The 288358-nt window shown below is 39.8% G+C and overlaps 3 protein-coding genes across 10 annotated transcripts; 2 read left to right on the plus strand and 1 right to left on the minus strand.

Annotated features, from left to right (window-relative positions):
* Window positions 1–7524: 7524 nt before the first annotated feature.
* LOC134546180 (sialidase-like) lies at window positions 7525–17921 on the minus strand. The gene is made up of 7 exons (XM_063388769.1): window positions 17706–17921; window positions 16605–16913; window positions 16110–16520; window positions 15764–16037; window positions 11803–11928; window positions 7694–7855; window positions 7525–7592 (listed from the first exon to the last, which is right to left on the minus strand). The coding sequence occupies exons 1-7, from the start codon at window positions 17919–17921 to the stop codon at window positions 7525–7527; spliced, it is 1566 nt and encodes a 521-aa protein (XP_063244839.1).
* A 3813-nt stretch (window positions 17922–21734) lies between these two features.
* On the plus strand, window positions 21735–30081 carry LOC134546187 (protein FAM186A-like). The gene is made up of 8 exons (XM_063388782.1): window positions 21735–21927; window positions 22111–22679; window positions 22857–23454; window positions 23652–23870; window positions 26158–26165; window positions 28983–29184; window positions 29324–29517; window positions 29992–30081. The coding sequence occupies exons 1-8, from the start codon at window positions 21735–21737 to the stop codon at window positions 30079–30081; spliced, it is 2073 nt and encodes a 690-aa protein (XP_063244852.1).
* Window positions 30082–68445: 38364 nt separating this feature from the next.
* On the plus strand, window positions 68446–236621 carry LOC134527372 (eukaryotic translation initiation factor 4E-binding protein Mextli). 8 transcript variants are annotated; one of them, XR_010074175.1, is made up of 14 exons: window positions 68469–68555; window positions 71639–71761; window positions 76029–76169; window positions 81758–81924; window positions 101355–101571; window positions 105173–105244; window positions 142872–142932; window positions 158937–159082; window positions 159170–159297; window positions 178971–179050; window positions 190216–190397; window positions 202984–203087; window positions 209805–210003; window positions 236282–236487. XR_010074175.1 is itself a non-coding variant. In XM_063359997.1 (13 exons), the coding sequence occupies exons 2-13, from the start codon at window positions 71650–71652 to the stop codon at window positions 236393–236395; spliced, it is 1524 nt and encodes a 507-aa protein (XP_063216067.1). In that variant the 5' UTR covers window positions 68448–68555; window positions 71639–71649; the 3' UTR covers window positions 236396–236621. The 8 variants fall into 8 exon arrangements, 6 of the variants coding, with proteins under 6 accessions (XP_063216069.1, XP_063216067.1, XP_063216066.1 ...); XM_063359997.1 differs by lacking the exon at window positions 209805–210003 and having other exon boundaries at window positions 68448–68555; window positions 236282–236621; XM_063359996.1 differs by lacking the exon at window positions 236282–236487 and having other exon boundaries at window positions 68452–68555; window positions 209805–210325.
* Window positions 236622–288358: the final 51737 nt, after the last annotated feature.

A 288358-nucleotide genomic window follows, 5' to 3' on the forward strand; every position in this document is an offset into this window, starting at 1 on the left:
AGGAGAGGTGGAGGAGGGGAAGTCGGTACGAACGAGACCGCGCGCTCGCCACGGCCCAGGTGCGGCCTCTACATCGCTCTTCAAGAACCCTAATAAACATAACACTATTAACAATGCAATATTTACACATATACAATAGTTGTCTTGTCTTTGAGCGGTCTTTAGCATGAACACTATAAGGCGTACTCGGGTGCATTCTTATGGTGAACATTCCACTGCACTGGCTGGGGGGGGGACAGGGGCGTGGCCCCTCAGGTACACGGCGATGGGCAGAAACGGTCTCTAGCCTAGGAGGGCACGACGACTGTCGTCATATGCCCCCCTCTCCGCGAGGCTGTTCTGCCCACCGACGTCGACTCAGACCGGCAGACGTGGTCGAGCCCGTCGGTTGGGTCGGTCCGGCATACTCTCGTCGTTCGTCAGAGGTTGGGCGAACCGTGGCAGCAGCTGCATAACGCTGCAGCGCAGTCCCCCCATGTCTCTCCGTCGTATGTCGCGGTACTTATATCGCCCCTCCCATTCGTAATCCTGGAGGTGGCGAGGGGCTGTCCTGTTACGCGTGGACTGCCGCATCTCCGGCCTGTCCCCCACGTCCATCACCGTCGTCGTCCCCTCGGAAGGCATGTCTAGGGCATCGGGTTGGGCCCGGTCAACGTCGGTCCCCCCGCTGAGGAGCTCCATCGTCACCCCGTCGGTCGTCGCGTCGTCACTAATTGCCAGCACGCTCTCCACCCGGCGTTCCCACGGGCGTGCGGGCCTCCCACGGCGCCTCACCCTGTGTTCCGGAAACGTCACCGTCGGGTCGCTCAGGTCTGCCGGGTCTCCGAGGACGGTGTCGTCGGCGGTCACGTCCTCGATGGTGACGTCCGCCTCGTGTTGTTCGTCATCGTCGTCGGTGAGATTCGCGTCCATGAGGCGCTCCAGCTCGTCCAGGCTAGCACCCTGTGGTCTCCCTCTGTCGGATATGTCAGAAGTCGCCGTTCTCTCCCGCATCGCTTGAGCGTGGCGGCCGGTCACCACTTTGTACACCCCCCCCCCCCCCCGGGGTCCACTGTTCCTGTCCGGCCTCTGATCGGGCTTCTCCTCCGGGTCATCTGTAGGCACGGTGTTCCGAAGCGCGTCGTCGTCAGTCGAGTCTGTTCGTCGCAGGTCGTCCCTGTGTACCTTCGTCGTGCGCCCATCAGCGCGACGGACGAGGTACGTTTTGTTACTCAGTCGGGCGACTTCCTCCTGCGGGCCCGCCCACTTAGGGGCCAGGCTGGCGCAAAAACCTCTGTCGCTTGACGACAGGTGGTGGCACCGAACGTACACCCACTCTCCTGGCTCAAGCCGGCCAGGAGGCTGGGTTGTCTGTGGCGTTCGTCACACCAGGAAAAGCTCCTGGCGCCGTCGGGCGTCGTGACGTATTTCGCCCACGGTCGTTGTGTTCGTGTCGGCGAGTGCATTTGCCTCCCCAGGCAGGGCGAGATTGCGGCCCTGCACCAGTTCGGCGGGAGAGTGGCCCGTGACCTCGTTCATCCGGCGGCGCAGGCAGTACAGCAAGGTCGGCAAGTGCAGGTCCCACTTGGTGTGGTCCTCGTCCAACCTGATGCGGAGCTGAGCACTAATGTCCTGGTTCCGCCTCTCAGTCGGATTCGCGCGCGGGTGGTAGGTGGGCGTGGTGTGATGCTCCACCCCCCACTGCGCACAGGACATTCGCCAGTGTCTCCCCATGAACTACACCCCATTGTCCGTCAGAAGGACCCGTATCGCGGGAAGAACTCGCGCTCAAGCAAAGCTATCTCGGTGCCGGCCTTCACGTTTGGCACAGCGAACGCCTCCACCCAGCGGGTGAAGACGTCCGTGACCACCATGATAAAACGCCAGCCGCGGGATGTGCGAGGATACGGCGCCATGATATCCACCGCCACAGTGTGGAAGGGATTCCGGGGCCGTCGCGGGACCTGTTGCTCCTCGCCGTCGGGTCTCCGGGACTGGCAGGCTCTGACGTAACGTCTCACCTCTGTCGCGTCACCTGGCCAGTGAAAAGTCCGCCGGATCTCCCGAAGCGTCTGCTCTGCTCCGGGGTGTCCAGCCAGGGTGTGGTCGTGCAAGTATTCCAGCACCCAATGCCTGGCCCTTGGCGGCACGTGGATCTGCCACCTGCTCGACCTGTGAGGCCCCCTGGTCTGGAGCACCCTATTGAGGTTCCGGTGGCCGGGTATCGCTCTTTCCCCGCACTCGGTCAGCTGGGACTGGGTGTTTGGGTCATGGAGCTGTTCCGCACGCACCCGCGAAAGCAGGTCGACTAACATCTAAGGCGGTGTGTCTGTTTCGGGGGTAGCGGGGCCGGGCAGCGGGTACAAATCGAACGGCCGCGGTCCCAGATTCTCGACGATGGGATCGTGAAACGGGGGAAGCACCTCCTCCCAGCCCTGGTCGTCGCGGAACACACTCGTAGGGTCCGGATTCCTGGACAGCTCGTCGGCCAGCTGATTTTCCCGTCCTGGCACATGTTCCACCAAGAACGAGAACTCCTGGATCAGCATGGCCCAGCGAGTGAACTTGGACTTCCAGCCCTGAGCGGAGTCCAACCAGCGTAGGCACTTACTGTCGGTCCTCAACGTGAACGAGCGGCTCTCCAGATGGTGCCGATAGCGCTGCAGTGCCCAGACCACCGCCAGGCACTCCTGCTCGGTCACGTGATACCTCCTCTCAGTCGGACCAAACTTCGCACTGGCATACTCGATCACATGCCTAACACTGTCGCCGTCCACCTGGTACAGGACCGAACCCATCCCCTCCTGACTCGCATCCATCTGGACGAAGATGGGGTGTTCGTGTGTCAGTCGCGACAGCGTGTGAGAGTTCCGGAAACTGTCATTGACCTGGCGCAGGGCCTCGTCCGCGGCGGGCGTCCACCGGAACTTGGCCTCAACAGGTCAGTCATCGGGGCCGTGATGGTCGCGAAGTCAGGCATGAAAGACCGCAGCCAGTTCAGCAGTTCCATAAGCTTTTGGAGCTGCTTTCTGGTCTTTGGTGCCTGCTTCCCTTCGATGAGTTCCAGCTGGTCGGGACGCGGACGGCATCCCTCTGCCATCACCAGGTGACCCAGGAACATGATCTCCTCAGCCCCGATGTGACACTTATTTGGGGCGCACGTCAGTCCATTTCTGGCCAGTCTTTCTAGGACCAGTGCCAGGTGGTGTGCGTGGTTCTCCCATGTTCCAGAGTATATGATGACGTCATCCAGATAGGCACTGGCGAAGACGCCGATGTACCCGTCCAGGACGCGCACAATCATAGACTGGAAAGTGGCCAGGGCATCCATAAGCCCGAAAGGCATGGCGCAGAACTGAACCCGCCCTCCGTCTGGCGCAGTTAACGCCGTCTTAGGGCGGTCGGCGGGGCATACTGGCACCTGCCAGTAGCCCGACTTCAAATCCAAGGTCGAAAAGATTTTGGCGTCCCCCAGCCCGGCCAAGGCGTCAGTAATGTTGATTTGCGGGGGGGGGGGGGGGAGCGGGAATAGTCAGTCGGTTATTTGCCTTGAAGTTCACGCAAAAACTTAAAATTCCATCTTTTTTGGTAGCCAACACCACCCTTGAGTTGTGTGGGGAGGTGCTGGGCTCGATTACCCCATTGCGCAGCATCTCGTCCACCTGGGACTGAATTGCCTCGCGCTCCCGGGGCCCGAACCCGAGCACCCTCTCGAACGGCGGGCGGTACGGCACCATGGGTATTCTGTGCTGTCATATTCGTGCGCCTTAACCGGTCTGCTGCCACAAATACCTGATGTTGGGACCCCAGGGCCCGGCTGATGCCGTCGAAGTGTTCCTCCGGGACGTTATGCCGGAGGTCCTCCAGGTGGGTGACCGACTGAGGAGGGCTAGGGGGACTCTGATGAATGCCGTACACTATCCAGCGCCCCCGGTTGCCGAAGTGCATTCGTCCGGCTCGCACCTCCACAGCGGCGTCGAACCCGTGCAGCCAGGGTGCCCCCAGGATCAGCTCCTCTCGCAGGTCAGGGACCACCCAGGCCTCGATGCGACTAACATGCCCAATGATGTTCAGCATTACCTGGATGGTGCCTCTCGCTGTTGTGGTGGCGTCCCGGGTGGCTAGCCGCACTTGCTCCTGATGTGGTACCACCGCCTCCACGTTGACCAGGCGAGCCGCCACGTAGGAACGGCTGGTGGTCATGTCCACCAGAGCTAGCAGCACCTGGCCATCGGCGCGGACAGGTACCCGCAGCAGCTCTGGCTCCTCTGGTACGACTCGTCCCAAGTAGACCAGCGTCTGGCCCCCTTCGTCCCCAGGCTCCAAGTTGCCCGGCTGCAGGGAGTCCCTGAGGGCCCCCGTTGGCAGTGCCGGCGCCAGAGCGTTGTTTCCTAGGTGGGTCAGGCCGACGGAGTGGTAGGTCTTTTCCCCGGTGGTCCGATGACGATGGCACGGGAGTGGCAACAGCAGACCTCCCTGCTGACGGCGGCCTGTCCCGCTCCTCCGGCCGTGTTGGTGCCCCCGGTGCCCCCGGTGCCTGATGTGGTAGGTGACTTAGTTCGGGTGCTGGTTCTGCTGGTAGCTGATGGGTCGGGGCACGGCACCCAGCTGTCTGACCTCACCCAGCTCTGTGTTTCCCTCCGACAGCGTGTTTGATTCGCGCGCCTCCTCCAGCACGGCCCTCGTGAGACACAAACGGTGCCAGTGATACGCCTCTGGATAGAAACGGAAAGCGGCGGGCGTTCGTCGCTGTCCTCTCCCATCCTTCCGTCCCCCGTCCGGGACTGCCGTGGATGGGCGCGGGCTCCTCCCTGACCGGAAACCTGTCGGTAACCGGAGTTGCAGCGGAATCTCACCACCGCTTGGTCGCCGTCTGGTACTTCCAGTAAGGTCGGTCCACTCGTCCTCCGCTGGTCCTGGAGCCCGTGTGCAGTTTGGTCCTGTCCTCCGCTGTAGTAGATCCCGTTCGATTTAGCGGGCGAGGGCCACAAACCCTTCTGGACTCCGTCTGACCGCCGCCCTCATGAAGGGCCGGAATTCCAGTAGCATCAGCTCGACGACTGTAGATAACACCTTACGCGGGTCCCTTCCTTCTGCCATCCGCCGGTGAAGGCGCAGCTTCTCGAAAACAAAGCGCTCCGCCCCCTCCTCTGTCCTTTGTGGCCGGCAGTAGAAATCCCTCTGGCACCTCGCGCGCACCTGGTCGTTGTCATAATGGGCCCCAATCTGACGTACAAAGTCGCCCCATCATGTGCTATAACTTCCCGCCATGGACCACCAGTCCCTTGCGTCTTCACGGAGCTGTCCGCTTGCCCGTTAAGTCCATTCGGCCGGTTGCATCTTGTATAGTTCCAGGAGATGTTCGCACTCCTGCACAAACCCCTGTGCATCCTCATTGTCGTGACCCGAAAATGTCGGCAAAGTGAGTGGCGCACTCACATACTGAATCTCTGTCACCTCACCATCGATGCGCCTTTCCCTGCGGCCACACTCATGACAGTGCCCCGCCAAGGCCCCTACGTGATTGCGTCCTGTGGAGCCGCCCACTCCCTTCCACGTGTTTACTACGTCACCGTCCTCCTTGCCATCACCGATGTCCTTCATTGTGCCCCGCACCGCGTTCCTTGCTGCATTGCCATTGTCACTTATAAACATGTCCCGTGCATCATATGGAACTGTTCCGCGAACGTCACTTATCGCAGTGTTCCACGCAGCGTATGTCACTGCCTCGCCAACGTCACTCTTTGTCATGTCCCGCACGACACATTTCCCCGCGCTGCCAACATCACTCGTGAATGTTCCCTGCGTATGGTATGTCACTGCCTTGCCTACATCACTCATCACCATGTCCCAAACTGCGAAGTCTTTCACTCTAACGCCTACATCATTAGTGAACGTGTCCCGCACAGCGTATGTCAATGCCTCGCGAATGTCACTCATCGCCGTGTCCCGCGCGACATCTCTCACTCTACCGCCTATGTCACTGGTGAATGTGCCCTGCGCAGAGCATGTCACTGCCTCTCCAACATCACTCTTTATCGTGTCCCGCACCAAGCATTTCCCTGCACTGTGTGACCGTGTCTGGTCACAAGACGTTAAAATTAAATTTCCACCACCAAAACATTCAAGGACATGAAGAAGCTTACCTTCTATGTTGACATGTGGGAATAAATTGACCTCTTGTGACGTCACGACTCATAGATAAGCTACGGCTGTGTGCGGCAGAAGACAGTGCACTTTCAACAAAATACCATAGACAAAGTGGAGACTTCATTCCTACACAACATCGAATTCAGTGTTACCAACTCCGAATTTAGCAAGAAGAAGAATAAATCCCGGAAATTGGTTGTTTATCGATTATGTGAACTGGTATGAAGATCTTTCTAGAACATGTCAACATAGAAGGTAAGCTTCTTCATGTCCTTGAATGTTTTGGTGGTGGAAATTTAATTTTAACGTCTTGTGACCAGACACGGTCACATCCTCCTCCCCTGAAACTTCACTGCAGGAGGGCATCGTCTTCCAGGTGATGAAAAGTCTTGGGATGGCCAGTCACAAGTCAGATCTTCACCTGTCAGTTTCCACAGATCTAGAAGCCGAAGTATTCAAGGAAGCGGACGAAGTACCTGCTGGTGGAAGTGTTAGGTTTTCCCTGTGAAGAAAGTTATTTTGTTGAATTGGTATTTCATAATCTGGCCCCAGCTTACAGTCGTTTCTTCGTTTTCTCTAAGAAACCAGCCACATTGTCTGAGTTGCTTATATTGGTCACCCAAGTAGAATTAACTCTTGCTGACAGTAGTTTGAGTATTGCTCCAAAACCTAAGGTCTTAACACTTCAGAAGTGTGAATTTTGCCATAGAACTAACCATATCACTGAGAACTGTTTTCGGCTTCAAAATTCTAAGCAGGTTAAAACCGAAAAAGGGAAAGTTTTTAATCTTAAGCAAACTAACATTTCTAAAGAGTCGAGCTCCCAGGCAGAGGTTCAGGCAGTGGATAATGTGAGACCCGAAAATGGGAATGGTTCGAATAGGATTGAGGAAAAGAAGCAAATTAAATGTTTTTTGTGTGGTAAAGACGGGCACATTCAGTGTTATTGTCCGATTAAGAAAAGGCCGCAAGGTTTGAATTATGTATGTAGAATGTAATGTGATCTCTCTCTCTCTCTCTCTCTCGAGATCAAGTCTTTTTATCTAAGAGTATCCTGTTGTTATATGTGAGAATGTAACCTAGTTAAGCAAAATATTATTGTTGATCTTTGTTAATATTATGATTCTTGAATATGATGTGTTCAAAATCACCATGCTCCTTTTAAGAATTTATACGCTTACTAATGATGTGTTTTGGTATGAAATATTTGACATATGTTGTCTAGTCAAGTTTTGATCTGTGATATAGTTTGTAGGTTGTAAGATGAGTTTGTTTTTAACATGAGAATTAGTGTCTTGGAGGTCTCTCTCTCTCTCTCTCTCTCTGTTTTTTTGGGAAGGGGTTGAATTACATAGGTCTCTCCTTTTACTCCTCTTGCTCCCTCTGTTTCTGGGATTACTTCGACACCGAGTACACCGACTGCTGCATGAGAACTTCGAGAACTTCATTTTCTTCAAGACCATCTACAGTTCAGAATCCAACAGCAGAATCATGCCGCTCCCCCGCTACAACATCACCCACCAGTTCGTCTCAGTTACATCAGCTATGATGGCAGCTCGCCCACCAGCAGGTTCTTCGTCCGCTTCCTTGAATACTTCGGCTTCTAGATCTGTGGAAACTGACAGGTGAAGATCTGACTTGTGACTGGCCATCCCAAGACTTTTCATCACCTGGAAGACGATGCCCTCCTGCAGTGAAGTTTCAGGGGAGGAGGATGTGACCGTGTCTGGTCACAAGACGTTAAAATTAAATTTCCACCACCAAAACATTCAAGGACATGAAGAAGCTTACCTTCTATGTTGACATGTGGGAATAAATTGACCTCTTGTGACGTCACGACTCATAGATAAGCTACGGCTGTGTGCGGCAGAAGACAGTGCACTTTCAACAAAATACCATAGACAAAGTGGAGACTTCATTCCTACACAACATCGAATTCAGTGTTACCAACTCCGAATTTAGCAAGAAGAAGACAAATTCCCGGTAAATTGGTTGTTTATCGATTATGTGAACTGTTATGAAGATCTTTCTAGAACATTCGAAAATTATCTCTATTAATCCCGAGAAATAAGAGGGGCTATAGGAGGGAAAAGGGGGGGGGGGTGAGAAATGGGTATATAAGCCCGGGATTTTGATCAGTTAGGCATGGAGCAGCAGGACCATCACGAACATCATCATGAGGCATTAGAGAGAGAGAGAGAGATTGACAGAAGGCAAGGTATTTGGAGAGCTAAGTATGGGTGTTGTAATTATTTGTTATGATATGGCCAGTAGAGTTTAAAGTTTTGATAATGATGAAAATAACTTTGAGTAGTAACCATTGGACTTGTGTTTTGTGCGAATATGATGCACCTGTTTAAGCTTAGTGTTGCTTTATGTGTTCATAATGTGGATTGGCACTTGGTCAATTTTGTTGCACCTCCTGTGCATGTTGCTGTTGTTGGCGGCCATATTGCTTTCAATAATTAATTGATTTTAGCTCTCCAAAGACCTTTTCCTTGCGAGTTGATTAATGGTTTGTTTATTTTTGGTTTAAAGTCATTAAGGGCCGGTTTTATGACCTCCGGCTAAAGTTCCGGCTAAAATTTAACCTCAGGCTAGCTCTTATTTCGGTTTTATGACTCCCTGTTAACGTCTACCTTCCAGTTAAAGTCCCGGCTAACCTAGCGGGTGGATGAACCGACCGCTAGCTGCTTAACCGGAGGCTAAGCAACAGAAAATAAAATGGCGATGTATCAGGCGAGGTTAGTTGTTGTTAGTGATGATGACTATTTGAGGAATTCTATTGAATATTTGCAGGATGCCATGGAATAATTTATTACTAAATGTAAAATGCTTCGCATTCGTCAAAGTTTTATTAAAAATTACATGGCATGAAAGTGTAGTCACGCTTTTCTATTCTCGTCGAGTCGTGTATTATTATTTGACTTTAATTGATCATGAAGTACATAAACGTATGCTATGTATATAAACTTAAGAATATGTGTATATAAGTGAATTTTAAAATTGCAAAACGAGGGTTATTATTACCGGTAGGTACCTATAAAATGTGTGTTTTCGTGGAAGTTGTATCTGTGAATTTTTGTTCGTTATACAGTGGACATATGCCGGGAATGAAATGCATTTCATACGACTTCAGACGTGGTTATAATTCAATGAATACAATTGAATGTGAAAATAAATGTTACCCAATTATCCCTTCCCTATCTTACAAACCATTAGGTACTTATTATCTACCTGCCACGCAAGTGCAAAACGAAAACAGCACTGGAATTATTCTGTTTACCGTATCCAAGTTTATCCCTTGATCCTATCGGCATGACCCTTTATATGTTGGTCTTGTTTTACATTATACTTGCTGTTTTAATTTAGAATGTTGAAAAATTCTGTACACAACACAAAATACCTAACATATCACGATGCAAACAAATTATGTCAGGTCTTGTAAAAATATATTTTTTTTCGTATACATTTTACAATCATAATTAATTTCCCAGTGAATATATCTAGGATCTCTCGACCTACTAAATTAAAACAGCAAGCATCCTATACCACAAACTAATTCCATCAGGATCGGATTAATTTGGATACGTGATACGAAACTATTAGTACAAAAATGAAACCTACACCAGTGAAATGAAAATCGACAAGTATTTTCCCGAAACGGGGTCTATATTATTTGATTATGAAATAAATTTATGAAAGAAATAAGTGTTCTCTAGCAAAAATGTCATCCCCTATTTATTTGTTGGTATAGAATTACTTCGTTAGTTTTGGCTTAATATATAACCTAACAAAATCATGAGTTTCAATACAAGAGTAAAGTTGAAAACACACGGTTTTGAATCGTAAATTGTAATTTTATGGTTTAATACAAAGCAGGTTTGACGTCAAAGTAGTTTTTGGTTAATTTAATTATATCTGTTGCAAGATAAAGTTCGCGGCATATTTCTTTACTGCAGCTGTAAACATTCCGAATCACAATACAAACAAACAGCTGACAAACATTTTACCAGAAAAAATAACTGTCTTGCAACAAACGTTACCAAATTCTGTTTTATTTCATTACCAACACACCCATTATTACACCACACGCTTCGTCAGGTTCCGGTTAGCCAACCGCAGGCTAAGGGCCGGTTGCACCATTGAAGTTCGCTAGTCGATCTGAGATCATACGAGTTAATGAACCAGGATCGTCACACAAACGGATTGCACCATTCGAGTTCACCTTCTGACAGAGGTTTGAGGTGAACCTCTGTTTGAACCACCGAAATTGATGGTTCAGAGCAGTTGGATCCGAGATCTTGTGTATTTTTCGTTGGTTTGTTGTGTTTTGTAGTCGTGTTCGCATAGATAATGGTTTGTTTAAAATTGGTATTTTAATGGGCTACAATAGTTTACAGGAAATTTAGGCCGATATATTTTTAAGTATGCCCGAAGTACGGTAATTGTCATCATAATGTTATTTAAAATATGATGCCAATTCTTGCCAAGCTTCTTCCTTCTGCTTACAAAACACGCCATCAGTTCTCTTACACTCTAAAATATCCAGTCTTTCTTGCACCAAATCGACAAACATGATTTTTTCTTTTTCAGAGAAAAAACTTTTTTTAGGTACTGAAATTTTCTTTTCCATCGTCATGTGTACCCGCGTGTTCCCCAGTAAACTCGCAACCGACCACAAGTTTGTAATCAATAAACAAATAGGCTTGTATGTAAATATCAATATGCCAACATTTACAGCAAGAACTTCAAACATGCTAAAGAAAATTCTCTGTGACTAGACGTAATTCAGTAGCCAATAGAAAACTTGCTTTCATTTTACAATCGATCTTTACCAACCTAAACTTAGATCGTGAGATCGAATGTCTGAACTCGTAAGTTCACTTTGGTGCAACACATATACACTGGATCTCAGATTCGACTTGAGATCACGCTGAAACAAAGATCTTACGATCTCGGATCCGAACAGTTATTGGTGCAACCGGCCCTAAGTATGGGTCATAATACACCCCTCGTTCGTTAACCGGAGGCTAGCCTTACCTGGAGGCTAGCTAACCTGAGGATTTAGCCGGAGGTCATAATATCGGCCCTAAGCATTTAAATGTACTCTTCTAGCCTAGAATTTTGAAACCAAAGAAAGTATTAAAGTCAGGAATATTTATTGTGTATAAATTATAAAATATTTGTTATTTATGAGATCTAACTATTCTTGTAATATTTATGAGATATCTCTAGTCAATTATAAAACATTTGTGATATATTTATGAGATCTAACTATTTTTGTACTATTTGTGAGATATTAAGATTAACAATAAACCTTGAAAATATATTTGATGTGTTCGGTCAATGTTTTTGCCACCTTACATTTTTCAGCATAGGTTTTGATGTTCACTTTGATTTTGAAATTTTAATATGCAGGTTAGGCCCCATCTGGGCAAGTATTTACCTTGTGGGAAGTAACAGGGATTTTGTGCTTGCAGTGGGAGTTGGGACTCTGATGGGGTCCGGCCTCAACTGCCAATGTCACTCGTGAGCGTGCCCCGCACAGCGTATGACACTGCCCCGCGAACGTCACTCATCGCCGTGTCCTGCACAGCATATGTCACTGCCTCGCCAACGTCACTCTTTATTGTGTCCCGTACAACGCATTTCCCCATGCTGCCAATGTACCCGTGAGCGTGCCCCGTGCAGCATATGTCACTGCCTCGCAAACATCACTCTTTATCGTGTCCCGTACAACGTGTTTCCCCACGCTGCCAATGTCACTGGTGAGCGTGCCCCAAGCAGCATATGACACTGCCCCGCGAACATCACTCATCGCCGTGTCCCACGCAGCGTATGTCACTGCCTCGCCAACGTCACTGGTTGCTGTGTCCTGCGCAGCGAATGACACTGCCTCGTGAACGTTACTCATCGCCGTGTCTTGCGCAGCGTATGACACCACCTCGCGAACGTCACTCATCGCCATGTCCTGCGCAATGTCTTTCACTCTAACGCCTACGTCACTGGTGAACAATCCCCGTACAGCGTATGTCACTGCCTCGCCAATGTCACTAGTTGCCGTGTCCTGCGCAGCGTTTGTCACTGCCTCGCGAACGTTACTCGTCGACGTGTCCCGTGCAACGTCTTTCACTCTAACGCCTACGTCACTGGTGAACGTGTCCCGTGCAGCATAAGTCACTGCCCTGCCAACGTCACTGGTTGCTGTGTCCTGCGCATCGTATCGCACTGTCTCTCCACTGTCGCTCATTATCGTATCCCGTGCGGCGTATTGTATTGTGTCCAATGTTATCAGATCCTCTGTAACTCGCATTACTTGTCTTCCTGTTATGGTTATCGGTCGCGCTCGTATTCCCCGCCGATCGGTAACATAACCCACGCTCGACTCGCCGCATTATCGCGCGCAGCCGGAAGCCGACGTGCCACCGTCTCTGGTTCGCGTCGTTTCCACGACGCGCAGATGCAGCTGCTTCCTGTCGCGCCGCCGTGGCGCGCACCAACTCCTGTTGCCGCGTGGAAAAAAAAGTCAGTGTTCGGCGTCTCGCGTCCTGTTCGTAATGAACAGTGGTCACTCTAGTTGGGCGCCTTATGACGTCCCCAGGGCTCTCAGCCCCTTCTCGATCCCCGAATAAAGTCAGGAATGTGGATCAATGTAAATTGCCCGGCTAATCCAGCAATTAGGGAGGGGTTCAGGCCTGTCATGTCCGGGACTTGAAATTGAGTAGAAAAGGTTCGGAATGATTGAGAAAGGTGGAAACCAGGTTGAAATTAGGTATAGTTCGCTAATTGTTCGTACGCTGGTTTATTGCGGCTGGTCCACCTTTGCTCTAACCGCACCTGTCCCGCGGTAACGGTAACGCCCGCTTCCCGTCGTACTGTAAAAACGTTAAACAACCGAAAACTCCCGACCTAAACGTAGTTCGACGAATTACGTAAGACTCACGAACGATACTGGTCGAAAACGCAAGTCCGCACGTGGTCGCGGACGCGGAAACTCGCGGAGCGCGGAGACGCAGGTCCGCACTCCGTGGCTGCCAAGCGGCAACTACTCGCTTTCGCCCCGCGCGCGCCCTGCGCCGCGCGAGGGGGAGAGGTGGAGGAGGTGAAGTCGGTACGAACGATTCCGCGCGCTCGCCACGGCCCAGGTGCGGCCTCTACATCGCTACAAAAGAACCCTAATAAACATAACACTATTAACAATGCAATATTTACACATATACAATAGTGTCCGTCTTTGGGCGGTCTTTAACATGAACACTATAAGGCGCACTCGAGTGCATTCTTACGGTGAACACTGCACTGCACTGGCTGGGGGGGGGGGGGGGGGGGGACAGAGGCGTGCCCCCTCAGGTACACTGCGATGGGCAGGAACGGCCTCTAGCCTAGGAGGGCATGATGACTGCGTCAGTTTCTTTACCTGACCGAGAGTGTAACATGAAACAGGTAACAAGGCATGTAAGACACGATAGTAAAAAAAATCCAAAAGTAACTTTGGAATTTTATGTATCACACAACCATCAAGGGGGTTTGAAGGTAAACAAGAGAAGAGTCTGACCAAAGAGCACGTATCAAAACAACTAAATCTCCTAACTCATACAGTTTTTTAATCTCGCTCCCATGAATCTTGTAGTAGATCTTGCCATGCTCAGGGTGTACCAGCAAAAACTTACTTCCAATGTTATCTAAGCAGAAAGCAAAGTTACATTTTTACATAACACCATATCACCAGTGCGGAAGTCATGCTCCATGCATATACTATCATGAGTTTGGCCACATCAACTTGAGCCTACCTTAAGTTTCTGACCACTTCCCTGAACAGAGCCTTGCGGGAGGCCTCATCCTCTGGGAGAAAATATGTCCCCACTCGTTCAAAAGGGGGTGGGTGAAGTATCTACCCCAGAAGGAGACGCTTGGCGGGAAAACAATGGAGCCATACTTGGCATTTAAGCCCAGGTTTATGAAGTCCAAGTCCTTGTCCCACATTATGTGTCCCTGTTGAAAAAGATGGTCAAGCATGCCTTAAAATTCTGGTTGAATCACTCCACCATGTTTCCCTTTGGGAAGTAGGGGGTGTTGAAGATGGGAAGACAGGCGGCAGACTGGAAGTATCTCGCATTATCTGAGACCACAAATACAGGAGCACCAAAAAACTTCCACATTTGTTAGAAAGGGCTTTCTTAATGAAAGCTATCAACAAACTTTGTAAATATATCTAAGGCAGTTAAAAATCAAACATTGCCTTTGTGTGACTTTGACGCCACTCCCGCTGCCTGTTTTAGTTTTTTAATTAAATATTAGCATTGTAAAAGATCTCAGGGGTTTTAACGGGGGTTCGGCCTCGTGGCTGCAGGCAGGAGCGCGTCTCGGTTCGGAAATAACCTGGGCTGTTCAGGCCACCCAGGACGCCTGGTAAATGAATGGTAAACGTGTTACAGGACACTGCACTTTATTCAGTATTGATACACTTATTCGTCCCGATACTGGCCGCGTCCGTTGTCGGACCACTGTGACACGCGTATCTCTGAACGTAACGGCGCGCGCGACCAAGATAGATTGCAAAGTAATATCGACAAGCTGAAACGGTGGATTCTCGTCCCTATGAAAGGTTTGGCAGATAGTCACGGATCTGGTGTTGCCACAACTTAGGCTGACATGTAAATACGTAGAGAAGTTCCTATGTTCAGGATTGTTTGCAGTCTAGCCTGCGACGAAATATTAATGTCTCTAAAATTACGTGGATATGCCAGCTGGAGACGTACACGTAAAAGTCTCTTGGAAATAATAGTTATTTAGTTAAAACACATGTTACAAATTACACGTTTAGAATGATGATAATTAAAAGGCGACAGTTAGTAGCATTCAACACTCGTTACAAAAAACCTACGGTAATAACGATTAACTGGCTATGAAGCCGAAAACTGCGTAACACTATACGCTGTCCTTAAACTGGACATGATATTATGTAGAACATGTGAAAATTCCCTGTCAGGATAAAAATTAATAAGTTACGAGTCGCACGAAATATCGTGCGACTGAGGTGGGGTCGGCGCCGAGCAAGTTAAAGGATTTTAAAAGACTTACACTATTGCTGATATGGAGATGAAACGCGAAAGTTGATGGCCCGTCATTCGCGGAGCGCCCGACCCCTTCGAGCTCCTGACGGTAACTGAGTTCGAGACCGCCCTGCGGCCTCGCGCCTAAACGCGTGGAGCGCGGGAAAAATGACCCGGCCAGTTTTGGACTTAAAGACAAGTTACACAATATATGCTTATAAGACAATTAGACATAATTTCCCTTACATGAATCCTCTTTTAAATTGTTATTAATTTAGTTGTTTTAATTTGACAGAATAATTATATAATGAATTAGGCGCATTGCCACACCTGGCTGGGCGCTGACAAAGCTTTGATGTTAGTCGCGGCGCACTTTCACACACTCGGCGGACATCACGCTCGGGCGTTTTCGGCGCACTTAAGAGTAAGTGTTGTTTTGACATAACGGCCTGTGCGAACCAGAGGGAGCACCGGCGGTCGGCGTCAAATGCCCCCCCTCCAACGAGGCCGTTATGCTCAACAACACTACTCCTCACTCGCATGGAAGTGGTACACTGGTTGGCGGACTAAGCACTAACCTGGTGTGTCCGGCGGCGTCGTGGTGTGAGCGTGGGTCGCTCCTGTGGCCGAGGTGGGCGACGGCGTCGTGGTGCCTTTGTGGGCCGCACCTGTCGCCATGGTGGCGGCCGTGGTGGGCGGCGGCGGCAGCGTCGCGGCACATTCAGCAGAAGGCGGCGTGCCCAAAGTGGCACGCGTGGCAATGCGGAGTTGGTGTGGCGCCTTCAGCGGCGCGTGTGGCGGGCGGCAGTGGCGCACCCTCAGTGGCAGGCGCGGCGGCGGAAGTGGCACGCCCTTGGTGACGTGCGCGGCTGGCGTGAGTGGCACGCCCTTGGTGACGTGCGCGGCTGGCGTGAGTGGCACAACCTTGGTGATGTGCGCGGCTGGCATGATTGGCACGCCCTTGGCGACGTGCATGGCTGGCGTGAGTGGCACGCCCTTGGTGACGTGCGCGGCTGGTGTGAGTGGCACACCCTTGGCGACGTGCGTGGCTGGCGTGAGTGGCACGCCCTTGGTGGCGTGCGTGGCTGGCGTGAGTGGCACACCCTTGGCGACGTGCGTGGCTGGCGTGATTGGCGCGCCCTTGACGTGCGTGGCTGGCATGAGTGGCACGCCCTTGGCGACGTGCGTGGCTGGCGTGAGTGGCACACCCTTGGTGACGTGCGTGGCTGGCGTGAGTGGCACGCCCTTAGTGACGTGCGTGGCTGGCGTGAGTGGCGCACCCTTGACGTGCGTGGCTGACATGAGTGGCACTCCCTTGTTGACGTGCGTGACGTGCTGTGGCGGCACGCCCTTGTTGCTGTGCGTGACGTGCGGTGGCGGCACGCCCTTGTTGACGTGCGTGACGTGCGGTGGAAGCACGCCCTTGTTGATGTGCGTGACGTGCGGTGGCGGCACGCTCTGGTTGACGTGCGTGACATGCGGTGGCGGCACGCTCTGATTGACGTGTGTGACGTGCGGTGGCGGCACACCCTTGTTGACGTGCGTGATGTGCGGTGGCGGCACCCTCTTTTTGACGTGCGTGGCGTGCGGTGGTGGCACGCCCTTGTTGACGTGCGTGAGGTGGCGTCGGGCCGACTGTGAATGGCTCGACAGGTGGCTGATCCCCCGGAGAGTGCCGCAAAATCGTCGTTTTGCGTCACCGCCCTGCGCCAGCCGCTTTCTCTGCGACTGTGGGCGGCGCCATTGGAGTAGTTACTCCGGGTGATCCTCTGTCGTTGTCGCCTCAGTGGTCGTTTTGTCCTCTGGCGGATGTGTCATCACGGCAGGTTTGCACCGCGTCAATCCCCCGGGTGCCTTCACGGCAGTTGGGGGCGGCGGTGTCGGGGGCGGCGTGTTGATCATAGCATGGTGCAAAACTGCCTCGGCGGCCTGTTGGCCGGCTGGGAAGTGCGTCGAAGTTGCCAAGTTGAGACGCAGCGCCGCACCAGTAGCGTTCTCGGCAGGCGGTGGCGGTGGCGGCGGCGTCGGAGGCGGTGTGATGGTCATAGCAGGGTTTTTGACTGCTTCGGCGGCATGTTGGCCTGCTGGGAAGAGCGGCGATGTTGCCAGGCTAAGACGCAGCGCCGCAACAGTAGCGTTCTCGGCACGCGGTGGCGGCGGCGTCAAAGGCGGCGTGATGTTCATAGCATGGTTTTTGACTGCATCGGCGGCCTGTTGGCCGTCTGTGATGTGCGGCGATGTGGCCCAGTTGAGACGCAGCACCGCACCAGTAGCGTTCTCGGCAGGCGGGGGCGGCGGCGTCAGGGTCGGCGTGATGGTAATGGCATGTTGTGTAACTGCCTCTGCGGCCTGTTGGCTGGCTGGGAAGTGCAGTGATGTTGCCAAGTTGGGACGCAGCCTCGCACCAGTAGCGTTCTCGGCAGGCGGTGACGGCGGCGTCAGGGGCGGCGTGATGGTCATGGAATGTTGTGTAACTGCCTCTGCGGCCTATTGGCCGGCTGGGAAGTGCAGCGATGTTGCCAAGTTGGGACGAAGCGCCGCACCAGTAGCGTTCTCGGAAGGCGGTGACGGCGGCGTAGGGGGCAGCATGATGGTCATGGCATGTTGTGTAACTGCCTCTGCGGCCTGTTGGCCGGCTGGGAAGTGCAGCGATGTTGCCAAGTTGGGACGCAGTGCCGCATCAGAAGCATTCTCGGCAGGCGGTGACGGCGGCATAGGGGGCAGCGTGATGGTCATGGCATGTTGTGTAACTGCCTCTGCAGCCTGTTGGCCGGCTGGGAAGTGCAGCGATGTTGCCAAGTTGGGACGCAGCGCCGCACCAGTAGCGTTCTCGGCAGGCGGTGGCGGCGGCGTCGGGGGCGGCGTAATCGGTTGCAGTGGCATTGGGAGTATACTCGTCTCAGGCAGAGACATTGTGAGGAGCATGTCGGCGTCCGCACAGTGTAACCACTCGGCTTTCGTGGTTGTCTGGCCCCCAGGAGTTGTGGATGTGTGAACTTCCGGGGCCGGCGTCGTGACGATTGCGGCCCCGCCTGTACACTGCTTCTTTGGGCAACGTTCACACCTCAATCCAAACACCTCCGCCTCTTCTCGAGCGATCGGATGTAAACACTTATTGTGCCATAAACTCTCGCACGTCCAGCAGAACCACCCGTCAGATGTCCCGCCGGGGCATGATGGCACACCGCACACCGTCATGCCATGCGTCCGGTACTCGTAACAATATCCACACTCATACTCTGAGTAGTGTAAGCAACTCTCGGCTGGCTCTGGGAAGCCCACGTCGACCCAGTACGCATATGCTTCCTGGAAGTCGTTCATTTTGATAATGACGTGCGGCCTCTTTCACGCGGTCGTGGCATACTGATACGACAGACGGATCAGGACGTCGATGACAAGGCGTGAGCAGGTAGGGAGGACCGCCTCCCCTCACCCCCGAGTCAGTGTCCCGTGCTCGCACGCCTCCTGAGCCGCGGAAGCCCGGTGATGCGTGCGCGGTCGTGCGCGGCTGTCTCTCTGTGACGTCACTCTGCACCGCGCAGCTGTCCCGCGGTAGCGGCACGCCGTTCCCGCGGTACCAAGTCGTATCCGATCGCGGTGAGACGCCGTGTAACCGATCCCGGCCGTATCTCGCGGTGCCGACGTTATAGCGTCGCGGCGAAACCGATCCTCTTGTCTCCCGTTGCTATCTCGCCGCTCCGTCTCCCGTCGCTATCTCGCGGCGCCGTATCCCGTGACCTGGCGTGCCGGCTTCCGCTGCCGCCTTGGCGTGAGACTGTCGCGTCGGAGTCATAAAAATAAAATTAAAAATTTAAAATACAATTGTTCCTTATTGAATAGTCCCGAAATGATAAAATTGTCACAAAAACCAAATGCCACTTGCCGGCCTTAAATTCACTCGTGCTAAATTAATTTTGATGTACTTTAAATTTTGAAAAACGTTCAAAAGGTCGTTTTCGAAAGCCACACTAGTTGCGCGCCAAATGACGCCACTCCCGCTGCCTGTTTTAGTTTTTTAATTAAATATTAGGGTTGTAAAAGATCTCAGGGGTTTTAACGGGGGTTCGGCCTCGTGGCTGCAGGCAGGAGCGCGTCTCGTTCAGAAATTACCTGGGCTGTTCAGGCCACCCAGGACGCCTGGTAAATGAATGGTAAACGAGTTACAGGACACTGCACTTTATTCAGTATTGATACACTTATTCGTCCCGATACTGGCCACGTCCATTGTCGGACCGCTGTGACACGCGTATCTCTGAACGTAACGGCGCGCGCGACCAAGATAGATTGCAAAGTAATATCGACAAGCTGAAACGGTTGATTCTCGTCCCTATGAAAGGTTTGGCAGATAGTCACAAACTGGTGTTGCCACAACTTAGGCTGACATGTAAATACGTAGAGAAGTTCCTATGTTCAGGATTGTTTGCAGTCTAGCCTGCGACGAAATATTAGTGTCTCTAAAATTACGTGGACACGCCAGCTGGAGACGTACACGTAAAAGTCTCTTGGAAATGAAAGTTATTTAGTTAAAATACACATTACAAATTACACGTTTAGAATGATGATAATTAAAAAAGCGAAAGTTAGTCAGTAGCATACAACACTCGTTACAAAAAGCCTACGGTAATTACGATTAACTGGCTATGAAGCCGAAAACTGCGTAACACTATACGCTGTCCTTAAACTGGACATGATATTACGTAGAACATGTGAAAATTCCCTGTCAGGATAAAAATTAATAAGTTACGAGTCGCACGAAATATCGTGTGACTGAGGTGGGGTCGGCGCCGAGCAAGTTAAAGGATTTTAAAAGACTTACACTATTGCTGATATGGAGATGAAGCGCGAAAGTTGATGGCCCGACGTTCGCGGAGCGCCCGACCCCTTCGAGCTCCCGACGGTAACTTAGTTCGAGACCGCCCTGCGGCCTCGCGCCTAAATTCGTGGAGCGCGGGAAAACCGACCCGGCCAGTTTTGGACTTAAAGACAAGTTACACAATATATGCTTATAAGACAATTAGACATAATTTCCCTTACATGAATCCTCTTTTAAATTGTTATTAATTTAGTTGTTTTAATTTGACAGAATAATTATATAATGAATTAGGCGCATTGCCACACCCGGCCGGGCGCTGACGTCGCTTTGGTGTTCGTCGCGGCGCACTTTCACACACTCGGCGGACATCACGCTCGGGCGTGTTCGGCGCACTTAAGAGTAAGTGTTGTTGTGACATAACGGCCTGTGCGAACCAGAGGGAGCACCGGCGGTCGGCGTCAGGTTCATGTTCCTGTTAAATTTTTAAGAGACGTAATATGTTGATATACTGTATTAAATAGAAAAAGGCCTCATAATTCTATAAAAAACCTCCAGACTCATATAGGGCATTGCAAAAATAAAAATTTTAATACCTTCATTTGTTTAATAAAATTTATGATTTAATGGTGAGAATTGGTAAACATATAAAAATTGTATCAATACAATAGCTGTCTACAAGGAACATTTGTATTTTAAAAATTTTAAATATAATTTCATAACTCCGACACGACAGTCTCACGCCAGGGCGACAACGGAAGCCGGCGCGCCAGGTCATGGGATACGGCGCCGCGAGATAGCGAAGGGAGACGGAGCGGCGAGATAGCAACGGGAGACAAGAGGATCGGTTTCGCCGCGACGCGATAACGTCGGCACCGCGAGATACGTCCGGGATCGGTTACACGGCGTTTCACCGCGATCGGTTACGACTCGGCACCGCGGGAACGGCGCGCCGCAACCGCGGGACAGCTGCTCGGCGCAGAGTCACGTCACCGAGAGACAGCCGCGCACAGCCACGCACGCATCACCGGGCTTCCGCGGCTCAGGAGGCGTGCGAGCACGGGATACTGACTCGCGCCCTGTCATCGACGTCCTGATCAGTCGCTCGTATCAGTCTGCCGCGACCGCGTGACAGGCTGCAAGTCGTTATCAAAAGGAACGACTTCCAGGAATCATATGAGTCCTGGGCCGATGCGGGATTCCCAGAGCCAGCCGAGAGTTGCTTACACTACTCAGAGTATGAGTGTGGATATTGTTACGAGTACCGGACGCATGGCATGATGGTGTGCGGTGTGCCATCATGCCCCGGCGGGACATCTGACGGGTGGTTCTGCTGGACGTGCGAGAGTTTATGGCACAATAAGTGTTTACATCCGATCGCTCGAGAAGAGGCGGAGGTGTTTGGATTGAGGTGTGAACGTTGACGAAAGAAGCAGTGTACAGGTGGGGCCGCAATCGACACGACGCCGGCCCCGGAAGTTCACACATCCACAACTCCTGGGGGCCAGACAACCACGAAAGCCGAGTGGTTTCACTGTGCGGACGCCGACACGCTCCTCACAATGTCTCTGCCTGAGACGAGTATACTCCCAAAGCCACTGCAACCGATTACGCCGCCCCCGACGCCGCCGCCACCGCCTGCCGAGAACGCTACTGGTGCGGCGCTGCGTCCCAACTTGGCAACATCGCTGCACTTCCCAGCCGGCCAACAGGCCGCAGAGGCAGTTACACAACATGCCATGACCAACACGCCGCCCCCGATGCCGCATTCACCGCCTACCGAGAACGCTACTGGTGCGGCGCTGCGTCCCAACTTGGCAACATCGCTGCACTTCCCAGCCGGCCAACAGGCCGCAGAGGCAGTTACACAACATGCCATGACCATCACGCCGCCCCTGACGCCGTCGTCACCGCCTGCCAAGAACTCTACTGGTGCGGCGCTGCGTCCCAACTTGGCAACATCGCTGCACTTCCCAGCCGGCCAACAGGCCGCCGAAGCAGTAAGGCACCATGCTATGACCATCACGCCGACCCTGACGCCGCCGCCCCCGCCTGCCGAGAACGCTACTAGAGCGGTGCTGCGTCTCAACTGTGCCACATCGCCGCACTTCACAGACGGCCAACAGGCCGCCGATGCAGTCAAAAACCATGCTATGAACATCACGCCGCCCCCGACGCCGCCGCCACCGCCTGCCGAGAACACTACTGGTGCTGCGCTGCGTCCCAACTTGGCAACATCTTTGCACTTCCCAGTCGGCCAACAGGCCGCCGAGGCAGTTATGCACCATGCTATGATCAACACGCCGCCCCCGACTTCGCCGCCCCCAACTGCCGTGAAGGCTCCCGGGGGATTGAAGCGGTGCAAACCGGCCGTGATGACACATCCGCCAGAAAACAAAACGAACACTGAGGCGACAACGATCACTGAGGCGACAATGACAGAGGATCACCCGGAGGAACCACTCCGATGGCGCCGCCCACGGTCGCTGAGAAAGCGGCTGGCACAGGGCATTGGTGCTAAACGACGAATTTGTGGCACTCTCCGGGGGATCAGCCACCTGCCGAGCTATTCACAGTCGGCCCGACAACACCTCACGCACGTCAACAAGGGCGTGCCGCCACCGTACGTCACGCACATCAACAAGAGCGTGCCGCCACCGCACATCACGCACGTCAACCAGAGCGTGCCGCCACCGCACGTCACGCACGTCAACAAGGGCGTGCCGCCACCGCACGTCACGCACGACAACCAGAGCGTGCCGCCACCGCACGTCACGCACGTCAAACAGAGCATGCCGCCTCCGCACGACACGCACGTCAACAAGGGCGTTCCGCCACCGCACGTCACGCACGTCAACAAGGGCGTGCAGCCACCGCACGTCACACACAGCAACAAGGGCGTGCCGCCACCGCACGTCACGCACGTCAATAAGGGCGTGCTGCCTCCGCACGTTACGCACGTAAACAAGGGCGTGCCGCCACCGCACGTCAACAAGGGCGTGCCACTCATGCCAGGCACGCACGTCAAGGGCGTGCCATTTATGCCAGCCACGCACGTCACTAAGGGCGTGCCACTCACGCCAGCCACGCACGTCAAGGTCGTGCCACTTATGCCAGCCACGCACGTCACTAAGGGCGTGCCACTCACGCCAGCCACGCACATCACCAAGGGCGTGCCACTCACGTCAGCCACGCACGTCACCAAAGGTGTGCCACTCACGCCAGCCACGCACGTCACCAAGGGTGTGCCAATCACGCCAGCCACGCACGTCGCCAAGGGCGTGCCACTCACGCCAGCTGCGCACGTCACCAAAGGCGTGCCACTCACGCCAGCCGCGCACATCACCAAGGGTGTGCCACTCACGCCAGCCACGCACGTCACCAAGGGCGTGCCACTCACGCCAGCCGCGCACGTCACCAAGGGTGTGCCACTCACGCCAGCCGCGCACGTCACCAAGGGTGTGCCACTCACGCCAGCCGCGCACATCACCAAGGGCGTGCCACTCACGCCAGCCGCGCACATCACAGGGGGCGTGTCACTTCCGCCCGCCGCGCACACCACAGGGGGCGTGCCCCTTCCGCCCGCCGCGCACGTCACCGGGGGCATGCCACTTTGGCCGCCAAGCCCGCCACTGAGGGTGCGCCACTGCCGCCAGCCACACGCACCGCTGAAGGCGCCACACCAACTCCGCACGCCACGCGTGCCGCTTTGAGCGCGCCGCCTGCTGCTGAATGTGCCGCGAAGCTACCGCCGCCGCCCACCACGGCCGCCACCATGGCGACAGGTGCGGCCCACAAAGGCACCACGACGCCGCCACCCACCTCGGCCACAGGAGCGACCCACGTGCACACCACGATGCCACCGGACATACCAGGTTAGTGCTTAGTCCGCCAACCAGTGTACCACTTCCATGCGAGTGAGGAGTAGTGTTGTTGAGCATAACGGCCTCGTTGGAGGGGGGCATTTGACGCCGACCGCCGGTGCTCCCTCTGGTTCGCACAGGCCGTTATGTCACAACAACACTTACTCTTAAGTGCTCCGAACACGCCCGAGCGTGATGTCCGCCGAGTGTGTGAAAGTGCGCCGCGACGAACACCAAAGCGACGTCAGCGCCCGGCCGGGTGTGGCAATGCGCCTAATTCATTATATAATTATTCTGTCAAATTAAAACAACTAAATTAATAACAATTTAAAAGAGGATTCATGTAAGGGAAATTATGTCTTATTGTATTATAAGCATATATTGTGTAACTTGTCTTTAAGTTCAAAACTGGCCGGGTCGGTTTTCCCGCGCTCCACGCGTTTAGGCGCGAGGCCGCAGGGCGGTCTCGAACTCAGTTACCGTCAGGAGCTCGAAGGGGTCGGGCGCTCCGCGAACGTCTGGCCATCAACTTTCGCGCTTCATCTCCATATCAGCAATAGTGTAAGTCTTTTAAAATCCTTTAACTTGCTCGGCGCCGACCCCACCTCAGTCGCACGATATTTAGTGCGACTCGTAACTTATAAATTTTTATCCCGACAGGGAATTTTCACATGTTCTACGTAATATCATGTCCAGTTTAAGGACAGCGTATAGTGTTACGCAGTTTTCGGCTTCATAGCCAGTTAATCGTTATTACCGTAGGCTTTTTGTAACGAGTGTTGTATGCTACTGACTAATTTTCGCTTTTTAATTATCATCATTCTAAACGTGTAATTTGTAACGTGTATTTTAACTAAATAACTTTCATTTCCAAGAGACTTTAAGTGTACGTCTCCAGCTGGCGTGTCCACGTAGTTTTAGAGACATTAATATTTCGTCGCAGGCTAGACTGCAAACAATCCTGAACATAGGAACTTCTCTACGTATTTACATGTCAGCCTAAGTTGTGGCAACACCAGTTCCGTGACTATCTGCCAAACCTTTCATAGGGACGAGAATCAACCGTTTCAGCTTGTCGATATTACTTTGCAATCTATCTTGGTCGCGCGCGCCGTTACGTTCAGAGATACGCGTGTCACAGCGGTCCGACAACGGACGTGGCCAGTATCGGGACGAATAAGTGTATCAATACTGAATAAAGTGCAGTGTCCTGTAACTCGTTTACCATTCATTTACAAGGCGTCCTGGGTGGCCTGATCAGCCCAGGTAATTTCCGAACCGAGACGCGATCCTGCCTGCAGCCACGAGGCAGAACCCCCGTTAAAACCCCTGAGATCTTTTACAATGCTAATATTTAATTAAAAAACTAAAACAGGCAGCGGGAGTGGCGTCAAACCCTTCAAGGAAAAATCAATGTTGGCGTATTAAAAAATTTTCCAAATATTTGTGAAAATATTTTTGATATTGTTACTATATATGTTGTTAGGCAGCTATGAATGAGAAAATGCACCTAAACTGTAAATTATAATTTTTTTGTGGTCGTATTAAATAAAAGTTTTTTTATATTATAGTTAAGTGACTATTAAAGAAGTGACGTCGTCCGGGCCACGCGGCCCCTTTGAGCCCGATATGCCACCGCCCAAACACCACCATCTCTATTGAAACCTCTCGCTTGTGCGTGCGTGTGTGCGTGTGTTGCTAGCCCAGCAAGGGGGCACTTAGCTGTAGTGCGCCGCACTCCTAATTGGTATCAATAAATATTGTAATCCTTTTCTTTTCGCCCCAAAATAGTGTCACGACTGCTATGCATGTGATTGTCTTTTATTTAACTAAATCATGATGTTTTGTAATTTAATAAACGCAAGCACGGACAAGGACGCTCCCTAGCGGGCGCCGATGGAACTAGCACGTAACTTGATTTAAACTGTTTTCTATCATATAAGTAATTATTACAGACAGTCTGGGTATGGATGTGATGTACTAATTTTTGTAAAAGAATTTATGTTATTTTTCAATAATAACCCGGGCACTCCATAGCTAAGTTGTAACGGTAATTGTGTTCGGCATGAAGGACGCCATGTTGCCTTCCGCAAGCCCGGGTCTCTTCCCAGTCTCTTTCTCCAGCCGGCCGAGTGCGGACATGTCTGCAACTCGAGGCGACCACGTGCATGGATCGCCTCCTCACCTAATTCGATTCGTGCCTCGGGCGTTTTGTAGCAGTATCAAGGGATGATTATGTATAGGCGTGTAACGTGAGTAATAAAACCAACTTAATTGAGTCACGTGTTTTTGTGTTCAGGGGGCCACGTGGGTCCTTAACCTGGTCAGCGGCGTGTGGGACGCCCTGAGAGCCCACTACGGTAATAAGAAGCGTGCCCGACGCTGAGAGCAGGCTTTGTTAGGGACAGGTGTTGCGTAAAATTCAGGAGGGCTAATATCTCGCCGCACACGGGACACGTAACACCCTGAGTTAGAGTTTCACGCCGGGTCCACATGCCCACTCACGTGGTGGCACCCATTATTTTCCACCAGTATTTCCAACCTTAGCACCGGTACGCCCTCAGAAGTATTTTTTTAAACATACTTAACTGAATTATTATTGGTGCAAGAACTTGTAGCAAGTAACAATCGTGCCCAACTAACAGTAAGTTTGTTCCTTGCACAAACACAAAACACTTCCAAAATATCCTGACGATTCTTGCAAGTAGCATATAGAGGGGTATATGATGCTGTTAATAACTGTAAATTGACTCTAAACTGTTTACAATTATTTACCGAATAAATAAAGGCCAAGAAAATAATTTTTACTTTTATTCTTACACATTACACAAAATTACACATTTCTGAGCAGGCGAGACGGCACGACCTCTCGGCCCGACCCTCGAACGACAACTGACAAAATAGCACATTACCAAACCTTGCAGATTACTGCAGTTAGCTGGAAACTTCCCCGAAATACTACCTTACTATTGGCTACAATATTTATTCTTACAATTATGATGAAATAACCCTCCCCTCCTACTTTGAGGACTTCCCCTCGTTCTGTCACCTGTCTCTGTCTCTCTCTCATGCCTACCAACTCTTTTTAATTTAACACAATTCGGGGATTCCCAATCATATAGTCACCTGATTGGCAAAAGGACGAATGTTACAAAATAGTAATTTTACAGGAGGAACAAAAAACTGTTAAAATATTAACAAATACAATATAGGCAATAAAAGAGACATCAGAATAAAAACATCAGTTTACTTTTTATGTATGTCATAATTGCATCAAAATACAATAATTGTGTTAATTTATATTATTTGTTAAATATAAGATGTGGGACATTGGGCTTTATGCCAGATTGTCTGCCATCTTTGTTTGTAACATAAGTCCTTTTGTCAATCAATAGAAAATGCATACGCCTCTTTGCCAGGCATTAAAATACATTTGCCCACCTATTTTGTCTTGCTACATTATTATCTTTTAATTTGCAAAGTTTGTTCTAATGTAATGGAACATCATTTATAGATTTGGAATATAACGCTGAATATTCACTAAAAAGAAAAGTTAAGTCATTTCAATATTTTAATTAAATTTTTACACTTGCAAGTTCTGCAGTATTAATGTTAAACATGGCAACATAATGAGCTACGAAATCAAGAAGACTAATAACTTTCAATGAAGTATTTACATTGAGGGCGTACCGGCATTAAGGATCGATATACTGGTGGAAATAGTGAGCACCACCACGTGAGTGGGCACGTGGACCTGGCTTGAAACACTAACTCAGGTCGTTACGTGGCCCATTTGCGACGAGATATTAGCCCTCCTGATGTTTAATCCAGCACCTGTTCCTGACCGAGCCCGCTCTCAGTGTCGGGCACGCTTCTAATTAACCGCAGTGGGCTCTTAGGGCATCCAACATGCCGCTGACTGGTTAAGGACCCACGTGGCACCCCGAACACAAAGACACGTGACTCAATTAAGTTGGTTTTATTTACTTACGTTACACGCCCTTATAAAATCCTTCCTTGATACTGTTATAAAACGCCCGAGGCACGAATCGATTTAGGTGAGGAGGCGAACCGCGCACGTGGTCGCCTCAAGTCGTTACTTATAACACGTGTGACTAACACTCTGGAGAATATAAGAATTATTAATTAAACAGTCTCTCCGACCGAGAAAGGCCCCGAGGATAGAATAAAAATAATTTGAATAAATTAACTTAACAGAACTACTTCTCGGTGAAACAACGGTGATGTCCTCGGGGTGTCTGCAGAGACGTCCGCTCTCGGTCGGCTGAAGAAGGAGACTGGGGTGAGACAAGAGCTTGCGGCAGGCAACATGGTGCCCTTCGCGCCGAACACAATTACCGTTAACATCTTAGCTATTGCGTGCCCCGGGTTATTATAGATAATTACATGAACTCTTTATAAAAATACCAGATACACATCCACGACCAGACCGTCTGTAATTATTCCTTATGTGGTAAAAATAGTTTAAATCAAGTTATATGCTAGTTTCTTCGTCGCCCGCTAGGGAGCGTCCGTGTCTGTGCTTGCACGTATTTTATTACAAAAACATCTCAAATTAAATGAAACAAAAGGCACTCACAAACATAGCCATCATGACACTATTTTGGGGCGAAAAGAAAAGGGTTATAATAATTATTAATACATATAGGGGTGCAGCGCACTGCAGCTAAGTGCCCTCTTGCCGGGCTACCAACACACGCACACATGCACGCGCAAGCGGGAGGTTTGAACAGAGATGGTGGTGTTTGGGCGGTGGCATATCGGACTCGAAAGGGGGCCGTAAGCCCGGACGTCAATTGCCCCCTCCGAAAGTAGGCTGATATGACAGCACCGTGTGACAGATGGTTGAGGGGCGTTGCCTGTAATGTTTACATTGCGCACTCCCACGTGGCAATGTTTATGTTTACGTCCGTGTGGGCAGGTGGCAATGTTGACATTGCGGGCGGAAAATGTTAACATGAAGACGGGCGAGCAATGTTTACATGATGGCGGACGAACAATACACACAGGCAGAATGAGCGCTGGCTGACTAACCTTGGGTGGAGACCCACCAGTTGCTCCGAGCTCCAAATCTGCGACTGCGGCGGCTATTGCGTCTTGCAGCGCGCGGCGTCGCGGCAGTGGCCAGGGCGCCGGCCGACAGGAGTGGCGGCGACCAAGGTCAGGCAGCTCGTGGCAGGCGGCAGCAAGTGCGGACGGCGCTCGGCACGGCCCGACTTAGCCTCGCCGACATGTGGGCGCTTCGTGGCCCGTCGTGACAGACGGGTGACAGGTGTCGAAGTCCGGGTGATGGTCATGTTCGGTGGTGGGGCGGTCGGGTGTCCAGGTGTCGTGGCGTCGACCTGCATTGCGACAGGCGGATGCAGGGAGCTCAGGCGACTCTTCACAGTGCGGCATCCCAATGTTGCCAACTTGCGACATGCGTGTGGCGTCTCGGGCGGCAGGGTACTTGACCGGCGTTCGGGTACTACGACGCTCGTCGTCGGAATCGGGCTTTGTGGCATCTCGGACGTTCCTGGGGCCGCGTCAGGTGGGCGCGAAGGCGGCGTCAGTATCGGCGTCGCGCGCATACGTCTCGTTCGGGCAGGTTTATCCAGCTGTGCCTCAAAGCCAGGCGGGCACAGGGGAGCAAATACAGGTGGGCACAGATGTGCGAATCCAGGTGGCGGGGCAGCGCTCAGGCGTCTCGGTATCAGGGCCCTGGACATCGTGTCGCAAAGCATCCCGTTTGTGACTGTGCACTCGGGTGGCGGTGACGAATGCAGGATGATATCGAAGCCAGGTGGTGGCGACAAGGTGACACGAAGCTTCGGCGTCGAGTCTGGTGGCGTCCGTGGCGGGTCGTGTGACAGAGATGATGCGGGTTGCGCCGGAATGGACCTTGGTGGCGTCTGGACGACGGTTCGGTGCGTTGGCGAGGTCATTCCGGCGTAGGGAGGTGTCTCCGACACGAGGCAGGTTCTGGACCGCGTCACAGACTGCGGAGGGACTGTCATCGTCGTGCGTCACTCAGTTGGCTCCGGCGAGTCAAGCTTCATCACAGTCGGGATGAGTGGTGTCGGGTCAGCGAAACGTGGTCTTGCGGGTGATGACGTGATTGGGCTTGCGTCAGGAGACGTCAGGTCCACAAGAGGTGCCGAGGTTGGCGGCTCTGGGAAAGGAGGTGGCGGGAGTGGAATTGTCAGCGTCGGTGTCGGGATAAGTGGCGTCGGGTCGACGAAACGGGGTCTTGAATGTGATTGCGTCATCAGACTTGTGGCAGGAGGAGTCAAGTCGATGAGCTACAGCGTTGGCACGATGGGCTTCGGCGTTGGCACGACGGACTTCGGTTTCAGGACGCCGGGCGTCTTCGTCAGGGCGGTAGGCGTCGATATCGTGACACATGACGGTGCGGGTGACGTTGGGACGTATCTTCGTAGTGCTGGTGTGGGCGACGTGCGTGAGGGGTCGTCTTGGTGCTGTGGGGATGCTGTACCGGCAATGGGCGGCGTCCTTGACTCGTGATGCGTCGGCGAGTCGAGCAGTGTCTTTTTCGGCGTGAGTGGCGTCTGCATGAGCGGCGTGGTTGGCGTCGGTGTGAGCGTCGAGGCGTGTCGTGGAGAAGAATTGTTCGGCGTCTCTGCCTGATACTGCACCTGGGTGGCTAGGTAAGCGGTACATCGCGCGCACGTAAAGGTAAAAAACTTGCGCAGTATAGTTCATTCACGTTCGCCGATACAGCCCCGATGCCACAGGCCGGCACATTCCTAGCAGCGGTATCCCTCGCTAATTCCTCCGGGACGCGAACTAGCTCCACACTTCGTCACGCCGTGTATGCGGTACTCGGTGCAGTAGCCACACTCATATCCGGCGGCGGTCCTACCATATAAGTCCCAACTCGGACAGGGGAAGTAACACCCGATGCACTCATCTGAATACATATTTACACATGTGGTACTCTTCACACGAACAGTCCTCACGTCCACGTTCTCACGAACTACTCACGAATACCTCCGTCCACATCAGCACTGTGGTAACTTACTGCGCTCGGACTGCGTTGTTTTCGCGAGGTGTAGCCACCTGGCTGCTCGCTGCGAAATCTCGGAAGAGCGCGCGCTCGGCTGGTCAAGTGGCCGGCCAGTCCCGTTATCTCCCGGCTCCGCTGGCTTCCGCGCTCCGGTGTACAACCGCCTAACACGCGCTAACTCGTGTGGGCCTGATATTCACGACACGTTCAATATCTTGCCACACGCTCGGGCGCCAATTGAAGGCGTACCGGTGTTAAGGTTCGAATTACTGGTGGAAATAGTGGGCGCCACCACGTGAGTGGGCACGTGGATCCGGCTTGAAACTCTAACTCAGGTCGTTACGTGGCCCGTGTGCGACGAGATATTAGCCCTCCTGATGTTTAATCCAGCACCTGTTCCTGACCGAGCCCACTTTCAGCGTCAGGCACGCTTCTAATTAACCCCAGTGGGCTCTCAGGGCCTCCCACATGCTGCTGACTGGTTAAGGACCCACGTGCCCCCCCCCCCTAACACAAAGACACGTGACTCAATAAAAATGGTTTTATTTAATCACATTACACGCTCTTATAAAATCCTTCCTTGATACTGTTATAAAACGCCCGAGGCACGAATCGATTTAGGTGAGGAGGCGAACCGCGCACGTTGTCGCCTCAAGTCGTTACTTATAACACGTGTGACTAAAACTTCGGAGAATATAAGAATTTTTAATTAAACATTCTCTCCGACCGAGAGAGGCCCCGAGGATAGAATAAAAATGATTTGAATAAATTTACTTAACAGAACTACTTCTCGGTGAAACAACGGTGATGTCCTCGGGGTGTCTGCAGAGACGTCCGCTCTCGGTCGGCTGAAGAAGGAGACTGGGGTGAGACAAGGGCTTGCGGCAGGCAACATGGTGCCCTTCGCGCCGAACACAATTACCGTTAACATCTTAGATATTGCGTGCCCCGGGTTATTATAGAAAATTACATGAACTCTTTATAAAATTACCAGATACACATCCACGACCAGACCGTCTGTAATTATTCCTTATGTGGTAAAAATAGTTTAAATCAAGTTATATGTAAGTTCGTTCGTCGCCCGCTAGGGAGCGTCCGTGTCTGTGCTTGCACGTATTTTATTACAAAAACATCTCAAATTAAATGAAACAAAAGGCACTCACATACATAGCCGTCATGAACCTATTTTGGGGCGAAAAGAAAAGGGTTACAATAATAATTATTAATACATGTAGGGGTGTGGCGCACTGCAGCTAAGTGCCCTCTTGCCGGGCTACCAACACATGCACACATGCACGTTCAAGCGGGAGGTTTGAACAGAGATGGTGGTGTTTGGGCGGTGGCATATCGGACTCGAAATGGGGCCGTAGGCCCGGACGACGTCAACATTTAAAAAAATGTCATTTTTAACCATTTCAAGCAACAAAATTATACTAAGAAGTTTAAGTAAGATATTACATCACGAATTAGAAATGTTATACCATGTGAAGTCAAAAACTAAAATTCATTTTTTAGCAGAAATTTCATCCTCTTCATCTGTTTCTGCAAGAACATCAAGGACATTTGGCATAGCCGTAAGCTGTAAATATTCGTGGTGATAACGTTGTGGTATTACACCTGACGTACATAACAACCTCAAGTCATTAAATTTAGCTGGTGTTATGGGCAATCTATGTTTGTAAAGAGGTAGAGGGTGATGTATAAGTTTAGAAGCTCGTCCCCTAGTATTACGTTTTAAAATACGCGCTTCCAGTTCTTCACTGCACCGAGCTGAGAATTTTACTTGAATAACATTCACATTTTTTTTAAACGTTGCTCTCCTTAGGCTGGATATGCGGACTTGATTTCCATCCAATGTTTTCATTTGTTTTGTACTAGCATACGACTTCCAGTCATAAAAACCTTTGTGCGTCAAATGGGTCACTTCGTTTGGTCCATGTGTGTGTCTAGCAATCACAATTATCGTTGGCCATTCAGATGGGGGCCCACACAATTATTTTCTGTACGTATACTCAATGGTCGCATGAATAGAATCTGCAGGCATAAAGTAGTGCCCAGGTAGTAAATAGTTTATCTGAATGCTTTCCAGGGAAGTTGAAGTTTCTAGGAATGTATTTACGGCAAACAAGTACTTGAAGGTTTCTGTTCTGGCCTAGACAAGAGTCACAATACAGAATTAAATGTTTTACATTCCTCTTGTCAACTTCTGCGAGATACAATGTTAATATAGAGTACATTTCATTGGCACAATGTTTAGCATCTGCTTCACCCCATACGTAACAAACACCACGCTTTGACCCGCTTTCATAAAAACGTCAGGTTGCAGATGTTATACTCTCTTGAATAGTAACTTTTACCATGAGGAGTAGTCAGTATTTTCTGCAGATCAAAACTTGTGCATTCGTATTCTGTATCAGTTTGTGATAATGCCTGGTCAGCTTGAAATGCAGATAAAGAAGCTTCTTTTTCTGCTGCATGTAACTGATATTCCTCTGCATCTTCTGTGGTTTTTTCTTCCTTATTGTTATATTTAACACAAGTTGAACACTTATCTTATCGTGGTGTGTGGAATCCTATGTTAAAACTGGTGTTAAAAATATTTCGAAAAACTTTGAGACTTACAGTTGGATGCCCATCTTCCTGAAACTTAGACTTATACAAACGGTAAAGAAATGAATCATTTTGCAGTAAATCATCTTGCGGTAAATACTTTCTTGTAGTCGTGCTGCGACAATAGTGAGAAGGTGCAGCTGGTAATCCACTTATGAATTTTTCAGCCTCTGATACTAGTTTCACTTGTTGTAGTTTTTGGTGCATGTGCTCCTCGTTTGTCGGGTTTCGACTTGTTTATGCCAGTTTTTTGGATTTCAGTGTATCGTAGAACTTTATCTGTAACACCTAGTGTTGCTATAAAAAAGAGACGACAAACCCTGCCCACAAGGCAAGAAATAATGTCTTGTAATCTGTTTTGTATCAGACTTTCTTTTTTCTATGGACTGTTGCCTTTTAATGGGATGGAATTCAATGTTATAAAGTAAGAAATCTCGCTGCTGTTTAGAGTCACCTATTTCCCAGTAAGAGTCAAATAATTTCTTCCTGTCATCCTCTGAAAAGCACTCTGATGTTTTTACACACTTATTCCCCCTGCATGGAATAACCCCACATTGAACAGCTCCTTTTGTTATGCTCGTTCATGTAACATGTTCCTTTCCACTGACGCCAACCGCCGGTGCTCCCTCTGGTCCGCAAAGGCAGTTATGTCACACCAACACTTACTCTTAAGTGAATCGAACACGCCCGAGCGTGATGTCCGCCGAGTGAGCGTAAGTGCACCGCGACGAACACCAAGTCGATTACAGCGCCCGGCCGGGTGTGGCAATGCGCTAAACTAAATCAGTAAATTATTCTTTTAAATCAAAAACAACCAAATTAATAACAATTAAAAGATGATTAATTGAAGGGAAATTATGTACAATTGTCCAATAATCATATATTGTGAAATATGTCTTTTAAGTCCAAAACTGTTCGGAGCTGTTTTCCCGTGCTTCACGTGTCTCAGCGCGAGGTCGCAGGGCGATCTCGCGCCAGTTGCCGTCGAGAGTACACCGGGGTCGGTCGCTCCACAAACGCAGAGCATTCAGATTTTGCGCCACATCCAAGTCTCAGCAATAGTGTAAGTTCTTCAAATCCTTTTACCAGCTCTGCGCCGACCCCACTCAGTCGCACGTCTTTTTCGTGTGACTCGTTACCTAATTATTTTATCCCAACAGGGAGTTTTGTATTTATTAGGTAATTTTCATGTCCAGAGTTTAAGGACAGCGTAATTGAGTTACGCAGTTTTCCGGCTCCGAAGCCAAGTAATCGTTATCGTCGAAGGCTCCTAGCCAGCCACGTGTGTCGAGTTATTACTCGTTAATTTACGTATCTAACTTTCATCGTATTGAAATGTGTAACTTGTAACATGCAATCTAACCAAGTAATAACTGCTTAATAAGTGACTGTAACTTGTATGTTTTCATCTAACCGGGCCTACGTACTTTTCGGGACTTTAATGTTTTGCCACAGGTTAGATTGCAAATAACTTTTGAACGTTCAGTTGTATGTGCTGTTTTACATGTTAACGTCAATGTATGCATAATCTAGTGCAGCAGAGTAGCTCCGTGACTATCCGCCGCATCTTTCACGTTGATAATCGCCCACTATATAAGTCCGCACATATCACTTTGCCACCTATCCTGGTCGCGCGCATCATCTACGCATAGAGACTCGCGTGCCCCGATGGTCAGACAACAGACGTGACCAGTACTTGGACCAGTGTTTGCAATGGTTCTTAATAAAGTGCAGTGTCGTGTCAAACAGTTTACCATTTATTTATAAGGCGTCCTGGGTGGCCTGAACAGCCAGGGTAGATTTCGAACCGCGACACGCTCCTGCCTGCAGCCACGAGGCCGAACCCCCGTTAATATCCCTGAGATCACTTTTCAAATTAATAAGTACTTAAAAAACTTAGACAGGCAGCGGGAGTGACGTCAACACATTGGCGAAGTCTCTTGTTTACTAGCCGAGCTGCTTGCCCTTTCAAGGTTGCTGATTTTCTTCTTCTCACATCACTTATTTCATATTCCTCTTCACTGTCATCAGTAAGGACATAATTTTGTCGTAGTTGTTCTTTATCTTCTCTTACAACTAATGCAGGTGCCATCAACACATCCACACCATCAACTCCAGATCTTTCTCCAACTTCTCTGACCACGTCATTCATAACTGATTCCACACTTTCTTCAACTAGGCCTATGTCTTCCACATTTTCAGTCTCAACACACTTGTCACATAAACTTATTCTACTATCATCAATATTTTTAACTTTTATATTGCTTTGACTACTAGAACTAACTGAAATACTGGACTCTAAATATACGTTATTCACATCTAGCCCTGTACAGACAAAATCATTTTCATTTTCAGTAAATAATTTCAGCACGTCTGGATCGTGGATTACAACACTTCCTCCTTCATTGCTAGCTACTACGCGCACTTCTAGATTTTCAGCACCACTGTTTAACGTAATCTCCTTCCGGTTGTTTATTTGATTTTCTAGGTATTCTTCTTCCTTCGTAGTCTGCATTTCCAGAGCAAGCTTGACAAGTTTCATTCCTCTTGACATCTTGATTTGAAGCAATAAAGAATTGTTTTCTTCTAAGTACCGGTACCATAACAGATAACACACAACAGATTCATAGTCCTATGCTAATGTGAGGTTAAAATATGCATCCTCTTTGTATCATACAGTTGTTACATTTTATTTTAACTGTAAGTTGCAGAAATCTGTAAAATAATAGCTTCATAGACAAGTCCTAACATACACAAACTCTGGTTAAACTTTGGCATATGTATAAATAAACAACTTTCTTTAATGCATACATTATCTGCGGATTATACTACAATAATAGTTTGTAAACAAATGTAAATAAATTTCTGTTTATAAATGATGCCAATTCAATAAAACAACATTTCTTATTGTGTTTCAAAACCTTAAGGAGCAGGTAAATTTCCATGAATACTAGTGTCAATTTTTCCTTTTTATGGTAATGATTTTTGGTATAATATTTTTTATGTTATAAAACAGTGATATAAACAATAAATAACATTAGGTAATGAATTTTTTTACACACAAAAACATGTACGTGTACAAATGCATGCGCAATAATAACCTAGAATCTTATGGACGTTGGCCCTCTTGCCAGGATGTAAATGTATCTTTCGCCCCAAGTGAGATATTTTTTTATACGTAGCACAGTGCCTAACATACACATTGAGGGCCTACCGGTGTTACGTTTTGAACTAGTTGTGTAAACAGTGGGTGCGACCACGTGAGTGGGCACGTGGACCCAACTAGAGACTCTTACTCAGGGCGTTACGTGGCCCGTGTGAGACGAGATATTAGCCCTCCTGATCACGGTGTCAACACCTGTTCCTATACCGGGCCCGCTCTCAGCGTCGGGCACGCTCCTATCTCTCCGCAGTGGGCTCTTAGGGCTTCCCACACGCCGCTGACTGGAGTAAGGACCCACGTGGCCCCCAAACACAAAATACACGTGATTCATTTAAGTTGGTTTTATTGATACGTTACACGTCCTTCTACAATCCTCCCTTTACACAGTTAAAACACCCGAGGCACGAACCGGTATAAGTTGAGGAGGCTTAACACACACGTGGCTGCCCCAAGCCTTTATGTAGAAAGAGGATGGTAAAAACTCCTGAGAGTATAAAAATTAATTACGAAACAGCCCCCACCGACCGAGAGAGGCCCCTAGGATGAAAAGAAAGCGGTTTGGATGAATTAAGTATACAGAGCTACTTATCAGTGATACAACGGTTATGTCCTCGGGGTGAAGAAGGTGATTGGGGTGAGGCAAGGCTCACGGCAAGAAACATGGCGTCCTTCGCGCCGAACACAATTACTGTTAACATTTGTAAGACTGCATGCACCGGGTTATTATAGTAAACAGGATAAACACACTTAAAATTTACTTGACACTTACTGAATATTAAAAAGGAAAATAAAATTACAATTATTAATGGATATATTTAAAAAGTGTCTGGCTTCGGTTTCCTTCGGTGTGCTTCGCGAATGTCCGGAAACATCCTTATAATTAAATACACAACTCTAAATAAAAGTACATAAAAACTCTCCCGGCCGATCTGCCATCACGTCGCACTCGGGAAACAATAAAAACAATTTACAATTATATATTTAATTACATTTAGGGTTGCGGCGCACTGGCTCTATAGCGCCCTCTTGCCGGGCGACCAACTCACACACACATGCACACACTCGTTAGCAGGAGGTTTGAATAGAGGGTGGTGGTGTTTGGGTGGTGGCATATCGGACTCAAAGGGGCCTCAGGCCCGGACGACGTCAACATACAATAGTCCCATTGCCAGGATGTGTATTGAATTTTAAAGAATTTTACCAACATAAAAACTAAAAATCGTAAAAAAATGTAACATTCGCCCTTTTTCCAATCAGGCGACTATATATTCCCACGGTCAGGGCTGATAGTGTGTGTGTGTGTGCATGCGTGCGTGTGTTTTTTTCCTAATTATTCATGGCAAGACTTATGCTGATATTCTTTGAGTGTCTCGGGCTATTTATGTATTTTTTTTCTTTTTCGTTTTGAGATAAGTAATTTTATTCAGAGTTTCTTTTACTTAGTGAATTCTTGTTACCAAATGAGCACTTACAGTATATTTTTTCATATTTTGTGGAATTTGGTAACATGAACATCCTGCAGGACCTATTCAAAGTGAGGTTATGGGGGGTTCTGAACAGATGAAACAAATGTTAATTAAAATACAACAAATTGCACAGTTGCAACACAAAATTGAGTGCATTCCGCAGGAAATACGACAAGAAATAATACCTGCAAGGGAAGTAATAATGTTAAAAGAAAATAGGTATTGAATTTGTTGGGCATGATGTACATGAAAATAAGGGCAAAAGTTAAGTTCTGGAAGAAAATTTTGGGCAAATTCAAGCAGAAGGTACTCAAAATCGTAAGAAAATTGAGGGATTACATGTCAAAGTAAAAGAAAACATCAGGAACATTGAATTCAATGAAAGAAAAATTCAGGAAATAGAGGACAATTTTGAAGTAAATATAAAAAGTGTTATTTTGGAAAATGTAAAAATTGGGAATAAATTTGAAAAGTTCCTTGACGAGGTGAACAGAGGAGGTTTGAGAAATGTGGAGGAAAAATTGAGCAAAATAAGAGGCCACGCACATGGGAGAGTCAGGAGTAGACACCGAAATGAAAGCGTTCTTGGAAAAACTTAAGGATGAGGTTTCCGAGGACCTTAGTTTGTAAAAGGTTTTTTGAGGTATTGAGTTCCGCAGATTGCAGAGGGATAATAAAAGAAAAATTTGTGATAAAAGGACACATTTTTCAAAATGGAAGCAGTAATGTGCTAAAATGTGTGTTGTGTGTACTTAATAGTTTACGAACGGAAATTTGCACACAAAAGCATGTGGAATCTGGACACCATGGAGTTAGAAAAACTGCGAAACATGTCAAGGGTTTTGTGGAATGAAAAATGTTTACCGAACTGTAGCCAAGATTGTAAACAGTGGTTTGCTATGTGCACAGACAGAAGTAATGAATGAGAAATGTAAAGGGGTGATGCAATAGGTTGACGCCTTCTGCCTTCTGCCAAGGTGATGTTGAGGGTGTGGAGTTGCTTCTGGGCGCCAACTAGCAATAATAGCTACGTGCTAGTGCGTAGCCGAGACTCTTGACTCAGGGCGTGACGTCGCCACGTTGCCGGCAGGCAGTAAGGGTCGTTCCGTCAGAGTTACCCCCGGCTGTTTTAGCCACCAGGGACGCTATACTACGGGCGTTGTAACAAATACGCGGGGCTCGATTCAAAGTGGTTTATTGTCAGGCACGCTATACATGCGCTGCGTCGTGCATGACCCGCTTACTGGGAGCCGCGCTCTACAGGACACGTTTCTGATGTGCTGAAAACTCACGCAATTCCGGTAGAGATGGCAAGGGCGGAGGTCGAGAGGCTCCGCGGGCGACTCGCGTCTCGTCTCCTTGGAGGGCGGTGATTAACTGGCGATGGCTGTGACGTCCGCACGACTACCCAGCCTCGCTCCCGCGAAAACGTGTCGTGTGCAAAAGTAATCCCGGGCCATGCACGCCGCCTGATCGCGCTAAAGTCCAGAATTACAATTAATATTTAAGCATAGTCATTACTTAATTAATATTGTTTTTTAGAGTGCTGGATGTTAATTTCAAAGTCCAGGTAATCAGGTCACCTAACAGTACCCCCGTGGTCGACTTTCGCGCGGGCGACAGTCGATTAGGCAGGGCGGCTTACGTTCGAGGCGTTGCACCACCCTGCACCCAGGTGCGTTCACGTCGCACACGCTCGGGGCGAGGTGGCGATGCGCCATAGCGGTCTGTGCGGATTCGAGGAGCACTAATGTGTGGCATCAAATGCCTCCCTTTTCCTGAGGCCGCTATGGTCATCGACGCCCCGATCACACGCATTGCCTCATTGCACTAAGGCCAACACTGTCTTGGGGAATTGGTCCCGGGGCTGCTGTGTTTTGGGCGAACGGGGGAAGCAGAGACATAACACTGAGGCGGGGTACGTCGGGGTGTGGTTTCCGGTCTACTGGTGGTCGTAGTGGGCGCCAAATGAACTCCCTGAGGTGCCCCGGATTTTGGCGGACCCGGGTGGACTGTCGTGGTCCCTCGGCACTAATGTTCCCCCCTCCCACTCCGGGAGCTGTCTGGTCACCACCCTCCCCCTTGCCGGGAGGAGCAATGGGTACCTCTTCGCTGCTGCCCTCGCAGCATCCTCTCGTCGGCGCCCTGCGCGCTCGGTGGGACTGCCTGACCTCAGGCTGGTCGGGGGGGTAAAATACCTCGGGGCATGGCTGAGTGGTCATGGTACTTGGCCCGCTGGGGCATTCGCCCCCTGGGTCCAACCGGTCAATTAGACGCCCAAGTCTCCTTAGCTCGCTCCTCACACTTCGGTTAAGATGGCAGGAAGTCGTGACAGGTGACATGGTCGGTGACGTGGGGCGTGTGACTGATGATGCGAACGGTGACATCGGTGATGGTGCGTCAGCTCTGATGGTGGGTCGGCACAAGTCCTGCGTGTCGACGGGTGAGGTGATGGGTGGTGGTGTGGCTGGTGGCATGGCTGGTGGCGTAGGATGGGGGGCTGGTGATGGGGTTGGTGATGTCGGTGATGTGGTGTCCATGGTGGTGGGTTGGTGGTAGGGTGATTGGCCGACTGGTGACGTGGCACGTGAGGCTGGTGCGCTTGGGGTGGGGGCCCTTGGGCACTCCCTACCCTCAGAGGGATCCTCGGCAGTGGAAACGAGGCGCAGGTCGTCCCTGTGGATTTTTGTGGCCCTACCATTTGGGAGTCTGATGAGGTATGTGGTGGGACCTAGGCGTCGCAAGACCTCCCGGGGGGCTGCCCACTTGGGGCTCAGCCCCGCGCAGTAGTTCTTTCTGCCGGACGACAGGTGGTGACACCGGGCATAGACCATCTGCCCTGGCTCCAGTGTTGTTGGGAGAGTGGCTGACTGCGGGGTTCGGGTGGCCAGGAACTGGGCTTGGTGCCGTCGTGCCTCTTCCCTTAGGTCAATGGCTGGTGGGCGGGTGACTGCCCCTGCTGCCTCGGCGACCCGCAGCTCGCCCGGTAGGGCGAGGTTCTGACCGTGGAGCAGTTCCGCGGGGGAATGGCCGGTAACGGCATTGACTCGCCGGCGCAGGCAGTAGAGCAACTTGGGCAGGTGTACATCCCATTTCGAGTGATCATCCCCCAGGCAGAGGCGCAACTGAACTTTGATGTCCTGGTTGCGTCGCTCCGTCGGGTTCGCCCTCGGGTGATATGTCGGGGTAGTGTGATGCTCAACTCCCCAGCGTCGGCAGTCTGCCGCCCAACGTCTCCCTGTGAACTGGGTACTGTTGTCTGTTAGTAGCGTCTTTGGGTACCCATAGCGAGGGAACACCTCGCTGTCCAGGAGGGCCACTATCGTTCCTGCGCGTGCGTTGGACACGGCGAACACCTCTGACCATCGCGTGAACACGTCGGTGGTCACAACGAGGAAGCGCTTTCCCCGGGTCTTGCGGGGGTACGGCCCCATGACGTCGAGGGCTACAGTATGGAAGGGCTCCTCCGGTCGTCGGGGGTGCTGCTGTTCTACCCCGTCCGCACGGCGCGCCTTGCGTTGCTGACACTGTTGGCAGCTGCGCACATGCACGCGGACATCCCGCGCTACCCCTGACCAGTGGAACAGCTTTCGGAGTGCATGTTGGGTCTGTTCAGCCCCTGGGTGGCCGGCCAGATCATGGTCGTTAAAAATTTAAGGACCCCTTGCCTCGCCGCAGGGGGCACATGGATCTGCCAGCTGTCCATATCACCTGGGGCCCGATTCTGCAAAACCCCGTCCAGACTACGCTGATGGGGCTGAACCCCTTCCCCACACGCGGCCAGGTCGCGCTGCGTGTCGGGGTCGTCGACCTGGGCCTGCCTCACATGCTCCATTAGGGCGAGTAGGGTGGCTGGTGTGTCTGCCTGGGTGGTAGGGTTCGCCCGATGGATGGCGTAGAGGGCCGCTGGTGCGGGTGCCGTGGTGCCGCTGGCTGGTGGGTGAGGTGGTGGCAGGAGTTCCTCCCAGCCCTGGGGGTCCTGGAAGATAGTAGTGGGGTCATGGTGACGGGACAGCTCGTCTGCCAGCTGGTTCTCCCGCCCAGGGACGTGTTCGACGCGGAATGCGAAGCCCTGGAGCATGAGCGCCCAGCGGGTAAATTTGGACTTCCGCCCCTGGGCGGAGTCCAGCCACCGCAGACACTGGCTATCAGTGCGCAGGGTGAACGGCCTCCCCTCGAGGTGTTGCCGATAGCGCCCTAGGGCCCACACCACCGCAAGGCACTCCTGCTCGTTTGCATGATAGCGGCGTTCTGCAGGGCCAAACTTGGCGCTGGCATACTCGGCCACTCGCCGCTCCCCGTCTCCCCCTTCCTGGTAGAGCACCGCCCCCATGCCCTCTTGGCTGGCGTCCATCTGGACGAAGATGGGTTCGTCTGGGTCCAGGCGCGATAGGGTGTGGCACTCTCTGAATCGCTGCTTCACCGCGGTCAGGGCCTGCTCGGCGGCGGTCGTCCACCGGAACTTTGACTTGGGCGATAGGAGGTCGGTCATGGGTGCGGTGATAGTGGCGAAATGGGGTATGAACGACCGCAACCAGTTGAGCAGCCCCATCAGTTTCTGGAGCTGCTTCCTGGTGCGGGGTGCCTGTTTGCTGTCGATCAGGTCGAGCTGGGCGGGAATGGGCCGGCATCCCTCGGCGCTGACAATATGCCCCAAGAATTCCAGCTCAGCGGCACCGATGTGACACTTGGGCGGCGAGCACGTGAGTCCGTGTGTGGCGAGCCGTTCGAGGACCAGCGCGAGATGGTGGGCATGGTCCTCCCACGTCCGTGACCAGATGATCACGTCGTCCAGGTACGCGGTGGCAAACTCGCCGATGTACCCGTCCAAGACGCGGACCATCATGGTCTGGAACGTCGCGGGGGCGTCCATCAGCCCGAACGGCATCGCACAGAACTGGAAGCGCCGCCCATCGGGGGCCGTGAACGCTGTCTTGGGGCGGTCCTCGGGACGTACTGGGACTTGCCAGTACCCCGACTTGAGGTCGAGAGACGAAAATATGCGGGCATCCCCCAGCCCGGTGAGTGCCTCAGTGATGTTAATGAGGGGTGGTGGTGCTGGGATGGTGATGTCGTTGACGGGCTTGAAGTTAATGCAAAAACAGAGAGATCCGTCCTTTTTGCTAGCCATGACGATCCGGCAATTGTATGGGGATTCTGTTGGCTCGATGACGCCATCCTCTAACATCTCTGTGATTTGATCCCTGATAGCGAGCCGCTCACGAGGTCCAAACCCAAAGGGCTTCTCGAAAGGGGGCCGGTGTAATATGGTTGGTATGCAATGTTCTGTGATAGTGGTGCGGCGCAGTAGGTCCGCGGCGGCAAACACCTGAGGCTGCTGCCCCAAGACCGCATCAAACATGGGCACATGTACGGGGGGTACACCATGGCGGAGGTCCACCAGGTGGAGGGGCTCGCCCCGCGGTGGTGGGGTCCTGTAGTTTAGTGCATATACCGTCCGTCGGCCCCTGGTCCCCACATGGACCCGCTTCCCCCGGACCTCGACTGTGGCGTCCTCCTGCTCCAACCAGGGCAGCCCCAGGATCAGGTCGTCGCGGAGGTCGTGCACCACTAGGGCACTGGTGCTACTAACAAAATCCCTTACGCCGACCCTTACCTGGGCACGCCCCGTCGTGAACGTGCTGGCCCCAGTGGTGGCCAGCTGGACGATGTCGACCTCCCGCACAAGGTCCGCCTCAGGAATGAGGTGGGCAGCGACGTAGGTATGCGTGGCCGTGGTGTCCACCAGCGCGGTGATGGGCTGTCCGTTCAGCTCCACCGGGATGCGGATCAGCGCAACAGCCTCGGGCCCCACTCGGCCCAGCCTGGGCCGACAACCCTGGGTGGCCCCCGCAGCAGCGTGCAGGGGTGCCGCCGATGCCAGGTGATCGGCGTCGCTCGCCGGCGACCTGGGGCAGGCCGCGAACGGGTGAGGCGGGCCGCCCCCACCCGCACCAGGTGGGTGAGACGGCAGCTGAGTGGCCCCCGCAGCAGCGTGTAGGGGCGGCGCCGACGCAAGGTGATCGGCGTCGCTCGCCGGCGACCTGGGGCAGGCCGCGAACGGGTGGGGCGGGTCGCCCCCACCCGCGCCAGGTGGGTGAGATGGCAGCTGATTGGCCCCCGCAGCAGCGTGCAGGGGCGGCGCCGACGCCAGTTGATCGGCGTCGCTCGCCGGCGACCTGGGGCAGGCCGCAAACGGGTGGGGCGGGCCGCCCCCACCCACGCCAGGTGGGTGAGACGGCAGCTGATTGGCCCCCCCAGCTGCGTGTAGGGGCGGCGCCGACGCCAGGTGATCGGCGTCGCTCGCCGGCGACCTGGGGCAGGCCGCGAACGGGTAGGGCGGACCGCCCATACCCGTGCCAGGTGGGTGAGACGGCAGCTGATTGGCCCCCGCAGCAGCGTGTAGGGGCGGCGCCGACGCCAGGTGATCGGCGTCGCTCGCCGGCGACCTAGGGCAGGCTGCAAACGGGTGGGGCGGACCGCTCCCACCCACGCCAAGTGGGTGAGACGGCAGCTGATTGGCCCCCGCAGCAGCGTGCAGGGGCGGCGCCGACGCCAGGTGATCGGCGTCGCTCGCCGGCGACCTGGGGCAGGCCGCGAACGGGTGAGGCGGGCCGCCCCCACCCGCACCAGGTGGGTGAGACGGCAGCTGAGTGGCCCCCCCAGCTGCATGTAGGGGCGGCGCCGACGCCAGGTGATCGGCGTCGCTCGCCGGCGACCTGGGGCAGGCCGTGAACATCGCGAACAGGTGAGGCGCGCCGCCCCCACCCGCGCCAGGTGTGTGAGACGGCAGCTGAGTGGCCCCCGCAGCAGCGTGCAGGGGCGGCGCCGACGCCAGGTGGACGGCATCGCTCGCCGGCGACCTGGGGCCGGCCTTGAACGGGTGAGGCGAGCTGCCCCCACCCGCGCCAGGTGGGTGAGACGTTACTTGAGTGGCCCCCGCAGCAGCGTGCGGGGGCGGCGCCGACGCCAGGTGGACGGCATCGCTCGCCGGCGACCTGGGGCAGGCCGCGAACGGGTGGGGCGAACCGCCCCCACCCACGCCAGATGGGTGAGACGGCAGCTGAGTGGCCCCCGCAGCTGCGTGTAGGGGCGGCGCCGATGCCAGGTGATCGGCGTGGCTCGCCGGCGACCTGGGGCAGGCCGCGAACGGGTGAGGCGGGCCACCCCCACCCGCGCCAGGTGGTGAGACGGCAGCTGAGTGGCCCCCGCAGCTGCGTGCGGGGGCGGCGCCGACGCCAGGTGGACGGCGTCGCTCGCCGGCAACCTGGGGCAGGCCACGAACATCGCGAACAGGTTAGGCGGGCCGCCCCCACCCGCGCCAGGTGGGTGAGACGGCAGCTGAGTGGCTCCCGCAGCAGTGTGCGAGGGCGGCGCCGACGTCAGATAGACGGCGTCGCTCACCGGCGACCTGGGGCGGGCCGTTAACTTCGCGAACAGGTGAGGCGGGCCCCCTCCAGCTGTGATAGGTGGGCGGGGTGGCGGCTGGGTGGTTTCGCGGCGCCGGGGTGCGTCTCTCGGTGGAGCTGGGCTGTTAATTGGGTGGTGGTGGCCAGCTGCGTCACCGCCCCCTAGACGGATTTTCCCGGGAGCTTCACCTCGCCCCCTCGCGTTCTCCAGACTGCTTCGAGGGTCGGGCACACCGTGTGCCAGTGGTACTGCTCTGTCGCGCAGTAGCGGCAGCGGGGTGGCAGGCTGTCCTGGGCGCCCTGTGTTCCCCCGCGGTGGTCGTCGCGACGCGTCTGTACTGCGCCACGGTGAGGAGGGCCCGGTAGGGACATCCCCTCCCCCATCGGGGACGGGTCGGTGGGCCGGTAGTTGCCCCTCGGCGGCGGCGGGCCCGTGTACGGCACTACGGCACGTTCGTCCTCTGCGCGCGCCGCCCCCATGGTGGACGGGGCTGACCGGGGCGTCGCGACGCCCTTGGCGCTGCGAGCTGATTGGAGGTCATGCTCTACGGCTCGTGCTCGTGCGAGAAAAACATCCAGCCTGCGAGTCACCGCTTCGCGCAAGAATGGGCGAAGTTCGGGGGACACTAGCTCCACTATGAAGGGCAGTATGTCGCTAGTTTGACCCCCCGGTGTTAGGCGGCGGTATAGTCTGAGCTTGTTATAAACAAACGTCTCCACCGCCTCCCCGTCCCCTTGGCAACACCTGAACATCTCACTCCGACATGTGTTCAGAGCTCGGGTGTCATTGAAGCGCGCCTCCAGCTGGCGGGCGAAGTCCTCCCAGTCCGCGTCGTAGCTGCCTGCCTGGGTCCACCACTCGCGCGCCTCGCCGCGCAGCTGCGCGCTCACGCGTTCTGCCCGCTCTTCCCGCGGTATAGGTGCCGCACGAGCCTCGCCTCGCAGGCTCGCAAAAACACGCGCGGATCCTCGTGGTTGAGGCCCGCGAACTCCGGGAGAATAATAGGCCCGGTGAGGGGGCGGGACGTGGTGGCTAGCTGACCCCCTGGGTGCCCTCGTGTGCGTCGCTCGCACCCCCCACACAGAAAAAGTCCGTCCCGGAAATTTACGAATTCCAGCGCGTCTGCGCATGCGCGGTGTTTAATTGTTCCGCACTGCTGGCATCTCGCTATCTCGCCTTGGTAACCGGGACAGTGGACAGCGGCGCACTGGGAACCCGCTTGGGTTCTGGGTTGCCCCTCCATCTTGACGCGTACCGTTTCGCAGGTGCAGTACAGGTGGGGGTACTCACCGGTGCTGTGGCTGGTGGTGTGCGGCTTGCCGCACCCGGCGCAATAGCTCTCCATGGTGATGGCTATGTCCGGCCTCTTGTCCATGCGCGATCCGCGGCTGTCCGACCCGAGCGTCGGGATGAAGCATCGGTGGCGGGCGCGGGCAGATCCGGGGTTGCGCCCCCTTGCGCTTACGACCGAGCGGTCTTGCCCGCACGAACGCGCCTCGCGGTTGTTTACGCGGCCGCGGCTGGTGACGTACTCTGGCGTCTCGGTGATCTTCGGGCGCGCTCATTTGTCCTCGGCGCGCGATCGGTCAGGGCAGTCCACTCTCTCGCGAGGGGTTTGGCGGGAGGGTGTGAGTGAACGATCTGAAGGGTCGCGGGGGGGGGGGGGGGGAACCGTGGATTGCCGGGGGGAGTGAGCGAACGATCTTAGAGCGGGAGGGGGGTGGTGTGGCCTGAATACCCCGGCGCGTCCCGTTCCGCGGCGCTTGCACGTCTGCGCACGCTTTCTCTCCCCTTTGTGCTGTCCCTACGCGTAACTCTGCCGGATTTTCTGCGATTCGGATGGCGTTTGCGGCGTTGTTATGTTGCCACACTAGTTGGGCGCCATTTCACGCCTTCTGCCTTCTGCCAAGGTGATGTTGAGGGTGTGGAGTTGCTTCTGGGCGCCAACTAGCAATAATAGCTACGTGCTAGTGCGTAGCCGAGACTCTTGACTCAGGGCGTGACGTCGCCACGTTGCCGGCAGGCAGTAAGGGTCGTTCCGTCAGAGTTACCCCCGGCTGTTTTAGCCACCAGGGACGCTATACTACAGGCGTTGTAACAAATACGCGGGGCTCGATTCAAAGTGGTTTATTGTCAGGCACGCTATACATGCGCTGCGTCGTGCATGACCCGCTTACTGGGAGCCGCGCTCTACAGGACACGTTTCTGATGTGCTGAAAACTCACGCAATTCCGGTAGAGATGGCAAGGGCGGAGGTCGAGAGGCTCCGCGGGCGACTCGCGTCTCGTCTCCTTGGAGGGCGGTGATTAACTGGCGATGGCTGTGACGTCCGCACGACTACCCAGCCTCGCTCCCGCGAAAACGTGTCGTGTGCAAAAGTAATCCCGGGCCATGCACGCCGCCTGATCGCGCTAAAGTCCAGAATTACAATTAATATTTAAGCATAGTCATTACTTAATTAATATTGTTTTTTAGAGTGCTGGATGTTAATTTCAAAGTCCAGGTAATCAGGTCACCTAACAGTACCCCCGTGGTCGACTTTCGCGCGGGCGACAGTCGATTAGGCAGGGCGGCTTACATTCGAGGCGTTGCACCACCCTGCACCCAGGTGCGTTCACGTCGCACACGCTCGGGGCGAGGCGGCGATGCGCCATAGCGGTCTGTGCGGATTCGAGGAGCACTAATGTTTGGCATCAAGGTGTTAGCAACAGAGCCTCTGGAAATCGTGTGTGTAGACTTGTTTGGTCCACTGCCTAGATGGAGGGGTGGAGTCAAATATATTTTGGTTGTTCTATGTGTTTTTAATTTTTTGCCTTTTTTTTTTCCATTTTTTGCCATTTTTTAATGTTTTTCAGAAATTTTTTTTATATAATTTGAATTATGTACATTTTTAAAATGTTTTGTATTTTTTTGGGTTTTTGTATTTTTTGAAGATTTATTATAGTATAATATAGGAATGTATACATAAGATTTATGACAGCAAATTTTTAAGAGGTACTTAATTTTATTTGAAGAAATGCTGTACATTTTGATAATTTCATTGCACTTGGGTAATGTTTTGTTTTTTTAATGTTGTGTCATAGAAAGATGTGAACTGTAATTAATTATGAGTTATGTTTTCGGAAAAATGATAGAATGTTGAAAAGGTTTAATGGTTTAAATTAAAGTGCCACACATTTTGACGCCGTCCCCACTACCTCCTATGAATTTTACGTGATTTTTGTTTGGGTTTGAGATCTCAGGGAGAGTTCGGCCTTGTGGCTAGAGGTAGGGGTTAACGCAGTAGGGCCCCCCGAGCTGTTATGGCCACTCGGGACGCCTGAAGAAGAACACAAAGTTACTGGTGGATACTTGAATTTATTACGGCACAGCCCTATACATAGTGCTGCCCGTTCTGGCCGTAAGGGTTGTCCCGAATCGAATAGTCACACGCGCAGCCCACTTTCTCAGTGGCGGCTCACGATTTTACTGCGCGTGAAGGACGTACTCTTGCACACGATGCGGCGATTACAAATAAACTCTAACATGAAAAATTATACCTTGACGAACAAAACACTTCACTATTACACGATACTTATTATACTGGGCTATTGGCACTTAGGCCCGTATCTCCGGCGACTCTACGTGATTCCTAGACGTGTCCCAGGGACTGATTCGTTAGTACATTTGGTGGCACAATACCGTGCGGCGGTTACAATTAAACTCTAACATGACAAATTATACTTCGACGAATAAACCACTTCACTATTACACAATACTTATTATACTGGGCTAATGGCCCGTAGGCCCGTATCTCCGGCGACTCTACGTGATTCTTAGATGTGTTCCAGAGACTGATTCGTTAGTACGTTTGGTGGCACGTGTCGCCTTCTGGCTGCCCCGTGCGGGCTAAAACTAAATATCCGGTAAGCTAAGTTGTCGCGTAAAGCGCCGTCGTAACGTCTCGTAGACTTCCCCATAGTACTTACGTAATATGTTGAACACCTATCTTGGAGCAATGATTTATTTAAATGAAATACCTCATGGCAAATTGAGGCCGACCGCGGAACTGTACGTAAACGATTAAGAAAGATTAAACCTATTGAAGCTACATATCGGTGAAAGCAAGAGTTGTTGGTTCCGCGTTGCGCGAAGGCTGCCGGCCTCTCGGAGCTCCTGAAGGACACTGCCGGTGTCGCCGCGCGCGACTCCCCTTCCCCCCCCGCCAACCCTCCCGCGGAATTTTGTGAATTTCGCGGGAAACTGAACCGGCCAGGTTCGGGACAAGACGCACAGTGAAACATTATTTTGAAAGGACTGAAATATTAATTGATGAAAATAATGTCTAATAAAAACCTGCGGAAAAATATACATAATTTCATTTGTTGTAGTTCGGCGGAGGGATATGCCACACCCGGCCGGATACTTCCGCCGACGTAGCACTCGTTGCCTGGCGTTCGCCTCATCGCACGAACTACACTTTGTTGCGCGCACGAGCGCGTTCGGTGCACACACCTTTGCGAGACGTTGATGAGGCATAGCGGTCTATGCGACATAGAGGAGCATTGGCGGTCGGCGTCAATTTGTTATGGAATATGTTTATTTTAATTGAATGACAGGGTGTCAACATCCTATATAAAAGGTATGAAATGTAACGCTTTACATTAATGAAAAAACAGTTGTCGAGTTCTTAAGCTACAGAAGCAGTTGTGTGTCCCTTCTCCTTGGTCTCTCCACCCCCTCATCAATGTTAAGATTATGTGCTGCTGCTAAAAGGGGAAATATAGTTTGAAACCTAAGGAAGGTCAATTGTTTATGTAATTTGTTTTTTGAAGAAGAGAAGCATACATCTTGTATCATAATGAATTTTTGTCATGCCATTAACATAGAACTGTCTAATTATTTGCTGTTGCAAAGGGGGTTCAGATTCTCGACTTAAGTACATACTTGACTTTTTGCCTAGGGAGCCACCACATCTGTTGTGGGCATGCGGACCCGGCGACTCTACTCTCAGGGCCGTGACGTCGCCCATGTGCAGCGAGGCCCGTTCCCCTCAGTATCAATAAAAATCGTTATTACGGCCCCTCTCAGCGGGGGTCATGCTATTTATTAACACACTCAATAAAGCAGGCTCTCGAAGGCGGCCCACACACCCCAGTCTACTTCCCACGTGGCCACGTGCACAAAACACACTGATATATTAAGAAAATGAAACGTAAATAAAAACAATCTGCTGCTCCAGGCAAGCTCTGAAGATAAAGAAGAATGGTTTTTGTAACGAAAAATAGCCAGATAGAAGCAGATTGGTAATCGTCGAGAGTTGCCGATGACGGGCGCGTGAGGCTCCTTCCTCAGGCAGCGACGGTGACCGAGTACCTTCCGGCGAGACCTCGAGACGGGTGCAACGCTCACATCTGGCCAAAGGCTATTACCATGTATATATATATAGCGTGCCACCGGAAAGAAATGAACGTACATAAACCCTTAATTAAATTATCTTACTGGCTAAAACCAATAAAATTACACATTTAATTTAATTTTAAATAAAGTCTGCCTCGGGAACGTTCGTCCATACTTGGCATCATTCGGGAACGAACACTGACGTCACACCGGTTGGTGCGGGCCGACACACACACACTACGGCGGGTGGTTTTAAACACTCGGGTCATAGAGGGTGGTGGTGGGAGGAGCCTGCAAGGGCGAGACGTGAGGCACATCGGGCTTAGGGAGGCCGCAGCCCCGGTCGATGTCTTTTGCCCCCCCCTCCCCTGATGAAGCCCGATGTGACTCTGCTATGCTCAAGGGCTTAACCAGGGGGGGGGGTTAGGGGTTCAAACCTCCCCCTTATCACCAAATCTTTAATTAATTTCTTATTCATCACTCAAACAAATTTTATATTAAAATTAATAAAAATTTTACCATTACAATATTTAAACTTTAAGAACCGAAAACAGCTAAAATAGTACTATTTTACACCTTAAAATCCACTTTAATACGGGGGTCATGCTTCTTAACACCCCCCATACACAAATCCTAGCTACGCCACTGGTAATGCTATCATTCCCGCCGCCCTCGGTTGTCTCATGCTGTTGCTGGTTCGCCCCTTGTAGCCCGCAACACCGAAGCCGGGGCGCCGTCTAGCGAAGCCTTAAGTTGTAGCGGAGTGTGGGAGTGGGTGCCTCATCCTCTGCCGTCCCCATTTGGTTTCTGCGTCATCTGTGGCGGGTTTCGGTAGTTCTTCAAAGGACACGTGAAAAGTGGTGTTTGTCAGTGACATGTGAAGAGGCCACATAGGTTCATCACCGTCAGGTGTCTCTGGGCATGATGGCATGTCCTCCGGTTCCCAGATTATGGGGACGTGTTCGAGATCTGCCCTTGTCCCTTCCGTCCCTGCGTCCTGCGGAAAACATCGGAAGGGCGTCGTATTATCCGCCTGTTCTGCATCCAGTTGTCTCGACTAGAATGCATCCGCTGTCACTCGGATAGGCGAAACTATTTCCGTTTCTGGAAACCCCTTGAACTCTAGGTCAACATCCTTCCTGGGGGTTGACGTGGCTGGTCCCTCCCCGACCGGCAGGTTCTCGCTACTTGCAGCTGTGGGTTCGTGTTCGTCCTCTGACAGGTGGTAGTCCCCTTCCTCGGCAGCCAGCCTAACTGCGTGCTGGTGATATTTCGCAGTCCGTCCCATCGGTAGCCGAATCACCATGGCGGTAGTGCCTAGCACTTCGACGATTGGGACGGGGCCAACCCACTTTTGTGCCTGCGCAGAAATTGCGTTGTCGCGCGGACAGAGGGTGCACCCGGGCTTAAACCATCTGGGTGATCGAGTCGTGGTCGGCGAGGTTTTTTCCTTGTGGCTTCTGGTTATGCCGAGCAGTGTCGCAGGCGTCCTCCAGGCCCCTGACTCGCTCCTCGGGTCTGGCTTCCTCATGCTCCGGAACGCGGCTCTCCACGTAGTTTATGCGGGCAACAGGAGATTCCGCCCTTCTACCAGTGTGGCCGGTGCTTCGACGGTGGCAATGTTTACTCAGCGGCATAAACAGTACAGGATGTCTGGGAGGTGCTGGTCCCTCTGGGTGTGATCGTCCTTCGATATTATTCTGAGTTGTACCTTGCGTTCCTGGTTCCGCCTCTCGGTGGGGTTTGCCCTGGGGTGGTAGACCGGGGTTGTGTGCGGTAACACTCGCCACTTCGTGCAAAGTTCTGCCCACCTATGCCGCGAGAAATGGGTGCTGTTATCTGTCAAGAGTACCCACGGATACCCCCACTGAGGAAAGAACTTAGGCTCCAAGGCCCACATGATCGTTCCCACCCGACAGTTCGACAAGGGGTATGCTTCGATCCATCTCGTGAAACAGCCAGATACGACCAGCAATCTATTGCCCTGGGGTGATCGCGGCTACGTTCCCATAAGGTCTAGTGCGACCGTGTGGAACGGTTCAGCCGGTAGGCGAGGCACCTGCTGCTCCTGTCCGCCGGGGCACCGCAATTTGCACCACTGGCAGTCCTGGAAATTCTGCATGGCACTACATACAAACCTGCCCATGCCTGGCCAGTAAAACAACTTCCTAATGACCCGTGTGGTCTCGTCCGTGCCAGAATGGCCAGCAAGTTTGTTTACATGTAGCAACTGGAAAATCTGTTTCCATGTCTGCATGGGCGCGAACGTCCGCAATGTTTGTTGACTCCCGGCGGGGGTGGCTTTTAAGTGACCGTCAAACACTCTGTAACCTTCGCATGCTGCTACAGCACACTTTTGTATTAGTCTTTCGTGCCTCCGTCGACCCCTGCATCTTTCGCACGAACTCATCTAGATCGTCCAGTTCGGCACCAGGGGGCAGTGCGGGGGTGTCTCTTGGTTTATGTTGTGTAGTACCGTGGACTGACCCCTGTCTCGAGTGTCCATGTCCCAGGTTCGGCTGGATGGAGGTAGGTGCTCGTCCCAGTCGGCATCGTCCCAGGCTATTACTGTCATGTCGGTGTTGTGGGACAGTTTGTACACCACCCGCAAAATAAGATGATGCCTGAGTGATCATTACAGTAGCCTTACCTGGGAGGAGCGGGCAGGGGTGTATAGGAGAGGGAGGCCCAGCATGCATGTGCAGAGAACGTATTCCGAGACTTTCACTTCGTATACCACCCTGAATGAAAACATTGACCAGTCCGTTACTTGCTATTGTGACGTGTTTCATGTTTATAGCTAAACATCTAATATTAAACTGAAAATGTATTAAACATAAGCTATCAACAAGTTCGCAGTAGTGGTTCTTTGTTGTAATGTTTAAAATACTAGTTATTTTTTGTAAAGTGTTCTCACGCGACGTTTTTTACCCCACGTGCTGAATATAAAAATGCTGCCTACGTTATCTAAAATTAAACAGAAAAAAACTTCATTCGCAGGCGCGAGAGGTAGTGTTTAATGTGTTAAATTTTATGGAAAATGAAGCTCGGTATGGTGTGATGTCGTTATCAATTCCTCTTGAACGTGTGCAACTGCGCACGGCGCAAGCAACGGGAGTTTCTCGTGCTACTGTACAATGTATAAAGAAAGGAGGTCAACAAATTCACGAAGATGGTGAAGGATTTTTCGAGATGCCTAACAAGAAAAGAAAAAAGTCTTCAAAATACGAACTGGATGGGTTTGACGAAGGAGTAGTTCTTAGAATAATTTATATCTTTTATATCACAGTAAATTGTGCGCCAACAGTGCCAAATATTATTGAGAAATTGAAGATGGAGATAGGGTTTCAAGGTTGTGATAGCACCCTTTGTAAAATTCTGAAAAAATTATGCTTTCAGTGGTGTAAAACAAAATCTCACCGCCTCGTTCTTATCGAAAAGCATGATATCAGGCAGAAAAGAATTAACTATATACAGAGCATTATGTGTTTCAGAAATGAAAACAGGAATATAAACTATGTAGATGAATCGTATGTGTTATCCTCGCATGTGCAACAAAAAAGCTGGGCAGATGAAACATTAAACGGTGTCCTTCGGCCAGTAGCGAAAGGGCAATGCCTTATTACGATAAATGCTGGCGGTAAAGATGGATTCGTGCCAAATGCCCTCGTTATGTGGAAATCACATCAAGCTACTGGTGACTAACACCACCAAATTAACCAGACCAATTATGAGAAGTGGATTAGTGAAAAACTCATACCAAACATGCCAACAAACAGCGTCGTGGTATTAGATAATGCACCCTATCACAATATCCGCGTAAACAAACCTCCAACATCTTCGTCAACAAAAGATGATATGAAATAATGGCTGCGAGAAAACAAAATGTCATTTACTGAAGACATGCTTAAGCCAACATTGTACGAACTTATTAAGATAAATAAGCCACAGCACATAGTGTATTCCGTCGACCAGATTCTTGAAAGTTTCGGTCACACAACACTCCGACTTCCACCCTACCATCCCGACTTGAATCCCATTTAAGGTATATGGGGTAAAGTTAAGGGTATTGTTGCATCAAAAAATGTGTCCTTCAAAATAGATGACGTGAAAAGACTTTGCGAAGAACAATTTGAAAGCATGGGAAAAGAAGATTTGGTTCCATTTTGTAATCATGTTGAAAAATTAGAGCAGGAGTATTACAGCCGGGATGTTCGTTTTGACATGGAAATCGATATAATAATTTATAAATCAATAATAGACTGTAAGTTAATGTTTTTTTGGTTGTGTCCACTACTCTTTTTTTTTTTTTCAATCGAAGAACTTGGAATTTTTCAGTTTTTTTTAAAGTGATTTTATTAATCTATAATATAGACTCAATGTTTTTGGTTTGTGTATACTGTGCCAGCTTGCTACCCTTCCCCCTACGAGTGTAGGCGAGCTCTTTGTTTTTACCGGGGACATGTTCGACGGTAAAGACAAGTGCCTGCAGTAACCTGGTCTAGAGTGTCAATTTGGACTGGCGGCCCTGCATGACCGCCAACCACTTCAGGCACTGGCTGTCCGTTTTTAGTACAAAGAGCTGCCCCTCCAGATGCGGTCGGTACCTCTTTAGAGCCCAGACTACACCCAAACATTCTCGTTCATTGACGCTGTAGCGCCGCTTGACATCGCCGAATTTGGCACTGGCTATTCGATTATCCTTGGCTCCCCCTCACCACAATCTGCAACAGGATGGCACTGATCCCCTCCTGGCTCGCATCTGTCTGTACAATTAGTGGTCGGTTAGGGTCGAGTCGGGCTAGTATGTCCACTTGAACGGTTTCTTCGGGGAGAGCAGCTCCATCACAGGCGCGGCGACAATGGAAAACTCTGCAATAAATGCGTGGAGCCAATTAGCCAGCCCGAGAAAACGATGCAGTTGCTTTCGCGTTCGGGGTGGGGTTTTGTCCAGGATTGTGTCCAGATGTTGTTTTGTCAGCCGGATCCCCTCCGCGTTCACCACCATCCTCAGGGAATCGAACTCAGTGATGCCAATGTGACACTTTTCACTGTTGCAAGTTAGTCGTGAGTCGCGAGTCGCTCTAGCACCAATGCCAGATGGAGGGTGTGGTCCTCCCAGGTTTGTGACCATATTATAACATCATCTAAGTAGGCCACTGCGAAATCCCCCGAGTAGTCACCCAACCCCCACTTCATATTCTGCAAAGTGGCCGGGGCATCTTGCAAGCCGAAAAGCATTGCACAGAATTGAAACCGGCACCCGTCGGGTATGGTAAAGGCTGATTTGGTTCTGTCATCCTGGCGGATGAGTACTTGCCAGTACCCTGACTTAAGGTCGAGAGACGTAAAAATTGTTGCGTTTCCGAGACTGGTGATAGTGTTGGCAATGTTCAACAGAGGGGTCGGGGAGTTCACAGTTAGTTTGTTTATAGGTTTAAAGTTAAAGCAGAAGCGTAAACTAATGTCTTACTTCTCTGCGAGAACAATCTGAAAATTATAGGGACTTTCTGAGGGTTCTATGATCCTGTCACTTAGCATGTCCCTTCTTGCATCAGAATTGTTTGCCTTCCCACATGTCCATAACTACCTGGAGGAATGAATATGGGCTCATGTGGGTAGGATGGTATTGCGTGCTCTGCTTCCGTCGTACGTTTCAAGGGGTCAGCTGAGTCAAACACACGACTCTGCTGGTCGAGCACACTCTGCATCGTGGCATGGTGTTCGGGGGGATCACCATTGCAGAACTTGTCGAGAGTGTCTTAAGTTTGTGGTGACGCTGTCGGCTGCCCAACTCCATGGAGCATCCGTCTGCCCTGGGTTCCGACGTGCAGACAGCCAGTCCGCACCACAATATGAGCTTCCTGCTCGCTCAGCCACAGCAGCCCGAGGATGACGTCATTTCTCAGTCCCTTGACCACCAGGGTGGTCGAGGTGGAGTCCTGGTCGCGGACTCGGACTTGCAGCATCGCGACGCCATGCGTATCGCAGGCGTCGCCTATGGTGGCCAGCTGGAGCCGGCCCTCCTGAGGCATGCAGTGGTCTGCCTCGACGAGTCTGGGGGGGACACAATAAATTGTGACTTGCTGCTTGTGCTTGCACGTCCGTTTACCACCAATGGCACCCAGATTAGGCATCCCTCGGTGGTGTTCACGTTGCCCAAAAGGGGCCCAGTAAGCATCGGCAAGTTGGTGCGTGGGGGTGGGTTAATGGTCTACCCCGCCGCCCCCTGTGGCTCGTTTCCCCCCGGCTCGTTGCGGGCTTCTCCGGGCCAGAACTGGTTCCATATTGGGCAGTCCTAGTGTCAGTGGTACACCGGCCTTGGGCAAGTCTGGTAGCTGGGTGGGGTTCCCTCCCTAATTGCTCGGTCACGCCAGGTCGATATTGTCCTGCCCCTCCCTGGGAGAGGTCCGCGCGTCCATTGCTGCTATTCCGCGGCGCGTACAGTACCAGCCCCCCTGCTTTGATTGGTGTCTCGTTCTCGGAACGGCGATTCGTCGCGGAGTTCGTCCAGGAAGCCTTGGATGCCTCCAATTCCTGCTCCACGGCGCACGCGTACCGGATGAATTCGTTGACCATCGGGTCGCATGGCGCAGGTATGGGCGCAGCTCATGCTTCATTGCTTCGACCACGTGCTCCAGGATCTCGCCGGGGTCACCCATCGGGTGCAAATGCCGGTGCAGGCGCACTTTGCGGGTCACGAACGCTTCCGCTGTCTCCATCGGCCCCTGCTCCGAGCCATACAACTCAGAGTGCACTTTCATCTTAGCACAGGGGTCGGCGAAACATGTTCCGAACCTTCAGACGAACTCGACCCATGCAGTAATAGTATTTTTTCCCCAATCCAGATGTCGCAGTTGCAAATGACGTATAAAAAACTGGTGATATTAAAATTTGGGGAGAATTATTAGAACTTATTATTTATTTAAATCACAACATTAAAAACATTATATTGTAATATTTCTTTTCTTACAGGCATGCATAAGTGGTGAAAAAAACATAATAAACTTGGACATCAAAATCAAATACTGCTATAAATTTGTAGGTGTCATCGGAACATAAAAATTGGAGGAATGTTAATTACTCTCGTTCAGCTAAATAAATCGAACAGTGTGTAATAATTGAAAGACATAACAATATGTTAAAATCTCATGGAGTATGGGCAACGTTTATCATTTGCCGCCACCCGTCCGTATGGAATAGTTACGGGGAATGCCTAGCGGGCTAAGGGCGTAGCTTTAGATTCGTTGTCCAGTGGGAGCCAGGCTAGCTTGGAAGAACTAGACAGTGAGGAGGTTCGTGGGTTCGCTGCCCCAGCGTGCCCCGCTAGGTACGTCGGCTTACGGTGGTGATTGGCTTACTGAGTGGATACAGGATGCGCCCTAGGCAGTGTAGGAGACTGCATACCTATACATGTGACACTGAAATTACACACGAATTGGACTGAATTATTTTAATAATGCGCCGTTATGCACGATTGACACACAGCACTGGTACACGTTTATGACATATCACTACATAGCACTACATGATTACGTTACTCAAACTACCCTAATCTCCGCGGCAGTCTCGCGGGTCGGTATGGTTACCGGAGGCGGCCAGTACCGTCAGTTAACCCGTGACGCGGTTGCGCAGGGTGTTTGTTAAGGCGGTCGGGATAGGCCCGGCTCTGCCGAAAATGGTCCGGGGACACGTGAGCAGCGGTAAAGCGAGTTTGTGATATATTTACTTACTGAACATAAAGACTTATCGGTGCACTTAAAATGTAAGCTACTCACGGGACACACGTCCGCCCCGGCCGCGAGTGTTCGAAGACTGCCGAAGATGGCCGCCACGCGGGGGTGGGAGGACTCGTCCCCCCCCCCCCCCCCCGTGCCGCGTGCCAACACCATTATTTTATCTTAAAGTTATAATTTTATATAATACATCCTTCCAGGTACTTAATTGAAAATTAGTACCTGGAAACTGTTTGCTGAGGGCTTAATATTTCTATCACTAATAATTAACTGTTTGAAAATATAGTCACATGGAAGACTGTTGTTTACAAGCATTAACACTGATGAGATCCTGGATTTCATTTAATGGCACTGACAAATATCCTTGTAATTAGAATCTTATGTTTTAATTGTTACGTAGGTCAGGTGGCGAATCCCTCACTTAACTCGTTCCGGATGTGGCTGGGGCGCGCTCCAAACGGGAGGGTCACTGATCGGGTGAGAACCGGCTGAGGGAGCGTCGGTACGTCACATTGGTGTTGGCGATTCAAGCATGTACACTTGTGTCCTACATATGCCTCTGTTCGGATGGACATATATTTATTAAATTTGGTATCACTATAAAGAATTCTATGTAAAACTTTGTGTCCAAATTCATATTAAATGTTTCTTTGCAACATGAGGACACACGAATTTGCTCGTTACCTGGGCTATAGGAATTTTACCTCCCTAATGTTTTTAAAGATCCTAAAACTAAGTTACTATTTACATGGCACCAGCTGGAGAATAATATACAACTGACTGTGCTCCAGCACACAGTCGGGGCACTAGACTACTCAGGATCAGGGGTCAGTCCACGGTACCACACAACATAAACCAAGAGACACCCCCGCACTGCCCCCTGGTGCCGAACTGGACGATCTAGACGAGTTCGTGCGAAAACTAGGTAAACTGGGCTCTTCGCGAACGGCAGGATGTGTTTGACGTGGCTAATCTGCCCAGGTGCACTACAGTGGCTGAGCACTTCATCCCTACCATCACAGACCAACCAGTGTACAACCCCCCACGTGGGTATGGTTTTCGTTAACAGCGAGTTATCCGCTAGCAAGTCATGGAAATGCTGTAGAATGGAATTATACAGCCCTCGAATGGATACTACAATTCCAGTATAGTACTAGACTAAAAATGGGATGGGTACCTCTGGTTTTGCGCGGACTTCTGGCCTCTGAACACGGTAACCATCAGTTCCCCACCCCCACATATTAGTGTCGAGATGGCCATAGCCTGGCTGGGTATTGCTTGAGTCTTTAGCACCCTGGATCTGAAGTAAGGTTACTGACAGGTGCCAATCAGACAGGAAGATAGGAAGAAGACGGCATTCTCCGTGCTGGATGGCCGGCACTTGCAGTTCCAAGCGATGCCGTTTGGTCTGAAGTGTGCCCCAGCCACCTTCCAGGCCATGATTTATCGGGTACTAGAAGGCTACAATAGCCTACCTCGACAATGTGATCTTTTTTTCGGAAATGTGGGAGGAACACTGATGTCACCTGGCACTAGTGATGGAGCAGTTGGCCACCCACCACATTATGGTGAACCCCACTTAATACCACAATGGTGTCAGCGAGGTGGACTTCCTCGGTCACGTCTTCAGTGAGAGTGGGAACCATCCCCAGTAAGGCCACCTGCAGAAGATCGTGGAAGTCAAATGCTCCCCGAACACGAAAACAACTGCAAAGATTCATAGGCATAATAAACTGGCTACGCAGCTATATCCAGTAATTCTTTCAAATATCTCGCCCCTCACAGACTTGCTCCCACTTAAAGCACGCTACCGCTGGGGCCACGTTGCTAAACGGGCGTTAGATCAAGTTAAACTTCCCTTCACCCAATGTTACCTATTGAACCGGGTAGATCCTGAGCACCCCTTGTTCTTACAAACAGATGCTAGTGCACTGGGAGTGGGCGCGGTGCTATTACATGTAGATACCCAAGAAGAGACAAGTGATCGACTACGCCAGCGATAAATATGGACCAGCCGATAGGCGATACCACAGTAACCAACAAGAGTGCCTAGCGTTAGTCTGGGTAGTGAAGAAGTACCGGCACCACCTGGAAGGCAGATAATTCACCCTCTGAACAGACAATCGGTGTTTGACTTGGCTACATACTATGCAAGGACGTAAGGGCAAATTGATTCGCTGGACATTGCTCCTCCAGTCAAACGATTTTAGAGTAGAGCGCATACCTGGATCTGAAAATAAATTGCCCAATCTGCTGTCACGCGAGCCAGATGTTCGAGACCAGGCACTCGGCAGAGAGGAATGGGAGATCATCCTTTCTCTCCCTCCACCTACCAAGCACAAACACACCGCTGGCATAGACGAAGCGGACATGCCCACGAATACGGCAGCCTACGTGGATCGCTTTATGCTCTAGGCACAAAAACTGCCCCCCGATGCCGCGAGATGCCGAGGCCAGACAGCCGACGAGAGGTGCATGATATGGCAGAATCGGGATGGGAGACTGATGAACAAACCACTCGGGGAAGCGACCAGCTGGAAGACCTTCGTCCCTCCCGAGGCCCACGTAGTGGTGCTACACTTCTACCACGAAAACGACTTCACAGGACACTCGTTTACCGATCAAACCTGTAAAGCAGTCAGCCAACACTAACATTGGCCAGGGGTGGCCTAAAATGTCCGCGAGTACGTCCAGGAGTGTGAAACCTGCCAGCTGCGCAAAGCCCGACACCGAGACTGCGTCCACCAGCAACAACCCCGCCAACCAACAAACCTATTCAAGACAATCACGTTCGTCGAAGTGGCAAGCGCTTCCTGGTAGTCGTAACAGACATGTTTTCCAGGTGGACAGGAACCTACCTTTGCGGAAATGCGGGAGGGTCTGCCATCATAAACATCTTTTCCTGTGAGTTTCAGCTTTGGTGGGTCTACCTGGAATTTGCTATTACGGACAATGGTAGCCAGTTTCTGGGGGCCCGATCGAAGGACTGGTGTAGCACAGTTCACATCACCCACCACACCACACCTGCCTACCACCCTAGGGTGATCCCCTCCGAGCGCAGGAACCAGGAGATGAAGGTACAGCTGCAGCTACAGCTCTGCAACGTTCACGCCCAGTGGAACAGCCACATTGCCGACACACTATTTTGTATCCAGAGATGCGTGAATGATCCTGGCAGAAATGGTCCAGGACCATAATCTCCCACTGCCTTTCTAGTGGGCTACCCATGGCATACTGCACTGAGGAGAATGGGCAGAAGAGCGCAACAAGCGGTGTGAAAGCGAACACATGTTTGCACGGCAGAGACAGACCAGCTATGTGCAGGAGATAACCCCCTAGACCACATGACCTCTAACCACCGTATGAGCCGGCAGTCGCGTGTACGCACGAGTCCTCGCCTTGTATGCAGCCCCGCGCAACCGCTGTGCTGGTCTCGCACTTCGATGGAGAGGCCCATATACAGTACAACATAGTCTGGGAGCCACATCCTACCTGGTGTATCTGGGTGGCTGACGAATCTGAAAGATACACCGGGACAATCTACAGCTAGTGACTCTACTGGGTAGAGCTCCCTCCAAATGAGCAAGGCAGAAGCGACCCCGCTGATAGACCGAAGCCCGATGACGACATACCAGCCATAGTGATCGCGTTACAAAGGGAGGCAACGATCGGTGGAGACCCCCTGCCAAGAAGGGAGGAATACACGAGCCTTAATGCCACACCATGTCGGCATCGGAGGCATGGCTCCCCCTCTCGACTCACGATAACAGAAATGATGACAGGTGAGCTCCAGGAATAGGGCGAGCAACCACCCGAAACGGTCCCCAGTGTGATGTAACCAGTTGAACAAGAAGCAAAAACGAGTCTGACATCAACCCGAGAAGGTTGGGGCCACCAGGTGACACTCGCAGATGCGATGTTCCGCATTCGAGTGGATGAGCCAACAAGGCAGGGGGTGAGTAGGCCCAAACGAATGCGCCACTCCCCCCGACGTGACTGTGGGCCTATTTAATGGACCGCAACACCTCGAGGGTGTCCATGCCACCAAGCAGGCCAGAGAGGGCGAGACAGCCCTACCAACTATGACCCACGGACAACAGGGCAGCTACACCTCTGCCTGGTATCTTGAGCGCGATAGGCGACCCTTCCAGCTGCATAACCCCCCCTCCAGGTGCCCCCAGCTTTGTCCTGCTGCCAGTGCTAGGCGTGCAACCACGCCGCAGGGGAACAATCGCGGAGTGAGACCTGCCTTCTCCAAGGTGGAGCTTTTGACGTTGTACCTCCTGCGGCGTTAAATCCCGGTCTTTACCATCCCATCAGCACCATATCCCATTGGCGGAAGGCACCCCTTGCGCGGTCTGCACGGAGGAAGCTTTGCGATGCCGTCGCCAGGCAGAAGATTACAGAACATGGTCTAGGCCGGATTCTCCGTCCCATGTGAAAAGAAAACGGTGTGTGGTGATTAAGATGACATTCGAGATTGTGCTTCACAGTTCATGTTAATGGGGCAGATGTTAATAGTTTGTGAGTGGTAAAGACCTGTGTGAAGTGTGTTAGCATCAGTGCTCCAGCGAATACAACAAACAACAGATCATTCTCCACGAGAAGGTTTATGCTTACCGGGTATGAACAGTGTACATGAACGGCCTTTATTGTAAAACTCTGGTAAACCTGTAAAATTGTTTCGCTGCCCGAAGTTGATAAATTAATAATCGCCACAAGTCCAGTGATCAATGCTGGGGCCAACGACCCACGCAACCTCACTGACTAGCCTGGCACTCTCTCATAATGTAAGGTCCAAATAATCCAGCCAACAATCACTGGGCTCATCCTGGGTCCCGAACCCGAGACGTCAGGTGATGGCAATACATATTTGAATTTTTGATTAGTCTATTGCGACCTCTTTTGATGAACTTTGCAGATGACAACCCCACTCAATATAAGTGAAAAATATTTTATATGCATAGGGCACCGTGCTCAGCATCTCTCGAACTGCCGCTTGCTTACAGCAGTCTAGTCCTCGCGAGTGCATGGCTGAGCTTCTGCCACAAGAACATCAAGCAACACTGTCCTGTACACCTCCCTACCTTCCTCCACTCGACTTGAGAATAGACCATTTGATTCCAAACCACTTCAGCTCCATTCATAAATCATTTTAGCGGGAAGGGTAGAATGTGCTGCGAGTCCAAGTAGTTTGCCTCTTTGAAACGAGAGGGCTGCACTGTACAGTCCTTTAATTTTACATCTTTTTGATGAATGCAAGCTTTTATATTAGCGTCGAAAGCAGGTAATCGACACAATTAAACTTCAACATTATTGCAGATGTATATCATTTAAAGTATAAAAATCTTGTTTCGCTAATTTTTCTACCAATTAGTTACGTACATTAGTCAATTAAATTTGGTGTAGAATGTAGTTGAAACTCAACTTGAAAAGGAAATTTTCATTGAATTATAATAATTTTGAAAGAAATTTTTACGACAATCCATATACATTTTTCTTAAGTAAACGCAGGATTTTTGAGAAAAAAAAAATATCAATTGTTACATTCCGGTGCTTCTGAAAAACATGCGCATATTTAAAATTAAAATTAAAAAAAGCATTAAAAATATCAATATTTAATTTTGAACTACATGAACTCGTATTTATAATGTAAGGAATAATAAAACTTAAGGAAAGCAATATCTAAACACTTTTAATTTAGTACTTAATTTTAATACTTCCTCAAAATATTCGAGCCATCATGGGAAGGCACCTTGTGGCTTATTTGTGTATATAGGCAGTGTTGCCAACCGTAGCATAATTATGCTACATGTAGCAGAATTTGTTGTTGCTGTAGCATGTAGCATATGAAGCCAGTTATGCTACGCAAAAGTAGCATAATTTCTTTATTTCAGTAAAAAATGAACTGTAAAGAATTGAGTTCAAAAGCTACAAATGTAACTAAATACAGTAGATAACACAGTTTCGGTGCTACATGCAAGGACTGGGATCTCTGATTATATAGCCACACACACTGCTATCTTTCAGCGACGTCTTGAAAGCGGTATCGTTTGTAGGTAAATGATGATTACTTCCACGATCAATGGAACACTTTTAGCAAGACAAACAGTGAAGATGTCTGGATGCTGTATAGGCTTCACTTCAGCCAAAAGCATGGTTGGCCGCATGACAAAGACATCTTTGAATCCCAGGACCAGTACTTTGACTTCTGCGAATGTGCTAAATTCTGCTGACGACAGCAGTACAGAGGATGAAGCTCTTCCTTAGCTGTATTTGGCTATTAATGTGTGTGTGTGTGTGTGTGTGTAAAGAAAAACAGCTGGGATTAAAAAGCAAATGGATATTAATTTATAATAATGCATATTATAATAATTTTTTATTTATATATAGCTGCAATTGGGTACAAAGTGCCCGGTGGCAAGCATTCTCCCTACTTTCCCCGCACTCTCCTTCTGAACTGGTCCACACTCCCAGCCGACACACACTCCTCTTCCAGCCTATTCCATTCCCCTACTGTCCTCACTACCATCGCATTTTTCCCCCTTTCTGTTCTCCTCCTCTCTTTGAAAACCTTCCTAGTATTTTTAGTCCTACTTCTAGGCATTCCCATTTTGACTTTTCCCCCCAGCTCTCCCCATCCTCCCACTACACTCAGCACCTGGTACATCTTGACCAATCTCTCCTTCTGTCTTCTATCCTTTAAGCTCTCCCATCTCATTCCTATCATCATCTCTGTAGTACTGCACTCCCCCTTCCCTTCTCTGTCCATTCTCCTCCACTTGCCCTTCACCCATCTAGCTGCTCTCCTCTGCACCCCCTCCAGCTCCCTCTCACGTACTGCCGTATATGGGTCCCACACTGCTGCGGCATACTCCAGCATGGGGCGGACCATAGTTTTATAGGCCTTGTTACGTATGCTGCTGCTTCCCCCCCTGAGCACTCGTCCCAGCATGCCCAGGGCCTGTCTGCTCTTCTTGACCACCTTGTCTACATGCTCCCCCCACCCCAGGTTACCCTGCAGTACCACCCCTAGATATTTATAGCTGTCGGCCTCACTTATCACGTCTCCCCTCCAGCGATATTCCCTCCTGACAATCTTCCTCTTCCTGGCAAACCTTACCACTTTCGTCTTTCCCACATTTATTTTCATACCATTATTTTCCACCCACTCTTCCAGCCTTTCCAGATCATCCTGTAACCCATTTCTCTCCGCATACATGTAAACCACGCAGTCATCTGCAAACAGCCTGATATGCCCTTTTATCTCCTCACCTATATCATTAATTATTATGGTGAAGAGAAGTGGGCCAAGCACACTGCCCTGCAGAACCCCTGATGTAACCCTTCCTTCCTACGACAACTCCTCCTCCACACGTACCCTCTGTGTCCTGTTGCTTATGAAGTCACCAATCCAACCCACCATCCTCCTGTCACTTATAGCTCCCTCCACTTTTTTCATCATTTTTTCGTGTGGAACTTTATCGAATGCTTTTTCAAAATCGATGAAACAGGCATCAATCTGTAGACCATTATCTACCCCCTCCACCAGCTCCTCCAACATGCCAGCCAGCTTGGTTTCACATGAATACCCCCTCCGAAATCCATGCTGTCTCCTGTCAATCCACTGCCTTTTGTCCAGTTCCCCTACTACATGCCTGTGCACTAACCTCTCCATTACCTTACCTACTGCCGATGTGATACTAACTGGTCTATAGCTGGCTGGGTCCTCTTTGCTACCCCCCTTCTTGTATATAGTTACCACCACCGCCTCCTTCCATTCTTGCGGCAATTTGCCCTCCTGCAGCGATCTACTGAATAACAGCTCTAGGTACTTCACCATGGCTTGCCCCCCCAGCTTTATCATCCCATTCCCTATGCCATCCTTACCTATGGCTTTCCTGCTGTCTAACCTTTTCACTACTTTCTCAATTTCTTCCTTCCTGATCTCCAGCCGTTTCTCGTGTCGCCCTGTACTATGCTCAGCATGTTTCCTTTCCCACTGTTTTCCCTTCTCGAACACTGACATGTACTGCATGGCCAACAAGTTTGCCTTTTCCTTGGATCCCGCTGCAATTTCACCTTCCTGATTCCTCAAAATTGGTACCCCTGTCCCTGTGCCCTTCGTGCTTCTATCAAACCCGTATAGCTTTTGCCAGTTGCCTTTTGTCCCCTGTACCATCAGGTCCCCGAGATACTCCTTCGCCTTCTTTATCTCTCTATTCAGTTGCTTTCCTATTTCTTTCAGCTCCTCTGTTACTGTCTTCTTTCCTTCCTTTTTCCCCAGCGCATATAACAGTCTACCCTTCCTCTTTATTTTCCGAATTTCCCTTCCATAATAAGGTGGGTCCCCTCCCACATTAATCCTCTTTTTAGGTACATAGTGCTCTTGAGCATCTCCCACCAACTTTTTTAAATCCTTCCACAGTTCTTGCACATCGATGCCTATGCTCCATTGATCGAATCTCTCTTCCAGAAACTCCTCCACCCTTGTCTGTACTGCCCTCCCATACAACCATATTTGCCTGCTGCTGCCTTTCATGACCTTCTTGTCCAGGCAAATCTCCACAATGGGAATATCGTGATCTCTTACCCCATCCACCACTTTAGAGTGAATGGTTAGCTCCTCGGGTCTTACCAGCACTACATCCAATAGTGATCCGCCAGCTCCCCCACCCATCCTAGTTTCCTCTACCAACACCTGTTGTAACCCCATGTTCACCAGTTTAGTTCCCCTCTGTTGTCCCAGTGGCCCCACCAGTTCCTTACCACACTGTCATTTGACCCCTGGAAGGTTGAGGTCACCTGCTACAACTACCATGCTGTCCTCCTTCAGCCTATCAAGCCTTTCGAGTACAGCCTCCACCTCTGTATCCCCATCACCCGGCGGCCTGTACACCGCAAACAGCTGCATTTTCCTCTTCTTCCCTGAGATCTCCAAATGAAGTATTTCTTCCTTTTCTCCCATCCACTTGACTTCTGCATCTAACTCCCCCCATACAAGAACAATTATCCCACCCCCTCTCCTGTTTCTATCCCTTCTGAAAACTATATAACTCCCTCTCCTTATTTCGTTGTCTGCAACATCCTCATCCAGCCATGTCTCTACTGCCACCACTATATCTGCCCCATAGAGCTCAACCACTGTCCAGAACTTGTCCACTTTGTTTAGGATACTCCTGCAGTTAACAACCATTATATTTACTCTCTCCCTTTTTTCCTACCCTCTTCTCCTGTTTCTATATGCACCCTCCCCTCCCCGTCCTGCTTTTGTCTTTCCCTCCCTCTCTCCATCCCTTCTTGATTATTTCCCCTGCCTCCTCCCTCCCCTATCACCTTTCTCACTTCATTCCTTTCTACTAGCTGCATCCTACCTTTTTCCTCCCCCCTACCCCGTTTCCCTGCCCCACATTACCCGCTCTTAAGCCGTCTATCATCACCTGCGTCAGGATTCCCACGCCTTCCCTAATCAGATGGTTTTGATCCCTTGCCATGTGTCTCATCTGAAGTCGACTCCTTGCGCTGATGTAGTTTGCTCCCCACTCCTGACACTGCTTCAGCATGATGGCTTCCGCAGCCCTGAGCTTGTGGATAGGCACACCCCTCCTGTATGTGCAATATTAAGTTTTAGCAAATTTTTACAGCTTTATTATTTTGCATCGTAAAAGCAATGTTTATCTACCTCAATAAATAACTTAAAAGAAAATTGGTTAAATGTAGCATAATTTTTCTCAAAATAGCATTTTTTTTCTGAGTTGTAGCATAAATATGTTTCAAAAGGTTGGCAACACTGTATATAGGTACTCCCTGATTTGAGTTTTAAAGATGTCAGCTGTTTAAGTATGTGAAGTTATGTGCGTAAAAGAAAATACGTGTTAATTTTCAACCGGGCTTTGTCTTTCAAATGTCAGTAATTTATTTTCAATATTGATGTCTTTATTAAAGTAACATTTTGAATTAGATGACATTTTTCATTAATTTCACAGAACTGTGATGTTTTGTTTATTTTTTATTTGGGTTTTATTTCTGTTTTGCGTGGTTGACGAATTGGTTTCTCCGGGTCAGACTCATAGAATAAGTGTTTAATTTGCTAGGAATGAAATATTTGCTTGAATTTTTATATGACTGGACCTAGCACAGGAATAGTTGCCTTTTCATTCCTGAGTATGCACAGAATTTATAAGCAGGAATAATTTATCATTCATTTATTTTGTACACTTACGCATCACACCATTCAACTAGTCTTTTTTAGAAATTCATATTTTCAAAATGCATTTGACTTTTGTTTTTATTCAGCATGCGTTTAATAAATGCTATAAAAACAAGATATTTGTAATATGGTGAATCATGTCTTATGTTTGTAATCTTTTGATTCAAGCAGACTGGGCTGTTTAATACCAAAAAAAATGATAATTAAGAAAGGAAGTCTCATTTCTGTTTGTTTTCGTTACCTCTTGACTGTCGTATGGGGTTGAAATTGGGGGATGAGGCAGTGGAAAGATGGGCGTGGTGGCTGCAGAGAATGAGATGCACTGTAAATTTTTTTTTGAGTAGTTGATTAGGAATCACCAATTTTAAATGTAACTAAACTTAACCTAACCAAACTCACATGATTTCAAAGTATTTCAATTTAGCCAACCTAACCCAAACACAGTATTTTTAATGTAGCTAACATAAGGTATAATCTATCCCACTGTTCACACAATTACATCAAATCATTTTTTAAGCTAACCTAACTTAACCAAACTTTCTCTAAATTTTACTGTATTTTATATTGAACTTAATTACTAATTAAAACTGCAAACTACTGTTGGCTTAAAGAATAATTGGAAAACATATCTAGAAGAAGAAAAAAAGCTCATGCTCTTCAAAATTATAACACAAAAATTAATATGCAGTTGCAAAATTAATTAGTTATTTGTGTACTGTTTATATTTAAAACTTATCAGTAAATAGCTGTACCATCTAATTAGCTCTTAGTGCTTTTGGTGTGAATGACAATCTCATGCATTGCTAATCGAACCTTCTGCTTGCCTATAATAGTAATGTTTTCACTGGTTAATCTCGGACAACTATTGCTGACCTAACCTAGCCCTTAATGTTGAAGGATTGAGAGCCACCGTTAGCGCACAGCCTTCATACGTTAACTTACTTCGTTTATGGTATCTTAAGTAAATGTTGAAGGAAAACAGTTTAATATTGCTAATGGAGAGCCTTTCAGGCAATAAAATAACTTACAAATAGAAAATATATGAAAATAAGGCAAACTTATCTGTGTGTGCAGCTAGCTGGGTGTGGCCGACACCAGTGGCGGTATGTAGGACACACATTTCTGCTCCAGCATCTTCTAAATTTTTACATACCTAGTAGTTTGTAAAATATTATTATAATATGCCAAGTTAAAATTTATCATAGAGCTTGTGCCTCAGATTATAATCTAAATAAATGTTATTGGTGTTACTTAAGTGGTCGGTTCCATTGTTAGATAGAGTTTCCTAGCTCCTATGTTCTTTTGGCTACCGCCTCAATGTTCCGCCAGGTCTGTGCACGGTTAGTGTGCTCCTTGCTTTTCCATTGGCTCACCAGCAGCAGCAGAGAGAACTGGCAAAATCACCCTTATGAGTGTTATCACTCTGCTATTCTCCATCGTGCTTGTGCTGCAAGTACGTTGTACAGTGCTATACTTTCTAGCAGTATACATGCGCTATTCCCAGTATTCACCAGTCATTCATTGCCTTATGTCTTCCTCTTGGTGCATGTGGAAACAAATAATTATTGCAGTATCGGGCCATGAAGTAGGCCCAGATTGGAGTTTATTACATGAATTCTAAACAGGTTGCTTCTACCAGTGCGTGAGGGCTATTTTTACATTATCTTCAGTGGCCTATGATACAAGTTGTTATTGTATCAGCCATACACATTGATTACTGGCTCATTTTTGGCAGGATAATATGAAGATAAGAGTTCATAATGTTAGTCGTTCAAAATAATAGCAGTCAGATAGCTATAGAGAATATTGTAGCTGTGAATGTTTTAAAAAATAAGTTTTGTTTATTTATTTAATCTGAATATATATACATAGTCTTGACTGTATTTACTTATAAATTGTAACTGAAAAAGATAGATACTTTTCTGAGATTAATTTATCTGCTATTTACATGCTATATGCAGTTCAGATTTTAAACTGCATTGTTTGGTGTTTGATATTTGTTGCATATTTTTAAGCTGCAGGTAAATAACAAAATACTAATCATAGCTTAGAGTATGTTAACCCAGTTCAGTCACAAAAATACCTAGCCTGGGCTGAAGGATACTGATTGAAAGTTTACCCTAAACAATCAGGGTCATGCTGGGAGTCAAACAAATACAAAATTTGAGCAAATGATTATATACTCTGAAAAAAAAAATGTATAAAAAATAGCAAAATCATTCACAAAATTTAAGACTACTTCACTCCTTATCATAAATTTATATTGGAGTTAGCTGCAAGGCAACATAGTAGTACTATTACTATCATCTCATTTTCAGCTCAAGTTCAGCTCCGCTACCATTTCGATAGGTGTCATACCCTGATCTAGTGTAAGTAGTTATATTACGATAGCTGTCATGCCCTGATCTAGTGTATGTAAGTTATTACAATAGCTGTCATACCCTGATATATTCTGTGTATGTATATTACGATAGCTGTCATACCCTGATCTAGTCTGTGTAGGTATATTACGATACCTGTCATACCTTGATCTAGTCTGTGTAGATAATTAGGCTACAATAGCTGTCATACCCTAATCTAGTGTATATAGGTAATTACGATAGCTGTCATACCCTGATCTAGTCTGTGTATGTATATTATGTATGTTAATAAACATGTTTGTGGTAGTCTCCTTTGTTTTTAAATTAAGTATTATTATATGTATAACTACCTACCTTCCTACATGTTATTTAACTAAGATAATATCAAAATAAAAAATTTTAGAAAATTTTTTTTCCAGCAAAAACCAGGATGGCAGCTCCGAGCATTTCGAGAATCACAAGAACTGTAAAGAAAATGGAAAAACCACGTCCTTTCAAAAATCAAAACCGGCTGTCGCTGATCGACACTAAATACAGCCCTTGTAAGTAAGGCTGCCGATAGCTATGGTAACCAGAACCAAACATAATGAGACAGATGGAGTGTGGGTAAAGAAAACAAGGGTTTAAGATGTGTCAAAATATTTGTGTGAGAATGGCCAGTTTTAATTTTTACCGTTTAGCTAGCTATACTTTATACTGCATAGCTGTTTTGTATAATTTTTGGGTTGGCATGTAATGCTGATAAGTAGAACTAATAAAGTTTTTATTTTATGGTATTGTTTTATATCAATACTCTGTTTTTTACTCATTTATTGAACTTTTTTAAAATCAAAAAGATATTAAAATTATAATATTTTATGGCAATTATTTGTTAACTTGTAATCCATAGATTTTTAGTAGCTAAATGTAAATGAATAATAGATATTTTAAAATTATTTTGTGAATAATATTTGAGGTTTTTAGTTTTCTGTTCTATAATATATGAATATCAATTTTTGTTTATGAATTGAAAATAACAGCTCCTTATTCAACTCTTGATCAAATTACTGAGAAATAATTTTGTAAATATGACTTGTGTCCACTGTAGCTAAGTGTAGCCATCTTCCATGGTTTTTACATATTGCCAGAATTTCCTGTGTTCAGACTGCATTGAATCGGTAAGTTTTCGTAGCCAATTGACCTTGAATTGTTCATCAATATTTATATAGTGTAAAAAAATATAATAATTATCATATTTCAGGTTTTTTTAAATAATAATTTATAATGTGAGATATTTTAGGTTTTGAAAACCAGTGGGAATATTTTGATATGACTTTTATAGTCATTGTTATACATCTGCCTATTGATGTATCAAATATTTTGTAGTTAATCATCCAAATTGTAACTGTCCAAACCCCTTGTTGGTGATGGTAAGTTTTTTGAATAAATAAATCTTATTTTAATTTTATTTTGAATACCCTCACAAAATGAATGCGTGTGTCCGCCAATGTTATCAGCATATTTCAAATTATAAATCATTAATCAATCATTATCTTTTATTTTTAAGTTATTACTTAAATAATGACTAATGATTCTGATATACCTTAAGTTGGGTAAAAATTCTGAAAGCAGTAAGGCACCAAGTAGTTAATTTTAATCTTTAACATTATTGATGTTTACTCAAAAATTATTTGCAGTGTTAATGAATTATTATTAGTTGGTGTTGGGTCCTTTATTTAAGTGTTTGTTTAGATTCTTGACATTTATCACATCTCTTCAAGTGTTGTGAAAATATTTTACCTTTTGGATTGTTCCTTTTTTTATGTAAATTTTTTTTTATTGTTACTTTTATTAAGTAGTCTGTATTAGGGATGTTACCAATGCATCGGCAAGAGATCGGAACCGGCCGATTTCAGGTAAATCACCGATTTTCAAAGAATCGGAAAACGACCAATTTATTCAGATTCCGATTGTATTAATTTATAGATTTATACTTAATACAGATAATTTTTTAATTAAAGTTCAGTACATACTTCACTGCGATACCCAGATTTATATTAACGGAAACACTTAAACAATTAACAAAATCTCATAAGGCCGAACGATGTATTTTTTCCAGTGGTAAAAAAACCTGTACTGCAATTATCGCGTATAATTATGAACACTAAACATCAATACAAAAAATATTTCATTTTAAATAAAAACTAATTTCACGAATTTCACACATGTTAATCTGTCGTTTCTTGCGTGCAATTAAGGTTAATTCTACTACAGGTTAGGAAGAAAACGGATTGTCTAATGGGAAAGTTTAGCACTGGAAAAAATTCTGTCGCTAGGTGTGCTGGCGTAGCAGCAGTATCTATATATTGGTTACTTTTTTTTATTTTGAAAAAAAAAATGCCCGGCTGTGGTGGTGAGAATGAGAGGTAAACGCGACGGTAAGTAAAATACGTTAGTTTGTTTGGTATTTAGTTGAATGCATTTTGATTACGGAAATTGTAATGAACAATTTTTCAATTAAGAATTTATGAATTCTAGAACTTTTTTTGTTGCTTTTGCGTACGTGAAGAAAAACTATTAGTTTAATGGCAATTTCTTGCAGATGTGTTTTTTTAAGCAAGATAAAATTTACGCTTTTCTTATTCTGAATTTAATATGAACTGATAAGTTATACACAAATTACTCTTTCACTTTGAAATTAATATGCAAGAGACCGCCATGAAAGCATTAAAACAAATGAATGTGGTACTTGGATCGAACAACACTGCTATCTAGCGGCGAAACCATTTAGTGTGCTAAACTTATAACATTGATCTTCCTAACGTAAACAATTCACGTCAAAATTATACTGAAAGCTTCCAATGTGAGGTGCTGTTTGAGTGTTTTGTTATACCTAATAAGTAAATGCGTTGGCAAAGAGTATTGTTTGGAATTATTTTTCCGTTAAAGCAACTGACGAGTCGATCGCGATTTGTAATTCGTTGTATGAAGAGAGGTGGAAAAAACAAATGAACATTCAGTACCACAATTCTTCAAAATCACTTGCGAAGGGAACATGACATCGTCATTGTTAAAAACCGTGTTGTGTGACACACTAATCCTATATCAAGTTCACAAAGTGAAGATGATCCTGGCATCCCCAGTTTCAGTGCTGGTAGTAGTGCACAAATATAATTTTCCCTTTCAACTTCAAGTTCCACTGTAACTTCAGCTCCAGGAATAAATTTACAGAAAGAAGTAATAAAAACTGCTTCAGCTTCATCACCCGGAGTTCTAAGGCAACCAACATTGATGGCCATCATAACCAAAACAAAGACGTTTGGCAGTGATGATCCCAGGAGTAAGGCAATAACCAAAAAAAATAGCAGAAATGGTCTGCACTGACAGTCAACCATTTTCTGTTGTTGAAGATATCGGTTTTTGCAGATTAATTTCCCATCTAGAGCCAAGATACCATATGGTAACATGTAAACACTGCAGTCACTAGTGTCAAAGAAGCTTCTTTGTGGGCAGTTTGTGAAGAGCTTATGAGTGCATCTGACATTTTCAGTCATCAACCTTTCCCAAGTCAAGCTGCAGAAAATGAATTGACTCAATATCTCAGTGAACCAAATTTGTCAATTAGTGCTGACATTTTTAACTATTGGCATCATTCTCAACACTTGAAGCTAACATCACTGGTACGGAAGTTCTTGGGCATTCCTCCGAGCACTGTCAACTCTGAAAGACTGTTTAGTGTTGCTGGGGATATAGCAGACAAGAAACGTAACAGACAGCAGCCACAGACTCTTCAAAAGCTGATGTTCTTGAAAAAGAATCTTACAGTGTTCGGATACACTTACTGATTTAGTTTTCAAAATAAAGAATTAATTTTAGATAGTTGGTAATTATCTAGAAAATGAGATTTTTCCAACCTATTTTAAAATAAAAATAATTGGAAATAGTGTTTTAGATCTAATTTATTTCCCTTTGCTGCAGACACTGATATTTAGTAGGCCTATTCAACCCAGGCCAATTTAAAATTGTCACCGCAAGGACTAAATAATTTTACTATAAGTAGTAAAATGTGGGAGGATGGATAATTTGTGGTAAAACAAGAAAAATTGAAACAAATAAATGTCTCGCCTTCAAATGATGTAAGTGCCTACATTAACTGATAAAGTTTCATATACTATAAAATATTACAAAAAAAATTATTGTACCAAATGTTTACAGAAATTAAATAATCGGAATCGGAATCGGCCAATCTTTGAATCGGCAGTTCGAATTGGAATCTGTTTTTTCATGTATCGGCACATCCCTAGTCTGTACCTCCTGCTTTCATTCAGGGGTTGTGCTACCTGGTCAGCTTTCTGTTGTTTCTTTTTTATTGATTTGAGTTGCTAATGCCTGCTTAACTCTGAACTTCTGTGGTTGCCTTAGTCTTGCTCTTGTTTTCAATAAGCTTGTTTTATTGACCACCAATGCAAGTATTTGTGGAAACACAAAAATACTTATAGTTTCACACCGACATGTATCAGAGTGAGAAGTAGCCTCTGCTCTCATGGTCTTATTTCTTTCATGGCTTTAGGTCTAATCTCGAGGTATCACTTGGTCATTGTAACATGATGGAGTTGGGCATTTAGAAAACCCTCCTTGGTCATCCTGTTTTGGTTTCGTACAGTTGCCTGTTTCATGGTCTGTGTTCAAAGATTACGAATGGGTATACCAGGCATTTAGTAAATGATCATAGGTAAATAAGTTTATTTAAAAACAGTGGTTTTCAGTAGTATATTTTTTACAGTTATTTTTAAGAATAAATAATGAACTGATTTTTTGGTATGTTTGCAGTTGAAGATATTATGGCCCGAGTTGAATCTGTCTCCATGCACTTAGCAAATGGCAACTACGATGAAATGTTACAGCTGAGCATTTTGAAACTGTGTCAAGACCTGAAACAGTATGGGTCACAGCTAGAAAGTGTTTTTAAAGGTATATTCATATTATTGTTACTATAAAAACAATTTTTGACTTGAAATTCTAAACATATCCTACTTATTCCTCCATGAAATGCTTGACCTGAATTTTTGGAAATACCTTAAAATTTAAAGTAAACTGTATTGTAAGGAGTTTTTTTACATCATCCACCTTTTCATTTGTAAAATGTTTGTTAGAAAATGGGGGAACTTAATGTACATTTCATGATTATGAATTTTAGAGCAGAATTTTACAGAATTGCATTATTATATTTCTAGGGTAAGTTTTGTACTACTCTCAATTTAGCCTTCATAGTATGTGTTATGGCTTTGGAATTTTTAACAGCCTTTTTGCTCAATCAAATTTTTTTTGTATCACATAAAATTTTTATTGAATTCTGCCCCAAGAATGACATATTACAACACTGAAACATCATAACCATGGCCATTCTGTTGTATAAATATTTAATTGTTCCGATTTCTTTAAAAGTTTTCACTTCGTTCTTGTTATAAATTTAAATGCTAACGTTTGCTCTTTGATTTTAATGGGTTTTGCATTTTCACATCATTGTTATGTATCCCGAAAATTTAATATTTAATTTTGCAAATGGTTTAAGACATATTCCGTGAAGTAAATAAATGTAGCAGCTTAAAATATTTTTATATAATAAAGGTGTGCCTAATATGTTTTTATTAGTGCAAACATTATTTTAATGATGTTTTTACCTCGTGGAATAAAATTACAACCAGAAATAAGAAACTTATCTAAGAAAAATGTTTATTTATTAAAACATTCTGACCAAGATAGTTTCAAGTTCTTGAAGCATGTGGAAATCTTAAATATTCATTGAACCAATCTTTTAAGATTATACATGTGTCAAAAAAATAAATAAATTGGATTGAATACAATTATATTTTACAGGTGCTGGTTTGGTTTGTTTGCCATTCCAAACTTTTAACTTGTACAACTCTGCTCTCTCTCGCCATAGACAGTTGCTAAAAGATAATTGTTTAAATTATTTGAAAGTGGAAAATTATATTAGAAGTTTGGTTACCTTGTAACATTGCAAGACCCTACCTTCCCTATCTTTTAAAACAATTTTTGAGAAGTTAATATAATTATTTATTCAGAGGAATCAGCTAATTAAATGGTTTGAGGTAATAGTGAACTAGTTTTTATACTTGTATTTTATTATTAAAATTCTTGTAATTAATTTTTGTGTTAAGATATTTTATTTAGAAAATGCTGTTTAACTATAATTATACTGGTTCTCGTGTTATTATGTGGGTAATGGAATTTTTCAGTATCTTATGTACGTTTTAATTTTATTTTGATGCCTATATTTTACAATTGAAATTATTCAGAAGGTGTTATTTTGATTCTAGAACATTTTGTAATGTTTGAAAAAACAAAAGGCTGAGTAACAGGTGCGTGACTTCATGGCGCCATGGTTTATTCAGCTTCTGAGGATTTCTGCAATTTTTGTATGGATTCTTATTATGGGAAAGTTGAACTTGTGCATTTTCCATGGCCCTTATCATGTGACCAGACAAAGAGAGACAATAAAACATGTACTAGCTTCTGTATTGAAATATGTTGTGATTGGTTGCAATTTGAAAGATGTGTTGGAATTGGGCAGTGGTCACGTGACGCCCTCCTCCTGGTGTAGCTGGAGGCAATGGTCTCATCTTCCCAGTTCTCTGCTGTATGTTGTGTGTGGCAGTGGCTCAAGTCAAAATTCAGTAACATGTACTAAGTAACGAACTTTACGGCTGTGGTCCAGTCTGCGCCAGTAATCAACCTCATTTCGGACATTGAAATTAGTATTAAACGACCACAGTCATCGGCACTCGGCCCAAGATGGAGCTTAAGTGATATTTTACTGTAATTCCAAGAACGCTTTTGTCCTTCGCTTGTACCGTAGACGCCAAGCGACTTCGGAAATTAATTACGAGATGTAAAATATGGAAGTGAGTTTTAAGAATATTTGAACAAAATCAAAACTAATAAACATTTACATTTTCAAGCAGTGAATTTTCATTTTGTGTTATGAAAACTGTGAGAACCTGTTGTAAACATAGTGTAATGGTGGACTGTGTTTTGTTTGTGCAGATATAAAAAAATAAGTTTACATAAAAGTTCTATTAGATCTTTCTCTTCTGTAAAGACTGCCAAACTTAATTTGTACTTAACCTCTAATTGACAAACATCAACAAACATTTTCTGGCAAACATTTTTTTTTAATTTTTTTTTTTAAAGGATTTTGTGAATTTTGCAAGGCAAATTGTCTTCTAGCCAGTCCAATCTGAGTTGTAATACATGGCATCCGACGTGTTGGCATTTGTACTTGCCCTAAGAAGAAAAATCTTCAAGATCAAAATCATCACAAACAATAGTTAGGCGGGATAGCAGTCAGTCATTTCAATCTGTGTCGCCGATGCTGTGTGCTCTTTCAAGTGTGAACAGGAATCGTGATCGACGGGCTTATTGTATACGAGCTGTATCATCGGTAGAGACCCTATTTTGTGGTAAATAAGAATGACAGATTTCGGTATAAAAATTGTACTGTTTTGGTATATTAAGGCGGTGAATTTTATTATATTTTGTTGCAAAAGCGGTGAAAAAAAATTGGCCTATATATTATTTATTGAAAATTTTTGGTTAAAAAAAGGGGCTGTATGTAGCAGTCTTGTAAACAAAACCATATTTTACACAAACAAAAATGCACAAGAGTAAAAGTTGGCTATATTATATAAGAACTTCTAAAAGTTACTCACCAGCAGTACAAAACACAAAGGGCAGAAAAATATGAAAAGTACAATAACATAACGCTAATTAAATTATGATGTTAACATGACTTCCATGTTGGATGGTGTCAAGTTGCATCTTTTGTCTGTTAATACATTTCCATAAGCTGAAAAAGCATGTTCACAGTCAACATTGGTCACTGGCATCCACAAAACATTTGCTGCCAATGTTGCAAAAACTGGATGCTCCTCCTTCAGTCCTAAGACAACATCAAGGATGCTTCCAGAGTCTTGCTTCTTCATTGATTCTTGAAGTGCTTTGTAGCCTTTCAGGAAGTCTAATTTACTGTTTTCTTTGAGCAGTGGTACTTTTTGTGTCAAAGCATGAAGTTTATCTTCAGCAATATTACTGATAATATTGCGCAAGTCAAACAAAATACCCAAGCTCTTAAAACACGAGCTGGATCTAGCAAGTCTAACTCATTCAATTTGTGAGACACTTTGCACCTAGGCTCCTTAACTGAGCTTGCACCTCACCTGACTGAACAGACGGAAATGTTTTGATGATCGTCGTAGTCTTGTCACCCATGATGCCTTCTGCCAGCAACTCAAAACTGTTCTTGAGGTCACCAAGTTTGCCGCACAATTTATGCACCAGTGGTTTCTTGCCAGATTCCAGTTCCAGTATGTAATTTGAGAGTTGCTCAGAATGCTCAATTACAAAAGTGGCTTGGCAACTGATAACATTAATAGCAGACTGTGACAAAATCTTGAAGTTATCAACTGCTGGAACTGACAGATCTAACGTGAATACAACATATTCTACTACATCAACAAGATAATCAACAATGTACTTAACTGTAAAAAACCATGAATTCCATCTAATCAGTATGGGTGATGGAAACAGATTGCTGGCTTTTTCCCCCTCAGGATACTTTTCTTTTAGGAAGGTGACATAGTAGTGTTTCCTTTTGCGCGTATTTTGAAACAGCTGCTTAGTCATCGCAATGCTTTCATTCAATTCCGGCAGTGATTGTGGCCATAAAGACTGAATAATACTGAGTTTGTGGTCCCAGCATTGCACATACAACAGTTCTTCTGATATAAGAACTTTCATTGAGTTAATGCACTTTGTCATGCAGACAATGTCATCATACTTCACTTCAAATTTTCTGAAACAGTCTAGAAGTGCCCTTGAGCATTCAGTCGCTGTAGATGATTTCAAGACAGAAACAGATCCAATGAAAAGGTCTTGCTCTGAAGAATCTGCTATTGTAAGACAACAATTAATACAGTAGAAAATGAGTTGGATGAATTTAAAGTTGAACTAACTGCAGTTTTCAATGGGCTTAAATAAAATAAAACAAAACAGATAGAAGAGGTCCAGGTTTGTTGTGAAGCCGGTGAGAAAGTGGGTCATGAACACGAAAAACACAACCGTCAAGTCAGTTAAGTAAAATGTAGAGAAATTGAAACATGTGAACAGGTAATTTTTGTTCAGAAATATGTATTAGTGGGAATTACGGCTGTACAGGAAAATGTTCAGGAAATAGCAAAATTTGAGGAGAAATCTAGTATACAATGCAACATTGTTTTCAAACGTCTAGGTCGAAACAACTTGTAGGAAACTCGAGTGTTTTGATAATTGCATGTATCGGAGGCTGAGGCAGAAGATGCAAGAATATCTGTGGCCTAACATGAGTAATCCAGTTGATAAATATTTTGCAAAAATAAATGAGAATGGTAGACACCAGGAAAATGGAAGGATACAGTTGCGTAATAGTAAGAGAAGGTTAGATCATCATTATCAATGCCTGATTAGACTTTTAGACAGTGTGGAGTGACCAGACTCGAGCATGGCGGATGGAGTAGAGATTGAAGTGACGTAGGCGAAAGGGGGCAGTTTAGCTATGGGACCTGACTCGATCATCAACGTGTGCGGCGGCGAGCTCGGAGATGGACGGGAGAGAGAAGTGTTGTAGGCGGGAGGGGCAGTCTAGCCAGGGACTCGAACATCTACATGTCCGTCGGCGAGCTTGTTGATAAGAGGGGAGAGCGAAGTGACGTAGGAAAATCTAATATTTTTATTCTAAAATGGTTATTTATTATAATTGGCTATTTTATAATGAATTTAAGGTTAAATTGTTTGGAGTTCATGCTTTTGGTAATAGTGAGTAAATTTCGTTAATATGAAAATAGCACTGTTATGCTTACTGTGTCAATTATCGATTATAGTAAAATCGTTAAAAGTGTTAAATCAAAAAATTTGAATAAATTACTTTTATTTCAACTCGTCTCCTACAGCTATTCTGCTTGTTCTTTGTAGTAAATATTTGTTTGCAATGGCTAGCATTTGGAACAACTGTTTAGCAACTGGTAAAAATTAATTTTATTTTGGTAAAATACTTCTTAAATGTTTTAGTGCTGCTCCTAGCTGGTTGTTCACATTGTGTCATAGTGTTCAGTGTTGAGCTGTTGCTGCTGAATGTGAATAGAACCTTGTCACTAATCTTACCAATGCTCTATTGTAACATTAATAGTAATTTAATAATGTTTGTTTAGAATAGTATTTAGTAAAACCCTCTTAAGAAAATTCTACATGAGAAATTTCCTGCATATTAAGTTTAAAAAATTTAATTCTTTTCCTATTAATGGATACAATTTTACCCATTTAATGTGTTTCCCTTTTAATAACCCTAATTTTCTAAGTACCTTGAAAAACTTCTGAGATAGGATTTACAATAATTTCAATATTAGTTTCTTGTGTGTATAAAATATTGTTTAAACAAGTTATCATTGCTATGAGGTCTACTTTTCTAAAATTCCAATTGTTAGAATGTTTTATTTTTTTTCCAGATCAGCTAGACCGTGCTTTCTTATCATTTCGAAATGGCTCAAGAGATCAGCGCCTTGATCTTACTGCTAGACTGAATTTGTTGGAGATTATCGAATTTCGAGCTCGTAACTGGAACAACTGTGAAAATGCCAATTCCTACTACAAGCAGCATACCAGCACTGTTGACGTAAAGTTTTGATATTTGTTATTATTTCAGGGGAACCTTCATGACAGATCTTTATTGCACAAACCTTGCACTGGTTTTCAAAAGAGTATCCATTCACTCTTATTTACTTGGGAGAAAGTCTTTGTGTGGTGACTTGCCAAAGATCTTGATTACTTTTAGAATACAGATAGCTTCCTAATGTATATTTCAGGTTAAACATTTTTGAAAGCTATCTTTTTTTTTTTCTTTTTTTTTGAAAGTTAAGTATTTTTCTGCCACTTGTGAACATAAAAATTGCCAAGTGTGCGTTGTGAATGCAATCATTGCCATTTGAATCATGTAAATATAAACAATTTCATGTGAGTCTGAAGTCACCATAGAAAGAATTCTGTATTGGAGCAGTTCTGTGTAAGATTGATCACCTTGTTGACCTTACCAAATCTGTTTTTGATGAAATTTGGTATGAAGACATATATGATAAGGTAAGTAATTCTGCCAAGGTTTAGATTTTTATTTTTAAAATTGTCTTAGATACAGATACAAATATATTAAAAATTAAAATTTTCATAAAACATTATACTCTCGCACACTAATAAATAGCTGCAACTTTTTTTCCAAAATGTAGTAGAGTAAAAAAACAAAACAAAAACCATTGAAAAGCTAAGAAAAATAGCTTTATGTGGATACCCTAGATGACCTCCTTACGATAGATTACCATTTCAAGGTCAGTCATTGTAACTTTTGACCTTGAATATCGCAAAACATACTGCCTCAAAAAAATATGAGGGGAAAAAAAATATTTTATTCCTATGTGCCTGATATTAAGCTGGCACCACAATGGCAAGGTAGCATGTGACCAACAGGAGCTGTTCCTGCAGACTACACTGCGTGTAAGGCACAGAGACATACCAGTGCAAAAAATATTTCTTATTTAGAGTGTATGTGTATATATTAAAACAAATAAAGACTGGCCAAAAACTAGCTGTGGTACCTGGCTTCGCATTATGGATAAAGATTTTAAACAAAGATTTTTTTTTTTAAAAAATCTCACTAAAATATTTTTTTTAAATAATTTAAAGTCTATATTTTATGCACCTAGCTTTCAAATTCAAATTTATTTAACAGTACTGTGTTAATATGGCAAAGATAATTGCAAAAATAATGGATTATGAGCAGCAAATTATGATTACTTGTGAGATATTTCTATATACCTATATAAAGAAGTGTTTCAGTTTTTTTGTTTCCAATACAAATTTTCGTTTTTACTCCTATCTCAATGAAATTCTGCACTAGCCCTTAGAAACAAGAGGAAGGTTACTGGCTACATGAGGTGTATAATCACCCCAATCTCCCATTCTGAAACCCCTTATAACAGAATATTGGTACTTCTTGATGCTTTCTTTATTTCCTGCCAATGGCTATTGCATTGTAGATGCTTTCTTTATTTCCTGGCAATGGCTATTGTATTGCCGATGATTTTGTCGTCTCCTGGCAATGACTATTAGATTGTTGATGCTTTCTTAAACTTCTGGCAATGGCTATTACATTTTTAATGCTTTATAATGAACTATCTAATGCCAGGCATGTGTTGCAATGCCTCTTCGTATTTTTTTTAAAGTTTGGACACATGCAAAGCATTTCTTTCTCTCTCTCTTGATCCCTCTGTAACTATATATCTCTATCTCCTTATTTATATCTCCATATCACTACATATCTTTCAATCTCCCCATCTCTATCTTTACATCTCACTATAACCATATTTGTCTATATCTCTATATGTATCTTCATATATTGTTACGGCCGTCGACTTACTCTTATCTGTGTCGACCGTAAAGATGGAAATGAAGGGAATATGTACATGAAATGAATCGTGAAGGATGATGGGGAAAGGGAATGGAAGTGAATCTACCAGGATCGTCTGTGTTCCTGATATCGTGACGGCCCTGTCATGAGTATCAGGTTCTGGGGGCGGTTCCACCACTCGTGTTTTTCCTTAAACAGTCCTTAAGGTAGGGTGACGAGTCCCTATTTACCAAACATTTAAAGTAAAGAGGTTAAGGGTGAATGTTTCCACAAGAACATGTTTATTTTCAGCAGTTTCAACTAACAGTTTAATCAACACATATTTACTTCTCTACTTTTTGTGTCTTTAAAAGTACCTTCTATTACTAACACATAATTACTGAACCATAGTCGTGCCTATCAGGGATACTGTCGTTAATAAATAAACCGTGCTGTCGGCCATTTCCTAGAGCTTATTCTTGACCTCATTTGTCTCGTGATTCATATGTGCCGTTACCAACTGTTGCAGACTACTTTATCCCAAGTTACGTGACGGTTTACTTTACATTAATTGTCTACCGAGTTATTGTTAAAGTGAGTATTTTTATTTTTTTTTAAATGAGAGAGAGAGATACCAACTATTACCAGCTACATGGGCCTATGGCCATTGTGCTGCTGTCTAGTGTTGAACCATCGTCGCATCGTGGCTGGTCACTCACCAATCGTCGTCTCGGCGTCGGAGTAGCGGGCTTCCCACTGACTCTGTTACTCTGACTTCTCGGATAAAATATCCCCGAATAAGAAGCCCGTCCTGACCCAGTTTGCGTCTGTTGTTAATATCATAAACAGTTCAGTTTCGGCGCCGCTTCTGACGTCATTACACACTCCCCCTCCTTCCCTGTGCCTATGACCGAGTTTCGTTGCTCTGTGACCAAGGTCGCGTCAGCTGTGCGCGAGTGGCAACCCCTCTGTTTGTTTCCGCGGCCGTGTTATGCTATCGTTTGCAAACATTGCTTCCCCAACTCTCGTTTCACCTGTCCTTCAATGTTTCCTGCTGTGTTTGTCATTTCCTCATCGTGTCCCGCTGTTCCTGATTGTCTGGCTAGGTATTGAAAAAACATTAAAGCTTTCCCTGGTATCCAACAGTATTTTCGGCCGTTACAATATATCTATCTCTATATACTGTGCCCGGCTGTTATCTTGGCGTCTCTCAGCGCGGGGGTGCGGGGATAGCAGGACCGGAGAAAGAAGAGGGGGTAAGCAGGCGACAAGTAGCCGAGAGCCGTGTAGTGGCTGTTAGGAAAATATCGCCCTTCAGTGTATACCCGAAAATGGAAGGCGAAGGTGGCAGCTCGCAGAGGCGCGGTAAAGTGATAAATAGTGGAGAGCGGGAAATAATAAAAACTGTTTATTCTATGGTATAAGTTGCTATTACTCCAAAAAAGCCCAAAAGTGGCTTAAATGGAAAGTTTAACATTGTAAGTTATATGTTCTGCATTGTTTGTACACTATGAATGCTGACAAATAGTAATAATAGTAATTAATTTTAACTTAATTTTGTTTTTCATCACCTAATACAATCAATTATCATGAAAAGAGAACTTCACACATACATTAAACAAATCATATAATATATATGAGGTTTTGAAGGTTATAATATGCATTCTAAAGTGGAAGTAAAATGCAAATTGTATTTACATTTATAATAAATAATCAATTGAAGGTGCATTAAAATATAAAGCCACACATACACAAGCATTTTTTAAATACCATTAACGTTGGTAGTCAGGTGTTTCCTAAATGACTGACATGAAGTTAAAGCAGAAAATATAACATAACAAGCTCCATGTAAAAATGTAAATCCAGCGCTAAATGGCACGTTTTAGGTACAGAAACCGAACGATAAGGGCTAGACTGGCTCCCGCGTCATCAACTATGAGATAGCTTTCGCGTGGAGAGCTACAATTGAGTAATGTTTTGGTCGTTTCCTTTTTCTTGTAAGACATTTTTTTTTTTAAAAAACTTTGAGAACAGAATAAATTGAGAAGAATAGTTTTAATTTATTTTACAGGATGTCGACAAATCTGGAAAACAGGGAAATGTCAGGGAATATTTTTTTTCTGGAAAAGTCAGGGAAATGTCAGGGAATTTTAACCTAGCCTCATAAAAGTCAGGGAAATTCTCAAGGCAATTAATAATTATTTTACTAAAATTTACAATTACTGCTTGCTTGCGCATCAGTATTTTCTGTTGCGGTTTTTCTAGGACGTTTAACAAAATTAGTTGCGTAGTACCGTACTTTCCGGTAGGGTGTGCTAGTGTGTTCTTTTTGTTTTGTGCCAGAGGCAGTTTTTTGTTATGTTTTGGTAATGGCTGCCGGCCGGATTCGTGTGTGCGGATGTTATTACCCTCCAAAAATTGATAGTTTCAAAACTCTTTCTGCTGCTATTAAAGATCCCCTACTAGAAGCAAAGCTTGCATTCTTCATAACCCTGGCCAATCATGTTGAATCTTTTCTCACTGAATTCCAATCAGATCTACCTTTGGCCCCTTTTTTGCACAGTGCTCTCACATCTGTTTTGAACAACCTAATGACAAGGTTTGTAAAAGAAGAGGTACTTAAAACAGCAAGTAGTCCTAAATCTATAGATGTAAAAGATACTAAGAATCTAACATCATTTGAAATAATTGATATAGGGTTTGCATGTCGTGCTGCACTAAAGACCTTCAGATTATGGAGTTCCGTCGTGATTGTCGCAATGCATTAGCGAAAATGGTGTTAAAGTTGTTGGAACGTAGTTCTTTAGCTTATCCACTGTCAAGAGCAATTACATGCTTTGATCCTTCTGTCGCAGCTGATCCCAAACCTCGAGCATGGCGAATGAATTCTCTGCTTGACATTCTGACTGAAAATTGTTGGCTTTCTGGTTCAACCACTGACAATGTTCTTACAGAATTTCAGCGTGTGTGTTCTCTTCCTTCTGTAACAGTATCTCTTAAGAAGTACACAAGAAGTACAGTGCGATTGGATTCATTGTGGAATAGCATTTTTCAAGAGAATGGTAGTAATCCATCAGTTCTAAGAGTAATGAAGATGATCATGATTCTGTCACTTGGAAACTCGAACGTTGAACGGGGTTTTTCTGTAAATGCTGAGTGTTTAATGACGAATCAGGAGGAGACCTCATTGATTGCACGGCGTATCGTCTATGATGCTGTCCTATCCTATGGTGAAGTGAGAGATGTCCCTATCACCAAATCTCTTATTCATGCGGCCAGAAATTCTCGAGCGAAGTATGCAGAAGTGAAAGCTAGAGTCCATTGATGCTTGTTCCAAGGAAAAAGAAAGGTGGCAAAAAAGGTATGCTGAAATTGCTGTGAAAGACTTGGAGGAAAAAAAAAACAAAATTGCTGGAAGATGCTGCAAAGGAAGCAAGTCGTTTGGAAGCTGAAATAGGCACACTGAGGAATCAGTAATTTTTCTGCGTAGTGCTGTGTTATTTCAGTGTGGTCATATGTTTGTGTGTGGATTAGTACAGATGTTGGGATTACATTTAAATGGTATTGTTTATCTATATGCATAATATTTTATTGCTTGAAATACTTAAACTTATTTTGAAAGTTAAAACATTTGTATTGCATGGTAAGTACACTATTGTTTACTTTGCCTTTAGTTTAAGTTTTTCATTATTTGCAAACATGTTACAATGCACCAAAGGTCTGTTCAGTTAAATATATAAGGTTTTTTATTTCCGTATAGATACTATTATGCAATCTGACGCACACACACACTCTCCCACACCAAAGTAGGGAAACAAAATTAAAAAAATAATCTTACAATTTACAAGAAAGGTCAGGGAAAATCACAAATTTTGATCTGGAAAACAGGGAAAAGTCAGGGAATTTTGTAGAGCTGGTTTTGTAGACACCCTGTTTTACATACTAAGTGACCTAGTTTTCCAAAGTAAATCGTGTCTGGTTTTCGCTAGTTTCTGAGTTAACAAAATTTCAATTAATTTTGGTTAGCATAAGAATTAGCAGACACCGTAAGTATATTTGATGGGACAAAGTAAAACTTTGCAGGTTTAGATAATAGTTTGTTACTTTTCCTGACAGATGAGTACAAATATTTGAGCACAACCACTGCAATTTACACAATGTTACACTTATGTAGTACAAGTACAATTCATAGGATTTCTCACTTTTGGTTTGGGAACCCAGCGCTCTTAGCCAAAAGGCCTTACCGCCCTGAGGTCCCCACGGGCGTGGATACAGACTTACGTAGTGTAAGAAGTCACACGCCGAATGTTTTCTGTTCTGCTAGTACAAACCTGGCCGCCGACCTTGACAATAGGGTATCGCTTTCACTTCGCCCTCCCCTTTACCCCAGACAGGACTAGGGAGCTCAGATGCCAAGTTATCTGCCAGGCACAGTAAATATAGTTGTATAATTCTCTATATCTCTAACCCTTTATTTTTAATCTCTTCATATATATAATCTATATATGGGTGTTTCTCTGCTATTTGGAAATTCGTCCATACAAGACTGTCTTGAAGTAATTTTATTAAATGTTGAGAATGTTTATTAATAAAATGAAGGGCAATAGTAAATTAAATATATATCTTAAAAAAGCCCACACATTTTCCTCTTGATTTTTGAGTTAAGGACGATTTTTTGCAAAGCCGTGACAGGGGACTGTTGTTTCCATTTAGGGGAATGTTTTATAGACAAAAACAATTAGTATTTTTGTTTAAGTAATAAAAGTCTTTAATTTTCTTTGCCATTCTTCAAATATGTAATTTTTTGAAACAAATCAACAGTATTAAAACAAATCTTACTTATTATAGCGACATTTCTTAAGCCTAATAACAGTTGTGTTAGACTTAAAAAAATCAACTTCTTAGTTTAACAGTATTTTTAAGACTAAATTGTATGACACTAAAGTCAGTCTTTATAATAATGAAAATATGGTATCCTGCAAAAATAAAAAAACATTACTACTTCTAATTAATTATCACAACCAATATTTTAGGTTTACATAATACTTAGGTACATTGAAATATTTGTACTATTGAAGTAACTAAAGTAATTAACATTAATTTTACAACACCTTACATTCATATCAGTCTTAACATTGTACTTTAGGGAAAAATATTTAAAATTACTTATTTTTCTCAAAAACCGGTACAGATACAGGAAAATAATAAAATAATGTTCTCCCTTTTAGACTTAGATCTGAATCTGGTAACTTCTGCAAAATTTGGTCAAAACTGACATCAGAAATATCATTTTCGTCCATTCTAAACTTGCTGCCCTTATTATCACAAATTTTCATAAAAGTTACTGTTAGTTCGCCTTCCTCATTATCAACTTGAGTGATAACAGCAGCATAACGATATTCTGTTTTTCCAACGTTAAACTTGACTATAACGTAATCACCACTGTTGTACTGCTGTTGGTTGATTATACTGGGCCCTGCACTATTCTCAAAATCAGTATTGATATTGTCACACGGTTGTGAAATTTCAGTTTCTGTAATAATGTTACTATCCGGAGAGTTATGGGCTAGCCTGGTTTCGCTTTCGGATTCTAAGTCTGTGTAAATGTCCTCAACGTGAAGTTTCGTCACTTGGTAGGTCATAACCCCTAGATTAAAATGCTGGCACTCTTCTTCGCAAGAGCAGCGTCACCTCCTGCAGCAACGATGGCATCTGCGGTCCTCTTGCATGTAGCTCCAACACCATCTGTGGCACCCTTGCCATGGCCACTCTCCGAAAAGTTCCAGGAAAACTTTTGTATATTTGGAACCTCTACATGAAGCCTTGTAGCCAATATATGGAACATAGTTTTGTTCCGATACTGTGTAACGGGTCCGTCGCTTATAAAATGGATGCAGGTAGTATGCGTCGATAAAGTTTTGAAAATTGGCTTCAAGTGTTCCCATATAGCAGCTGGTTAATGTGCGGTGTTTTGCAAAACAGTAAAATAGGATTTCGTAGAGTCTTTTGTGTAAACTACTACAGTGTGAAGACTGAGCTGAAGCCTCGACCCTACAAAATGATATGCCTGTATTTCTTCATTATACTTGGTACAGTAATTCTCTGAAAAGTCCATAAGTATTGCAACTTCGTTATCATTAAGATATTTCTTTTTACTCCCTAAAGGCTTTGTACTGATGCAATATGTTTCTTTCATGATTATAATACGCATCCAATTCCTCGTGCAGTTCTTGTATCAGTTCACCCGGACAAACCGTTGGACCTTTTTTTTTTTTTACATATTTTGTTATAGATCGTACTTTATTCAAATTAGGATCCTTGTAATCTTGTTTTTCAGCTTGTTTTTCAGCTATCCATTTTTTAAACGATATAGGTTATGTATCATCAAATTCTTCGTAATCTGGATTCTTGTTGAAACAACGCAGGCATTCCCGAAATAAACATTGCTCATCATAACGATCACAGCAAGTGTTTTCAAGCAATTTATTGTGGTTATTGTAACGCAGAATCTTTCGACAATGCAATGCAGTCAATTTCAAATCAATATTAGCATGTTTGATGCAGAGGCATGTATCCCGTTCGTTTATCTTGGGTGTTACCACCCAGAAAGGACGTAAATGACAGAAAGTCTGGTAACTGATTAGACCAGAGTTATTATTCTGAAATTTCTTGTATATATTGGATATTGTATCTAATAAATATCTTTTTTGTTTTTTGACTCCGTTTCTGGTCACATATTCCCGTTTTCCTGCACCAATTCGACTATTATCATCATTTTCATAGAAGTTTTGCACTGTCTTCAAATGTTCTTTCGAAATGAACGCTAGACGAGTGTGTTTCATTGGTAATAGAGAGTTATTTTTGGATTTCTGAATTCTCTTGTACGATACAGCACTATTTTGAACCCTCCATAACTTATATTTTTTTACTATTGCACCAGATGCAACTTTCCCAAAAATTTTTTTCTCTTTTTGCGTTTTTAAACCTGCATAGTTCTCTTTTAATTGTTTATCCAATATTTCCCCAAAAAGTGCCTTTTTAACAACATCTTTTCAAGTTTCTGGAGTATCACACATTCTTGTTAGTTTTGTGTTAGGTGTCTCTTCATTTTTACTGTTATTATTAGCCTTCATTTCCAACCGCTGTAACCTCTTTTTATACTTTTCCATTTTCCGTTTTTATTCCTGAATCATATGGTCTTTTGCTTTCAGTACCCTTTCACGTTTCTTTTTAGCATTTTTCTTTCTTGCTTTAAGCAATGCACTTTCTGATGATCTTAAAGGTGCCTGACGTTCTTCTGCGGGATCCTCTGAATCAGGTGTATTTTCCCTTGCAAAAGTTTTTATGTCTTTCATGACTTTTTTTTTTTGCACAATACTTAGAACAATGCTCTTTCCAAACCTTTTTTACGGCCTTATGCTCAGGACGACTCATATCTTTAACTAATTTTCTTTTGCCTTTTTTCTTTTTTCTTTTGATGTTTCCGCCTTCCTTTTTCTTTTAACTCTTCTTTTTTTTGAGGGTAATTTTTAAGTGTTTAATATCTCAAACGCTGAGCTAAACATTTTTGTTCTAGCATTTCTTCTCTTTTTTTGGGTGGCTTCTTTTTTGGTGGCATTTTGAGATAATACCTACGAAAGAGACAATACTTTTAATGGTCAAAACCTAAGAAAACAGTCGCCTGTACTATGAACAGTCCCCTGTGCTATTAAATGACAGGGGACTGTCATTTTTACATGAATACTTAATAAAACAATATCATTTAAAAACATCAGATTAGCGAAACAGAAACGAAACATACTAGACGATCAATTATTTTAAACAAATTGTCGTTTATAAACAAATCGTCTTAAAATAGTAAAAAAAAAGCTTACCAGGGGACTGTTTTCACTAACGGCCGAGACGCGTGGTTCACCAGCTGACGCAGTAGTAGCACTAAACAAAATGGTGGCTGCCCGCTTAGCTACACAACCGAACGAACTTCACACCGATTGCGTTCCATTTCACGATCTAAATGCTTCGCGCCAAAACTAAATTTGACTTCAGCACCGTTTTAAAATTTTAACAGAAGACTGTTTCAATAATTTGAGGACAGCATTCGCACATAGATATCCTGATTAAAATTCTATTGTAAAAATATAATTGTGATGTATATAGATGCTTACCGTTTTTGTTAACCCCTTCAGTGTTAAATTTTCTTATGTAATTTGGTTGAAAAAAAAGCAGGTTTTTTTATTATCCTTTCCAATTCTTTGTTTATTTTTGGAATAAAAAATAATCTTAACACAATTGTTTCAAAAAAATTTAAATCACTATAATTATTTGAATTTTATGTTTACATGTTATGCTGAATAAGCTATTTTTGGAAATTATTACTGAAATAAGCATTTTATTCAATATTTTCATTAGTTAAACAATACTTACATCATCATCATCATCATCATCATCATCATCATCATCATCATCATCATCATCAACATCAACATCATTAACATCATCATCATCATCATCATCATCATCATCAACATCATCATCATCAACATCATCATCAACAATTTCAAATACCTTTAAAAACAAATTTCAATAATACTTTCATATGTGTATAAAAAGTAATAAATGTTTTATCTCTATTGACTCTGATAAATACCATTATTTTATAACATGCTATCGATTGTTTTATATATATTTGAATAAAAACATACTTATTCAACAAAGGTATGTTAACACTGTAGGTAAACAGTTACTTTCCAATCTAGAAATACAATGTAAATTAATTCTAATAAATTATAAATGCAAAGAAATATTAATATATAACGTTAAAACTTTTGACATGATTTACTTATAAATAACTTAGGACTACATGACATTGTGCAGTAATCCTTACTTTTTGAAGGTTACATATAAATAGTTCAACAAACATACAAGTGGCATTTCACTTGGAAATAGTAGTTTTTTCAGGACATTGTTTTTTGAATTAAAACAAAAAAACTTTATTTTTCTGCAATAATATTTATAAGTTTGTTTTGGTGTGGTAAAGCCTGAAGCAGGGTGCAACACACAGGCCTACATCACACTCGGGGCAGAAGTACCTGCTCTCTCTTCTTACCCTCTTGCCTTTATCGTCTCTCTTAGAGCAGCAAACTGTACATTGTCTTGTAGGCGTTTTCTTTTTCTCGGTTGGTGGAATAATTTCCGGGAAATGGCGCTCTGTCAACCTCAGTGGATTAGGGGTATTTCCTGGCCTTCCACCACGAGAAGAAAATTATTGGGAGTGGTATTTCTCAAACATTTTTTCTACAACAAGTAGCCTGTATTCCAAATGAGCAAGACGGCCACCAGACTTCATGTACAAAACAAATGAGTTCCACAATGCCTGTTCAAGCAGGTGGAAAAAAATTTTTTTGTAAAATTTTTTCCCCCTTTTTCTGGGAATAGGGTAGTTGGCCAAATGCTGGTCCACTCGATCAACACCACCCATGGTCTGGTTATAATCTATAACGAGTTTGGGTTTCATTACCGTATCATTTCTTCTTTTTATACTTACCATCTCACTGTTGTGGATGGTCGAGAGTAAGCAGATATCCTTCTTATCTTGCCAGCGAATTACTGTTACCTTCCCACGTTGTGCTGCTACTATTTCCCCCTTCTTTAGCTTCTTCTTGTTTTTCACACTGGGAGGCATATCTTTACGAGACAATTTGACAGTCCCATATGTGTCAGTCTTGCGAATAATCAGCATATCTGCCAGTTGTGGTGAGGTGTAAAAATTGTCGGTTGTGACACAGTAACCTTTGTCCAACAAAGGCTCTACCAGCGCAAGAACAATTTGAGAGGACACTGGAAGATTCTTGTTTTTACTTTCAATAACTGTTCTTTTTCCAGTATAAACAATAAAATTCCAAATATACCCCGACTTTGATTCACATAACATATATGTCTTTATGCAGAATCTCGCTCTTTTTTGGGGGATGTACTGAAACCACCCAAGTCGGCCTTTGTACAGCATTAGGCTCTCGTCAATAGTGATATCTCTATCAGGTGTGTACAATGCCATTATTTCAATACCGGCCAAATTTTATTTAGTTTGGGACAAGGGTGCTGTTCTGGGTCATATGAAGCATTGTCAAAGAAATGAAGATATTTTTTCAACATCACAAATCTCCGGTATGACATCATTCTTGGGAATATGGGCGTGCTCAACAATGGATTTTTACTCCAAAAAAGTCTTTGTTCTGGCTTATTTACAATACTTTGCAAAATTGTTACAGCAAAAAATGTTCGAATTTCATTATTTGTGGTTGGATGCCACTGAGACCTAAGTGGAGAATTGGCTGGTTTATTTTGAAGGTACTGATCTGCATACAAATTTGTCTCTTTTGTAATCAAGCTTATCAAATCCTCATCGAAAATTTGTTCAAAAAACTGCAAGATATCTGCGGATGGATCAACTTCAAAATATAGTTTTGAGTCAGACATAAAATTGAATCTCGGAGGAGAAGGAGGTAGCTCACCTTCGGTGTTTACTTCACACCATACCCGAACATCAGCCAAATCAAGTGTTTCAGCATCTATTTCTTCACTAATTGCACTTGAAAATGACGATTCACTACCTGTACTACTGTCAAAATCGTTTGAATCACTGTCACTTTCCATGGTAAAATTGAGAAAAAATTATTTACCGGTACATCAAAAATACTATGTAATGCTCACGAAAAAGGTATTTATCATGTCTATTTGCCACAATTATATATATAATTTACAGGCAGAAAATGTACTACAATCTGCACAAAAGTTAATATAATAACTCACCTTCCCTAAAATTAATTATTTCCGCGAACGTAATATAAACATGCAAGCAAACTGCAATACCTAATAAGCACAGCCGAAAAAATAGCGGGAGTTATCTGCTACTGTCTGCTATCGGATACATGCTGCTATCTGTAGGATATTGAATAACTATACACTATGTATACGCTAGTGTGATCTGTTAGGAGACAGAGCAACTAAATAAGGCCAAATAATCGCCGCGGTAAATGATGTTTCTTTCCATGTTCAAAACAAGTGCTGCTATCTAGCGAGGAAACGTAGAAACACATTTCAATATATGCTTAGGCTGCTATCTGGCGAATAAAGAGTAAACTAATTCCATAAAGAAAAGGAGAACGAATTATCTCGGGGAAAATAAAATTTTACACACACAATTTCGCTGAACCCGAGTTATCTCGGGCAGATTTTTTTAGGAACTCTTTGTTATCCCGAGTTAACTCGGGCAAATGCATTAAGAGGTTAATGTATTTGGATATTTTTTATTCAGTTATCAATGGCAAAAAAATAAATATTTGTAATAAAATTTGTAATTTTGAGACGTTGAGGTTCATTTATTCGAATATTCCATTATTAAATTACTAAATAAGCTGTGGCATGCCAAGAATACCTAATACTATGTCGGTATTGTTACAAAAAACTGAGCAATTTTAAGATTATTACATAAAATTAGCTTGAGACAGCGATTTTCCATTTAGTGTAGAAATGCCCATATATATATATATCACTCTTTATATGTCTCTCTAGCTCTATACCTCTCTGTATATTTATATATCTATAGCTCTTCCCATCACTCTTTATTTCTCTATCACTCTCTTTATCGCTCTCTATCTCACTCCGTCACACACTGCCTCTCTTTATCTCGCTTTTTATATATCTATCTCTGTCTTGAATTGCACGCCACCATTATTATTCGGTCCATAGAAAAGAGTAACTGACATAAAGTATTTACTGGTAACTATCCGAAACTACTTGTGCGTCACCTTAATTTTTGCTTTAAGGGTTGGTACTGTCTAAATCTCACCTGAACATTGACCTTCCTCGTGTTTTAAACATGAGGTAAGAAGTAAGGGAGTTGGTGGGTACAGTCTTTACCATTTTAATACTTGAATTGAAAATGAGAACAACTTCTAACCCTCTTTTTTGCTTCAGCATAGCAAAACAATTTTTGGTCGTAATGAATACTAACCATAATTTCTTGTAGATGTGTTGGTATTATGTTTCTTTAGCAATATTCACTACATGGTGGCATATTTATGATTCTTTCTAGAGAGTTCTTTTCAAGCTATTAAACAAATTTATAGCATAATATTAGCCTTTATACAACCTTTATATCAGTGGCCTATTTCATAAAACTACAAGTCTACAAGTTACAAGTAACTTTGCTAGTAACTTGTAAAAACTTGAATAATGTTGTTTCATAAAGCTACAAGTAAATACTTGTAGTTACAAGTGAAATGCTACAAGTTACAAGTTAATTTTACAAGTAAATAAATGTTTTTGTTTCATAAACAAACTTGTAGCTAGCAAGCATTTGTAACTTGTAAGAAATTGCTACCAGTGTCAATACATAGGTAGAATATTGTGTAAGTCCAATTATATTAGTTGTAAATCATTAATAAGTCTATGCTTGTGTATAGAATGATATTATAACATCTTAGAATACAATGGATATTATTATATTTACCGATTTTGATGAAGATGATATAGATATTGAGGTTATGAGGCGACCACTTAATTTTAGAGAGAGGTTGAACATGGGACTTGGCACGGTATTTGAGTATAACGAAATGTTCCGCATGAGTGCTGTTAAACTGGAGGAGCTAGTACAAGATATAGGTCATATATTGTATCACCCTACACGAAGAAATAAATCGTTAGCTGCAAGGGAACAAATATTTGTCTCTCTACATTTGTTGGAAAATGGCGGACAGTACCATGCAGTTGGAGATATGCATGGTATTTCCAAAGCAACAGTACACAGATGTATCAAAACATTTGTAAATGCTGTCAATGAAATCATTTTTATCAGCATACACTTTGCAACTATAACCTACTAATTTGTTACATAATCAAAACACAAACAATAAACAGCTGACTCGTAAACTTGTAGGTATGTGTTACAAGTGCACCAACTTCTACAAGTCAAGCAACTTTCTTTGTGAAACACTTCAGATTCACACTTGTAAGAAATTCCCTTGTAACTTGTAACTAGTAACTTGTAGACTTGTAGTTTTATGAAATAGGCCACAGGTCCTTCAGAACAGACCTCTATGGTTTCAAAGTTCAAACGTGCACAATTTCATAGAGATTGGATGAACAATGAGTTATCAATGCAATGACAAAATTTTATCAAGAATAAATAAATTCTGCTTTAAGGATTGGTTTTATCACAATCTCAGCTAGACAGTACAGTAATTACGATTACAACAATTTCCCATCCAATATTGTCAAATATTTTGTTCCCCCCAGTAATAAGATATGCATTTTTTATTTATTTTTTCTAGTTTAAGGCCCATAATCTTCTTTTCTCATACAAAACAATGTATTTTAAAGTTGAAAACCTATATTTGTTAGGATATTACCAGTTACTTATTTAATTAACTAAAATACGAAGTTGGAGATGTGTGAAGTTTCTTTAAAAAAAATTTCAATCTTTTAGTCTTTATCTGCAGCGCATTCATATTTGGCTAAGTTGATTACTGTATGGAGTGCGCTCGCATAGACCAGTATCAATATCGATAGCTCGCCGATTGCATGCAACGTGCACACTCTGTCTTGTTCTGAGTGAACTACATTTAATAGTCCTTATTCTTTCGTGGTTAGTCTGTACTATGACAATGGATTGGCGATATTTCACAAAGAATAATTAAATTATGCTTTAAGGTTTTGTTTTAGTTAAATCTACCTAGACAGTGAAAGTCAAGTGTGCAGAGTTTAAACTCAATCGGATGAACGATGCACGAGCGCGTAGAAGACAACCACACAAACATTTATTTTTATATATAAGATTTGCATACCCTCAAGCTTGATTTATACCTGCACTTCCATGTCCCTATGATGCAACTTTATTATTTTCTTAAATGCATGTCTTCATGATTTGCACATACATACAGAGTATTTGTTTATTATTGTTTGTCTCTATAACATTTTTATATGTAAAAGTGCATCATAGCTAATGGCTACACTTATTATTACAGCTTATGGTGGACATATTAAACCCAAAGAAAACCTTACTGATAAACTATTTTACATGTGCTGTTATTTTCAATTCTGACCTTGTGTGTGATGATGAGTATACAATTGAAATTAAATCAGCTTCCTTCATAAAAAGTTTTATTAACCAAAATTTACTTAGTCTAATTTTTTGTTGCAATCCTGCGAATAAAAGTGGACACAATGACTTGGTGACTTCTATGAATATTATTTATATTCAATGGTAGTACACACAGCTAGCTATTGAGTAAACTATATGCAGGTTATATAAAGTCTTTCTCAATTTCCATTAGCAAAATACCTTATTTGAATTATTCCAAAATAATTTAAATATAAATGTTTATAATTAATTTATACAAATATGTGTTTTGACTATGATGTTATGTGACAGATTTTATGATAAAGTACATAAACAAGTTTGTGAGGAAGAAAGATTGTGTGTTGGACATTACAGTAAGAAGAATGTTAAGGAAAATTGATGGTTATAAAATACTATTATGGTTATAGAATGTGAGAATTCTATGATAGTGTGTGATGAATCACTTATGATTCCAGTTGAAAGAAAAAATATGAAGACTCAAGCAGAATTTGAGAATAATTTGGTATAATGTAGGTATTACATGGCCCGAAAGTCTAAACTTAGTGTGGAAGAGCAGAGTATTTTAGCAACTACAAATCCTAGACCCGTGGAAATTATCAGCAACAGTACAATCAGAAACGTTATGACATGCTATAATATGATGAAATGAGTTGTGTTTACCCGGGAAAAATAATTTGTTAGTGATGATTCATTACAAAGTTAGGCCTAAAAACAGCAACAGGTGGTACATATTTTATGGAGATTAAATCATTTTCCTTTAGTTTGCAGCCTTAAGATTAGCAAGTGTTTTTCTTGCATTTACTTTCACATTTCTTGTAAATTGTGAAAGTTGAACACCATACCATTAGTATAACCTGTGACACATATTTGTGGAATTATTAAATATATGCACCTGGAAAACAGTATTACTAAACATACATATATGTCCATGTCTTAACTGTGGAAGTCTGATAATTCCGCACTGCCTTGCTACTGTTGTGCTAGGTTTATATTTGACACATTGGTAGAAGAAGGTTGTTGTAATAATATACATGTATATATATATTTTAAATTTAATTTCCTCAGGTCAAAAGTTACAGTGAATGATCTTGAAATGGTATTCCATCGTAAGGAGGTTATGTAGGGTATCTATATAAAGTTGTTTCTCTTATTTTTCAAATGGTTTTTAAATATTTACAAGTAGGTAAAAAGATTTCAGCCATTTATAAATGTGCAAGTGTGTAATTTTTTATGATTTTTTTTAATTTTTTTTATTGCACATAATTTGGAAAATAAAAATATGAAATTTGGCAGAATTACCAACCTTCTCATATATGTGTTTAATACCAGATTTCATCAAAATCTGAACTGGCGAGGTCAGATACATATTTGTTTTGATTGATCTGACATTATATGTCTCATTTACCAACTAAAGCAGCAGTGAGATAAAAGTTAATTTATATTAAGTAAATATATCTGAACTTGATTATCAGAGGGTATTTATCCTTCGTAAATATGGCATTTACATACAAATATTCTTTGTTAATTTAAAAAAAAAAAATCTTTGTTTTTCATTGATCACAGTTAATGTGTATTTCAAAACCATCGTAAATAATAATTTGTAATTATTGCAGAATTATCTTTTTGATTTTTGAGCACAAAAACCACATTGTGAGTTTTTCCTATTTCTTATTATAAGAAATTAACCTCTGAACTAACCACATTCTTTCTCTACTGTTCTTTTTTGTAATTAATCTGTGGTCATTCAAATAAATGATTACCAAATGTTAGCCTATTGTAAAACAAGCAGTGTAATAGTATCTAGCTAAATATTAAGCAAGTCATTTAGAGACTGGGCATCCCAGTCCTAAACGTTTAATATACTCACGTCAAACTAAAATATGTAGTTCGTAAATGTTACTGTAACAGCTGTGTTTTCTCTTGAAGTAAGACCTTCACTAACTTCTAAATTAGGGCTGTAAAAATAACTTTAAATACATCATTGAAAGAGGCTGTACTTATTTCTAGCAATTAAAGGTATCTTCAGGGTATAAGCAAGGTAACTAAAATGTTTGCTGGTCTGAAAACTATTTATCCACAAGTATAAACAACATACATAATTACATTTTTATCTGCAGATTTAAAGATTAACAACACCACAGCAAACATTGTTTTCAAAATGTCATACCCTTGCTATTTATCATTAGGTCAGAACTGCCAAAGTTACCAAAACTAATTTATTCTGGTGTGCCCCTTTGCTTAGAATTATGACTATGTTTTAGTACTCAACAAGAAAACACTAAAATGTAATCACTTAAGTTTAAGAGAGACTGAAAAAAAAAAACACTTATATTAATGAGTGCCAAATAGATTACAGTATTTGCAGTTAAAATCACTCTCAAAAATATTTTTAGGATTGTGATTAACAGTTGACAGCAAAGGGTGGGAATACGTAACTAGACAAGCCTTTGTAAATATGTCTTTTTTATCACTTATAATTAAAAATAAAAAGTTAAAAAATATTATATTTTTTATTTTGACGCCAAATCATTTCTGACATTTTAAAACTTCATTAGGTATTAATGAACTAATGTTCCTCTTCCCTTTCCAACAAAACTGTAGCGAGCTAGTTAGCTTGGACCTAAAGACTTAACAGAGGTACAGGCAATGATTTTTTTCCAGTATTGATTGCAGAAGTATTCAGATAAGCTGGAATGGACTTTACTTGGTTTTGTATCACATGTGTAAGATGGATTTTGGGTTTCAAAGGCATTAAGTTATACTTCATATGATTTTGTAATTTTACTACGGTTCTCTTAATGGGAAATTACATTCAATAAATAACATTGATAATATTTTACCAGGTAAATTTTAGATATGCCTCCAAATCCTGCATGCCATGCAGCCAAGAGCAGCAACAAAATTTATCTTTTGGTAGAAAATGGAAATGGTTTATTTTTAAAATATAGGAATATCCTTAACTCTTATTGTACCCAACATTTATATTAATTGGAGGCCCATTGTTCTTAATCTTCTGTACATAATCATGTGCAGTAAAACCCTAGCTTAAGAGGGGTTATTCACCAACATCTGGGAATTTTTAAATATTCGCAGTAATTTCAATATGTACATGTTTATTTTATTTCTTGGCTCAACAAATCACATATCCTAGCTCTAGACTTCTGTTAGAGCCAATATTCATGGCTTAGTGTAAATATTTCATTATCTACAGTCAACCACATGGAACAATTGGTGTTTCTTCTTGCAATTACATGCTAGGGCTTGATTAGTTTAACCAGATTATGGTTTCCCGTAACTGGAAAACTGGAAAAATTCAGGAAATCGAAAAGGTGCCTGAAGCTCTCAACACTGAATGTATTTAAATTATGATTTTAATCAGTATCTGATTGCTTAATATCATATTTTATTTAAACTTACGGGATACAAAAAAATGTCTGTCCACAGCCACAAACACATTCCATAGAGTGCTTGATGCCTAACAGAACGGGTGTTGTGGTGGTAGTGCAAACAGCCCCGAGTGCCTGTGCAGTTCCAGCCCGACTACATGGTGGGGGACACGTCGGCGTACCTGAGCATGCAGGCGGGCCTGCTGGGGCAGTGTGTGTCGCCTACCGCGCTGCAGCCTCCGGTGCTGTCCCCGGGCGAGATCATCAAGCCCTCTGGCAAGTTCTGCAAACCCACCAAGATACCGGGCAAGAACTACTGCAAGGACGAGGTGGTCATCCGCAACTCTGACTCCGGCAAGGGTGAGTCGTGTTGCATGTTTCTGATCAAAACCGTTTATAAATGTTTGAAATGTCAAACATTTTGGATAAAATACATTCATAATCAACATAAAAAAGGCATTTTTTTCTTCCCATTCGTAGGAAGACTTTGAATACAACAACCATGTGTTAATCTCATTTTTCTAAAAGTAAGACTAGCTGGGGATATTGTTAAATGACTCTTGGACGCACTCCTGTTACATACCATAGTGGTAAGGTCACCGATTAATCCCTGTGAGTTAAAGCCGGTACATTTACACTGCCCACATTTGGTATAGCACCTTTTCCATCACCCACATTTCAACTCTGTTTTTTTTTTTCTGTTCACATTTTACAACCATGATTACTTGATCACTGAGGCACTGCACTCTCGTGGCAAGGGTCGGTAGTCCAATCCACAGTTTACGAGTACCGAGTCAGTTCTCAAGTACATAGTTTCAAGCTGTCTATAATTTAAAGGTCTTGTTTTTCTAGCCAATGTACTTACCAGTGTGAAGTAAAGATGTACAGTAAACTCCCGGTTTACCGCGCCCCGATAGATCGCGGAATCGGGTATATTGCGGGTCAAACCATGTCCCCCAATCATAAATGAATAATAATAACAACAACAACAACAACAACAACAACAGTAGAACCTCGCTAATTCGTGATGGTCGGGACCGAGATAATCACGGATTACAGAATTTCACGGACTAGCGATTAAAAGCCCGGAAGGTCTTGTCAAGCTTCTCAGACACCGGCGTGCAGCTGGGTTAAGGCCAAGGTCATGTGACGTAATATCTACCGAGGCTTACTGCGCCTTGGCAGCAGATGGATAAAAAATAGTAAACTCTCTATTATTCGTGTTAATTGGGACCCGCCGATGCCCGGATAATTAAAATCCTGTAAAAAAAAAAGTAATAAACCCGGATAATCCGTTCACGGTAAGGGCCGTCTTCGAATTAGTCTTGGCTTAAAAATATACGGCACTGCCTAGCCATTAGTTCACGGTCATTTACAACAGCCGAAGAGAGAAAGATAAGATCGTGCTGAACTTGCACACATAAATTGTGGGTAGCCCCCCCCCCCCCCCCCCCCCCTCCCACTCATCCCACTTCGTCCAGCCGAATGCCAGCCAGACACGTCACTCGCCAGGCGCCTGCCCTGCCGTGAGTTGGCTGGTGGAAACAAACAAAGGGAGACGGGAAGCAGAAGTCAGGACATCCCCCTCAAGTTTAAAGAGTGACAAATGTGACAGCTGAAAGGGGGGCGACACAAAGGGTCGGTACAAACAGCGTTGCAGAGTTTGGCGGCCCATGCGAAGGCTTGCAGTGTTTGCCGGCCGCCGGCCCGCGTGACGTTAATTTTAAGCGCTGACAATTTTTACTTCTCTTTTTTTTTCTGCACTTTTAAAACGTCCCGGATTATCCGATTCCCGAATTAGCACGTCACGGATTAACGAGGTTCTACTGTAATAATAATGGAATAAATGGTTGACAGCCGATTAGGATAATTTTGCGTTGTAACTCACAAACTAAGCATCGGGCAGAAAAAAGCCTAGGCGTAGAAAATGTCCTCGGTGAAATTCTAAATAAGATATCTCCGTACATTATTCCTCTATCTTGTAGTGTTTTCAAATTATGGTCCAATCCAGCCCAGTGTTATTTTCTGAAACACTAGTTCTTAACATTTTTTTTAACCCACAAATAAAGCATCGGACAGGGGACCCGATAAAGCCCACCGTCCAGCGACATTATCCAGCGTGACTCGGCTGGGGATTGATTTTGGATAGGTTTGGTTGACGGCAAGCGCTGGGAGGGGAGAGGCGAGCCGAGAATATGCGACCAAGACACCCGGGTAGACGGGAGGAGTGGATTATAAGCGCCAGTGATAAGAGGGGCGATTAAGCCGAAAGGGGGGAAGTCTGGTGACCTTGAGTAGTTCACTCATTTCCGTCGGCCCACTTCTCGTGTTCACGTGTGTTGACAAGCGGAGACATATAAATGGTTTGTTATAACTTGAACCTACAGAGGTAATATTATTCGTTGTATTATACACGTTCATCTTTTTACTTTGGTATAATGTTTTAACATTAAATAGTAAAGTAAATCAGCTAGCGTATTTTTAATCTTTGCCGAGAAATTCCCAGTGGTCCAATACTTACGTGAAACATACTGTACCACTTTTGCCGTGAGGTAGTAAACAAGCCCCGGATATGTTTATGTGTAGCGGCCTCCCGACCTTTAACCAGAGGCTAGGGAATATAACACTTGCCGATCCGAGCCACACACACTCAGCAACTCGACACAGCGTTTGATGGAATAAGTAAAGACAACGTTTAACAGACTTTTTAATACGGCGCCACTGATTGCGCAAAAATTATTTTGGCGCAATTTTTGTATCCCACATGTGACCATTTATAATTTAATGTAAGCATGGATAACAAAGTTTAACCACTTTACACGATAGACGATTCTTTATTTTATATTGTACGAATGCTAGAATCGTTTTTCACGTATCTGCTGCATACTTCTGCAAAAGACACACTATCTGTAAGTACGTAAATCTAGAATTTTTATTTTGTCAATCAAACTCGGTACTTTGCGATTCATATTCGGTTTGAAGTATTACTATGGCCTTTCTATTTAGAAGACTTTGACCACAGAATCGTGTGTAACCGCACACACTGCACTTACTTTGTTACGGACACTCAGACGAAGCAGATACTGTGGCTGACACCACAAGACTGGTAGCAGCTTGTGTGCCGCACGTGTGTATGGCGGCGTGTGGCGCGCTCGTAGGCCATGCGACAAACTGTGCGCGGCATGCGAAAAAAAAAAATTCAACGTTTAATATTTATCTTTAAAATTTATTATTTTTATTTTTTCACCCGCGTTTAGTGAAAACTGCGGATGCAAAGTCTGCACAAAGGCGGGCCGTCTATACTGTGCGTGCTTGCCGACCTATTAGAACACAGGCGGTGTTTTATGCCTTTTGACCTTGGTCACATCGAAACATCGCGGTTATGCAACAACACAGGTAAAAGTTATGTCCCCCGACAACCGCGTTAAATAGGGAGTGTACTGTATTTGTGTTACAACAGTCAAGTTACACAGTTACCAAATCCAGCCTGCTGAACTTCAGCATCTCTGTCTTGCCACGTAATGAAGTGGCTTAGGCATTGAAACATTTTGGCATGTCTGCAGAAACTTGTTTTCTTTTTTATTTAGGATTCATGTTATTAAGGCTGAGTGGACTGTATACTTTATTTTTATTGATTTGTACAACAACTTTGTATAGTTGTTTTAAAATATTGAATTTATCAACTTATTTGATCCAGATAGTTAATGTTTTGTTTAGATCATTGGGAATTACATGACTGTTGTGAACTCAAAAGTGTTGAAGGATAACTATTGGAAAATATTTTCCTGCTTTTCAGGAGAACGTTCCTATAATTTTTAGGTCGAATAGCTTTAAGATAAAATTAATTACAGCAGCAGTGTGGTGAAATCTTACGTTAAGTTAGAAAAGTTGTGTATGTGTGTGTGTCATTGAGCTAGATAATCATATGTTTGTGGTGGCGTGTGGCTGTGGTGATGTGTAGTGATGGGCATCAAGGGGAGACGGGTCCACATGATTGAAGAACTGAGTGAGACCATCATCTCGTTCCAGCGAGGTAAATCGTCGGCCAGCGACCACGTTTTCTTCCTTGTGTGTTGCATGGCACACTAACATTGAGCGCATGTGTGCTTCCCAAGAACTAACCGGCGTTCACGTTGTTCTTCTCTTGCAGTATGCACATCTTCTCCTAACAGCATAACAAACTGCTCCGTCGGCGTGTCTCGCCAGGCCGGTGTCCGTTGCTGGCACTCGAGCATGAAACAAGTGCGTAACACAACTAGTTGTACTGTGTCTCTGTCTCTGTCTCTGTTTTCACTGTGCTGCTGTGTGCACGCGCAAGCTTGAAAACAGCCCTGTCTTCTCGTGACTATTCCGTAAATAGAATATTAAGTGTTCGTAACTAAACATTATTTTTTACAAACAATGCAATTCCTTACTTGCTAATTTAAAGGGGAGAAATATTTATACTTGCTATAACTTTGCAAGTCATTGTTTTGGTGTGAAAAGAGTTGTTGGCAGAAACTGCTAAGACATTTTTTTTGGGGCTGGAATCACCACTTCTGTACCATCCTGGAGTGTGATAAATGAAGGGTTGTGGAGGGGCGTCCACCCTGATGTAGCAAGCAGTGGGGGTCAGGTAGTGTTGTCTCATCTCCATCACTTTGTGTCCCCTGGTCCGTGGTGTCTTGTAGCTGTAACATCCCAGCAAGACTCTTGGTCCACTGGTTTGTTGATGGGCTGTGTAAGTATGCACCTGTGCCTGGTTGACAGTTACAGAGGTACTTTGTAAACATATAATTTGAAATAAGTTAAGACACCTATGCTTTTATATGTTGACTACCTGACATTTGCTCGGGCTTCACACAGAGTGAACAATAGTGGTTTCGTAATATCAGGTAGACTGTGTTTTTTCTCTTTTAGACCTAAGTTAATTGTGCAAAAATTTATCAATTTCAAATAAAACTTATGTAGAGATAAAACTTATTTAGAACATAAATTTTGCAAAATTTTGCCAAGAAGCACCAAAATTTTGCTGTAATTAGTGAAGATAGTTTTCAAAAATGCTGTGTAAATTGTTTTCTTGTTTTAAAAGTTGATGGTGCAAAATTTCATCAATCTGGGAGTAAAACAGTATATTTTTATAAAAACAAACCCAGAGACACTTTTTTCTATACATTATGTTAGGAATTTGAAGGACATAAATTTAATCGGGGCTAGGGAATGCCAAAACAAGCAATTTTTGCTAGGGAACATGTTCAGAAACCTTAACCTGCTAAGCATTAGGTACTGTCAGTCAGGGCTCTACACCATTGGCTGAGAGAATACACGAGAGGAAGCAGGCGGTGAGCCGGGCTCAGACTTTAACAGTTAGCCATATGCACTAACAACAAGCAGTCTGGAGTATATTACCCTCCATTGTATGAAACTCCTAATTTTAGGCAGTCTCTATTCTTTATCTTCTGTTGTAAAAGCGCCCTTGGTAAATTTGCACTGCTCCTGCGGCAGTTATTTTCGCCTCTCCGTTCATGTGCACATCAACCATCATCGCAAATATAAAGTCTGTCGTGCTAGTGTTGTTTGTCAAATTCCCAAACCAAAATGTAAATGTACCACAACCATCCATCCACTTTGCTGTACACCAGACTGCTGGTTATTGCATTTGACCAACTCTAAACCTCTGCACCCGGCTAATCGCCTACTTCTTGCAAAGCTGTTTAATGTCATCTGCACTTGTTCTTCCTTTCAATAAATGGTCTAAGTAGTAGGAACGAGACAGCACTGGGATGTGCCTAGGTGGGGGGGAGGGAGCGGATTAATGATCAGGCATGGTATACATAAACCCCCTGGAGGTTGGAGGAGGAGCGAGGCATGCTAAACTTAGGAACAGTGTGGAAAAAGGGGGATGTCCCTCCTGGGTTGGCTAGCCCACTTGTACGATTTACCCGTTACTAAATGATTGTTTGGCCATCTGTTATTTTACTGGTTTTCCTACATTTTTACATTATTAAAATAAATTTTGAAGAGTTTGGTATCGTTAGTGACAAGATATCAAGGTCAAACAAAAAAAATCATGTGTTTCATCTGTTTCTCCATTTGTATGTGTGTTCATTCACACGTTTCATTGTCAAACATAACCTTCTAAAAAAGCAATTGCAAAATCACTAAAGCATTTTCCCTTAAAAAAAAATAGCTAGTACAAAAGTGTTATAAATATGTTCATATATTTTAGTATACACCTAGATATTGACAGATGAATTGAGTGCAGCTAATGATGGATGCAATATTATATAAAGTGCCTACTATTAGAAGATGTGTGTGAACCATGTTATTTACGAAGCAGATTTTTCTGGTCTTTAAAAGCTATATATATATTTTTTTTTCTGAAAATATTTTGACTTTGGTAGATAATATAAAATGTGCAATGTTTCGTAATTTGTCAGGTTTATTTGTAGTGTAACCAAATTGGCATGTTTTATTTATGCTAAAATATTACATTTTTCTACTGGATTGGGAAATTCGAAAGTTGGCAAGTATGCCCATAGCGTGAAACGTTTGCTGGTAACGTCACTGTTGGTTCATCCTTTCGAAGCTAGGTGGTGCTTCTGTGAAATGCTGGTGTTATTTTTTAAAATAAAAATCTATCGCGGCGGGCGCGCCCCGAATCCGGGGTTGCAAATTGGCAGAGACGCTAACCGCTTGACTAGGAAATCAGTTGAGATATCTACACTACTATTATAAGTAAATAGGAAATGTTTGGTTGTATGTAGGGGGTAATCTCTGTAACTACTGATCTGATTCTGACAATTCTTTCACTAATAGGAAGCTACATATCCCTGAGTGCTATAAGCTACGTTTTAATTAGAAAATTAATAATAAACTATTAAATATCAGTAAACAAACACATCATAGATATATGTCCACATTTAGGACATGCATATCCGGAAGAAATAAAGTTACACCAAAGAGATAATGGAAGTGTGGATATAACATGGTGTGAATTCAACTCATATTTGTTACGCTTTTACTTGTTCTTTTCTTTCTGTGGAGTTAAAAAAAATTTGTCTGGACCAGTATTCAATATTCTTCACTAAAGTAAATGATTTAAAGCACACACACACACACACACACACACACACACACACACACACACACACACACACACACACACACACACACACACACACACACACACACACACACACACACACACACACACACACACACACACACACACACACACACACACACACACACACACACACACACACACACACACACACACACACACACACACACACACACACACACACACACACACACACACACACACACACACACACACACACACACACACACACACACACACACACACACACACACACACACACACACACACACACACACACACACACACACACACACACACACACACACACACACACACACACACACACACACACACACACACACACACACACACACACACACACACACACACACACACACACACACACACACACACACACACACACACACACACACACACACACACACACACACACACACACACACACACACACACACACACACACACACACACACACACACACACACACACACACACACACACACACACACACACACACACACACACACACACACACACACACACACACACACACACACACACACACACACACACACACACACACACACACACACACACACACACACACACACACACACACACACACACACACACACACACACACACACACACACACACACACACACACACACACACACACACACACACACACACACACACACACACACATATATATATATTTTTTTTATTTTTATGTAGCCTATTTTTCATCACATGAATATTTCATTGCTTGCTGTGCACGCATCTTATAAATCCACTCTCATAATTTTTTCATAATGTGCCCAAGGAAGTATAACATAATCTCACTTATGTATTATTTGTAGTAGCCTTTTTTTCATCTTGTCATTATTTGTTGTATGTTGCGCGTGCATCGTAAAAATTCACTGCGTCCAATGGATCCATGTGTAGCAACATAATCCTAGCGATGTGCAGTTGGAGGTATGTACCGCTACGGTTACCCTTGCTGCAGCTCACTGCGTGCACCAGCCGCAGGGAGTCCTCTGCAATTGTATTAATAAGTTACATTCAAGTATTTTTTCAAATGTAATTATATAAGTGAGGTTATGTTATCATCCAAATATATAAAAATTCTGCCTCCATACGTTTGTGCTCGTAAAACCCAAAAATAGTCGATTGATTGACTTGAAATTTTGACACTATGTTGCATTTCAGTTCCCGAATTTTTTTTTTTTAGTAAAAGTTTAAAAAAAAAAATTCAGAAATTTTCCAGGATGTCTGTTATTTTCAGAGTAAGAATCATGAATTTTAATTTTATGGTATAGCCGTATAGGGTTAGAAATAAACATATAAGAGTGAGTGTTTTTGGAAAAAAAAAAGACACATTTTTTAATAGAATTTTTATAAGTTTTATTCACATTCTGCTCTTATGTAGTTTGGAACCTAATTATCTCTGGAAAGTATAGGGAGAAAGGATATTAGACTCTTCACGGAATGAATATATTCTCTTTTCAATGCATGTGCCAAAAAAAAGAAAATGACTTTCACTACAATCTTTTGTTTTTGCTTGCCATAGTACGCGTATTACGAGTTGGCTCACAAAAGTCATTGGAAGCATTAGACGATACATTGAATGACTAGTAAAATAAGAAATAATCGGGTTCAGTTGCAGCTTGGGAAACAAAATATATTTGCAAAAATTTGGGTTGCACACTTTGAGTAGGAAGTAAATTTCCCATCAAGTGGTTAACTTGTCCGTGTATCTTGAATGCATACATAAACTGCCCCGGGCATTTTCTTTGGCACTAAATGAAGTAATTTGGAAGAGTTTTATATTGTCTTGTATGACTTAAAAAATGTTTTGAGCTTGAATGTATACTAGTGATTGGGAAGTCTAGACAGTCTCAAAGTCCTGGAACATGCCAGCCGGGACTTCTCGACTTCTCAGAATAAAATTAGAATCGAGTTAATTTTTGGCCAGATGTATCAATAAAAAAAAGCAATATTAGTATAAATCAACTTTTATTGAACGTAAAATAAAATCCTAATATTTAAAACATTAATTATAGTCTAAACAATTAGCATGTTATTTCTTATAATCACAGATTCAGTTTTAAGGCAATAAAATCTTCTAAATATTAAAACAGACTTACAATTAGGAATCATACTCATACTAATCATTAATAATCATCACCTAGTCTATTTATCAGTCATATAAATTATATAATGAACTAACAATTAGACTTCTTTGCTGATTTAATAAAATAGGCTTTTAAAAAATTCAGAGCGTTAACAGCTTTGTTCCACAATTTATTTCTAATTTTTGTAATAATGCCACCAGACAAGAACACACACTTGTTTCAACAGATTTCGGTTTTATTGTGTTTAAAGCTTTGTAAAGTAGTTCCAAACTTTGTCTGTTTTCTGATGGCTTCAAACAACTGCAACTTATTTTTTACAAGAATTTTGGGTATATTTTCTACGAGTTTTTTTATTGCCTGTTCCATTTGACTTTTAAACGACTCGTCGGGTTTGTTGTGTACTGTGGAGCTACTGGTACTAGGCTCGGCTTGCTTTATTTCCAATTCTGGCATTTGGATACAAGCAGGGTGTCTACTGACCTGGAAAACCTGGAAAACCTGGAAAAATCAGGGAATATTGTAATCGGGGAATAATCAGGGAAAAATCAGGGAATTTTTGTTTGGTAGGTTGTAGTTGGCATTACGTTTTTTGTTTATTGATCTGCTTGCATTGACGTAGCATCAAGTGAATCGCGCCCCATTTTTTATTTTTGAATGGAAAATAGCGAACAATTCCCACGTCCATTTTCTCTTATTTACCATCGGATTCGGAAGTGGCGTTAAATCATGTGATACAAACTGGTTCAAGCTGGTCTGTTATCCTGCTGACGTGACGTGCTGCAGCATGTGCTTCCCACGTTCGGATTATACAGACAGGTAAACTGGGCATTTTTGTTAGCTTTGAAAATACATATCACAGACACTTTTGGTGAAGATTCGCCATCGTTGCTACAAAATTGGTAGCTGTGGGCTTCATACGGTCCATAGTGCTTTCAAAACTGGAATTTCTGCTATACAATTGGACGTTGTTAGTTTTTTGAGGCACAGTTACTATTTGTTTATGCATGTACCTACCTGCAAGGAGGGCAGATTACATTAGAATAACTGGATCAGAGCTTTTTTCCAAGAAATTTTGTGCAATCAGATGGAATACTGCAGTTGCTGAGCGTGCCATGAAAACGTTACCCCACCTAAAGAAATTTGTTAGTGAAGTTTCTATTTCATCTGTGTCTTTCAGTGTAGTAAAAAGTGCTCTTGAATAAAGTAAAATTGACATTCTTCTACTCTTTGGCATCAGAGCGGGAATTGTTTCTCACAATGTTCAAAAGTGAAGCACCCATGGCACTTTTTCTCTATGATTCACTGGTAGACATTTTATTAGCTTTGGCACGAAAGTTTTTGAAACCAGAGATACTGAAGAGCTTTAGGGAGAAACACAATGTATCTCGGTTGGATGTGGTTAACCAGGAAAATCTATTGACTGCTAACAATATCAAGTTGGGTTATGCAGTACGCCATGCCATCAAGAAAGATAAATTACCAGTAAAGTCTGTCCTGTTACTGAAAAATGATGTTAGGACTTGTCTAAAGGTTATGGTAAAAAAACTTCAAGACAAAAGTCCCCTGAAGTACAAACTTACCAAGGGAATTTCCTGCTTATGTCCGTCTGTGGCTTTAAATTCGGGTGTGAGGAAACAGCGTGTGAATTACAGTTTAGAATGTTGTCTTCAAAACAAGTGGCTATAAGGACAAGAAGCTGATAACATTGAGTGATCATATCAGTTGGTATGTTCTTCGCAAGATTCTGAATCACTGTTCTCGTCTTTTTCTCGGGAAGACTGGCACCTTGATCACTTGTGGATGCTCATTTGTACCCCCCCTTAGACCAAAAATTTGTGGAAGGCAGGAACAAAGAATTGACAGCGAAATAGTGAGTTATGTATTATTTGGTTCTTTATATGACCATAAAACATATATAAGCAAAACATGCCAAACAATATATAAGTATATTAAATTTAACAATTAACAACAGGGTATATCAGGCTTCGCCCCTCTTGACTAGAAGTACATATCGCAATAAAATAACAAGTATACCTATACCACCCCGGTGCACCACGGGTGTCGCACATGAACTAGATGCTGTTCCTTTACTGACTTGGTTAACATCAAAAACCACCATAATAAATATAAAATACAATATTACTTAAAAAAACAATATCACTTAAAACTGCAACCTAATATATATATATATATTTAGAAATATAAAATATTACCACCTTTCACAAAATAAATTAGGTGCTCGGTTCAGTTAATCTACTTATTCAATGTTTTTGGCAAATTAATTACTTGTTGCCTCAAACTCTTCCAGTCCAATTCGAAAGTTCATGATCAGGCAGTAAAGAAAAAATATATATATACGATAAATGATTATAATAGTTCACAGCCAATTTTCTGCCTCACAAAATACCCTATCGAGCACTTGACTACACACCTTTCGAAATTAACTTGATAAGTAGCTACATAAAAATTTATAATGTTATAAAAATTGCAAAAAAAATTACAATAAAATCTCATTAAAAAAATACCCAGTGCGCATAACTCGCATGAAGGGTACAAAATATTAACAATTTCCCTCCCAAATAGGTAACGACTCAATTCCAGACTTGACGACGTAGTTACTTGCTGCTGTGTCTAATCAAAAAAAAATTGCTTCAAAAAATTACAGTTATATCCAAACGTTATCTCGAAGGTGAAAAATACCGGCGTAGCGTAGCCCACAAGGTCTACCCAGCGAAGGTCCACAGAAGGTCCGTCTGACGTAATCTAGACGAAGACTAAATTTCAAAACTTACAGTTTGTCTGTTGCCATCTGCTTCCGGAGATATCCAATCAAGAAGCCTCAAAATCAAGCATTTACACTTCCTCGCAGACAAGCCTTAACCGGGCTGAAGGAGGATCAGCAGCACGCACGGCACCATTTGACATCCACGACATTAGCGACTAGGCTCACTCTACAAAAATTTAAAATTCTCAATATACTATAAATAAAATTTTTCTCCTCATTGGTTATAACTGCGTAGAACACTGCTGCACTCGAACATGGTGTAACCGACGGAGCAAAACCTGCCGTAACTTAAGTTCTTATATTCCACCAAGGTTTACCAAACTTCCACACAAAGTTACAGCCATGAATTTAATTACCGCAGCCACTCAATCGGCAGTAAAAAAGGTAACCCACTCAGGGCATGGCTCGTAGCAGACAGACCCTCCCCAGAGAAAACTCGTCAACAACCCAGCGCGCCACAGGTACCAACCTCAACCCACCAAAAGGAAAACACATGACAAACGCAAACACCGAGTACCGAAAATTGCCGATCAGAGGCTCACAAGAGCACGAGTAGCTCTAGATCCTGACAATCTGAAACGTGCCCGCGCTCCTAGATCCACACCGGCCAAAACATCAAATCTGAGGGTACGGCTCGCGCCGCCACACGGCTAACGGTAAATAACACTGCGCCAGTACACAAAAATAACCGCCACCAAATGTGACGTGACACACACGTCACAAGGCACATACAGTAGCTGCCAAAACAGGCCTTCTAAAGTTTGTGAGGATGATGTTGGTATTTTCCCATGGAAATGCATCATTGGAAAGAGGATTTTCAGTAAATTCTAATTTGCTGACTGAAAACTTGCAGGAAGAAATACTGATCGCACAAAGACAGATGTACGACTTTGTTCAACATCTGGAGGTGTAGAGCATGTTGATATCACCAAGTCCATGTTACAGTATGTAAGAAATTCTAGTTGTAGGCGTAAGGAAGCCCTGCAAACAAAACAAAAAGAAAAGGAAGCTACAGACAAGAAGAAGGCAGAAAAAGAAGAGTTGAAGAGATCAAGGCATTGCAGTTGAAGAAGGCTCGAGTGTTCGATTTGGCTCATTCTGAAGCAAGTGCATAGACGCAAAAGTTGAGTCACTGCGAAATTGATGGGAGCTTCCTTTTACTTATGTTTTTGCAAAAGTAAGTGTTTGAAATATTTGTAGCAGCATGTTTTATTTGCCATCAATTGAGTCACTTTGGCCACGTCTGGAAGAAGGTATTTTTTTTACTAATTTAAGTGAGTTGAAATACTTAGAAACCCGTCAATGTACTGTTATGCAGTTTTTTCAGTTTCGTGGAATGTCGTAATTGTGTTACAGAAAACCTGGAAAAGTTCAGTTTTAGACCTGGAAAACCTGGAAAAATCAGGGAATTTCATTTACTAGATCTGGTAGACACCCTGTACAAGGGATATTTTCAAAAAGTTTGCAATACAGTTTTTCCGCAAAAGCATTAAGTGCAGTTTTTACTCAAATACGAAGTAAAAAAAAATCCTTATTTTGGGACTGTGAGTTGTGGTGGCCATTGTGCAAATATTTTAAATATATAACCCATTGTGGTCTTCTTTCTTCTAGGCAAACTTTCAAAGTTTCAAAGAACGGTTTCACCAGCTTATTATTTAGCAACATGTCAATTATTGCTTCAGCTGTGAGTAATGAAGAGTTTTGTCTACCTAAGGTTTCTACAGCTATCTTGACTGGCTGAAATATATCAACGATTGACTGCAAAAGAAGAAGATTGTCTTCATTCCATTTGTCTAATATGTTTAAATCAAACAATGCTTTCTTTATGCAATTTTTGAGCTTCAGAAACCATTCTGCCATTACATTGTCTTGACATCTAATAATAAACTGAGTTCTTTCCCAAATTCAGATTTCATATATTTATGTAATTGGCTGTTTTTCAGTGCACTATTTCTAAACACTTTTACTAGGAATTGAGTTTCATCAAGCACTCTTAATTTCATCAATCGGTTGTACTTGTAATAGCCAATTGGTTTCGTAGCTGGCATTGCAGTACATTTCTTCATCAGACATGATTTCATCGTCACTATCATCAGTTTCAGTATCTTTGAAGGTAGAAGCTGCAAATATGGCAGTAGCCTTTTTTTAATATAAAATGTGTCTACAACTCATATATGTGTTGCGTGGTTCAAGCATAGCATCATCTTGCTTGGGCTTTCCCTACGAAACTTCTTCATTACATTTGGACCATCGCTGGTGATGGCCACAATATGTTTTTCAAAATCCAGTTGTAATATTTTCAATGTATCTTCGACTATATTTCCGGTCTCTTCAGCACCGCATTTACCTCATATATACACTAATCCCAAATTGGAAACTTCTCCGTTCACACCATGCAGGCACAAATAAAAGAACCTCCGGTTTCGAACACTGGTCCGTTTGTCAAGTGAAAGGTTAAAACTTGTACCTGAAGCAACAACATCTTTAAAAGTCTGTATAATTTCTTCTTTTTTATCTTCATGATAATTCAATATAATTTTCATGATATCAGTTTCATTCTTAGCATTTTATAACCTTGCTGGATAATACTCTCACTAATGAATTTCCTCCTGGTGATTGCCCTTATTGAAAGTCCATCCTCTGCCGCCAAGCGGGAAGTTATTTCAGACAAAGTCTTTCTAACAATATATTCTGTTATTTCAGACTGCTTTTCAGTTGTAATTTTTTTCGATTCTGGTTTGCAAGATGTCACAGGCTGTATAGCCGGTTTTGATTCTTCCGGCTGATTTACGAAAAATTTATGGACTCTTTGGAGGAGATGCTTGTCAAGGTATTTGGCCCTTTGCATGAAATTTGTTTTGGACATAACGAGCATTGTGCAGTTAATTAGTTTTTTTATAATGTTATTTTTATAATGTCTCCACACTTTTGCTGTAGGTTCAACCTTAAATGATCTCTTTTAATTTTTGACTATCTGTAACAATAATAAACTAACAATAATAATGATCCAAAATTAATGATATATCTTTTTTCAATGAGTATCACTATTCTATAATACTTTTTTTATTTTGTAAAATAACAAATCTCATTCAATGTAAATGTTTAACCTTAGTAACTGAAGTAAACAAAATCTAGTGTTTGTTTAAACTTACATAAGATGGGCGGCGACGTTTCCACGAGCATTGCAATCGCAATCGCAATCACAATCGCAACACAAACTCGCACGGCACTTAATCGCATAAAGTGAAATTGATGACTGACTGACTTAGCTGAGTCACAAATATCACAAATCATGAACTCATAAACAAAAGTCACAAAACAACAATATGGTGGCGAATCAGTTTATGAGTATTATGTTGGGTTCAGGTATCAAGTAATTATTTGTTAATCTAATAGATGGCGCTTTCAATGACAGAGTTCTGGAAGCTAATAAAGGTTATTATGTATGACCTTTTGAAAATAAAATTAATACAATACAATTTCAACAACCGTGTCTCCAGCCTTGACCCAAAAGTCTTGGGACCCGAGACAACTAAATTTACGAAAAGGTTCCGGAACTTCGAGACATGAGACGTCTTGGGACCCAAACCCTAATGTGTACCTAATAATAATTCTTTCAAAACTGGTGTTGGTTCCGGAATTTTAGGGATATTTACTTTACTGATGCTGCAACATAAACTGGGCACTTCATATTTCCATTTATGTGCTTAGCAATTGTTGTAAATATTAATTATTCTGTCAATGTCAACGTCGTTTATCTCGAAATAATCTACATTAGAGTCATAAATCAATGCCAAATTTAGTAATTTGGTTTGGCTACGTGCTCGAATAAAATTTGACCTCACTCGTTGGGTTAAATGCTGTGAATGTTCAACACTTGATTCTTGAGCACGGTTTGCGGAAGTTTATACGTTCTGTTCAATCAAACACTGAGAACATTTAGCTTTCTATTCCCTAAGCTGGTTTTGTTCGGTAATGTTATATTGAATGTCCAACCATTCATATGCTCATCTTCCTCATTTTCACTCAAAAGTGTCAGATGCTTTGATGTTGCAGACTGCTGAGAAAACTGAGATTTTCTTCAAGGCATTTTGAATGAAACAAAAATCAACTATATATTTCACTTGAACTGTTTTCTGGGCAGATGATTTGAAAGTTTGTCAACACAAACAAATGCTAAAAAGTTCAACACTCGATAACTATTCATACGCTCATCTTCAGTTTCATTCTCACGCAAAAGTCTCAAACTCTTTAATGAATTAAAAAAAATAATCAAAACAGAAAAGAAGTCCGCTATTTATTTAACTTGAACTGTTTTCTTGGTAGAAGAACATTAAAGATTGTCAACACATTTTGAAAAAAAAAAAAAATTGATGATAGGAATATCAGATTTAATTTGTTAAGAAAATTATTTATACTATTATATCTATGGAATTACCAGTATTGTTTCCCACCTTCCACCACATTGCATCGCCCGTCCGCACTATTACGCCATTTTCACGTAACGTTCGTTCTGACTTTTTTTGTTTGGCTCCTAAGGGTCGTAGCGTGATGTTAGTACAGTAGAGCACCCCTCAACCAGAATCATTGGGAGGAGGTCTATTCGGGTTATGGGAAAATTCCGGGTAAGGGGAGTTGCGTTAGGGCCGGCCTCCGGGCCGGTTGAATGACCTTCATTTAAGCAAGCTGGCAGGCATGTGTTTCTTATCTCTGTGGGTGGGTGCGTGCGTGAGCGAAGAGAATGATGAAGAGGGTTCGGGGGAGGTATTAGGACTACAGCTGCAGTGTTATGTTACTTCTGTGTTGACGTGCAAGTGATTCACACTTCCGGGAGAGTGTATAGTCACTGCCACGCACAGTTTACATTTCACGTACACAAGAATAACACTTCAAGCATCTCGTTTAAAAACACAGTGACAGAGAAATACATGTAAATTTAGACTGTTTAACCATATATGTATTAACGTATAAATATGTACATAATACATATATGTAAACTAAATTATTGTCTACAAACTGAAAGCATCACACGTTGGAAGTAAATGTTACTGGCTATCACGTGTGTCAGCGTTTATAGTGAGAGTAGGTGTAGGGGAGACCGGGGCACGATGAGTCGCAAAAATTCTATCAAATTTATGTCTAAATATGAAATTATTGGTTCACTATTGTGTACATAAATAAAGAACAGTATATACAGTATTTCAACACACACTTATGTTAGTTAGCCAACTTCGATAGTATTTCATACAAAAATTTTAATATGGTTTTTTATAAGTGACCCATAGTGCCCCATACTTGGGGCACTGAGTCAGTATCTGGGGCACAATGGGTCATTCTTATGAAACAGAGTTTTGGTCTAAAACATGAAGTTGAATTGTTTTTAAAATAGGTTTAATTAAATAAACATGCTTAAAATATTAAATGAAAACAAAATATCAATTACAGTTACAGCAAAAATATGAAAACCCGCCATAAAAATTACACTTTATCCATAGCAAACGATTTAGAAATAGCCACTTGTTGTCTGTAAGTAGTCTTTTTAGCGCATGTTGAATAAATCAAATGACACAGCAAATTTTAAAAATGATCTTTGGCGATCAGTTTTGTTATCACTTGTTTCAGGCCTTGGCAAGACAAACAAGATATCCTAGCGTCCCACTATCGAAATATCATCTGGGCCATTCCATGAAAATTAGGAAGTTTTATTAATTTAAATGTTTTTTTTTTCTGGTTGAGAAAACATTACGTAAAAGATTTTAAAGTTATGGTCTTTGACAGACAATGTTGAATTTTGACTCATTTAACATTGAACAGCTGTTTTATTGATTCTAATGTGGCTGCTATTCAACTGTTTCTATTTTGCTCATAGAGAGGCTACTTTCAGGTTCTTTGGTAAGTACATGTCACATAAATGAATGTATATTTATATTTAAGTTCAAAATATAGGTTATGCACAAACATATTTCTTGCAAAAAAATAATTTAATAACATTTTATTGCTACTAAATTAATTATTCAATTGTGAGTGTTGAAGATGTCCCGTACGTGACAAATTTAGGTTATGTTTCATGTTTCATCAGGAACAAATTGTTATTATATCTTACTTATATAAATTCAAACTGTATTAGAATGCAGGTAGCTAACCTAATTTTTATATGTTTTAATTGCATTAAAAACAATAAAAATTTTGAGATACAATCATGTCCCGTACGTGACGTCACCTACGGGACATATGAAAAATATAATGTTTTACCCAAAATATGTAGAATATTCACCTATCTAAAATAACATATTATGTGTTACATAAATTTATTATTTCAATGTTTTACTTTTAGTAATCAATTTAATTGGTTTTCAGTGACAAATATGGAATCTAAGAAGACAACAAGTGCTTCTCGGATGAAAAAAATGAGGGAAAAACAAAAGACTGCAGATCCAGATGGTTATCTTGAGAAGGAAAGGAAACGGATTAAGGAACTGAGAAAGAATAAGAAAAAGAAAATGACAGTGAAAGACAAGGCTGCCCAAAAAATTTATGAAAGAAATAGGAAAAGACTTCAGAGAGCAAAGAAAAATGCTAAAAATGCAGCAAAAGCAAACAGTTCTGATATGTCTTCCTCTGGCACACCTTACAGTTGCAAGCAGACATTATCAAAAGCAGTTTGGAAGACTGCAAGGGCTTTACCAAACTCACCACGAAAACAAAAAGCTGTTGTGACAGGTCTTGCTAAACGCATTGGTCTTCAACTGACTACGACAATGGAAGAAAGTATTGCTGGAACTAGAAACAGTTGTAAAGAAGAGACTTCTGTTATAAATTTTTTCTATCGTCCAGATATAGTATACACATGCCCAGGGATGAAAGATGTATTAACTGTGTGGGAAAATAGAAAAAAAGTTAAATTACAAAAGCACTTTATGACTATGTTTCTGCATGAAGCATTTTATATATTCAAAGAAGAAAATCCAGATTATAAAATTGGTTACTCTAAATTTTGTAGTCTAAGGCCAAAAAATGTTTTGTTACTTAAAGAGACTCCTGCAGAGCAGTGTAAATGCAGAATACACGAGAACTTCATTTTAAAACTTAAGGCCTTAAAACATACTTACAACAATGAATTTTGGAAAAATCTGTTGTGCAATGATAGCTTGAACTCTTTGTGTTGGCAGAACCTCTGTGAAGTTTGTAGTAATGGGAAACGAATGGTAGTCCCAAGAGAACCAGATTCTAAAACCACTTGGAAAGAATGGAAGAAAAATGATGAAAACAAAATTAAGTTAGTTATAAAAGAAGACTGTTTAGGTGATATATATATGAAAAATTGATAGCAGATATGCCTAAAATGATGCTCCATGTAAACACCAAAAGAATACAACATGATGAGTTTGAGAAGGACAAAGCAAATGGTACAAAGCGTGTTCTGGAGGTTGATTTCGCAATGTCTTTCAGTTGTGAGTATCAAAATGAAATACAAAGTGCTTTGTGGTCTCGTGCTAGTGTTGTTTTATTCACTGCTGCTGTTTTTTGTAATGGAAATTGCAAAACTTATATACTTTGTTCAGACACAAAAAATAAGGATAAGGACACAGTCTTTGTGTTCTTGGATTTATTTTACACAGAAATACTTAAAGAAAATTCTGCAATTTCTGAAGAAATAATTTGGAGTGATGGGCCCTCTTCAGAGTTTAAAAATAAATTCATGGTGAAAACATTGGAAATATTGAACCAGAAACACAACAGAACATTTACCTGGAAATACTTTGCGACATCTCATGGTAAAGGTGTAGTAGATGGTGTTGGTGGCAATATTAAACGCTTAGTAAGAATGAAAATGATGACGCAAGGGGAGGGATGCACAATACAGTCAGCTAAGGATTTTGCAGAAGTAGCTGCACAACTTGATACCAAAAGCCATTTATGGTATATAGAAGAGGACCACATTAGGAATGAAATTTTATCCCAAAATCCTTGGAGAAATGTCCCTTCGATCCCAGGAATCAAGGAATTCCACATTATTACATGTAGCACTTCGTCAGGGTTCTATGCAAAAAACAATGCACTGTCTACAAAAATTGCACTCTCCAATCCGAAAGGGAATCTATTCAACTTCCCTGGAAAATGGGTAGTCGTATGCTACGAAGGAAAAGAGTACCCTGGAGAAGTGGTGGATGCAAGCGGAGATCAAGTGCAGGTGTCAGTGATGGTCCCTACAGGTCCCCCACATCACTTCAAGTGGCCTCGACAACCAGACTGCATTTGTTATTTAAAAGAAGATGTAGCAAGAGAGATTTCTCCTCCAGTAGTGGTGAACAACAGAGGACTGTTTAAATTTATTGACATTTAAAGTGATCTTTATGACCATACAGAGTAACAGTTTTGTTATTAATTTTTTTTTTAGTTAGGATATAGGCAGGTAGAACTACTCTATAATTTTATTTAGTTACATTTAATCAATTTCGCTTAACATATCTCTATGAGTCAGGTTGTGTAAATTTAATTTTTTTTCAACACAACTTATTTCAATAAACAGCGCAGGCTTTCGCGGCCGTTGTCCGTACTTTCTAGGCTTCTGGGTTGTAGCCGCGTCAAAATCAAAGTTTTCACCGACGTTTCGGTCGACGTCACAGTCATAATCATCAGGGAGAGATTAATTCAATTAATCTGCTCCCTGATGATGGCGACTGTAACGTCGACTGAAACGTCGATGAACACTTTGATTTTGACGCGGCTACAACCCAGAAGCCTAGAAAGTACAACTTAATTTAATATTCTACTGAAAAATTTATTCAGCACAATCTTACTAATGTAAATGTCCCATACGTGACAGCATTGTCCCGTACGTGACAAACAGAAAAAAAAATTGTTTCTGATTCATTATTGGAGTTTTTTCATGCATTTATTGATGTCTGTTTTTCTTATTCTTATAAGTTCTCACAAAAAATAATACAAGAATATCATGCTAGAATTCGGGCTAAAGTTTCAGTAAAACGTGTCCTCTTGAAACTAATGGTTGACTATATGTGTCCCATACGTGACGGTTACATTTGACAGCAATATGTTGTTAACAAAGGTATTTCTTATCATGTCTTAAGCTGAAAATTTACACTAAATGTGTAACTTCTGTAGAAACCAAGAAAACACATGAATATACCCCTTATAATATAATTTTTTATAGAATTATCGGTATGAAAATTTTTACAAATGTCCCGTACGTGACAATGGAATGGCCCATCTTCTTGTGGAAAAATAAACTTATCAAGGGTTTTCTTTGAACTTCTCATAAATTTCACCTCGTATTCTTTTCCTTCATTTGATTCATTTGTAATCGTCAACACCTGTCCAACATAGTGCATTTTACTTTTCTTATCCTGAAACTCCACAAGAACATAGTCACCTTCATTTGGCTCTGTATTGCGTGAAAGAAATGATTTATGAGTTTGCTGAGTTTGGATTTGGGATTCCATATAGTTATCACAATCACTGTCTGGTGGGCTAATCACCTTGTCTTCACCTTCGGATTCTGAATAATCTTTCTCATTAACAAAAAGGCGACGTTTCACTACTTCTGATTTTATTTTCTTTGTTTTTTTTTTTCTTTTTCTTCTTGTTTTTTTCTTTTCCCCAACAGAATTTCTCTCTGTGGTGTAGCAGTCAAAATATTGCTGCTTCCCAACTGTCTGCGTTTCCTAGTGCCTGTTCGATGTTCTGCTTTTGGGTATCCTCGAAATTCTGTAGGACTTTTGAAATGCTGTGGAGCACTATCACCTATTTCGTCATCATTCACAAAACTTGGCACAATGCATGATGTATCATTACTCGCCACATATTGCACAGCTTGTGGGCAAGCTTGTGATGGACCCGGAATGTCTGTTTCCTTTGATGTCAAATTTGATGACTGGGACCGTTTCGAAACTGAGCTAGGGAGGAAGTCATCATCACTAAAAACATGTGGATCATGAGGGAAAATTCCAGTCTTTTTAAAAGCACTGATGATGTTATTTGGCATCATAGCACGTGGGAGGGATGTGCCAACAAATCCACCTACATCGTAAATTAATACTGTTTTTCCTGGGTGAGTCAACATCCAAGAGTCAATAGCAGAACTGTAAAACTTCTGAAAGGGACCATACAAACCAACATCCAGGGGCTGCATCCGGTGCGATGAATGTGGAGGAAGTGTCAAAATGTGAACACCATTTGCTTTTGCTAATTCGAAGACTTCTAAATTAATGTGGCTCTCATGGTTATCGTATATCAGCAGACTAGGATTATCTTTCGTGCTGTAGGAATATTTTATGAAATGTTTAATTGATCTTACAAATAGTTCCCCAGTCATCCATCCTGATGGGTTGGCTAGCCCCAGTGTGTTTGGTGGTGCCCCAATCAGTATGTGATCACGAAAATGCACTCGAGGAAATATTAAAATGGGCGGCAGATAATTGCCATCTGCACGGACAATACAACATGTTGTAACCAAAGTGCCTTTTTCCAAACTTTTGACTTTATACACAACTTTGCAACCTTTCTCAGCAATTACTCTTCCACTATTTTGAACAGTCATTGTTTTGGTTTCATCTAAATTGAAAATTCGTGAAGGGTTTCCAAGCTGTGATTCTTTCAACAATAATGCCTGGTAATTGCTAAAAAATGCCTCTACATTATAACGATTGAAAGCAGTAGCGCGAGCAAGACTACAGCCCTCTGGAGACTGAAGGGACAGATCTTTGTGTCTTTTAAAAAATCCTGCTAACCAATCTTCACCTGCCATTTGTTTTGCATGCCATGACTCAGGACATTTTACACCATTAACAACAGCAGTTTCATATGCCAGTTTGCAACAGTCTTTTGTTGTCAGTCCATAGAACATTTTGCAGCACTTTTTTAAATATTCAACAATTAAAAGTTCTTCGTCATTACTAAAAACTTTTTGATGGCTGTAGTTTGGTTTAAGTTCAAATTCTACTGAAGTTTGAGAGTTCATTAACTTACTCTTGCATCTTAGAGTCTCTCTTTTGACACCACACTCGTCAGCTGCACTTTGAATGCTCCTTCCTTCTGCGACCAAATTAAGTGCTTTTTGAAGATCAGCTTCGCTGAATAAGCCCTTTGTAGTCTTACGTTTGTATGTTCGAACCATGATCTAAAACAAAAAAATTAATTAGGCCTAACTGTTTTGTATTTGATCCTTTCTAGTATAGCTAACCTAAACATTTAGTGGCGACCCATAGTGCCCCAAGGTTGCCTGACCCATCGTGCCCCAAAGTGCTTGTAACAAATAAAATTGTTGAAACATAACCTAAAATAAATCAAATAAAATTACCTGCAATTTATGTAGATGCGATAAGATACATATACATTTGTGCTGCTCAGTCAGTATTTGTATCTTATAATGCAAACAGATTAATCAAACAATAATAACTGGTTAGCAAAATAGTTTATCATCATGTAGATAATAAACACAAAACACACACTGAGAAAACAGAGACTGATCACAGATATATAGATACAATATATGGGCCACTAAATGGAAAATATTTTATGCAAGTTTCGCCAACCTAAACATTCTGGATTGCTCTAAACAATTGCTGACCCATGGTACCCCATGACTCATGGTGCCCCGGTCTCCCCTACATACTCTCGGGCCGGTCGGAATTTTCCATTTATTTGACATAGTGAAACAATAAAACTACTTATAGCATAAACATATTTATAGTAATTCACGTCCGACGCGAAAACCAGCGGTGTATTTACGCAATGGGCGGGAAAGACTGGCTATAATTAGCTCTCTGACAGACGTGCGCGCGCGCGCCTACAAGACATGTACAGTCAGGCAAAAGCAAAAAAGCCTCGTTCCAGTGCGGAAATGTTTTGGAGATGTTTTGTAATGTTTTAATTATTTTTGGAAAATTAGTTCTGGATATCGGGAGTTCCCATTGTGGGAATTACGGTTGAGGGGTGCTCTACTGTATCCAATAACCTTCCTCAAGAATTTGGCTATCAAATGCAAAAATAATTTTTCAAATCCGACTGGTAGTTACAGGGATTAGCGTGTTCAAACGAACTCTTCACCCCTGTAACCTCTTCGCAGAGTGTATCTTTCTATAGATGCTATTTTTTTCTAATTTACACTTTAGATGCTATTTTATTTTGCTAGCTAAAGAAGTTTAAAATGTAATTCACTCGTAAAAATATCCTTTATAAAATGTGTCATTACTGCTACATATATTTTGATAATTTTGAAAATTGTTCTACAAAATGTATCTTCTTACACTCAAAAAGAAACAACCTTTAGTTTAGACTTTTTACCTGACTCACCTTATATTAATATATTTTGTTTGTCTAGAACATATGTGCATGTATAATTTTTAATTAATTTAATTATTTAAATTATGTGTGCTTTAAGACTTATATGCAATTGAGATAATACCAAAAAAAAATCTTGTCCACCATCTTTGCCATTGGTTTTCTCATCTCGCAAACAAAAAGTGTATCCCAATAAGATGAAAACAAAACAGGCTGTTCTTTTTTGCATTTTGCTCTAGCAGGAGAGTGAAGTGAACCACAGCAGTGCTACAGACACTTGACCCGTGTGCTGAGATTGTGCTGAGCCTTCTCTACAATAGTTTTTGTGACCATACTTGTGATATTGTCATGTCTCTGTGGTTGCAGCCAAGTTACATGCATTCTGCGATAACAACCCAACACAATTAATCCAGTTGATTTCTGAATGATTCTTTGAATTTAACCAGCAATTTAGTGTTTCCTAGCATATCGCACTACCAATTTTTTAAGTAAAAAAAAGGATTTACATTATTTTTGTTATTTTAATTTATTAAGGTATGATTTTTTTCATAAAATTGAACTGGATGGTTATTTATAGCATTGTAAATGTGAATATTTAGTTTTAAACATTTAGAATGTAAAAGTTAATTTTTAAGTAAGTTGCCTTTAATATGCTAATTTCACAATAATAGATGATAATTTTTCCAGCCCCTACATAAAAATAACACCAGCATTTCACAGGAGCCCACCTAGCTTCGAAAGGATGAACCAATGGTGACTTTACCAGCAGATGCTTCACGCTATGGGTCCGGGAAGGGAGGAGGAATATGACGTCACAAGCCACCTAGAATAACCTCGACTAGCGTCCACCTTCCTCCCCCCTCCCGTACCTGCTGCTATGTTTATCATGCCTCCTCGCTCCTGCCATTGTTCCTTCCCCCCTCCTCTCTCTGAGTGACCTATGTTTAACATTCCTTATCATTATCCTGCCCCCCCCCCCCCCCCCCCATGCCCTAGGTATGTCCCAGTACTCTCTTGCTTATAACTACTAGTGTAGTTAATATCCTAAGCACACAAAATTTAAATTTGTACGGTACTGTTTGCACCTGAATTTAGCAGGGTGCATTTTCGGACATGTTCCCTAACAAAAATTGTTTTAGGTTGGCATTCCCTGCCACCCATTTAATTTACGTTCCACAGGTTCTGAACACTTTTTTTGTAGACGTTGTGAAAAACAACGAACTAATGTACTGTAAATTAAAAAATTTCTGTATGCTCACTATATTTTTGTTTTGCCATACTTTAAGGTAGGATCATTTGTAAAGAGTAATTGTTTTGTTAAAGGTAAGGGTTGTTCTGAATGATTAATTTATTCATTTTTGTATCCAAAATTTTAATTTTCAGAATGTTTTCTGCATACATGTGAATGATACCACTTTCTTTTGTGCATCAAAACTGTCTGTGCTTGAGTCATTTGTGATTGCATTTTGAAGTGTGAAAACTGAAAAGTTATCAAATGTTTTCTGCATTTAATATTTTGGCAGCTGGCATCTTGCAAAAAAATAGCATACATTTACACAGTTTTTTTAAGTAATCATCAATGTGTAAACCATTCCGATTTCATTAACATAAAACACAGAAAAAAACAAATATTTTCTTTAGCTTTGTAAATAATGAAGAGTTGTTGTCAGAGAGAAATAGTTGTCGTTTTTACTATTACTATTTTTAATAATATTATTTACTATATTTCATACCCTCTCCTACACTCTGTTAAAAAGGCTCTTAGTGTAATAAGATTTAAATAATAAATAGTTCTCTTTGGCTATTTATTGCTCTGTCGAATATATATATATTCTTTGATTATTTTAAAATTGATATCTGGGCGCCACCCTTATGTACAGCTTAATTTCCTTACTATGACAAGGCTAATGTAGTGTGGTACATAAGAGAAAGATTAAATATTCTCACACTTTAAATCTTTAAAGGGGATGAAACTAAACAACAGACAAATTGAAATCAATAGGGAAAACATACATATGCACTGTAAAATAACAACAGGGTAACATATGGTTAACACAAATACTCTTTAATCAAATAAAATATAATTAATTTATGGTTGAACCAGTGGTATACCATTCATATTTTCTGAAATTACTGGAGTTATGTTGCACACATGATGAAGCCAAAACAAAAGTTCATATAGTTCCAATTAATTATGCCTGTTGAATCTCAATTTACAATCGGAAATTAGCGTGAGAAAATAAGGTTTATTTATTATGTTCGTGATTAAAGTTGGTTTTGATATACCGCGGCTGAACTCAATAGATAATCGCGGTAAAGCATCGTGAGAGCTCTGTCTCAGTTCACCTCTGGGTGTAAGAACTAAATCAAGTGTAGATCAAGATACGTAATTATTTTTAATAAAATGTTCGTCTTAATAGGTACTTTAACGTGCTCAGCAATAAAATGCAATGTTTATAAGTCCGTTAGCAATATTACGATGCTTGTAAGTAGAGAAACAGTTCAATTATAAAGCATCATGAGTCGGTATCTTACTCACGGTAAATCACTCCTAAATACACGTCATATGGGACGTGCCCTAATTAAACAACATGCAATTTTAGGTTTATACGACATTTTTAAACATCCTAGTAGTAGGATGATCTACCCAGCTAGTAAATTCCGTTGATTTTTGAGGGGATTTAAACCCAGGCTATGTAGCCATCATCGTCGTTGTTCCAAGACTCTTACCGTTAATTTAGTAATGACGCTTATCTTAAGTAACATGGCCTCTGATTGGCCGAGACACTAAGATTGTTGACTTAATTATCACGTCAAAATCAAACACAGACAATTAACAATACAAATTAATACACTAAAATGCCTTAAATTTAAAATATGATTTTTCAACAATGAAAGTTTTGTTATGCAAATTAGGTATGAAAAGTTCAATTTGCCATTTTAAGTCAATTGCTCCCTAGAGGGGTCTTGCTAATTGAGCTTCGACGTCACTCAGACTACACCATAGAGTATGGTAGTTGCAGATACGTCCAAATACATAACCATAGAACAAAACATAAAAATGTCAACAAATAATAATAATAATAATAAAAATGTTATTTAAATCAAACAAAACACTTTCTGTGCGTAGGACATTCATGTTTCAGCACAGCTTGATATATTATGTGCAAAAATGATATTTTAGAAATATATTTTTTTATGTATGATTTTAAGCTCTACATCTTTCCTACAGTTTTTCTGTTAATGAAGAAAATATGCATGTCCACTAAGCAAGGGATGTGTGGGAGGGTATCGGCCACTGTAGTTTTGTGAATAACTATCACAGGATTAGAAGAGTGTGATTTATATAAAATACGGGGAAACTAAATCACGAATACTGGACCTAGGTTATTCTGAATGTAATAAATAGTAGTGTCTTCCACTGCACAACTGTGCTCTTGTGTTTAGAAATAACTGTAACATTGTGGTATTTGAACTTATTCATTTCTGAACATCTGGGCATTAATAGTACAGTACAAAAAATTTTCTGTCAAATACAATATGAAATGTCAGTTGCACTATAATCTTAGCAGTCCCATCACCTTAAACATCAATGCATATTAGCCCAAAGTAAAACTACACTTAAACTTTAAAAAAAAAAAGCTTCTTTTATTTTTGACCTAACTGTGGATTATTTGACAGTATCTTTGAATGACTTTTCTGCCGAGTTTAATCAAGCTATAATACGGTAACATTAGTTACAAATATTCACAGTATAATAATATCAGCAAAAATGCCTTAGTAATGGAATAGAAAATACCTTGTAACATTGTAATGTAGGTATGTAGTCATTTTTGTTTATAGTGATGAGCAGAATCAGTCAGAAATACATAATTTTTTGCTCTGTGAGATGCCCCCTTTTTTTTTACTCTACCACTTGCATGCTGCCAAACGTTTACTCATCAAAAACAACGGTAACTTGCAGGTACATAACACATAAACATGCACATAATATTTCAATGTGTGAATGTTTTGTATTCTCCCTCCATTATTAATATTTTATACCCTTTTCTTTGTAGGTGGCAGTAAGAGAATTATCACATTACAGACTATAGAATAAACTCACATCTGAGATGAACAATGTGAACTGAATAAATCAAAGATATCTTGTAGCTTGAAATCTCAGGTTTTGAGTATGTTGTAATAATTGGAAATTCTTAATGTATTTTATTATTTGTACTTGTTTAAGTTATGTGTGTATTGATTGTTTTATTGAAAATTTTTTGTAAAAATCAGATATATTAGGACAGTCAGATAAGGAGCAATACTTCATCACAGTTAGTTCATTCTTCTATTTTATTCCTTATGCATCAGTAATTTCATATATTTATTCTTATGATTGATTTTTCTATTAACCAAAATTAAAACACATAATATATTTTACCTTGATACGTATAGGAATATATCACTACAGTTTGTTTGCAAGTCATCCAGTATTTGTCTTGCACACTTGCTCTCTGGTGTTGGAACGAAATTGAAAGGGAAGCATTAGAGAGAATGGCCAGCAGCAAATACCCATTGTTGAGGCGTCATCCGCGATGACCCAGAGTGGTAGTTTATTTATCTGAAAGTGTCTTTTTCAGAATGTTGGCATTATTCTTCTTGCTAGACATAGGGCTGAACGCCGTGCAGTGTCTAAGCTTCCACGTCGTGCTAGATTCGTTCCTACCGCCTGCAGAATTGGTCAGTGTGCCAATATTCTTCATTGGTCATCTTAGGTGAGAGCATTCCAAGTCTTAACATTTTACAGCTCGCGAGGACTACAGAAGTTCAGGAATCGAGCCTTCGATAGCTCCAGTCTTAGCTCTTGAATCATCTTTTCAGCTATTACCAGTCTGCACTTACGACCTGGAAGTCCTGAGCGGCTGAGTTCTCACCTCACCGATTACCTGAGTGTCTGAACTTCTAACCTAGTGTAGTGAATCATTGTATTGACATCACAGTATTATCCAACTCAGGACCGTATACACTGAATCTGATGTTACTGTAATCAGATCCTATATCTGACAACCTAATATAGTAGTAAAAGTACAATAAAGATTCACCAGTTAGTGTAAGTAACTTTATGAAGGAAATATTGCAACTGCCACTTAAGTCTTAATAGGTAACGTAAAGAATAAAAAGGCCTTAATAGTTAACGTAACAAATAAATTCTATGAACAGAAGTTGTTTCTTTATTTATGGCCTGTCAAACAGTTTAATTTGATACATCATAATAACACCTAGCATTTATAGTTTTGCAGCAATCAACACAATATACACTACACTAGATTTTATTCAATTTCTTTTTTATTTTTAATTTATTCTTGTCCTCCCTCTCATGTGAAAGATGTTAATTATTACTGTTAATAATTAATCCAGCCGGGACACATATAGTTGAGTATACACAGGTATTTTCAGCTTGGGCTCTACCATCACAGAGGATAGTGACAACATCTTATAATTTCTCTGGAGTTACTTTTTTTATAAAATATTAATTAAATTATATTTAAATTAAATTTTGTTCATGGTTATCTGTGTTTAGTTTTGTTTTTCTGTTTTTTTTTTTTCCTTCTATGAAGTGATTTATTCTAATCAATATAATGAAATATATATATATATATATATATATATATATATATATATATATATATATATATATATATATGCTGATGTATGTTACCACTCTAATTAGATCAAATGGTATTGATTTTTTGTTTAATCTTTTATTATCTGAACACGTATTTGACTTGAAACAATTCAATATGGAACAGTTGATGATAGATACAAATTTTCAACACATTTTACAACCAATTTACCTGAGCAATGCTTCTTACTCTTTGTCTATGATTTGCATGTGACATTACTGTAAACAATTTAGATATTGTTTTCTTTTCACTACAATATTTGAAAACACAGACACTTAAGTTAAACCCCTGTAACATAATTTTAAAAATATTGTACAATTTTTGAGATTTTTTTAGAATGTGTTTAGTTCACAACTTTTTTATAGACAGTTTTCACAGTAAAATTTTGCGCTATGTGTACTTAGCTGATGTAGCAGCAGTTATATCAGAACTTTTATTTACTTAAAAATGTTACAATTTTAGTTTTTTTATTTGCTGCTTTGTAGCATGATTATGTGTAGAAGCTTTTATAATACTTACAGGGGTATCGCTAATTAGGGCCTACTTTGCTCTTATGAAAACTAATGATTTGTTAATACCAGCATCAGTGTGTCATTCAAAGTTAATGTGTGATTGTTTAATAATGTGACTTCTAAGCAAACTAAGTAATGTTACATTATAAATGTGATTAATTTAACTTGTATGAATTTTCTGTTGTGAGAAAACTTTTCTACGAATGTTTTAGTTGAAGGGGCAAATATTGCAGATTAAGGATGTTGTCCTCATTCTATTGAATTGCTTCGTCAATGATTGCTGGTTTCTTTAAGGGTGATTGGGCCCCTTCATTTTTATTTTTCTAATTTTCCTTCGTATATTTTTTTTATAATAAAATATTTTAATTTTGGCCTTATCAAGGTACAAATATTGTGTCTGTACTCCTAAATTTCATCATAATTAATTGGTTAGTTTTGAAGCACCTGTACACCAAATAAAATGTTAACAATGGTAATTTTTTTATTTCACTGGTAAAATAATAGATGTCCCTCAATCTGTACCGATGCCAGAAAAACTGTTTAAAGGATAATGAATTTAATAATGAGCCTTGGTTTTCAATATTTCAACTGTAAAGTAATCTACATAACATACATACCATAATTACAATGCTGGAATGCTGAGGGACCTTTTTTAGGCCTGTACAGTGCAATATTTATAACACTTAAGTTATGTTTTTGAAGTTGGGCTCTACATCTGATCGACGACAAAGTCAGTAGAGAATGTCAATGCAATACACAATTCTGTGAAGTTGCGGAAGAAATATAATGTTCCTGGTGTGGTTTTGCAAACAACCAAATCGGAATGGGTAGTCCGGGATTTGAACATGGGTCCTTTGGCATGCCAGTTCAGTGTCTTACCAAAACACCACTTCGCTCAATAAAACATAGCAGTTTAATATATGAGTTTTATCAAGTTTACCTAAAGCCAACTCTCACGTGACAAAGTTGACCCGCCATTGGCTATGTATGACTCACAACTTAACAGTTCATATCTTCGGCTAGCTCTAATTGGTCCAACTGTTACATACATAAAACACTTGAAGAATTTGCTGTGTTGCAGAACCATGTTTAAGTATCATAAAACTGTTACTATCTATGATTTATGGTGGAAATAAAAACTCTCAAAACTTTGATTGATTTTAACTGTTTGACCATTAACTCAGTGGTGGCCATATTGCAACCAAGTCAATGTTTCAGATCATCCACAATAATTGTGACATAGCAAAATAGGCATTTTACTTTTAAATTGTACGGTACAAAATGTACAATAAAAGATTTAAACTATCTCTGCTATTAAAATCCTGTCGCAATTTACAACACACAGCAACACACCGTGGCACAAATACAAAGTTAATTTTTTTTATATTGATTGACTCTCACTGACAACTGTGGTCAGACAAATTATATGTGAATGTTGAAAAATGTTCTTGGTCTGTGTCACCCGGACCACAGCTTTCTACATTATTATTTTTTTGCGAATCACCATGTGACATGACCGTTCAGCACCATGACGCGTAAAATATTTATCTATGACCTGACTACCTCCATCCACAAAGGAAGGATGTTGTAACGTGTCCCCCGCAACCATTCACACATGTTTTGAACAGTCTTTAAACATAGCCAATCAGAGCATAATTTGCATACATGAAAAACCTTTAGCTATATATATCCAGGGACTTTTTCTTTTCGGTTTCTTTCTAATTCTTTATCATGATATTATTTGTCCTTGAGTTCCCATGCTTAACAGGGAGCCCTATTGTTTACGTTTGTGATCCTTAGTGCCTTCCTCAGCGTGCCCACAGGGCAGCTCCGTTCTGAGAACTGGCTTGAGCTGAGCAACTCTCGTCACGGTCCTGATTAGGGTTTCCGACGTGTTAGGCATGATCTGGGCTCCGTTCAACACCACTTTCTATCAGGACAGCAGATTCCCTCCCACTTTCCCTTTCCCACCCCTCCTGCCTTTTCATGTACTTTACCGAGAGCACTGACTGGCCCTTAACCTTGGCTCTCGGTGGGGCGAGATCAAGGACATCTCACTGGTCGGTGAAAGGTCTGCCTTCGCCATCTTGTGGCGAAGACCCAACTACTGTACTTTAGTTTGGCAAGTAGCGGCCGCCACCACACCTCTCTTTCTCTCTCTCTCTCTCTCTCTCTTTCTCTCTTTCTCTCTTTTAGCCCGACAGAGCGCAGCCCAGTTGGGACCATAAGCACCAGGCTTGTGGGAGTCAGCTACGTCCCCCCTCCTTTTTGCGAGACTTTTGAGAACTAGCCCCGGGTCTGTTTTGCCTGTGTCCCAACAGAGTGCGCTACTTTCGGAGCACATCAAGTTACCTCAGATGCCCCTTAAAATAGGCTGCCAGCCTCTTGACCGCAACCTCCAGCCAATCATAGGCCAGTTCCCTCACTTCCTAGGCCTTTGGGCTCCTAGCCCAAGTTTTAACTACTTGCAGCCCAAGGGACTAGTGATTTGTCCTTCTGCCATCACCGTGGTCATTTTCTTCCGGTACTTCTTGCCCACGAACCCTTTCACGAATCAGCCTCGCGGTGACTAGCCAACTCGCTTAAGGGATGTAATCCCATGGAGTCCAGGAGTGATCCCTATCTTATTTATTTCTTTGGTGATATTCAGTTTTTTTTTTACTAAGTAATTATTTATTATTACTAGTGCATGGCTACCACGAGCACTTGTGCAGCTTCAAAGGGAGTGATTTTCTTCATTCTACCCCCAGAATGGTAAGTGGGAAATTCTACTCCTTTCGCTTATAGTTTGACTTTTTATTTAAGTTTTTGCCCTGATTTCATGATCCCTGTTTCTTGTCCCCTTTATTTCTATTCTTGACCACTGAGCCTCCTTTTCGTTTGGTTCCAGTGGGGTCCAAGAGATGGTCCAAGAGTTCGGATCTTTCTCCAGCTCAAGTCCATCCCTAAATTCAGCCACTAGTTTACATCCTCTTCTTTCTTGAATTGATATGAATTCCACGCGTCTCTCCAGCCGGCTAACATTTGAGCTGCCACCTCTTCGCCCCACTTCTAGATAGCACCAGTGAACACTCAATGAGATCTGATATTGTTAAATCAGAAATTATTTAAATTATACATAGTCCTGCACTGGTTGGAGGAATAAATGTTTTAAGGCAGTATTTTAACCATGAACTATCCAAGTAAAATTTTAAATTTATTATTATTTTTTTGTGAAAGTTTGATTATGAGATGTCTTAGTGGTCAAAGAAAAATGTTAAATTTGTATTTCAGGTACAATTAATAATTCATTTGTGATTGATAGTTTTGACGGCCATGGCCCCAGTAACTTTGCTCTGTTTGATTTTGTAATTCTTGAAACTAACGAGGTCCAATTTTTTTTAAATCAGTTATTGGTTCTCTTATACAGTTATAATGTAAAGTTCTGTCTGCGATCTTATGTAATTAACACAGTTAAGCCAAAAAAGGAACCTGTACAAAACCACTATTTAAAGAAAATAATGAAAACTGTAATAGCAAATAAACCATCTTTTATTTATTTAACTGAATCACCACTCAATCCACTTTATTCTCCTTCTCTTTGAGAGTAATTCAATTTGTTTAATGTTTGCGTCGGGTTTACTTGTACTCCTCTTTTTTGCCCAAGCAGCTTCCTGGGAGAACACTAGGGGCGTAACAGTACTATTTTAAGTTTTATAGTTTTTAAAGTGGCCTTTTTGCTGGCTCCCAATATTTAGTCAGTTTGAACATGATTCTGTAGGAAATTCTACCAACAGGTTAAATGATATGTAGTGAGAAATATCAGCAGGAAAATGGAGAATTTTTAATTGCATGTACATTGATATACAGTGGAACCTCACTGATACAATGGCGGTATGTTATGAGAGCTCGACGTCATGGGTGTTTTGAAATGCACAGCAGTACACAACAGTATACTTACACTCTTTGGTGCCACTTTCATCAGTACAAGTGATTAACACCATTCCTTTTAAAGCAAGAGAAGGAAGTTAGATATAGTTGGTTTTAGAAGCAGTAACACACAAGCAGTCATTTACAAAACAAAGTTTAAAGAAGAATGGATGGTGATCGGCAAGGGAGGGGGGAAGGGGGATGACTAGCGGCTATAGGGAAGAGGAGAGGAAGTGGGACCAACACCGTTAGACCTCTCACCCACCTTCGCCTATGACACATCTTTCACCACATTCCAAAGTGTTATCCTGTCTCATGTACCCTTGCCGGTTCATGCAGCATAAATAGTGGCGGTCACAACTAGAACAAGAGACGCAGTTTAGTTTTTCTACCAATTGATTCATGCAGCAGTGGTAAATAGTAGTACAATGCACTTTAGATGCAGAGCATGTAGTTTAGTTCCCATCAGGAGGTACTTCTGAGGTTTTGGTGGGAAGATAACAAACATGACAACAGGGGAAAAGCAGCTCATGTGGAGACTTGGCAATAAAATCAAAATAAGAGATAAAATTTTTTTTTTGTAAGATCTTGTTTTCGTGAATAAATTTTCAACTCTATTTGTTCTATGCATTTATTTTCTACAATGCACCGATTTCAAAATATAATTTTAGACATTTTTGAAGGTGTGGAAATCTAACCTGGGACTTTTTTTTAATCATTATTGGGTTGTTAAGATTATAGTGCTCGTATTTATGACAAAATCACGGGCCATTGACATATCTCTTATTTGCAAGGTTGCACTATATTAATTGTCCATGTTTGTTAATCAAATGCTTGCAAATAATATTTTTTTGTGTTTGTTTTTACATTAACATACTCTAAAATGTTGATTTTTATAGTTATAAGTATTAAAATTTTTTTAATAAGAATAACAATTCTTTAAATATACTCACCAAATAATATAGAAAGGCTGTGTAAAATTTTTCTTATTTATAACATGTTTGTGACTACATTTATATACATGTACTAATATTGTTTATTTTCAGTGGTATTAGTGTTATAATATGGTTTACTTTACAGCATGTAAAAATGTGATTATTTCACTAGAATACTAAAAGTTTGGAAATGTGTGTTCTGGGTAGGGAAACTTTTCTCAAAAAAATATATTAGAAGAAAAGATGATGAATGTAAGAGTTCTAGGCACACAGAGTATTTATATTGACAAGCATAATGATCCCAAAATCGGGTTACAATTATATATCAACCCTTCTTTAGACATTTTCTGTATGAGCCAGCAACCAGCGGAGTCCTAGGCTGCATGACTGCCTGGCAAGTGAGTGCAGAGCCTCTTTCACATGTGCGTCTGAAAGAAAGACACAGTGATGAACCTAACTATCTTTTATAAATGAAATTGTTGTACATAATATACCTAGGTGTAAATACTTGGGAAGAAAATTCCTCTGCAACTCTTTCACAAGTTAAGTCTTCTAGGCTCTGACCTCAATTTCCTTTCTCTGTAAACATAAAAAATATTGAATTCGAACATTACACAGAGTTCCCGCCATACTTTGCAAAAGGACAATTTATATTGCTTGCATATGTACAATGGTGAAAGCTATATTTCAAATAAATATTGTACAAATATTATAGAACTTTACCCACTGCAGTAAATTATTATCTTTGTAATTTCACAAGGAAAACAAACAAGTCCATAACACAAAATATATTTGATACTTGTTTCAAACAGTATGTACATACTTTTACTTTAAATATATTTTTATAAATTATCCAATTTACAGTGTTTATTAAAGGATGTTATTAAGGCATGTTCTTGGGTCATACCAACAATGTTATTTCAGTATTATGCTCGTTAGTTCCTGACTAGAAAAGTTAAGTCTCTGTCATTCAGAGCTGGCACTCCAGGGATAACTGCTACTCGTGGATTGCAGGACGCTACTGTTTCACGTGGTGATCTTCGACTTTGGCTGCAACTGTGTAATGCGTTACAGATAGAATCTTCTATTGTCTTTTCGTTAGCGTGGTGGTAGGTCTTGTCCGGTATGTTACAATGTCGTCACAAGTCCCGCTACTGCACCACCTGTTGGCTGCCACCCATGGTGAAGTCTTGTGCTCCTCTTCTGACTGGTCTCTCTTCTTGCACCAGACACTCGCTGCCTCACGACAAGTCAACGATGAAGTCCCTTACTCAAGTTGCCTGTTCTTTACATACTGTGATGTACTCTTCTTCAGTGACTAAGTCCTATGTGGACAGAGTAAGCTTAACTTGATACCTATTACAATGTTCACGGGCATGGACATGTTGGCGGGCAGCCATGAGGCGGTAGAGTGAGCCGAGAGCATAGCATGCACCTTAGTGAATGGCCCTCGTCACTCGTTCAGTGTTACTGCTGACTGCTGGCCTGGTGTCGACCCATTTACACCTGTCTGAAGCAGGTAATTAAGATGGTTTGGTAGCAAGCCAATCAGATGACTGGCATTTAAACACCACGTGTCTTCTGCGGGCTGCCTACCGACTCAGGGAGGTGGCATGCAAGGTGTATGTGTAACTGGTTTCACACCACAACATGTTTATACTTTATTTAGATACAAATGCTGTGTAATTTTTTGTTCATTAATTTTACTCATCTCAACAAAAAGACAAATTAATTTTAATAGTGTTCTAAAAAATTTAATATTCATTTTACCAAACAAAATCCACACAAGGTCTGAACTCTACATGAAATACTAAAATAGACACTTTGATTAATTGCTTTTTCCAATAATATCATATTTACGAGAGTAAAAAAGGAAGTTTTCAAAAATGTATTTATGACCACACTTTTAACACATGCATACTACATTTTATTACAAATATTAAGTAAATTATAAAGTTCTATCTCCTTGTGTAGGTAATTGAATTTTGCTGTTTCAAGTTCTAACTATGGCAGGTTAGAAGAATATACAATAAAAGCTCTTAAATCTAGCTATTCTAAACCACTGCCATGCCAGATTAACGATTTTGCCGGATTATTGAACACAATATAATTTAAACAAGAATACTAAAAATTAAAATTAATAAATATTGTTACGGTCGTCGACTTACTCTTATCTGTGTTGACCGTAAAAATGGAACTGAAGGGAATATGTACATGAAATGTTGATGATGAAATGAATCGTGAAGGATGATGGGGAAAGGGAATGGAAGTGAATCTACCAGGATCGTCTGTGTTCCTGATATCGTGACGGCCCTGTCATGAGTATCAGGTTCTGGGGGCGGTTCCACCACTCGTGTTTTTCCTTAAACAGTCCTTAAGGTAGGGTGACGAGTCCCTATTTGATAAACATTTCAAATAAAGAGGTTAAGGGTGAACGTTTTCACAAGAACAGGTTTATTTCCGCAGTTTCAACTAACAGTTTAATCAACACATATTTACTTCTCTACTTTCTGTGTCTTTAAAAGTACCTTCTATTACTAACACATAATTACTGAACCATAGTCGTGCCTATCAGGGATACTGTCGTTAATAAATAAACCGTGCTGTCGGCCATTTCCTAGAGCTTATTCTTGACCTCATTTGTCTCGTGATTCATATGTGCCGTTACCAACTGTTGCAGACTACTTTATCCCAAGTTACGTGACGGTTTACTTTACATTAATTGTCTACCGAGTTATTGTTAAAGTGAGTATTTTTATTTTTTTTTAAATGAGAGAGAGAGATACCAACTATTACCAGCTACATGGGCCTAAGGCCATTGTGCTGCTGTCTAGTATTGAACCATCGTCGCATCGTGGCTGTTCACTCACCAATCGTCGTCTCGGCGTCGGAGTAGCGGGCTTCCCATTGACTCTGTTACTCTGACTTCTCGAATAAAATCTCCCCGTATAAGAAGCCCGTCCTAACCCAGTTTGCGTCTGTTGTTAATAACATAAACAGTTCCGCTTCGGCGCCGCTTCTGACGTCATTACACACTCCCCCTCCTTCCCTGTGCCTATGACCGAGTTTCGTTGCTCTGTGACCAAGGTCGCGTAAGCTGTGCGCAAGTGGCAACCCCTCTGTTTGTTTCCGCGGCCGTGTTATGCTATCGTTTGCAAACATTGCTTCCCCAACTCTCGTTTCACCTGTCCTTCAATGTTTCCTGCTGTGTTTGTCATTTCCTCATCGTGTCCCGCTGTTCCTGATCGTCTGGCTAGGTATTGAAAAACAAAAAAAGCTTTCACTGATATTCTACAGTATTTTAGGCCGTTACAATATGTATGGAAATGTGTGTGCAGTTGGTAGGCCAAATAACCTCACACAGTTAAAATATTTATTATGATCTTTAATTAGATACTTAGGGAAAATTTGGATGATTTCTTACTGAAAGATAATTCTATTCAGTAAAGTAATTATTCGAAATAAATTTGTACTTAAAAAGGGCATATAAAATGTCTCTCATTGTCAAAGGAAGCTTAACCACTTAGTCATGCCAAACTGTTTGTAAGTAACATGTTGTAAGAAAATGATTGAATTTATTATTAAAGTTAATATAATTTATGTGCCATATGTCTCAATGAGCAAAACAATATCGCAGAAGCGTATATTGAATATATTGTTTCAGAAAACTAAGCATAAGCACAGAGGTCTTATTAGTTATTGGAAAAATTTGTGTGCGAAATCCATTTTCAAAGGGTTCTAAAGAATACCTTAATTGAATTTCTATTGAAATATAATTTAATTTTATTAGGTAGATTTGTCCTGAATAAAACAATACCATTAAAAAAAAGACCACCTTAATGTGATCAAAAGAATAAACAAGAAATTGCTTGTAGTTTTTAGCAAGTAGCTAATGCTTTCAGTTTCCAGTCTCTCGTTTTTTTAGCAAGAAAGTAAGATTTGATAATCAAAACATAAAGTGATTTATTGAATGACATATCTTCTTAATAAAGTTTTACCAAAGACAAGACAGTTTATTGTGTTTGTGAAAATGTCTTAATTTAGTCGCAGAATAAAGCATAACTTGTAGAAGTGCACACTTGAAGTTTATTTTTCATGGCTTATTACAATGAAGTTTAATTTTTTTACATAACAATTAGTTTCTGGAGAAGTCTTAGAAAGAAAATCACATTGAAAAGGGCAATAAAGGACCATCATCACCATAAAAAAATGTATAAATGTAGCTGTGCTTGACCAACATTGCATGTGCAGTGTGCTTAATGCTAACAGCCAGTTGTCTCTACTTGCAAGGGAAAGGAAGAGGCAAGAGTAGGACAAATTTTTGATATATGTGCCTGCTCTCTAGACCGGTGGTGTCGCTAGTAGTGTTAATGAAGTCTTTGAAGGTCAACAAACACCCAAAAATACCCCTCCCCCCTTTCTTCCAAAAAAAATCTCGGCACGTGCGGCTCATTTGGTGCCCAATTATAAAATGTGCAGAACTAAAGGATGTGTCTGATTAAAGAGTGCCATCTGTGCTAGTAACAAGTTGGAATATTTACCTCTTATTTTCTTACGACACACCACGTCAGTTCTGTAGCCAAGAAACTTCTCCCCACAACATGGCCACTACTCATGGTTACTGGTGAACCTTCGTTATAAACAATAGCATAAAGTAATCTGAGTAAGTAAAACTGTAACACATGACTCAACTAACTCGTCCAAAAATTGTATGCATCAGAGAAATTCAATAAATATCATAAATATTTACCCACATTGAGTTTGTAGTCACAGAAAATCATTATTTTTGAAATTTTTGCAAATTAATTTTTTTATCAACATCTAGATATTTGGTGTGTAAATAATAATTTGTATGTGTGTATGTATGTGTGTGTAGATATATAGATATATATATATATATATATGAGTGTGTATATATATAAAGCAAGTATATGTAGGGAGAACTACTGGATTCGTACGGGATAGCCCAATTAATTAGTACAGTTTTATTTATTACTAAGGTCTACACTATAAATTTAATTACTGCACTCAAGATTTATGTCCACAACAATTATTAGTCTTACACTGATCATTGAAACATTAACACTTTCCACTGGAGCTTGGCTCAACAGTGGCTTGTTGTTATGTCCGCCTCTGTCCCCTTCCTTCGCGCACTCACCCCTACCGCTCCGCAGTAGTCCCCAACTATTGCTCGCTGCATCCGACTGGCTCGCCAGGCTTTCACTCGCAGGTATCGCCTCGATAGATCCAGTTTGCCCACCAAGAGCCACTTTCCTTCTTCACCTCTCACTGATCGCATGTGTATCGCCAGTATCACTCCTCGAGGGGAAGATTCTCTTCTCTACTCTCTGAACTCTCCGACCCTTCGGAACTTGCTTGGACTCCCGCGGAGGTTGGCATCGTCGCTTATATGCCCGTGGCGCCCTTCTCGAAGGGACGAGAGCGGCTCTGAAGTGTCATGTTATCCTGGGCCGAACAGCGATGTTTATTCACGCCACTCCTCGCGGCGGCCTCGGTAAGCCCGGAATTCCCAGGCCGCTAAAAGGTGACAATAGCCCGAGGCGGGACGGTGCGTGGGGATCGGAGGGGAGTGGGTAGCAAGGGACCTTGTAATCCGGCCAGGCACGCGTGGCATGCCTTACGTCAATGGACGGTGCATGACAACAGTGGCCGTGCATGGCCACCAGCCTACTCCAGACCTGGCATCGCAGTCTTGTCTCTCGCATTTGTAACAATATACACACACAGTAGAACCTTGATTAACCGGGGCAATGGGGGAAGGTTAGCACGGATAAGCGAAAATCATGGATAATTGAATTCAAATGGATTTATACTATACAATATAACAAAATTTCATAAGTAATTTGTACAAAACAAATGTACAAGTTTTACTAACACTAATTATTAATGTTTCAAAATATGTATGAATGAAACTATTTGTAATGGCCTAAAAGACACATTTTTATTCCTTTCTTGTCTCTTCCCTAGTGAATTACACTTTGTGGGCTTGGTTATTGCCCCTCCTCAAAATATTTGTTTAATTTTTAATTGTGAACCCGGGTAATCGAATGCTCGGTTAATTGGGTCACGGATAATCGAGGTTCTACTGTACATTAGTTTAGTTATAAAAAGAAAAGTTATATGTCACTGTTGCGAATTTATGAGTCTCTATGACATTTACCCTTCTTGCAACTCTTGTGGTTTTGTTTTTTGAAGCTGTGCAACACTTTGTGAATGCACTGTTCGGAACTGTAAATGATACTGCATTATACCAACAAATGTGTTTGTTGTGATGTTGTTGCAGTGAACCCTGGGGCTAAAGAGCGCTTGGTGCAGATCACGGGACCAAATGAAGTAAGAATAAAGTGAGTACTAGATGCATTCACCTTTTTTTTCTATAATCTTAAATGATGGCATAGGTTGGTTGGGAAAGGAATTGCCCGTGGTCTATGTTAAGGAACTATCCGTGCTTTTGCCTGGAGGGATTTTGGTAAAATAAGAACAAACCAAAGTCAGGATGACTGGTCCAGGGTTCAACTCCGAGATCTCAGGAATGCGAGTCTGGTATCTTACTAATGCGTGACTTTGCTCCGTTTGTACACTAATTTATATTCAGCCAAATCTCTGTTTCCAAATAGGGGAATAATTGAGGAGTGTCTGTTATAAAGGTGCTATTAAAACCCTTAAAATGTTTTGAACAAATGGAAGAATGGGGTATTTAAATGCACATGGAAGATAGCTATTTTATTGTACAGTACAGTTGTGATGTGAATCAAGTGTATAGTATGGTTTATTGTAAATATAATAAGTTATAAAAAAAATATTTGTAAGTGTTGAGATCACCTTTTGAACAGACTCTTAAATATAAACATTTTATTAATCTTTTGATTAAGAATGTAAAAAATATTCAACGGTTTGGAAAAAACTCTAAATGCCTACCACAAAAATGAAAGAGTTTAACTTAATGCCCCGAATGTTACATATGTAAAGTTGTTTAACATAACACAAAATAAACCTACAAAACTAGTATTTTGTCACAGTTTTTTTTTACTGAAATGGCAAAACTTCAAAATTGAAAATACGAATGACAGTGCTCTTGTATGTATAAGTAAATCACACCACCATTTTTTTTTTTTTTTTTTTTTTACAAAAAGCAGCCTAAAACTTACACACTAAAATACATCATAAATTCCAAAAATTCCAACTTTACCAGACAAATTACGTCTTTATCTTGGGTAGAAAATGTCATAATATTTTAATGTAGAATTACTAAAACACAATTACAATAATATTATATTATAATGTTATCACACTTAAGTTTATCTTGTGCGAGTTTTAAACTCAGGGTGTCCACTGTACGGGAAAATACGGGAAGTACGGGAAAAGTACGGGATATTTTTTAAATACTGGAAAGTCATTGTTTTGTACAAAGTTGGTGCATTTTGTACACAAACGTGTACGTGATGAAACTAAGATTTTCCATTTTTAATTACTCAGAACGTTATTCCAGGACTTAATACAAGGGCGCCAGAGGTCATCAATAATTAAAAACAAAATAACACAAAAAAAACTTATTTTATTGTTTTAATCATAATGAGAAACCTTGAGTCATGGAAATAATAACCAAACAAACAAATATTAAATAAAGTCTATGGGATGTCGTAGATAACCTGACTCTTGAATAAAATACAAAATAAATAAATTTCCTGAAATTGTTCACTGAGTAAAAGTTTTGGGGTTTTGCTCCGGCTTGCTCGAGCATGAAACGCCTAACCAAAAGACTTCTGGACTTGTGTACATATAGTTTGTGCCAATGTGAGTTAATTTGCTGTTAATCGCCGAAAGTCAATGTTCTACTAATTTTATAATAATCCAAAGTTTATATAATTATAGTTCGCGTATGTTGACGGTAAAATTTACGCCAATTTTAATATATAGCGATGATGCAGACCATACCTTAACTATAGATGCTTAATGTCGTTCGTAAAATACTTCGTCGCTCACGTGAATTGAATGCGATTATTCTGCATTCAATTACAGGGCGTCAATTAACATTGCCCAGTATTTTGACGTAATTTCCAGATCAATAACGCCGAAATTAGCATCGCCACGAACGAAATATTCCCAGAGGGAACACACTACCACACGCACTAAATGGCGTCATTTTCCACTCTTTCTCTTCTCTCTTGCCGAAATTAAATTGTTAATTGAAAAGGGCCAATCACGGCCGCGACACGTTAGCGTCCTTTTTAATGAAGCCAATGAAATGTCAATATCAATCAAGCATAGGCTCGTTAAAGCTGTTCCGAACGCCGCGCGATTATTTATTTTAGCAGTTGTCATGACGACACAGCACGAGATGCGCGCGCCGCCATGCGTGGAACAAAACAAAACACTGCCGAAAGTATCGGGAAGCGGTATTAACCTCGAACGTAAAACAATAATAAACAGTTTCAGTTAGTCTGATAATACCGTAGTATTACAGTTTGCAACTCAAATTAAAGGTAATACGAATTTGCGCAGAACATGAGTTACGCCACACTGTGAACCGAGATTCAATGAACGAATACGTCAAAAACTGTTGGCTGGCCTTGCCAGAGTGCGTTGTGAGCATGGCCGTAGCGTGGCTAGGTTGCCATTCCGTGTTCTCTCGGATACATTCAGTTCTCGGGTAACGTGGGACAATATGTGCGATAATTCTTGTAAGCCTTCACGGCCGGGCTGTTGTGTGCGCGGTGTAGGAAGGATTAATATAATACTGTGTTTTACCGCATAATCGTAGCACGCGCGTAATTGTCGCAACCATATTTTAGGCTGTCAAAATTGGGATAAAAAAACTTCTCGCGTAAACGTCGCATGATGTTTTTGGTCCCGCTAGTAGATGCCGAGCGCTTTTTGTAGGTATCTTTTCCGTATAAAACGATGTATTTTAAAGTAGAAATCTAATATTTTTCGGTCATTACCACTTACTTGATAAATTAATGGAAAAATACGAAGTTGTTTGACGTGTAAATTTTCTTATAAAGACGTTTTTAAACGTTATTTCTTTTATCTGATCGTCTGCGTCGCCGCGGTGTAGGTATAATATAAAATTTAATTTCGGTCATTACCACTTCTTTATTTAATCAACGGAAATACAAAGTTGTCTGACGTGTAAATTTTCTTTTAAAGACTTTTTAGTTATTTCCTTTATCTGATTGTCTGCGTTACCGCGGCGTACCGCTTATAAAAATGTAGCCAGCGCATCATTCATGTTTGGTTATGTTGCTTCCCGTATAGAGCGCGCGCACGTAGTCAAATATTGATATCTCGCCGAGTGCACACAAATCGCGCTCTCTGTCAGGTGCAGAGTTAACTACATTTGATAGCCCACATTCTTTCGTGGCAAGTGTGTACTACGACACGTTAGTTCATGTCAGTTTCAAGTGGCTTGCGTTCGCGTTAGAGTTTTGGTTTTTCTATTTAAAGTTGAAGAAAGGTTTTTGTTTAAGGAATTATTAATATAGATTGTTTGGCATGCTCTTGTATACTCCACCTTTTTTTAAATAAACGTACTTTCCATGAACAGGTTTTGTTTTTATGAATAACTTTACCTAACAAAAATTTTTTTTCCCGCATAATCGTCGCACCTCTACTTTTCAAACTTGATTTTAGAATAAAATGTGCTACGATTATACGAGAAAACACGGTATATCACATTTGGGACTTCAGTGTTTTTAATGATTTACATGAATTTGAATTTTACCGACAAACGCATCTGTTTTAAAATACACTAGAACCCTGATTTTACGAAGCATGGATTTTACGAATACATTCTCAGGAACCGTCAAAAAACTGGAAATTTTGACATAAAAAAATAATCAGGAAATAATTGAAAAAATCACCTTGAAAGCTTATGTAAATGCTATTTTTTTAACACACATTATATAAATTGTGCAGGCTTTAATACCCTTCTTTCTAATGGTCCTATAAGATGAGCAAAAAAAAAACATGGGACATTCTGTTTATGAATGTGGTGGCGGTAGCTTCTGCGGCAGCATGACGTCATATGGCTTACATCTCCCTCCCCTGCTGCACATTCTTCAAGACTCATCCCTCCCAGAAACACAGACCATCCTGTCACCCCTCCTCCCTCCCTCTAGCATTCCAGCATTTCCTCCCTTCGTGTAACCTTTTGCGTTAGAAACTGTCAACACGGTCATTGCGACTCTTTGTTTTGAAGTCTCCTTCGCTGCTTATGTAGTGATATTTCTCTATTTTTAAATTGTATGAATATTCACTTGTGGTAAGGGTCGGAGTTATAATTTTTTTTACTTGTTTTATTTTTGATAATAAATCTGTGCGTCACGTTCCGTGCGCAACGCGGCAAAATAAAGTATAATTCTAAATGGGAGCAAGAGTTCTCGTGGCTATTGCCTGGTGCTAATGATGTGTACTAAGCTAAATGCAAACTATGTGCCAGAATTTTCGCTGTGGATTCTATGGGAAGGAGTGCGATTGTTTCGCATAACAATGGGAAGGAACACATTTCAAGAATGATAATTCAGCTCTCTACACCACCTCTAAAATATTAATTTTCACCTGCATCTCTATCAACTGATTCTCCATCAATTGCATCTGCTTCGTCAGTTGTACCTGTTTCATCAAATCAAGGAAGTTGTGGTGAGGAAGATGGCTTGAGACAAGAGAAGTCGATTGGTGAGTGTCGTTTGCTTGTTGTGGGAACTTCACATGCAAATGAAGGTATTGGTATCAAAAGAATGTTGACAAAAGACAGTGTACCAGGGCAGAAGTGTATTGGTGTCTGTCAACAGTACTGAACCACTCTTCCCTGCGCACAGCAGAAAAAAACTGTACCCTGTTTAAGAAAATGTTCCCGACATGCGAAATAGCCAACAGCATGGAACTACACAGGACTAAAATTGCATATTCGGTTGTTTATGGTCTAGCACCGTACTTCACAAATAAATTAGAAAGTTTGCTAAAATCTTGTAACAAAATTACTGTAGGCTTTGATGAATCACTCAACAAAGTAGCTCAGTGTCAGCAAATGGATGTGGCTGTGCGGTTCTGGGACGTTGATGCTAATGCAGTTTGCACAAGATACCTGACTTCAATTTTTTTAACGCATACCACAGCAGATTGTCTTCTTCAGGGCCTTAAAGATGCATTGAAAAACTTTCCTTTGAACAAAATACTGCAGTTGTCTATGGATGGACCCAATGCCAATTTTAAACTTCACAGAATTTTAAACACAGAGCTTTCTTCATCTGAGGTTGATGGGCCAAAGTTGCTTGACATTGGATCATGTGGTTTGCACACTTTGCATAATGCTTTTAAAGTTGGTGTTAAAGGCACTAAGTGTGGTCTGATCAAATTCCTTCAATCTCTTTATTACCTTTGGAAAGTTTCCCCTGCCCGACAAGGAGACTACATTCAGATTACAGGGAGTTCTGTTTTTCCACTGAAATTTTTCAGTGTTAAATGGCTAGAAAATGACAGCGTAGTAACAAGAGCTTTGCAGATTCTTCCTCATGTTGCGAATTATGTAAAATCAGTTGAAGGAACCAAAGTGCAATAGTTTCAGAACTGTCGTCAGTAATCTGAAGGACATAATGTTGCTAGCAAAACTGACATTCTTCCAATCTCTGTCAAAGGAGTTTGAGCCTTTTCTCAGGGAATTTCAAACTGACTGCCCGATGACCCCATTTTTGTTTGAAACACTTTCAGCTCTTGTGCGAAATACCATGGCAAAAATAGTAAAATCTGAAGTAATGAACACAGACATTAAGAAAATTGATGTTGGCAATAAAGCAAACCTCATGTATGCAAAAGACATTGATATTGGTTTTGCAACAAGGTCGGCTCTTAAGAAATGCAAGGGTACATCAGAAAAAGATAACCATGTTTTCAAAAATGATTGTAGGACATTCTTAAAGTTATTTATTCTGAAATGTATGGAGAGATCACCTTTGAAGTATGCTTTTACAAAAGCTGTTTCTTGTCTCAGTCCCCATGTTTTTGCATCAGAAGAGGGTATTGTGAGGTTAAAAATGGCTCTTGAAACAGTTGTTACAAATAATGTAATACAAGGCAATGTAGCAGATCAAATACAGCGTGAGTATACAGACTTGCAGACTAAGGAAAGTGTCAAGTATCAAATGACAACTTATGCTAGGAGTGAAAAGTGTGTGGATAAATTTTGGATGGTAGTGCTTGGGCACAAGTTAGAGTACGAAAACCTAAAGAATTTTGTCCAGCTCATTTTTATTATGTCTCACGGAAACTCAAATTCGAAAGAGGTTTTTCAGTTAATCGAGAATGTCTAGTGTAAAACAAAAGAACAGTCTCTTGTGGCACAGCGAATGAATTATGATTCAGTGACTGCAAAGGGTGGAATGGACAGTATTGAAAAAACAAAATCACTTATTTTTTCAATGAGGAATGCTAGTGGAAAATACAAGGAAGCTCTTGAAAGACAGCGACAAGAGAAATTGTCAGAGGAGCGGAAGCAAGATGAAAGAAAGAGGGTGGCATTGGAAATCAGTGTATTTGAAATGAAGAAAAGGAAAGTGGTTGAAGAACAGTAAAGGGAACTTGCTGAAATTTCAGCCAAATTACATATATTAAAAAAATGAAATTTGGTAGTCTTGGACTAAACAAAGTTAAATATTGTGATGCTGTCACTGTTTTGACAAAACATAACTATTATTTAGATAACTTTGCTTGTATATTCTTGTATTTAGGATTTGTTATAGATGGAATTGCTTCTAAAGAAGGTAAAATTTGGGACAAAATAATTTTATTTCAACATATTTTCAAGTCTTGGTACTAGGTATTTTAATCTCAAGAATGATAAACTTGGATAACAGTTGTGGCACTTGTTATTCTGTGACTTTTAATTATGATGCAAATAAATGAGATGCAGTGCCCACATACTATTCAACTACCTACTTGGTAAGTTAGCAAATTGTAATACATTCTTGTATATTGTTAATTTGTTATACTTGCCTCTTATTGAGACAGAGTCATGTTTGTGTAGTTCCCAAGAAAGTTTTGTAGAAATCTGCTGAGGAATGACGGAAATATTTTTTGGCTTGTGGAAATGTACTTGAAATTTTTTTCATGTACTGGAAATTTTTTTGAGTTTATAAGTGGACACCCTGCAACTACACTGAATAATTAAAGTATCAGTGTAGTACACCTACACACAAACAAATTTATACAAATTCCCTCATTTTCTTAAAAAAAAAAAAAAAAAAAAAAAATTCAACACTCATACTCACACGCAACAAATAATTTTTCAATTTCTCATCATGAATTAAGGGTTTAAAAACTGAAATTGGAAGGGTAAAAATTACTCCTTTATAATAATATTTATTTAGTCACAAAATCCACCATTTTTTTTTTTGTACAAGCATAGGTGTGGGTATCCATTTCACAACTTTTCCCCCCATGTGTTTTTTATCATTACTTATATGGAAATTTTATTTTTGGAATAAACAGTTTATTAGCTTATGGTATTAATGAAATTTATTGTTTTTTTATATAAAATTTATATTAATTGGCAGTATGTGACTAGAGAAAATTTTTAATTTGTGACGAAGACTCTAACGAGAAATGTAATTGGTCCGACCCCTCTTAGTTACCGACTATTTGACATAATCTAGCTGTTTAATAAAGACAACTGACTTGAGACCCATGATGATAAGAAAAATGTTTTAGAATATTAAGAAGTATTCTTTTGGTCACGATAACCGACGTATGTTCATTAGAAGAGCTCTGGAAATTAATATTTATAGTCGAGCAAGAAACCAAGAAATGTCCTGAAACAATCATTATTTATAAGAAGCTACATGAAAACTATAAAGACTGGAACAATTTATGGAAGATTCATTGTAAATATGCTAGTTCGTGATTTCTACCATGATCACTAAGACTGAGTCTTCTCTTTTATCACACTGAGTTGATAGCCATTGAAGAGAAATAATCCATTGATTCGACAACCATATCAAGGAGTTCCGGAGGAGAATTAGTTCTGAAAGTAATTTGAAGAACCAGAACACTATCCTGTAGTGAATTCTACGTCGACGAGACGGAGCTTCCCAACCATCGACTGTGACCAGCAGAAGCAGACTATCAATGATATCTGTTTTCGAGTCGTCGAGGGACGCCATTGACACCATGGGAGTGCTGTCCAGGACCCAGGTGTATCAGCGCAGTGAATTGAGATAGCTTTAGTTGCCAAGTACACTAGAGACTTCAAGTAGTAAGTTTTCTCAGACACCTGATGACACTTCGAGAACTTTCTTAAAAGAGTCCTGTTAATAAGTGAGAATTATTTTTGTTTGTTCAAGACTAGAGTGGAATAACTGACCTACACTTTAAACTGACTATTATTTCATTATAAAGCAAGGACCAAAACATACTTGTCTAAAGTAGAACTTTTGCAGCAACATTTTATGTTGAATGCCATATTTGCTGTAACTAAAATTGTTGTATGATTATGTCTGAATTACGGATGCACCTTGCTCTGACCAATCTTAGATGTAATGTAACATTAACTTCATTTGAACTATTGGAAATATTTGCTAACAGTTGATATATATTGTCCAGAGTTCTAGGTTTATCTGAACCCATGCCATGTAAGGTGCTCCGGGGTAAGTGCAACCTATAAATTTATTACTGCATGCTAAACCTGTTTTAGTTTACTTAATATTATCCAGATTTTGATCAGATTCCCTGAAGACTACAATTCATGTGTTAAGTAAGCGTGGTTGAAAATACAACATCGTAAGTGCTAGTGTTTGTGCTCAGGAAGTTTTTAATATAAAAAATTTTTATGTGTTACACTTACCCCATATTATGGGGTAAGTGTAACTGTAAATGGTTTTTCAATTTGTAAAGCATGTGATATGGCTGGGGGAAGTGAAAAGTTCATGTATCACTACACTATGTATTTTATACATCAAAGAGCTTTAACTTATACCATGTTTATACACAGATCAACAACTCAACACATATTGTAAGACAAAAAAAAACTTAAACTTGACACACTCTTGTCAGTAACTGGGGAAGGCAAAAACACATCAACTTTTCCACTCAACACATATTGTATGAATCGAAAGACACGTCAAACTTAAGTTTGCCCCGCTTGTCAATAACTGGAGAAGGCAAAAACTTAATAATGTCTTCAAACAATATTGTGCTTCTGTCTTCCACATCTGGCCACGAAAATGAAGATGTGGATCTAATTCGTCTTGCGAATTTTGCCTCCAGGCATGGTTCTCGCATGGTTATCTGACCAACATACATTTTCCATGTTTTCTTACCTGAAAACTTAACAATTACCCAATCATTAACACACAAACTTTTTAAGTCTTTGCTAATTTCTTTAATAAAATGAGTTTCTTCTTCTGTTTCTCTTCTCTCCTGGTCTAGATCACACTCTTCAGAACTGTAGGTTATGTCTAGAGGATCATCTTCAGACTCACTTTCTTCATTTTGTAGTGTCATCTGTTTTCTATTTCTCTGATTTTTGCTGTCTTTCTTTTTACTTTCAGCTTTTTTCATTCTTTTAAAAGCTTCCTCTGAAGTAATAACTTCAGCACCCTTGCAGATCCGTTTTCTTGTGGTAGTCTTTCTTGGAACTTGTTTAATTTGTTCTAATAAAATCTCCTCAAATGTCTTTTTCTTTGGAATAGTATGTGTTGTTGCTATGGGTTCGTTGTTTTGAGAAATTGATGGCTGTGTAACTGCTGATGCTTCTTCTGCATGACAGGTTGAAGTTGAAGGTGAAGCAGCATTTTCTTGAAATGTTGATAGAACAGGCTCTGTACCTATATCTGCTCTAGAAAAAGGTGGTGTCATTTCTGCAGCTTCCACTCCATCGCCAGACACTGGTGCAGTAGATACATCTAAATGAGCTGACCCCAAATCACATGGAATTTGAGGGTTTTGTAGAGAATTTAACCATCTCATTTATGCTTCTGGTGGATACAATTCCTTCGGAATCACATTGGAACAAAAGGGATATATTCCCCCTTTCTGGAATCCGCTTCTAATCACTTTTGGATCCAATTCTGTCCATATCTTGGAAATTATAGATGAGAATGTGGCCTTTGGAAGTTTTTCCCCATAGTGTGTTCTTTGCCATTTGATGAGTTCCTCATCCCATTTGAGTTGCAGAGGCCTAAAGACACTAATATCTAAAGGCTGTAAGACATGGCTGCTATGTGGTGGTACTTCAAGATCACAATGTTTTCTTGTCTAGCTTTCAGAACAAGTTCGAGAGAAATGTGAGAGCTGTGACCATCATAAATCAGTACAGCAGGGCTGTAAGCACGAATATTTCTAACAAAGTTGTTAGTGAAATAGTTCCCAAATGTTTCCCCTTCCATCCAGCCATTTTTGGTAGCAGCATAAGATAATCCAGGGAACTCTTCCCCAGGTGGTGCCATCCATGAATCCCACACATTCTTCCCCTTGAATACTATCAGAGGTGGTAATTTCTCACCCATGGCATTTGCTGACATTAAGACAGTGATGTTGTCTTTCCCTGAACCACTAGTTACATGGTGAAACGGAGTATTAGTTTCACCAACTACTTTCATCCTACTGGGGTCTAGGCAGAAACTAGTTTCATCTAGATTCCAGATCTGAGTTGGCGGAACATTACCAGTCACAGTCTGCAACGTGTCAAAATAGTTGTTGATTGTAAATGGGTCGATACTTTTCTTTCTGGATGCTTCAACACCTTGTGGTTTCTTCAAACTCAACCTCCATGTCTTCTTGAATCTAATAAAAAAGTCATCACCTGGTACACCATTCTTAAATGGTGTGGATATATTATTCACATTTACATATCTCCCAATCGTTTCCAAAAATTCTTTTTTTGATAGGCCGAATCCCCATTTTTCCATAATCTTTACAGCTTCTGCTATTTTTCTTTCATCTTCTTCAGGCAATGCTGTTGGGCGCCCCATGGATTTGCTCTTGACCCCTCTTCTCCCATGAACATGCATGTACAATGTTGGTTTGGGAATTCCATATACCTTAGCTGCCTTATACACTGTCAGTTCACCAGACTGAACTTGCCTTATAGCAATAATTAAGTCATCTTTTGAATATCCTGGAGGTTTCTTTTTCCGTATGTAATTGCGCACCATTTCTGTAACATTAAAGGAACAATTATTGAAGTTGAAGGGTAATTTATCTCTAAACGTAAAATTATGCTGGGGGAAGTGTAAGCCTGAATTTTACTGCAACTACTGTAATATGATTATTTCTCTAAATTTGATCTTCTAGCCAGTTATAACACAATAAAAGTAATGCCTACAGATGTCATGAAACTTATTATTATAGACCTGTAGAATCATAGTGCAATTTGGTCTAACCTATTTGCGTTAAGTATGGGGCTAGTGTAACTTATTTTAATTTAAGTTTGGGGCAAGCGTAACCTAAAATTAGTTTTATAATTGGGCCATTTTGTTGGCAAAATGTGTTTACTTGATATATTTCTACTTATTTAAGAATTTGAACTAAACAATTTTTGACATCACAGTGAAAATGTTTGTGGGGTTACACTTCCCCCTTAGTATCAATATCAATGGGGCAAGAGTAACCCAAACACTTTTGTTTACAAACATAGCAGTTATGTTATTTTTAAATATTACTATAAACATTTCAAAATATGTAAATTATGAAAATAATAATTAGTGATATACAAAATAATTTAATATTTCACTCACCTGAACTTTAAATATGCACTGTTTATGTATGGCAACAAGATGAAATGTCATAGATATTGCACACATAGTGTATGTAAAACCTATGGTGTAGTAAGTGTCTGTTATTCACAGGGTGGATTCCCAAGAGTACTAAGAACGAAATACAGCTGTTTGCCGCGCATTTAAAAATAATCATATTTACATCACCCCCAAGAGTTGCACTTACCCCGAATTTACACTTACCCCGGAGCACCTTACTGTAGAGAAATGTTATATTTCCCTTTGATATACAGCATTACAGTAGAATCTCGTTATAGCGAGCACGGTAATAGCGAGAACACTGCTATAACGAGGTATTTTTGAGGAATTTACGGCGTGAGAGCTTGAAGCGCGCTTTTGTTATTTGTCTGTTTTATCTCCACCCCTCTCGCTCGCCACTAGACATCTTGCCGTTGACGCCTGTCACATTCTTCAGCCGTGCAGTCGCCACCTAAGTGCGTGGCTTTAAAAATAGAATCCCGTCCTTTCTTTATTTTATCAAACTTCCGTTAGTTATCTGTACCGTGTGTAGACAAAGTTTGATATTGGAACAGAAACAACGTAAGAAAGTATTTTTTACAAATTAGAAATATGTATGTTTTTCTTTTTATAATCGCGTATATTTTCACGTTTTTTTTGTTGTTATCTTAAAAGAGATAATATTAAAAAGCCGCTCTAATGAGATTTAATTGTTTCTTGGTTAACAAAAACTATTAATTGTTTATATTCTATTTATTATTATTTACGCGACGTCATACTGTACGCGTACGCAATACAACTGGATTCGTTGCTGCAACATAACATAGCAAATTATGCAGTATCAGAAGTAACGAGTAACGTAACGATAGTAACGAGTACTAATTGTTATAGTAACGAATACATACGGGTACGCATTTTTTCGTTACTTTTACACCTCTAGTAGGCACTACCGTATTTATTTCCGAATCGCTAGGACAGTTTTCTTGTAACTTTTGTTTCGGTCAGTTGTTGGGGTATTTGTCCGGGAAAGGGGTGGTGATGGTTTGAGTTTAATCCCAAATTTATTTTCTAAAAAAGTTGACAGGTTTCTTTAAATGAAAAAGTATAGTTTTCCAGCGACTTTTTCGTTTGAGGCGTACGTGCGTTGCCGCAGCCGCACTCCTGCTATTTTGTAAGGAATTAAATCGTTGCGCTACACTAGCACCACCTGTTAGCTACATCCCGAACCAACATGGCCGCCAGCAGACAGCCCGCGTCAGCAATAGATAGCAGGACAATGCTGCGTCGGCCGCGGGCTGAGATGCTATACTTACGTGGCGTGGTAGAGTATTCTGGTTGTTTTGACGCAATCGGTGATCGGATCCGTACTTATGGGGTTTCGTTTTAAAGAGAATTCACACATCTGCTCACAGAAATTAAGATTTCGTTAATATAACCTGTTATTTTCCAATTATACAGGTTTAAACACAATTTTTATGCTATTTTCGGTTAATTTTTATTTTTAGGGGCCAAAATTTGTCCAATTCGGTTATAGCGAGGACACGGTTATAGCGAGGATCAAACCCGGAACCGTGACACCTCGCTATAACGGGACTCTAGTGTATTTGCAAATTAGAATCTTTCATTTGACTTGCTGTGAAACACCTCTAAATTTGGCTTGAGTACAACTGTTACCTGAATTTATATATATTCGTCATTGTCCGTCGGAACTCTTTTACATTTGGCTAAACATTACCTAACTAACATACATGTACGATTAGCATAATATATAGGGTTTACGTTATCTTTGAGGTACTCAAGTGGACATGTGACGTTTCAAGTTGTATCATTTTCAGTCCAGAGAAATATAAATGAGAGCCGTAATTCTGTGATTTTTCCATTTTTTCCATGACAAGTTAATGAAAGTGGCATCTTAGATAATACACATTATTAAGTTATTTAAATAATCAGTTTATAAGTTTTGAAGTAACTCATTACTGTTTAAGATAGCTACTATTTTTGGGACAGTTCCACATACATTACTAAATAATTTCATTTCGAAACAAAATATTATTTTACACATTTTGAATAAATGGATTTACAAGTTATTTGTCAGGATACTAGAGACAATAACAGCATCTATTTTTTTGGTGGATCTTGTACATAATCTAGTTTCAAAATCGACCTTATAATATATGTCAAAAATACTAAAGGGCTCACTATTATAGTAGTGGTTATGCACATTTGAAAAAACAGCATTATTTTATAGTCATTGGGATATAATTTGAAAATTTAGTCTGCTGTAGGCAGCCATCTTTATTACCGGCGCCAAGTTTAAACTTGTAGTACTAGTTACATTTAAATTACAAAAATCCACCATCTTTTTATATTTAAAAAAAATACAGTCGTCTTCCATAGGCCGCCATCTTTATTACTAGCGGTAAATTCAAAATAACCATAGGGATGTAAATGACTTTGTCGTCTGCTGAAGGTTGCCATCTTTTACACTACTGGCACCAAGTTTCAATTTATAGTACTAGTTATGTTTAAAATTCTAAAGTCCGCCATATTTTTATATGTAATAAAATGTTTTGGCATAAGTTATTTTCCTTGAGTTTTTATTACCACTATGTTCTTAATAAAAATTCTAAGTGTGTTAGGCATAAGTTGTTCAATATGTCATAGGCATACATTGTACAGAATGTTATATGTATATGTTCAGTATGTTATAGGCATGTTATTCTCTATTAAATACATTCTTTAAGTGTTTTAAAAGGCTTATTCATCTTGTGGCCAGCTTAGTTTAAAAAAATAATAAGTGTTTACGTATAATGGTTTAGCTAAATAAAAAATTTAAATTTATCTTGTGTTATATAGTATCAAGTACGTCACCAACTAGCATCTCTTCAGCTATAGTCATAGTATAGTGTTAAATCGAACGCTGAAGTTCTCTGTAGCCACCATCGCTGCGTTGAAACGTGCTGGCTTGCTCCCCCTATTTTTTAGAATAACCCAGACGGCCTCCCGTGTCTGGACCGCCAGCCGGGGTGAGTGCCGGAGAGCAAGCCATGGAGCTTTGAAGTTACGTGAGCCTGTATAGTATTTGCTATACAAAAAAATGTAATTTCTCCCAAGTTAAATAATCCTCCCCCCCCCCCCCCCCCCCCCCCCGACGGTTAAATATTACGTGTGTTTGAATAACCTTTCAACATTCAGACAAAAGTAACGTATATAACCGAGTATTAAAGTAACTTGAAGCTGCCGGATTTTATCTAAGATGGTTAATAGTTACTTCTATAAATAACGTGAAATGGGCCTGTCACCATTCACTCACTCTGTAGTTACTTGTGTTGCACATTGCTACAATTAATAGCACAGTCAATGTAATCTACGTATCTCAGACTTGAGACTGAGTACATGCCTTGTTACTTAGCAGATAGGTAATATTACCAATAATATCTTACTGATAGTAATGCCTTGTTGCTAAGTAATGCTCACATACCAGTTGTTTAACACCTAACCCTAACTTGAATCCAATTTACATTATTTGTAACAGGTTTGGAACCCGATAACACTAATTTTTTCACAATAAAATAAATATTACTTGTGCCTTTTTTGTGAACAGGCAAAAGTAATTTTTCCCCAAACAAGAGATAACCTATCCAAAAAATTACAACAAAAAATAAAAACAAATTTAAATTTCCTCGTCCGCATACTCCCCCAACCCGCTGTCAAATCCAGCTTCATCTCAGCAATTCACTCAGTCGTTCTCGTAAACGTCTGTGTCTACGGTGTCAATGTCCCATAGCAGTTGCTCCATGATGTCTGATGGGTCGTCCAGCACAATTCCCTTGCCTTCATTATAAGGGAGATCATTGGGGAGTCTGGAGGTCACCGAACAAATTAGGTGCTTCCATGCAAATAACGTAGGAAGCCTTACCGACCTGGATGGGATGTCAACCTGGATATCAACTTAGCCCCAAGATGCAGACTCTATCCATCATACTCATAAACCTTAAAAAAAAAAAATTAACAGTTCAAGTTAACAAAGTTTACTCCTGCCATAAGATTTCATGTAACGATTTTTTACTTTAGATGTGATTAAATCCAAAACCATCTCTACAATTTGAAAGTTAGATGGTTCCAAGGCTACAATCAGAGTCAGAATGAACTGTGTGGAGAAGCACCCTCAACAGCTACGCATCTTAGGGTGCAGAAAGTGTCTCCCACAACAGCTGCACACCAGCGCTCCCAAGCTTCAAAAAAATGACCCAATATGGCCGTTGCCTGTGACGTCAACAGCGTACAGCTCTGTGCCGCGTGAGACAACAAAAATCACCTGAGGAGCTGCCGAGTGACCTTGCTCACCTGTAGTTCCACGCCCACCTCTGTAGCTCTGGAGCAACCTGTTACTTTGTTTACAGTGTCCCAGTATTCCTTCACTCTCCTTATTGCTATCAAATAAATTTACAGGAATATCTTTAACTAATTGTAATGACAAGAAAATGAAATGACTAACTCAGTGTGTGAGACAAAGCTACAAGAGTTTGGAAGGAATTCCATTTGTAATTCTTGTACTGGTTATGCATAGTGAAATCAGCCAATGTTGAGTAATTGTAAACGTGCACTTTGATTGCTTGCAGTGAAGCGAAACTCTTGATAGAAGACACAATCCGCCGGAACGCCTCGCCCGTGCGGATGGAGTCGAACGACCAGGAAGGAATGGGTGGATCGAGCAGCAGCTTGAACAGCAGTGCCTCGGATGAGAGCAACAGACTCAACCAGCCCGGTACGGCTTGTCTGGAGCGAGCAACGACAGACGAGGGGGAGTGAGTAGATCATCGAGACTGAGAGCATTCCTGTTCCGTGGTTTCAGGAGCTCGCCGGTCTGTGCTGCGGCACAGCTTCTCCACCAATGATGCAAGTATCGGGGAATACAAGTACACAGTGACGGTTGGCAGCGACACCTTGAAGATCACTGGCACAAACCTAGAGCTTGTTAAGGTGAGATTTTGACTTTATTGTAAAAACACTCAACAATTTTTTGATCCAAATGACTGTGTAAAAAATTATTTTCTTTAATAGGATTATTCACCCCCCCTTCCCCCCCCCCCCCCAAAAAAAGATACTAATTAGGGTTGTGCGGTTCTAGTTTTTATTGGATGATACAGTTATGATTTGGTTTTACATCAAGAACCTCTCTGTTCTCAGTTCCCATTGTGGTTCTTATACAGCAAAAAAAAACTTAAATGCTACATTAAAAATGAATGAGGTTAACTGGGTTGTTATTAGGTTTTTAAAAACAATTCAAAAACACAGAAAAGATTAATACTCTTCTAGTGTTTGCCTAAAACTTTATTTTTTAAAGAATTTATAAGGCAACCTTAAACCTTGGAATAGGTAGGCCATTTGTGGCTGGTGTCAAAATCTTGACAGTGAGGTTACATTCAAATTTTCTGGTTCAGCATTTTTGGCACTCATTTATAATTTTTTTTTTACAATTCAAATGTCATTTGTTCTTTATAGTATAGGTTTTAACGTACTTAATTTTACAACACAATATGTTTCACTTGCATGCTCTTTTTATATTGTAATTGGCCTTTAACATATGAACGGCCAGAAAACATAACATTCCAACCAGCAAAAATTAGTACCACCAATATATGAAATGGACAGAAAGATGGCATATTGTTTCAACGGTGTTTGTGCCATGACAGTTTTGTTATTATTTGAAAATTTTTTTATTGAAGAAGAGATCATTTGTAAAATAGTTTGAAGCAGTCAGTACTATAAACTTCAGTAATTTTATTTAAATAAACTATGCTTTAACAAAGACAAAAATTAACTTGAAATTAGGGTGTAAAAATTGTTCAAACTGTGGCACAAATTTGAAATAATTGGCACAAATTTATTTAATTTTCACCTAATTCCCTAATATAAACTTTCTTAGCCCATTGTTCATCCTGACCAAATCTTTCCTTCTAGAGTCCCGCAATGTTTTCCCAGTGCTGCAACCGATAGCCCGGTGTGATTTGGCCAAGCAAGTATTACACATAATCTTTCTTCCCACCTCGAGCCACACGAACGTGACCAGTAACAGTGTCCGGCTTTGTGACAGAGAGTGCTTTTTTTAGCGTTCTCCCAAAGCAGCCCTCTTCCCAGAGCTTAGCTTAGGTAAGCAGCTCCAGTCATGCCCCATTATAATTTTTAGGGCTGTTGGGCACGTATCTGTGCCTGGCCTAAGACATTTTTCACGAGCTAGCAGATCCCTCCCTCTATCTTTTCCAGGAACTGCACTAGGTGCACCGACGGGGTTTTTAACCTCGGCTCCTGGCGAGCCTAAATCATGGTCTTCTTGCTGGCTGGCGAAAAGCCTGCCTTCGCCATCTTGCGGTGAAAATGACAACTTCATTTTAGTACTGCGAACTCTTGCGGCCGCCACCACACCTCCCTCTAGTTCCCTTTTAGCCTGACAGAGGGCAATCCAGTTGGTCCGATAAGTGCCAGGCTTATGCTAGTCCCTCTTGGGGGGATTTTGTGAACTAACCCCAATCTATTTCGCATGCTTTCCGACGGAGCGCGCTGCTTTCAGCGCGAGTGACTTCCGATGCCCCTTAAGTTAGGCTACCAGCCACCTCCGTTATTTTCTTTTGGTCGGCGCAAACTCCAGTCAATCAGAGGCTTGTTCCCCCACTTCCTAGGCCTCCGGGCCCTTAGCCCAAGTTTTAACTACATGCAGCCCTGTGGATTGATTGATTCGTCCTTCTGTCCTCACCATGGTCGCATCTCTTCAGTGCTTCTCGCCCACGACTCCATTCGTAAAGCTGTGTCGCAGCGACTAACTTAAGGAATGTGATTCCATGTAGTCCGGGAGTGATCCCTAAGTTTTTTTTTATTTTATAGTTTGCTAGTCGCTTTAGTTCATATTACTATGTAATCTCGTAGCATGACTCACGCGTGGCTACCACGAGCACTCGTGCAGCTTCAAAGGGAGTGATTTTCATCATTCCATTCCCAGAATGGTAAGTGGAAAATTCTACGCCCTTATGCCTATAGTTGGTTCCCTACTTAACTTTTGCCCTGACTTCTCAATTCCTGTTGCTTGTATTGACCACTGGATCCCTTTTTTTGGTTCCAGTGGGGTCGAAGAGATGGTGCAATAGTTCAGGATTTTCTCCGGCTCAAGCCCATCACAATATTCAACTAAATTTACATGCTGGCTACTTATATGGACATGAATTCAACGCGTCTCTCGCTTTTAGTCGCCGCCAGTGAACAGTCAACAATCAGATATTGTTAAATCATATTATATATAGTCCTGCACTGGTTGGGCTAACAAATGTTTAAACTTAAAATATGTTAGTTAAATTATTTATGTTAGTTTTTGTGAAAGCTTGATTATGTCAAAGTAAAATGTTAGATTTATATTCCAGGTAAAATTAATAATCTGTTTGTAATTGATAACTTGTGATAGCTGAGGCCCCTCAATTAAATTTAACCTGTGTATTCTTGTAATTCTTGAAACCATCAAAAGAAAATAACAAAAACTATAATTATCAATAAAAAGAGTAAGCTTCAAGCAAACCTCTTCTTTTTTATTTATTTCTTCAAATATAATCCATTTTCTACTTCCTATTGTAAAAGTAAGTTTCTTTATATATATATATATATATATATATATATATATATATATATATATATATATATATATATAGATACAATAAACTCCCGGTATATCGCACCCCGATTGATCGCAGAATCAGGTATATTGCGGGTCAAACCATGTCCCCCAATCAGAAATGAATAATAATAATGGAAAAAATGGTTGACTATCGATTAGGATCATTTTGCGTTGTAACTCACAAACTTAGCATCCTGCAGAAAAAAGCCTAGGCGTAAAAAATGTCCGCAGTGAAATTCTAAACAAGATATCTCCGTACATTATTCCTCTATTTTGTAGGGTTTTCAAATTATGGTCCAATCCAGCCCAGCGTTATTTTCTGAAACACTAGTTCTTAACGTCGCTTTATCTCACAAATGAAGCATCGGACAGGGGACCCGATAAAGCCCACCGTCCAGCGACATTATCCAGCGTGACTCGGCTGGGGATTGTTGTTGGATAGGCTTGGTTGACGGCAAGCGCTGGGAGGGGAGAGGCGCCGCGGCTGGGAAGGGAGAGGCGAGACGAGAATATGCGACCAAGACACCCTGGTAGACGGGAGGGGTGGAATATAAGCGCTAGTGATGAGAGGGGCTATGAGTAAGCCGAAAGGGGGGAAGTCTGGTGACCTTGAGTAGTTCACTCATTTCACATCTGCACACTTCTCGTGGTCACGTGTGTTGACAAGCGGAGACAAGTCATTGTTGACCGTGCATTATTGAAGCCGTGTTTTTACAGTCAGTCTTGTTAGCGCTTGGTACGATGTCACAGAAATGAAAAACTCTTTTTATAGCAGATAAACTGAAAATCATTGAGCGTGTGAAAAAAGGTGAGACAAAAGTGAGCATATCACGTGAGTGCGGTATCCCAGAAGGTACAATCAGAGGGTGGATGAAAGAGGAACAGAAACTGAGAAATTTTGTGGATGTTATTGAAAGTAATGTAGGGTTGCAAAGAAAAACAATCAAGTTAGGTGAAGACAGTGAACTGGATGAATGCCTTTACAGCTTGTTTTTCACACTCAAGACGACATTCGTATGTGATACGAGCAGAGTACTTCAAACTGTCAGTCGGCACTCGTATAGTACTATACGAGCACCATATTTGTTTTTTTAAATACGTTCTCTCTCACCTTGCATGAGTGCCGACTATTCTGGGTCCTTTATTAGTTCTTTACGAGTCCGTTGGTGTTTTCTAGTTTACAGATTCATTGACTCAGGAGGCTTGTATCGATTTTTTTATACATCGATGCGTCAGTTGCTGACAGCTAGTCTTTCGTTCAACATTAGATTGTGCAGTGCCGTATTGTTTTGTGGCATGTGATAAGTAAATGTATTTCTTTCGCTGAAATATGATATGGATGTTCCTTGGGAAACTGTAGATAAATTTGTTGATGATTCTGGTTCAGATATAGATAACATCGATGCCTACGCATCATATATACCAAGAGAAAATGAATCCATCAGTGACACAGGTATTTATCTTTTTAGCCAGCGTAAAAATAATTGCTTTGTTTATCCCTGCGTATTCTGTCGCTCTTACTCGCTAGTGCTTGCATTATAGTCATCATACTGAAATTAGTTAGAAAATTATATAGAATTGTTGTATATATTACAGCCTATGCCTTTATTACGTTTTGTAAAGCTTCCTTTTCTCTTTTCATTCAAGAGTGGTACTGTATTGAAGTATGTTTGAAATTACATGCAAATCAACCTAGGCCAATGTTGCACGTTCATAGATCTTCATTTCAACATGTCAGCATATTATCTATATTTTTCCGATATTAGTAAATGCTTTTCTTGCATTTCAGATAAAATACAAGAGCAGCGTTCACGAAAACGGCAAAAAAATGTACCATCTACTTCAAAAACTGATGACAGTGAGTGGTCAGAATCTGACTCTCAGAAACCAGACCAACCAACACAAGCAGTAACTAGTTTCACAAAGGAGTAATACCTGAATGACATGTCAAACTTATGTACTTTCTTATGGTATAAAATATTTATAATTGGAAAGGAACAAGAAGAGACGATTGTGATGCGAGTATTGCGTGGATTGACTGGGCTTTATATAATCATGTTGGTTACCCTGCATGTGTAAACACATGTAAAATATTATTCTTTTAATATTCTAATATTTTTTGATGTCTTTGTGCATTTACTACTGTCTTTTTTCCATGCTCTAATAAAATTTGTAAGTATTATGTTTTTACAATGCTGTTACTAGCATGTAAGTTACATGTAAAAATTTGTGTGAAATCTCAAAAATTGTAATGTTCAGCAGTAATTAGTTTCACAAAAGGAGTAATAATTTACATGTCTATTAAGTAAAATTTACATGTCTATTAAGTAAAATTTACATACTTTCTTGAGATATAAAATATATTGTATTCAGGATGGAACATGAAAAGAGAAGGATAGAGTGGTGTGAGTATTGTGGGGAAGGACTGAATTTTTTACAGTGTTTTTTTTATTTCCATACAAATGTAAATAATTGTATGAATCTAATTTTGTAATAACTATTATTTTATTTGTTGTGTGTGTGTCTAGTTTAGTTGATTATTTTCACTTATTATGACATGAAGGAAAGCTATTATTTTCATACTTTTGCACTAGTATATGAGAAAAAATTTCTTTCAAAACTCAAAAACAATACTTTTTCAATAAAAAGTTTTACAAAAGTTAGTATTCAAAAGTTTTCAAGTGATATATAGCTAACAAGAACAAATTTCAAACTTTCTAACCATATATAAAAGTTTAGGCAGGAGAAAAACTTCTTTTACTAAAAAAATGTGAAAAAATGTAAAAAAAGTCAGTCGGGCCCATTAAACAGTGTATGATAAGCTAGTCTTAAAAGTGTTAACTAAACGAAGTGAAGGTGTACCATTGTCAAGACCTATTTTGAAGGCTCAAGCTGTGAAGTTTCATAACGATTTGCATAGAAAGACGGACTTCAAAGCTTTAGAAGGGTGGTTTTCGCGATGGAAAGTTCGTCACGGATTACAGCAGGAAAGCATCGAAGGCAAAGCCCGATCTTCTAACAGTGTGTCTGCAACAAAATTTTCTGAACAACTGCACAAGGTAATGAGTGACGAAAATTTGACAGATGATCAGGTGTATAACTGTGATGAAACAGCTGTGTATTTTCGACTACTTCCGACAAAATCTCTAGACCTCAGAAATTCAACAAATAGGTTTGGATCTAAACAGAATAAGGATAGAGTTACTCTTCTTTTTGCCGTCAATAAATCAGGCAGCCACAAACTCAAACCACTCTGTATTGGAAAAAGTCGAAGTCCAAGATGCTTCAAGCATGTAAACATGAAGTCGTTGCCTGTTACGTATGTACACACAAAAAATGCATGGATGATGGCAGAGAAATTTTCCTAGTGGTTCAATGAAGAGTTTGTTCCGTCAGTGAGAAGCCATCTGCGGTCACTGAACCTGAAGAAAAAGCTATATTGACACTTGACCGCTGCCCAGCACACCCATCTGCTGATTTGCTGCAGTCGCGAGATGGAAAAATAAAAGTTATGTTTTTGCCGAAAAATACCACTGCTCTGATCCAGCCCCTTGACCAGGGTATTATAAGAGCATTTAAAGCTCACTATCGACGAGAACTTCTCAGAGCAATTGTAAGTTCTGACGATGACATGGAGGCTTACCTAAAATTGCTTAACCTCAAGGCGGTAGCATATTCCGTGGGACTAGCGTGGCAAAGTGTTTCCCAAGCAACCATTCAGCATTGTTGGAAAAAGTGTTCTTTTTTCATCAGCGAAACAAAGAACTTCAGGGATGAGTCGTTCCTAGGATTTGGTGACAACGATGTACATTCTGCACGTAATATTGTTGACTCCAACTTATCTTTGGATAACCTAGTGAATTGGGCTAAATGCGACAGTAGTGATCCTGTGTCAGAGACCGTCGACGAACTAGACATTATTGCAGCTGTGCGGGACGAGAATGATGGTGATGAAGACGAATGTGAAAGTGAAGTGGACGAAACAGAAGTGCCAAGTGTAAGACAAGTAATCAACAACATTGATCAAGTCATATTATGGTTGGAAAGACAGAGTGAGCCCAATCATGTCCCGTTGCTTCACCTGGCAAACTTAAACCATTATGCCGAACAGAAACGCACTGCATTAGTACGCCAAATAAAAATCTCTGATTATTTTAAAAGAAAAGAATAGGTACATATACATATGTAATACATACGTATATTTTAGTGATTGTGTAAACGCTCCAAGCTGTAAATGTAAATTTGAGGGCAGTTTTTTTTATTTACCATCTGACCCATCCCATGCTGTGCTGTCTTGACAGGAGAGGTTGCGGTATTCTGTATAGCAGTGGGTGGGGCGGGGTAGTTGAAGTATACTGTCGGAGAGGGAAGAGGTGGGAGGGAAAGATAAGGCATAGAGAGAGGTAGAGATTGGAGCGGGCAGAAACACGGCAGGGGGAGGGGGTGGGGGAGAGAATGTGTTCACGCAGCACACAGGCAGAGCATGAGTCACTTGACTGAGAAGCGTCGCTGCGTACAAGTCAAAATCAGGTAGTCCGGTGTTTAAAATTCCACTCCAGAATCTTCCCATTTAGTATGGAGCGCTACAGAGTTAGTCTCTATTTTGGGAGACAAATTCTATAGAATTGAATACCTTAATCTTATGTATGGTTTTGTACAACATTATAGATACTTTGATTTGGAATATTAGCAATTGATTGTCTGGTAATAAATTCCTTCCGGGATATATGACGCCAACTAACCTTTGCACCATCAATATCACTAACCCGACCAGCTAAATCTACCATGAAATCAAAAATATTAACTCTGTCGAATCTAAATTTAAAATGCTAGTTTCTTGGGCCACATTTTATTACAGGTATATGAATGCGACTCCAAGTCTCATGATCGACAACTAATATTTTAACATAGAAACCATTCTTTACAAGGCCCTTCAAGATTACAGACACAAATAGATAAATATTTAAAATTCCATAGGTGGAGATTAGTCGGTTTAATTAAGTAACATGAGAGTGTAGATACGGGACTCTGTATACTATAATTAATTCAATCAATTCCAGTCTTACTAAGCTCAGTATAAGTAAAACAATTATGAGAATCTTTCTCTCTAGCGTACTCTATTAGGCTTACTGTTAATACGGATATAAACTGAAGTTATCACTAAATCTAGCAAACAAAACATTCAACAGAGGAATTACATAAATCTAAGCAAAATAAAACATTAAATAATATGAATAGGGCGATCTGAATGTGGGGAGATGGAATTTGTAATATTACAAATTTACATAAACACTTCAAAGCAAACCTTCACAAACTCAATACACTAGTGTGAATACATACCGTTTGATGACACACATACATGAATAGTATATCATTTAAAGGATATATCGAAGCTGGTTTACGTCGCTGTTCAGGGATTGCGTACACGAAGATGCGTTACAGTTGAAGCTTCTCATAGAATGGTGGAAGAACGCGGTCTCGTCAGCAACCATCCCCTTCGTGTGTTCCGCTCGAATTAAAAGTCAGTTCTAGACGATTCATGTGGCTTCTCTTCAGAGGTCCTCGTAGCAACTTTTATTGTAGAACACCGTTAACTTGGTGTAAAATTCAAAGTCTATCAATTACTTTTCGAAGATCACAGTGGGATTAGGATCAATTATTTTGTGGCTCAACCCATAAAATGTAGTTGGTTCGCTGCATTAGCCACATATTGAGTTGCAAAATTGTTTCATACCTATTCCATTGTAGCAAACGATAATTGTCTTTCACTAGGTCTCGATGTCAATTTATATGTAATTACGCTGACAGTACTTATGAAAAATATATAACTTCAATAAATCAATATATTACTAATGGTAATACATTTTCATTTAACTTAAAGTCTTTCTTCAATTACAAATTACACCCAATTACTTAAACACGTCCTTACACTTCGATCACCCAAAAAAGTCAGTCTTTTTATTTAAATTCCTTTTAACCATAGCACAAACATTACTTTTGTCTTTTCATCATAGAATTTAAACCACTATTGCATAAAGCAATTAATACAAATGTAATTTCGCAAAGAATTATTATTTATGGTTGGATTAAAAAATAAATAAATAAAATATTCAATTATGTGAGATGAAATGTCTGCAGAAAAATTTTTTTCTTCTCCTTATTGTTTTCATGCATGATTACATCATATTTGGTGCTCTTACCACGGAATTTAACATGCAAAAAAATACAGCACATAGATTTTAAATATAATGTCCATTTAATTAAAAAACGATATTATTTTAGTAACAACAATTACAAAAATGTGAAAAAAGACTACTGTCTAAGTTTTACAACGAAAAATGCTAATTTTACAGTTACAAGTTATAGAAATATCAGTATATTTATCCCATTATGGTAATATAATTCAAGTTATTTTATAGTTTTTTTTCTTTTCATCGTTTCCATTGAAGTTTCTCGACGAATCGACCAACAAAAATCAGCAAGCATTGCTGCTGACTATTTTCCATTGTAGCGGTTTTCAATATGCATAATATCCTGATGAAACCTTTCACCATGCTCATCTGATACGGCACCGATATTTTCCGGAAAGAAATCTAAATGTGAGTCCAAAAAAATGAATTTTGAGTGACATATTGCATCCTAAAGCTTTATAAGCAGAAAGAAGCTCTCGAATGATTTGTCGGTAGTTGTCAGCTTTTGTATTACCTAGAAAATTATGACACACTTTTACAAAAGCCACCCAAGCTTTTTTTTCAGCTTTGCTCAACTTCGAATTGAAAACTTCATCCCTCATAAGCTCTCGTATTTGCGGACTTACAAAAATCCCTTCTTTCAATTTCGCGTCACTGATTCGAGGAAATTTTGTTTTGAGATATTGAAAGCCTGCACCATCCTTGTTCATAGCTTCACTAAGTTTTTCAGGAGCCTCAACTTTATATGAAGTGGTGGCAAAAAAATGTCACTTGGCACTAGAGGTTCTTGAGATACATTTTAAAGTCCAGGTGCAAGCTTTTTCTTTGCAGCCAAGTTTTCACTTTGTAATGTTTGTCTCTTGCGCGACTGTCCCACTCACATAAAAAACAGCAAAATTTGGTGTATCCTCCTTGCAATCCAGTAAGTATAGCAACAACTTTTAAGTCAGCACAAATATTCCATAAGTATTGAGAATATTTTATTATTTCAAGTAATACCTCCAGATTTGCATAATTTTCTTTCATGTTTGTTGCATGTGCTAGAGGCACTGATGGGTATTTATTTCCATTGTGAAGTAAAACTACTTTCAAACTAATCTTCGACGCATCAATAAAAAGTCTCCATTCGTCAGAATTTTCTGGGAAACTCAGTTCTTCAAGAAGCCCTGCAGCATCATTACAATATACTAAATTTTTTTTCTTTGTAAAAGTAACTCGTAAAATCTTCTTGTCATGTGCGAAAATATGAGACTCAAGTTATGTCCCCTAACACCCGTTTTAAATAGGGAGTGTACTGTATAAATGTTTCTCCCTTGTGTACCTCTGAGTATCTGTAGTATCTTTTGCCCACTTAAAGCAGCTTTCATGGCGTTTATAACTAAATTAATATAAAGTTTTCTTTAACTACATAAGGGCAGTAACAAAATTAAGATGGTGTCTTTTGGTTCCTATCTCCCCAAATTCATTATAAACTACTGTATTTACCCAGAGAGGATTAGCCCCTGCGTATGGGTGCAGCTATAATTTGGGTCATAAAAATACAACTCTTCGTCCTCAAGGGTCCTCCTCGAATATGAGTCGTACCATCATATACTGTCAATAGTAGAGTTCAAGTGAAGTCTTGTTTCCCTGTCTCAATTTATTTGTGCATAAGAAATACAGCACTGGTGTTAACGCTGTTTAGTAAAAAGGGGGGGGGGGGGTTTAAAGTTGGCATCTTGGCTCGATTTCCCCCTGAACGGATACACTGGAACTTACCGGCCCACTCTCGGCGGCGGGCACGCTATGTTATCAGCGAAGATGACTGCCAGTGGAGTCTTGAGGTGTCCCACACACCTCAGTCTCTGTACTGAAAAGCTCGTGGTCGAATGATGAATACGAACGAGTTAGGTGACTATTCGGTTTTATTGGTGCCTACAAGAAAAAAATCATTAAGACGTAAATTTGTTTAAGTTGGAATTAAGACGTTTTTTTATAAACATTCTGAATCTGTATTTCTTTTACTATAAAAATAATCATTGAAAAATAATAAAAAATATTACAGCTTTTTTAATTTATTAGCGAGTTTTAATTTTTAACCCTACATTGTCATATATTCAATGGCGATGCGGCACAGGTTAACGTTAAAATTTTCAAAAGATCTTTTGTATATTGTAGGCCTGTGCGAATATTCAAATTTTTGAATATCAAAACGAATAGTTTATTATTCGTATTCGATTCGATTTCGAATACTAACACTTCGAAAAAACGAATATTCAGTCATTTACGAAAAAGGCTGAGCAGGATCACTGAAACCGGGAAACATTTCGGGATCACAGAGGTTTCTCGCGTTGGCTGGGGGCAAAAGTTCCGCGGGATTTTCGTAATGTTTTAGAGTTATGTATGTGGAGTTATTCCACTACATCTGGCCACGTAAAGCCCGTTTGAACACAGTAATTCGGAGCGATAACTAACGTATTTTATGTAGAAGAATGTCGTCAGGTCGTTTAAAATAGATTTGAACTGTCAGCATACTGATAAAGATAAATACGTGTCTGTAAAATCCACACAACTGGTACGTTATAGGTGACAGTTTTCAGATTAGAGGGTGAAACATGGTTTGTCGGCACTGTAATTTCGTTCCGAACGTGACGGCGAAGAGAAAGAAAATTGTACAGACCATGTGGAAAACATCTGGCCGCATACTCACAGCAAAGACTCAAAAAGCCTAACATTCTACATCAATGTTTTTCAATGGGATAATACACAGTAAACGACCGGATGCAGGCGGACCCCCCCCCCCCCCCCAACCCAAATTCCTCGCGTAGTGATAGCTCAGGCAATTATCCTGTCCCGCGCATCAAAAAAAAAAACTCTTGCCAAGAACTTACTTAAAAACTTGCGATCACGTTACATGGTGTACCAAGAATGTGAAGTAAATGTGTTTTCTATGATGGTAGATCCATGGTTCAAAGATTCACTAATTGAGGATGAAAATTAAAAAAAAATATTGGTTGAAAATTTGTGCAGGGGGGTATGTAAGCTGTGTAAGCTGAACACAGTAGCTGAAACTACAACTGAGACAAGTGAGGCTACAAGTGAAATGCCTATTAAGAAGTCATCTCTGTGGGCCTATGTGAAACCTTCAACACTTGCAAGCTACGAAGAAACTATCCAAGGAGAAGTAAATGAATATCTGGCAGCACCCTCAATCCCAAAGAATGAAAATCCTTTCAGTTTCTGGTCAGAGAAGGGGCGCACTTGTTTCCGAAACATAGCTGTGTTAGCAAGAAAGTACTTGCCTATACCTGCCACACAAGTGTGCAGTGAGAGACTTTTCTCAACAGCTGGCAACATTGTGACATGCAGAAGAGAGAGTCTATTCCCCGAAAATGTAGAGCAGCTTGTGTTTCACCACAAAAATTTAAATTAGCTAATATGTAGTGATGTGACAAGACTCTTTTTAATAGGAACTAATTATAAAATTGGAGAACCTTAACATTTTAAGTACTGTCAGTTTTTTGATTCTACATACGTTGTATCAGTAAATATGTACCTGTTATCATATTGTAATGTGATGTGATATAACATGTTTTATGGGATTTCAATTCTCATTCCAATCATTCGAACTCAATATTCGTATTCGAGAATAATTTGGTATTCGTATTCGAATTCGAACTAAAAAACTGATATTCGCACAGGCTTAGTATATTCTCATTTTAAAGGGAAAGGCAAAAAATATGAGGGGTGGGCAACCCGGAATCACAAAGTTGTTTTTTCACCCCTATAAATAAGGATGACCCTAATATATATACCCACAAGACCTTGCAAAAGCTGATTCATTCTTAATTTTTTTTTGTTAATATTGTTGACAAGGATGTTTGCAGGTTGTTAAATCTAGCAATTAAATTCATTTTTTCTCCATTTTAAACTAGTTGCATAATCGTCACACCCATAATTTAGGGCGTCAAATTTTGGATAAAAAAAACTTCTCGCGTAAACGTTGCAAGATGTTTTTTGTCCTGTTATTAGATTCCGAGCGCTTTGTGTAGGTATCTTTTCCTGTTAAAACGATGTGTTTTAAAGTAGAAATCTAATATTTATATGGAAATTAACTATTTTACTTATTTAATTAACATAAATACAAAGTTGACTGATTTTTAAATTTTCTTTCAAAGACTTTTTAAACGTTTTAACCTTTATCTGTTCGTCTGTGTCGCCGCAGTGTACCGCTTATAAAAATGTAGCCAGCGCTAGTTGGCATCATTCATGTTTGGTTATGTTGCCTCCCGTATAGAGCGCGCACACGTAGTCGAACATTGATATCTCGCCAATGGGATACAATGCACGCTCTCTGTCGATTGCCGAGTTAACTACATTTGATGGCTCGTTTTCTTTCATGAGAAGTGTGTACTACGACGATAGTTATGCTTAGTTCAGCCTCGCATTCACATTTTGTTTTTGTATTCAAAGTTGAAGAAAGGTTTTTGTTGCATGTCTTATTAATTTAAATGGTTCGGCATGCTCTTGTATACTCTACTTTTCAATAAACATACTTTCCATGAATGGGTTTTATGTTTATGAATAACTTTACCTAACAAAAACTTTTTTCTCTCAAACATCAAATTTCAAATTTGATTTTAGTTTAAAATGTGCGACGATTATGCGATAAAACACGGTAGTCACCTGTAAGAAGGCCCTTATGTATCAGGTCTATAATTACCAATGGCCAAAATGGGTGGGGAAAAATTAATGTTTGTGAAAAATACCTTGAAAACCACAGATTGGAGGCTCTCAGAGAGACTTATGCTAACTATTTGGTGGTTGACTCTTGAATTTTATTTTTTAGTGGTATTAGACAACTGTGTGAAAGTCCTTAGGTCTATTGGCGTCATTGCACATTTTGATGTAAAAATTAAAAACCGTGACAGAATTTGCCTTAGTTGCGTGAAATTGCGTAGGCTGTTGTCCCAAGTTCTCTGTACAATGACGCAGTGGGCAGTAAATAGATCCAGCGGATAGAGCTAATTTCAGCACAGTTAGCATTCTTAGTACTGGTGTTTACCTCTGCAGTTATGTTTGTGAAGCATTCTATAATTTTTCTTCAAGGGTATTACAAAATTTATAAATATTTTCATTACATTTCTTTGTTGTAAATACATTTATCTAAAGATACCGGGCAATAAATATTTTATTTATGGAATAACTGTGAATACTAACATGTTTACTGTGATGGACCGGAAATAACCTCATGAATGTAATGGCTACCGATCGCAGCTGTTTTATTTACATCAGTGAGGCACCATAAAATCTCAGTCACAGACGACGGAAATCAATGCCATGTTACAATGATTAAACAAAATATATTTGAAATTTCCGAGAAAGCTGTGCCGTGTATTTTTAACTCGAATTCATTCAGTGATTATAGAGTTCCACATAACATCCGTTGATGACATGGAAGGTTAACAAAACACTATAACCTATGAACGTTCCAAACACGTTGGATCATTTATATTTACTCTACTATGTTATTGTAATAAATATAAGTGTATAAACAACATAGTATTGTCTGTAGCACAGTGATAATAAGAATTAATTAACAAATGCAAATATATAGATGTTGAGAGAGAGGTTACAAAACTACCTAGTGAATCTGAGTATTTATAAAGACCAAGGATTTGCAGCTAAATAAATAAAAAAAATAATTTTATATGTTATACTATGTATTTTGCTGGTTTTTTATTTTGAGGTATTTTATAAGCATTTTAATACTACATTGAACTATCAACATTATTAAGCAATGAATAGAAAGAAAGGGCCCTTTATACAAAATATACTTAAACTAAGAAAATTTTATTATAATAAATTATTGATTTTAAATGGTTATAAGTAGCAAAATTTTCAGTGCTTCTCTTGATATTTTGAGAGAGAAAAATGTTCTTCCCTTGAACAGGATCTCAGAAGAAGTCCCGGAAGCTGCCCATTCAGAGGGCTTTCTCAGGAATGCAGTAGAAAAGAGTTGAAAAACTTGAAAATCATGAACATCTTGAAATTCATAAAAATCGCAAATTCACTGCACAACAAAATTAACGCAGCATATTAACATCAAATATAAAGGCACAAAAACCGACGAAAGGTCGTTATGTCACAAAAAGGGGGCGATAAAGACGTTAAGAAACTCGAAGTTCCACTTTACCAATTATGTGAGTTGAAAACATGTCGTCAAGACACGACGAGAAGAAGTTGGAACATGTTTGTTTAGTGTTCATGTTTAGAAGCAAGGTTTTACACACTTGAAGATTAAAAAAAGAAAAAAAAAAGAAAGACGCCAATAAAAAAAACTACATAATTATAAGAAATAAATTTGGGAAAATATCCCATCTTTGAATGACTACATCTTAATTCACATCCGGTACTCACACTTGTACAACAAGAGAGCTCAGACGAGCGCGGTGGTTGTGTCTGGCGCGAAGGATTCACTCTGTAATGTTACGGCGGTAGCCGAGGGACGCGGGAATCTTAGTGTATCAGTGCGCAGGGAGCCGAAAGTAGTGCGATAGGTCGAGGCAGGTAAAACATGGAAGTATTAGGGTCAGAGGGGGAAAGACATACAACTTTACAAGAAGTAGTCCGCAGAAGGGTAAAAGTGGGCAGGCTAGGATGCTGCCGAGTTGCGAAAAGGAATCAGGCATGGTACATGGGGAAAGATTTTTGTGCAAGCGAAGCACCGCGTTGGAAGGAAGGTGGGGAGAGGGGGTTAGCGTGGCACGATGTGCTTTCGCATGGGATACAGGAAATGCTGCGAACAGCACTAAAAAATCAAAACAAGAACTCTACGGCTTGCCGACAGGATGCTGAATATGCTAAGCCGATATGCTTGAGAAAACTATATAAATAACTTAAAATAAAATTCCCTTAAATAAATTAAAATTAACTTAAATATAAAAAAATATAAAAAATAAAGTGCTATAAATTATTTTAAAGTGGCACAAAGCACACGCTACAAATTCTCACTTTTCAAATAAACTTTTTATTGCAATAACACCATCACTCAAAACCAATTCTCCCCCTACAATTTCATATACGATTTTCTTCGGTGTTTTTATACCCAAAGAAAAATGTATTATGCGGGAACGGCTTAAGCTAGTTTTACTGTTAGCAGAATATATTTAAAAAATCAGAGGTACCTATTTTATTTTTAAAAATGTCTGAAATACCACAGATAATTTGTTTGTTTAGAGAAATGTATGATGAATCATGGAAATAAAATGAGTTACTGTGGTTTCTCTGAGCGTACATCATTTCAATTTATTTTTAAATTTATAATCTGTTCACTGTAACACAGTGAATATTAGTAATACTTGAATAGTGAGATTAAAATAACGTAATAAAACAATTTCTCCATTAAAAAATATTAAAAATCTTAGTTCTGCCATTTTCATGCATAATAACACATAATTGAATAATTTGTTTCTAAAATCTTTCACACCCAAATACAATACAAGCAAGGTTTTCCTCAAGCTGTGGTAGGTGTGTTGCGGCACGGATCTCAGCGTAAATTGCTTGTCGTTGCGCGGTTTTGCATGTCGCTGCGCGGATTGTGTCTCGTGGTGCAGGTCGCATTGCGTATCACGACGCTGGTCGCGTATCGCAAAGAGTAATGCTGCGACACTGCGAAATAGATGGCGAATTGTCGAGAGCAAGTCACAAGTGCAACAACACGACTAGCACTGCTCGACCAGCAACACACAAGTACTTTATCGACGCGGCATGCGACACTATTGTGTCCAGTTATTTTGTCCAAAATCACTTGTGAATCTGAACTAAATCTTATCATCTAACATGCAATGACGAACAAAACAAGAAGTAAACAAACATCAAGTTATTGCAGTCAAGTAATATACTGCCCAGTTTTCTTGTGTTCAGTCTTATTATATAAATGTGCCGAATAATATAATTTTAAAATAAAAAAAACATATCATTTAATAATATTCAGAAATATATTAATATAAATTTGACTTATTTTCAAATAAAGTATAATAAAACATGTCATTAAACTATGAAATAATTTGGTTTCTCTATGACTACAAGGTGTATACCCAGAGCCAGACCCTTTGAAAGGGTGCTGATATTACCTACATGAAAGCAGGCATGCCAACAGAAAATAGGTATGAAGACTGCAAAGTAAATGGGCATTGTGTGGGGTTGGCTTAAGCGACAAGGTCGCTACATAGTATATAAGCTATTTTGTGACTGTACAGACAAGGTCATGGCGATTTTGCCCTGCAACTTTCAGGTCACTGGTCACGGCTTGTCGCAGGGACAAACTTTGTCGCTACTACCACCACTAGAAAATACCCGAACTTATTACCATAGATTATCTAAACTTCTTTTTTTGTACACTTCCAACGAATAAATACGGTATAGAGTACCTTCTTTTTAGTTTTAGTTTACAAAATAGCTTTTTTTTTTCTAATTTAGTTACTAACATCTCCATTAGTGTTAAACTTTTTATTTTGTTTTTCAACCATTTTGCGCTGTAGGATACATACATACAGTGTAAACTCTTTATAACGTCACTCGATTTAACGACAAACTCCGTAAAATGTTGAAATTGCTTGACTTTGGTTGGTTTACCTTGTTTTCTATACAATAATACTCTCTATATAGCGTCATGCTCACTCTATTTAACGACAACAATACTGCATTATAAATCATTAAGCAGTACTTTCGAAGTTGCCGAAGTTGATAAGAACTACAGCTGTGTACGTTCTTTTGTTTGTTGTTTTGTTGTTGTATTATTTAGCACGTGTTTACTTTGACTGACATACTGTGTTTTTGTATAATGAACTTTCACATGTTTACCTCGGTCACTAGACTTTTGTCAAGTTGTTACACGTTATCATTATCGCAGTTGCTTACAGACTTTCGAACTGTAAACATGGCGAGTAAACAAAAATCTTTGTGTATCGACGAAAAAGTTTTATTAATACACTCAATAGAGGCGGGAGAAAAGATCAGTGATTTTGGAAGACGCTTTGGATTTAGCCGCTCTACCGTGTCTACAATATGGAAAAACAAAGAAAAAATTCTGCAAGGAGAGGAGGATGGAAAATCTGCTAAGAAATTAAAGAAACCTCAATACGAAGATCTGAATCAAGCGATGCTATCATGGTTTTATAGACATGTAAAATGTGTACTATATTAGTAACTACATATTATTATAGAATAGTAAAATTATATCTTTTATTTCTCTCCATTTAACGACCACTCTCTATAACGCCGAAAAATGCTCAGTCCGTTAAGTGTCGTTATATAGAGTTTACATTGTACATCTTTGGAGAAACATTTGTTTACTCGATGGTTATGAAAACATAATTCTTTATTTTGAACTTTGGTAGTGAAATTTGTATTACCATTTACTTATACATATAAACAGCAACTTGAGGGATCAAAACTTATCAGTATTTCATATTAACCGTATTTCGTATTAAAAGTACTGAATAACATAGGAAAGCATACTTTATTTTCGGTGACTCTGAAAGTACTTTGCATAAACAGGAATTTGTAAGCGGATTTGTATTAATGAGGTTCGAATGCATAGTTACATGTTAAATGGACGATATCTTGGGTATTGGTAAGAGGATAGGTATGAAGAAAAAAAAAATTGACCTAGTAAACTTCAAAGCTTATCAGTGTTGAATTTTTAATTTTCTTAATTTACTTTTAATATTATTCTTCAAATATTTTCCCTCGAATATTGAATCCTTCGAATACTAAGGATTGATGGTATTTGAGGATATGATTAACCCATCCCTAGTAATACATCAAATTACAAACATATTAAATAATAACGTTTACCAAGACAAGAGTAGTGCTAAAATAATTTTTTTTTTTTTTTTTTTGCTAAAATAGAAAAATTGAAAATATTTAAATGATTAATTTGACATCATAAGTTTTTATTAAAAAAATTTAGTTATGTAAAATTTATCTATTACGCGAGTGTTTCTGAAAATTCTGCCTTAAATATGCTTTCAAAAGAAGTAACAAGCAAGTAAACTATAAGCCTAAACTTTAACCCTTTGTTGTTTCGTACACTAAAGTGGACAATTTATATCTCAATGTTACATGGAGTTTATCAAACCCTGAATGTGTGGGTTCCAGTGGACATCGTACTGGGAAAAAAAACTATAATTTTTGTATTGTAGGTAACGTAAACCTATACACCTTTATTATAATTATATCTTAAGATAGCTATACATGAAAAATGCAAAATAAAGTTTAGTTAAAATAAAAAAGTGACATCTTAGTAATTGACAAAGTGTGACCAGAAAGGGTTAAATTATGGTACATTTGTGTATGAGGGTGTAGCAGGTTGCAAAAGTCACGAAGAAGTAGCAAAACATACTGGTCACAAAAGTCACAAAAAAAGTCCCAAAATAAACAGTATTGGTGCTGGAAGTCACCAATTTCCAATTGCCTTTTTGCTAACTTGCATTTTGTTGTTGATGCTTTGCTTCAGTTTTTTTGGGCACTCATTAAACATTAATAATAGTTTGAATTTGTCCATTACAATCATGTAGAAACTCTCCCTGAAAAGGTTTTAGTTTTCTAACTTAAAAATGACAATATTCCTGCTAATTGTAGATCTATTTGACTACATATAATTTTGCTTATTATATGTATAAAAATGACACTGACATACAAAAGTTGTAAGATAATTGTATTTAAAGATCCAAAAAAGTACTGAAATCATTCGTATGTTTGTGGAGAAAAATGTGAAGATGGGGACTTCACTGAATGTGTTGGTCTTAATCGTGTTCCAGGCTGCAAAACTGTTGTTGGACGACCATTTCACGGGGGAGCGGGAACATATTGTTCCTCGTGAAGAGGCTTTCTTTATTAGGTAAGCCGCAACTTCAGTGTGATTGTTTTGTGTTCCTCAATCAGTAGAAGTAAAATAAAAATTAAAAAGAAGAGCAATAAGTTGTAGTTTGAGAAAATTTGTTAAATTTTACCTGCAAGAAAATTGTGGAAATTGGATTGGATTGTGGGAAATGTGGATTTTGTAAAATATTTATTTAATCCATTTCTATTTAAATCAATAAATTTTGTATTGATAATTTTTTATTCCCATTTGTCCTTAGACTTAATTTAATTATACTTTTAGCTAAACAGTTTGTAATGTTTCACAATTTTTCATTACAGTACACTCCCGATTATCCGCTAAATTAAGTGGCAGGGCCACCGCGGATGTTGAAAATCGCGGATGATCCGCAAAAGAGCCGAAAATGGGAAACAAAAAAGGAAACATCAATTTCAACTTAAAAATCTAAAAATTTATGTATAGTAGAAGTTACAATTAACAGTAAATATTTAAATGATGCTAAAATTTTAGTATTTTACTGAATAATTAACATACAATACATTTCAGTAATGTAAACATAAAAGTGCTCGGTACTTACTTCGTATCAAGGATACAGTACTGTACGTACTCAGAGACTTTATTAGACACTGCGTGAGTTCCGAGAAGGCCTGTGGCATTTTACTGTATACTGCACACAATACACACGTCAGTAGAGTTCAAATTTGCTCACTTGTAATAAAATACAGATTTAGATATGTGCTGTATTTTTTCGTAGTATGCGCGGATAATACGCACCACGGATTATCCGCCCGCGGATAATAGGGAGTTTACTGTATTTGGCAACTTTAAAATGTAAATTTGACTTGCAGCAATAACAACTTCTAAAAAATGAGTATAAATTATCATAAAACTACATCAATGACTTACATTTATTGTAATTCCTCGCTCATTATCACTTAGACTCTGGTTTGAGTTCAGCTAAGTCCTTACATTTTTAGTTTACGTATATAACCTCGGTAGTCTTAATTTAGGCCCACTTTTTTCTAGACATCTGCGAATTGTGATTTTTCAGTTAAAATCGAATTCGAATCGAATTTCAAAAAAATTCACGAGTTTAGAATTTTTTTCAAATCGAATTTGAGAATATTTATTAAAATAACATAGATCATTAAAAAATTTTAACATACCACCTTTGAAAAACTTGTCACATAATTCACAGTTTAAATTAAGTAACTAAAATTAAAGTGAGACTATATTGAAGAAGCACAACCAGATTCTCAAAAATTAAAAAAAAAAATATTAAAAATTATGTGTCTGTAGCACTAACATAATTCACTTCGCAAATCATTTCAAATTGTCATGGAGAAAGGTGAATTCAACGACATGGTGCGGCAACAACAATTCTCTGCGGCTGGTAACTATGTTGCCTGCTGTAGAGAAAACTCTCTCACTTGCCACCTTATTTAGCATGTTTGACTTTCAAGGATAAAAATATTAATAAAAATATCACATCATAAGGAAGTGGTACAAAATAAAAATAACAAATTTACCGTTTTTATCGCTTAAGCATCGCACATTTTATTCTAAATTCAAGTTCATAATTAGGGGTGAGACTGTGGGTTCACTCTTAGCTGAGTTTTGAAATAAACAAACACCGTCGTATTACTGCGCCGCGTCGGCAAGTGATAGGCTGAATCTCTTAAATCATCTTGCGCGCCAAGCACTAGTTGCAACACACACACTTCAGTACAGTTGGTGCTAATAAAATAACGGAAAAGTAATATAACAGGAAGGACCGTAGCACTTTGTTCAGCCTAGGTGGTTCATTTGCAAAGAAAAAACTATGCACTTTAGTTGATTTCACAAAATCATCACAAGTTTTGATAACAGGATACTCAAATTTCCTTTTCTTCCCGGGAGTTGTTAATGTCTCAGTGTCCTGTAATTCTTTCCTTGCACGAAGCACACTGCTCTTCGAAACACTCGTAAATTCCGCAGTTAAACTCGCGATATCGTTCACACGACAATCCGGATATTTGCCTGAAAATGTTTTAAAAACATTCAACACAATAGTTTTCTGTGCACTTTTCAAAGGCTTTCCCATTCTGTGCTTTACAAAACTCGGTCCGGCGTCAGCCATAACAAACCGTGCACGCACAAATCCGAAATACAACTGTTGCGCCGGGCATCAACTGTACACTACACAGGCGTCTGCTAACATAATTGTAAGTAAATACTTGCTGACACATTAAACTGTATTGGATATTAATGGTGAAATGCTATAATGCTATATAACAACAATTGTTATAAAAAAAGGCAGTGTAAAAATACTTTCAAATGGTACGTAACCAAGGGACTATTTCTTGCGCACGAATAATGTGCGTGGCGGCTGGCAGCCAATGAAAATGATTGTTTACAAGAGGCTTTGTTTATTCCAAAACTCACGTAAGAGTGAATGGAGAATACTATTATCCGAAAAAAAAAATGTAAAGTAATCCATAAAAACAAAACATATTCATGGAAAGTACGTTTATTTAAAAAGTAGACTTTGCGAAAGCACGTGAAATAATTTAAATTAATGAGTGATGCAATAAAACCATTTTATTCAACGTAAAAAAAAAAACCTGTAACAAGAACGTGATTATTAACTATACGCATAACGATCGTGCGGGTTAACTCGGTTCCTGACAGAGTGCGCGCTTGCATGCAGTCTGCGAGCTATCAATATCAATTTTCGACTACGTGCGCGCGCTCTATACTGGAATACAGGAATCAACACAACCAAACTGGCGCTGCTTAACTTTTTTATAAGCGGTATAAAGCGACTCCCGAGATGTTAAAGATGAAATTTATAACTTATAAAAAGTCTTTAAAACATGATTTACATATCAGATTACTTTGTAATAGGATTACCGTATTTACTCGTGTATAACGCGCACTCGTGTATAGCGTGCACCACGATTTTTGCAACAAATTCCAAAGAAAAAAAAAATTTTCCCGTAAATAAATTTTACTAACATTTTGTGGTGCCTGTTAAGTAATTACGTATGAAACAAATGATAATTTAAATTGATGTGTGGTGATGCGTCAGGAAAATACTTAAACTCTGCTGTGTAGACGGAAGATAATGAAGCGCTGTATCGTCACAACTGGTACGTGGACGGGAGGGAGGCAGGCAGGAACGTGACGCGGAGGACTAGATGACTCACCGGTAGCAGCTGCGACGAGGAAGTGAAGGAAGTGGGCGGGGGAATGGCGACAACATTCTCTCTCTCTCTCTTTTATTTTACTAGCTGCGCTGGCTTTCTGTAGAGGGGGAGGTCTAAAAATAAACAAGAGACGGGCGAGCTTGCCGCGCACGTGTGTGTGTGTGTGTGTGCTGTGAGCGTGTGTGTGCGAGAGACCAGGTTGAGTGCGTGCGTGCGTGCGTGCGGGTGTGGGTGTGGGTGTGTGAAAGAGAGGCCTTGTTGCTTGTGCGTGTGTGTGGGGGCTGGCCAGAAACTTCACCCGTCACCCGGCAATTAACGACTTCCACTCCTCCTCCCCGCCTCACCCTACACTTTTTTTTTCTGTGTATAGCGCACATCCTTATTTTTTTCCTTTACTTGAGGGGAAAAAAGGGCGCGCTATACACGAGTATATACAGTAATTAAGTTAGTAAGCAGTTTTATCAGAACGAACGGCGTAAACTGCGTAAAGCAATAGGCGCGTTGTAAACAACGGGAATTTATTGCATTACATCAAATGAGGTTAAAACGGGACAGAAAACAAAAGGTTCAAATAATGTGAAAACATATATAACGGTAACGTAAATAAGGGGTTTCGCTGTATAATTTTTTGTAAGTGGAAGATGTAATCGTCCATTTACATTTCTTTTAAAAATGTAGGAGGGGGATGTCTTATATTAGTGTATCCGGACCAGATTTTGCAAGTTGAATTATTGTAAAATGAATTCGATTCGAATTGACGATTAGAATATCAAAAAATTTGAACTGGAATTCCGTAATTTTGAATATTCGCAGAACCCTACTTTTTTCCCACTTAGACAATCCAGGCCCAGATTGAAACAGTGTTTTTTTTTTTAAATATAAGATCGTATCAATATTTGTTTACTGGTTCGGGGGGAGGGGCTTACCTTGTTTCACGTCACTTTATTTGTATGCTCTAAAATATTGTTGGCTAGCTCCCACTTAAAAATTCCTCTATAAATTATAATTAGTAGCCTACTCCCTACATATTTTCATTTGACTCTTCTGACTGAGTAGCGAAGGCTGTTCATGGTTAAGATCTGTGGCCCTCTCTAAATTAAATTTTAAATACAGTAATAATAATTATTAATTACATCTTAAGTTTATTTCGTGCCTGTCTGACTTGCATACATAAATACAAAACCACCTGTGATGCTTGGATATTTTTTGATAATGGTTTTTATTACAAGAACTATTTAATGAATGCCAGGGACATTGAGTAATAAATAACAGATTACAAATATCATATACAGTAAACTCCCGGTATATCGCGCCCCGATTGATCGCGGAATCGGGTATATCGCGGGTCAAACCATCTCCCCCAGTCAGAAATGAAAAATAATAGAATAAATGGTTGATAGCCGATTAGGATAATTTTGCGTTGTATCTAACAAACTAAGCATCAGGCAGAAAAAAGCCTAGGCGTAGAAAATGTCCGCAGTGAAATTCTAAACAAGATATCTTCGTACATTATTCCTCTATCTTGTAGGGTTTTCAAATTATGGTCCAATCCAGCCCAGTGATATTTTCTGAAACACTAGTTCTTATCGTTGATTTATCTCACAAATGAAGCATCAGACAGGGGACCTGATAAAGCCCACAGTCCAGCGACATTATCCAGCGTGACTCGGCTGGGGATTGATGTTGGATAGGCTTGGTTGTCGGCAAGCGCTGGGTAGGGAGAGGCTAGCCGAGAACATGGAGAGAGGTAGAGATTAGAGCGGACAGAAACACGAGGGGGAGTGGGGGAGGGAATGTGTTCACGCAGCACACAGGCAGAGCATGAGTCACTTGACTGAGCAGCGTACCTGCGTACAAGGCAAAATCAGGTAGTCCGGTGTTTAAAATTCCACTCCAGAATCTTAATTGTACTTTACTGGACATCTGTATATAAATGTTTTGTTACAACTTAAACCTACATACGTAATATTATTGGGTAATTCATTGTATTATACACGTTCATCTTTTTACTTTGGTATAATGTTCTAACATTAAATAGTAAAGTAAATCAGGTAGCGGTTTTTTAATCTTTGCCCAGGAATTCCCAGTGGTCAAATACTTACGTGAACCATACTGTACCACTTTTGCCGTGAGGTAGTAAACAAGTCCCGGAAATGTTTATGTGTAACGTTCTCCCAACCTTTAACCAGAAGCTGGGGAATATAACACTTGCCGATCCGAGCCACACACACTCAGCAACTCGACACAGCGTTTGGTGAAATAAGTAAAGACATAGTTTAACACGGTTTTTAATACGGCGTCACTGATTGCGCTAAAATTAAATTGGCACAATTTTTGTTTCCCACACGTGACCATTTATAATTTACTGTAAGCATGGATAATAAAGTTTAACCACTTGACAGGATAGACGATTCTTTATTTTTTATTGTACTAATGCTAGAATCGTTTTTTCCTGTATCTGCGGCCTACTTCTGCAAAAGACAAGCTATCTGTAAGTAAATATAGAATTTTTATTTTGTCAATCAAACTCGGTACTTTGCGATTCATATTCGGTTTGAAGTATCACTATGGCCTTTCTTTTTAGAAGACTTCGACCACAGAATCGTGTGTAACCGCACACACTGCACTTACTTTGTTACGGACACTGACGAAGCAGATACTGTGGCTGACACCACGAGACTGGCAGCAGCTTGTGTGCCGCACGTGTGTATAGCGGCGTGTGGGCGCTCGTAGGCCGTGCGACAAACTGTGCGCGGCACGCGGAAAAATAAAAACAATTCAACATTTAATATTTATCTTTAAAATTTATTATTTTTATTTTTTCACCCGCGTTTAGTGAAAACTGCGGATGCAAAGTCCGCACAACGGCGGGCCGTCTATACTGTGCGTGCTTGCCGACCTATTAGAACACAGGCGGTGTTTTATGCCTTTTGACCTTGGTCACATCGAAACATCGCGGTTATGCAACAACGCGGGTAAAAGTTATGTCCCCCGACAACCGCGTTAATTAGGGAGTATACTGTATTACAAAAAAAGACAGTGTCATCGAAAGCCACAAGCTTCAGGTCTGCTAGAAAAGCAAACCAAAAAATATTTGAGCTCTATCCTGATTTGTACATAATTACGTATATAGTACATTTAATCAACTAAAATTAATACAATAAGTTGCAATGTATTGTGGACAGATATACAGCTATGCAAAAAAAAAAGTCTCCAATAGTATAAAAAGTTTACCTGTATGTTTATAGTTGCACAAAGATCTATCACTCCTAATCAGATATCAAATAACACCGCTTTACAACCAAAAGTCACGTAATTATATGTTCAACTTTATTATGGTGGTGACAACATTAGTAAAGCAAGAAAACCTGTAGAAGCACTAAGCCTTTATACTACAGTAGGTAATAAGAACACACTTTTTTTTTTTTTTTTTTTCATTATGGGCAGGCAAACTTAATTACTGGCCAACTTCATTGATATCGTGATCAGCTGTGTATGAGAATACTAGTATCATCTCGTACATGAACTTATTTAAGATAAGCATGCCGTGTGGAACTTGCAAAAGAGACAAAACCTGATAGTTATTGCCACTAACCCACCGCAGAAAAATGCACAGTTTGTATATCGTCTATGTGTATTTTTATTTATATTTATTTGTGTGTGTGTGTGTGTGTGTATATATATATATATATATATGTATATATATATATGTGTATATATATATGTGTGTGTGTGTGTGTGTGTGTGTGTGTGTGTGTGTGTATATATATATATATATATATATATATATATATATATATATATATGAGACACACAAAATAAATATTTATTACAATTCTGGTGGTTTGCACTCGGTTACTTACAGGTTTATAACTGGAGTGTACAGAAAATAGTAATATTTATTCTCTTACACACTGTTGAGAGTCGAAGTAGAGTGTCTAATCCGGGTATTTTGGGAAGGGAGAAGGGACTGAGAAAGAGCGAGCGGAAAGCTAACTGCTCTCTGAGGTCTTTCCCTATCCCCCTCTCAAAGACCCGTTGTTTACATGACACTCCGCTGGGCAACACGAAATTCTAGGAAAAAGCCTCCCCCCTGCTTTTTCAAACCGAACCACTCCAGCACTTAACCGTACAGCTTGTGCTCTCTAAGGGTAGTAGGGAACTATGTGTGTTGTGTTCTTTTCTTTTCGTGCTTGGGAGAAACTAAGGATCTTAGCCTTAATGCTTTGTTTCTTTCTCTTTGATTATTATGACTTTTTTGTGTTTAGCGTGAAGATAAGGTGTAACAACTTGAATGTGTAGTAATATTTTACATTATTTTTATTGTCATCTCTCAAGGGTGCTCTTGATGTTTCTTATTCTGTTGTACTCAGATTGAAAGTAGAGATGAAATAACAGACTGTGAAACATAAACAAATTGAATAAAATATGGAAGCATATTACCAGCAATGGTGGATGAGTTACAGAATAGAATAAACAGTAATTATTAGAGATGTTAGAAAATAAGTTGTGTTTGTTATTAGGTACATTAATTATAATTTTAATGTATGGACAGATATAATTTAATTGTATGTAATTATTATTTTTTTGAATAACATATAGATTGTGGTTTATATAAGTTACCTATATGATATCTAAAAGAAGGTTAAAACTGAAATTGAAAAATTTAATACAAAATTTAAGAATTGAAATTGGAATAAGATTTAAGTATTCATATTTCAGTAACTGTTCTGACAGCAAACATTTAATTAAAATTATTTACTTATTTACAATTGGACCAACATGTAGTGCTATGATTTTTAAAGTATTGAAAATATGTGCATAAATAATGAATTAGAATTTCATCATCCATGCTGCTACAGAATTGAAAATAAGTAAATGTTTCTTAATACTCTTTAAAAACAATTGTAATTTTAATAGTGGTGCACAAGGCACATTCTACTTGGAAAAATTTATTGGTAACGAATTGTACGTATCAAGAACAAATCAGAAACTGATAGCTTTACCAAATGGGAAAAATATAGTTAACTTTTATCTTCGTCTTGAATTAAAAATTTTTTTTTACAAAATAGATATTACAATAATAACATTTATTGATGTTAATATGTTAAGGAATAACATTTTTGTGATTAGAGTGAAAATTGGTTCAAATTATGTTTTATTTCATGAATTGACAGGCATTGGAATGTTATTACAGTATTATCGCAATCCAAATAAACATATAAAGAAATGTATCTGGGTTGGTTTTTCATACAATTCTACAGTTTTACTCCGAGCTTCATGAACATTCTTGACCTACAAAACAAGAAGGTCTAGATGATATTTAAAAAAACCAACCTTCTCCTCCTTCCCCGTCTATTTAAAGCAGAATTTTGGTACTTGATAACAATTTGCCCATTTGAAGTTCAAAATTAGAGGACATTTATGATCTTTTTTATTAAACGCTCCTGGAGCTGGAGGACAAACTAAAATCATTGTGTGCCCTCAAGCTTGTGACAGCCCAGACCATGCCTGGCTACCACAGAGCTGCTACTGTTACATACATAGAACACTTGAAATCTGCTGGACTCCAAAATACTATTCAGTTCCATCATTTGTTGCTCCCTATAATTCTTGAATGAAATAAACTGTAAATTTTTGACTGTTTTTTCTTCTGTTTTTTTTATTGTATCCGAACAAAAACTCACAAAGCATCATGGCTGCCATTATCCAACCCAGACTCTTTTACACATTTGTCATGAGTTTGTCATTCGTAAAAACACTTGGCGTTTAAAAGGTACTGAAAATTCCTGAGGAAAAAAAAAATTTATAACTGATCATTACTTACAGAGGTATCTAACATACATGGTACAACCAAAGGACTCTGTCCTTGGAATGACAGATTATAAAATTTACCTCGTGGGCTTTTGCAGAGGACTGTGGTCAACAAATTCTAAATATATGTTTGAAGATAGGTTCTTCCTCAGTGTAGCCTGGACTACAGCCGTAAAATATACTTCTTCACACTATATTCTGATTGTATAGTGAACCGTCGCCTGACACAACCTTTCAGTACCATGACCTCCACAAAGGATGGAGGTGGTCTTGAGTCCCCAACAACTAATCACAAAACATCTTTTAAAATATCAGCCAATCCTAACACAAGTTACAACACAAAGAAAAATCTCTGAATACATATAACTGGGGGGGCCATCACATTGTCTATCTATTTCTATCATCTTTGGGAATGTTCTCACACTGTTATTACTTCATCCAAATGTTTTAGAATCCTGGTTCTCAGGCATTGAAGGTTAAAGGAAGTATAGGAACTTAAATAATAACTTCTTGAGTACACATTTAAAATCAACCAACTAGCCAAAATAAGTAAATATGTTGTAAACATTTGGACATGTTTACATGTTTATAATTATTGTTGTATCTTAGCTTTGTATTTTGTGATCTAAGTAAGAGTAACTATACATTTTTATGTAATGTATGTAAATGCTAAATTGTACATGGTGCGACGACCCAGAGATATTCCATAGTTCATCAGTTGACATTGATATTTGGGATGTTATTCTTCTTTGTTGAACATTTATTTGAGATGTATTGTTCCGTTTATTACTGACTTCGCATCATGTAGTTACTGTTAGCTATGGTCTTCGAGTATTGAGGTTGTTTAATTATTCTTCCTAGCTGAGATGCTCGCTGGTCGGCATTTTCGGGAGGAACGATGGACTTAAGTTTTGAACTGCGGAGCGAAGGGACGTTCTCTGTGCGTGTGACAGTTCCTGGGTTCGGGAATTGCGCGCAGAGGACAAGAAGATACGTGGCTACCGCGTAATTAGTTATTTTTGAAGTCTGATTCTTCGTCATGCAGACTATAGGGAGTCGCATTTCGCATTTAAGTTTACTACCGCGTCGGGCGAATATCCGTCCTTGCAAGACTTCCGATCATCTTCATGCTGCAGTTCCTGTCTGCGCTGGTGAGACCTGCCCAAACTAAATATTTTTCAGCACACCCGGAATGGCGTCAACAGTAGCTGTCATCATCAGTATTGCTACTGGATCGTAGTTTAGACGTTATTTCACAGCAAGACTGCTCGTATATCCTGGAAAGCTGAGGACGAGATCAGTGGTCCAAGAAGAACGGAGTTTCAACTGCCCTCCCCTGAACTAAGCCGGACTATTTTCTTACGAATAACTTATTTATTAGCTAGATGCTCATGAAATTCAATTTAACCCTGAACATTACTGGCATTAGATATAGGTATCAATGGGTCGTCGCGTGCTAGGAAAATTTGTATAAACTTTAGAGTTATCAAAGTTATCATTTTTTTTGTCTTATCTCCTTATAATATTACTTAATAAACTATGATGAATTTAAATGTTGTAAATTTATGAACCCGTATGATACTAGATCACACACATCCATTAACATCACAAAATAAATTAAAATATTTAATTACAGATGACCCATCAATGTGGAGCGGAAAGCAGTAAAATCTAATTCCAATACATTAAACACAATAACGTGGGTCTGAAATCTAGCCTAAATTTGATAATGTCTTCAAGGGCTTTTATCAAATTACATAAACAAATAATTTTCAATGACCCTGTTTTAAATAAAAATCACCTAGTGTTGGGAACCACGTCTGAAGTTGCTTAAAACATGTCTACATACAGAAACTTATCTGTCATATATCAAACCTCAACATCAGTCAATAAAATGTCTTAAATCCAATAAAAATATATTCCAAAAAGAGGTGGGAGGTGTGACCCTTTGCTTTACAATAAAAGGTTTGAATATATATCTTTTTTAAATGTTTCTTTGGTTGTTTGCTTTCTATCTAAATAAAATTTACACTATTGACTTTGGACCAAAATAAGAGAAAAATTCACAGTCTATTTGATATTTTAAAACAAAACTACCCCATCCCTCTAAATGAATTGTCTTCACTCTGCACCACATATTGTTTGCAGCGGTGACAGGGTGCACGGTGCATGTTTGGACAGCTACGAGCCGGAGAGCGCCCCGGGCAAGCTGACAGGCAGCCGGCTGGGCAGCCTGGACAGCGGTGCAACGAGCGAGAGCGAGGAGACCTACAAGGCTCCCGCGGCGGAGCAGAGCCATCTGCTGGACCTCAGCAACAACAACGCGACCGTCCGCCCGCAGCAGCGTGGACACTGCGATGCAGGTACGCCCTGTTGCCAGTATGGCTGCAATCATTAGGAATATCCATTTATTGCGTTTGCATTTGCACAACATTTTATGTCAATTCAGCATTTTTCTGTTAAAATTGAGGATTTTTCACTTTTTATAAAATACTGAATATCCACTTCCAAAAACTAGTAATACTGCTAAATTTACGTCCGCAACAGAACTTGATTTATATGATTTTTGGGTCTAAAAATTGCAAGTAAATAATGATAACATTTAGCATAGTACATAATTTTTCCAACTATTATTTGTAGGGCTAATGGAAAATCTACACTAATATTATAAAGAGGAAAGATTTGTATTTTTGTGTGTATGTTTGTAATGAATAAACTCAAAAACTACTGTGCCGATTTCAAAACTTTTTTAACCATTAGAAAGCTACATTCACCCTGTGTAACATAGGCTATATTTATTGCTAGAAAAGATAAGGAATCCTTACTAAAACTTAAGTAACGTAACCCAAGGTGTAAAAATAATGCCATAAAACATCTTACAGCGCATGCGCTGCGGAAACTATTGATGATAGAACAAAAGTATGTCTTACATTATTAAAGAACATATAAATAACTACAAAAAACTTTGCGATACTATATGTCCAACTATTATTGTTATGTCACAATAACATATTTTTAAATTTTAAAAGTTGATAGACCATGTTATTCATACTTCTGTTTAAAACACTTTAAATGTTTGGCCATGGAGGTTGGAATGTCGCCTGGCACAGCCATGCTCGCGACGCGCGCTATGGTTATCTATGGATGATAGGTTTGTTTACTTTTGACGTGGCACGAGGCTCTTTCCTCTTTATAATCTACACTACTAGCGGCCCGTCCCGGCTTCGCACGGGTGGACATGATTTTTTTAATATTTTTACCTATTATTTATATTTTTTTGTTGTTTCATTTCTATATTTTTTTAAACACAGTATCACATTATCTATGTATACTTACAATCCGAATCTGTTCGTCATTTTTTTTTATTTAAGTAACTTATTTCATTTTAAGGGAGACATATTACTTAGTATTTTTTATTTACATTTTTACAACATTTTACATTTAAATCTGAACCTACCTAATTAAATTTCCTAAGTTTTTTATTAATATTTTTTTTGTTGTTTTTTAAATTTTTATTTTTTTTTTGTTTTTTTAGTTGTGTGTATTTATTTTAAAGAGTTTTTCTAAGTCATTGTAATTGTTACATTTCTGTTTTTACATTTTTATTTTAAAGCTTTATTTAATTCTATTGGTTCTTACTTTTATTTTACAAAACTTTTACCTTAAAGCTTCACTGTACACTATGTTGGCAGTGGTATTTGTAGGTGATAACAAAACATATTGATTTTCAGGAGATCCTACTCGAGAAAGGACAACATATAATTGCCCATGAGAGAAGCACTCTTTTCTTAGATTGATGCTAACAATCGAAAAAGTTTGTCCCTGTGATTTATTTATCGTAAGGGCAAACGATATCTTCACAGGAAACCGTAACCTTTTAAAGGATATAGGCAAATCTGTCGGAATCATCTGGATTCGCAGAATGTGAGAGAGCTGTCCGGCCGCAGGCCCCGTGATGATTGTTACTACAATCACATTTTCTCGTAATTCCTTTATCAAAAGTCTTGTGCCATTACACATACTGGGAGGGCTTAAATTTCTCAATAGCATAATGGGAGTACCTCTTTTTAATTTTAGTTCGTGGGGTGGCAAGCCGTCAGGATTAAGGGAATTTAAAAATTCTTGTGGGTAGTGCAGTATATCTTCGATGTTGCACACAGTGTTAATAGATTTGTAACATTTAAAATCACCCGGTACTTTTTCCATAATCATTCTATTCAGGGCTCGATTTTAGCACCTGTCCGCCTGCCCGGGACAGGCAAAATCTTGTCCGGGCAGGCAAAATAAAAAAGGCAACTGTCCGGTGGACAGGTGCAACATGTGACACGGAGGTTATTCGCACGCACTAATGCAGCAGAGGTGATTAATAACATTTATGCGACCGCGACCGCAAATAAAACGTCTTTGACAATATCTATAAATAAACAATAATGGCTGCTCTTTTGTGACGGACGACTCTGGCTATTGTATACCGCGGGAAAAAAAAGTAGGTTATGTACAAACCGTGCTGAAATCTTCTGAATCATAATTCTTAAAATCTTACGTTCACGTCATGATTCACGTAACATAGTCGTATTCGTATGCTAGAGATGTAAAACGTCTCACACCGATGATGTTTGTTTTTGTTGCCATGTTTTAATATTAATTTCTTTGCAGTGCAGCCAACAATTACGTAATTTACCGTTGTATACTTTCAAAATATAATTTTTTAAATTTATTTTCTTTATAAATCGCAACTTTACTAATTCCTTGCTCTGCTTTAACATAGTTTGTTAACAGAAAAGCGTTTTCGCGTGGTCAACATTTCACGGCGTACTCCAGATGCAGCTGACAGTGGCCGCAGTGACTGCGACTGCGACTGCGACTGCTACAAGCAGTGCCCACCACAAGTCTCAAGATATGGAAGATGCAATACTGACAAAACCTGGACAATCCAAAGCAGAGATGACCTTACAAAGTATTCAAAAGGATGTTTTCACTAAACTGGAAATACTGTTTCGTACGTCTCATGCCCTGGCTAAACATGGGCGACCTTTCACAGACTTTTTTGGCAGTGTATACTTGACACAAAGAAAGGCCAGGAGTTGGTAATACTTACCGCACTGACAAGAAGTGCAAAGAATTTCTGGGTTCCATTGCAGAAATAGAACGCCAGTAATTGTAAAATAACTTAAGAAGTGCACCATATATTTCAGTAATGTGTGATGAGTCTACAGACAGTGCTGTACAAGAACAGGTCATTGTTTATGTAAGGTTTGCTGTTAAAGGGGTAATACATTGTAAGTTTGTAGGTGTTAAACATGTAGAAAGGCCTAATGCAGCCCTGATTTATGACTGCATATTGTATATTTTAAATGAGTATTGTGGGTTCACCATTTCAGATTTAAAGCTGCATTTGGTAGGCTTTGCAAGTGATGGTGCAGCAGTGATGCGAGGATTGCATAATGGAGTTAGTACCAAATTGAAACAATCAATTCAGCCCAATTTGGTTGCTATACATTGTCTAGCACACCGTCTTGAACTCACATTGAAGGCTGCACTTTCTGAAACACCATTGAATCTCAAAGTGGAAAATTTCTTTAAGAAATTATATGCATTCTTCCACCACAGTCCAGTGCACCGAGTGATCTTGAAAAAATATTGTGAAACTCTGAGAATCAAGTTCTGCATACCTACCAGAGTTGGAGGCACTCGTTGGGTTTCTCACACCAAACGAGCCTTGACAAATGTGCTCAAGATTGTTCCTGCACTTATCCTCACTGCAGAAAATTTACGCCAGGAATCAACGTGTAATGCATCAACTTCTGGTTCATGCAAATTTATTGAAGATGCACTGAACAATTTGTAATTTTTTCAGTATATTCACTTCTTTTGCGATGTAACCTCTATTTTGAGTTACTTTTCACAACTTTTGCAACATCCTTATTTGACTAGCAGAAACACAAAAGTCACTGTGTGATACTATCACCATGTTGCAGAAGCTCTGTGACAAAGATGGCTTTCATCTCCGTGCATGCAACAAATTAATTGAAGATGAAGCTAAGCAGTTGAAAGGAGCTCCTTTGCAGACACCCAAGAAAACAGCTGTTATAAATGCAATTGTTGAAAATTTATAATCTCGCCTTGGAGATAAGAAAACTAGACTCTGTGAATTACTGACTGCTACAAATTTGTTTAGTTTTAAAACGTGGCCTACAAGCATTCAGTCTCAGTTTGGTGACACTTGCATCATTAGGTTGATCTTGATACACTTTTTTTCTCCCTCCCTTGTGAATAATGGAGTAAAGTGTGAAATGATTGAGTTGGAATGGACAAGTCTAAAGACCACAGTTTACCAGCTGTATAATCCAGTAACCAAAGCAAATTGGAGTGATATCAATCTCAAATACCACACTGAGTATGAAAATGTACTCTCTCTCATTGATCTTGTGCTATCTCTGCCAGCTCACACTGCAGATTGTGAGCGAGGGTTCTCGCTCATGAAGTCTATAAAGACAGACTGGCGAAACTGTCTAAATGATGATACAATATCTGCCCTCATGCGTGTTCAAATACAGTCACCTTCTGAAAGTGAGTTTGATCCAGCTCTAGCAATGAATCTCTGGTATCATAATGTTCAGAAAAAATGTCGACCCTTTCAGCCTCCTTATCGAAGATGTTCAAGACAGAATCAGCCAAGTAATTCGTGCAGTGACTCAGACAGTGACTCGTCTGAAAATGATGATTAAATAAGGATGTTAAGTGTGTGATAAAAATAGGTGCAAAATATAGCAAAAATCCTTTTTTCTCACTTTTTCAGTGACTTTGAAATTTTTTTTATTTGGGTAAAACAGCGGACAGGCAAATTGGATGGCGGACAGGCAAATTTTCGATTACACCTGTCCGTTGGGCAGGTTAAAATATTCCTTAAAATCTAGCCCTGATTCTATTTATCTTATTTACTGATTCGTTTCTCGGTGACACTATCGCCCTCGAACAGAGCCAATTGAAATTTCTTTCTGTGAGATTTTCGATGTTGGGATAGATTGTGTCTGTCAGAATTTCTAGACTGTTAACAGTTTGAGCTAATTCATTGTCCAAAAATACTTGGGGGCTATGTAAAATGTTGAAAAAATGTAAATAAAAAAATACTAAGTAATATGTCTCCCTTAAGATTAAATAAGTTACTTTAATAAAAAAAGATGAACAAATTCGGATTGTAAATGTACATAGATAATGTGATACTGTGTTTAAAAAAATATAGAAATAAAACAAAAAAATATAAATGAAAGGTAAAAATATATAAAAAATCATGTCCACCCGTGCAAAGCCGGGACGGGCCGCTAGTGGTAAAAAAAAATGGTGCATTTCAGTGAATGAAACAAGTTATTTTGGTGCAAACTTTTGGTGAAAAATAAATTGTTTCTTTTAGAAAATTATCAAATTCGTCATTAAAATTTTGAATATTTGAATGTATATATCTAGTCAATAAAAATTGTTTTATTATGTCAAAATTTATTAAGAACAATAATTTTTACAGTTAAATTCGGCATACTGATTTTGTGTTGCTACATATTAAAATTCTCAAGTTTGTGTACATTTATAAAATAAGGCAGAATTGATCTGAAATACATGCTTTATGGTTAGAGAAGATGAAAAATAGCATTTAAAAAGCTACTTTATAGCATTTATTTTTTGTTCTGTAGCATTTATTAGCGTTTATAATTTTTTTTAAAGTCCTGTAGTGTGTGATGTTCAAAAAATGTGTTTTAAAAATATAGGAATATAATATAACAATACTGACATTGTAATTACATATAGTAATAAACTAATAAAGAATTGAATCAAAATACAAATAACAAATACAGCTACATGGGACAATCAATCATACAAATTTTTGTTTCTGACCACTAGTAACACAACATACTGTAGCAGAGAAATTTGACACACTAAAAAAATCACACATCATGTTCATGATAATTCATGATTAAATGAAAGCATTGAACATGTTTCAATGGTATTCTCGGTCCTCCTTGTCCAATGAACGTGGGTGGTTTGTTGTGACACACGGCGGGAGAAGGGAGGAGAGGCGGAGGGTGGCTTGTTGAATGATGGACGGGGATGGGTGGGAGAGACTTTTTTTTTGCACGTAAGGTTTACGAGGGGGGAAGGAAAGTTTGAGGGTGGCATGTTGAATGATGAAAGGCGAGGGGTGGGAGAGACCTTTTTTTTTGCTTCTAAGGAATGCGAGGGGGGAAGGGAAGAGTTTGTTTTACAGTTACCGGGTAGTGTTTATGAGGAAAATAACAAGTTATACAGTGGAGTTCAAACAGAAAGGTGTGAAGTATGCCGAATGAAACGGAAAAAATGTGGGGCGAGAAAATAAGATACGGCAGCAACTAATGTCAAGACAGACTGGTGCAGCCAAACATAACTACAGAAGGCGCCAAAAGATAAGCGAGCATTTCGAAGGATAAAACAACAAACAAGGAAAATATCCAGAAATAGAAGCGGCCGTGACCGTGAGTGACAGGCAAAGAAATACGGTACAGTAATTTATTGTACACATCGCCCGGGACACGAGTTGTGTTTACAGCACTTTAGAGCAGACTGTACTGGTTGGCCTTGATAACTTCCGCTGGCTTATCGCTGCACGCGCACACGCACACACACACGCACGCACATGCACACGCAGCTGCCTAATGCCTTGCCGGTTGCCGCTTGGAAACAAAACATGTGCTCTGACGGGAAAAAAAAATTCCAGTAGCTCAAAATAACACAATGGTAGTTTAGTATGTAGCGCAAATTCGCAAGTTGGTTAGTTTATCACATTTTATCGCTGGTAAATGGGTTTGTCGCATTTATTCGCGGCTATATCGTTAAAACGATTTTTCATCCTCTCTATTTATGGTCTTTAAGGGCCTGTTGTATTTTCTTATAATTTTCCATCCTCAAGAAGTGCGTAATGTGTGTGCAGAGGAATATCTCCCAAACCTGTAATGAAATGTTACATTCCCATATACAGTACAACCCTGTTATAACATTCTCCAAGGGACCAACATAAAAAAATGTTATAAGCAGGAAAATGTTATAAGCAGGAAATCATCTTCACTTTGTAAAAATTACACGTGGATTGATTAAATTAAAAAGTATAGGTAAAACAACACAAAATACAGGAGTATTACACTAAGTACAGCAATAGAGTGGAAAATTGGTTAATTTTATTTATAGATAATACCTAATAATATGCTAAAGAAAAAAAAATGTTTTGTACAATACAGTTCAGAGTCGAAACAGAAATATTCAACTCTTTTGCAATCACAACACACGTTTTGTTGGGGTTCCTGTCCACTTGGTTAATAAACTGAATTTTTTCAGCTACAGAATATATTTTCGCTTATATTTATCGGCCATCATAACCGTACAAAAACCTGAATAAAATTTCAATACGGCGTATTTTAATTAAATACGACCGTGACTACAATAAGTAAAAATATAATAATAATTACGGTAAAGGTTAACCACAAACAAAAGCCGTGAATATATCCATAGAACAGTTAACCATCTCAAGGTGTTAAACCTTTGAAACAAAAACCAGCACCATAGAGTATAGTAGCACTGTTTCCGACCATGTATCAGTGCACAAAATGTGCATCATAAGTATAAAGGAACAAGTCATAGGCTAACAAGCGCGAACAGGACGCCATATTGATAGTCGATCCGGTGCAAGTTGTGGAGTGCGTGTGTACCACGTCTATGGTGAACTACTCAAATGTAAACATCTGATGTTTGTATATGCGTGCTGTATTTTCTAGCTATGGTTTCGCTCTAAATTATGACTTTGAAGGAAGGGATACCGCAAATTGTGGCAGTTATCAAAGTAAATTTGAACGTTAAAGGCGGGAATGTAGAAGTTTTAATATTGTTATAGGCGGGAAATTAAAGCATTGTGATAAATGGAGAAATGACGGGACCATGAAATTATGGTGTTATAGGCGGGAAAATGTTAAAAACGGGAATGTTATAACCGGGTTGTACTGTACTAGAATTCAAAACTTTATATTTCCTAAACATGTTACATGTTTTCACAAACTTTTTTAATTCTCTACCTTTAACATATTCATTCAGTCATTCCCTAATGACTAGATGGTTAAGTTTTTGCAGTGGTATGCTTGCTTTGACAAAAGCAAGAACTGTCTTCTTATATAGTTTAGTTTTCTCGTCCTTAGCTTTCTTGCAAAGAGAGATGTTTTCTTCTAAAGTTAGTTCCAGAACCCAATGCCTGGCACCTATCTTTGTTCACCATATGCAGTGCTTGTTTTAATGATTTAATGAATGTTTTTGTCATTTGAGCACAATGTTTTTACTAACCCAGCATCTATGATCACTTTTATGAAACAGTATAGGTGTGCTAACTATGTGCTTCTTCACCTCGATTCTAATAATCAATGTGTGTTCGTAAACATTTTTAACTGCGAGCTGTTAAAGATTAACTTATAAAACTGATAAGGGGAATGGGGGGTATAAATGACAGGCAGGAAATTCTTCCAGCTTATCAACCGAGCCCTGGGAAATTCTTGTCTAACCAATAGTACTTTATTGCTCTTTTCAACCCTCCTTCTTTCCTCCTGTAAAGATTGGATACTGGCGAGTCCTTGGGTGGAATTAATGAAAGAGCGGAGGATAAAAGTAGAAGTGGGGGAAAAATAAGCGGAGAAAGGCGGACGGTTATGTGTTCATTTTACATGAGAAATGTCTAAAATGTGTAGGCCTATTAAAAAATATGAGCAGTTATTAGTACTAACATTCCATATGCTGTTCAGAACTTGAAGTCACTATTCACAGGATCGTGGGACAGTGAGTATGAAAGGCAAGTGCGACTACACCACATGATACGCTGTAACGTACACTAGATGTGTTTTATTGTTTGGTACGGGAGAGATGGTAGCTTAACAAGTGCTAGCATCCGAGACTGGCCACAGTGCAGTGAAGCGTGGCGGTGGGCTAGGGGCGGCGGCATTCCATCTTCACACACTGCGGCTGGAGGTTATTTCTTTCATTGCATTAATCATATTTTATTTATTAAGACCAAATACAAAAAGAATACTATCAAATATATTGGGTTTAAAAAGTTAACAACGGTATTTTTCTTCAGGTCAAGGGTCAAAATGGGCCGCTCCCGATTTAAGGAAGGTAGCGATTTTACAAATGCAATTTGTGGAACCATGCGCATACATAAAATCTGGGTTATAGTTTATGAGATTTTCAGATTTCAAAATGCACCACATAGTCTGTATTCTGTAAAATAAAAGTCTGTACAAATCATGTGAAACTATAGATAAAGAAAAATTTAAGGATTGTGGGTTTAAGGGTTAAGGATTGTGATTTTTTGTACCTGTATGATACTACAGTACAACCCTGTTATAACATTCTCCAAGGGACCAACATAAAAAAAATTTTATAAGCAGGAAATCAGAAAATTACATCTTCACTTTGTATAAATTACGTGTGGATTGATTAAATTAAAGAGTATAGGTAAAACAACACAAAATACAGGAGTAATACACTAACACACTAAGTACAGCAATAGAGTGGAAAATTGGTTTATTTTATTTATAGATAATACCTAATAATATGCTTAAAAAAAATGTTTTGTACGATACAGTTTAGAGTCGAAACAGAAATATTCAACTCTTTTGCAATCGCAACACGCGTTTTGTTGGGGTTCCTGTCCACTTGGTTAATAAACTGAATTTTTTCAGCTACAGAATATGATTTTCGCTTATATTTATCGGCCATCATAGCCATACAATAACCTGAATAAAATTTCAATACAGCGTATTTTAATTAAATACGACCGTGACTACAATAAGTAAGTGAAAAAAAATAATTACGGTAAAGGTTAACCTAGAGGTGGGTCGCAAAGTATCAACCTTCTACTTTGTAACTGATACACGCCTGATCAGGAACTGCAAACGAGTACACTATTCAAGTATCAAGTACTTTAGTATCAGTTTAGAATTCGCCTGGCACAACACCATGGCCAATGTGGGCATGCGCAGAACCCGATCGCAGATGAAGGTCACTTGGGCGGAGCTTGTGAAAGGGGAGGGAGCGGCACGACGAATAAGGGATAAAGAAGGAAAAGAATGTAGGGGAGGAAGCGCAGGGGAAGGCGTTGAAGGAGAGGCGCAGAGTGAAATTGTTACGAGTCGTTTTGTTTATTGTCCCACATCAAAGTACGCTCAGTGCGCAGTGCGTTCACCGTCTCGTTCAATAATAAAACTAATGAAATTTTAATATTAAAAAGTACATTAATACAAGATATAATATTTATATTTGTGCACCTAACAGCTATGAAAATGCAAATAAATTCTCAGTTGACACTAATAACAGATGTAATCAACATATGGACTTTCTTTTTTCGAAAACAATTAGTAACTAGTGTTTTCATACATTAAAAGATTACGATTTTATCAAAAATAAAAAAAATAAAAAAAACAGATAGGTACATTAGTGAGCATACTATATCAATGTTTACGTTTCAAATATTTCTTCAGATTAGTCGATGATGATTTATAACTCAGTTTTTGTTTACACAAATTACAATTAGCAAACTCATTATTTTCCGTGAAAAAATTCCACACAAATGACGTCTTTTCCTGCACTTATCCATTCCTTAATTCACTATAAAGATACTAACTACAAAGCATGACAGCCAGCAAAAATGTACATGGTAATACACAGCCAGGACGAACTGCAGTGAATGTTGAACTGATTGATACTGACTGTATTAGGCGGGCATTAGAGTAACGGAGGTAGAGAATTACGGGGCGTGATAAATAATGTATCAGAAACACTGATACCTTTTTACGCTGGTGATGACGGCACGGAGGATGTGTAACCTGTAACGAGAATGCTGATACCTTGTTGCTCCTGGAACCGCTACTGCTCTAACTGATACAGAAGTATCAGATACTTGTAACTAGTACATTACTGTATCAGTATTAGGTTGGAACAGATACCGAAAATTGCTGTAACAACCCACCTCTAGGTTAACCACAAACAAAAGCCATGAATATATCCATAGAACATTTAACCATCTCAAGGTGTTAAACCTTTGAAACAAAAACCAGCACCATAGAATACAGTAGCACTGTTTCTGACCATGTATCAGTGCACAAAATGCGCTTCATAAGTACCGTATTTACTCGCATATAGGTCGCCATCGCATATAGGTCGCACCCATAATTTGAGGTCTTGAATTTGGTATTTAAGATTCCCCCCATATAGGTCGCACCGGTAATTCATTACACATACACATTGCACCACAGTAAAAAAAATTAAAAAAAAGGGCCGCAAATTGATGGAAATTGACTGTCAATAGCGCGCAGTGCGCGGAGAAAGGTCATTGTACTCGATCAGCTGTTGTTACGACGCGGCGTAGCCGCCGGCTGGCTCTCTCTGTTCTCTGAGTTGCGCATGCGCAGTATAACTCACTCAACGCTCCGCCCAGACTCGTGACCTTCCATCAGCAGCCAGCCAATAGATGCGAGCTTAGCGGGAAAAAATATAAGCTCCACCTCCCGTGTACCAGTTTTGTCCAGTTCTAATATCAGTTTATTGGTATACACACCCGTTTTCTCGCTGCCGTGACATGTTCAAGTTTACGTTCATCTTGATGTCTTGATACCAATAATTAATTATTTACGATCCCCAGAAATAAATTGTTAGTTTAAAAAATATGCGTCAACTGTACAATACTTCCGAAATTATAAAATACGTATTAAACAATTACCAAGACTCTGCTCATTTTATCTTGTGAAGTTTGTCTCGTACCAGTATATCAGCTAAGTTGTGACATGAATACAGTATCAGAACTTAACAATCAGCCACGTTTATACATTCGTGAGTTTACGTTTTTCCCTCGTGCATTTTAGATTGTCTCCTGCTATAATTACTCGGACTTTTACACGCCTAAGCTTAAAATATTACATGTTTAGAAATAAAAGCAACTTTTCATGTTATAAAATATGTATATTTTGCGATTTAAAATTTTCATTGCCGACTATAAACGTTACGTTTTTCACAATGTTTTTAGGCCTACTAGCTAATCTTATCTACTCTTAAAGTACCCACGGTATTTTCTGGTTGTTTATGGTTGTTACGTGACGTAAATAGCGGGATGGATTCAATTTTTGAGACATAATTCGCGTGAAAGTATTGTATTGGACTAAATTGTAACTAAACGGGACCTGAAGAATATAGTGCAAATAACGGGAAAACATAAATAACGGTAACGTAAATAAGGGGTTTCGCTGTATGTGTACATTGTAAATAAATTTGCCTATACCTATATAAACTTTTTCGCATTTTAAAGCAAAATATTGCAAAAAAAAATTCCTCAAAAATTTAAAAAAAATTTTCTTCACATATAGGTCGCATTTCATTTTTTCCCCATCAAATCTGGTAAAATTGCCGCGACCTATATGCGAGTAAATACGGTATAACGGAACAAGTCATAGGCTAACGAGCGCGAACAGAACGCCATATTGATAGTCGATCCGGTGCAAGTTGTGGAGTGCGTGTGTACCACGTCTATGGTGAACTACACAAATGTAAACATCTGATGTTTGTATATGCATGCTGTATTTTCTAGCTATGGTTTCACTCTAAATTATGACTTTGAAGGAAGGGATACTGAAAATTGTGGTAGTTATCAAAGCAAATTTTAACGTTAAAGGCGGGAATGTAGAAATTTTAATATTGTTACAGGTGGGAAATTAAAGCATTGTGATAAATGGAGAAATGACGGGACCATGAAATTATGGTGTTATAGGCGGGAAAATGTTAAAAACGGGAATGTTATAACCGGGTTGTACTGTATAAATAATTTAGAAATTTGTAATGTAAATACTTGCTATGTTTTCTGTTAGTGAGTATATTTGTGGGTGTTTGTGGTGGCTTCAGTGAAGTATTCTCGGGAAGAGCTGCTCAGCTGGTTCGTGAAGCCAGAGCTGAAGCCGCACGACTACGAGCACATATACAGGCAGTTCCCCGACCTTGTTCGCAAGGTAAAGTCCGTGCATCGCTACATGCACAGACCACCTGCAACGATGCATGCCTTCTGCTAGACTAGTGCTTCACTGATCTTATTGTCCGTTTGTACTTACTCATTTTTGTTTTGCTTCTACAGAGGAAAAAGACTGATATAAAGTAATGACTGATAACTATGTTCCTTCTGTTTTGTGATAACTTTTAATGTTTTAATCTATAACAATCTTGGATTTAACTTTTTATGCACTGAAATGTATGTACAGTATACTCTTATTAATCTGTTTTCTGTTAACACTTTTCCATTTAGTGTTTATCTTAGCACCAATAAAAAATTCTCTTGCAATGCTAACAGTCTTTTATCTTCTTTTTTTTTTAACTCCTAATACTGTGTAGGTATCGTTTTTCTTAATTAATGCATTATCCGGGAAATAATGGGCAGATATCATTGATAACAATAATATAACTTGTATACACTGACAAAGCTAAAATATTATCAAGCATAGCCAAGCCCTCTATTTTATTTAACTACCTGTTTTTTGATGTGACAACGTCTAATAAATCGATGAACGCCGGCTGCACGCACGAAAAAGTGTCCCACTACGGATGTGTTCTGTTTGCTCATTGTACGCATGCGTGGCATCTCTCTTCCACTCGATTGGTACAACCATCGATTTGACTTTTCAATCATATTTTCGTCGTTTGAATTATTAATATTATGTAATTTAACGATCATCCACCGATTTTCAGCACAATCGGTACGGTTATTTAAAAGTAATGTTGAAAATTCAAATACGTTTTGAACCAACAATGGTGTTTTACGTTACACATAATAGTTCAAATTACACCCGGGATCTTTTGAACAATGTTTTAAAAAATATTGTTACACATTATAAATAAGTTTGGTGTATTTAGGATGCGTATTTGTTATAAAATCATGTTAATGTGAACAAAGTTTTTATAAATATATATATATAACATTTGAAACTACATTATCTTAGTTTGGCCTCGTGGGCGTGTGGTTAGCGTACCTAACTCTTAAATTAAAGGTTGTCGGTTCGATACCCGGCAGCTGCGAAATTTTTTTTGTACTTGTAAAAATAAATACGGCGCACGCAACATTTCAATAGTAATAAATATATTTGAATTAATGAATAATGCAACTACTAGTAAATTTATTAATTAAATTGTAGATTTCATTTCACTCCTTTGTATCCATACAAAATAGTGATAATTAAATAAAAATGATTCAAATTAAAAAAAAATTTCTTCCTCAAAGAATATAATATTTTTAATGCCTAAATGGTTTGGTTGCAGAAGCCTTATACGGCTCAGTCTCAGGCCGAATATGATATTTCGTTTTCTTCTGGATCAGTTTTTTCATCAATGTTTTGTTATGAGGTTGTCACGTTAAACTATCGTCCGTAAACCGACTTTACAGACAACCAATTTTTTTTGCTTTAGTATTTTCAACTGCAGGGGTTTTGGTTTTGAACTTTTGTCCCGTGTATTAGGAAAGGATTTATTTAGTTAAAAATGACATGAAATTTGCATGGTAGTGAAATCAAAACTTGTGTGATAGGTTTTAAAACTAACATATTATTAGGTGTGTTTATTACTGTAGTATAGGGGTGGGCGATTATAGATATTTTCGTTTCGAAGCGAATTCGAAGCAAATTTTTATAAATATTCCCGAATTCGAATCGAATATCGAATACTAGGCCAAATCAAAGAATTTCTTAAATGCAAACACCAAACAACAGTAAACTAGCTATGTTTAGGCAAATGCTTCTGGAAAGCACATTTCAGGGACAACTGATTTTCTTTTTTTATCTCTGTGACAGATATTTCATGACTTTTTAGTTGTTTTAATTGTACAGGGTGCTGTTTCAGATGATTTTGTAGAGTTGTAGTAGTACCTGTTGGAATTTTATATGTTTTTTTGACATGCTTTGCAAGTTGCTTCTTTCCCATTGGCACTCTTGGTAAAAAAAAACAACCAAATAGGACTTATTGGTTTTTTGGCAGGCGGCCCCTGATTTAAACCAGAAGTGCTTTCTTCCATTATTTGAATATCAACTACAAATAATGTAAACTGCTAAAAATCTTTCACACACGTTTGCTAATACATAACCTAACTTAACCATCAACGCAACATTCTCCATTAGCCTTTTGAACCATTGCCAAAAACTTAGCCACATAACATTTACTATTTGTATACAACTAAATACTGTATGGTAATATTATATACGGCCGGCTGAACTTTCAACGTTATTATCGTATAATAATAATTATATTGAATAAGAACGATTGAAGGTAAATATAAACTTTTTTTTTAAACTTTTGGCCTTCAGTTTACGTGCACAGCCGTTTAGAGACAAACTACTAATTGTTTATTACAATCCGTCCAACGTAAAAAAAAAATATCTTTACTCTTTGCACAAAAGCAGGCCCGGCGTAAGAAGTGTAGAAAATGTGTGGGTGAAAAACGGAGTGGTTATATGGTCGCCATCTTTGTTTACGATTATTCACGTAACTCATTTTTTCTACTGTTTCATCTATGGAATATTTTCCCCGTTTATTTACAAATGAATTTAATTCAATAATCTTATTTGATTGGATTCAGTACCGTAACTGCTGTTTTATAAGTCCGTTGGTAATATTGTATCACGTTAAATCATTATTGACGTTATTTATGCATGGAAAAAGAGCTGTTGTGGGGGGAAATTAAGACTAATACCGAAGTCGGGAATAAATCTGGCACGTTTCTAAACATGAAAATAATTGATTCGGAGTTGCTATTTACCATTTTCTCAGCAAAATACGATACTGACAATTATTTTACTCTACGCCAATGTAAGTTGAACAAAGTATGACGAACATATTTGTATTATGATTGAGGTTAGTTTTAATGATCAGGCATATAGGCTTAGGCTAAGCATGTGTGTCTTCTCATTATGCTAAGTTAACTCCCAGTTGATGTTATTGATCGTAGGCATTCTTTAACTTTTAGGTAATGTATGTATAGTAAAAGATTAGCTTAAAAACTTGAAATGTTTTGTTCTATTTTTCGAACTTCGAATAATTTCATTTTTTCCGAGTACGAATTCTCATATAACAAATGTTCGACTCGAATTCGAACTTTCGAAGCTTCGCCCACCCCTACTGTAGTATTAATTTGTAGTAGCATCACATTACTTATATTCCAGAATCAAATTGTTCCTAATGTTTTTTGTACTAATACACTATTCCTTTTGCATCACGAAGTGCCACAAAATGGCAACATTTTCAGGATGAACTATAAATGATGTTTTTTGCTTATCGGTTGCCCTTCTGTACCTCTTAGTGCTTCTTGTCTCACCTCTACGTTGATGGCTGTTGATATGTCTGGTCACCACTGTATCTGTCACCGAATTTCAATTTAGCAAACAATTGGAACACTTTCTTATTCCCCAAATACTGTAAGTATTGTCAGGGCCGGTGCAAGGTAAATTAGCGCCCTAGGCGAAAAACCGTAATGCCCCCCCCCCCCCCTCCACCCTCGCCGGACACACCAAAAAAAAATTTGCCTTGCCTCAAAATATATCACGTAAGCCTAAGATTTTGTCAACAATCAAATGTAAACAGGCTTGTGTTTTTTTTTTTTTTACTTTTTTACTTATTACACATCAAACAGGTCACCATGGACTTTAAATAATTACTTATATCAATATAAACATTCCAAACTGTTACAAAAATCCATTTTCATCTAGTTTCAATAATTGTTAAACATATTATATCAGCTGTTATGTGTCGTGCTGCGCCGCCCCCAGCTACTTGGCGCCCTAGGCGGTTGCCTAGTTCGCCTATATGGACGTGCCGGCCCTGAGTATTGATCGGTGGAATCTTCTTTTCTCAAATCTGAATCTCGAATTTGATCCTTAAAAGAGTGCCTCGAATTCAAATCTATATCTTAATAGTCAGCAATAAAATACAAGAATTTAAGTTTTGGAAAAAACATCTAAACCATTAAAAAAAAAAAATTTTTCATATAAAAGCATATCTACATGTTCATGTTACAAATAATAAATGTTATCCCTGTTAAATATTCAAATGCTAGTATTAAAATTTCTGAATTTCCCTGTCTTAAATATATTTCTTAAATTTTTTTCCTAGAATATCCATTCATTTGAATACTAAAGATTTGAAAGTATTTGATTATTTGATTGGCCCATCCATAATTTTAATGTTACATCAGTGCACAATATTTAGAAACAAAATTTTTTGTAGAGCCTCATATTTATTTTCTAATTTTTTATTTAATACTCACGCACTGACTCATGGTGGAAGTTATAACTGTTCTCACAGCTTTACCAAAGATCCACACGTATAAATGATCAATAACATTTGTTTATTTCCATCACATCATTTCTTTGTTGCAGTTTACTAAGACTGTGATGGACAATATGTCAAGTATTTTTATCCTGCAATGGTGTAAACACAGCAATTACACTCACTCAACAACATATCGTATTGGTCCGAAAATAGGCCGCCTTTTTTTGCCAGTTTTGTCAACCTTGAAATCTAGAGTCGGCCTATAATGGGGCACTAGCCAAAATAGTATAATTAAACACATACATTTCAAGGAGAATCACTTATGGCATAAAAATGTTATCAGATATACAATTCATTGACCTAAAATTACGCCGTACTTACGTGGAATTAGTACTTTTTTCCAACTTAGAAATTTAGTAAACACACTTAATCCCAATAACGTATCATATTTTAAGTTAAGTACACAGATGTGGTCACTTGTAGCATATAGCTCTTAAAAGCTCGGTCTGGTTATTTTTGAACTGTATTTAACAGGCTGTGGTAATTTTATTTGCTTGTAAAATGTGGTATTTACAGTAAACAGTTAGTAAAAACAGCAATTTTGCCATACTGTTATTTACTCTTCTACCACAGGAAAAACAAAATGGCACCAGTGTTGGCAACTTGTAGTTGTGACACGAATAAACAAATACCGGTACATACCAACAGTAACAAGAACAATAAAACCTATTTGCAATAGTGACTGTTTTATGGTTGATTCATACACGTTTTACATGAAACCATTTTGGGTTTTTTACGTCAAAATTAAACGTAACGGTAAATGTTTTTACGTCATAATTTCTATGAACTTAGAAAATGTAGCCATTGCCGTATAAAATGTTGGCACCATGTGTGAAGATAAAGGGAAGCCTAAGATGTACATCAAGCTCTGTCCCTGCCCGAACATGCCCGAATATTCACCTTCGGCCAACCTCGGGTTTATTTATATATATTTATATTTCTAGCTATACTAACCTAACTAACCGTCCATAGTGTTTTAATGTAGCTAACCTAACCGACCACTTTTAATATTTGAATTCATTTTTCCTGCGCAAAAATAAAACAAATCCCGAGGTTGGCCGAAGGTGAATATTGGGACGTATTCGGGCAGGGACAGAACTTGATGTACATCTTAGGCTTCCCGAAGATAAACGGAAATATGAACTCTCAAATATTTTTGTTAGTTCAATAAATACTAACTTAGTTGAAGTGTTACTGTGGTAATATGCTGCTGATAATCATTTTAGTTACTAGTTAAAAAAAAAATTTCCCTGATTTTGAGTGTGCTGTAGAAGGGGTCGGCCTATTTTCGAGGTTGGCCTATCTTCGAACCAATACGGTAGATATGTTTATATACTGAACGAAAAGAAAGGCAATTTCGGCATTCAAGTTTCAAACTGAAAAATTGCAAATTATTTGCATTAAAAATCGTTACTATTAACATGATTAATCAGAGTATACTGTGTTATTACTGGAATCTCTCAACTATTTAGATTGTACTTGTTTAGTGTATTTAATTTTTGTCAGTAACTTCTATGTCTACTATGTAAGTACTGAATGGAACTTTGTTAATATTGAGTCGTACAAATAAATATTTAAATGTTCATAGTGTCTGTAAAATGTAAATTAAAATTAATGTTGCAAGGAATCTAGTCAAGTACGACAGTAGTATTTGTCATATCAACTCGGCATACATACAACAGTCGTGAATATAATTTAAATTGGTATGCACTTTGTGATACACAGCACAAGTTTGGATAAAAATAAACCAAATGAACTTTAAGGCTTCTGAAACTTCCTGTATACCAGTGTTTAGTTTTGATCTTAAAGGCTGCTACGTTATCTATAATAAAAATAAAATTGTTCAAGGTAAAAAGTCTGTACATTAGATGAAATGTTAAATAAAACTATTGGAAATGACTATTTACTTTAATGAGGACACAAAATATAGTTTTTAAAATGTTTGTTTGTTCTAGTATCAATCCAAAACTGATTTTGATGAATTTTTTTTTTTTATAGAAAGATCTTTGGCTAACTTAAAAACAAAGCTGTATACAATTACAAAATTCTACCCTTAAGGGAGTGAAAAAGAGATCAACTTTGCTTTAACATAATTGTATCTCTGAAACTAATCAAACATAACAAAAGGTATGTGATACCAATAATAAACAAAAATTATATACCAATATTTTAATATTTGATCATTTTGCAAAATTAAATACCTTAGGGGTGTAAAAAAGTATAAATATGGTTTTAAGAATAATAATTATATTATATTATATTATAATAATAATTATATCCACAGAGTTTGACAGTTCTGGGATATTGAGCTCTGCGTAAGCCAATACTATTGCCTTCTTCTGCTCATGCAGTCTCTCGAACAGGTGCAGTGTCATATTCCACCTTGTGGGCTCGTCCTGAATAAGTCGATGCTGCACCACACCTGCAGTGATTTGGCAAGTCTTCAGCACGTTGGTGGCACGTGCAGAGTGCTTGAAGTGGCCTACTATTTTCTTGCTTGAAGAAACCAAGTTATTGATACGTTTATTGTTCAAGAAACCTTCCTTGAGCACCAGCTGCAGGGTGTGTGCTAGGCATGAGGTGTGCTGGAAGCTGACAGTTCTAACCCAGCGACAAGGTCACGGGCATTGTCTCGCACAATGACCACCACTTTTTGCAGTAGTTCCCATTTTTCTAACTTTATTTTATTAATTTAATTGGAGGTCTATGTGCATTTTAGCAATGCAGTCAGCATACAGAGAGCAACTGCAATAATAAAAGTTATCATTTTTTGTCTCTCAATATATTATTTTCACTCATTGCAGTAATGTTTGGTTACATAAAAGTTTCAGAAGATATTTAGAAAGTTTTAAATAAATAAGAATGGATTCGATAGTGTACATCGTACAGAAGTTTTATTATTATTTTTTTAAAATTCCCACCCACTGTTATTTTCAACTTCTTGCAGCACTGGTTAATTCTAAAAAAAAAAAAAAAAAAAAAAAAAAAAAAAAAATATATATATATATATATATATATATATATATATATATATATATATATATATATATTCAGATCAAAGTTTTATACAAGTTTTAGAATAATTGCAATAATTGTTATAGATTTTATAGTTAACTTAATAGAGTAATTATGAATATTTGTTTGTCCTTTAACCCCGCATTATTTTACCCACAGCACCCTTGATGGTTATTATCAGGTGGTTATAAAAAATTTTAAAATTAACAAAAAATTTGAACAGATTCTATGGTGTGCCTACTAAGAGAGTTATAAGTTTTTTGTCCTCAAACCCTTGTTTTTTTTTTCCACCCTTTAACAGTCAGTTATGGCTGGTCATATCAAAATATGTAGAAAAATTTTTGGTAAAGTTATATGTTGAAACAGATGTGATATGTTTCATGTTATGGGAGTTGAAGCAATTTTACTGTTTTTCAAAAAATCTTCCCCATTTCTACCGCTTTGGTGGGCTTTTATCCATTAACAAACTCAACTGAGATTTTCAATAACCATATTTTATGTATTAGTTAAGATATGATTTATTTGTACAAAATTATTACATTTATCATGACAATAAAAATGTGATACACACACACATAGTAACGACTGCAACAGGTAGTCTTTCTTCGAAACATACCTAACATTACAATTTATTATAGTCATGAGTTTGCTTTTTCCAGCTAATTTATAATACCTGAACAATTTTAACTTACAATAAATGTAACACATATTTTGTACTTACAGTTAAATCGATCAATACTACTTTTCATGCTTTATTCTACAAATGATATTTAATCCCTGCAGTCAAATAAATTAACCAAAAACAATTCATTTGAAACCAAATAAAATACTACTAGTTTATTAGATGGTAGGAATTAATTGAAAATCATTTGTTATATTTTAGTATGCAGACTTTTTGGGAGCTGCATGTTGTGACATATTGTTTTGACTTAAAGGTATTCATCTGCTATAGCATCCTACATAACCTCAATGTGTGGCATTGGAAGTTACCCAAGGACACTATAACACATGAAAGTTTCAGATATGTCGGATCGTTTACATTTACTGTACTATGTTATTATGTATTAACCAAAGGATTAGTATAAATTACTATAGAGACATGAGAATATATTTTCTTTTAGATTAACTTGGGGGTAATATTTTAAAATAGAAACTAACTCATTTTCGGACCATCAGTTATATTTGATAAAAAAAAAACTTTATGAGTATTACAGTATTACTTAGTTATTTATAAATCTTCATAAACAATAAATAGAATATCACTTGTTACATTTGTTACTTGTTACATTTGTTACTTAAATTAAAAAAAGAAAAAAAGAAAAAGTATGGGGCACCCAAAACATTAAATAAATTATTAACGTTACTTTAATTCATAAATTTATGTTAGCAAAACAAAATAAAAACAAACGATGAAAAATTTATAAAATGAATTTAGGTAGGTTGTCCACATTTATTGCCGAACACATGCTTCATGCGAAGTATGAAAACGAAGAATCACTTTCCTGAATTCATGAGTGAGTGAATCCCGTAGCCGTCAGAAAAGAGAGGAGAACATCCTCTACTCCAAACAAAGGGTTACAAGTAGTTCATAGCATGGCCGGCATAGGGAAGCACTCCAGATCCATGACTCGTGGGCCGCTATAAAAACATTTCAAAAGACTAATTACATGGTGAAATATTTAAAAATAAATGTCCAGCATGATTTCCAGAGAAATCTGCGAAAACTCACCCAATAGGCGGCTACCCAAACTTGAAACTACCGCATGGATGCGGTGGATAAATTAAGAGCAGAAAATTATTACAGTTTTTCACATGATGGTCAACAAGAAGAAGGAAGTGACCATAGATGGCATAACACAGTTAGCCAAACATAGTTACAAATGCACAATTTAAAGAATAGTTCCGAAAACTGAATAGCACACTGCCTTGACGAAAATATAATAATTAATTAAACTTCAAAATAATTAAATTTGTTCAGAGTTCTTTTCTTTGATTCTTGATGCACTTAAATTGTATAATAATTATGTGATAATAAAATACAATACAAATGGTTAGAACAAAACATACCTTCACTTAAAGACAAAATTACAAATAAATTACCCCCATAACAGAAATTCTTAAAAAAAAATAAACCAGCGTTCAGTTTGCCGAAACAAAAAAAAAACAATACACAAATAGTTAAGCAAAAACGAGTGTACGCCCAGCTGAATGCTGCAATGGCACAATGTATATAAAAGCTTGCAACCTTTAAACTTTATTTTAGATATTTCAATTTTCTCATGTTACTTATACAAGTATATGTCCACTGTGTTACATAAAAAAAAATTGGTTGTCTGTAAAGTCGGTTTACGGACGATAGTTTAACGTGACAACGTCATAACAAAACATTGATGAAATGATTGATCCAGAAGAAAATGAAATATCATATTAGGCCTGAGACTGAGCCGTAATAGGTTTTTGCAACCAAACCATTTAGGCATTAAAAATATTATGTTCTTTGAGGAAGAAATTTTTTTAAAATTTTTCTATCTTTTGTATGATAAAATCTTCCTCTGCATACTTTTATGAATAAAATTGAATCATTTTTATTGAATTATCACCAGCGTTGCTAACCACACAGCCACGAGGCCATATTGGATCAATTGTTTCAGATGTTATAAATTAATAACATTCCACGCACTATATTTGTTTGAATTTCTTTTAACTAGCATACCGTGTTTTATCGCATAATCTTCGCCAGTGTGTAATCGTCGCAACCATATTTTAGGCTGTCAAAATTGGGATAAAAAAACTTCTCACGTAAACGTCGCATGATGTTTTTGGTCCCGCTAGTAGATGCCGAGCGCTTTGTGTAGGTGTCTTTTCCGTATAAAACTATGTATTTTAAAGTAGAAATCTAATATTTTTCGGTCATTACCACTTACTTGATAAATTAATGGAAAAATTTGAAGTTGTTTGACGTGTAAATTTTCTTTTAAAGACGTTTTTAAACGTTATTTCCTTTATCTGATCGTCTGCGTCGCCGCAGTGTAGGTATAATATAAAATTTAATTTATGTCATTACCACTTCTTTATTTAATTAACGGAAATACAAAGTTGTCTAACGTGTAAATTTTCTTTTAAAGACGTTTTTAAACGGTATATCCTTTATCTGATTGTCTGCGTTACCGCGGCGTACCGCTTATAAAAATGTAGCCAGCGCATCAATCATGTTTGGTTATGTTACTTCCCGTATAGAGCGTGCGCACGTAGTCAAATATCGATATCTCGCCGAGTGCATACAACGCACGCTCTGTGTCAGGTGCCGAGTTAACTACATTTGATAGCCCGCATTCTTTCGTGGCAAGTGTGTACTACGACACGTTAGTTCACGTCAGATTCAAGTGGTTTGCGTTCGCGTTAGAGTTTTGGTTATTCTATTTAAAGTTGAAGAAAGGTTTTTGTTTAAGGAATTATTAATATAGATTGTTTGGCGTGCTCTTGTATACTCCATCTTTTTTTTAAATAAACGTACTTTCCATGAACGGGTTTTGTTTTTATGAATAACTTTACCTAACAAAAACATTTTTTTACGCATAATCTAAGCACCCCTACTTTTCAAACTTGATTTTAGAATAAAATGTGCGACGATTATACAAGAAAACACGGCATTCTCTGTTGAACTTGAAATATTTACACGCTCATGGGCTCATAACTATAATACAGTGTGTGATTTAGTTGATCAAATAATAACTCATGACAAATAATTATCAATGTCAAACTAAAGCATGAAAAGTATCATACCAGCAATATATATTTAGTTACACAGCTAAAACAATACTCATACAACATGGTTTAAATATACTGATTTACACTAGTAATTAAAATAATACGTACAGTAGAACCCCGATTATCCGTGTTAATGAAGGGGACGAGTGAGTCGGATAATCGAAAATCGCGGTTAACCGAGTCATGCTTGCCTCAAAGGTCATTAGCCCACAGACAGCCATCTGTGGACATTCGGAGATTACATATATACACATGCTTTGTGTGCGTGTGCGTTGTTGACATAGAAGCGGACTGCTTAGTGCTGGGCAGCAGTGGTTTTTAAGTCTTTCGTGTGCGGAGACGTGGGCACGCGAGTCGTTGTTGCACCGAGGTGTGTGACTAGCCGCCCGCCAGTCCGAGGGCCCAAGACAGCTGATAGCTGCCAAGGTCACGCATTCTTTTCATCGCCCGTAAGCGACGCTGCCACACTTAGCTCATTGCTCTGTTGTCAGTAACACCATCGGGCTGGTTATTGTTTTGCAGAACGACTGCCTTCAAAATTCTTTTCGAGATAAGATTTTTCATACCAGTGCATTGAGACTTGATTTGATGGTTTTGAAACGGTGTCTCTGTCTCGTATAATTCACGGTGTTTTTATCCCCCTTTATTTATATGAATTTAAAATGTTAGATTTTTTATTTTTAGTTTGCTGAACGTGGAATTAGTGCAAAAACGGCCTATTATGACTTAGTGTTGCAGATGGGTCGGAAATCTTATAACGACCACCTCTCTATAACGACCCTAATCTCGGGAACCGTGAGGGGTCGTTATATCTATTCTCCGTTCACTCTTAGCTGAGTTTTGAAATAAACAAACACTATCACTGCGCCGCGTCAGTAAGTGATAGGCTGAATTTATCTTGCGTGCCAAGCACTAGTTGCAACACACACACACACACACTTCCGTACAGTTGGTGCTCATAAAATAACGGAGAAGTAATATAACAGGAAAATGGTTCTTCTGTCAAGCCTAGTTTTTTTAAAAAAATTACGTCTGCTGTGATAAAATTACGCCACTTAATGCTACACCCACCGACCTTTTCTGTTGAAACCATTCAAACAAACAAGTGTCCAAGCTGCTAAATGTGGATTCGTTCATCGTCTTGCGTTTATTTAATCCACTTGAAGTGTCAGCCTGTGAAGCAAACTGAAGGATTTTTTCACGATTTTTTATGATGTCGCGCACTGTTGTGTTACCGACATTAAACTCAGTCGCAAGTTTGCAATCGTTTCTCCACTCTGAAATCTTTCTATAATTTTTGTTTTGCTGTCGATGGACAGTACCACTCGCTTTCTTTTCTGTTCATTTGATGACATGATGAAATGTTGCGCTCAACACTTCCGCACAACACAACGGTATAATCCGTCGGAATGCAGATCACTGTTACAATACATAAAATTATCACCACCTTGACGCTTCAACAACGTACACTAATGAAATGGACTGTCTCCATGCGCCGGGTAATCTCTGTGGCACGGCGCCGTGCTGCGCGCGGGAGTGTACAGTCCGGTCATGCGGACGTGGAATCGGGCACCAGTGTATAATCTATTCACGTAACATGGAACACAAAAATATTATGTACATACGTATGTATGTACTAGTATTTTTTTTTTTAAACTTTCTGTGTATATAAACATAACTGAGTCAAAGTACTTTGACCAACATACATTTTGCAAAGTATTTTAACATTTACATACATTTTGAATCATTGGTTATATGTAACTAAAAAATTGGACTTGATGGACATAATCGCGGTTAATCCGCGAATCGGATGATCGAGTCGCGGATAATCGGGGTTCTACTGTACTTGTAAGAACGCCATTTCCTTGAGAATATACTCCCGTGGCGATGTGCACAACAATAACCTCGAACCCCGCTGTGTTGTCGTCTGCCCCAAGCCGTGTGGCGACATGCGCAGGCGTGATCCAACCGGCGCGACCCGCCTATCCCTGCAGCATGGCGGGGTGAAACCTGTGCAGTACGTTGCCACATGCCGGCCGAGTTCTCTGTACCGTCCGCAACATACCAGAGAGATGCCACGCATGCGTAAACAGGAAACATCCGTAGTGGGACATCCGTAGTGGGACAATTTTTCGTGCGTGCAGCCAGCGTTCATCGATTTATTAGACATTGTCACGTAAAAAACTTTTACATACATAAAAAACTTTTTATAATTGTGCGCTGTGAATATAGGTAATCCTGAATGTTCTTATGAAGTGACATCCAATTTTAAATATCATTTAATTTCACACAATAAATCCAATGAGTGGTTGTAACTTATAATTATAATGAACACAAAAGTAAGAAAACAAAATGCCACAAGGCAGAAATGGTAGTTAAAAAAAGGTAGAGGGCTCAGTGGAATTTCATTACATTTAAAAATCTGAATACTTTTGTAGTTTATAATGGAAAAAAAAAAACCTTTATACTGAATAGTTATTCAACATAAAATATCAAGTAAAAATAAGTTTTTAAGTGTGGAACTTAATGAAGGTTCAATTGCATACTATACAACAACTTACTTTCTAACTAGCTGTCCTACATCACATGATCATAGGTTATAAATATGTTGGAGATCAACATTTTAAATTTGCCTCTATGTTTAAACTTAAATTACAATTCTTTGAAGAGAATGGCCCAATCCCTTGTATTTTGGCTTTTTTTGCTATGTGTTTCAAGGAATTGGACTGATCGTAAAAAAATGTTAAGGCAACAGATAAGGGAAACAGTAGAGAACTGGTTAGGAGGTTTAATAAAAAAAAAGTATCCTGGTCACCATAGCAGTCTTTAACATCAAATAAAATGTGTGAAATACCCCATACATATATGTTTGTATGCGCCTGTACAAAGGTTGTAATGATGGACATGCATGTTGACCAATAATGTTAAATACTGCTTCAGCCCATCACATGTGTATGATACCTGTGAATAACAAAGGACCTTAGAGACAGGTGAAAATATATATCTACACAACTAGATCTTACAAGTTATGTTATGTAACATAAACATTTCACCTATATTTGGCAGCATTCTAGACATAATAAATTATAACAATAGATCCATACTTCACTGTCTACAGAATTAAAATATGTGGAACAGCACCACAATTCAATTTAATGCAGTCACGTGTAGTGAAAGCTCCAATATCAAAATGTTCGTAACACACATATTTAGTTTTAAATGTTTCAGCATTACTGGCATCAAGGTCATAGCCAATTGCAGCAATCCACTTCAATAATCTGGAAACAAAACAAAAAATTTTATGGTGTGAGCTAGTACATAAATCAATATTTTTAGATTATTAGCTAGCGTGTAGCCTACTATAAATATAAGGTATATACATACATGTATTTAATTAAGCATTGCCACTTAATGAACGTATATATTTCAGAGCTAATTTTTTTTTTTAAGTGCTGTAGAATGTAATAAATGTGGTGGGTTTCTTTTAATTACGATATATTAATTGTCATTGAATCACATATTGTATAAATAATATAAATTCAGTAACACAAAATGATTTTTAGGGTTCATATCACAAATCAGTACATTTAAATTACTGATTTATGGTAATTTTACTAGGCCCATAGTATCCCCAAATGGGTGTGTGTGTGTGTGAGAGAGTGCCTGTGAGTGAGAGTGCCTGTGAGTGAGAGTGTGTGAGAGAGTGAGAGAGCGTGAGAGTGAGAGAGAGTATGAGAGAGTGAGTGAGTGAGTGATTGTGAGTGAGTGTGTGTGAGTGAGAGAGTGAGTGTGTGTGAGCGAGTGTGTGTGAGTGTGAGCGCGCATGTGAGTGTGAGCACGCGTGAGCGTGTGAGAGCGTGTGAGTGTGTGAGCACGTGCGAGCGCGTGTGAGCATGTGAGCGTGTGCGCATATGCGTGTGTGTGTGTGTATAGATGGATTATTAAAAATAAATAAATAAATGATTATACTACTTAATTACAAAATTATTATGTGCGCAAATTCAAGTCTCGTTACTATTGCTCTATACATCCTTTATAATAAGCCTTAACATAAATGCCTAACCCTTAACATGTTAAACCACTTATTGTAATTTTTTAATATAAACATCAGTACTCACTTGCTTCGACTTGATGGAAATCTGAATATTTTCACATCAGGATTAACAGTAATACTGTTCCTGCTCGAAGACACAAAACATTGATGTGTATTCACAGGCATCTTCATCGGCTTCTTAATTCACAATCATATAGGAAAATAATTCAAAATGAATAATCAAACTCCATTGTAAAAACCATCTTTCACTCAACCAAAATCTACTAAAACCTACTAACAGAAAGAAAAAAAAAAAAACTATAATGCTCAAATCAATATGTAAACGAATATTACTGCGAAAAAAAACCCAATTTTTACAAATAAAATGTTTTTGAAATCAAAATAAATTTAAATTACACAATATTTATTGCATTATTAGTATTTATTGCATAAATTTAGTTTCTTATAAACATTTCAATTGACATTTGATCATGAACACTAATGCTACCTATGAATTTACAAAAGAACTATGTCAATCTACTAGCGCTATCTATTGTGCAGATTAAAAATAGTATCTGGGTACATAATGGCCTATTAAGGCCGGGCTACATTAGCAATAGCACGCAAACAGCACACAGATAGCACAGAGCTTGATGCTACATTCACGCACAACACAACACAAAAGAATACCGGAAGCATTCAAAAAAACTTATTTTTAAGAAATAATGTCCATAGCTACAAAACCAGAAATAGATATTTAATTGATGTCAGTTATAAACGACTATGTAAATCATATATGAGTTTTGAAAATGTAAGTGTAAGTTTTTTTTAATAGATTACCCTTGTGTGCAAGGACAGTATCTTTTGATAAGTATAAACAAATCTTAGAACAATGGCTCATCTCCAATCATTTATACTTACTAGACAAATGAAACAATTTAAATTTTTGATCTTAAGTTTGTGTAAAGTTATATTATTGTTAAGATGTTTTTCTTTAAACTTAATAATGTGTATTTATATATTATTATGTATTTTCAATGACAATGTCTATTGCACCCTGTGTCCAATGACAATAAATATTATCAATTATCAATTATCAAATCCAGCTTCTTTAACACATTCATATACGGACTTCCAAGCATTTAATTTAGCTTCTTCATTTTTGTATCCTGCGGATCCCCTGTCATACAAAATATTTTTACTTTCTATTACAGCTATCAAATAGCTATCAAATGTGCCTTCCATTTTTATGTTATCGTGTGTTTGAAAACAATAACAAACCACTCAAGTCAACAGCACCAATACTTTCGTGACAATTGTTCTTTTATAAGCCCACTAGAGTAGTACTTAAACTGTTTGCTGATTGGCTACCACCAGGGTCGCGCACTGAAAATAACCTAAAAGTTAAAAGTTAATGAGCTTTCTGTGTGCCGATCCTGTGCTATTTTTCTGTGCGCGTGCTATATGCCAATGTGGCAGCTCATATCTAATAGTGTATGTTGAACTTCTGTGCGTCTGTGCTGTTTGCGTGCTATTGCGAATGTAGCCCGGCCTTTAGAGTTGTCACCCCCTGACTAGAACTGAGAACTGGGACCGACCCATCCCTAGTTATAGACTCCACTAAATCATTATGGGCATGATAAATTTAAATTCAATATAAATGTAAGTATATTATACTTAATTATTTTGGATTTCACATCTGCGGTAAAAAAAAAGGAATGTGCGTGGTTTTATTTGTTTAACTAGCTGCCCGACCCGGCTTCGCACGGCTATACTAATGGAAAAAAATTAAGCCACATCTCCCATTTACAGTAATGGTAAATAAAAAAAATTCAGTGAAAATTTATTAAAACTCTGTATAATGTACCGGAGAGAAAATTAATAGCACCGATGGTTTCCCGACTCGTGCCCGCAACGTACAACTGATGTATCTGTACTTCGCTACGGCAGTCTACAGGCAGATCATTCTGGCGCCGCTCATTATACATGCCCCTCCTTGTGGGTACGCCACTGCCGCGTGATGCCCGTTGCCATGGAGACGCAGAAGGCATGAACAACGCAAAATCCTGTTCTCATGCAGACAAAGTACCCACTGTTGCCTGGTTTTAACCACCCATGGGATCTAATTTTCGGAAAATGTCATCCTGCGTAACATAAGAAACATTACTGTGAAGTTTCAAGTCTGTAAAATATATATACTTGAAAAAAAGGGCAATAAAAAAAAATTAAACACAGAGAGAGGAAAAAAAACAATAGTTTAGGTTTGCGATTTAAAGTGATAAAAAGTATTTAAATACTAATTGAACTCTTATGAGGGTACTGATTGCTTCGTTGTTAATATCAAACGGGTGTTTTTTACTTGTATGAGAAAATTAAGAATGATAAGACATCTAGTGCGTGGCAACAATGTTAATATGCAATAGGAAATAAACTTCTAGCGCCTGCGGCATTGTCAACACACACTTCGTACGTGTACTGCATGTTGTATCTAACCCCCTCCAATGCATTTGATTCTAAATTGGACTTTTAGTAAGGATCCCTAATGTTATTGATATTATAATTTAGACTATAGCCTTCCTCGATAAATGTACTATCCAATACTGAAAGAATTTTTCAAATCGGACCAGTAGTTCCTGAGATTAGCACGTTCAAACAAACAAACAAACTCTTCAGCTTTATAATATTAGTATAGATGGATATTGCTATATTTACTTAGTTCTGAATTTTTACATAGGCATTCCTGTGGAAAACAGGAGAGGGGTAAAATATTAGGGAATTTTGTTTAAATACTAAGCATAACCAAGAATCAACTGATAATAGGATAATAGGGTAGTAAATTTTGATATATGTTCTCCACATTTCAAATAAAAATGTGATTGTAAAATATCTTAAAATAACGGAGGTATTTGTAATATGGTAAAATAATTTAATTATTCTAAGCATATCTTTACCCAGGTTAAATGGAAATTTAAGTTTAAAAGAAGGCATAAACTCAATTATAAAGAAATAGACATTTGTTCAATTTTTTTTTTTTGAATTGTCTACCTCATGAAATGAAAGAAAAGTAAGTTTAATTTCCTCAAGGTAAAATATATCCTTGAACTCACTAAAACAGGTGTTATAAAATCAGATACTTTATCTGTACTAAAAATAAAAAGGACTATGAAAAAGCATTTAAGAAAGTTTAATTTTTAAATGGTTTTGTTATGAATTAAATATTTTATGCACCTGACATTTTATTGTGTCTATTTCTTTAGTAAAAATGGTTGGGATTAATCACTTACTCTTATTTTGATCGTAAGAATCAGCAATACTGTAAAATTGTGTGATCAAAGCAGCTGGTTATTAGCTAGCATAGTTTTTGTTCTGTTAGTGAAAAATAAATTTTAATGGAAGTTTTTGGATGCCATGCATTGTTAATTTGATGATTTTGAGTTAACATACTAGCCAAATCAAAGAATAATGTTGTGCTACGTCTGCTTAATCATAGAACAAAGACATGTAATATTAAATGACCATCAACTTATGCATAGTACACACTAGGAAAAAAAATGTTTGAAGAATATGGTTAGTGTTGTACATAGTAATGAGTCTGTTACTAAGAGAGAATTCATAACAAAGTGTCGTGTGCCTGCACCATATCAAAGGGCACCCACGTAACGCCCTGCATCATGCACACCGGACTTCTCCGGCGCCTCGAGGCATATAGGTACAATATATTTTCAATAACCCGACATGTTCAGGACTTTGCTGGTGCCAGATTACTAATGTGCAATGTCTGTCAACGTACGGTATTACCTTTATCGATAAACGCTAAGTTGCAGAGCAGACATGTCTACAATGTGGTGTTCATCTGCAAATATTGTTCAGCAGGAACATAAGGATGAACATTTCAACCCAAACACAGGTCAAAACTCGAAGTGTTCCGATCAGTCTGAGTGATCCCAAACCGTACCGAATGCTCCAAACTACTTCCAGGCTGCTTCCGACTGCCACTTATGTACGTACTGTAAAACAGTTATCTGACCTTAGCAAAAAATTATAGGGTTTCAGCTTAAGTTTGCTTAGTTGACTTAAGTCCATACATTCCTTGATGGTGCTGAACCATAAGGCTTTCCGGACCGTTGGATTTCAGACTACTTGAAGTCTTGTGGCTTATTTGTATGCTTGGTTGTAAATCACAACATGGTTTGCAACTTGTGTATATTTGCTTAAATAATGACTTGTCTCTTTAAGTTATGATACACCATTTTAATTTTAACAGCCCTAACTGTTAAAATATTACTGTTTCATTTTATTTTGAAGAGTATACTCATGGTCTTGTAGGCTGCTGATAATAGGGCAAGTTGATGTACAGATTTTTGCTAGTTTTGATTTTCTCTGTAGCTTAGTTGCATAGCTGGCTATCATTTTCCTCAGAACCTTCAACTTTTTAGATAACTCAAAATATCACTAAAAAATGTCAAAGTTTTTCTAGAAAACATCTAAACATTACTTTCACATTACACACAAAATGATCTTAGCAATCTTCAAGTGAGTTTTGTGTAAGTGATCTAAATGGTTATAAATGTGGTTCTTTTTAAATTTTCGAAAGAAATAAAAATATGCAAAATTCTCATGAAAAATAATGAAAATATAAGCTGCTAACTTTTAGTATTCATAATGGTTGAGTTCATTTCAGCCAAACAAGTTTCCTGCTGCATGAAATTCCAGCTAGCTTTCTTTGAAACAAGAGCAAGGTGAGGATAGCAGCTAGGTCACAATGTTTGTGTGCTTGTGCTGTGCTGAAACCATTAGTTTTGAGCTATAGTATAAAACTAGTAAAGTTATTCCATGCAAATTTTGAGATTTCTGGTTGCAGTTTTAACATTATTTTTTCAACCTTGCCGTGTGTTTTAAAACTAAAAAATTGTTAGCATGGTGGTCTTCATTCCTTCTTCATTCACTTAATTGTGCTTACTTAACTCTGCATGTTGTGTATCATGTGTTCTTAATTTCAGATTTTTTTTTTTTTATGTTAAAGATTTTAAAGGGAGTAAATTTTACTTACATAACTCAACATCAAGCTGATGGGCCAGTAAATTACATTTCTGAAGCAAAAAACAATAATTCAAAAAGTGTCATTGTTTTTGAGTTGCAGTATACTGCATGAGCTACGTTTTTATATCCGTTCACGTCGGGTTGATTCTTAGGTAGCGAGTGTCACTTCCCTTCCCCTCCTTTCTCCCTCCCCTCCTTTTTTGTGCCTCCAAACTCCCCTTGATTCTGTCTGGTAGTGTGCATGCTTCCCTCCCCTCCACCTTCAGGAACTATTTTCCTTCTGCGGATGTATTTTTCTTTACACCTTATATACTCTGTTTTTAACTCAATTCCTTCTTGTGGGTTTAGTTTTTGAGGCTGACAGTAAGCTACTTGGAGTGCTATGGAGATGATCATGGACAAGTGAGTACTTGGGGAGTTTACGTGTTAGTTGTCTTTGGGAACCACACACACTTTAGAAAAACATAACTTAAAAACCTCAAAAAAATCTACGTAACTTAGAACTGTCATAAGTTAGAACGATCATAACTTAGAAACACGTAACTTAAAAACACGCAATACAGAATCACACAACTTAGAAATGTCGTAAGGTAGAAAGTCATAACTTATAACTATCACAAACACGCAACACCGAAACACACAACTTAGAATTTTGGATGAGAAAGCGTAAATAATTTAAAAGGGCTGTAGTGACAAAAAAAATTTATGTACTTTCCCTGCATTCAGAGCTGCACTTTTGTGGTGAAATAGTAACTTTCGCGTTTAGTTTGTATCTCACTCTATAGGTGGTGCTGTCAGTTCCACACACAGCTAGATGAAGATCTGGTAATGGTTTGCCAGATCCGATCGACACATTTTTTTTATTCTGGGTTTTGATGGATAACTTTAAATTAATTTTATTAAAAACATTTTTTTTTTTGTGTACTACAGTAGAGCACCCCTCAACCGGAATCATTGGGGGGAGGTCTATTCCGGTTATGGGAAAATTCCTGGTAAGGGGAGTTGCAGTAGGGAGGCAAAGAAAAAAGCCATTACATGCTGCACATATTAACTTAAATGTATAGCCAATGTTGTACTGTAAATATTTTCCACCGTTATAAAACCACACAATAAAAAATATGTAGATCTACATAAGTACTGTTTTCAAAACGTGCCGGGTCGTCAAACTCCGGGCCGGTTGAATTACCTTCATTCTAGCAAGCTGGCAAGCAGGTGTTTCTTATCTCTGTGGGTGGGTGCGTGTGTGAGCGAAGAGGATGGTGAAGAGGGTTCGGGGGAGGTAGTAGGCCTACAGCTGCAGTGTTGTGTTACTTCTGTGTTGACCTGCTAGTGATTCACACTTCCTGGAGAGTGTATAGTCACTGCCACGTACAGTTTACATTTCACATACACAAGAATAACACTTCAAGCATCTCGTTTAAAAACACAGAGATAGAGAAATTCAGGTAAATATAGACTGTTTAACCATATATTAACATATAAATTGGTATATAATACATATTTGTACGCTAAATTATTGTCTACAAACTGAAAGCATCACACGTTGGAAGTAAATGTTACTCTCTATCACGTGTGTCAGCGTGTATAGTGGGAGTCGGTGTATATACTCTCGGGCCGGCCGGAATTTTCCGTTTACTTGACATAGTGAAACAATAAAACTACTTATAGCATAAACATCTTTATAGTAATTCACTTCCGAAGCGAAAACCAGCGGTGTATTCACGCAATGCGCAGGAAAGACTGGCTATAATTAGCTCTCTGACAGACGTGTGCGCGCGCGCCTACAAGACATGTACAGTCAGGCAATAGCAAAAACGCCTTGTTCCAGTGCGGAAATGTTTTGGAGATATTTGTAATGTTTTAATTTTTTTGGAAAATTAGTTCCGGATATCGGGAGTTCCATTTGTAGGAATTACGGTTGAGGGGTGCTCTACTGTACTTATAATAAATAAAATGATTTAACTCTATGAACTTTGGACTAACATTTTTGTTTGACTAAAAATACAGAAAACTTTTTTGAAGTTATACTTCTTTAGGCGCGTTATGAAAAAATGATGAGAGTGAAATTTTAAGATGCTCGCGCATCACTGTAACACAAAATTAACAGGTTGAAGCTGCCCGCTAAACCGCTCATTAAGGTTCGAAAAAAAGCTACCAACAAAATAGAAATAGAACATCTATTAGTCGCGCATGTTGGCACGCTCGTCGCCTCTGACCACTGTTTTCATATTTATAATATTTATTCACATGTTTCTAGTTTCTACATTCACAACACATGTTTTAGTTTCATACAAGTGCAAATTATATATGTGCTAATAAATTATATTCAGTAGTCATTTAAATTGAATATTTTAATTAATATTATTTTTATTTACTTTTCGTAAATATTAGTAAAAAAAATTGTGCCTTTATCCTTTTACAAGTGCTCCAATATAATTGAGGTTAACTATCAGTATTTATTATTAATTGATATAAATTAAAATATTATTATTTAATATAATTAATACTAAATATTATTAAATTATTAATGTTAAATATTTATTGTTGGTTATTTAATATTTATAAAATAAAGAAATAAATTTAATAAAACATTTAATAAAAAAAATATTGTGATAAAAATTAAAATAGAACATCAAATTAAAATATAAATTTTTAATATTTATTATTAAATTGAATAAATAATAAATATTTAAAAAATAAATGAACAAATTTAATGAAAACATTTTGATAAAAATGAAAAGTGAATATTAAAATAAGAAAATAATAAATATTTAAAAAATGAATAAACTTAAATTAAATTTTTGAATTTATTATTAAATTTATTTATTTTCTTTTAAAATATTTAATAATCAATAATAAATATTTAAAATTAAGAATCTTATAATATTTAGTACAAATTATATCATATATATTTATTATTCTCTAAATTTTATTTATTTAATTTTTCAAATTTTTTAACTGAATTTTATTGACTGTGATGACTGTCTTTTTCCAGCCCTTTTATTATTTTATTGTAATTATTTATTTGCATGCAATTAAAAACTATTTTTTAATAAGTATAACTTCTCACGCGCGTACGTAAGTACACGCACCCATTTTTTTAAATATAACATTTCCCATCTCGTTGACATCACTGTTAACAAAACGTTAAATAGAAATAAAAAATAATTATATTAAATTAACTTTCTCTCTTGTTATTGCATCATAACATTCTCCTCTTCGAAGTTAATTAGTATCATTTATATAATAAAAAAAATATTGAAAATAGCGATAAACTTAATTTCTTGAGAACATACATACATACATACATACATACATTAAGTATGTTAAGTACACGTCAAGACTTCGAGTGCAAATGCAGATTATTTGGAGAAATCATAACTGTTAATGTTCAGACACAGGGTACACTTGTTACAACTTCTTTTAAAAAAATATTGTTTAAAACTGTTGCAAATTTTAGGTCTAACGAACAAAATTTAATTAAAATTTTCTTCCTTACACAAAAGTACAAATTAAGCTGCTATATTCCTCTTAATCTACATAGCAATACTGCACAAGTATTTTAACTGGGAATGCAGTAAATATTTAGCCAGACAGCCGGTTCCAACGTGTCAGGGAAGTCATACCTTGGAGTAAAATATGAAGATTGATGAAACAGAATTTTAATCAGAGCCTTCGTGATTGCTCCACCTGATTTTATCATACATAACTTTCGTTAAATGAAGGTTGAACATTATATATTTGTATGGGTATTTTGATGTATTTTAAAAGTATTTTAATAATTTTAGTTTTTGATACTTTAATAATTTAAATTTTTGCACAAATAATTTTCTTATTTTTAAACTATATAACAAAAACAAACAATTTTCGTTTGAAACATACATTTTTTACTGTGTAATTAAATAGTTGTTTATTACTCTTTATGACTATTATAATTGTGCAGGGGTATTTCCCATTTATATAATTATTATTTTGTATTTATATAAGTTTGGGCAAAATGGATGTTCCTGCTCTTTCGGAAAGCAGATGGTCAGGCTGAGTTCATATTTTAGCAGGACTTGTGCGGTTGAAAATGCGGCTTTCTGTTGACTGTCCAGACTTCCCTTCCACTCTTATCTGCTCGGTGTGACCTGCGTTACGTCTGATTTTATATATATATATATATAAACGATACAGGGTTTTTCATCCAAAAGGATTAAATTTTTTTTTTTGTTTCGTATTTCACACCATAAACTTTAAAAATTAACATTGTTTAAAAAACTCAATAAAAAATCTTTCTTTTTTTTTACATAATTTATTCCAAAATCAAGGACTCTGTGAGGTGATAGGTGCGACAATTTCTTGCACCCAGATAATTATTTACTTAAATTTTGATAAACACTTTCTCTAGTTGATTGCCGATAGCAGGTCGGGAAGGGGAATAAGCATTATTTACAAATGAGCTAACGAATAATGTTCCTGAGAAAACTCTTGTGTCATAATTAGTTAATACGATGTTAGTGGCAGGGGCACATCTGTAGGATTCCCGGGGGGAGGGTGGAAATTCCCAGGGAGGGCCCGAGTGGAACGAAGGTTTTGCGTGTCTGGTTAACCAACAGAAGTTATCTCTGGATAGGGTGCTTCTTTGTATGTAGTATACTGCCCATATTTTGGCCCATATGTATGCTATAAGAAGAAAACTTTATAATATACAAAAAATCTTCTATAAAACATAGTTTTAACGTTTACGTTAATCAACTCCGTTTTTGACAGTCACAACTTTGCGAGCGCAAGCGGCCCCCTCTCTGAGGGCTTCTTGATTCCGGGGGTTAGGGGGCACCAATGCACACAGTCGAAGGCTCTGTATGAGAAAGATAAAATTATTTGTTACTCAATAATTAAAACTACTGTATTTGTGAAACGAAAGTGTAAAATGTTAATTTGTGTGTGCCCGTCTTGACACACAAAGCAAGTGTGAGATGGGTGGTGTGTGCAACTTACGCGGTTAAATCTAATAAAATTCATGCACTCTTGAAAATTGTTAGTGAATCCTACAACATGTTCAGAATACTCGTTGAGAAATTATTGATTTGAATGGAGCTTACAATTTTGCAATTTTTTTATTAATGATGTTATTTTATAGGGCATGTTTGTTACCTAATTTAAGGAACAACTTAATTTATTAGTTTGTTCAATGAGAATTACTCTACACCGTACTCATTTACATATAGGACAGAATAACAATGACTTTGAACCCTCTTTGGTAGTTGAACATTTTTAAAATAACCCTTGATGTATGAACCAAACTCCCAAAAATTTCTAAAAATACCATTATGCTTCAAAAATTGTGAAAAAAATTGTATCGTAACAAATTGTCTTGTATTTTTTCTTGAAATTGTGTGGCACTTTTATTAATAACGATTACCTAGCATTCTCCACAACATGCTAGTAAATTTTGTGAGAGTCTCAGTCAAATAAAAAATTAAAAGACAAGTGAATATATGAATATTATGACTTTCTTCTTGCCTTTTGGGCTTGGTAGTGTGAAGATAGCTGCAGATTTTTTGTGGGCTTCCCGAGGTTCAAATACCGAACTTGAATTAATTGACACTGATGAATTTTTATCACGTGACTGGTTTCAAAAATGTTTTAATATGAGTTGTATTTATAAATAGCAAACTGAACAAAAGAGGATAATTATAAATATACTCAATATTTTAAAATAAAATTTTACATTTTGGAATTTATTTCAATTTTTCTTTTATTGAAATTTTTAAGTTTCTTGGAAAAATTGCAAATCTGGGATTCAGATTTCACTCTGAGCATAAAATTATCCATGAGTTATCGAATTTTATTAAATGTATGGTTTTTCTGTCAAGGTGAAATGTTAAAGATTCGAGGTTGAACCTTACTTGCACAACTCTATATTCTGTTTTCACCTCGCCAACTACTTGTAACAACTTAGAAATTTGGAAGTCTAAGGAAATGTTTTGTAATTTTGCTCTCTTCTTCACCGTTACATAATCAAGTTAATCAACATAAAAATAATACCTGCAGGAATGCTACTTATCTTTTTCATTTCATTTAAAGGAATGTTGCCGATGGTAAAAATATTGACATTTTCGTGACTGCAGAAGTCGGCAAGTAAAGTTTATACAAAATCCATCATTTTTAAAATACATCAAGTATGAATCAGTTCATACATATAGGTCTTCTGTAAATAATCTGGCCTAATTAATTTAGGCATTAAAAAAAATTCTGAATTTTTTGAAAAAGATTTGTTCAATCCTCATTATGCCATTTATGTATAAAATTTATATATTTTTCATAAAGTTTTGTTAAAACATACGCCCTTGAATCATGAAAAGATTGGGACATAATATTGCATGCATGAATCATTCAAAATTATATACAGTTAGTTTAGTACACTGTAAGTCATTGACTGTTATTATGGAATACGAAAGAAAAGGCATTGTTTTGTATGTTTACGAAAAAAGTCTTAAATTTTTTTCCACACTATTTCTTCATATAAAATTATAACCAAATAATTGTGTGAATACAGGATTAAAAGTCTAGAGCAATCTTTAAAAAATAAATTTCTGAATTATTAACTGTATACACACATAAATTATGGATTGCAATGGTTATTTCAGGAACAATATAATTCATGTGCATCTAGAAACCTAGTTCCTAAAATATGGACTCTCTTAAATAATAAACGTTACTAATCGCTACATCAGTGTCAAATTTAATTTCACAACATAGCTCATGAACTATGTGTGTGTTTTTGGCGCTTGTTTCTTGAATAGTCCAAGCTACGATCACATTCCATCCGAAAACCCTTAAGAAGTGTACAAAATTATAACGCTAGGTTTTTTAAAATTATTTTTATATGCCTACACCACAAACGGTAGACGATATACCTATTCATAATAAACTGTTAAAGTAATAGTATTTTGCTACATATAATTAAACCAAAAAACTACTAAATACATACATTTTCAATTGCATGATTTTTAAGTTCTGGTAAATTGTGTTACATATTTTATATGGAATGTTAAAGGCATACAAAATTGGTTATTTCATCCTTTTCTCAAAATATAAACTCGTTACATGCTCGTACTTAAAAATTGCACATAAAGATACATTTACAAAATCTTTTCCCTTTGATTTGATTGGATTGCTTTCTGTGTTTGTGACTAACCGTGGTCACAAATGCATTTAATTGCATGTAATAGTTCACCGAATAAAGTTTATTATAGAACATTGGACTATATATTAAATTTTTCGCTTCACGAATGACCAATTTAGCAGAGCTTTCTCAATTAAAAAAATAGCACAAAACTTTAAATTACGCAGTTTAAAAAAATTAAGTAAAAATGGTATTCACTATGACAAAGAATAAGGCCAAAAGAATGGTTGCCAGTTATAAAAACCATGCAATAAAATCTACCCAGTAAATTTGCTTGCTGAGAAACTATTACTATTTTTAACATTACCAGCTAATTTAAATGGCCGGAATTTCCACCATACCCATATTTTGATGTTAAAATTAAATGTTTAGTTATTTTTATAATTCTTTTGTAATAAATCACTTTAAATAATTTAAACATTTTTTAATTTATGGTTTTTCTTTTTGTTTTTAAAAGAATAAAATGCACATTTTTGTTGGATGTAATTTATATAATTTATAAAATTTATTTTTCACAGTAATTTCACCGTTAAATGCTAGAACTGTGTGAAAATGCCATCTGCCGAGAAACAAACAAATTTTCAAAAATGTAGTTTTCAACGAACCACATAGAGAATGCTGGTGGTAAAGATGGTTATACATCGTTCCCTAACTTTTAAAGAAAAGCTTTGTAGGGGGCTGGATATAAGACCATATGAAAACATTTGCCACAAACACACAACTAAAAGTTTCCCCATTCAATATCCACACAACTTAGAAACGTCGTAACGTAGAAAGTCATAACTTAGAACTATCACAACTTAGAACTCATAATTTAGAAACACGAAACGCAGAATCATACAACTTAGAAACACCGTAACGTAGAAAGTCATAACTTAGAAACACGTAACATAGAAACACACAACTTAGAACAGGCATAACTTAGAAGATTCTATCTTGTGTGTTTCTAAGTTGACAGCACCCCGTTGTTTTTAAGTGGCATGTAGATTAACACTTTGAGTGCTATGCACGTAATTTTACGTCCGATTTCTTTTGAGAAATGCGACGGACGTACTGGTATGTCCATGATCTAAAAATACTTTCCTTTGGCTAGTTGTAGTATTACGTCCGCCGTTTTATCAGTAAAAGTTCTTGGTTCATTTTAGTTTTGAATTCCACTGCTAGATTGCATAGGAATCGAAAATGTGGGCCGATAGAATCGATTGTTTTGCTTCGGCCAACCTGACAGTTCATTCTACGAATGCTAGGTGGCAGTGTAGTTCTCAACTGCACGTCGTTGATGAAATAAACACATTTGTTACAGCTTTGCGTACTATACATACTGGCTTACATATACACAATAGTTTAGTGCTGTACACAAATAAACGGTACAGTTTTCTGATAGTAGGCTCTTATGTTTGTAAGGATTATTTTTGATATGAAAGAAGGAAAAATTCAAAACATTTTTTGAATATTACTATCTAAGTACGTTTTCTTTTTTATTTTTATTTATTAGTTTGAATAGAGCATCTATTGTATTTATAAGCACTAACATGTATATGTTGGAATTATTTTGGGGGCTTTCCCTGTTTCTCTACCTGTAATCTGTGGGTTTGAAAAGTTCAAGGGGACTTCTCTGTCTTCTGTGTTCCCAAAGATAGTAGGTGTTACATTTATTAGGGATTGCTATGTGTGAATAAATAAATATTGTGGTAAATAAAAATTAAATAAGGTACCAAAAATTTCAAGTGATACAAGTGAAAGTAACTCGCAAAATGAATTTGAAGATAGTGATCTGGACCCAGAATTTTTTTTATCTTTAGATTATACAGATTCAGGTAGGATATATTTATGTATTGGTTTTTATGTTTCGGCCTGATAGGATTTTCAATTGACTGTGCAGATGCCACAAAAACCCAGTCGTTATGGGATGAAGGTGTACATGCTATCCGACTCAAAGACAGGGTATGTGTGGAACTACGATGTGTTTTGTGGCAAAGACAATGTAGTTACCGATGTTGTCATGCGACTACTCGATGACTTGGCAGGAAAAGGTCACACTCTATTTACTGACCGGTATTACACAAGCCCTTCCCTAGCTGTGCAGCTAGAAAAAGTGCAGACAGGACTGGTCGGAACTGTTCAAAAAAACCGGCTTGGTATGCCTCGTGCACTTCGTACTCCAACTTAACAAAGAGGGGAGCAAATTTTTCGTAGGAAAGGAAACTAAATGGTGCTTTGTTGGAAGGATAAAAGGGATGTGTACATGCTCACCACACGACATGTGGCTAAGATGATAACATACAATGACAGGAGGGGAAATGAGAAAATAAAACCTGCTGCTGTTGTCAGTTACAATGCTACGAAGTTTGGTGTTGGCCTTTCAGATCAGCGCATGTCATACGGAGCTTTCAACCACAGATCTGAGAAATGGTGGAGGAAGTTGGCATTTCACATGATCCTTATTGGCATATCTAATGCGTGTATTATGTACAACCGGGTAAAACCAAGATAATTATTAATTACATCTTTTATGAAGCAGATTGCCAGTGACTTGGCTGTGTTCGAAGAGGACCCACAAGATAAGCCAAGTCATTCTGGAGCTAGTTTGGCTAGACTCACGGGGAAACATATTCTGGAGAAATTTCCAGTTCAAGAAGGACAGAAAAAGAAACAAAAGAAGTGTAGAGTGTGCGCAGAAACAGGTAGATCAAGGACTGGCACAGCAATTCGCAAGGACACAACATGGCAGTGTAGTGTGTGCAAACTTGCAATGTATATTGAACCTTGTTTTTCTTGTACCATTCAAGAAAAAACTATACATCATAATGTACTAATATAATACAATTCTGTAGGTGACTAAAGAAATATTTTGAAGTGGATAAAGGTGAAATTCAACAGACACATTGTGAATATTTATTTTTTATATTTTCTAAAAAAAGGTTCTATTCAGACATGTCTCTAAAAAAAAAAAAAAAAAAACACACACACACACACGCACGCACGCATTATATTGTTGTGCTTCATAAATTCATCTTTTTTTCTGGGTAGAAACATTCACTGCTTATCTGGTGCTCCTATCATAAGGAGCTAAACGACGTACATGCCTTATAATGTGTAACACTCAGTTCATTATGTCATTGTTTATCTCCTCAGCAGGTTGAAGTTTCATCTGACGGAGTTTCGTTCTTTGTTTATACGATCATTGTAAGCTTCAGAGTTATAGGCATATTTTGAAAAATTTTTAAGTCCCCACCCTGCATCAAATTATTAGTTATTTTGTCTAAAATATTTGCTATGCAATCATAACCAACCATACTATTTACAACAATTTAAAATAAAATAGGGGGGATAGTATTTGTAAGACTTGTGCAACAAAAAAATTTTAATCTAGTAAATTTGACCAGTCAACTGCAAAAAATTACTTTGCTAACTTAGCAAGTTATTTGAAAAGGTAACTAATCAAAGCAAATAACATGCTAATTAGCAAATTACCAGATTAAAAACTTTTTGCAGCAAAATATTCTAAAAGTATAGCATGTTTGATTTTATTTTGAATTGTTATCAATAGTAGGGTTAGTTATGACTGCATATCAACAATTTTTAATCATAGAATTTGGTGCAAGGTGGGGATTTTAAAACTTTTGAAAAAATGGCTGTAGCTCAGAAACTACAAACCTATTTAATTAAGGTTTTTGATTCAGAACCGTAATTAATTGGTCTATCAACTGTTGTCAGCTTGAATTTGAGTTACATACCTTGTTCTAGATCTGTGCAAGAACTAGATTTTTTTTATGCAAAGTGAATATCAAATTGAATGTGCAAAATATTTGTGAAGTCGAATTGAATTGCGAATATTGTTTTTGGTGAAGCTGTATTACACTTATTTTATAAGATATAGGATTGAATTTTAAAAAAAAATTGTTTAACATATGTAATGTAAATTGATTGAGTGATAAACCAATTTATAACATCAGTCAATAAAAATTATAAAATAACTATGCATGGTATAAATATTGAGCATTCATAAAAGCAAATGGAGTGCCACTTTTGATTGTTTAAGTAACCAACTTTAGTCAAGAAAAACATATATAATAAAAAAATATATATATTTACATGAGCGAATCTTAGACTACCAATGTTTGAAAGCTTTGCAACAAATTTGATGCTTCACATCAGATGCGAAGCTTTGCACCACAACTTTTTTTTTATATTAGGTTTATATTTTTTATTTGGAGAGATTTCTTTACTGTTCAAATATTTAACAAAAAGCTCTGATTGATTTGCTTAGTGGAAGCTTTGCACAGGCCTACTCTGTATGCACTTTAATACTTTTTATTTGCAGCAAAACCCTGTAAGAATTTTCTTAAGATACTTGTATATTTAGACTTTAAGCAGGGAAATTATTATTTTAAGAGTAAAATTTATGTATTTATATCTTAAGTGCAAAATTTTTTATACTTATTACGTATAATGCAGGAAATTTTCTTAAGAGGGATTTTACAATTTTGCTATCATCATTATAGAAAGTGAAGAAGAGAGATGTATGTCATAGATTTAATATGCTTAAAACTGGTAAGTTTATAAACTTTATTAAATATGTTCATGAAAGAATTACAAAGAATTACGCTTTCTGGACAGACCCATTGCCTCCAATTATCCTCCTCAGGCTGGGAAATAGTGGGTGTACTGATCATGTGCTTCCTCATGTGTATGGTGTCAGCGAATCCTACCTGACCAAACAGCAGTGCCCCATTCCTCGGCCCAGCCATGTTGCCCGGTACAAGCCACACGGCGATGCCCCGTGGCTCGGTCCAGGCCACACGGCGGTGCCCCGTGCCTCAGCCCAGCCGTGTGGCTCGGTCCAGTCCACACGGCGGTGCCCCGTGCCTTGGCCCAGCAGTGTGCCTTGTGCCACGGCCCAGCTGAATATCAGCATGGGTGCTCATGGGTGGCCTTTGATGTGTTGACTGGAAGTTTGCTGGGTCATGAAAGTTACCAGAATGTTGAACTTTCTCTTTTTTTTAATCACTAAACTGTGCTATCCTTAATTGAAACTTAATGACTTAAGTGAAGTCTCACTGCAACATACTAGAATAAAAACTCAGAATTTTGATGCTTAATATTGAAACTGCCTTATAAATGGCATTTTCGGGACAATGGCCAAGCCGGGTCAGCATCTTGCTGGGTTACAGGATGTCAATGTGGTTCTAACGGAAATACCAAATGTGAAATTGGGAAATGTAAACCGCTATAAAAACAGGAAACACTTATGTTCTTTGAATGATTCTTGCAATGTTGAATCTTTTAAATCAGGAAATATGTGCAGAAATAAAAACCGACTGTAAGGATAAACTCTGAGTGAACTGAAAACACAGGCAGAGCAGTGCTCCGACTAGGCAGTCATGGTCAACAGCTGAAATACACCAGGAAAATCTGAAGACGAGTGTAATGTCCTAAACCGTAGAATGCCAGATTAAAGATCCTTCATTGGACAGTTACTACATTTAAAACATCTCGTAAGGTTCTGAAAATATATACTTAATGTGAGAAATCCTTTAAAGGAAGGTATTATATAACAAGATGATATTTTAATGGTTGAAATAAATTATGTGGTGTTTTTATTTTATAAAAGTACAATTTGTTTTCTAGACCCTGCATTTTAAAATAGGTTTGGCAAAAGTATTAATTTTTTGACAAGGGGCACTAGTACTATCTTTATATCAAGTTATTTCTTGCTATAAAAATATTAAAAAACTTATAAAGGTGAATAAATGGCAGCACTAGAGACCTGGGCTAGGAAAAGCGGCACCTTCGCACTTTTCTGTTCCCAGAGCCCCAAGGCATTTGATCCGGTCGCCTACAACCAGAAGTGGCTGGAGAGTGGTGCAAGCCTATTGGTCAGCACCAATGCTGCTCCCGACACGGATTCTCCAGACCAAGAGTGACGGCACTTCACTTTTTCACATTGTTTATGTGTTCAAGTTTTGATGAGAATTGTTTTGCTAATGGTACTTGGAATTTTAATTTATCTGAACAATTGTTTGTGTAGTGAAATTTATTTTGATCTCTTATAGTTCTCCCACAATCCCTGTAAGTCACTGTGATTCAGAATAACATTGTACAGTATTTTGTATGTTCACAATAAATGCTACTATATGAACTTAACATAAATAATTGGAGGAAACAGTCATTAAATAACCCATTAATTTTATATATCTTGCAGTTGTGATCAAAATGTCATTTTTATTGTACATTTTTTAATAACGTAGAACTTGCAAGTTACATAACTACATTTTTTTATGTCTGTCATATGCATGTATCAGGTGGTTGGAAACAAGGCTGACAGTGCCATGTAGGTGATTCCTTGTAATAAAACAAGACACAAGTATTTAACAACTTTCCCTAAAGTGGTTGTTACAGAAGTTGTACTAGAGAGAAGATTTTATGGTTTTATTTTCAGGCCAATTTCATTTTTAAAACAGAAGTGTTGGGTGTTAATTATTTGTTTGTATTTTTTATGAATACTGTTTGTTCATTTTGATAGAATATTATTAAACAAATATGACACGTAATTTCACTAAAACAGTTTCATTTTGACTGATACATGATGCACTTTTACAATATAATAATTTATAATAAGCATGTCTGACTACTCAGAACAATAAAAATCAACTGGCAGTTATTTGTGTTTTTAAAAATGTACGAACATCATAATGTAAAAATAATTTATAAATAAAATAACAGTGCAAAATTAAAAAAGTAAAAAAAATTCTCCATTATATTTTGTAATACATTTAGTACCTACAAACTTCATGCTAAATAAATTACATTTATTGAATTCACTAATTTAAAAGATTATTTTTTTTGTAATTTAAGTTAAGTTTGATTAAATATTATGATTAATTTCATGATTCTAATTGCATTTTGGTGTCACGTGGTGTGTTGACATGGTATTTATTCTGTGCTACTTTATGTTATTTTTTTATTTTAAATATTGTCAAGGCTAGCATAGCAGTATTTTTTGATACCACTATTAATATAAAGATGGACACATCAGTAATGGTTAGTAATTTTACTATTTTTGTTTTAACAACAAACTAAAGAAAATCGTTTACTAGTGACAGGGAAAATATTCTTTTAGAACAAATTGGGACTTGATGAATACAACAGCTAGAACGCAACGATTTTGACATTGATTTATAATTGAATATTTATATAAGATTGGAAATGGTTATTAATGCCAATATTAACTGAGTTTTTGAAGAAAATAATAATTTTAATCGACGAAGACATCAAGATTTTAAATAATTACTTAAGAAGAGAAGTCGACAAAAATCCATGTTCAAGAGATCGCCACATGACATTAATTTGCTTTGAAACTACAAAGATTAAATGCCGTTTATAATTCCGAAGAAAGAAGAATCCTGTTGAAAATTGAAAAGTCGCAGTTCGAGCCCGGGAAGGATGAACGTCGCGCAGTCCAGCCCAGTCGCAGCCCATAGTCTGAAGGATTGAGTCGTGACAGCGCGTATTCCTGCCGCACGCTAGAGGACGGAGGAGCAACACCAGTATCGCAGTCCTGGATGAGTCGAACCAAGGATTCTCCGAGAACCTACACGTCTCGTGGGTATCCTGCAGCAAGGTTTGGTCCCTTACCCCATCACCCGAAGACTCGTTGAATATAGAAGTACCCGAGCAAATTACAATTTAAACAAGACGAACAATTTTCTCAGAACTAGAATCTGTTATATTATATTGAATATTCTTTGTAAAGGAAACCGATTAACTTGTTCATCTTTAGATTTACAAATCAAATTCCGGAATCGCGATCCTGAGCTAGATAGTATTAACTAGTATAGATGGAATTTGATATTGGAATAACGTATTGCTATTTTGGTTGACTGGTACTGCAAGTTACGTACCCAGTAGTCCAAGCTCTACCGGACTGAAGTTAGTTAAAATAAATAACATCCAAATAATTAACATTTGATCGTAAAGATAATTCACTCAAGTGAAAGAATTGTTAGATGCTTTGAAGTTGAGAGTAATAACAAATTCCATCTGTAGTTTAAAATAAATTCTTTTAAGTTAAGTTTATTTATATAAAGTGTGATATGTGCATGTCAAAGTGTATTGTCACCATCGTCACAGACATTACACACAAATATAAACCGTACATTTGAATTTGTTTACACTTTATTACAAGGTCTAGTCACTATATTAGTACATACTTTTGACACACTTTACCTTGACTTTCAGACACAAGCTTCTAGATACAATTCTTAAAACTGAGAGAGGTAGGCTAGAGAAACCGAAATTATTAAATACATTAAATAATTTCAATATTTACACTAGCTGACTCCACAATAAAGTGAAAAATATGATGTATAACTATAATCCTTAAAAAGTTTATTCGCTGTAACAAATCAATTTTTAACACTTGTCTACCCTAACTATCTGACTATTATGTTCTAACTGAAGAGGTTACTAATTCAGTGTAGGAATTTTGAAATTTGAAACTGATAATTCTTTAACAGTTAGCAGTTTCAATTTAAAATATTTTTTTATGTCACTTTAATATTTCCATCAATGTGGATAGTTATAGTTAGCTGAAGGTCATCAGTTTTCAAAGATTCTTTTGCCATCTTCATAACATTACATAACATTGCTGGTAAGTATTAAGGACTATGTATATAATTATTTTTTGTTTGCAGATCAAAGTTAACATGAAGTTTGGAAATATTTTCCATTATAGAATATATTTATAAAATTTGATACAGTACAGTAAACAAATGTTTTAAATGTCTTATTTTAGGTTTATGTAACTGCAGATTTTTTCTATATTCAAAATTTGTAAAATAATTACCTAGGTAAGCTTCTAGTTGGATGAATGGCAAATGCTGCGGGCTCCTTAAGGGTGGTTCTCAAAGTGCGAGCCAGGGTGCACAGTGCGCCCTAGAAGAGTCCGGGTGCGCCCTGTGGTGTTCCAGAGATAGATTTGTCCAGATGTCAAAATAAAATAGTTACTGTATTACATTATTTCATTATGGATATATGTATTGCTTTTTTTACAAACACATCATTATTATGTGTTATTAGTTTGTAAAGCAAGCCTTGAGTTGACCATCAGTATTCAGCTGTGAGGGGTTAATTATTATAACGTATTTCTCAGAATATTGTATATGGTGCGCCTAAAATTACTTGTAAGATTTTAAATGTTCCCTGACTTCCAAAAGTTTAAGAATCTCTGCTATAGACCATAGATGATTCCTTTCTCAGTATCCTCGAGTGAACTATGTTGTTGAGTTTATCTGTCTCTAAAGACCTCACTACCTATGAGACATAGAGCCCCCAAAAAAAAAAATTAAATTAAATTACAATGAACTTTCAAACCAGTGTGAAATATAAATTAAAACAGTTTATAATTAAGGTGGAAAAATAGTTTTGTAAAATCGTACCATTTTTTAAACTTTTACATTTTAGTTTTTTAACGAAAGGCCTGGCCAGACAGAGCACATCCTACCGCAGCGCCCTGCGATTTCTGACCAAGAGCGAGCAATCGCGGCGATCTGTGATCAGCTTGGCCAGACAGACAGCGATAGGACGCTTCGCTATATTCATTTCCATTTCAGAATTCCTTCAGCATAGTTCGTTCGAAAAGTCAAGCTCGGATGAAGAAGAACTTCTCCTTTTAGCGTTAGTTCGCAACAGAAAAAAACGTAGGCGATTTTGGGTGTACGAAATAAACTGAAAAAGGGAACAGTTAGGTGAATTTCATCGTCTATGTATAGAACTGCAAGACCATGAAGATCGGTTCTTCAGATATTTTAGAATGTCAAGAGCGTGTTTCGAAGAACTTCATGAACTGATTGAGCCAACAATCATGAAATCCACCACAAACTCGAGAAGACCTATTCATTCAAGGTCTAAGGTAAGAAAAACCAGCATTTTAAAGATTCAAATTTATTAGTAATATTTTTGAAAAAATGACGTACAAAAACCTTTGTCTCCAACTATTTGTTTACAATACAAACATAATAAATACATTTAACAATTATGATAATACATCAAATGCATTTTCATATGCACTCCTCAGCTGTACGAGCGTGTTGTGGCCGCTGGTTTGTTGTGCGATTTTCCCAGCGAAGAAATCTGTCGACTGTGACTGGTCTTGCGAAATATGTGTCTTGGAGCCGGAGTCTGTTTCTTGTGGTAAACTCACCGCGCTGTTTGGAGCCTGAGTATGTGCCAAGTTCATCTCAGCCTCTGCGAATAGTGTTGCCATCTCAATTTTCAGTTTGGCTTGAGTTGCTCGTGGAAACTCTTTAAATGTTTTCGCATAACTTATAAACAAATGATCCGCAGAGTCCAAATTATTTTTCATTTTATTTCTACGGTCGAAGTAGGCAATAATTTTGTTGACAACATCTGTCAGTTCATTCACTTTCCTTTTCCGGTTTACTGCTGTTGGCATTAGTGAAGGGCCAGATGCTGATGGGTTGTTGCTCTCCTCTTGCAGTTCAACATGATTTCCCTCCAGAGACGAGGTGTCTGATATTTGAGAGACGTCTGAAGAAATATTAGAGGTGGTTTGGCGTGGTGCAATAATATCTAGGAACTCCATATGAGCACTCCATGGCCATTTTTCATATTTCTTGGCTGCTTGCCCTGTATTACCAGCAATGCTCTTCTTTTGTTTAATGTAGCAGTCTCTCAGGTTTTTCCACTTCTGCTTTAGTGCTTCACCTGAAACAGAAAGGAACGCAACAATCAGTCACACTGTGTAGCATACAGTAAAGTTTCAAATGTAATGTTCTAGAAAACAGTTAATGAAGTTTTGAAAATTCCACAATATGAAAATTACTATCTTGTAAATAGTCTTCAGTCACAATGATGAATATCTGAATAAAATTTTTCAACATGTGGCACACTTGTGCCGGTTTTGGCTAGTGCAGTAGTCCAATTTTACACGAAAATTTGCAAATAATAATTAGTGTGGACAACTTTTCAAACATAAATTAAGCACTCTTATGACCTTTCTGTTTCAGATATTTAAGTACTGGTGACATGAATCAGACAATCGCTTTTTCTTTTCAAGTTGGACGGTCAACTGTCTCAGAAATTGTGAAAGAGGTCTGCCAATAACTGTGGGTGGTTTTACAACCATTATATTTGCCGATACCTTCAGAGGAAATTTGGAAGCGAGCTGTTACAGGATTTGAACAAGTTTGGGACTTTCCTAATTGTTTGGGTAGCATTGATGGGAAGCACGTCAGGCTCAAATGTCCTGCAAAAAGTGGCTCAAATTTTTTCATCTACAAACATTTTTTTTCTATTGTCCTGCTAGCTATAGTTGATCCATATTACAAGTTTATCGTTGTAGATATTGGCAGTTACGGAAGGCATAGTGACAATGGTATTTTTGAATGTTCAACTTTCTATAGAGAATTCGTTCATGGAAAAACTATTCTGCCACCAAAACCACTTCCAGGAACTATCAGTCCACCTATTTCCCACATTTTCATAGGTGACGAAGGTTTTGCTTTGCAGACGTATTTAATGCGTCCTTTTCCAAGAGCTACAATTGCTGGCATGCCAAAAAAACGAAAATTCAATCAACGTCTTAGCAGAGCACGGCACGTAATCGAAAATGCCTTCGGCATACTAGCTCAGAAGTGGAGAGTATTGTTTAGGCCTATTGAAACAGACGTTAACACTGCTGTGCACGTTGTCAAAGCCACTTGCTGCTTGCATAATTACATTCTGAGGAACAGTTCGGAACTTGTAGCTCCCGACATTAATAACTATGAGGACCAGCAACCTATACGCGGATTGTCAGACATAACACCAACTAACAGAAGATCACATAGTACAGCATTCCAAGTGCGCGAAAGATTTGCCGACTATTTCACCAATAATTACGTAGATATAAGTAAACATATATTTATGTTTTCATGTTTTCTATGTTACAATGTGCAAGTGTACAGATTATTATTAAAATGTTATACGAAATAAAGATGTTGTTTGTTTAAAGACCCTTAATTTAAACAAAATGCACAACAGATACCGCAGTTGCAAACCATTAAAAAAAATCGAAACTATTTATAAAATTATGTACTACATTTTTCAACAAATGAATTCCTACGCATCAATTTTAAAAACATTCTACGCCATAAATTAGTAAAACTAATGTACTGCAACATGTTTGTTTTGACAGTTTAATTATTTATTATTATTTACGATTTATTTTATTTTGTTTGCTCTATGTATGATATTATTTATTTTCAGAAACGGCAATATTTGGTTATGTATGTCTATGGAAAAGTGATTCTTTGGATTTTTACCGGACTATTTGAACAAGGTATTGTTGATACCCCTCTAAGGACTAATGGACTTGAAAACTGTAAACGGTAAAATTAACGCCGTAATTTTATTATGTAAATTATGATTTTAATATTTATTTATTTAAATTTTAAGTGAAATTTTGTTATCCGCGCAATTGTTGCGTTCGGAGTTCACGTTTTCGGTAAGAAATTTAGTAACCGAATTGGTTCTTTTGGCCAATCACGGGCCACCATTTAAAAGTTGAGTCTTACTGGTTTATTTGAGGAATTAGTAAGAAAGAGAGTTCTACAATGGCCAGCTGAATGAGCGGCAACTTCGTGACGTCGGCGATTTAAAATCCTGAAAATTAGCTATCTAGCATCAGGCATCCCGGATAGTGGATGATAATTATGAACCATTAGGGAGTTCAGAATATTTAAACAGGATTTATCTAAAAAGATAAATAATATAGGAGTGATTAACGTGAGTAATAAAAGTGCCCAGATTTTTTGTGCCCTAATCTTATGCACGAATCACGAAACTCCCGTTTTTACGTCACATCGTCGCCGAAACTTATTATAAACATTGATTTCACGAATTAAATTGACTTTATAGATGATTTAAATAATACTTGGACATAAATTTTACGAATTTACACATTTAATTAACAGACTCAGTGGTCCTATAGATGAGAGGCTCTGAGCTCTACCGATGATTTTGAACCTATCTAGCCGAGGTAAATTGATTTAAGTTCCCTAAAAACATTAATTAAAAACTGTAGTGTCAACGAACCCGAATTAAGACTTTTGAAAATATGTAAATGTGCGCAACATAACTCCTGGTAATTGAACTTTTATTGAATTCCTATGATGTCACTGTTAAGTTAGGTTGTTGTTTTGGATATGAATAATAATTAAATATATTAATAAGATTGAAATTTTTGAAATAGTTTTACATTGGGAATAAAATAATTCTATATTTTTTGTTCAAAGTATTGTGTTATGTCATTTGCAATTTCACCTACTCCAGTGTGTATTTATGTATGTTCCTAATCAACCAAGTAACACCTAACTGTGGCTTACCTTATATCAACACTACCAATGGAGAGTCACACAATTTAAGGAATAAAATTTATTACACAGTTTTTATTCAGCCCAACGTTTTAGTGTGTGTGTGTGGGGCCTAAACTACTGCAGTAAAGTCTCTGCACATATTAAATTGGCTACCCTAGTGGGGCCTAAACTACTATAGGTTCCCCCACAGACTAATTTGGAGCCCATACGGTGGGGCCGATATTGAGGTTAAGGGGCACCTCAACATTTTTTTTTTGTGTGTAAATTCTGGACCATCCAAGTACTGTGTGCAAGTGAACTATTTGTGTAACATATTATATTGTTGATTATTTCATTGCACACCATTATGGCCGACGAACAAAACAAATACTTTCTTAGAGAAAGATCACGAAGTGTAGGTGAGGAGTATGCAACTGCACAAACCTCAAGCAGTGAATCACATCCTACATCATCTGCAGGGAATTCGCCAGTAGTCACCTGTGAGGAGAGGTTAGGGCGGCCCACAACTCCCCTAATCATGGAGCAGGAAAACCTAAGTGACACTGTCATCCACACAGCTGCACCCCAGGACAGTACTCCTACTCCACCACCAGTGACCCTAGAGTCATTAATGCAGATTCTGCTGCAGAACAACACAGAAATGAAGCAGAGCAACACTACCCTTAGTGAGAAATTGGAACAAAACAATACCAGTATAAGGAACCTCGAGCACAGCATCGAGGTTAGGCTCTCACAACAACACGAGGAGATCCAGCAGATAGCCGAACAGGTCTCCCAGTACAACAGCAGGGTAGATGGGTTGGAATCCCATGTCACTTCCCTAAGAAACATGATGGCCAACGAGCACCGAGGGCAGGCCAATGCCAGGGAAGAGGTGCGCGAACACATCCAGCACCTGGAGAGCAGGCTCAGCGATATTGAGGTGGCCACAGCTACACTGAGGGACAGGTTTGAAAATCTGTCTGTTCAACCAAGTCCTACAGCTGCATCAGCTGGTAGTATAGGCCAGGCCCAGGCTAGCGATTGCCATGGACCTACTGTTCCCACACTACCCTCCACAGGCAAGCGACAGGGCGGCACCGAGTGCTACACCGAGCACCTGCCCCAGGAACCGTCACATGTCACCCCCGTAACCCACCGGCCAGGTAGCAGGACGTTTGTGAACACGTCGAGTATGGACCCTGCTACTCTGATCCACCACCCGGCCAAGCATTGGGCAGAGGTCATGCCCACGTTTTCAGGAAGGGTTACCGAGAACCCTATACGGTTCCTGAAGCGCTTTGAGGAATATGCGGCCACGTTCAATTTCAGCGAGGCTGAGGTACTAAAGTGCCTCAACGGTGCATTGAAAGGGCAGGCTTTCTACTGGTGGGAAATGCTGAGTGCACCAGTAGCTACACCCACTTCCAGGCCATGTTCCGCCAGCAGTATTGGAGTCTGCGGATTCAGAGCAATCTGCATGCCCAGCTCCATACTGAGAGGTATGACCCCAGGAAAGGCACAACGCTGGAGGCCCACCTGTCCACAATGTTTGAAAAAACTAGGTATCTCGATTTGCCCATGACGGACGAGGAGTTCGTAGCGGCAATACTGACTCAGCTGCCGCTGCGCTACCAAAAGCAGTTGTCCGGCCTAACGTACCGAGACGTCACAGAGTTCAGGGAGAGACTCCTGAACTATGACAAGCTGGAGAAAATGGACAGGACGCCAGCACCTAAGGAGGACCACGAGAGGGTGCCTCAGCAAAACCGCCAGCCACCCCTGAATAACTACTGGCAAAACAGGGACAACAAGCCAAGGGACAACCGGCAAGCAGCTATCCACACTATGAGCTGGCAACCCAAGGGCAGGGAGCAAAGCTCATATGGCCGTTACGCCACAAGCCAACGCAAAGGTCCTTACAACAAGAAAAGGACACATAGGCGTGCGCACGGTAGGTGCCACAGGTGCCTTGGCACCACCATTAGGGTGAACGTTATTTTGTTTTTTACAAGCAGAAATAATACATACTTACAAAAAACCATATTATTTCCAAAAAAAAAAATATGTTTTCCAATCGTGTCGAGTAATAGATATGTGCTTATAACACTATCAGTATATCAATTATCAATCGAACCAACTATACACACGGAAACAAGCCAGATGCAATTACGCGGGCCGCGGCTACGACACTTCTGAAATGTAAATACTTATCCTAGTTCTCCTCGAATTACAAGGAATGCGCGCTCGGTGTCCACTGTTCACTCCACTCGGCAGGCGCACGGAATAATATCCGCCGTCCGCCAGATAGCACTACTGTGTAGTGTCTACTCTTACTGTTTACTCATCAGTTTACTGTTCTAATGAGTACACGAGTACAGCCTGTGTTTGTTACGTGGATCACTCATTAATTAATTATCATTTTATTTTCAATAGTTGACAGTTGTTATGGTTCGTTAATTGCTGTATATATCTGTTTGTATGATGTATAAATGGGTGATTAAAATTAAAAAGCCCGATCCCGAAAAGGATTCCAGTTCCAGATCTGAGGGTACGGATGTTCAGCCTGAAAACAGTAAGTTATTTTTCCTATATTTAATCTGTGGTACTTTATATTTATTTTTTAATTGCATTAGCGTAAAATGAGGTGGAAAGTCCAATGTAAGGTTAGTATATTTTGAGAGATAGCGGCCTGCTGAATAAGCCAGTTTTAGCTGTTTTGAAGGCTTTTAAAAATTGCTGTTATTGAATGTGCGTTGTCTTGAAAGTACTTAAGGCGTTAAGGGCAGTTGTTTGAAAATTGCGTTCATCTTGTAGATAAACACTTTGGACACACATTTGCTGGTTTTGTGTGCTTAGACCAGCCCCACACGATATCCATTTCCTTAGCAGTTTTCATACCTTTTTTCTGTTAGCGCGCCTGCTCTCGTGTGGGTAACTTTTCAGCACCCTTTCAACGGGTCTGCCTTCGGGTATGAAAGTTTTCATAACAGAAGTCTTAAACAAAACGGTAATAGAACGTGCCAGAGTCATCAAAATGAAGGACACACGTGCAGTAACTAAAACCTTTAGTCACTTTCGTAAGCATTAGGGGAGATACAAAACGTATTTGTGTGTCAAATGAAACTATATGATAGTGAAAGTGTGAAACTATCGTGAAATATATAATTTATCCTAAAATAGTTATAAAAAAAGTAATCAGAAGTTTTAAAATACGTTAGAAACTTTACTTTCTTGATAATACACTGTATATGGACCAAACTATAACAGCTTAGGTAGTGTAGTGGTAGAGCGCGCAGCTAGGATTCAAAATGTGAATTGTGGTGTGGTTCAAACCACGGTGTTAAACAACCAACATTTTTTATAGTAAGATTATTGTATTATATAAATTGTTCCAAGTAGCATGTATTTTTACATTTTATTTAATGTTTCTTAGAAATGCCACACGTATTGGCTTAAATGAAACTGCAAGACTTTCTTTAGATTACACAATTTTTAAAATAAACAACTGAAATTTTAATATATTTTCGGTATTTGGTAAAATGTAAAGCAGCATATTTATTCTACTCTGTTATGCTTGCTTTGGTGGAGAACTACGTGGCTGGTTTTGTGTTAGCATTCTATTGTCTCGTGTATTTGGAGAAATGAATTATTTCTTCTCTTCTGCTAAACAAACTTTTATGCCCACTTGTATACCCACGGGTATAACAGAATGTGTAGCAGAAATTGGGCATCGTGTGGGGCAGGCTTTACAGGGCTTCTCCTGTTCTCCACGACAGTGCAATTTGGGCATGGGTAGGCGAGTCCCTTAATCACAATACATAATGATTAAGTTGAAGTTGAAACTACCTGTATGTACCCTTTCCTTTCAGCTGCTGTTGCTGGTCCCAGTACGGAGATTGTTTGCAAAGACGATAAAACGGATGAAGAACCTGTGAAAAGACCAGCTGAGCTTGATGATCCTTGTCAAGACCTACTAAAGAACAGACTAGAGAAATTGGCTAGAATTTCTCGTGGACCATATCATCCTTGTCTTTCAACCTACCCTGTCAAAACTGTTGGAAAGGGAAAATATTCTAGGAATAGATCGTTCAAATCTACATGGTTTGAAGATTACAAATGGCTCGAGTATAGCGTTATGAAAGATGCTGCTTTTTGTTTTGCATGCCGTTGTTTCGCTCTTAATGACAGTTCAGCTCCTGGGTCAATTGAAAATGCATTCACAACAATCGGGTTTTCTTCGTGGCATAAAGCTCACGAAATGTTCAAAACACATGAAAAGAGTAGATGTCATGTATCAAGTATGGTTGGCTGGGAAAGTTTTAATGTAAGTAAACAAGTTGATGTTATGTTGGATGATGCTAAGGAAGCTGAATTAAAAGGAAAAGAGAAAAAACGTCTGGAAAATCATGAGTACATGTCACGGCTTATTGATATTGTCCGTCTATTGGTTAAAGGTGGAAAACCCCTTAGAGGTCATGACGAGAGCGAGGAGAGTGACGAGAAAGGTCTTTTTCTGGAAATCGTTAGCCTTCTGAAATATACGATCCTATTTTTAAGAGTTACATTGAAAATGCTCCTAAGAACTGTATTTATCTCAGCAACCATATTCAGAACGACATATTAGCATCCCTTAGCACAGTAATACTAAGAACAATAAGTGATGAAATTAGGGGCCAACCATTTGCAATTATTGCCGACGAAACATCTGATGTAAGCCATCACGAGCAACTGGCAGTCGTGTTTCGCTACATACCTAAAGGAGATAAATATCCTGTCGAGAGATTGGTGTCCTTACAGCGATTGAAGTCAACTGATGCCGAAAACATATTTAAAGCGATCAACTGTGTACTGAGTGAAGTAGGTGTTCTGTGGAAAGATGTAGTTTGTGTGTGTTTTGATGGGGCTTCGGCAATGGCAGGTGAATTTACCGGCGTACAGGCAAGATGCAAAGAGGTCAATTCATCGATAATGTATGTGCATTGTTATGCACATTGTCTGAACCTTGCCTTAGTAAGCGCCTGCACTAGTCACAAGGAAAATCCAATCATATTTGATTTCTTTGGAATAGTCCAGATAATTTTCAGCTATATTGAAGGTAGTCCTAAGAGGCATGCTATCTATGAGGATATTGTAAAAGAAACAACTATCAAAATCAAGACTCTAAAATCCCTTTCAGATACTCGTTGGGCGTGCCGTTCAGAAGCTGTGTCTGTTATTCATGCTCACTTGGTTGACATTGTAAAAGCCATTGAAGAGTGTACAGAATCTACTTCCGACTCAAAACTCCGGGCTAAAGGTAAAGGCATTTTGCTACAAATCCAATCTTTCAACTTCATCGCGTCTTTGCAAATCATGCATCCAATCCTTCAGCTTGTGGTGAAAGTGAGCAAAGCCCTGCAAAATCCTAAAATAGACCTTTGTCAAGCAGTTGAAGATGTTGAAAGCCTGGCCCTTGCCTTGGTAGAAATGAGAAACAACGAAGAAGAATTTGAGGACATTTTCACAAAAACTAAGGAAATGTGTAACTTACTGGATGTTAAAATCCCTACAGTTCGAAAAAGAAAAGTCTCAGTCATCTTAGAAGACATTGTCAGTTCGTGCTCTTCTACTGCCTTTTACGCAGAAACCAAAAAGGATGAGTTGAAACTGTTTACATTTCATCCGGTTTTGGACAGTCTAGTTCAAGGTATCAACTCTAGGTTTGCACAAGAAACCAAGAAAGTGATCTCTGCCACAGGAAAACTAATGGCGTTAAATTTGGGTTCTTACAAGTGTGAAAGTAGTGACTTTGAAGTTCTCTCAAAACAGTTCAGAGTGAATGCTACGGAACTAGAAGCAGAAGTGAAGCTTTTGAAGACAAAGAGAGATATGGACACCGAATTTCCACCTAAAACTGTTCCTGACTGGATTGATTGGCTTTCAAAGTTTCAGCGAAGTTCAACCTACAAAAGCTTCAACGCAGTAATGAATACATTTGTAACAATGCCTGTAACTAGCTGTACAAGCGAAAGAACTTTTTCAAAGCTTACCATCATAAAATCAAAGCTTAGGTCTACAATGTGCCAGGAACGCTTGAAAAACCTGATGATTCCATTTGTGGAGCAAAAACTGGCTGCTTGTGCAAACACAAATTCTATCATTGACGAATTTAAAAACATTGTTCCGTTTCATCGACGACTGGCACTTTAGTAATACAGAGATTTCCCTAGGTTTTTTATTTTTAGTTCTGGACTTGTAAACCTGTTTTCAAAATAAATTTTGAACAATATTGTACCTAAACATATACTACTACTTAAAATACATTATACTAATCGGATAGGCTTACTCGATGACTTATATGCAGTCGCCGACAAAACATTTTTGTTGTGTTCCAAAAGTTAAAACTTTTGCCCTCTCTTATTTCTGTATTTTATTATTTTAATATTTTACATATTTGAGGTATGTTACAAAAAGTCCCTTGATTTGTTGATTTTAAAACTTAAAATTTGAGAATGTTTTTTCTAGCATTTATTTGGTGTCTTCAGAAAACATGTAAGTATGGTTTTTCAAAGCCACCAGCATGAATTCCGTGCAAACAATTAGTGCAATTTACTTTATGGCTCAACAAAGCTTAAAACTGTAAATAGTTCAGTAGTTTTCCTGGCGATTATAATGTTCAAAGCCACAATTTGTCATAAAAAAATGTTAAAAATTTTCATCTGTGTATTTAATGTTTTTGTTCGGAAACAGCTTAAATAGCACCATTTTGCGCTTTCAAATCCAAATACCCCCCCCCCCCCCCCCCCGCGCGCTTTAGGCTCGGGTCCGTGAATGACAGGGCTGCTGTGTAATCTGGCACCACCACTACTGAAGTCCTGCGCACGCCTATGAAAGGACATGGTGGTCAAACGCGAGGAACTACCATAGCGACGAAGAGATGTACCAGCGCAAAAGGAAGGACGACCGCAACGACAACCGCCGCCGCTCCTACTCGCCTGAAGTACGGCCTCCCAGGGAGTCACGTGACCGACGCCCAAGATCCTCGTCTGAAGACGAGAGAGAGTACGCGAGGAAGTACCGCAAGACGGAAGAACCTCGATACCAGGGCCGGCACGAAGAAACCCGAATGCCACCCCACCATTATTCCCCCCAGACGACAGAGAATCATGGCGGCCAAGCCTATAATAGCCAGTTCTCTGGAAACAAGCAACGCTACCAGAACGCAACGTTTCCGCCACCATTCCAGGCGCAGCATTCAGGACATCAGGCTGCATACTACCAACGAGGGGAAGTGAACCCGGTAGCAGCCGAGTTCAAGGCTGCAGTGTCCAGCGTCGCAGGACCCAGTAATTGGAACCACAACGAACAACAACAACGTGTTCCAGGTGGACGTGCCAACCAGGGCACGTTAAACTAGAACGGGTTTCAGTTGGATCGCCCCGAACAGAAACCCACTATTCAGGCTCAGGGGTACAGAACGATAAATCTCCAATTTACAGCTGCATCAGCTACGATAAATTTATATGCACTGTTATGCTAAGAGAAAGTGAAAGAGACTTTCTATACAATGAAAATGATGAAAATAGGGTTCATCAAGTTTGTACAGTTTGTCCACATGTGACATTAAAAATTGAAGAATGCAATGTGGATGCATTAATTGACAGTGGCGCTGAAGTTACGTGTATCAGTGAGGAGTTGGTGAACTACCTCGAGCACCAGGGCATAATACTACCCAAGATACCAGTACCAGCACTCAAAATAATTGGAGTGACATCAAGGGCAAGCCCTATTGTAAACAGACAGGTACTGATTACAGTACACGGCCTAGGCAGACCAAAAGACATGACTGCACTAGTTGTGAAAGGCCTAGCAAAACCGCTAATAATAGGTACTGACTTTCTATCACAATTTGGTGTAGTGATAGATTTTAAACTATGTGAAATTCATTCAAATGACTGTGAAACTCCAGTCACACTCACAGGCAATTGGCATGTGAGGGAAAATTTTGTGGGAATATTGTACAGTGAACCTATGCACAGGCACATATACAATGCACAAGCAAGTGAGCAACTTCAGGCATCAATTGAAGACATAAGACAGTCACTACAGGAGGTGAAGAGTGTATCACCCAGTCAGCTGCAACAACTGTTTGGTGTACTGGCCAACTTTCAGTCAGTATTCTCTGACAAGCCAGGTAGAAACAGATTCTACCAAGCAAAAATTAAGATAAATGAGGAGACACCGTACCACCGCAAATGCTATCCCATTCCGGTGAAGTACGTTCAGGAAGCCACAGCCTACCTACAACTTATGATCGATTGGAATGTAATCAGGAGAGAAGCAAGCCCCTATGCTAACCCCATAGTTTGTGTGAGTAAACGAGACGGAACAGTAAGACTGTGTCTCGATGCTAGGGAGCTCAACAAAATTACAGTCAAGGACAGGGAAAGTCCCATACAAACGGCAGAAATTTTAAGATTGTATCAAGGTGTGAAGTATCTCACAACCATGGATCTGTCGTCAGGCTATTGGCAGATACCATTAGAGCCTAACTCCTGCCAATATACATCATTTCTGTTCAGGAATCAACAGTATGTGTTTACAGTTATGCCGTTTGGACTGTGTAACGCAGTGGCTGACTTTACGAGATGTCTAGACGCAACCTTAGGACCCGAGTGTCAGGGATTTGCAAGGGCGTATGTCGATGACATATTAATTACATCATCAAACTTTGAAGAGCACTTGCAGCATGTTGCCACTGTACTGCACAAACTGCAAGAGGCAGGCATGACTGTGAAAATTAGAAAATCGGTATTCTGCAGAGAGGAATTACCCTTTCTAGGACACATCCTCACACCTGAAGGCATCAAGACAGCCCCAGACAAGCTGCAGAACATTCAGGAGTTTCCTACACCGAGGAACGTGAAACAGCTGAGAGCGTTTCTAGGAATAATTGGTTTTTACAGGATATACTCCAACCAAGTTGCACAGTGTGCAGTTCCGCTGTTCAGCCTATTGAAGAAAGGTCAGACATGGATGTGGAGTGAAGAGCACGAGCAAGCTTTCCTCAGCCTGAAGAACTTGTTCCTGACTGAACACGTCATCTACCATCCAACCCAAGGGAAGGAATTTCTGTTATACACAGATGCCTCTGACACAGCCCTAGGATGTAAGCTTGCACAGGAGGAAAATGGAGTTGAAAAGACTGTAGCAATGGCTAGTCGTACTCTCAACCAGGCAGAGAGAAATTACACTGTTACAGAGCGAGAGGCTCTGGCCATTATATGGGCACTCCAGAAGTACAGGGATCTGCTACTTGGAGAAACAGTGAAATTGTTAACAGATCACCAGGCGTTAACATGCCTTAAGGCAGGCAAGTTATTTGGTAGCCGCCTTACGAGATGGTTTTTGCTACTGCAGGAATATGATATTATATACATCATATCAAGGGATCTGCCAACACCACTGCAGATTACCTAAGTCGTCTGCATGAACTACAAGAAAGTTCACCATCTACATCAAAACGACAGAAGGAATTTCTAGTGGCACCAGCATCCACAGAAATATTTAAAACCAACCCTAAACTCCGAGATATCCTGAAGGATATAAAATGTAAACAACAGGCAGATGAGTACTGCAAAAACACTATCAACCAGCTGCAGAAGCAGTCAGCTGATAATAAAATTCACCAGCATTTCTGTTTATCAGCAGAAAATGTTTTGTTTGCCCAGTCAAGAAAGAGAGGCATTTTCGAAGATCACTGGAAACCAGTGATACCAGCTGATTTGAGGCAACCTATCACCTGGGAACTACATGTAGCCTTGGGACATGTAGGGAGCAAGAAGCTCATTGAAGCATTAAAGAGGCAAGTGTATTGGCCTAACATGTCACGCTATGTAAGTAAGGTCACAAGCGCCTGTGACCTATGTCAGAAGGTGAAACCACCTGGACAACACCTGCATGGAGAGTTGCAGCCCATCATTCCAACAGCACCATTGGAATTATTATCAGTTGATTTATTTGGCCCCCTACCACAGTCAAAGGGAGGTGTTAAGTATGTTTTTGTGATGCAAGATGTTTTCACAAAATTCACAAAATTGTATGCAATTGTGAACCCAACTGCAAAAGCAGTTATGCAAAAATTAAAAACTTTCGTTGAAGAAATTGGTTTACCTAAAGTGATATTGTCAGACCGAGGTACCCAGTTTACCAGTGATTTGTGGCAAACAGGAGTCAGGAAATTAGGTGCAATACCTACAACTATCAGTGTACGACATCCACAAAGTAACCCTGTGGAAAGACTCATGAGTAGAGACACGGAAATTTCGCGAATCGCGATATCGCGAAATAACACCGCAATTTCCCTTAATTCGCGACAAAACACCGAAATCGCACAGCATCGAGAAATAAAACTGATAATAATGAATTAGACCACCCATGCAAGACATCGCGAAAAACAAGTAAACACGACGTTGATGGCACATCGCCATTTTTCTAAGTTTCAACATGGCCGCTTTGTAGTAATGAAAGTAAATAATGATTTACAGTATTCCCGTCACGTAATCATTACAATTTGAAACGAAAGCAGTAATTGCAATCATAAACTAATTAAAAAGAGAAAAATGTACCTGAGCATCAACACAAAGTTAATAAAAAATACCGGCGATGTTTTCAACACAATATAGCTGCCATGATTTTCAACCCGCTGTATTTACACATTAATCTTGTAGAGAAATATAAAATTTTAATTCTTCCTTTCATGTTGAACAGTTAACAACCTCATGCTTTCAACTACGTTTGACTGGCTTGGCAACCTACTCGTTAGAGCTGTAGGTGTAGTAGGGATGGGTAGTTCGCGAACTACCAGTTCATTTGGAACTGTTCTGACGAGCGAACTAGGTGACTAGTTCGTTGTTACAAAAAACAATCGTTCTTTCGTTCTTTGCGTGTTTCTCTTCTCCTACTATGTTTGGTCCTTACTGCGCATGCGCGAAAGATCCCTAAGTGACTAGTTCATCCTGGGACCGCTAATGCTCTGATACAAAAGTATCGGATACTTGTAACTAGGTTCATTACTGTATCAGTATTAGGTTGGAACAGTTACCGAAAATTGCTGTAACAACCCACCTCTATTCCTGTGACCGCTACTGCTCTGATACAAAATTATCAGATACTTGTAACTAGGTACATTACTGTATCAGTTTCAGGTTGGAACAGAAACCGAAAATAGCTGTAACAACCCACCTCTACTAGTTCGCTGTTACCAAAAACAATCGTTCTTTCGTTCTTTGCGTGTTTCTCGTCTCCTACTCTGTTTGGTCCTTACTGCGCATGCGCGAAAGATAACCCCGCCCCCCTCACAATCATACCACTGTCACCCAAAATGCCACGTCTTTCTTTCTTGCTTTCTACCCTCTTTTACGTTTGTTCTTTATTTGGTCTCGCTTCGTCAGTTCCAAGCAGAGACGTTCCAAGTACGGATCTGAACTACGAAGACCGAAGAGAAAGGGAGTACATATACACACTGAACTAGCTAGTTCAAAGACATAGATAGTTCACACAGTAAGTTTATTTAATTGTGTAGTTAGGCTGTCGGTCATTATTTTCGTTTCGTTCTTTCTTGCGCAATGATGTATCGTTTGACGATCTTGAACTCTTAATTTTTATCTAATATTCTTTAGACATTTACATTACATATATTGGCATTAAAAAACGTGTCACGTAAATAAGTGTAATTACGTTAAATTTCAGATAGCCTATACAATCTGAAATTAAACTTTAATTACACATAGACCACACATTACAAAACTACACTAAAATTTAAAGAAACATAATAAAACTTACCTAATACGAAAAAAATCAGCTTAGGTTGTCACAGATGAGAAAACACTATACTATTATTTTGTTTTGTACACATGTGAAAATAAGCACTTTACTTGCAGAAAATAAATTAATACACATTCAAAAATGTAAGAAGTGTGTGAAAGAAAAACAATATGATAGTCGCTCATTTGTAATGGGAGATATTGTTTACAAGCATCGAATTACTGTGTGCCTCTTTTATTTATAGAAAAAGAATGCCCTTAAAACAAAAAGTCTGTAACGAATGTGTTGGTGTCATGTATGGAATATTTTGTTTAAACATTGGAAACCGCGATACAGTCTGCGACCGATGTAGTTCAATAGAACGGTTCCTAAAGAACTAGTCTTTGAAGTGACTAGTTCCGAACGAACTAGTTCTTTCCAAAGAACTATATTTCCCATCCCTAAGGTGTAGCAAACCGTATGTATTCGGTACTGACTGAGTAACGGGTGCGCCATCTAGTATCGAGTAACGAAACGTTACACACGGCTGGATTTCGTTACTCGCATTTTTCGTATGTTTTACGCATGCGCGCGCATATTCGATGAATTTACGTTACAAAGAACGATGTTTGTTTATTAAGTATAATATGGAAATTTGTCGTCCAAGTTTTTTACTGTTTATAAGAAAGTATTTTTTACAAATTAGAAATATGTATGTTTTTGTTATTTATTATCGCGTATTTTCACGTTTTTTGTTGTTTTTATCTTAAAAGAGATAATATAATAAAACCGCTCTAATGAGATTTAATTGTTTCTTGGTTAACAAAAACTGTTAATTATCAAATATTGTTAATTGTTTATATTCTATTTATTATTATTTACGTGACGTCATACTGTACGCGTACGCAATACGACTCGATTCGTTGCTGCAACATAACATTGCATGTTATGCGGTATCAGAAGTAACGAGTAACGTAGCGACACGATAGTAACGAGTACTAATTGTTATTGTAACGAATACATACGGGTACACTTTTTTTCGTTACTTTTACACCTCTACTACTCGTAAACATGAACACATGGCACTACGCCGATTGATAAGCAAAATCAGTGACCTTTAACTGCCGTAACTACACTTCTCAGCAAATGCAATACGACCGCAGAGCAAGTGAATACGGCGTCAACGGGACAAAGAACAGCAGCAAGAAATATTAAAAGAATACTAAGTTGAGACATGCCGTGCCGAGGCAGCGCGCTAGGCGACACCGGGCCGTGCCGAGGCAGCGCGCTAGGCGACACCGGGCCGTGCCGAGGCAGCGCGCTAGGCGGCACCGGGCCGTGCCGAGCTGTTTCAAGCCTACAATTTTTATTTGCCAATAGTGTTGACTTTAGAGTGCAGTATACGAGTATACGCCGTGCCACTATTATTTAGCCAAGCAAAACTTGTAGGTCATAAAACCATTCTCAAAAGTTAAAGTAAACATGAAAAACCAAAACAGCGAAATAAAACCGAAATTTGATTTTTTCAAAACGAAATTTAAGGAAAAATAAAACCATTTTTACGGGACTCTACTCATGAGGTCAATAGGGAGTCTTTTACGTACGCTATGCCATAACTCGCAGCAATCATGGCGAGATAAGTTGCCATATGTAGAGTGCGTTATTAACCATACTGTACATGGTTCTATTGGAGTTACCCCTGGAGAAGCCATGAGCCTGAATAGATCGGTGGCGATCAACCCGAAGTATTTACCCCGATGTGAACAAACCCCTAATGAAGAGGAAAAACTACCTACAGGAGAAGAGGTAGAAGCTCTAGTGAAGAGGAAGTTGACAGCAGAAGCTGACATCAGACGCAAGAGGAAACCAGCATCAAAACTCGCAAAATTTAAAATTGGAGACCAGGTACTGAAGAAAACAACTCCAGTAAGCAAGGCCTGGGAACATGTAACCAAGAAATTGTTTTTGTTATTTGAAGGTCCTTATGTCATCACAGACATAGTACAAGAGAATTGCTATGCACTAGCAGAGCCAGCAACAGGCCGACCAGTAGGCCGTTATAATATAACGCAGTTAAGGGAATACAAGAGCCCTACTACTATGTAAGCAGTACCGACCTAAGCTGTGAATGCCTCGTGATGGTACAAGGTGTAGTACCATAAACAGCTGAGAGCAGTCTAAGTGTAAGTTTCAGACCAAGGATCTGAACTGTACAGAGGAGTAAGTGTATGTCACAGTGATTATGTGATCTAGTACGCCATGTGAGGCGTAATGCAGCCACTGTAATTTGTAATGTTAAGCGGAGGTGTAATTCCCGCTTGTTTCTGCGTAAAGGTGAAGTGAAATGCCACCTATGCAGATATTTACCCTATGGTTATGCGGAAGTGTAATTCCCGCTATATTGCTACATTTGAGGTGAAGTGAAATGCCACCCATACAGATGTTATTGTAGCCTGCGAAGCTACCAGTGTACAATGTGTATTGTATTTATGTATCAGTTGGCTTGCACAATTCCTCGTATGAGTATGAACTCAAATGTCACTAAGATATATATTTAACGCTAGACTAGCCTATACCTATGTGAAGCTGTATGTACTGTGTACTAACAAACGAGAAGAAATTAAGCTTATTTAGTGTCGATGTAACTATGTGGTATGATACCCCATCCTGCTGTGTAGACATATATAAACACTGGCATGCAAAGCATCTCTAAAAGCACATAACCCTTTGCAACTACAAGCAGAATAATATTATGCAGGTTACCTTGATTTATTGATGATGCTGAGTAATCCAATAGGCGTCGTTATGTTGATGAAAAAAAATAGAAAATCACTGAATTTTCTAATATTTATAGGAGAACTCACTAAGATTTTAAAACTTCACTATTTTATTACCATTTCTGGGATGAATTTAGGGAAAAGAATGATCTTTAGGATTGCATTCTACCCAGAATGCAGATTAGAAAAGTATGCACTCATTTCGCATACAAATCCAATCAGATTTAGTTGAAATATGTATTTTATTAAACTTTGGATGTCAAGGTATTGACATTTTATGAAATGAAAACACGAAAATTTGAAATCGATGATTTTTAAGGATTTATTGGGAGAAGCCCCTATACAAGAAAATTACGTCATTTCAACACTATTCACTCGCAGCACTGTTATAGTTGTTTGAATAGTATTTTTCGAATGATGTGAAGAATAGCGAAGAATGTGGATCTGAAAAACTCAGGATCTAAGCCCTTTGTCGCGAGAAGTGAAGATACTTCGGCAAACAAGTGTCCACAAGCAACTTCGCCTAACAGAAGTTATAAAATTGAAAAAGCAAGAAAATTTTACTTCAAAAGAAATGAAAAAAATATTGAACATGTGATACCATATGTTGAAAGCTATCCTGATACAGCATGTTTGTGAAACAGCTGATTGGTAAAAGGAACCTTAGCTACACTGAAGCCAGGAGCCTCAGTAGGTTACAAGACTCATGTTACTGATAGTAATCAAGATGAGATGAAATGTGAACATCATTCAACCCAGCGAGACCGCTACGGGATAAAAAAAAAAACAGTAATGAAAGATGAGAAGAGGAAGATAAAACCTCTACAGCTGTTGAACCGAACACAGCAAACTGAAGTTGGAAAAGTTACTAAGTTGGTAATTGTGTAAACCAACGATTTCTCTGTATAGGAGATTATAATGAAAACAATGTGTAAAGACACTATGAAATTTTGATTGTATAACCTGTAAACATAATGAAATATCAATGTTATGATGTGTAAATGTTATTATATATCTAATTATATATAAATGTTATGTTTTATGACCAATTGCTAATATGTACTATGCAAACGTAATAATGAACTATTAATTGTTAATCGGTACATGATATGATATAAATTCTTTAATGAAATGTTAACAATTGTTATGAAATGCAAATGTAAATTGCAAGTTAAATATGCTACAGTTAAATGCAAATATTTTTAATAATGAAATGTAAACCTGTAAGTTACAAACATTGGGTAATGAATATAAATTATGTTAGCTATCAATATGTTATAATGAAAAGCAAAACATGTGATGGTTAATATTCAATAATGATATGCTATAATGATATGTTTTGTGAAATGTATGAAATCTCATGAAATGAGAACACAAACAAGCAAATGCACTGTGATGCATATTAATCAAGTACAAACTAACAATGTGATATGTTAGTAGCAAGCAAAGTCCTGATATTGAATTTATTGGTTATTGGTAACCATGCATTGTTATGCAAGAATTGAGATTTAATAATTAATTGTATTTATTTTTTTTTTTTTTAACAATGATGTTAATAATGTGAATGTTATATGTTAAGCTAGGAATTTTAAGATTAATTTAAGATATTTTTGTTTTAACCCTGACATCATAGGGTTCCGCCGCAAGTACACAAGTTGTATTGCCTGCAGACACTTGTATTTGCAAGAGTATAAGTACGCACATAGTGATTAAGTTATCGATTAAGACCCGGACACCTATACTTAAGTCAGGTGCGAAGGTTACACCAGAGTGAGCTAGACATAGTGTGGTTCGCAACGATTGTGTACCTAACAGTGATGGGAATAGACGAGTGCTTCCTTGTGAGAAGTGGTGACCTCGCCCCACGCAATCAGCACCGCAGACGCCACGACGCCGTCTCGCGCGTAGTCGTGAGGAAAGGCGGCTGTATGCCGCCACATCAGCGGTTGATGACGTCAGCTGCAGTGCCAGATGCCGTGCTGTCTGGTACAGCATCATCGCCCCACGCCAGACCCCGTCGACGCGTGGTGAACCAGGCCAGGTTTGTTGGTCGTTTTGAGGACAGGCGCCGTCTCGACGCCGCTGTCCGCTGCAGGAAGGAGGAGTCGCAGCAAGGATGCAGTCATCACCGCAGGTGGACGCTGACCCACTGCCGTGACGTGACCTGGAGAACGTCCTATTGTTGACTCACGTGTACATTGCACCCCTTCGAATCCCTTTAGTGAATCATACTCACAGTAAGTAAGTCCTCCCGAGTCCTTCTCAACAGGAGCGGCTCAAGGCAGAAGCAGTCGGAGAGCAGCAGCAGTTCCAGCCTTCGAAGATTTTGCACTGCAAAATCCGTGAACTTCTTCGCGCAGGTCTGTTAGCAGCGACGACCCGACAAAAAGTGTTTAAAAAGGCGCGATTTTCAGGCGCGCAACGGTAAAAAACGAATCGAGGAGGAGAGGTAGTCTCTCCCAAGTTGTTTTTTTTTGTTTGTCGTTTTGTACGCGCGTTGCTAGGCAACGAAGAGTGTTGTGTATTGTGCGACGGAGAAAGGGAAGTGCCAATCACATTGCACCGTTTTGAACAGGTCAAAGAGCACTGTTCAATGTAATTGACAAGGGCGGCAAAATCTGTACTGCAACATGTTTGTTTTGACAGTTTAATTATTTATTATTATTTACGATTTATTTTATTTTGTTTGCTCTATGTATGATATTATTTATTTTCAGAAACGGCAATATTTGGTTATGTATGTCTATGGAAAAGTGATTCTTTGGATTTTTACCGGACTATTTGAACAAGGTATTGTTGATACCCCTCTAAGGACTAATGGACTTGAAAACTGTAAACGGTAAAATTAACGCCGTAATTTTATTATGTAAATTATTAATATAATATTTATTTATTTAAATTTTAAGTGAAATTTTGTTATCCGCGCAATTGTTGCGTTCGGAGTTCACGTTTTCGGTAAGAAATTTAGTAACCGAATTGGTTCTTTTGGCCAATCACGGGCCACCATTTAAAAGTTGAGTCTTACTGGTTTATTTGAGGAATTAGTAAGAAAGAGAGTTCTACAATGGCCAGCTGAATGAGCGGCAACTTCGTGACGTCGGCGATTTAAAATCCTGAAAATTAGCTATCTAGCATCAGGCATCCCGGATAGTGGATGATAATTATGAACCATTAGGGAGTTCAGAATATTTAAACAGGATTTATCTAAAAAGATAAATAATATAGGAGTGATTAACGTGAGTAATAAAAGTGCCCAGATTTTTTGTGCCCTAATCTTATGCACGAATCACGAAACTCCCGTTTTTACGTCACATCGTCGCCGAAACTTATTATAAACATTGATTTCACGAATTAAATTGACTTTATAGATGATTTAAATAATACTTGGACATAAATTTTACGAATTTACACATTTAATTAACAGACTCAGTGGTCCTATAGATGAGAGGCTCTGAGCTCTACCGATGATTTTGAACCTATCTAGCCGAGGTAAATTGATTTAAGTTCCCTAAAAACATTAATTAAAAACTGTGTAGTGTCAACGAACCCGAATTAAGACTTTTGAAAATATGTAAATGTGCGCAACATAACTCCTGGTAATTGAACTTTTATTGAATTCCTATGATGTCACTGTTAAGTTAGGTTGTTGTTTTGGATATGAATAATAATTAAATATATTAATAAGATTGAAATTTTTGAAATAGTTTTACATTGGGAATAAAATAATTCTATATTTTTTGTTCAAAGTATTGTGTTATGTCATTTGCAATTTCACCTACTCCAGTGTGTATTTATGTATGTTCCTAATCAACCAAGTAACACCTAACTGTGGCTTACCTTATATCAACACTACCAATGGAGAGTCACACAATTTAAGGAATAAAATTTATTACACAGTTTTTATTCAGCCCAACGTTTTAGTGTGTGTGTGTGGGGCCTAAACTACTGCAGTAAAGTCTCTGCACATATTAAATTGGCTACCCTAGTGGGGCCTAAACTACTATAGGTTCCCCCACACTAAATAAGTTAAATAGTGAAGAAGTTAAAAAGTACTTACTAGTTTGGCCTAACTCATCTGCAATCTGATTCCATGTCTCAGATTTCTTCAGTACGTTCTTGTAATCACTATGACCTGTGTCATACAACAAAGGATAGTTACGCACTTTTTCAATAATTGCCTCAACCACTTTGAAAGGCATGGCGACCACTCGCGTTCTTGTAAAATATTACAACTGCATCGCAGGTCGCCGCGATCTTGACTGGCACGCAGTGGTAGGATGCGCGCTGTCTGGCCAGGCCTTAAGGTCATGTCTTTGTTTAGTTACTGATGAGTACTTTACATTTCCGCATGTCCCTACCCATAGAGTAAATAAAGTACTAGTACAGACTACAGAGTGGACACTCAATGCTATTGCAGTTCTACGTTTTTTTTATTCAGAAATGCGCTAGTTGCTATACAAAAACGCAAACTTGACAAACATTAAAACGAAGTTGCAATGGTTTAAAACCGAGATAAAGTACCTTCTGGAGTAATACTTACGTTTCAAATTATAAGTAAATTTTAATTTAAATACAACATTGATCCTAGAAAGTACAATTTGCAGTTAATATGCTTAAAACAATAATTTGAATAGTAGGGAAATTTGCAGCTTCAACTGAATGTTGGCAAGCTTGTGACTTGTTTCGTGCATGCATTAATATTAATAAAAATATTGATTTTATTTTTTTCCCCTTATAAGCAAATCATTTAACTAAATATCGGTAAACGTAACATATAATGATTTAGGAGAGCAATATTTTTAAAACAATAAGTAAATTTCTTACCTTCGGGACAGTGTTTGACTTAACCTCATTTCGATTAAAAATGTTTTCTTTACGTAGCATAACATTTGTTAAAATGCATAACATGTAACATATTTTCGGATTATAATAAATCGCTGCCTTTTTTTATGTCCAAGAAATAATTTCTGTTCTAGTAGAATCACGTTGATTGAAGTTAAGGTTAAGATTTTCGTAGGTACCTACCGAATTGCATTACAAATCGCAAACAAAATGCATAAAAAAACGTGCAGAAGTATATAATCATTAACACAGGCAATGTGTATTTCTGGCAAATTTAACTGCCTATGATGTACAATTTTTCCACAAAAACTGAAATGAAGCTGTTACCAATGGCATCTAATTCTTTATGGATTAGGTGAAAGTACAAATCTTTATCGTATCTTCACTTCTTGAAGACACGTGTGTAGCAATAAATTAAGAAAAAAAACCTTAATTTCAACATAAAAATTTAAGACACTCAATTTTTTCGCAACCCTCACCTTATTGTTCCGTATCACGTATCCAAGTATATCCCTTGATCCTGTTGGAATGATCATGTATGATTTATCCGGTGGCACATGATGCTTGCTGTTTTAATTAATGTTAAAACAGCAAGCATCATTACCACAAGATCAATGTATTCAGGATCATGCCATTTATTAGTATCAAGGGATAGACTTGGATACGCATTACGAAGTTTTTACCCACACCTCCCTCTCGACCTAAAAATAAAATTCATACAAAACATTTACACTAATTGAAGTACATAAGCAGCAAGTTTGAGCAGAATTTGAGACTCAGTGACATTTAGAACAGTACCTAAGTATTTATGTATTGTGTGCTTGTCCTCAATGTGCGACTACACACTACCTAAAAAGAGGAAATTCTGTAGGGCATGAAAACAAAATGCTCATCACTATTTTAATCACACAAAACTTTTATTTTGTTTCGTTTTAATAATTTACACATACCTAGTTTCGTCAAGCGGAAACTTAAAGTAAAGTTAATTATTATTATCTCTTCTCTTCTTGTAGCAGTAGTTAACACAACACGCAGCTGAATCAGGCATGTTTCGTAACAGTGATTTATAAAGCAGTTCATGAAATCATTGATATTATTTAACGAGATTACTATTTCAACATGATTGAAACAAAATTTCCTTAGAAATTTTTTATTAACCTAATATCACTTAATTCAACGCCGACGCCATTAATTATGGTGTTGATGGATAAACAAGTGGTTCAACGTGCCAACGAAAACTCGTTTATTTTCTTTTACGTAAATATATTATTTTCATTTCAACAAGATCAATTTATGCCATAAATTTGATAAAATCTTAAAACAAATGTAATAATTATTTAATCAACGTGGTATTTTGATTATAATTTTTGTGCTCAGATGTTGGATAAAGCTGTATAGCAACTAGAAAAATGCGTTTGCTATACCCTATGAAGTGTCCCCCCCCCCCCCCTGTCCCTAACATTGTCAAGGGTAGAGTTTTTTTTTTTTTTTTTTCCTAACCTAACTAATAACTAAGTGTATTTGGGAGGGGTCTGGGTAGGGAAGACTCTAAGTGCGTCTCAGGCCGAAGCCTATACGCTCTAAGCATGCAGGTTATGAACCATGCAGGAGAGGAAGCATGCATCATGTGCTAGGAGGGGATTGGCCAGCCATGGCAACGTTTTAGCCATGACTAACTCCCCTCACTGACTATTCTAAGTTAAAAACTAGATAAGTTGGGCCCAGGTAAAACCTGCATAGACACAGGGAAAACCCTGGGCACTGACATGCGGGATGCAAAATTTCATGCATTAATTACAAGCAGGTTGGTTACAGGAATAGGGGTAGAGTCAACAACTGAAAGCCTATGCTCTGTGTATTTGCTGTTGAACTGTGATTGGCCAGGATTGGTGGCTGGCCCGACCAGTAAGGAGATGTTCGCTGTCAGGAGCATCAGCGCTGAGTCAGGCTGTGGTTGGATAATGTGTTTCTGGTATTATTTCATGTCCATCAATTTATTCATGTGTCACTTGTGTTTGCTACAGCTGTCCTTAAAAACATTTGTGTTTTCACCAAACTTTCTGATGATAAATTTTATTAATAGGTGTCTACAAGTCACAAAAGTTACAATAAAGTAACAAAATTAAAGGAATGGTAATGAAAGTCACGAAAATGTTCTGAAATAAAAAAAAATAGTGCTAGATGTTATGAAACTTTATTTACCAGAAGCCATTTGCTAACTTGCATTTTATTTTTTGTTTTCTCACTTCAATTTATAGTCTCACATGAAATATAAATATTTGAAGACAGTCCACTTATATCATGTGAAAATTATATCTGAAAAGGGTTTAAAGCTTAAAAAAATTTGGATGTTCCCGGGAATAGTATATATATTTATTAAAATATTAATTTTGTTTTCTGTAGCATATATAAAGAAATCCTGTTAAATCATAAAGTTGTAAGAATATTTTATTTAAAGGTTTTGAAAAAGTTCTGATTTTGGTTCACCAGATATTGGTAGACATTCTGAATTAGGTCTGTGCATTTACGTAACTTTTTGTTAAGAGTTAATTGAATGAATAGATTGATGTGGCGGAAGTCTTAATGAAGTTATTGGACTGTGGAGATTGTCTTCCCGAGGCATGATGTCATCAGTGTGGGAACGTGACTTGTTTCAAAAGTGCACCTTCACAAGATCGCCCGAACCTGGTGTAGTGTTAGCGTTGGGCACGCTCTAATAAATGCTCATGTGGACTCTTAAGACATGCCACACGTCGATAGATAGACACAGACTCACTATAAGCGGAGTTGGTATTTATTGCACGGCATTAAATGACACATTCCTTGTACAAAATTTATAGTTAAAAAGTTAAGCTGTAAAACGTCTTGCAACACGACCGGTGCCACCTCGTGACTGGACAGTAAGTTCGCATTGGTGACAAAACTCTGTCGGGCAGATTTGTACAAAATTAAAATAAGCAGCCGTGCTGCCGAGGTAAGCTCCAGGGACAACTAGCAAATTATTTAGAGTGACTATAAGAACAGAAGTACTATGGTCAATTAATACAAAGGTTGAAGTCCCTGGAGTGCGGAGAGCGTCCTACCTCGGGTGGCAAAGCAAAGCGACTGGGGAGAGACGTGACCGCCGAGGTGGTTCGTCAACACAATGACACCAAGCTGAAAGAACTGTTAGATAATTCCAAGTTGTGCCGCTGATGTGCATAAGTTGAAAACAGAATTTTTCCCTCAAAATTACAATATAATTATTTCAGACTCAAAACCCTTCAACAATTTACGTAAAACATTTACAGCTCCAATTAATAAAATATAAGATGGACTTTGGCAGTGCGGGTACATTGCCGTTAATAGTAACGTAAATATAATGCCTGATTGCTTACGAGACCTGAAAGAACATGGACACTCACAACGTAAAAGAAAAAGTTTACAATATTAATTTGACGTCGACCCAAGTGTCTCCCCGGCTCCTTCAGGCCGTTATGCCTCGCCAGCGCCATCTCTTGAGTGTGGTGCGACGCAAGTGACGGGACGTGTGAACTTGTGTTCTTTACAGGGTATGACTTATTATTTTATTATAAATATAATCTTTGCTTTACGTTTCTTGTGTATTTTTATTATAATTAATTTTGTATTGAAGGGTTTTGTATGTTATAAGTTTTAATTGTTCACCGGGCGCCAAGGCCGCGGCTTCCGCCTGTGACCAATCAGCGTGTTCCGCGGCTCGCGGAGAAGGGGGGGAGACGCGGGCGCTCAGGCGCGGCAGGGGAGTAGTCAGTCGTCGCGAGGACTCGGCAGACAGCGGTCACGCGAGTGTCATCGCTCCGCGCTAGCGGGAGAGAGTCGTGGACCCGGCACGAGAGGCGACGGACGTCTTGGGGACGTCGCTCCGGGACGGTGAGGCAAGCGGGCGCGGTATTTGCAGAGCCACTAGACTTTTGCCGTGCGGAGACGTTTTAATAAACTTTGCAGTCGAGCTTGTCGTTGAGCAGTTACGGTCGCGAGTTTTCGTTTTACTTTTCGCACACGCGTGTTCTATTGTCAATTCGGGCGAGTTGCGATTCTTTGTTTCATCCTGGTCATTCGCAGTCTTAGGTTCTGTGTTATTTTTCTTTTAATTTCTTTCTGGCCTGTGCAGAATACAGTCAGACAGACATCCTATCACGCGCGGGTCTTAAGGAGTATGTTCTTTACCGTGGGAGTGATAGTCATCACGGGCGGGACGTCCCGTAATTTTCTTAACTGGATCAGTGCGCGGAACCGGGTTTCGACCCACCTCGAATTATTCACAGGCGGAAACGTGGCAGCCCCATGTAAAGTGTTCGGGGTCTTGTACATAAAGGACCATCAAATTTTATTAGAATTGTTTTCATTTAATCTCTGGAGACTAAGTTCCTCGGCCACGCGGCCTGAAACCCCTCTCTACCGAATCCTGAGTAGCCGGCAGTACAGCAGCATTGTCAGGAACTAGTCGACCAGACCACGACAAATTACTATTTACCACTTGCTCGACTGCGCCCTCTTGCGGTAGTTCGTGGCGCACTAACACACGCAGACACTCATGTCGCCATCGGGAGTTCAAATAACATGACAGGAGATGGGGGGCGGTGTCATCGGGCTCCATAGGGCAAAGCTCCGGACGACATCATGATGAATAAATTAGTGTTTAACATGCCATTTAGGTTTTTAGAGGCAGGGATAGCTGACTAGTTTTAGATTTTATTTGACTTTGCACCTTAGAGTATGTTGCAACTGTGTATTTTTTTTAAATGTTTTATATAAGGTAAACTGGGGTAAGTGGAACCCAAAATTTTGATAGTTGAGATTGGAAGTAATGTAACTTTGTGGATAGTATTTATTTTTCCCTGTAAATTTTTATAGGAAGCCACCAAAGCTTTATCTAAGTGTACAAGAAAAGAAATGCACAAATATTAACAACTTAAAATACAATAAATTAAAATAAATTGAAATGTAGCTAGGTTACACTTGCCCCATACCCTGGGGATAGTGTAACCCACTATTATTTTACAGCACAAACATCACATTATAGGTCTAGGGCAAGTGTACATAAACTAATAAGGCCTGCATTTACAATCTGTAAAGACATTTGAAGCATCCCTTGAAGTCTCTAATAAATGTCGCAAATAAATAAAAAAGATTACTAACTAATTGTTGATTTCACTATAAATGTTGGCCACTAACATCAGTTTATGTCGGTTACAATGATAACTTAACACAGATGTAAAGAAGCAAAGTTTACATTAAATTTGTATTTACTACCACGCTTGTCAACAACTGGATCTGGGAGGAAATAAAATATTTCTTCAGGAGTGATGACACTTGTATCAGTAACATCCGGCCAGTGAAATGTTGATGATGTGCCCATCCTCCTCGCGAATTTCACTTCAATCTCAGGTTCCTTCTCCATGATTTGTGCAACAAAACATTTAACAGTCTTTTTGGTGCAAAGTTTTACCACACACCAGTCACCTACATTGAAGTTTGCCAGATCTTTCTCTGCAATGTTCATAAAGTCACATTCTTCCTCTTCATCTCTCACAATGTCAGAACCGTCACACCCATCAGAGTCTTCCTGGCAAACTTGAGATTGCTCATCATCTTCATTTGTTTCAATAGGGTGTATCTTCTTCCTTTTTGTGTGCTGATTCTGAGCCTTACTGTTTTTCACACGTTCTTCAAGTGTTTCTATAGCTTGCCTTGATGTTATAACTTCTGCCCGACCACAAATACGTTTTCTTGTAGTTTCTGTTCTTGATGTTTGTTTTAATTGATCTAACAGCAAATCCTCAAATGTTGTCATCCTACGTTCTTGCTCGGGCTGCTTCAAACTTGCTTTTTCAACACTTTGAGCAACTGTGACTCTGTTCGGCAAGAATGATGATGTTGAGGGTTCATCTTGTGGATCCATTTGAACATTTGTAGTTACTGTTCCCATTGGTGCTGACTGGCACACTGAAAATTCTACTTGGGCATGGGTAGGTGTCAGCTGAATAATTTCTTCTCTATAGGTGGATGGTAGGGATATGTCCTTTGCCACAGTTGTATTGGTTTCTTGATTCTGGTGTTGATTGCAAAATCTCCTGTAAGCTTCTGGTTCAAAGGATTCTTTGGCGATAACAGTGTCACAGAAAGGGTAAATCCCAGCTTTTTTGAAACCATTAATAATAATAATGGGATCTAAGTCTCCCCAGATTTGTGACAATATTGACACAAATTGTGATTTTGGCAACTTTCTTCCATAATTTTTTCTCTGCCATTTAATCACAGCTTCATCCCATTTCAGTTTCAGTGGTCTGAAGACACTGAGATCCATTGGTTGAAGGAGATGGCTCGTGTGTGAGGGTAATTTCAAAATTATGATTTTCTGCTCCACTGCTATGTGGACAAGATCAAGACCAACATGGGAACTATGGCCATCATAAATGAGCACTGCTGGCCTTTCTGGATGAATGCTGCTAATGAAGTTTTTCGAAAAGTAACTTGTGAATGTTTCTGAATCCATCCATCCATTGGTTGTTGCTGTGTATGTCGTTCCAGGATATTCTTGACCATCTGGGGCAATCCAGGAATTCCAAACATTTTTCCCTTTGAAAATGATTAGAGGAGGTAGTTTTTCTCCAACTGCATTGGCCGCCATTAAAACAGATATGTTCTCCCTTCCTGGCCTGCTTGTCACCCGATGTGAAGGAGTACCTGTCTCACCCACAACTCTGATCCTACTGGGATCCAAACAGAAGCTGGTTTCATCCAGATTCCATATCTGGTTTGGAGGGACATTCTCTGTGATTTCCTTCAACTTAATAAAATAGTCATTTATTATAAACGGGTCAACACACTTTTTCCGCGACACTTCCACACTTTGAGGCTTTTTCAGACTCAAGTGATGTGTTTTTTGGAATCTACGGAAGAAATTGTCTCCAGGAATTCCATCCTTAAAAGGTGCTACTATTTTGTTCTCATTTACATAGCGACCAATGATCTCCAGTGTTTCTTTTTTGGAAAGCCCAAACCCCCACTTCTCCATCACCTTGAGCGATTCTGAAATTACTTTTTCATCTTCTGCAGGAAGAGCAATTGGGCGACCAAAAGATTGACTTTTGACACCTCGCTGTCCGCTGACATGTTTATACACAGTAGGTTTAGGTATTTTAAAAACCTTTGCTGCTCTATATACAGTCATCTGTCCACTTTTCACAAGCTCCACAGCCTTGTTTAAGGTGGCCTTTGAATACGAAGGTGGCGCCTTTTTACGAACGTATGTGCGCACCATTTTATCTGCAACAAAACAACAGTGCCAACTAACCTAGAAATGATTCACAATAATTACCTGGCAATGAAATCACATTTTACATTAACTCAACTTATGTGATATTTAATATCAAATGTATATTAATATAATTTATGGGGCTCGAAACAAATAATAGAAACAAGAAACATGCCCCACTGAAGTTGACAAAGGTACTGGCAACTTTTAAAGAAAAATGTAAGTATGGCAATACAGCCCTACATAGTTTGTTCGACAACTAGGCACAATACAAGAACTGATACGGGGCAAGTGTAACCCACGCCAAATATTGTAATAGGATAATATGGGAAACAGACAAAAAAAATGTGAGACATGTTGTTCAGCGAACCTGGCGGCGTGGACTGAACCTACGCTTTGGAAACGGCGGTAAAAGGCATTGAAGTGTGTTTGGTGCTATAAGATGATGGTTCTATTTGCGAATAAATAAACACATTATTATGTGAACAGTAATTCAGAATGGCCGGAAATATTTGTGCGGTGTTTGGCTGCAAAAATTACAACGTTACTAACTGCTCAAAGTCTTTTTTTTCAGATTTCCAGCGGACCCTACGCAGTAAGTGTTTCGCGTTTCGCGCATTCACAATTTTAACCCCTTTGTTTTATATTTTTGTCTCTTATTATAAAGTAATTATTTATTATAATTCCTTACCATTCTTGTAACATGATTTGTTTGCAGCAGTTTCTCCCGGTTTAATTAAGGATTTTTATTTAAAATGCAGTCACATTTTCAGGTGAGAAATTAATTTCATACATACAATTTACTTCCGTTACTAAAACTAGTTGTTCTTGTTTCCTTAAAAATAAAACAGCTGGAAAACCAATTAGATACTACATAGGCCTACTACTTGTTCAGTTATTTTGATAGATTATATTTTGCACATAATTACATATCTATCTTTGACACATACCTTTAAATAAAGCCTGAGAACAGTTCTGTATGAATAATAGCCTTTAAATTTGTTTGAATTTCTAGTTTTGGTAAAAACAGCACTTAATTGTGTAAACATGTTGCCTTTAATATGCACGTAAAATTGAATTACGCGGGGCTTTCTTCAGTCCACGCCGCTAGAATGCGCTGCAGTCTGGTGTCTCGCGCTTCGCCAATGCTAATTGGCCGGAGTTTCCCATATTATCCTATTACAATATTTGCCCACGCAGAATAGTTAGGTTACACTTGCCCCGTTCATAACTTCTATTGAGGTAAGTGTAACCCATGATGGTTTTTTTAATTCGTATTAATATAACACTACTTAAATCTCATAGTTTGTGTCTTTTCCCATCATATATTAATTACATACCTGGAAGAGCAGTAAAAAGTAACTAAAATTGCGTTCTTAACAAACGAAATTCAAAGACATTCACCAACTTAATACATAGAGAAAAAGGCGCACTTTAGGGCGCGGTTACACGGGAGTCTGAACTACTTCAGGTGAACATGTTCAGCTGTTGAGTGCGGTTACACACAGTCTGAACATGTTTCGTTCGAGGCCATTTCCCATTTAACTTAAACAGGTTGGCAAAGTAGTTCAGATCGACATATCTTTTACATTAGCCTCTGATTGGCTGTTTAGAATATAAACAGTCTTTTGCAGAAATCCAAGATGGAAAGTATCCTGGCACAAGTAGAGTAATATTTGGACATACAGGGGCTGGTCCGGTCGCAGGCGCGACAGGGTATGACACTCCCTGAAGCTCTGCTTCACCGGAGCTAGTGCTTTGTCCGCGGCCTCTGTCCACCTGAACTTTGATTTGGGGGACAGTAGGTCCGTCATGGGCGCAGTGACGGTAGCGAAATGAGGGACGAAGGATCGCAGCCAGTTCAGCAGACCTAGCAGCCGCTGTAGCTGCTTCCTCGTGCGCGGGGCCTGCTTGCCCTCAATAAGTGTCAACTGTTCTGGGAGGGGGCGGCAACCCTCCGAGTTCACCACGTGCCCCAGGAACTGGATCTCCTGGGCACCGACGTGGCACTTGTGGGTGGCGCAGGTGAGGCCGTGTCTGGCGAGCCGTTCGAGGACCAGTGCCAAATGATGGGCATGGTCCTCCCACGTCTGGGACCAGACGATCACATCGTCCAGGTAGGCTACCGCGAATTCGCCGATATAGCCATCCATGATGCGGACCATCATGGCCTGAAACGTCGTGGGGGCGTCCATCAGCCCAAACGGCATCGCGCAGAACTGGAAGCGCCGCCCATCAGGGGCGGTGAAAGCTGTCTTGGGATGGTCGGCTGGGCTAACGGGGACCTGCCAGTAACCTGACTTTAGGTCTAGCGTGGTGAAAATCTTGGCGTTCCCCAGCCCCGCCAACGCGTCGGTGATGTTGATGAGTGGGGGTGGTGATGGGATGGTGAGCTTGTTTATTGGTTTGAAATTTATACATAACCGAAGGGTCCCATCCTTCTTATTCGCCATCACGATGCGGCAATTATACGGGGATGTGCTCGGCTCGATAACGCCATTCCGCAGCATCTCCTCTACCTGCCCTAAAATGGCCGCCTGCTCGTGAGTCCCAAACCCCAGGACCTTCTCGAATGGGGGCCGGTGGGGCACCATGGGTATGACGTGTTCCGTGATGTCGGTTCTCCGCAACATGTCCGCAGCAGCGAACACAGCGGGATGATTGTGCAGTACGCCATCTACCAAGGCCACGTGCTCTGCCGGAACGTTATTGGGCAGGTCCCTCAAGGTTACCACAGTTTCTGGTGGGCATGGTACCGGCTGGTTAAGCCCGTATACGGTCCAACGCCCTCGTGTGCCTACATGTAGGCGTCCCGCCCGGACCTCGATGGTGGCGTCGACTTGTCTGAGCCAGGGCACCCCGAGGATCAGGTCATCCCTTAGGCCCTGTACTACTAGGGCATCGGTGTGGCTGAAAAAATCTCTGATGGAGACGCATACCTGGGCACGCCCGGTTGTGGGCGTGCTGGTCCCACGTGTTGCCAGCTGGACGTCCCTGGACTCCGGCACTAGCTGCTCCGGCCGAATGAGGTGAGCCGCCACGTAAGTATGGCTCGCCGCCGTGTTGACTAGCGCCACCAGACGCTGCCCGTCCAGTTCCACCGGGATGCGGAGCAGCTCGCTGCTCCCCTGACCCAGCTGTCCCAGATGTGCTGTCGCCTGAGTGACCGCGGCCATGGCCAAGGTCGCCAGAACAGCTGGCGGCGCGGTGCCTTCGGGGGCACGCGCGTGGTCTAGCTCGACTGCTGGCAGTGCGGTCGAGGGGGCCGGTGGCGGCATAAAGGTGCCGCACTCCCGGCGGATGGAAGGAGGTCGGGTGTGTGTGGTGGAGCTGCCCTCGGCGCCCGTCGCGGTGTCAGCTGTGTCGGGGTGGTGGTTTTCCGGTCTCGACAGCAGGGGGTGATGGCCGGTGGTGTCAACACCCCCTAGCGTCCGTTTCCCGACGCGCAGGATGTCCCCCTCTGTTCTTCCAGCCACGCTGCTCTGGTCGGGCACAAGTTGTGCCAGTGGTGCTCGATGGTGGGACAGTACTTGCAGCGTGGTGGTCGCTCCTCGCCGTCGGCGCGTCGACCGTCCCGTCTCTCTTCGCGACGATCCTGCGCCCGCGAGTTGGTCTGGGCGGCGACTACATCCTCAATGGCGCGCTGCCTTCTGGGTGGTTCGGGCAGGCCCCGCATGTCTCCGATGTGCGTCATGTCTCGGAGGCTTCTGAATAGTGGAGTGGTGGGAAATCGCCGAGTGCTGGCAGACTCCCGCTGCCCCACCCTCCTCAGGTTCTCCTCTGTGTCGATAGCTATCCGCACGAACTCCTCCACTGAGGCGGGTCGGCAGCAGCGCATGAATGGCTGTAAGTCGTCTCGAAGTAGCATAGTGACTGTCGGTAGTGCCGCTGTCAGCTCCGCGTCTGGGAATATGCGCCGGAACAGTCGCATTTTGTGTGCGACGAACTGTTCTACGGGCTCTCCTTGTTGTGTCTCACCGTAGAACGCTGAAGTGCACTGTACCACAGCTTGCCCGTGATTGAAACGCTGCATGAACGTCTCACCAAACTCCAACCATGGTAGCGCGAAACGCCCCCACAGGGCCCACCACTGGCAGGCCGCACCGCGCAGCTGTTCACTTGCCTGACCTGCCCACTCATCTCTAGGTAGGCCGGCCCTGGCGAGACGCACTTCGCATTGGAGTAGGAATGCTCTCGGATCCTCGTGCGCGAGTCCGTGGAACTCTGGTAGTACCAGCCGTGACCTAGCCAGTGTCTCCCCCGCGCTCCCCCACTTGGTCGTCTCAGCTGTTGCGGCTAGGATCTGCGTGTGTTCCGGATGTGTTGCATGCCGTGCGCAGTTTACACACGGTTCTGCTGTCAGTTCCACGAGTGTCGCGCCTGCTGTTGTGTCCGCTCTGGGTTGACAGGTCTGTAGTCGAGTTGGTTGCAATGGGGTTGGTAGCCCAGACTCGCACTTTACCATCCGCATGAATTTGCCTGGCTTCTCTTCTGTGTGATTATCCGCTTCCTGTTTGTATGATTTCGGTGGGCAGCGACATGTGTTGCTCCACTGCCGCGCGCCTGTCAAAAGATCTGCGTCCCGCGGCAGTGAGCAATATTGACACGCGCCTGGTATTGGCCGTGATAACATTGCTCCCATGTTCTGCTTCGCAGCTGCTTCCCTGGCCGCGTTACGAGATAAAATGCGCTGTTCGGCTGAACTCTGCTTTGCTCGGGCTGGGTCGGCTCCTGCGCGGCCGTGCGGCGCGTGAATTTCCGGGTGCGGATGGAAGGGGTGGGCAGGCTAAGCGCCGTTTGTAATTCACACCGCGTCGTGCGTTATCTTCCCGTTCAATCTTTTTACTTTCCCGACCGAGTCGGCTCACATTCCCGGCCATCGCCCGATCGACTAACGTTACCTGATACCGCCTTATCTCTTACTTCACATCGCCCTGTCGCGGAGTCTGGCAACGCACCTGCCTCTCATTTGTTATTGCGTCTCGGCTTAGATAGTTTTTTTTTTATAATTTAGAATTTGCGAATGTTGCCACACTAGTTGGGCGCCATCTTGTTGTCACCAGAACTATCTCCTGTATGGTTTGTTAGGTCCGACTAGCTCTGAACGGGTTCCTGGCCATGTGGCGGGAGACAGTGGCGACGAAATGAAGAGTTTATGAGTTAACTTTGTTCTGATTTAATTACACCTTCCCCTTAGTACATGGCGCTGTCACAATCTTAGCCCTTTCCGTCTGTGAGTGCATGGGCACGGCTCTAACACAATAGTGGTCGTTTTCTGGTTGATTCCGAACGCACAGATGTTTGCAATCCGGCCTACACAACACGAGTCACACTGTACATTTCCTGACCAATCGGTGATCCGGTACACGACGATAGTATTCCTGGTGCGGGACGCCCGGTTTACATGAGCACGAACTAAAAGGTGTTTACAGACTAGCCTACACAACACATATCACACAGTACAATTACTGACCAGTCAGTGGTCGACACGGATTACGCATAGAGATACACTAAGACACTGAATATTTACAGTTTCGCTCCCTCGCACCGATCACGCGGACGCGGTGAACTCTTTCACTACTCCGTTACCCGGCAGACTTGATATCACCGAAATTCGGGGCGGACTTCAACGACAATGCGAACGAGTTCGAATGGACCGAAAGTTAATGACGGATCCTCAATGGTTGAGGGATGATGGTCTCGTGTTGCGCGGCGCGTCCAACCCTGAGAGCCTCGTCGCGAGAACTGCCCTCTCCCCGCCGGAACTTCGCGCGCGAACCGTGCGGAGCACAGCAGACGGTCTGGGCTCGAACTGCGGCCTTGTCGCGCGGTGAACAAGAACTAAACAAAATGACTTATCAAACATTACAGGAAGGATGGTTTATAAAATGTATTTTAAATATAATATAATTAATAGTTTCACGTAACTAATTGGTCCCAGGAGGGGAAAATACACTGATTCCATAACTCTCACAGAATAGCCGCGTGGGCGGCTATTGCACTTCCGGCTCGCGGCCGATCGTCGCGTTGCACCTTGCACTGACACTGCACTTTGTTCGCACTACACTACACGCCTCTGCCACGGGCAGGAGATGGCGTTGGCACAACATAACGGACTGCGGAAATTAGGGCGACACTTGGGTCGACGTCACAGTCTTGTGAAAGTTTAAAAATTAGAATATTTTGTAGCACAAATTAGTTTTAATGCCTCACATGTTGCAAGTTATTGTGGAATTTTTAAATTAGAGGCATACTATTTGCAAATAATGTATGAATAAATATTAATAAAATATTTAATCTAAAAGCTGAAAAAGATTATATAAGAGATTTCATTAAAATTGATAAGCAGTAGCAAAGTTCATGTAGTGACATATGCACACTTGTACATATACCTATGAACACATGTAACCTTATAAGCTACTAACAATAAGAGACATACACATAGTCTGTAACTACTTCAGGCAGACTGGACTCAAGATGCTCAGCAAAGTGCCAGATGGTTGCAGTGAGGAGGTGAGGTGATGTGAGGTGTGAAACCACTACTGCAACTGGTCACAGACACAGGGATGATCACTGGTTAGTCCAGGTATGTAAAGTCTGACAGTTGATAATAACTAATCTCCTCTCTTGCAGTTTACAAATTCTGTAGAGTGAATTTAGTGGAGCGTGAGCGAAGCTGCACAGAACCTAAATCTCGGGGCAACATGTACTGTGCTAACAAAAATATGAGACAGCCGTTTGAAGCAAAGGTTGACTCTGAACCTCGCTACTAACGAAAATAGTTTAAGTCCCGCTGAAGGGACAGGCCACTGAAAACTCTGTAGTGAATTATATTTTACATGCAAGGGGAATGTTCTCCTTGCCTGCTACAGTACTTGAAGAAAAATATAAATACAAATGAAGAATATTTTATTCACATTGAAAAGTAAAGTAAGTAGTCTCACAAGTAAACATACAGTGATTTTTGTAAATGCAATGCTGCATAATATGAAGATAAGAGCATGCATGATACACAAGCATGTTAAGTAACTCACTGCCTGTGTGACACACACACACACACTCATCTAGTAAGACAAATTGTATAATAGAATCTCTACACACAGGTACTAGTGAACTGACACTGGAAATTTTAAATATCTCATGAGCATTATGCTCAATTACAAGTTAAAAACAACCATACTGAACACTAAACATAAGATAGTTTCCAGAAAAGTTACACTCCACAAAATCTTTATCTTTACCATTCTGCTGCATACTCGTGTAATCACTGTCCCCAAAGGCAATCACTAAATCCTGAAAAGCAAGCAACTTCATGTACTAAACTAGACAAGTAGCCTACTTAGAGGCAAGATTTATGAAAAACAAACACTATCCCGAAAACAATCATTGCTTACAAACCTGTGGTTAGTGACAGGCCAGTTACCAATTTTCTTTGACGAACAGTCGCCACGTGTGACAAAAAATTTCTAAGAATAGCTTCATCATGATCAAAAGCAAAAATTAACCATTATAGCTTGAGTACATGCATGAAACGAGCAGTGACCACACACAATAAGTCTGTACCAGTAATTTCACTACACTTGCGACCAGTTTATCCAAACTAAGGAAATCTCAACTTTAAAAACTTTACATTCCAAACTAAGCACTTTTAATTAATTAAGTATACACGCAAAATATTGATATGCTCGGAGGAAAAGCTCTAACATTAATCATGGAAAATGCCAAAATGTGAAAGACAATGTTAATTAAAACAATATGGCACAGGCTACTCAAAATTCTCAGTAAAATATTTAGCCAAAACAGGAATTTCTATATACGGTTCTAAACTAAACTGAAATCTAAAAAGGAGGGGGGGGGGGGGGGAATTAAAAAATCACACAGAAAACTCCCTTATATTGAGTATGTTGTCCTTGCACATCAACTAGACAAACCCCTGAGTATGCCACAAAATAAAATGATTCCCCAAATTAACCAATTGCTCTGATGAAAAGAAGAAGGATGAGAGCTGGCATGCGCGAAGGGGAAGTTTTTTCAGTAGGCTGCGACACCTGGAGGGGAGGGTGACCCTTGACGAGGAGAAAAGGAAGGGAAGCAAGACAAGCAGTCCCACAGCCGTGTGGAAATAAAAGAGGCTCGGAGTGCAATTCACACACCCCTCGCTCACATTGACAAATCAGTTTCAAGGATTCATGCTGCAAAAAGTCGGAAACAGACACTTTTTGTTTAGTAAATCAAAGAGTTGGCATCCGGGTGTTGGGAACAGGTGCACCCATTACTAGAGCAGGTGCAGATCCAGAAGGGGTGGGGGGGGGGTGTCTAAGGGATCATGAACCCCCCTCCTGCTTGGCTCCATCCCAAAAATCAGACTTGATAGTCAATTTTTTTCCTCCCAAGTTCAAAGAACAGAAAGATGATCTGATATACTGCACTGGTTGGTTTTCGAAAAACTATGACATTAGTAGCCTATTAAAAACATTATATAACAAATCAAGAGTGAAATCATTTTAAAGTTTATATTATCTACTACCCAAAAAAAAAAAAAAACTCTAGAAGTGCCTCTGTACCAGAGCTCTTAAACCTATGGTCACAAAATTCTCTCGCTGCCACCTCTCTGTAGGTTGCTAGTGAAGCATGACAAAACATCCATCACGGTTGTAACTCTGAAACACATCTTGGGAAAATTACTTTCCTGCTCCCCCACGCACCTGGCAAAGCAAACTTGCATGACCTCACAGCATCCAGTGGCTGCTCAGTGCCTTGGCTCACACAAACGTGTTGCATAGCATCCCACTTGTAGCAAACAGTTCCAGATATTTATGGCATCAGCTGTGTTTATTATTTGAGTCTGCAACATTTGGGTGAGTTTTTTCTACACATGCATAAACACTGACACTATTAACTTAATGAATAGTTTCGTGAACACGGGGGCTGAAGAGGGTGAAGGCCGTTGAGGTAAACTAAGAGCCTGGAGACAAATTATTTTTTCGGGCACTCCTACCCAATACTTACTAAACAAATTTTCAAACCCCACAATTTAAAAAAAATATATACAAAGACAGGGCATTACTGTTACTGTGACCTGTGCATATTGCATAACTTATAAGATTTTGTAATGAATTCTATTAGCAATAGACTCATAATTTCATCCTACATTCAAGGTAAACTCCTGCATTAAAAAAAAATATTGAAACTCAACTGAGCCCCAGGGATTTTGGCCCTGCCCCTGGTTTAGATAGCCCTGATAGAGAGTGAAGGGTACAAGATTAAAAGAATACAAGTTTTGGTTTATTTTTACTTCTGTTTAAAACAAACTAATATTAGCAAAGAAAACACTGTAACACACACCAATTAAGGAGTGGTAGAAGGGCTTTAAAACAAAGAGCGAGGGGTACAGAATATTCACAATATATTAAGTATGTATATTAGAACATTATATAAGGACAAAATAGTGTACAATAAATACAGCTCGAAGCAATATGGAATACGAGCTTGTATATTCCCACTCTGGTAGTCTGTAAATATAGAAGAAAACAGAATTATTACCAGACACTAATGGTGTGAAAAAGGAATATTATAAAAATATAAGTTACAAAAGATAGCACGTTTGCCATTGATATATACTGCCAATTATCACGGGGATGATATTCACCAGATCTAAATATTCCCGTGAAACATCATTTCTGGGCAAACAGTAGAGCCAATACAGTAAAAGTTGGACAAAATTACTGGTACAAATTGACTTGGCTCGTTAAAACAATATTCAATTTAACCTTGAAGTAAAATATTAAAACCCCTCTGCAATGGCAAGTAATTAAAACCCTTAACAATGCAGAGAAAGTGTAATTAATCATTACGAATAGTAATCTAAATCTTAAAAGAAAGTATCCTTCAAAATATAATTATATGAGTACAATATGTGGCTGCAACACTGAAGAAATATTATGAACATTCAGTGAGTCCACTGCCTAAAATTGCATTTACTCGCCTCCAACAACCATCAGTGCCAGGACTGGGGAGGCAGACCAACATGCCGGGTGAGTAGAAGGAACTCACTCAAAGGACTAGGGCTGGCATCTTATTTACTGCCCTCTTCTCTTCGTAATCGTTCCCTGGGAAGCAAAGATCAGCACTCGTCCGCCTCCTTTCATGAGGCAGAGGTCTCGCAAACAAGTCAAGTGTAAGTACAACAGATGTAACTTGCACTCTAAACAATTGCAATTTATTACATCAGTTCTAAAGGAAAATAATTCTCAGCCGAAACCAGACAGCTCGGGTTGCTTCGGGGAAAAAGCGTGGCGAGTTGTTCAACACACTAGCAACTAATTTTCATGTAAATCCCATCATCCTATACCAGCCTCGCCGCCACGCACGCTTCGCCTCGGACTGGCCCTTATACTATGGGCCGTTGCGAGGGCGGGGCGACTGTGGCCAGGGAAAGTTTTCATGTTCAAGAGTTTGATACGTTTTTATCCTGTTTTTAATGAAATAGGAGACAATTAGCTGTATTATCAAGAATATTTTAATGCAAAATTTACTGTTTGCTTTGATGTTAACTGGAAGCGTGACCAGCCTTTAACAATGGTAATGGGAACATCCACTCGCATGCTGTATCAGTGACAAACTCACCCCTCTTGTCCTCCCCACACTTCATCACCCAACACGCCAACACCTCTACTTGTTTCGCTTTCAGTCACAGCCATCCTTCCTTGCCATCCATGCTATATTGTTCTCACTTTGCTTCTGCTTTGTTTACATGCCATGCTTTTATAATAAGCAAATAGTGTATATTGTGGTTTAACAGTGTTATTGTTTGATCATGAGCAAGTAGCTGTAAAAGAGTAATTTTAATTTATGCTACAAAAATTTCAAAAATTCTCTCGGTGTCCAAAGATGAAAACTGTTGAAAGAAGGTGAAACTGCATATGAAGCTTTATTGTCAAAAGTGCCAAAGTTAATGTTTTTGTGTACACAATCGACTTAATCTCGGGAGCCTGAAAACAACCATTCAGTTGAAGAACAAAATATATAAGTGAGCCTACACCAACTAATATTACAGAACTCTCTCCTTTGTATACTAAAACTTTCAATCTGATTATAGAAACAGAATCTGTCACAGCAGATGGATAAAAATGTAAATTATAACAATAAAATACCTGGATTGACTTGCGATCCTTACTCTTGGCCTGAACATATTAGAGAAGAACAGTGGGATGAACTGCTACTGAAATCATCCTCTCAATATTGGAGTATGAGTACACAATCAACTCTCAAAAAAAAAAAAAAACATTTTTCTAACAGTTACCAATTTCGATGTGCAGAAAATGGAGAAAAGGTTCAATGAAAATAGTTTGTTTATTTAATTAAAGGTAACTCACCCTTTTGTTTTTGTTGTCACCTTTATGACCCGGCTTCAAAATCAAATTATGGACTCAAATGTGGCTATAGCACTTTGGCAACCAGCTGACAAAACATGAAACCAGTCCTGATCATTTTAAGATAATGGTAATGTGGGTTGAGGCCGAACTGCTTCTAAAGAGAAATGAATCTGTTAATTCGTTCAGAAGCAGAACGCTTGCAAGCTATTTTACAACATATTGTAAAAATAATATTGCCTTTTGCAATAATTCAGCTAAGCCTTTCCCAAAAAATAATGTTAATTTCTTGGGGCTAGTACAACTTTGACGTAAGTTTGACAATGTAATGATGAAACATTTGAGAAGAATATCGGAGTATGAAGGCAGTGTTCGTATGTTAGGGGTCTCAATACAAAATGAGATTATTTCCATATTAGCAAAGTAGGTGAATCAATCATTGCAAAGTTAAGAATGCAAAGTATTTCCGTAATCATGGATTGCACACCTGATTTTGGCTGTAAGGAATAGGTATCCTTGACAGTTCATTATGTATACCATAACAATACAACCAATGAAGTATCAGTAGTAGAAAGTTTTATTGGCTACAGCATTGCTATTGACACTACTGGCAAAGCTCTCACTGATTTGCTAATGAAGTAATTGGTAGAAGGATGGGGCTTGACATGGATAACTGCAGAGGCCAGGGGTATGATAATGAAGCAAGTATGGTAGGAGTAAATAAAGGTGTACAGACATGAGTTTTAAAAGAATTTCCAAGAGCTATATTCACTCCTTGTGCCTGCTATAGCTTAAACTTGGTCATTTCAGATGGCACCAAGTCTTCGGTAAAATCGACATCACATTTTGCAACATTTTATACAATTTTTGCAAGTTATTCTTAACATTCGTGTATTATCAGTGAGAACATACAAAGCCTGACATTGAAGCAGGTGTGTGAAACACGGTGGGAAGTGTGCATTAACTCTGTGCAGGCTGTTCGTTACCAATATCGTGAAGTACGAGATGCTTCAATAGAGTTGTCAGAAAATGTTAATGATGCCACAACTGCTTCTGAAGCCCAGTCACTAGCTTCTGAAGCCCAGTCACTAGTACTTATATGGAGGATTAGTAGTCATTTCTTGTTTGTTTAATAGCTTGATACAAGATACTGTTTCAAGTAAATCTAGTGAGCAAAACACTTCAAGGAACTTTTTCAGACATCACGATGGCCCTGAGTCAGTTTCAGAAATGTGACGAGTTCTTGAAAACATTCAAAGAAAAAGGCTCATGGATGCAGTCGTAACAGCTAAAGAAATAGCTGAAGAAACATACATTGAACCTGTTTTCAAAGAAAAGCATCATAGCAAGAAGAAGCATCATAGCTAGAAGAAGCATCAGTTTTCTTGTGAGGCATGTGATGCACCTCAAGCTTTTCCAGAAGAAACATTTCAGAGAGACATTTTCATAACTTTAGTAGACAATACAACAGTTTCCGTGACGAGACCGATCCAATAAACTTACGACCCATAAAAAAAATGGGGATTTTTAACTTTATTTCAAAAATCTTCCTCCTAAAGAAGAACATTATAAAGAACTACAAACTCTTCTTACCGACAAAGGAGTTTCTGATAACGGTAGTGATCTGTAATGAGATTCTACATGTAGGATCAGTTCTTGACAACGGCAAAGAACAGTTGACACCATTTCAGGTTCTTTAGCTTTTAAAAGACACTAACCAAAAGGACTTGTTTACAAATCTTTGGATCAGCCTTGGAATATTGCTAACAATTCCAGTGACTTTCGCTAGTGTTTCAGTAAACTTAAGCTCATCAAAACATACTTTAGGTCAACGATGACACAGGAATGCCTCAACGTAATGGCCATTCTTTCCATAGAAAATGAGGAAGCAATAAAAATTAATTTTTAAAAATGTGTTGTCTGCTTTTGAAAATGCTGAAGCTAGGAAGAGATATTTTAGCATTTAGAATGTTTCTTTAAAAAAAAATTTATTTATAAATTTGAAAGCAAATAAGTAAGATAGGCTAGTATTAGTATTTTGTTTTGAACACACTATAATTTTGATAAAATATTCAAACCTAATTAAGGTATATTACTTTGTATTAATAATTTTTTATACCTGCCTAATTTTATGTTACCTATTTTTAAAAACATCATTTACACAATAATATAGGTGTATAGGTTCCCAATTTAATTTAATTACAACCTTGATAACGAACCACTATTTGAAAGTAGTGTAATACCTCACTCAGGTGTGTGAGGTGTACAAAACATATGAAGAAATATACATAAATATTATAATATTACATATAGTGTGCCATCACCTGGGATCTTGAACTCGATACCCGGGGTGAGCCTAGTAGTTGCTGGTGTCTCTGTTGAGGTGTTTGTTCTCCGGGAGGGCGCCAGGCTAGTCTTAAAGCGTCTAGCCGTTGTTGTGGTGGGTCGTCGGCCCCAGCGTGCACTACTAAGCTCCTAGGCTATATGGTGTCTGAACACAATGAACACACGCACGTTTTTGAACGGATGGGAAACGCGGGGAACGGCACGTCCGTCCTAGTTGATGACCCGTTGTCGACTGCCGTTGACCGCGGCCGGCCTAGGAGGGGGGGCGGCAGCGTCAGCCTGCATAGGCTAGGCTAGGGGTGCGGTATCACAGCGGGGTAAGGTACTGGCGGGGTGGAGACCGGGCTTCACTGTCACAGGCGGTACGACGTCAAGTGTTATGTTGTGTTTTGGTATCTCTGCAGCTAGCTCTATGCCAAAGTATAGCTCTGCATCTAGCTCTATATCGATCAGCTGATCGGTCGCTCCACTGAAACGTCTGTATTATTATAATCATGGGCGCCACTCTTATGTGTATAATGTCAGGTGTTTCTAAAGAATAGATAGGACAGTACACATAAGAGAAAATTTGTAAAAGTTTCAGGACAAATAGTTAGACTGTCGAAACAAGGAGAATTGGGATATTTTAACATACATAATACAGACAATAAAGTACAAAAGTGATTTCTAGGTCGTATTTAATAAAATAATAATTATTCAAATTAACAACTTGACATATGGCAACTAAATATGTGTTTTACCATGCTCAGGAATTAGGTTGCACACATGAATACATATACAAAAGTCCGTTTTATCCCGTTTGTAAAGTTCGTTGTTTTCAGTTTAGGTGCGGCGAAAAATGAATAAATTATCGTATATACTTTCAAAGTTCACTTCAATTAAAAATGTACCGCGGCGTAGTTCATTATATGTGCCGGCAAAACACCGTGAGATCCTATCCCGTTTAACCTCTGGGTATAGGAATTGGATTGTGTATTCAAAGTAAAATTAATTAAAACACGTCTGTCTTTAGTATGTTGACGTAATTTCACGTATTAATTTAATGTTTTACATTTGTAGGGAAACAGATATGACGATTTTTGGTTCGTAGACACAGTCTTTGCGATGGAGGAAATTGAGTCAGATATTACTCACGTATTTTCACTCCTAAGATCGCATCAGTTCTGATGCGCCCTATAATAACTACATATAATTAATATAAACGTCGTTTGGAAACATCATTTTCTTGGATGACCTAAATAGCTTCGTCGAATATCGGATTATCAAGGGATCCAAACCCCGGCGATTTTGACTGTGTTGCCACAATTTTATAACTCTCTATTCTTAATTTTAGTTCCAAACTCTTCATTATTGCAACTCGGCCTCCCATTGGCCGGCCAAAAACACCGTTAACGTAAATTAACACTTTATAATAAAATCCGACTTCACCCAAAATGCCTTAAAGTGCCGAAACGTCACAAATTTAAAATGTTATTTTCCAACAATAACCACTCTTTTATATAAAATCAGTGTCAAAAGCTTAAATCACCGTTAAAACCAGTAAGGCCCTAGAGGGGTCTAGTCAAATGCTGCTTAATTGTCAGCTTGAATTAAGTATATCAAAGATTCCGACACACGTAGAGACATTCAATTACACAAAATAAATCGTTCAAACGGAAAAATATAAACAAACAACGATAAATATAAAAACGTTAGTAAATAAATAGTTTGTTTACTTTCTGTGCGTGAAATAGTCATAAATGTAACAGCACAGAATTGCCGCCCTTGGGAAGCATAGTGTACTGTAGCTCTCAAGTCTTAGCACACAGCACAGTATGGGTCTCAGTTACAATACACTTCGTTTGAATTTTAAAAAAACTTCGTCGCTAGGCAACGCGTAGCACGGCACAATAAGAGAAGAACACACTTTCGGCGCGAGGAGGGAACTTCTCCCCTCCACTTCTCCTGGATTCGCGCTCACTCCCTCCATTTGGCGGCGAGCCGACACAGGGATTAGACCTGCGATCGTTGACTGCGCTTTTTCCCGCGCGAACTGCAGCTAGGCTGAAGTTCTCGACGTCGTCAGTTCTCGAACTGTTTCTGATGCAGAGGCACTCGAAGGACTATACTTACGGTACGTACCGGTCGCAATCACCCGGGAAATGCAATAAAATGTACATGTTGCATAACAATGGGATGTTCTGCAGGTCATCATGTAGCAGTGGGCCAGCCTCCAACTGCGGTGCGGACAGCACCCTGAGGAAAGCGAACCCGGAATCAGCATCGTCGGGTGGCGCCTCTCGTGACCTTGGACAGCCCTGCCGGACCAAATCTGGCCCAGGACCTCAGCTGACGTCTGGGCGCACGCGGCGTCGACGGCAGTCGTCAACACCTGTTCCCGCTGGGAACCTGTCGTCTTGTAGCAGCAGATCCTGCCGAACTGGTCCCGGAACCAGTGCGTGACGCGGCGGAAGGCGAAGGAATTCGCGTCTATGTTCCCCTACTTGCCGAGTGGAATCACTGCACTCTTTTAACTTAAGGCGATTGGTGCACGGTAAAAAACGGTCACAGGCCCGAAAACAATGAATTTTGTATCATATGACCACTAAAGAGTCTAGATGCCTATGTGGGTGACCGTTACTATGTAGGGAGGTCAGGAGCTTAGTTCCAGCTCGTCAGTGGCGAGATGGCCTTCATACGGGAAGGGTGTCGCTGGTGGTCGCTCTGCGGCCTGCCATCTAGCGGGAACTAACAAAACCTCAAAGGTTGTATCTCGCTCTCCCTCTAACACACAGCCGATAAGGTTCTATTGTGCCCTTAAGAGGGGAACGTTTATCAGATTTCTCTTTCACTCATCCTTCGCCATGGGGAGGCGGAATGGATTATTTTTTGTCCGCAACTGCGCAGACGTCATGTGGCCACTCCCGCACTCTTCTCACTCAACTCGCTCATTCTCTCACACTATTTCAATAAATCTTTTCAAATCTTCAACATCAATACTTTAAACCATTGCGCTTCCTACGGATTAATTATATTTCATGCAAGTGCCCGAATTCAGCTGCAAAAAAATAAAACACGTAGTCAATTTTTTTCTTCAAAAACCTTTCCAAACACTGTGTGTTAAAAAACATTCTGAAAGCCCATTTTTCTAGATAAATGGAAATTCTAAATCACCTATGCCACAAGGAAACATTGTGCTTTAATATTATGTAAAGAAAACACCTCTTAGTTTTATAGTTATGTAAAGGTGGTGTGATATGTTTTAGATGTCGCACCATCTTATCATCCATGTAGAAGAGTTACCCGAAAAGCTAACAAGACTATTGCCATGGAAATGGAAATATGATTAAGGAAATATTGTTCAAATGTTTGTAAACAGTAAACAACATATAAAAAATCTTATAACTGTAAAATTAAAATACAAACAACCCTATAGCAAATTTAATTTCAATATGAAAAGGTCTACAATAATGTTTACAAGAAACGAAATTGCAATAGCAATACAAAAATATCGCAATTTTGTTACATTGTTAATATATATATTATTTTTAATAAAGGCAATTAAAAATGACATACTCAATATTTGGAATACAATAAATACCTTAAGCCCTACATAATTGCTGCGATATTCACAATAAATGCTTTTCTTAAATATATTAATTAAAAAACATCGTAAATAAATTATGAACATACATATTATGGTGAAGGAAAGTGGACACTATCACACTGAAAAATCATAGAGGGTAGTTTTCCTCATCTTATTTCTTTCTTTGCGTTTTTGGTCTTGTTCGTTAAAATATTTCATGTTCAAATACTTGATACGCATATACGTTCTTGTCCTGACAAAACAGTATATAACTTCTTATGGATATTTATTTTCAGTAGTTCCGCAAATAATTTTAGTCAGTGATTCAAAAATCCGCTCTTTTTTGCACAAATTGTTGCCATGAATATTATCAAAACACATTTCAGCGATCTTTATTAATTCAAAAAATTCATTAGTGGGACATTTTAAGTTAGGTACCCTTTGATTGTACATGTATCCAGCTATCGTCCTCCAAATTGAAATCGGTAGTGCCAAGGTCAGGATATTTATTTCTGAAACGGTGAGCTATATAGCCAGAAACATATTTCAGCCCTTCAAGAGAAA

This window comes from Bacillus rossius, chromosome 1 (genome assembly GCF_032445375.1).
Source record: "Bacillus rossius redtenbacheri isolate Brsri chromosome 1, Brsri_v3, whole genome shotgun sequence".
NCBI lineage: Eukaryota > Metazoa > Arthropoda > Insecta > Phasmatodea > Bacillidae > Bacillus > Bacillus rossius.

Excerpts from the sequence above, each read along its gene's own strand:
- LOC134546180 (XM_063388769.1), bottom strand. The coding sequence starts at position 17,921 with ATGACCATCACGCTGCCCCCTATGCCGCCGTCACCGCCTGCCGAGAAT. Across the intron at positions 16,914-17,705 it reads CGGCGCTTCGTCCCAACTTG|TCGCAGAGAAAGCGGCTGGC; the intron begins GCAACATCGCTG and ends CGCCGCCCACAG. Across the intron at positions 7,593-7,693 it reads AGCGGACGAAGAACCTGCTG|ATGGTCTTGAAGAAAATGAA; the intron begins GTGGGCGAGCTG and ends TCTGAACTGTAG.
- LOC134546187 (XM_063388782.1), top strand. The coding sequence starts at position 21,735 with ATGACCAACACGCCGCCCCCGATGCCGCATTCACCGCCTACCGAGAAC. Across the intron at positions 21,928-22,110 it reads GCCTGCCAAGAACTCTACTG|ACGGCCAACAGGCCGCCGAT; the intron begins GTGCGGCGCTGC and ends CGCACTTCACAG. Across the intron at positions 22,680-22,856 it reads TCACGCACGTCAACCAGAGC|GGCGTGCAGCCACCGCACGT; the intron begins GTGCCGCCACCG and ends CACGTCAACAAG.
- LOC134527372 (XM_063359996.1), top strand. The coding sequence starts at position 71,650 with ATGGCAGCTCCGAGCATTTCGAGAATCACAAGAACTGTAAAGAAAATG. Across the intron at positions 142,933-158,936 it reads CCAAATGAAGTAAGAATAAA|TGAAGCGAAACTCTTGATAG; the intron begins GTGAGTACTAGA and ends GATTGCTTGCAG. Across the intron at positions 159,083-159,169 it reads CAACAGACTCAACCAGCCCG|GAGCTCGCCGGTCTGTGCTG; the intron begins GTACGGCTTGTC and ends CCGTGGTTTCAG.